The sequence below is a fragment of the Bubalus bubalis genome, chromosome 10, assembly GCF_019923935.1.
Source record: "Bubalus bubalis isolate 160015118507 breed Murrah chromosome 10, NDDB_SH_1, whole genome shotgun sequence".
NCBI lineage: Eukaryota > Metazoa > Chordata > Mammalia > Artiodactyla > Bovidae > Bubalus > Bubalus bubalis.
Genome location: NC_059166.1, coordinates 65418741 through 65707098, shown reverse-complemented (window position 1 = coordinate 65707098; position 288358 = coordinate 65418741). Strand labels below are relative to the sequence as shown.

Genomic DNA, 288358 nt, shown 5'->3' with positions numbered 1-288358 from the left:
TGTGCCCTACCAAATGAACAGCCCTATTGCAAAAGATTCTTGTTAGTGAACAACCATTTGGGCTTATGTGTTTAGGCATATCTGTAGACCAAAGTCAATATTGCCATTCCATCTAAGTAATATCTTCAAAATGCAATTATAAATATTCAACAAAATAATAGATTTTTTTCAATAACCTTCAATCTGTTTAAAATTCCGAGACTCCCCAAAGTTCATTTAATCTCTCCTGAGTTTTCACATGGCAACATTGCCAGGAACAGTTACAATGTTGTTGCCGGTCACCCCAGTCTACACTCCATTTTGTTACTCCTTCCTTATAAGCAACAGAAAATCAAACCTACTAACTTAAGCAGAAAAAGGGAAATTCTTAGAAATGATACTTTTAGAACCAAGCAAAGAACTTGAAGGAAGGAAGGAATGGGGGCTGGGTGTGCTGAGGCCCTTGGTTGCAGGAGGCCGTACCCCCCTCCAAATGTATTGCAATGGTCCTGTGACCTGCGCATTAATTTCCTATTGCTGCCATAACAAATTACCACAAATGTAGAGGCTTAAAGCAACACAAGTTTCTTAACTCACAGTTCTGTAGGTCAGAAGTCTGGCACAGCTCAACTTTGTCCTCTGCTCAAGACTAAAGCCAAGGTGTCTGCCATGCCAGGGTCTTCTCTGGAAGCTTGAGGGGAAAGTCCACTTCTAAGCTCCTTCAGGTTGTTGGCTGAATCACGTCCTTGTGATTATAAGATTGAGGTGACCACTTCCTCAATGGCTATCAGCTGGGAAACTCCGTCAGCTCCTAGAAGCCACAGCACTTTCTTCCCCTATGATCCCCTCCATGTTCAAGCCAGCAAAGTCCCTCCTGCTTCAAATCTGACTCCTGCTGCTTTGAAAAAGCCAAATGACTAGATCAGGCTCACCTGAGAGTCTTTTGTCTTAAGGTCAACCCTGCCACGTAACACAGCAATTGTGGGAGTGAGAAGCTCAGCTTCTCATCATATTACATGTGCCCTACGTAAAATTCTGCCTACCACATGGGGCTCAGCTCCCATAACTTTTGGTCCCCACCTATCTCTGTCCTTCTTTACATTCTCAGGAGAGAAACTCTGATTGGCTACTTTGGGTCAGGCATCCAACCCCATCCATCAGCTATGATAAGGAGACAGGCTCCTACAGAAGAGGGCTCAGCATCTTGAAATCAGTGGCTGTTCTGAGAGAGGGAAAGGTTGTTGGGAGATGGGCAGAGATCACAAGAGAAACCCTTGAAGAGGGACGTAGGGAAGTGAAGTGAGGAGAGTCCTACACATCACTAGCAGACAAACGACAAACCAGCCCAATAAGCTAACAGCCTAAGAGGAACAGGAGCCTGGTGCACGTGCTCATATTTTGTCCTTTTTTTTTCCATGGGGGTTAAAAATCTATAATGTTCATATTATGCAAATAGAACTAGGGACTAGTTTGAGTTCATGAGTACATTTCTGAGAGTTGTATGGTTTTTCTCTTAAGAACTGGGGATTTGTACACTTCCCTATACCACCCTCCAAGAGAGAAGGTTTATAACAGTGTCCCACAAGGTGGTCAGTAGAGAACAGTCGAGAACCAAGTAAAAACCCTGCAGAGTCACTGGGGTATTTTCATGCCCCTTTTGCCACTTCCAAAAAACAAAACCAGGATTTGGCAACATCATGCTGCCAATTTTAAAGATTAGAAAACTGACACCCTGGCCAAAAGCAACGGTTCTCTTTGAGGTGAGGTTCTCCAAGGGTCTTGGAGAAAAGCTCTTAGGAATATCTGACAGCTATTTTTCCTTGCAGTAATGGTGACAAATGAATGGTCCACTTTTGTATAGTAGCACTTCATACTTTTCAAAGTAAGAAGACATCATTGAATTACATGCCTTGTTAGACTCATTTGGGGAATGAGTCTCAGTTGGCTTATCAAGTGCCATTTTATGTGGAGTTCCCTGGGAGAATCAGAGAGATAAGAAAGAAGCTGAAAGGCCTTGGGATACAATGAAGGAACTCTTTCCTCCAAAACAAATTTTGCCTGGAACTGTGTTAAAATCAAAGAGACAAAACCCTCTAAAATCACAAAATGAATTTTTTTTTCCCTTTAGAAGTTCACATGTCATACTGAACACAGTGGTTAAGATAACCTCAAATGGAATGACAGGTCCAAGGCTTGTGGGAATGATTTTCTCTGTTTCACTTACTTCAACTCTCAGCACCAATCTGTTCTTTACATTAGTCATTATTACTACCTAGAAATTATTCCCTCATTCCTTTAAACTGTTTTCCTTCTTGTCTGAAAAATTCTTCTGAAATGATTTATTCCTTATACCCCTTGCCTCTTTCTACATGCTGTTTATTATCCTCAACTCCCTGGTTACTGAATATCAACCACAGGTCACCCAGAAGGAAAAACAAGTACCATCTTATCTTAGATGAGACAGACATAGGACAGCTCCACCAGCCAAGGGCTTGGTCCCATCCTGTGAGATGATCACAGGGGTATCGAAAATATCTTCTCTGATACTGACTGGTCATTCTGTTTTGGTTTGTGTTTTGCCAGTTTAAGAACCTTATTAGTTCCTAGTAATTCTACACGTTGGTTTAAATTGCAGCCCTAATAACTTATTTTTAGGGCAATTTATTGATTCTCATGGTCTGCAACGTGATCAGATTTGTTAAGCATTCCATGGACATTGGGAAAGTATGGGCATACCACTTTCTAGTTTACATGCTTATTTATTCAAATCCTCTAAAATTAAAAAAAAATTTAACCTTATCTGTCAAAGACCTTTTATAAAAATTTTAATTGAAGTAAAATATACATTACAAAATGTAGCGTCTTATCCATGTCCAAGCATGGAGTTCAGTGGCACGTCTACATTCACATCGTTGTGCTACACTCACTACCACCCATCCTCAGAATTCTCACATTGAAAAACTGAAACCCTATACCCATCAAACAAGAATTCTCTACCCTCTCCTCCCCCCAGACCCTGGCCACCACCGTTCTGCTTTCTGTCTCTATGAGTTTGACTGGTCTAGGTACATCACATGAGTGAAATCATACAGTATTCATCCTTTTATGACAGGCTTATTTCACTTAGCAGAATGTCCTCAAAGTTCATCCGTGTCACAGTATATGTCAGCATTTCCTCCCTTTTAAGCGCTAATTGATATACCATTGTACATATATATCACATTTTGTTTATTCATTCATCCGTCAGTGGACACTTGGGTTGTTGTTTTTGTTTAGTCACTGAGTCATGTCCGATTCTTGTGACCCAAATTGTTGCCCACCAGGCTCCTTTGCCCATGGGATTTCCCCAGGCAAGAATCCTGGAGTGGGTTGCCATTCCCTTCTCCAGGGGACACTTGGGTTACTTCTACCATTTAGCTATTGGGAATAATGCTGCTATGAACACTGGTGAACAAATAATAATGGAGTCCCTATTTTCAATTCTTTTGAGTATATACCCAGAAGTGAAATTGCTGGTTTATGTGGTAATTCTATTTTTACTTTTTGAGGAACTGCCATATCATTTTTTCATAGCAGCTACACCATTTTACACTCCTAACAACAGTGCACAAGGGTTCCAACTTCTCCACATCGTCACCAACACTTGTGATTTTGGTTTTTTTGATGGTAATCATCCTAATGAATGTGAGGTAGTACCTTATTAGAAGGATCTGTCAAAGACTTCTGTAATTTCCATTACAACTGTGGTTTCATTCTTATTCTCTAGTAACTGTGCTTTATATATTTGATACTGTTTTTTTGTGTATAAAAAATAATAACTATTACATAGTCTGTTTTTTGTATCTTTTTGCCTGGCAAATAACCCTTATTGCTTGACAAATTGTGACTTGAATCTCAGCAGAGATTGAAGATAGACTTTCAGCTCCCCGATCGGTCTCTGGGGCTTGTGGCCCCTCCTGTTGTCTTTCACTCTTTCTCTACCTTGCATAGGAATTCATATTAGCATGCCAACCTCTAAAGGCAGCTACATACCACCTGAACTCTGTGAAATCAGAAAAATAGGCTGGACTTCCCTGGTGGTTCAGTGGTTAGGAATCTGCCTTGCAATGCAGGAGACTTGGGTTAGATCCCTGGTCCAGGAGGATTCCACACACTGCAGGGCCACTAAACCAGTGCACCACGACTACTGAGCTCGTGCTCTGTGCTCTGTGCTCAGAGCTCATGCTCTGCAACAAGAGAAGCCACCACAGCGAGAAGCCTGAAAGCCACAGCTAGAGAGTAGCCCCTGTTTCCTGCAACGAGGGAAAGCCCAAAAAGCAATGAAGACCCAGCACAGCCAAAAATGGATAAATAAATAAACAAGTTTTTTAAACTCTTAAAAAAATAGGTTGACTGCAATTGAACCATTAAGGGCCTAACTCCGTATCAGCCTGCTATTTGGATCCTGCGAAGTAGAAGGTAGAAGTAACGTGCATTCATCCTCTGGCTGCTTCCCACCTTCACTTGCTCAGTTATCAATCAGTTGATCAATAAATACATGAGCATCTTGGGCTAGGTCCTAGAAATGCAGTTGTGAACATACACTCAGCTCCTGCTTTCACAGATCTTACAGTGGAGAAGGGAGATGTTAAATAAATAATTGCAAGTAGGGTAAGTCCTGTGAAAGATAAGTATGGAGCATTAAGTAGCACAGAAGAGAAAGATCTAGTCTGGTTGGGGAACCAGGGAAACCATCTCTGAGGAAGTTATGTTTCAACTGGTACACAAAAGATCATTCAGTCAGTCACGGAAGAGTCCTTGAAGAGCTTCATGGTTTCGAGCACAGACTCTGGAGCTAAACTGCGTATTCAAATCCAGCCCTGGCACTTAGTAGCTGGAGGGCTTTGGGTGACTTATTTAACTTCTCTATAAATAATAGTTGTCACAGTTAATTGATACACATATCAGTTTCTGTCACATAATAAGTACTCAATAAATGTTTATTAATCATTAAATCAATATTGCTATTCCAGTCCCTGTGGTGGATACAGAGAGGATAATGATAAAATAGATACAGACATCACTTTCATAGGATTAGGGATAGGGAATAAACCTCCAGAAAGGTTTAAATTGACAGTTTTTATCTAACATCTCTAAAATGTCCCTACTTTTTATCTCAACAATTACATGTCTGGAAATTCAATCCTAAAGAAATAACCACAAACACATGCAAGGTTTTAGCTATTTCTCTTACTGAAAAGTTGAGTGCAACCTGAGTGTCCTATAGGAAAATAAATTATGATACAACTCATATGATGAGACATCATGCAATCATCAAAATGATATAGAGGAATTCTATTTATTGACATAAGATGAGATTTAGTATTATGCATGTGAATCAGTTCAGTTCGGTTCAGTCACTCAGTCATCTCTGACTCTTTGTGACCCCATGGACTGCAGCACTTCAGGCTTTCCTGTCCATCACCAACTCCTGGAGCTTGCTCAAACTCATGTCCATCGAGTCAGTGATGCCTTTCAACCATCTCATCCTCTGTCGTTCCCTTCTCCTCCTGCCTTCAATCTTTCGCAGCATCAGGGTCTCTTCCAATGAGTCAGTTCCTCTCATCAGGTGGCCAAAGTTTTGGAGCTTCAGCTTCAACATCATTCCTTCCAATGAATATTCAGGACTGGTTTCCTTTAGGATTGGCTGGTTTGATCTCCTTGCAATCCAAGGGCATGTGAAGAGCTTTTGCTAATAACATATACTAATCCATAGGAAGTCGAGAATTGAAGTATTTAAACCAAGGTATTAATAGGAATTTTCTCTAAGTAAATATGCCTACTAGGAATCAATGGACACTAACTCTGGCAAACTTATTGTGAGGGTGGGGCAGAGGGCAGAATTTACTGGAAGAAGCTGAAGTAACTCAGAGAAGGAAGAGAAAGCTGAACAACCAGGCTTTGGGTAGAGCAGGAACCAGCTGGATCTGGCATCCAGGTGATAGAAATGACAGGATGGTCTCCAGTAAGCTATAGCACTATTAAAGGGCTTCCCTGGCAGCTCAGTTGGTAAAGAATCCGCCTGCAATGCAGGAGACCCCGAGTTGATTCCTGGGCCGGGAATATCTGCTGGAGAAGGGATAGGCTACCCACTCCAGTATTCTTGGGCTTCCTTGATGGATCAGCTGGTAAAGAATCCACCTGCAATGTGGGAGACCTAGGTTTGATCTCTGGGTTGGGAAGATCCCCTGGAGAAGGGAAAGGCTACCCACTCCAGTATTCTGGAGAATGAATTCTATGAACTGTATAGTCCATGGGGTCACAAAGAGTTGGACACAACTGAGCGACTTTAAAAAAAAAATAGTAAAAGTCAGCTCAGTCTATTGGTGTGTGTGAGTGTGTGTAAGTGTGTGTGTGTGTGTTTTCTCAGATTCAGTTCTCCAGGGGAAAGAGTCTGATTGGCCAGACTAGGTCATGGGGAACCACCATCCTGGTGGCTGCAGCAATAAATGCTGCATGCAGTGGGAACTCTGCAGTGCTCCAGAGAAAGAAGCCAGGGGAAAGGTGAAGTCAATAGATGTTCATTATAATGGGATTTTAGGTACAGTACTTTCCTTTTTATTCTTTATCTATGCTTTGAAAATGCTTCTATAATAGACAGATATTGATTTTGCAATATGAGAATTTTTTTTGTAATTTCAAAAACCCCAAAATGCAAATAAGTTGCCAAGTTTCCTGAATGGGTTATTTCACAACCTGTTTCCTTCTTTTTATTCCATTGCTACATCTTCTGCAACAAATCCCATCCCCACTCACCCCACATCCACTCATATACCTACATATCCACTTGAATTATTTTTATGTAATTTTTATTAATATAACAATGATACAATCAGCACACAATGCTCTGAATAAGCACATAACATTCCATTTTAATAATATAATGACAAACAAATTCTTCAATTCATTGGCTAATAGCAGAGTCAAATTTTGCAGAATAATCACGAAAGATTATAGTAAGCATTTACAAAGTACTTGATCCATGCCAGACACTGAACTGACTCCTTTACTTACTTTAATGTAAAATACACAATTTGACAAAACAACATTTTCCTTCTCTAACACAGAGTTCTTATTAGATTCTATCTTTTCTGGAAAATAGATTCTTTCTCTTCCAAGAACCTCAAGGCATTCCATTTGCATCAAGTATTCCATTTAAATTCTTTCGCCATCACTAAGAGGAAAACACAGGCCTGGATATCACTTATCTCCCTGTAGAGTTGAGGAAGCTTCAGAGACATGATTTCCTCAAAATCAAACAGCTATCAGAGACATCTGAACATCTATTTATGGAGCTGATGGCGCTGAGACAAAAATTCTTTAACTTAAGAGACATATCTTGTGGTCCTACTTTGTATCAGTCTTTTTGCAGGAATCAAAGACTGATTCATTCATGTATTCAGCACATCCATACTTCCGTGCCAGGCTGTGCCAGTTACCAGGAGTAAGACTGACACAGTCCCAATCACGATGCAAAGGCCCTGTCTGTTTTCAAGGAGTCTGCAATCAGCTGATAAACAGGGGAGCATTTGCAAGCTATGCATGAGGCTTAAGAAAGAGAAGTAAAAGTAAATGTGGAATTGGAAGTGTGCAGGAAAATGTTGAAGTAAGATAAAAAATATAGCAAATACATGCAGTACAAAGACATTCTTCGGAGAAGGTGAAAGTTGTGTATTGAATATGAGGACTTGAGGAAGCAGAGTTCACAGGCAGTGATTATACCCAGAGAATACTGCAGGCCAACTTGAGAGAAGCTATGCCTTCAGGGAAAGGACATCGTGAAGTCTCTCAGTCGTGTCCAACTCTTTGTGACCCCATGGACTGTAGCCTATGAGGCTCCTCGATCCATGGGATTTTCCAGGCAAGAGTACTGGAGTGTGTTGCCATTTCCTTCTCCAGGGGATCATCCCAACCCAGGGAATGAACCTGGGTCTCCTGCATTGCAGGCAGACATTTTACCATCTGAGCTACCAAGGATATAGTTAGTTCAAGGCAAATTTGCAAAGATAGAGAGAAGGAAATAAAACCAAGGCCAAACCAAGGAGCAAGAGGGTCTCTTGATACAGCCAGATGGGTCCGCTTCCCGGGTGGAGAGCAGGGTAGAGGGCAGTGGACAGGTGAACAGAAGATATCCAGCATTTCTGGTTGTGCTGCTGCAATGTGTTCCTTGACTGAGTCCTTTGGCCTCTGTGGACATCAGTTTCTTTACTCTTCCCAGAAAGGCCTCACTCTGGTCATCCTTAAGGCACCTCCCAGGGTCAGCACTGTACGAAGAGAGAGGAGTCCTCTGTATGAACTAGGCTTGTACTTAGTATTAGGGGAGATTTCCTTCTTGTTGTTGTTCAGTTGCTCAGTCGGGTCCAATTCTTTGCCACCCCATGGACTGCAGCATGCCAGGCTTCCCTATCCCTCACTATCTCCTGGAGTTTGCTCACATTCAGGTCCGTTGAGTCAGTGAAGTTATCGACCATCTCATCCTCTGCCACCCTCCTCTCCTTTTGCCTTCAATCTTTCCCAGCATGAAGGTCTTTTCCAATGAGTCAACTCTTCACATCAGGTGGCCAAAGGATTGGAGCTTCAGCTTCAGTCCTTCCAGTGAATATTCATGGTTGATTTCTTTTATGATTGATGGTTTGATCTTCTTGCAGTCCAAGGGACTCTCAAGAATCTTCTCCAGCACCACAGTTCAAAAGCATCCATTCTTTGGCACTTAGCTTTCTTTATGGTTCAACTCTCACATCCGTACGTAGCTACTGGAAAACCATAGCTTTGACTATATGGACATTTGTTGCCAAAGTGATGTCTCTGCTTTTTAATATGCTATCTAGGTTTGTCATATCTTTCCTTTCAAGGAGCAAGAGTCTTTCAAAATTTCATGGCTACATTCACTGTCCACAGTGATGTTGGAACCCCAGAAAATTAAATCTGTCACTGCTTCCACTTTTCCCCCTCCTATTTGCCATGAGGTGATGGGAACAGAAGTCACGATCTTAGTTTTTTGAATGTTGAGTTTTAAGCCAGCTTTTTCACTCTCCTTTTTCACTCTCATCAAGAGGCCCATTAGTTCCTCTTCATTTTCTGACCTTAGAGTGGTATCATCCGCATATCTTAAGTTGACATTTCTCCCAGCAATCTTGATTTCAGCTTGTGATTCAACCAGCTCACATGTTGCATGATGCACTCTGCATATGAGTTAAAAAAGCAGTGTGACAATACACATCCTTGACATACTCCTTTCTCAATTTTGAACCAGTCAGTTGTTCCATGTCTGGTTCTAACTGTTGCTTCTTAACCCATATACAGGTTTCTCAGCAGCCAGGTAAGGTGGTCTGGTGTTCCCATATCTTTAAGAACTTTCCACTGTTTGTTGTGATCCACACAGTCAAAGGCTTCAGTGTAGCCAATGAAGCAGATGTTTTTCTGGAAGTCCCTTGCTTTCTCCGAGATCCAGCGAATGTTGGCAATTTGATCTCTGGTTCCTCTGCCTTTTCTAAATCCAACTTGAACATCTGGAAGTTCTCAGTTCATGTACTATTGAAGCCTAGCTTGGAGAATTTTGAACATAGTCTTACTAGAGGAGCCTGGTGGACCACAGTCCATGGATTCCCAAAGAGTCGGACACAACTGAGTAACTAACAACACCTTACTAGTATATGAAGTGAATGTGAGTGTATGGTAGTTTGAACATTCTTGGGCACTGCCCTTCTTTGGGATTAGAATGAACACTGACCTTTTCCAGTCCTGTGGCCACTGCTGAGTTTTCCAAATTTGCTGACATATTGGGTGCAGCACTGTAACAGCATCATCTTTTAGGATTTGAAACAGCTCAGCTGGAATTCCATCACCTCCATTAGCTTTGTTCATAGTAATGCTTCCTAAGGCCCACTTGACTTCACACTCCAGGATATCTGACTCTAGGTGAGTGACCACACCATTATGGTTATCTGGGTCATTAAGATCTTTTTTGTACACTTCTCCTGTGTATCCTTGCCACCTCTTCATCTCTTCTGCTTCTGTTGGGTCCTTACCATTTCAGTCCTTTATTGTGCCCATCCTCGGATGAAATTTTCCCTTGATATCTCCAATTTTCCTGAAGAGATCTCATCTTTCCCATTCTATTTTTCCCTCTATTTCTTTGTATTGTTCGTTTAAAAAGGTCTTCTTATCTCTCCTTACTATTCTCTGAAACTGTTCATTCCGTTGGGTATATCTTTCCCTTTCTCCCTTGCTTTTCACTTCTTTTCTTTCCTCGGCTATTTGTAAAGCCTCCTCAGACCACCACTTTGCCTTCTTGCATTTCTTTTTCTGGGAGATGGTTTTGGTCACTGCCTCTTGTACAATGTTATGAACCACTGTCCATAGCTCTTCATGTGCTCTGTCTACCAGATCTAATCCTTTGAATCTATTTGTCACCTCCACTGTGTAATCATAAGGGATTTGACTTAGGTCAGAGCTTAAAGGCCTAGTAGTTTTCCCTACTTTCTTCAATTTAAACTTGAATTTTGCAGTAAGGAACTGATGATCTGAGCCAGAGTCAGTTCCAGGTCTTGTTTTTGCTAACTCTATAGAGCTTCTCCATCTTCAGCTGCAAAGAATATAATGCATCAATAATTTTGGTATTGACCATTTGGTGATGTCCATGTGAGGGTTGTTTCTTGTGTTGTTGGAAGATGGTGTTTGTTATGACCAGTATGTTCTCTTGGCAAAACTCTGTTAGCCTCTTCCCTGCTTCATTTTGTACTCCAAGGCCAAACTTGCTTGTTACTCTAGGTATCTCTTGACTTCCTACTTTTGCATTCCAATCCCCTATAGTGAAAAACACAGGGTTTTTTTTTGTTTGTTTGTTTGTTTTGGTGTTAGTTCTAGAAGTCTTGGAGGTCTTCATAGAAACTGTCAACTTCAGCTTCTTCAGCATCAGCAGTTGGGGCATAGACTTGGACTACTGCCCCCACCAACCAAAATCAATACAACATCATGTCTCATTTTATCAGGGAGTTCCAACATACTTTCAGAGTCACACACTTTGAATTAACCGAAAGGATGGGAGAGGTGACGTGGTGAGGTTAAGTGGGTAGTGGGGTGAGGCTGCCTGGCTTCTGCCCTTAACTTCAGGCAACCTTAGTTAACCTTACTTAACTTCTGCAGAGCAGTTCCTCATCAATAAAATGAACAATAGTGCCTCCTCCTTGGACCATTATGAGGATTAAGCATCTGATAAAGAGCTAATAAAGTTAACCAAGGTTGAACAATGCCTAATATTTGAGAAGTAGTGTATGTGTTTAATAAAATATTTCAACAGGAGGGCAAGGAATAGAATACAGAAATCCTCTAACTCAAACCTCTGGTGAGTTGCCTAAATGAAACAGAAAAGACAAAGGTAACTCCTATATATTTAAGCAGCTTCCCAGGTAAATTTAAGAGGAGATTTGCTACTGTTGTGGGTTTTTTTTTTTTTTTTTTTTTTTTTTTACAGATGTTAGGAAGTATTTGGCCTATAGTCTTCATTTATTATGGGTGTCATATATTTATATGTATGTGTATATAAATAGATTTGCACACATACGAGCCAGATTCTCCAAGTGCATTATCTACCCTCTGAGTGTTGCTCCATTGTAATAAAAAGAGTAATGAATCTCAAAGTGCATTAGGATTTTGATTAGAGATCCTTCTGGGGAGATCTTAGGTAAACATAGCTTTGGGATATGTCCCTTTATCTAGATATGAGGTGATCTCTCCGATTGTTATAAATCAAATGAGTTATTGAGTTGGCCAAAAAGTTCATTCAGATTTTTTCCTATAACCGCCTACGGGAAAACCCAAGTGAATTTTTTGGCCAACCCAATGATACAAGCAAAGCACTTAGAACAGTGCTTGAGATGTGATGAACACTCAGGAAGTATTAACCAGTTTTTTTTGCTGTTATTATTGCCAATGTCCTTTCCTGGGTTAAATGATGTCGGGGGACCTGTTTGCTAACAAAAGAAAGGGCTGACAGGAAAAATAAGCTCAATGAGCAGTTCTGCCAGGGCTGAGGAAACAAAAACTGCTCAAACTATGGGAATCCCCACGCGAGCATTGCTAGTGAAGAACTTGCTGAGACACCCTCAGGTCCCACCGCCACTCCTGGGCCCCTCACACAGATGCTGCAGCTCAGGGCTGGACTGGGCACCCCTGCCCCTGCCCAGCGCTTCCTGAAGGTCTCCAGAGGGGTCCACATGGTGGCCCCTGTGCTCTATGAGTGTTCGGCCCCACTCAAATGACGTAAAGTTCTTAGGCTTGCAAATTCAAAAAGAATTCATCTAAGCAGAAATAGTCTCTTCCCTGGAGGCAGTCATATTATAGACAAGTGTCAGGATCGTTTACTTTGTGATTTCTCATTTGTTGAGCCCTCCTCTAAAACAAGCCTTGTCATGTTATTCTTTCTTTTTTAAGAGAAACTTGGTTGCGGTCATAACTGCTAGCACCTTTCCTTTAAAAAAAAAATTTCCTGATAACTGCTCTTGGCTATCTATAATTGCTGCATTTCAGTTTTTGTTTTGTGTGAAGTTTGGCCCTGCATCACTTTATTTCATTTAAATAAATGCCTTGTTAACAGCTTAAATTAGTTGGTGTATTTTTTCTGTTTTTAAAGTATTTTGAAAGTTAATCTTTTCTCTCTGTCGTTTTTTTTTTTTTTTTTCCTGCTAAGCCAGTCAGACTGATCTCTAGTTTTTGTGGCCTAGAAGGCTGCAGTGTCAGGCTAAACCAGAAATACACTCACCCTGGTACAGAGAAGGAAAAGTACCTGTCTCAAACTTAGCACTGAGTACAACGGAGGAATAATCCCTGCTAATTCATACTACACTCTGTTCTCACCTAAATTTTTTTAACCCCAAATCACACTACCAGGTAGCCTGAAAATCCCTGAGCTGAAACTGAAGCAAGAGGCTATTAAAATAACCAAGGAAATAGTTAGAAAAATAAATAGATTGCTAAAAATGAAAAGTTTATAACTGAGATTATAAACTCAATGGATAGGTTTACAGAGAAAAGTCATAGCAGGAGAATTAGAGAACTAGAAGCTGAACAAATTATCTAGAATGAAGCAAAGAGGAACAAAGGGGTGGGGGGGGGCAAGCAGTAAAGAAACTGAGTCATAGAAAATATTGTGAGGACCGTGCCTAACACACATCTTATCAGAAAGAGAGCGAAAGAGAGACTGGTTGAATAGAGGCAGAATTTGATGAGATAATGACTGAAGATTTCAGAACTAATGAAAGATACTACGTATTCAAGTATCCCAGGGAAACCCAAGCAGAATAATTAAAAAGAAACAGGGACCTATAATCTATCACTGAACCTGCAGAATGCTAAATTTGATTAGCTAAATATGCATGGCAAAGTTTCCAGATTAAGTGCTAAAATAATAGAAATAAAGTGTTTAGTAGCTTCCAAATTCATAGAGGAAAAAATGTAATGAGAAAAAAATCAATATAAAAGAAGACACGAAGGGAGGAAAAGGAAACACAGAAAAAGTAAGACATCATAAAGTACAAAAAAAGATTTATAATAAATCCAAATATATCAATAATTATATTAAATTGAATGTTTCAATAAAAGAAGTTAAGTCGGACTGGATTTTTTAAATCCACTTATATATTTCTAACAAGAGGTACCTCTAAAATATAAGAATGCAAAAAAACTTGAAATGATGAAAGATTCATGCCAGGCAAATGCTAATCAAAAGAAAACTGCTTTTAATGTCACCGAAATTGACTTCAAAAACCTAAGGCAAAAATAAGCCAAAAATCATGACTGGACATGAAGAGAAACACTGTACAGGAAAAAGGTTAAATTCACTTGGAAAATACAGCAATTCTAAGTGTTGGTACGCTTAACAGTATTATCTTAAAATATACCCCCCAGAGTTGATAGAATTACATGGAAAAATACACAAATTTACAGTCATGGTAGATTTTTTAACATGGTTCTCAGAGTAATCAATTGATCAAACAGACAAAAGAAAATTAGTAAGCATATAGATATGAACAAGTGATTGGGAAACACATATAGAACACTGAACCCAACAGCTGTCTTTTCAAGCATACAGGAAGAGTTACAAAATTGATCACGTAATGGGCCTTTAAAAGAGTCTTAACTTTCAGAGGACTAAAACCATACAGAGCATATTCTCAGACCACAGTTCACTTCCTCTTGAGTGTGGGCTGGACCTGGTGACTCATTTCGAACAGAAAAAAAAAAAACCAAAATAATAGAAAAAAAAAAAAAACTTGAAAGAAAAAAAGTAACAGTGCGAGACTTTGAAGACCCGGTCACAGGGCACTGCTGCTTCCTTTGTAGTCTGTTTCTGGGTCCCTCTCTCTGAAGGAAGCCACATGCCATGCTGTAGAGGCACCTGTGAAGCTTTATGGCGTGGTAAACATGGGGAGGAACGGAGGTCTCCAGCCAACAGCCATGTGGATGTGCCATCCTGGGAACAGATCCTCTAGCCCCAGTCAAGTCTTTAGATAACTGCAGTCCTGGTCTACACCTTGACTGCCAGAATTACCTAGCTAAGCTGCTCCTAGATTCCTGATCCTGGCAAGCTGTGTGAGATGTTTGTTGAAGTAAGCTGCTAAATTTGGGGGTAATTAGCTGCATAGCAGTAGATAGCTAATAAAATAGGGTTGGAATTCCTGATCTACCTATACTTACAATTCAGAATAATAACAACATACACACACAAAATAGAGAACAGACCAGATGTAATGAGAGGCAAACCGTCTACAGTAGGATTCAGGGCTGTGCTCAATGGGGGTGGAAATTCTAAAGCATGAAAAACAAGCTGGAGAAGAAAGGCATCAATTTTCCAAAAGGAAAATAGGGTCGGAACTTAAGTGCTGTATTCATCCACACAACAAATAAATTGAGCGCCATCTATGTGCTATACCCTGAGCTAGGAAATTAAGCTACAAAGATAAATGTCTTAGCAATGATTTCTGCCTTCCAAAAAGTCGCAGTTTTACAGGAGAAAGGAACAAATAAACAAAGAATGACAATACGGGTGATAAGTGTGCTCTGATATTACCCTACAGTTTTTGGAGATTTGGGAAAGTGTCACAGATGAGGCAATATCTAAGCAGAAATGAACTTTGGGGTTGCATTAGCCAAGCAAAGAGGAGGAGATGAGGGACAATGCTTCAAGCCAAGGAAAAGACACGTGCAAAGGCAGGAAGAGGACAAAGTGTCTGAAATGAAGTTCAGGATGTCCGGAGGTTTGGACTGAGAGAGAGCAAGATGCAGAGGAAAGAGAGGCTGGGACCTGCAGACCTTGAAAGTCCTTTGAAGAGTCTGCTCTACATCAAGAGAGAGAGGGAACCACCAAAGAGTTTTAAACGCCAAAGTTTTGGCAGAATAAGAGGCGGGAGCAACGCCATTAGAATGTAGCAGTTCAGTTCAGTTCAGTTCAGTCGCTCAGTCGTGTCCGACTCTTTGCGACCCCATGAATCGCAGCACACCAGGCCTCCCTGTCCATCACCAACTCCTGGAGTTCACTGAGACTCATGTCCATCGGGTCAGTGATGCCATCCAGCCATCTCAGCCTCTGTCGTCCCCTTCTCCTCCTGCCCCCAACCCCTCCCAGCATCAGAGTCTTTTCCAATGAGTCAACTCTTCGCATGAGGTGGCCAAAGTCCTGGAGTTTCAGCTTTAGCATCATTCCTTCCAAAGAAATCCCAGGGCTGATCTCCTTCAGGATGGACTTGTATACTGCTTCTCAATTTACTGGGTCTTCAACAATAATCCATCTCCTTAATCCTACCAATTAATCCCCATGTAGGTATTATTAACACCTCTGTAAGGAAGAGACAACCGAGGCTCCTCGATTGAGAGTTTTGTGTTCACGCAGCATCACACGCTAGTTGCAAGGGGCAGAGCTAGGACTTAAAAGCAAAGAAGAAAAAGAAAAAGGAAGAAAGGAAGAAGGGAGTAAAGAAAGGGCCGATAGGCAGGGAACCAGTCTGTCAGGACAGCAAAAAGGACAGGATTGTATTTTAAAAACCAGCTTCAACTATCTATTATTGTAATAGACTTCCTTTAAAAAGCATGTTGCCTTTCCATAGGGGAGTGAACGTTCGGGTTCACACATATGTGTGTAAGACCCACTGTAATTACAGAGGACTCAAAGTAACTCTGACAGGCTCCTGCTGCTTTCTCCATAACAGCATGTGCCTTGTGAAGTTTATCAGTGGGCTTGATCTAAATTCATATAATGACAATGCACAAGTAATAGATGCCACTCCAGCGCCATTTGTACCACTTGAAAGCATGTGATTCCCAGCCAGGTTCCCCAGTGAGAAGTGCTCCCCAGCCCAGCTGCACTGCCCACCTCCAGATCATTGCCCCCCAGAAACGCTTCTATCCTGGCATAGAGAGGAAACAAAACCTGAAGCATGCCTGCTGAGCAAAAGGACATTTCAAACACCCTTAATGAAAAAAATAAATAAAACATCCTTAACTGCATTCCTAACAGCAATGTGCTATTTATTATTTTCTTCAGGCCCTTCATTCACATAATTTACTTAAATATAAATAAATGTAAATCCTCAACAACTTTTAAGAATTTCCACCTTCAGGCTTACAAAACAGCTTTGTGAAATTCATTTGTGTCAATAACTGTTGTAATGAGCAGCAGGTTGTCCTTACACCAAATCAAATGTCTGAGTATACATTTGAAGGGTTTTTGTTTTTGTTTTTTAAGAATACTGCTTTTCATTTTTCTTTATTATTTTAGTGGTAGGACAGAAAGAAAATGAGTATCTACCATGGGCAATAGGAAAAAGCTGAAAATTGTTAAAAAAAAAAAAGAACAGGATAAAGGCAAATACATTTTTCTAAATACGACAGAAAGAAAAATGCAGATTAAAAATAACTTTATGGAGGCATGCCTTTGATAATGTCTGAATCCTCTAATAGATCCTAGTCTCGAAATCACACACACAAAAAGAGAACCAATCAGACCTTACATGCAATAGGAGTACCTCACACCACCTAGACATTAAAAAATTGAATAAGGGATCTGATCAAGCCTCTGGATTGAACTAGTCACTTGCAGGAAACACAGAAGACAGAGGTATAAGTTAAATGACACCACAGAGAAGCAATTAGATGAATCCAGAATATAGGGCACTCTTCAGGCAAATGACTTGTTTTCTCCCACAAATCATAGCATGAGAAGAAGAAAAAAAAGGGAGGGATAAGATGATAGAGATTTAGAGGAATCTTAACAACCAACTATGACTTCCTTGGTGGCTCAGTGGTAAAGCATCCGCCTGCCTATGCAGGAGATGCAGATTGGATCCCTGGGTGGGGAAGATCCCTGAAGAAGGAAATGGCAACCCACTCCAGTATCCTTGCCTGAAAAATTCCCTGGACAGAGGAGCATGACGAGCTATAGTCCATGTAGTCACAAAGAGTCAGACATGGCTCAGCAACTAAATACTAACAACAACCAAATATAATGTGTGGAACTTCTCTGCAAATGGATTTGAATTAACCAATAAGCAAATCTGAATAGGGTAGCATGGTGATTTTTATTTTATTAATTAACTTAGTTATTAAGGAGTAGTGGTGAATTTGTTAGGCATGATAATAGCACGGTGGCTTTATTTTTTAAAAAACAGCTCAATAGGTTAGAGATGCATACTAAGATTTATACAGGTGAAATAATTTGATATTTGGGCTTTACTCTTAAAATATGGCAGTTTTTTTTTTTTTAAGGCTACAGGAAACAAGATGGGCAAAATGTTGAAGCTAGTTTGCAGCATATGAAGATTCATTATACTATTCTCTTTATTTCTGTGTGTTTGAAATTTTCCATCATTAAAATTAAGGGGGAAAAATGAACTCCCTTAAGGATAGATTTCTGTGGCAGGACATAACTACATGGTTTAATCTCATTCAGGTCACTTATAAACTCAGTAGCCTCAGAAATAAAGACTCTTGGAATCCAACAAGAACCCAGGGATATTTTTTTCCCTTGAATTGCAGATGAGAAAGTTGATGCCAAAAAGGTAAGTGAGCGATCCAGGTTTACCACCAGCCAGTGAACTAGCAGGAATGAAATCCAGACTCTCAGTCCAGCTTTCTTTCTTCGCCACCTGGTGACAGACCAGTTACTGAATCCTCCTGGAACCCAGTGTCATTAACCTTAAAATGAAAATGCTGTATTTAGTCTACCTGATTCATTCAGACTTACCCTGGGGAGGTGAAGGGGCTTTATAAAACTCTCCACAACTGTAAGAAGTTATTACTGTATTTCCCATTTCATTTACCCAGTACTGAATGGCTAAACTCAGAGTCACCCAAAGAGGTGGATGTGGGGGACAGGGGTTGGGGGAAATAATAAATAACAGAACCACAGAATGGTTTTAATTCTGCCAAGACAAATTCAGTGTAACCTCCCTCGGAATGAAAGATGACTGGAGATGGAGCAACAATACCTCCAAATTACAACCTCAAAAAACTACGGCTCATCCTGCATCCTTACCTGAGAGAAGCTCTCCTGTGATAGCAGTAGCCCTTGGGGGTACTCCCTTGTTCCTTTCTGGAAACTCTTTCTCCTGAAAGCCATATGGCTCCCTGCTGGGGGCCCAGGCACAATAGTGCACGTGTCAACTAAGAGGTGTGACTTCTCTAATTGGCAAAGTCTGTTCAAGTGTCTGGCCACCAGCTGACAGACGCCACTGGGGAGGGGGAGTCTGAGTGGGTGGGAGGGGGAGCTATGACGTCAGAGAGGCAGATTCTCTCATTACATGGACTCTGCCTTTCCCCTTCCCTCAGCTTTAGAGCCAAGGGACATCAGCAACCTACTTGGCTGTTCGGATAAAAGATATTACAGTAAGAGAAGGCAGATGCCCACTCAGGAACATCTGCTCTGCAGAGCACCTACAAAAATAAATCAAGGACCATGAAGGAAGCCTGAGGCTGGTGAGTTCCAATGGGAAGGAGGAGGAGGAAAGACAGGTGGAGAGTTAGATACCCACCTAACCACATCCACCCATCCATGCTGGCAAGCGATGGACTGGTCAGGGGCAGGCTGAGCCATGTTTCCAGGGTAACAGAGAAAGCCTTTCCATCTATAAAGCATGTGCCATGATTCCAAACACTTGCAAAAAGAAAAAAAGTCTTGCATGGAATGCACAGTCCAATAGCTTCATTTCTTTCATTCATTTTTGTCATTCAACAGCCATTTGTTTAGCACCTGTTCCACGCCAGGTGCCAAATGAAGTGCAGGGAATCCAAAGATAATGTGAGAACTGGGAGATGCAATGAGTCTAAAGGCTATGGGGAGAAACAGAAAAGAACAATTTTTTTTTAACAATATAGCTAAACCTTGGTTTCTGCGAAGTGATAATACTCAGACATGAGTATTTGAATATAGGCTCCATATCAACTTTCTGAGTAACCTTCTTACAGCCACCTAGTCTTCTGTAAAATGGGAATGATGTTGCTTTTCCCTTTATGGAAAGTTCAAGAGAGACTGTATCTATGAGAGATCTCTAGATGTACAACGTGTAGGGTTTTACCAAGGAGGTTGTGTCTTTTTCTTCATAAAGAAGTCTTCAGATTTCCAGAAGATTATGTATCACCTTGGTCTCTCTTTTCTGAAGTGTGTAAGTCCACAAAAAGAAAAATAATCATAACAAAGAGATTCTCCACAAAAAGAGATTCCTGAGAAGAAGCAATTGTTCCATCTATATGTATCTCAATGAGGTGCAAAATATATACCATGGCACTGGCAGCCATTTATTTAGTGTTTACTTCATGCCAGGCACGATGCTATGGGTTTTACACACAGTGCCATGCCATGCTAAGTCATTCAGTCACATCCGACTCTTTGTGACCCTATGGACTGTAGCCCACCAGGCCACCAGGCTCCTCTGTCCATGGGATTCTCCAGGCAAGAATACTGGAGTGGGTTGCCATGCCCTCCTCCAGGGGATTTTCCCAACCCAGAGATCAAACCCACACCTCCTGCTTTGACAGGTGGGTTGTTTACCACTAGTGCCAGCTGGAAAGTCCCCTGCATACATATACACATAGTGTTTAATCCTTAAAGCAGCCTGATGAGTTAACTTTATTACCCTCACTTTACCGGGGAGGCAACTGAGAGCCAGACAGGCTAAGTGACATGCACAAGATCAGACAACCAGCAAGCAGAGGTGCCTTGATTCAAACCCAAACCTGCCTGGTCCTTGTTTTTAAGTCTCATGCTGCACCATCTGAGCCGTTGATGGAAAAGGATGAAACTATGACTCCAGCAGCCAGCAGAGCAATGCATAGAACCATGAGGTGGCAGGGCTGGAAGAGATCATCAAGGTCATTTGCTCTCCCTCTTCATCCCCCAGTTCATTTTATATAGAAGAAAAGCAGGTCAAAAAAGGTTAAGTACGCAGCTCAGAAAGACCACCTGTCATTCCATAGCCTTCCCACCATACAGCATGGCCCTGGCTGCGGGTCCCTCAACAGAGCCTCAAGATGAGGGATTTACAAGAGGTGACTTCATAAGGATCAGAGCAGTCAAGGATCAGAAGCTGACCACTGCTGAGTCTTTCCTTCCCAACTCACCTCCTCCTCTAACGCCTGGCCTCCCATGTAGCTTTTGAAAAACAGCATACCCTGGTCCAGTGGTTCTCAAACTTTAGAGGCATAAGAATCACCTTGGAGAGCCAGTTAAAACCCACATTGCTGGGTTCTACCTGAGTTTCTAATTTAGAAGTTTGGGGAAGTTGGGGTGCAAGATTTTGAATTTTCAGTAAGGTCCCAGGTGATGCTGATACTGCTTGTTGAGAGCCATATTTTTAAGAACTATTGGTATATAGCACTGATCTTGAGGATGGGGGAGTATTTAATACGATATTTAGTAAAAAAAAAAAAAAAAAAAAAATACCACTGCTGCTGCTGCTGCTGCTAAGTCGCTTCAGTCGTGTCCGACTCTGTGCAACCCCATGGACAGCAGCCTACCAGGCTCCCCCGTCCCTGGGATTCTCCAGGCAAGAACACTGGAGTGGGTTGCCATTTCCTTCTCCAATGCATGAAAGTGAAAAGTGAAAGTGAAGTCTCTCAGTCGTGTCCGACTCTTAGCGACCCCATGGACTGCAGCCTACCAGGCTCCTCCATCCATGGTATTTTCCAGGCAAGAGTACTGGAGTGGGGTGCCATTGCCTTCTCCAAAAAACCACTAGTTGCTCCCTAATATTGATTCTCCCCTTCTTCTGTCTTAGTAGGACTTGATTATTTAGTTGAGCACATAGCCAACCAAAATATAGACAACATTTTATATGTCCTTTGTAGCCAGATGGTCACTGGTAGACTATACGGTCTACTTAGAGTGAGAGGATACGAGCAGTTGTAATGCATGTGGCTTCCGGGTTGTGCCCTTAAAGGGATATGGCAGTCCCCTCACCTGCCTCCTCCATGTTGGCTGGAATACAGACAGGGGTGAAGTCACCCTGGACTCTGCAGAAGGAGAAGGGGCCACTGATGACTTAGTAGAAGACAGTTTTTAACCATCTTGGACTTTTATATAGAAGAAAATCTTCTATCTTCATTTAAGCCACTGTTACTTTGAGTCTCTGTCAGTTGCAGCCAAACCTACATCCTAACAGATACATACCAAAAAAATACCTTAGAATGCCAGGAAATAAGGTAGATAGGTAGATCACCAGGGTAGCTAAACAGGTAAGTGAAGGACATTGTCATTCAATAGTCAAGAGTCCAATACATAACAGACACTTGATGTGGAGAGCTAGTTACACAAATAGATCACCAATCAACTCCAGTTGGTTTGGCCAAGGTTTAACTTGGCCAAAGTCATTTAGTTGTTTCTAAAGATTTCGTTTCCATTGACAGTTATAGAAAATGTTCCTCATTCATTTTATTGCCCTGCCCTACATTATACCTATAATCTTTCTAACTTGGATTGTTATCTGATATACAATTAAGTTTCTAGAAGACTAGAATCTCAACAGATGATTTAAAATAAAAGTTAAATGGATATAATTTGTGTTTATTTTTGTGTAATTGAAACCAAATACTACAGAATTGCCAGTGTCTATTTCACAGGGATGGTTTGAGCCACGTGGTTGTAGTTTCCCTTTAAATAGTGTCTTTGAAGAAAGTTTACAGGATTGAGACTGTAACTATCCAAGGAAGGAATGAGAGGGAAAAGTTCAGGTCTCACCATGGCCAGGTTCTATTGGTGAAGATTACTTTCATCTATGTGCTACTTTCCAAAACAATAAGGTCCCTATATTTGTCTTTGAAAAAAAAATCAGATCAAGAGTCTGAAGAAATAGAAAAAATCAGAGCATCTCAATGTTGATGAATAACAGCAACAAAAACGTTTTACATTCTGTAGCATGTCAGAGTTTGCACAACATTTCAAAACACGTCATCTCTTTAGATGAAAAAAGGCAAAAATATTTCTCCTTTTTAAATAAATTTCCAATAGTGATCACCCACAATTACATGAAATTCCTGCCTAGAAATGCTACACAGAAGTTGTGATGCATATAAATTTATTCACAAGATTGGTTGCCAACTCCCGCTCAATAATATATGGCTCATTTTGAGTTGTTCCAAATTGAGGACATTGATTAACTGGATTTGAACCGACGTCTTCTAAGAAGCTGTTTTCTGACACTTCTGCATATTCTTAGAACATAGAACAGTACCTGACATTTAGAGGTCAGGAGAGAAATAGAAAGAAAGGAGAGAGGAGAGAGAGGGAGGAAGAAAGGAAGACAGAGAGAGAGAAGGAGAGAGAGAGGAAGATTAAATGAATACAATGTACATAGATCAAACAGAAATTGAAATGAACAACTTGGAATTCTAAACATCCCACAATACAATGTACCTGATAGAGGATTACAGAGTTGGTTGAAAAGAATCCCACCTTTCCCTTTGTAATTTAGTCTTTGGCAGAGTTGTAAGGTGGTTAAAGTGATCGTGTACGTGGCTGGTGTTCAGTTACATGGAGCAATTATGAAGTAAATGTGTATTTACAAAAGACATTGACAATACTTATGGTATGAAAGAACATCCATGCTAATTATAATTCATGAGCAGTACATAGAAATATATATTTAAAAGAATATACTAACTAAGCAGTTTCAAAATAATCTTCAAATTTCAGTAAGGGTGCCTCTTGCAACACCCACTGTGATTTCATCAGATTCTAACTGTAACTTTCAAATTAGACTGTGACCATGGACCTTCCAAAAGTCTGATGTCATCTATCGCAGACATTAAATAATGTCACTGCTCTGGGAATGTTTACCTAATAAGCTAAAAATAAATTGTTTTTTTATAATCCTGGAAATTATGGTGAGTAGATGCCCTCCTAGACTATTAATCATTCTTGTTGATTATTTAAATCTGTTTTTATTAAAGTTTAAGGAAAATAAATTAATGAATGCAAGAGACACAATGGGGTGTTAAGGCAAAGGAGGGTGGATTGGGGTCAGTCCCAATGGGAAGATGACCGGGCCCGCCCACAATGCATTTCTGGTGATAACAGTCAGAGATGAAAAGGGGAGAGCTGAAGAGGCATCTTTAAGGTGTGTATTTGATTATATTATGTTTAAGAAAGTTTCATAAAACACTGCTGATAGTTATTTCAAGAAGGCACCTGTCCATCATGAAGATTTTTTAAAATAAAGGTTATTCGGCTAGAAGATACCACTCCTCTCACGTGTTCCTTGATAGTTAAGCATCATGCACAGCAATGCTCATCCTGTTTCCAGAAGATGGAAAACAAGAGGACTAATTACAGGATTTTTTTTTTTTAATGCTCAAGCAATTTTTTTATTTGTCAACTTGATTGCAAACCATAAAAAGTGATGAAAATACTTATTGTGCTATAATTTCTTTATAATTTGTTATTTTTAGAGTCATGTTTCCAAATGATAGTATCTATGGGACTCTCAGAATTTAAATGCAGAATTAAAAAGCACTTGTACAAAAAAACAAGTACTTACCACTAGCTAGCTCTTATCAACACAAAAATGAAGCAGGTTTTGATTCTCCTCAAGTGATATGCATTTAATTACCTCAGAGCAGGGAAAGCTTGCGAAATGGGGTGTTCTTTTTTTTTTTTAACCAGGCTTTTAATTAAGTTGGTGACCAGCAGCCCCAGAAACCCAACATCTGCCTGAACTCACAGATTTAGGAACTGAGCCAAAGGATGCAGTCCTGGATGTGTATCTGGTGCTAGCAGGCACTTGAATATGTCGAATGAGTGAATGAATGGTCAGGTATGGCTCAAAGAGGACAGCCCCAGGGAGTAAATGGATTTTAGAGGCTTCCTGTTTGGTTGGTGATGGATATTTTCTAAACTTACTTGCAAGTCTGACTCTAGAGACTAAACTTTGAAGTGACCCTTTCCAAAACTGATCCTCAAACACCCCCTCACCAGCCGCTCCTCCCCGAAGTATAACAGGGGCCTTCACTCGACTGCAGCCACCAGCTGAATGTTTATGCCATATTACATACTTTTTTTCCCCTTCTTCTGCCTTCCCCTCCTGGATCAGGCAATCTTTTGGATATAAGAGCCTAAGAGAGAAAAGTATAGAATTGTTCGTCCAGGAAGATGAAAGCCTGATTATTTTGCAGATTCAGCTCCCTGAGAAGACATCATCATCGTTCAGGACTCTAGTCTTCTCCCGGCATCTGACACTCCCGTGGGGCCTCCAGGAGAGGGTGGATGGAGCTACTGGGCTCTGGGGCCAGGCGAACGCTGGACAAAAGGGCACATGGGCAGGGGAAGGGAAAAGAGCCAGAGCTTGAAAAGGGAGAATTACCTCCGCTGTCCTTGAGACCACCAAGCAGGTTCTTGAATACAAGGCTTAACCCTGAGGACACAGCCACTTAATACACTTTCAGATTGTCTAGAGACTGTCTGTTCCCTCCCTTCCATGATATAGGCGGGACTCCGGGACTACATTTAGTTGTCAAAAAAGCACATATGTTCACCCATTTTTGGTTAATGTATTTTTATAATTCAAAATTCAGTTTTTCTGAAATAAACATTGTGGATACTCTAGGAGGGAGACCCAGATGTAAGATCAATAATGGTTTATACCCCAGAGAGTGCCATACTGTTTACCAGTGAGTATGATGTTAGCTGTGGGTTTGTAATATAGGGCCTATGAACCACTGCAGGCCAATGAAATAGACAACCTAGGGGGAAATGGACAAATTTTTAAAGGCACAATCTCTAGAGACTGATTCGGGAAGAAGTAGAAAATATGAACAGACCAACTACCAGTAATGAAGTTGAGTCAGTAATCTAAAAACTCTCAGTAAACAAAAGTCCAGAACCAAATATTTAGAGAAGAGTTGGCACCTCTCCTCCTCAAATTATTCCAAGGAAAAATTGAAGAGGAAGGAGTATTTTTGAACTCATTTTATGAGGCCAGCACTGCCTCAAAAATATCACAAAGAAAGAAAATATCACTATTGCATTCTAATTTTGATTTGCATTTTCCTGATGATTAATGATATTGAGTGCCTTTTCATGTTACGTGTTGGCCATTTGCATATCTACTTTGCAGCAATGTCTGTTCAGTTCCTTTGTCCACTTTTAAATAAACTTATTTGGGATTTTTTGCCATTGAATGTTATGAGTACCTGATATATTTTGAATACTAACTCCTTATCAGATAAATGGCTAGGAAATGTTTCCTCTCATTCCATGGATTGCCTTCTTATTTGTTGACTGTTTCCTCTGCTGTACAGAAGGGTTTTGTTTGATGTAGTCCCACTTGTTTATTTTTGCTTTTGTTGCCTGTGCTTTTCATGTCAGATTCAAATAAATCATTGCCAAGACCAATGTCAAGAAGCTTTTTCCTATTTTTCTTCAGGGCCTTTTATGGTTTCAGGTATTATACTTTAAGTCTTTAATACATTTCAAGTTAATGTTTGGGTGTTGTGTAAAATAGGGGTCCCGTTTCATCCTTTTGCATGTAGATATCCAATTTCCCAGCACCATTTACTGAAGAGATTACTCTTTCCCTGTTGCATATTCTTGGTGTCCCTGTCAAAGATGTGTTGACATATTGCCCTTTCTGAAAGACCTTTTTCTAGGATTTACAGTACCTAATGACTTGCGGTTGGGAAATGGAAGAAAAGCTTAAAAGGAAAGGAAGAGATGCTATTTCATTAATCTCTAAAGCACTACTATCAAATCTTAGCATGCGTGCAAATTATGCAGGGATTTTAAATGCATATTCTGATTCAGGAGATCTGGGGTGGAGCCCAAAGATTTGCATTTCTAACAAGCTCCCAGGTGATGCTGCAGCTGCTGGTCTGGAGCCTGCACTTTGAGTAGGGCGGGTGCTAGAAGTATATTTAGAGAGAGGAGCTGTGATGTGCCAGAGTAACTGATACGCAATTCAAAGAGATATATCTTTGACTTTAATCACAACCTCTCTTTATTGAAAATAGGAAAGTCCATCTTCTCAGTAAGATGGTTAAAAACAAATGTTTCCCAAATCTCATAAGGTATTTGCAAACAATATTTCTGTCTACCTAAAAATTCTAGGACATTTGACTGAAAAATTCAAACTAATAAGAGGACTCAGCTATATAGTCACCCATGAGGGAAAAAATAGATTTCCTATTAGCCAGTGAGAAGCAGTTGGAAAATATAAATGTAGTAGGTAGGGAAGAGAAATTTCATTACGGCATATACCTACATGAAAAACAATGAAGTTGGATCCTTACTTTATACCATATACAAAAATCAGATCAAAATAGATCAAAATTTAAACTTAAATGCTAAAACTATATGACTCTTTGAAGAAAACATGGAATTGGCAGTGATTTTTTGGATATGACTCCAAAAGTACAAGCAACAAAAAGGAAAATATAGATACATTGGATTTTATCAAAATTAACAATTTTTGTGTTTCAAAGGATACCACCTAGAGTGAAAAGACAAACCATGAAATAAGGAAATAGTTCCAAATCATATGTTTGATAAAGGGTTTATATTCAGAATATACAAAGAACTCCTATGACTCAAAAACAATACAAAAAAACCTGAATAAAAAGTGGACAAAGATCTTGAATAAACATTTCTCCAAAGCAGATATCTAAGTGGCTAACAAGTACAAGAGAAGCGGCTCAACATCACTAATCATTAGGAAAATGCAAGTCAAAACTATAGTGAAATACCACTTCATATCCATTAAGATGGTACTATCAAAAAAGGAAGGGAAGGAAGAGAAAAAGAAAATCACGTTTTGACAAATGTGTGGAGAAATTAGCACTTTTGTGTGATGTTGATGAAAATGTAAAATGGTTTGGATGCTAATAGAAAACAAGTTCTTCAAAATTTTAAAATAGAATTACTATGTGACCCAGCAATTCCACTTCTGGGTATATATCAAAAAACTGAAAGCTGGGACTTGAACAGATATTTGTACACCCTTGTTCATAGTAGCATGATTTTCAATAGTCAAAAGGTGGAAGCAGTCCAAGTGCCCACTGATGGATGAATGGATAAGCATGTGGTATACACTTACAATGGAATGTTATCCAGCCTTAAAAGGGAAGGAAATTCAGACATATGCTACAACATGGAAGATACTTGAGGGCATTATGGTAAGTAAAATAAGCAGTCACCAAAAAAAAAGTGCTATGTGATTCCACTTATATGAGATACCTAGAGCAGTCAAATCCATAGTGACAGAAAACAGAATGGTGGTTGCCAGGGACTGGGGGGGAGAAGGAAGGGGAGTTATTGTGTAGTGAGTGCAGAGTTTCCATTTATGAGGATGAAACAATCAAAATGGACAGTGGTGATGGTAGCACTATCATGTGACTATACTAAGTCACCGAACTATATACTTAAAATGATTAACATGGTGAGTTTTGTGTTATGTGTACTTTACCACAGTATTTAAAATCTAAGGATTTTAAAACTAAGGAACATAGACAGCTATTTGAACAATTGGAAACCATTGCTCTAAGTTCGCATTGGTTCTTCCTGTCTTCTGAATCTTAAATTTGTTGCCATCCTTTTTATGAGAGATGATTTTTCCCTCTGTTGCTTTTCTTTTTTCTTATCGTGGCTCAAATGACAGTGAAAGGGTTAAAAAAGCGATCTTTGTTAGAAAGCACAACGACGCATGTATTTTTGTTCAGTTGGGAATGCCTCCTCTGCTGGGGCCCAAGTCAGGAAGGTGTGTTTCCTATTAGAAGGAGCTGGCTCAGAAATTCTCTCTGCGGCTCGCAGAAATGGCAGGACACGGGATCCGGGAGCAGCAGAATGGGAATGCAAGATGAAGGACTAGTAAAGAAGGCAAGAAACCACCCCCCACCGTGCTAAGTGCCTGAGAGGCAGGCATTTGTCACCCCTAAGGGCGGTCTCCTTCATGGGAAATAGATGGGGAAACAGTGGAAACAGTGTCAGACTTTATTTTGGGGGGCTCCAAAATCACTGCAGATGGTGATTGCAGCCATGAAATTAAAAGACGCTTACTCCTTGGATGGAAATTATGACCAACCTAGGCAGCATATTCAAAAGCAGAGACATTACTTTGCCAACAAAGGTCAGTCTAATCAAGGCTATGGTTTTTCCAGTGGTCATGTATGGATGTGAGAGTTGGACTGTGAAGAAGGCTGAGCGCTGAAGAATTGATGCTTTTGAACTGTGGTGTTGGAGAAGACTCTTGAGAGTCCCTTGGACTGCAAGGAGATCCAACCAGTCCATCCTAAAGGAAATCAGCCCTGGGATTTCTTTGGAAGGAATGATGCTAAAGCTGAAAGTCCAGTACTTTGGCCACCTCATGCGAAGAGTTGACTCATTGGAAAAGACTCTGATGCTGGGAGGGATTGGGGGCAGGAGGAGAAGGGGACGACAGAGGATGAGATGGCTGGATGGCATCACTGACTCGATGGACGTGAGTCTGAGTGAACTCCAGGAGTTGGTGATGGACAGGGAGGCCTGGCGTGCTGCGATTCATGGGGTCGCAAAGAGTCGGACACGACTGAGCGACTGAACTGAACTGAACTGAAGGCTGGTCTCCTAGGTTTGCATATGAAGCATTCCTGAAAAGTCATTCGAATTTGAATGTCTGAAAATGACACATTAGGGCACGTATTATGGATTGGGAGACAACTGTTTTATACCCAAAGAGGAAAAAAATAGTGAATCCCTAATAACGGATCCCTGAGGCACAGCCTCTCTCAGACCTGGGCCACTCAGTGGACTAAAGAGAGAATATTGAGTCAAGCATCTTTCCCTTCTTTGTACACCTTCCCTGATCCCTTTCCAGGGACCCCCAGCACAGGGTCATGAAGACCTCAGCCTTTAAACTTGGATTCAGGACATGCTAGCTATCTCATGCTGAGGTGGTACTTCTTTTCTAGCATGGAGACAGACAAAACACAAACAAATAAAAGTTGAAATCTTAAAAACAAGGGAATAAATTAGCATAATAATTACCAAGTGTGATACATGCTATCAAGGAGGTAGAATGATGTAAGAAGGAGCAACTTGGGGTGGTGCTGTTTGAGATAAGGTGGCCAGGGAGAGTGTCCCTGGGGAGGGGCCATTTGAGCTGAAATAGAAAAGATGGTCAATGTGTAAAAGAGTAGGGAAGAGCACAGCAGGAAGAGAGCATGTGTTGGGCTCTTGAGACAGACAAGAGCAGAAGGTGGTCAAGGAAGAGGTCAGGAAAGCAGGGAGGGAAAAAGTGAGGACAGAGAGAAGCAAGAAGGGGCCACGTCTTGGATGCTTTTAGAGACCATGGTGAAGACAGAATTTTATTCTAAAAGAAATAGGAAGTCAGACACCATAGAAATATATGACTTGGCAAAGCAGGCTTTAAATTGGTGTTTAAACAAGGCTAGTTTCTAGCTCTTACTACGCTAGATTCACTGTACGTATTGGGAAAGATGATTTTAATATATACTTAATACTTCATTTAATACTGCCTAATACTACAGCAGTTTTAGGTTCACAGCAACATTGAGAGGATGGTACAGAGATTTCCCATATACCCACTGCTTCTAATCCCATGCGTAGTCTCCCCATTATCAACATTCTCCATAAGAGTGAACATTTGCTACAACCGATGAACTTACATTAACACCTCATAATCACCCAGAATCCATAGTTTGCTTTAGGGTTCACTCTGGTGTTACATGTTTTAGGGATCTGAACAAATGTATAATAACATGTATTTACCATTATAGTATCACAGAGCATTTCCCCTGCCCTCAAAATCCTCCATGTTCCACTTTTTAACCCTTCACCCCAGTCTCTGGTAATCAGTGATCTTTGTACTGTCTGTATCATTTTGCCTTTTCAAGAATGTCATGTCATACAGCATGCAGCTTTTTCAAATTGGCTTCTTTCACATCATAATATTCATTCAAGTTTCTTCCGTGACTTTTCATGGCTTGATAGCTCATTTCTTACTATCACTGAATAATATTTCATTGTCTGGATGTACCACAGTTTATTTATCCATTCACTTCCTGAAGGATATCTTGGTTGACTCTAAGTTTTGGCAATTATGAATAAAGCTGCTAAAAAAAAAAAAAACAGCTGTTAAACATTTATTTTGTATATTTTGTATCATTATGTCAGCTTTGTCCCAGGTAATTTATTCTATTATTTTAATAGACAAAATAGTATTTTCTTCATAATTTTGGTGAGTACATTATCTTGCTTTATTATGAATATTGTATGAAGTTTTATTTTTAGCTTATATTAAATTCAAATACACTGTTGTATGCGGACAAGTCCAATGTTCAGGCACCAGTTTTTATTCCCTCTCTGTGTACCAAGACAGTAATTTTCTTGATCTGATCACCTATTTGGACTAAGACTTAATAGTATTCATAGTTATCAGGAAAATTAAGTACAATTCTGTCTCCTTTCTTAGACCTTAGGATGAAAGTAAACCCTGACTTTCTAGTAAATTGCTCCTCCCATTAATTTATTCACTTGTTGATTCATTTTTCTCTAGTCATTAACTCAATATGTATTTCTTGAATATCAATTATGAGCCAGGTACTGTGTTATTTCTGGGGATAAAAAGATGAATAAGACGATTTCTGCCCTCAAGGAACTCACATCCTGGTAGGGGAGACAGATACTAAACAAGTAGTAATGATGCAGCGTGACATATCTGTAATTATAATAGCAGTTAGTGCAAGATGCAAGGGTAACCCAGTATGGGGCAGTGATTAATTTTGCTTGAGGGAACTGGCACAAACTTCAAAGGGCCCTTAGCATTTGACCTGGGTCTTAAATATTTGAGACATATTTCACTAGGCAGAGATGGAAGACTTTCCAGAAGAAGAAGAACACAAGAAAAGACGATAAGCCATATATATATAAATATATATTTTAGAAATATATATATACATGGTTTAAAAATATAATTTTCAAGAAGCCTCTACCCCACAACTTCATTCCTACTCCACCCCCAAAACACATTTTTTTTAATAACCGTTTTATTTTAGAATAGTCTAAATTTGTAGAGCAGTCATCCTCAGTATCCACACCGTTTTGGTTCCAGAGCCCCGTTCAGATATCAAAATTTGTGGATACAAAAGTCTTTAATGTAACATGGCATAATATTTGCAGATAACCTACACATACCCTCCCATATACTTTAGATCATCTCTAGATGACTTATAATACCTCAGACAATGTAAACTATATGTAAGTAGCTGTAAATGTAACGTAAATGCTTAGTAAATAATTGCCAGTTTTGGTTTTTGGAACCAAAATTCAAGTTTTGGTTTTTGGAACTTTCTAGAATTTTTTCAAATATGTTCCACCTTCCCTTTAGTTGAATCTGTGGATACAGACCCCACAGATGCGAAAGGCCAACTATAATTTGTTATAGCAGCAACAGGAATCTTATACAGGGCTCCCCTCTCATAGGCCATTCCCCATGAAATCCACTTTGGGGTGCTGGGTTAGGAAATCATGCTTTTTGAGGGGAGATCTTCTAAATGCTGATATGTGACCATGTTTTCTTGGGAAATGCTCGGTTTCTCTAGCAAAGAATCCTCCCATTTCTTGTCTGAAAGACTACTGCATTCAGAGGAACATTCTAGGAGGGAAAGGCTTTGAGGAATCTGCCCATTCTGAATAAAGATTTCCAATTAATTCCCTCATTTACAGTTCCATGCCTAACTCCTGGCCAGGAGTGTATGCTATTTCCAAATCCTAAGCCTTTTCTCTCCTCTTCTCCCTCCATAATATAAATCTGCCTCCTGACTATGGAGTAACAATTGCATAGCTGCAGAGTTATTACAGCGGGGCTGGAAGCAGAGTAGATAGACTGTTCACAAATTCTTAAATTTCTTCCCACACCTGTTCCTATATTAGAGTCCTCAATTTCAGAGCTTCTCCAGGATTCTACAGGACTATCCTACTCTCTTCTTGTTGGTACCCTCTGCTTGTCTCTTAAGATACAGCAACTTCAGCCCAGCTATATCAGACAACTCTCCTCTATCCTTTTTCTTGCTTTTAAAACATGATTGAAATATTTCATCAGCTAATGTCCTCTCTCCTACTCTCTTTGTACTTTCAAATGTAAGCCTCTTTTATCCTTCCAAATAAAAAAGAAGAGGCTATAAACTTGAGGCTACACATAGCCTGGCCAGGAGTTAGGCATGGGGCTGTAAATGGGGGAATTAATTGGAAATCTGATACAGAATGGGCAGACTCCTCAAAGCCTTTCATTCTTCTATCTTTAACCTAAACAAAAGGTAAAACATTTTAATGGTTAAGAGTACAGATACACCTGCACTTAAATTCTGCTTTCATCACATACTCTGTCTAAAACCGAGCAATGGACTTACCTCTTGAAAGCTCTATCTCCTCTCTGTAAAATGGGGATAATGCCACTACCTACCTCACTATGTTGCTGTGAGGATCAAATAAAATATTTATGTTTGGCACAGTGCCTAGACATTTAGTAACTCCTGAATAAATGTTAATGATTGCCATTCTGAAGGTAAGATATGATTTTCACATGATGGAAAGGAGAACTTTGGGACATGAGTCTTAAAAAAGTCAAATTAGTGTGATAAAGAGAAAAACTGTGTCATTACTGATGGTTCAGGAAAGACGGGAGGTAGGAAGTCAGTTGTGAGGTGGTTGCAATAGCCCAAGAGAGACATCGCAAGACCATGACCAAAAAAGTGGCCATCTTTATTGAAAGGGTAGGATTGGTTAACGTTGGGTTGAGACAAACAGTTCTCAACCCTGGCTGACCCCTATACTTCTCTGGGGAGGTTTTGAAAATATGGATTGCCCGGGTCCCACCCCCAGACCACTGAATCAGAATGTGTATAGATGTGTCCCAGGTTTCCGTGGTGTTAAAGCCTTCCAGGTGATTCTAATGCATCTCCAGACTTGAAAACCACTGGTTTAGATGATGAGAATAGTAGGACTGATCAAGAGATTGTCAGAGGACACAGGAGAAAAGTTCAGAGCTGCCACCAAGTTCTGGTTTGGCTGCTGGGTTGGATGAAGTTTCAGGCTCGGAAATCTGTTTCGGGCTAATTCATACCGCAAGCCACTTGTCATCCAACTTCCTCTGCAAAGAGGACAGAAGGTGGGGGGTTCTGGTGAGATTGATGTGTGCTGTGTGCTAAGTCACTTCAGTCGTGTCTCACTCTGCGACCTTGAGGACTGTAGCTCATCAGGCTCCTCTGTCCATGGGATTCTGCAGGCAAGAACACTGGAGTGGTTTGCCGTGCCCTCCTCCAGGGGACCTTTCTGACCCGGGGACTGAACCCACATCTCTTATGTCTCCTGCATTGGAAGATGGATTCTTTACCACTAGTGCTACCCAGGAAGCCCAATAATAAGGTATATTTCTAACGATCACACTGCCTCTCCCCACCTGTCCCATCTTCAGGGAAGAAAACAAACTGTTGGGACACTGTTTATCCCCAGTGCATTCACAGCTGCCCAAGGACTGTAAGCCAGGCTTCAGAAGTGGGGGGCACAAGCAGTCACGAGGCACCTAGGAGGTGAGGATAGGGTGTAGGTTACAGGTCCCTGTCCTCGTCAGGAGCCAGAAGCCAGGCTTGTGGTAGTCTTATTTATCTAGGATTTACAACCTGCTTACTTTCGAAAGGATTTGAGGTAGCTTATCAGATTAAGCTAAACACATGACTAGGAAACCAAAACAGAGACCACCACTGAAGGGCTGGGGAGAAATAGATGCTCCCAGGCACTGAGATGAGCTGGTCTCTGTAACTGGGCCCTGACGTCAGCTCTGAGGTCTCCAGAGGACACTGCAGATTTTTTGCTTTTTAGGTTTAGATGCTTTAAAAAAAAAAAAAAAAAAAAACAGGCCTTTTTCTAGGAGGCACCAGGCTTTTTCATGAAACAAAACTTGAAAAGGTTTTACTGCAAGTATGTATCCTGCCCCATATAACAAATTCCTGGAAGGAAGAGAGGAAAGAATAAGCTAAGTAAATGGCTCTTTTGAGGCTCATGGTGCTTAGAGACTCGGCAGCTATAAAGTACAAGACTGGGAGTCAGGCCTGGGCTCTGTATCAGCAAGTCCCTGAAGCTTCTTCATCCACAAAAAGGCTGGACGGAACAGATACATCTCATCTCTGCCACTTGGATATGTGCATTTGTGATTATATTAAACAGGAAGGGTAGAACTAGGCATTTCCCTAGATTTTATAGCAAATGTATCCTCTCTTTCAAATATTAAATGAATCAGTTGAGCCCTTTCAATATGCTCAATGAGTTAATTCATGATCAGATCTCCAACATGGATCCATAGTGCCGAAGTTTTCTCGTTGGTTAAGTGAGAGCCAAATAGCTTAGATGTCAGATGTGGATGGGGCAAACTGTATTATAGTCTCAGTCAAACCCAAGACCAACCCACATCAATTTGAGAATGCACAATAAAGATTCCTCCTGTGTTTAATTTAAAGCAGAGCATTGTCTCTACATAAGAATCTGCAAAATGGGAAAGGAATGAAATTTACTGGGTTCCAAGTCCTTCTCTGCAAGGTGATGTGTGCATCTCCTGGACCCAAGTGCTCCAGGAAACTCAGGCTAACTTCACTGGTGCTGTATATATTAATACATTATATCACTGAATCTCCACCAGAGTGAAGTAAAATAGGCAAAGATTTCCTCGATTTACCTTTGAGGAAACTGAGGTTAAATAATCTGCCCAACATTATGAGAATTGGCCTCAAACCCAGGTCTGTGTCCTTCCAAAATCCGTGACCTTCCACATATTCCCTTAATCACCAACGTACGTGGGTGAGTCTCTAAAGTTACATCTTGTACATCAGGGAGACTACTGTTCTCTGAAAATCTCTTTGTTAAAATTGTAAGAGCATAGTTCAAAGTCTTTGACATAGTAACTAATAATATCTGTTGTTGCTATTGTTGTTCAGTCACTAAGCCATGTCCAACTCTTTGCCACCTCATGGACTGCAGCATGCCAGGCTTCCCTGTCCTTCACTATCTCCTGGAGTTTGTTCAAATTCATGTCCATTGAGTCAGTGATGCCATCCAACCCACCTCAATCTGTGCTATCCCCTTCTCCTTTTGCCTTCAATCTTTCCTGGCATCAAGGTCTTTTCCAATGAGTTGGCTCTTTGCATCAGGAGGCCAAAGTACTGGAGCTTCAGCTTTAGCATCAGCCCTTCCAATGAATATTCAGGGTTAATTTCAGTCAACAAAAACAAGACCAGGAGCTGACTGTGGCTCAGATCATGAACTCCTTATTGCCAAATTCAGACTGAAATTTAAGAAAGTAGGGAAAACCACTAGACAATTCAGGTATGACCTAAATCAAATCCCTTATGATTATGCAGTGGAAGTGAGAAATAGATTTAAGGGACTAGATCTGATAGATACAGTGCCTGATGAACTATGGACTGAGGTTTGTGACATTGTACAGGAGACGGGGATCAAGACCATCCCCATGGAAAAGAAATGCAAAAAAAGCAAAATGGCTGTCTGGGGAGGCCTTACAAATAGCTGTGAAAAGAAGTGAAGTGAAAAGCAAAGGAGAAAAGGAAAGATATAAACATCTGAATGCAGAGTTCCAAAAAATAGCAAGAAGAGATAAGAAAGCCTTCCTCAGCGATCAATGCAAAGAAATAGAGGAAAACAACAGAATGGGAAAGACTAGAGATCTCTTCCAGAAAATTACAGATACCAAGGGAACATTTCATGCAAAGATGGGCTCGATAAAGGACAGAAATGGTATGGACCTAACAGAAGCAGAAGATATTAAGAAGAGATGGCAAGAATACACAGAAGAACTGTACAAAAAAAATCTTCATGACCCAGATAATCACGATGGTGTGATCACTCACTTAGAGCCAGACATCCTGGAATGTGAAGTTAAGTGGGCCTTAGAAAGCATCACTACGAACAAAGCTAGTGGAAGTGATGGAATTCCAGTTGAGCTATTTCAAATCCTGAAAGATGATGCTGTGAAAGTGCTGCACTCTATATGCCAGCAAATTTGGAAAACTCAGCAGTGGCCACAGGACTGGACAAGGCCAGTTTTCATTCCAATCCCAAAGAAAGGCAATGCCAAAGAATGCTCAAACTACTGCACAATTGCACTCATCTCACATGCTAGTAAAGTAATGCTCAAAATTCTCCAAGCCAGGCTTCAGCAATATGTGAACCACGAACTTCCAGATGTTCAAGCTGGTTTTAGAAAAGGCAGAGGAACCAGAGATCAAATTGCCAACATCTGCTGGATCATCAAAAAAGCAAGAGAGTTCCAGAAAAACATCTATTTCTGCTTTACTGACTATGCCAAAGCCTTTGACTGTGTGGATCACAATAAACTGTGGAAAATTCTGAAAGAGATGGGAATACCAGACCACCTGACCTGCCTCTTGAGAAATTTGTATGCAGGTCAGGAAGCAACAGTTAGAACTGGACATGGAACAACAGACTGGTTCCAAATAGGAAAAGGAGTACGTCAAGGTTGTATATTGTCACCATGCTTATTTAACTTATATGCAGAGTACATCATGAGAAACACTGGGCTGGAAGAAGCACAAGCTGGAATCAAGATTGCCAGGAGAAATATCAATAACCTCAGATATGCAGATGGCAACACCCTTATGGCAGAAAGTGAAGAGGAACTAAAAAGCCCCTTGATGAAGGTGAAAGAGGAGAGTGAAAAAGTTGGCTTAAAGCTCAACATTCAGAAAACAAAGATCATGGCATCTGGTGCCATCACTTCATGGGAAATAGATGGGCAAACAGTGGAAACAGTGCCAGACTTTATTTTTTCGGCTCCAAAATCACTGCAGATGGTGATTGCAGCCATGAAATTAAAAGACGCTTACTCCTTGGAAGAAAAGTTATGACCAACCTAGATAGCATATTGAAAAGCAGAGACATTACTTTGCCAACAAAGGCCTGTCTAGTCAAGGCTATGGTTTTTCCAGTGGTCATGTATGGATGTGAGAGTTGGACTGTGAAGAAGGCTGAACACTGAAGAATTAATGCTTTTGAACTGTGGCGTTGGAGAAGACTCTTGAGAGTCCCTTGGACTGCAAGGAGATCTAACCAGTCCATTCTGAATGAGATCAGCCCTGGGATTTCTTTGGAAGAATTGATGCTAACGCTGAAACTCCAGTACTTTGGCCACCTCATGCGAAGAGTTGACTCACTGGAAAAGACTCTGATGCTGGGAGGGATAGGGGGCAGGAGGAGAAGGGGATGACAGAGGATGAGATGGCTGGATGGCATCACTGACTTGATAGATGTGAGTGTGAGTGAACTCCGGGAGTTGGTGATGGACAGGGAGGCCTGGCATGCTGCGATTCATGGGGTCGCAGAGAGTCGGACACGACTGAGCAACTGAACTGAACTGAATTTCCTTTAGGGTTGACTAATTTGATTTCCTTACAGTCCAGGGGACTCTCAAGAGTCTTCAGCACTACAACTCGAAAACATCAATTCTTCAGCACTCAGCCTTGTTTATGGTTCACCTCTCACATCCATACATGATTACTGGAAAAGCCATAGCTTTGACCATGGACTTTTGTCAGCAAAGTAATGTTTCTGCTTTGTCATATGCTATCTAGGTTTGCCATAGCTTTCCTTCCAAGGAGCAAGCGTCTTTTAATTTCATGGCTTTAATCACCATCAGCAGTGATTTTACAGCCTAAGAAAATAAAATCTGTCACTGCTTCCATTTTTTCCCCTTCTATTTGCCATGAAGTGACGGGACCAGATGCCATGATCTTAGTTTCTTAGTGTTGAGTTTCAAGTCAGCATTTCACTCTCCCCCTTCACCCTCATCAAGAGGCTCTTTAAGTTCCTATTCACTTTCTGCCATTAGAGTGGTGTCATCTGCATATCTGAGGTTGTTGATATTTCTCCTGGCAATACTGATTCCAGCTTGGAATTCATCCAGCCCAGCATTTTGAATGATGTACTCTGCATATAAGTTAAATAAACAGGGTGATATCCTTGTCGTAATCCTTTCCCACTTTTGAATTAGTCAGTTGTTTCATGTCCGGTTCTAACTATTGCTTCTTGGCCTGACTACAAGTTTCTCAGGAAATGGGTAAGGTGATCTAGTACCCTTGTCTCTTCAAGAATTTTCCACAGTTTATTGTGATCCACACAGTCAAAGGCTGTGAATGAAGTCAGTGAAGCAGAAGTAGATGTTTTCCTGGAATTCCCTTGCTTTCTCTATGATCTGGCAAGTGTTGGCAATTTGATCTCTGGTTCCTCTGTCTCTTTGAAAACCAGCTTGTACATCTGGAAGTTCTCTGTTTATGTACTGCTGAAGTCTAGTTTGAAGGATTTTGAGCACAACCTTGCTAGCATGTGGAACCAGCGCAAACATACAGTAGTTTGAACATTCTTTGGCATTGTCCTTCTTTGGGATTGGAATGAACACTGACCTTTTCCAGCCCTGTGGCCACTGCTGAGTTTTCCAAATTTGCTGGCATATTGAGTGCAGCACTGTAACAGCATCATCTTTTAGGATTTGAAATAGCTCAGCTGGAATTCCATCACCTCCACTAGCTTTGTTTGTAGTAATGCTGCCTAAGGTCCTTCACACTCCAAGAGGTCTGACTCTAGGTGAGTGACCTCACTATCACGGCTATCCAGGTGATTAAGACCTTTTTTTTTTGTATAGTTCTTCTGTGTATTCTTGCCACCACTTTTTAATCTCTTCTGCTCCTGTTAAGTCCTTAATGTTTTTGTCCTTTATTAAGCCCATCCTTGCATGAAATGTTCCCTTGACATCTGTCACATTTGTACAATTCTTTTCAATGATTTTAAAGATATGCAAGTCTATGAGGTTATTATTATTCTGTCGACAATTTTATGAGTTGGTTCAGGGCTGGCTGAGTTAATCCCACCTGACCAAGTGGAAAAACTGAGGCCCCCCTCCAGAAGTGACTGAGGCCCTCTCCAGAAGTGACTCCTAGCAGAGTCAGTTGATGAAGAAGGCAAAAGCAGAAATGTGTTGCTCCAAATCCAGCCATCCTCCACCTCAGCACATTTCCCCAGTCTTCATTTCAATCTTACAGATGTTGCTGCCTCTAATGAGGGGTTATATCACCTGTCAGATGTGGTTTTACCTAAATCTCTTTCCTCGGGTATCAGAATAATAAAAAGGATTATCTAGCAATGGTAAGCAAAAAAAGGACGGGAACTGCCCCTGCACTGCTAGAAAACTGCACAGGAAAAGTGTTACAGAAAGCCACATGTAGGGATTAAACTGCCCATTTCCCAGAGTCAGACGGCCAGGGCCATATCCAGCTAATTCTACTGGTGAGGATCAAATCCCTTTCCTCTGCTGGCTAGGGGGCCAGGGTTGGACAGAGGAGTGGGGGTGAAGGGAAACAGCGGTTCTCTACCCCAGAAAGGGCACTGACCTCTGGTTTATAATCGGCACAGCATCCATGCTAGTGGTTTTCTGCAACACATGGTAGAAAGATTGCTTTTCACATCTGATCCTCATTTCTAGAAAAGGAACTTCTATTTTAGGTAGTCAGTTATGGCTCAGGAAAATAAATCGAAGGTGAATCTGGGGACCCAGAGACAAACCCAAAAGAACTGTTTGGCACTTTCATAACTTCTAGTGAAAAGGAGCAAAATTATTCAAAAAATGCTTTACAAAATCAACTGACTTGAAGTTTTCCATATCAAGTATATTAAAATTATATCTAAAATGGCAAACAGAATCAAAATCAATGTCTCTGAGACACAAAAGGGATTCCTGAGCTTTACATTTACTTTCCAATATGACAGTGTCTTCCTATAAAAACAGATGTGAGTATGCTCAGTTACATCTGACTCTTTGTGACACTATGGACTGTAACCCACCAGGCTCCTCTATTCATGGAATCTTCCCTGCATCTCTCATGTCTGCTGCATTGGCAGGTGGATTCTTTACCACTGCACCACCTGAGAGGCCCTATCTCCTGTTGGTTCATTGGTAAAGAATCTGTTGCCAATGCAGGAGACATGGGTTTGATCCCTGGGTTGGGAAAATTCCCTGGAGTAGAAAGTGGCAACTCCAGTCTTCTTGCCTGGGAAATCCCACGGGCAAAGAAGCCTGGTGGGCTGCAGTCTGTGGGGGCACAAAGAGTCGGACATAACTGACGGCCTATACAATAAGCTGTAAAAATAGATACTGATTGATTTTTGAGAGTTGTCTTATGAATATCAGTGAATAACTTAAACAGCCTTATTCTCCTTTGGGTGTCTAATTTGTTTTGATAATAGCTTCCTCTAATACATCTGTGATGTTTTTCTCCAGTGTCAAAAGCCTGGTTCACATATGATAGCAAGGCTGAGTGACCCAGGAAAAACACGAAGGGAAAGCAAGCTGTTCATCTTTGCAAGGTGTTCAGCATGGAGCATATTTAGACAATTTTCTTTTCATGATAGTTTTGCCACTCAGAAAACTGGGTGTGTAAAAAAGTAGTGCTGAAAATGCATGGCAGCCCAACAAAACGCTACATGATGTTTGCCATCCAGTTCTCATCTGTGGTCTTCGTACTTCTCTTCCCTGTTTGTTACTTAGGCCCTGGCAGTTTTGGCCTCCCGTGGGGACCAGGGCTTGCTTTCCCAGATTGCATCACTCCAAGGAAGGAAAACCTCAGACCTTGATTTCTTGGCACAGTTCCCTGTTAGCCTTGTTCAAGCCTGGTTCACTAAAATAAATAAATAATGTAAAAACATTTTAAAAGTTTCATCTGAAATTTAGTTTAATAAATAAGTTTTTGAGTCCAAAGATGCTCATATCAGAGAGAATAGAGAATTGTAAGCCGGGGAACCCGTTCACTGGTGTGTTCTGGGCCTGTTCTGGTGCTGGACCTGTTCTGGTTCTACAGCTAGCAGCTATGTTAACTTCAGCAAATCACAGTCCTTTGTTGTTGTTGTTTTTTAATCACTCAGTTGTGCCCAACTCCTTTGTGACCCCATGGGCTGTAGCCCATCAGCTCCTCTGTCCATGAGATTCTCCTAGCAAGACTACTGGAGTGGGTTACCATTTCCTTCTCCAGGGGATCTTCCTGACCCTGGGATCAGACCTGCATCTCCTACATTGGCAGGCAGATTCTTTATCACTGTACCACCTGGGAAACCCTCACAGTCCTTTGGAAGATTGTATTTTCATCTGTGAAACAGTGGGTCCCAACACATTTTTATCATCGACACACACTCATTCATCAACAGTTTGAGTGCCGACTCTCTGCCAAACCCTCTGCCAGGTGCTAGGGAAATCGCAGAGATGGCAATGGTGTGAAGCACGCGGTCAGGGCATCTTCATCCTGGCACTGACAGTCACTGACTAACCCTGCACTCTGCTGAAACAGTGACAATACTGTCAGAGTAACCTGCTGACTATTTTTACCCCCCAAAAGCCATATTTTAAGAGAAAATTTTAACCTATTTTCCCCAACCCAAAATAGAAATGGAGCCATAATGCTCAGTCTATTATTATACGGTGGGTGTCATAGGCAAAGATGCTGGATCACATGAAGGAAAGGGAGCATCCCAGAACGAGTGCCAAGCATTCTACTTCACTTCCCGAGGGGCTCTCTTTGCTAAATATTTAGAGCAGCCTTTCCCAAAATGTGTTCCCTAGTGCACCAGTTCCTCAGAATGTTACTAGTGTTTTGTGAAGGAAGGTTCCAGTATTATAAAAGTTGGAGGAATACTAGCCAAAGAAGTTAAGCAGGTTTCCTTAGAGCAGGTTTTCTTAGTCCTTTTATTGTGGAACGTGACTCTAAAGGAGCAAAGGAGGGTTTATTTTGAACCAAACTTATTTGACCATAGAAATGGTTGGTCTGTTTTCCAGAGCATTTCATGAGGCCAGTCCTCTGTGGGACTAGCCATTAGGACACTTGTGAAAACAGGAATTTGTTTTAAAATGCATAACTTTCATACAAAATCTTGTACATGAATAGTCAGAGCATCGTATTCATGATAATCCAAAAGTGGAAACGATGCAAATGTTCATCAATGGATGCAGGCATAAATAAAATGCGGAATATCCAGACAATGGAATACAATGGAACACAACACAGCCACTAAAAGGAAAGAAGTACTGCTGCCACATGAATGGACCTTAAAATATGGCAATAGGAGAGAAGCCAGACATATTCCATGATTCCATTTATGTGGAATGCAGATCCATAGAGACAGAAAGTAGATTGTTAAGGATTTGTTAAGGATTGGGTGGTGGGAGACAACATAAAATGACAGCTAATGGTAGTGGAGTTTCATTGGGTGGAGGTGCTGAAATGGTCCAAAACTATAATCTGGTGATGGATATACAATTTCAAATATACTAGAGACCATCGAAGTGTGTACTTTAAATGGAAAAACATGATGGCATGTGAATTATATCTCAATAAAGCTGTCAACAAACACATATTTTTGTGGGAAAAAATGAGCTTAAGGGATTTGGGCCTGTCTCTGTTTTCCATTTTTAGTTATGATTTATCTTCTTAGAGGCTTGCATGCCATAGTCGAAGAAGCTGACTGGGTTTAAAACCTACTTGTACATGATTACAAGTAGGTTTAAGCAACTGTGATTGAGTCCTAAACTCCCTAGGGTTCCCTTTCCTTATCTAAAAATAGGAATAATAACAGGACTCTTCTGAGGATTAATAAAATTGTGTATGGATATTCTTTTGAAAATTAAAAATTTTATAAAGGTTAATTATTATTTAACTGTAAATAGTAATGGACCACTTGAGTGTGAAATCTGTGAGGGATTCAGTAGGTTTTTGAAGCTTTCTAAGGCTGTTTTCTCTTCTGAGATAATAAAACACTTCCCTCATGGGGTTGTTACAAGAATCTACAATATGTGTAACACCCTTAAAGTAGTGCCTATGTTAAATATTTGTAGTTTAATTTCTTATTTTTCTTCACAAATTTACTTACCAACATCATTTTCAGACATCATATTTTTTCATATTTCATTCTTCTTGTGTTGGTCTCTTCAATCAAATTGAATATAGAATCTCTCCCTTTCTTTTTAGTGGCTCTTAGTTATAAATCACTATGTTCCTGTTTTCCTGCCATTTTTCTAGGCTGTGCCTGACAAATTATATTTGTTACTTCTTAAACAGGTGCCCACTAACGCATGCTGTAGTTTTATGGTTGGTTTCTGATGTGTCAGCAACCTCTTTGCTCATTGGTTCAATTATCTGACTACTAATGATGATAACTGGAGAAGGCAGTGGCCACCCACTCCAGTACTCTTGCCTGGAAAATCCCATGGACAGAGGAGCCTGGTGGGCTGCAGTCCATGGGGTCGCAAGGAGTCGGACACGACTGAGCAACTTCCCTTTCACTTTTCCCTTTCATGCATTGGAGAAGGAAATGGCAACCCACTCCAGTATTCTTGCCTGGAGAATCCCAGGGATGGCGGAGCTTGGTGGGCTGCCATCTATGGGGTCGAACAGAGTCAGACACGACTGAAGTGACTTAGCAGCAATGATGATAATGATAAGAAAAAGACTGCAATGAAAAGGGAAGAGAAGAATGAAAATTCTATATGAGAAATACTTATTATCTGCTCTCTTTTAAGGAAGAATAGCTTTTAAATGGTGATGTCATGAGAGAAAAGTGGGCTGTTAAGTACTGGTAGGACATATTTTGCATTTATATTTCGGAATTGGTGAGTTAGTAGTACCGATAGGCTGTATCTCCTCTGATAGTCACTGTATTAATGCTTAGCAAAACTCCATGACAAAGATACCTTACTTTAATCAAATGAGAAATATGAAACTATAAATTTTGGAAATAATGGAAAGGAGAAAATGAATAGGACTCATGAAAACTATGACTAGTTTAAGTTTCTTCCTGTGTAAATTAGATATTCAGTAAGATCCCTTTTAGGAGAAGGCAATGGCACCCCACTCCAGTACTCTTGCCTGGAAAATCCCATGGACAGAGGAGCCTGGTAGGCTGCAGTCCATGGGGTCGCTAAGGGTCGGACACGACTGAGCAACTTCACTTTCTCTTTTCACTTTCATGCATTGGAGAAGGAAATGGCAACCCACTCTAGTGTTCTTGCCTGGAGAATCCCAGGGATGGGGGAGCCTGTTGGGCTGCCGTCTATGGGGTCACACAGAGTCAGACACGACTGAAGTGACTTAGCATAGCATAGCATAGCAAAGATCCCTTTTAACATTACAACTCCCTGGTTCTAACATTTAGGAGATTATGTTCACTATCCATTAATTAATTCATTCAATAAACAAATATTGACTGCCTAGAGTATACTGGAATTAGCATGTGTGGTGAGTCCTCTGTGAGAGGAAGTCTCACAGGAGGTTACCTCACCCACACTGGTAGTTTAGCAAAGGCTTCTAGTCAACACGGGGCTTCCCTGGTGGCTCAGGTGGTAGAGAATCTGCCTGCAATGCAGGAGACCTGGGTTTGATCTCTGGATTGGGAAGATCCCCTCAAGAAGGGAATGGCTACCTACTCCAGTATTCTTGCCTGGGAAATCCCATGGAGAGAGAATCCTGGCAGGCTATAGTCCATGGGTCACAAAGAATCAGACATGACTGAGTGAATAACACTTTCCCATCAACATGACACTCAGCTAGGTCTTAAAGAAAAAAAAAAAAATTAGTTGAGAGAAAGAAGAACATTCCAAGAAGAGGAAGAGCAGCCTCAGGCACAAAGGCTTGGGAGAAGCCACGACGTTCAGGGAACACCTTAGTACTTATTTATAAATGCACAATCTGCCTGGTAAGGAAGTGTGTGAAGAACAGAGCATAACCTGCTGTGTGTGCCTGGTATGTTGCTTAGCACATCACGCCACAGAGTTTGGATACTGTCAGGAGGCAACAGAGAACTGAGCTTTTTAACTGGATAGGGGACATGATTACATTTGCATTTTAGACATATTTGGGAAATATATGGAGACAAATAAAAGGGCTGGTGTAGAGGCAAGAACAACTGTTACAAAGCAAGCAATGACAAGGACCTAATTAGGGTGGACACATTGAGAATGGAAGACATCAAAGACAGATCTGAGTCATATTCAAAAATGTACAACTAACTTGGGTGACAGACTGGATGCATAAGCTAAAGGAGAAGGAGCCAAGAGATCTCCCAAGTTGCTGTTGGGTGACTGAGTAGACAGAACACCAGTCTCCAAAGAGAATATTTGGATGGGGATGGAAAGAGGAACAATTCTGTTTGAGGCATGCAAGTAGGAACGTCCAGCAGGCATTGGTTCTATGAGTCATAGAAAGAAAGATCTGGGTTAGACTTCTAGTCCTAGTGGTCATTAGCACATATGTAAAAGTCGCTACCTCTGGACTATAAGTTCAATGAGCAAGAACTCTGCCTTACTTACAGTAGGAATTCAAGAAATATTTGAATGAATGAATGCAATCCCAAAGGGAGTGAGAAGACTGGAGTCCAAACCTGGGATTCCTAAAATTTATGTTGAGCATACAAAAAAGAATGAGAAGAAACAAGAAGGAAGAAAATGAAAACACTCAATGGAAAAGATCCATGCACACCAATGTTCATAGCAGCATTATTTACAATAAACAAGACATGGAAGCAACTTAAGTGTCCCTTAGCAAATGGATAAATACAGAAAATGTTTTATACATACATATGTATAATTAAACACATACACACACATTATATATATATATATATATATATATATAATTATTCACCATAAAAAAGAGTGAAATTCTGCCATTTGCAATAATGTGGATGGACCTAGAGGGCACTATGCTTAATGAAATAAGTCAAACAGAGAAAGACAAATACCTGTTATCATTTACATGTGGAATCTAAAAAATAAAACAAATGAACATAACAGAACAGAAGCAGACTCACAGATATACAGAACACACTGGTGGTCACCAGTAGAGAGAGGAAAGTGGGGAGGGACAAGGTGAGGTATTAAGAGGTACAAACTACTATGTATCAATAAGCAACAAGGATATATTATACAACACAGTAAAATATAGCTAATATTCTGTATATATTTAATATAGCTTTAAACAGAGTATAACCCATAAAATATTGAATTGCTATCTTATAAACCTAAAACTAAAATAATATTTCAAACCAACTATACTTCAAAATATATACACACATACATACAGAAACAAAATGAGGAGTAGGAGTAAACCTGGGGGAGAATGAAGTAATGAAGTCCAGAGAGGAAAATATCCAAGAAGAAGAACATTCCAGTAGGATGAAAGAATACTGGAGGGTTTGATAAAGTGAATCGAAACCATGTTCATTGGATTTCATATCAAGGAGGAGTCCTTGACCTGGGGAAAGAGTACTGGTTCGGTGAAGGAGGAACCATACTTTTGAAGGGCTTCCCAGGTGACTCAATGGTAAAGAATCTGTCTGCCATTGCAGGAGAGTCAGGAGATGGGGGTACAATTTAGGAGAGGGGAAGATCCCCTGGAGAAGGGAATGGCAACCCACTCCAGTATTCTTGCCTGGAAAATCCCATGGACACAGGAGTCTGGTGGGCTACAGTGCATAGGGTCTCAAAGAGTCCGACATGACTGAGCATGCAGGCATGTACTAGTTTCATGCACTGGAAGTCCATGGCCATGGTTGCCCCAGGCAAACTGGGATGATTGAGCACTCTACTCACCATCTAACCATCTAGCTGTGAAGGAAAGGAGAGGAGAGGGTAGTAGCTGGAGGAGACGTTTTTCCAGGGAGGGGGTCTCTCTTTGTTCTAAGATGAGAATGGTATAAATTAGTCCATTTGATGAGAAGGGAAAACGAGTAGAATGAAAAAGGCTGAGGCATAGAAAAGTGAAGAGATAATTAAGAAATGAGTTTTACAAAAACCTTCCCTAATTAGAGTCCTCTGCTCAGGGAGCTCCTTATGGGCCCATAAATTGCTCTATGATTTACAAAACAAAGAGATCCACATTTCTTTAAAAAAAAAAAAACACTTCAGTTGTAGAAATCAAGAAATACTTGTGGCATTGCACCATTATCTATGAGAAATATCTCTATAGCAATCAAAGTTTCCTATGTTTAATTATAAAATGAGGCTATGCCCACTGATCCCATATTATTCCTCGACCCCCTCTCTCCCTCTCCTCAGCCCTAGACAGTGATTTGTATTCAGAGCTCCCAAATGGAAGAAGATACATCTATTCCCCGTGTTCTTTCATTCCAACCTACAGGCTTTTTAGTTTTTAATTTACATGCAGAAACTGAAACAGAAAAAAGAAATCCCACTGAAACTGTGCATGCAACCCTGTGGGAGGAATGTTTCAGGAACCTGGTGAAACAGTGGGATTCTGGAAAACCAGGCCCAAAGCTCCTCTCAGATGTAGGAAGGCTATACCACCCATCAAAAGCAAATGAAGAAACCCCTGAACAGATAACAAAAGAAGAAGAAATCCAATGTAGCACATTTGTATTTGTAGAACTGTATTAAAATTCAACTTCCCCTGCTTCTCAGTGGCTACCATATAGGGCTGGTATGTCAGTCTCACCATTGGTGGGGATCTCTAGACCAGGGGATCCCAATCTCTGGGCCATGGACTGATACCTCCTGTCAGATTAGTGGCAGCTCTAGATTAGAAATAAGTGAAGTGAAGTCACTCAGTCGTGTCCGACTCTTTGCGACCCCATGGATGATAGCCTACCAGGCTCTGCGGTCCATGGGATTTTCCAGGCAAGAATACTGGAGTGGGCTGCCATTTCCTTCTCCAGGAGATCTTCCGAACCTGGGGATCGAACCCGGGTCTCCTGCATTGCAGACAGACACTTTACCGTCTGAGCCACTAGGGAAGCCCTCGATAAAGATAAGAAATAAAGTGCACAATACATGTAATGTGCTTGAATCATCCTGAAACCATCCTCCCCCTTCACCCTGCCACATCCATGGAAAAATTGTCCCTCCGAAACTGGTCCTTGGTGCCAGAAAGGGTGGGGACCATTGCTCTAGAAAAAGGGTTTCCTTTATTCCTTTTCTTCACCTCTCTTTAACAGTAGTAAAGTAGCTCATTTAAATCACCATGTCTGCTCACTAGTTTAGAAGTCAAATTACTAATTTTCGAAAGTAAAAATAATGCATGCTGCTGCTGCTAAGTCGCTTCAGTCGTGTCCAACTCTGTGCGACCCCATAGACGGCAGCCCACCAGGCTTCCCCGTCCCTGGGATTCTCCAGGCAAGAACACTGGAGTGGGTTGCCATTTCCTTCTCCAATGCATGAAAGTGAAAAGTGAAAGTGAAGTCGCTCAGTTGTGTCCAACTCTTAGTTTTATCAAAAGCTCCAAGAGTCAATGTCCCTGCAGCGCCTTGACATCCTATGACCTTTCCCCAGAAGTAACCATTGATGGTAGCTATTGGGTATCCCCACCAGACATTCCTAAGGTGGCGTGAGCAAAGCTACGAAATATTTCAGTTGAAAGGAAGATGATGATGGTGATAATCACCTAGGCCCTTCTCAGTTCCAGTCCTGGGCTTTTGTTTCCAAATCTGTAAGTGGGTCCCCTGTTTCTTCCTTTTCAACTGAATCAACTGAAATGGGTACCCCAGCTGTACATTGTAGTCTTGGTTGGGTAGTGATCAAGTCCCAAGTAGGTTTTAGAAGTGCTGTGAGGGAACTTCAACCCTCTGATCTGCCTCTTTCTCCTCCAAAAGGAAAAAGCAGCTTTGAAAAGTTAACCCCCCACTGGGGTCCCTCTCTGACTCCTCCCAGGCTGCTCTCAGGAAGCTCTGTCCTTTTCCTGGCTAGACCCCCCTTCCTCCAATAGGGAAGCATCCTGCTGTTGGCTTAGCTTTAATGAGTACCTAGTTAAATAGAAAACCCAAATCTTCTTTTCTGAAGATAAGAAAGGGTAGACCTGAAATGAAAAATACTGTGAGCCAGGAAGTAAATGCGGAAGAACCTGAACATTATTATTATTATTAACCTTTTAAAAATTCTAAGGGTGATTTGCTGTTTCCACACATATCATTTTTCTTGGATCTGCTTGAGAGAGCTTCCTGTCATCATATTGAATAGCTATATTAATACTGTTAGTCACTCAGTCCTGTCCGACTCTTTGAGACCTTATGGACTGAAACCCGCCAAGTTCCTCTGTCCATGGAATAATACTGCTTAAAATGTGCAAACCTGTCTTTACATGTTTTCATTGACAAAAAAGACCTCTCATATTTTCTTTAGACTCAGTCTTTCCCCTCTTCAGGGATCTGAGCAAGTAGATGAGTAAAGGGGGAAAAACAGGCCAGGTCACACTTTTTTGGCATCGACCCAATTTTCCAATCTTCAGCATTCTCAGCCAGTTCCCCTCCCCTCATCAGTGCATTGTGCTACTTGAAAGACACAGTGGAAATAGCTATGGGAACACAAAGAAAGAAAGAACACACACCATGGGGTTAGCAGAGAGGAAACCCTCATAATAGATTTCAAAAGAATAAATCCTGGAGCAATCCTGAGTCTTAAAAAGATTTACCAGAAATGTAGGCAGAACTCCAAGATCATGAATGCTGGAAAAAAATTGCAATATTGGGCACTGTAAGATAGGAGATAAGGAGAAGAGAAATTCCAAATGAGTTAATAATTACATTCACATATGGTTTCTTGTTAGTAAGGCCTTACTGAGAACCTCAAGATCCAACCTTGTTACCCTGTTCATCGGAATCAATATGATGTAATATTTGCTAAAGTAACTTGTATCATCTTATTTCTAAAATAACTTCCTGTACTCAGTCCTTTCAGGCAGCAAAATCCTATACAAAGTAACAGTTTTCCAGTAATTTTTTTAAAAATCGGATATTTCCTATACTTATGGGCTTCCATGGTGGCTCAGTGGTTAAAGAATCTGCCTACCAATGCAGGAGATACAGGTTTGATCCCTGGGTCAGGAAAATCCTCTGGAGAAGGAAATGACAACCCAGTCCAGTATTCTTGCCTGGGAAAGCCCATAGACAGAGGAGAGACTAGTGAGCTACAGTCCATGGGGTAGCAAAGAGTCAGACCCGACTGAGTTACTAAGAACAGCAGCAGCATTTCCTATAGATATATAGCCTGGCTTGTCTTAAGTTTTGACTATGCTTTCACAGGAATATTGAAATCTATAGCTTGACTGGACCACAGCTGTGTCCTCAGTAATTATTCTCTGTCTTATGAACTCATGAGGAATACACTCATAGCAAAGAAAGCAGAAGAAATTGAACTATAACAAGAATCTCCCTAAAGCTGCATCAAGAAAAATAAATTGCATTTAGAAGTATATTTTTCTTTACTCCAGTGTGGGTTCTGGCAACATAGGAGGCTTTTTAATAAATAATCTGGGTTTATTGGCTTTTTCTTTAAAGGTTGCAAAGATAAGATTCATTTTACACATGTGTATGACCATATACAAGTTTCAATAAACTTCAAGTTATATTGAAATTTTAATAGCTTGGCTTTAAACCAAAGACACTCATCAAACATTCAGGGTTTACTGGCTTTTTTAATGTTTGGAACTCTGGGGGTAATAAGGAAGACATAACAGTAATTTTTTTTTAGCTAATTGGTGAATAGATTTATTTAAAATAAAGACTCAGCAATCCTGTCTGTAGGGTGTCTGTCAGAAGTGCTATGGAAAATAGGCCAGAAAACAGAGTCTAGATGGATATATTAGGGAATGGGGTGGTATCGGCGCACAGAGTCATCACAGGAGAGAGGAAGACACAGTGGCTTGGGTGTCAGGAGATGGAGACTCTGGCAGATTCTACCATTGCTAATCCAACAGATCCCCCATTTTGTTCAGATATTGGGCAGACAGCCTTTGATATCAAGGAACATAGGTCTGGCCAACCCACCCACCATCTGTCAATTTTGGCCCTCAAATGCCACAAAGCACTCGGCCATGGCAGCCGTGTTGCCATCATGAGAGGATGAGAAAAGCCAACGTGTCGTGGATGGTAAAGCAGAAGGACAGGAAAAGCTGGGAATTCTGATGACCCCACTGAGAAAATGAACCAATGCCAGCCACTGGCTATCTCTAGACATCTTGATTTGAGAACAATAAATTCATTTTTTAGCCAGTGTTCATCAGTTTTTCTGTTATTTGCAGCTAAAAGCATTCCTAAGGAAGTTGTAGTCTTGTTTCTAAAACTGAACCCATAGCACAGCACTGAACCCACACCCAGACGTGAGACATTGTTAAAAAAAAAAAAAGGAAATGAACGACCTCTCAAATCTTCAGTTTCCTTATTTATAAAATAAGGAATAAGAACCCCAAGATATCACCACAGTCTTTTCAAGAGAAACAAAGCAGTCCACTATTTTGAAATGATTTAAAACGTATTTTGAGCTCCTACCTGAGATATTAAATCTTTCCTGGCCCTATGCTAAGATTTAGTCTATATTACTTCATTTAACCTTCCAATGATCCTTTAATGTGAGTGCTCTTAACCTCATTTTACTTTTTAAAATTTATTTATTTAATTGGAGGAAAATTGTTTCACAAGTTTCTGTAGTTTCTGCTGTATAACAATGAGAATCGGTCATAACTATATATATATATCCCTTCCCATTTGAGCCTCCCTCCCACCTCCCAGCCATCCCACCCCTCTAAGTTCATCACAGAGTGCCAGAATGGGCTCCCTGTTTAACCTTATTTTACAAATGAGAAAACTGCAATAGAGGGAGGCTGAGTAATGCCCAAGATCACATCACTAATGAGTGACGCAGTCAGGACTCACAGCAGGTCTCTTACCTGCATCTCAAGCCGCTCCCCACCTAGAGAAATACAGCAGACATTCATCCTACACTCACTGTAAGTGAGACCTAATGCCTTTTGGACACTGTGTTGATGTTTGTGGTTTTACATTTCAAGAGATGGGACTTGAACTATGATACAAACAAAAACCATGTAATAGCTACCCCATCCCAACACCATCACCATCTTCAGAGATGGACTGAAACTGCCCACAGGAAGATAGAGATTCTAAGGAAATAATCTTGAAGGCATGTTGATACATACTTAAACACCTAATTGAGGCACTGAAGTTCCATGCCATAAAGTGTGTCTATAATAACCTTTAATTTGAAGAACTTTGAAAGCTGGAGTAATCAAAGCCTACCTGTGTTACATAAAGAAATCTCATGGAGGCATCCAAACACAGAATGTCTGTCATCGATGGTCTTTCCTGGTACATGGCTAAAATAAACTGCAGAATTCACTCTAGATAACAGAATGAATGAAATATCAACTAAAGGGACACTAGCTACATCAGTGAGAAGAGAGGAACCTCTGACCAAAAAGATGAATTTGGTTTTGTAATTATGATTAATTTTTTTCTGGCAGAAATTAGGCCACAGGTCTATTAAGACATATCATGATTCATGATATTAACACCTTATCCTCTGAATATGGAAAAACACTCATTTATTCTCCAAAATTCATTTATTACTTAGACAATTTTTGATAGCAAATTTTTAAAATATAGGTAAGAAAAAAATAGTAAAAAAGATCACCTATGGTCCCACAAGATGCAACATTTTAGTATAGATTCATTATCTGAATGAATAAATGTCCATACAGTCAAAGCTGTGGTTTTTCCAGTTGTCATGAACAATGTGAGACTTGGACCATAAAGAAGGCTGAGCACCCAAGAATTGATGCTTTTGAATTGTAGTGCTGGAGAAAACTCTTCAGAGTCCCTTGGACTGTAAGGAGCTCAAACCAGTTAATCCTAAAGGAAATCAACCCTGAATATTCATTGGAAGGACTGATGCTGAAGCTGAAGCTCCAATACTTTGGCTACCTGATGCAAAGAGCCAACTCATTGGAAAAGACCCTTATGCTGGGAAAGATTGAGGGCAGGAGGAGAAGGGGGTGACAGAGGATAAGATGGTTGGGTAGCATCACTGACTCAACAGACATGAGTCTGTGCAAACTCTGGGAAATAGTGAAGAAAAGGGAAGCAGGGAGTGCTTCAGTCCATGGGAGTCACAAAAAGTCGGACATGACTACATGACTAAAGAACAAAAAATTAATAAAAATAGAATGTTGGTAAGAGCAGCAGAGTGCTGCTTCCACTACGTACCAGATGCGTGTCCTTAGGCAAGTTTTTTTAAACCAATCTCAGCTTTCGTTTCCTTATCTATAAAGTAAGGAAAGAAGAATATCGATTTCATAGTTTTTTTAGTGACGACTAAACATTATTTTGTGTAAAGCATTAATCATAGTGCTGGTGTGTATGAAGCACTAAATAAATATGAGTCTTTTGTCATACAATGTTTTGTAACATATCCTATCATCTCTTACATGTTATTTCATAATCTTCTACAATATAAATTTTAGTGGCTGCAAGGAATTCAATTGTAATGATATGCTGTAATTCAACCAGTTTCTTATTGTTGAACATTTCAGTTATTTCCAATATGTCACTACTTTATACAATTTACACTCTGACAAAAATAAACTACTTACAGTCAAATTTTTGCACACACCCCCGATTATTTCCTTCAGATGTAGTGTTAGGAGTGAAATGGCTGTGTCACAATGGTTCATGCAAAACTGAGTTTCCAGAAATGCTACGTGAACTTGCAGCTCCTCTAGTACTGTCTGGAAGAGTGCAACACTCACCACCACTTCGAAAAATATTCAGTGTTTTTTCAATTTGATAGTTTAAAAAAGATTTGCCTTTTCTGTTTTAACTTTCCTTGGGTTCAGGTGAAATACTTTTTCATTTGTTTATGGACATTCATGTTCTGTCCTGAGACTTGCCTGTTCCTGCACTCTGGCAGGGCCAAATGTCTTACAGAGGTGTAGACACACTAATCTGTGTCTGATCTCTGATCTCTGATCTCTCAGTTTGCTCCTCACCCATCACCGGTGACCTTTACTTCACCAAATTCTAGGATCACTTCTCTCATCACATTTTTCTAGACCTTTTGGTAGTACTTGATACCATACCACTTCCTCCTTAAAACACCCTCCTCTCTTGCCTTCTGAGATACCACATCTTCCTGTCTCTGTAGCTGTTCCTTCTCAGCCTTGGCCTCTACCTGACCCTCCATGCCCTGGTCCTAGGCCCCCTCTCTGTGTGAACTCATTCACTCCCCATTTAATTAGCACACAGACTAATTACCACATTTACATCTCTAACTAAAACTTCTCTCCTGATAGTATTCAACTGATAGTAGCATCTCTGCTTGGATGTATCACAGGACTCTCAGATTTAACATGTTCTAAAAAAAAAAAAAATTGAACCCCCGCCCCGCACCCCCCGCCTCCCCCCCCACCCGGCTATTTCCTCAGTCTTTGCTGACTTAAACATCACCACAATTTTCAGTTACTTACATTGGAAACCTGAGGGTTATTCTTGGTTGCTTTCTCCTTCCCCACTGGACTTTCCCTTCTCACTCATAAGCAAGTCTTACTGTTTCTTTTTCCAAAATAGATCTTAATGCTTCTACTTCCCTCCCTCTCCTCAATAAACCTCAATCCAGGTCAGCACCACCAAAGTCACTCCCCATCCCTTCACCCTATTCCCTTATTCTCTTGCATCCCTCCAATCTGTTGTTCATAAAGCAGTCACAAGGGACTTTCCTGGTGGTCCAGTGGCTAAGACTCCACACCCCCAATGCAGGAGGCCCAGGTTCCATCTCTGGTCAGGGAACTAGATCCCACATGCTGCAAACAGGAGTTCACAGGCCACAACTAATGATCCTTCATGCTGCAACTAAGACCCAGCACAGCCAAATATACATATTAAAAAACAAAGTAGTCACAAGACCTGCTAGTTTTAAAAATTAATTAATATATTTCAAATGGAGGCTAATTATTTACAATATTGTGGTGGTTTTTGCCATACATTGACATGAATCAGCCACGGATATACATCTGTCCCCCACACCATGTCCTGAACCACCCTCCCACCTCCCTCCCTATCTCATCCCTCTGGGTTGTCCCAGTACACTGGCTTTGAGTGCCCTGTTTCATGCATCAAACTTGGACTAAGACCTGCTTTTTAAGTGGAAATTTTAATTGCATCATTTTCCTACTCAAAGCCCTTCATTGGCTTCCCCTAATCTTTCAAATAAATTCCAAACTTGTTATCATGATCTAGAAGGCTCTGCATGATTTGATCCTCATCTACTTCTTCCATTTCACTTCTTGCCACATTCCCTGTCTTCTTCCTCACCACGCTGCCCTCCTTCCCATTCATTGTATCACCAAACTTTTTGCCACTACAGGGTGATTGCAAATGCTGTTTCCTCAGATTGGAAGGCTTTCCCCACTTTCTCCCACCCCTCCTTACCTAGAAGACGTGTTTTCATCCTAAAGGTCTTATTTATACGGTGCTTCTAAGAGAGACCTTCTCCAATCACTCTATCCAAGTACCCCCACTCTGCATCCTTGGTTATCTTCATGGCACCTGCCTCCCAAGAAACAGGCTCTCAAGAAATATTTGTTGAATAGGCTTCAGCAATACATGAACCATGAACTTCCAGATGTTCAAGCTGGTTTTAGAAAAGGCAGAGGAACCAGAGATCAAATTGCCAATATCCGCCGGATCATCGAAAAAGCAAGAGAGTGCCAGAAAAACATCTATTTCTGCTTTATTGACTATGCTAAAGCCTTTGACTGTGTGGATCACAATAAACTGTGGAAAATTCTGAAAGAGATGGGGATACCAGACCACCTGACCTGCTTCTTGAGAAATCTATATGCAGGTCAGGAAGCAATAGTTAGAACTGGACATGGAACAACAGACTGGTTCCAAATAGGAAAAGGAGTATGTCAAGGCTGCTTTGTCACCCTGCTTATTTAACTTATATGCAGAGTAAATCATGAGAAATGCTGGGCTGGAAGAAGCACAAGCTGGAATCAAGATTGCCGGGAGAAATATCAATCATCTCAGATATGCAGATGACACCACCCTTATGGCAGAAAGTGAAGAAGAACTAAAGGGCCTCTTGATGAAAGTGAAAGAGGAGAGTGAAAAAGCTGGCTTAAAGCTCAACATTCAGAAAACGAAGATCATGGCATCTGGTCCCATCACTTCATGGCAAATAGATGGGGAAAGAGTGGAAACAGTGGCTGACTTTATTTTTTGGGTTCCAAAATCACTGAAGATGGTGATTGCAGCCATGAAATTAAAAGACGCTTACTCCTTGGAAGGAAAGTTATGACCAACCTAGACAGCATATTAAAAAGCACAGACATCACTTTGTCAGCAAAGGTCCGTCTAGTCAAGGCTATGGTTTTTCCAGTAGTCATGTATGGATGTGAGAGTTGGACTATAAAGAAAGCTGAGTGCAGAAGAATTGATGCTTTTGAACTGTGGTGTTGGAGAAGACTCTTGAGAGTCCCTTGGACTGCAAGGAGATCCAACCAGTCCATTCTAAAGGAGACCAGTCCTGGGTGTTCATTGGAAGGACTGATGCTGAGGCTGAAACTCCAATCCTTTGGCCACCTCATGTGAAGAGCTGACTCATTTGAAAAGACCCTGATGCTGGGCAAGATTGAGGGCAGGAGGAGAAGGGGATGACAGAGGATGAGATGGCTGGATGGCATCACCGACTCCATGGACATGGGTTTGGGTGGACTCCGGGAGTTGGTGATGGACAGGGAGGCCTGGCGTGCTGTGGTTCATGGGGTTGCAAAGAGTTGGGTATGACTGAGCTACTGAACTGAACTGAACAGAATGAATAGATATTTTACTCAATTTAATTTTGATTGATATCTTAATATTTTCCTGTTGATTGTTAAGAACTTCAAGCATTTTTAATATATTAAGCATATTCATGTTTTCTCTTTTTCTGTTTTGTTTGTGGTGGTTTTGGTCTATAGGTATTTTTCACTTCAATGGACTCTAATTATTCATTTTTTTCCTCTAAGATTCCTTCTCAATTGTCAAGCTTAGGCTAGACTTACTCATTTTGTTATAGACTTATCACAAAAAATGCACCTTCACTTTCTTCTATCTGATACTTTAATATTTTAACTTACATTTGAATCTTATATCCATGTGGAATTTGTTCTGCTATGTGATGCAAGATATAGCTTGTACCAATAATATTTATTTACTATTCCTTTCATTTATGGTTGATTTTTAAATGCCACATGTGATTACGTGCTACAAGTATATGAGTGTGTTCCTGCAGTCTTTAGGTACAAATATATGAGTGTGTTCCTGCAGTCTTTAGGTACAAGTATATGAGTGTGTTCCTGCAGTCTTTAGGGCCCTTGCTTTGTCTGTCTGTCTGTCTGTCCCTGCGCCACTACCAATCTCATTTATTATCTGGTAAGGCCAATACCTTCTCGGTATTTAAAGGATGTTTAAGGGCCATATGGACTGCACTGAAGTTTTCAAAAATTTTCATCTATCCTCACTCATTTTTCCCCTTCCAGATACACTTAAACAAAGAATCCTCAGTAGAATTTTAATTGGAACTGTATTTGATTTATAGATGAATTTTAAGGAAATTAAAATCTTAACATTATTAAGTCTTTCCTCCTAGGAACGTGGTCCATCTCTCCATTTTAACTTTTTTATTTATGATTCTCAGTGGACATGTACAGTTTTTATATTTAGATTCCATTCCTTTTTAGGTTAACATGTGGTAGACACTGCCAGTGCTGTTCCCACCAAATATCTTTGGCATCCCCTATCTACTTTCCAGGGGCAGCTTCCTGGGCACCCCTGTGGCTCGAGAGAGGCCTTTTCTGGCCATAGGAGCCTAGTAGGACTGTTGGCAGGGCCAGCCGGAAATGTGGAGTTTATTTCCCTAGGAATAGCCTTTCACTAATTATGGTGGAGAGTTGATGAGTAAACACCAGCTTCCTCTGCCTTCTGTTGTAACTCTGTCACGTGCTCACACTGTCTCCCCGAGGGTCTGCTAGGGGAACGCTCTATTTGCCCCCAGGAAAATCTAGCTTGATGATGCGCCCTCTACTGACATCCTTCCTGTCCCCATCTCACATCCTCGTTCCCAGACTGGGTCCCTGGGATCACTCTTCAATAAACGAGTCTACCATTCATCCTTGTCTAGAGGTCAGCTTTTAGGGGACACAAACCGAGAAATAATCCCGTATTATTTTCGATTGCAATTGTAAAGGAGACATAAAATTATAATTTTTAATTAGCAATATAAGTTATTGATTTTTTATCTATGGTTGAGATAGATTATCAATGCATATAACTCCATATTTAAACACAAGTTTTTGCCATGAAAAAAATAGTGTTAATTGCTTTACACATGTGCTCTAATGTGCTGCAAATTACTGTATATATTACACAGATGTGTATGTTATACATATGTATACATAACACTGTATATATTACACTGTTTTGTATATATAAACAGTGAATAGAGTTGTACTCACAACCCCATGTATACAGTATTTTAGGGGCGATTTGGAGAATTTTCAAGGGTGATTTTGGCTATGCACAACTTTGACCTCACTCACTGTTATTAGAACCTAACCTCATGATCTTTGGCAACTGACTTTTTTATTGAATTCACTTAATAGTTTTAATAGTGTTTCAATTGATTCTCTTGGTCTTTCGAGGCAGACAACATCAACAGGAAATAATAAGAAGTTTGTCTCCTTTTCATTATTTATATATATCGTTTCTCCCCTGTGTTTTATTGCGTGTGCTAGAATTTTTAGAACAGTGTCATGTATTGGTGGGAAGGACTTCCCTGGTGGGCCAGTGGTTAAGAATCAGCCTGCCAATCCAGCAGATACAGGTTCTACCCCTGGTCCGAGAAGATTCCATATGTTTTGGAGCAACTAAGCCCATGTGCCACAACTTCTGAGTTTGTGCTATAGAGCCCGTGAGCCACAACTACTGAGGCCTGAGGGCTCTCGAGCCTGCGCTCCGTAACAAAAGAAGCCACTGCAGTGAAAAGCCTGCACAGCTAGAAAGTGGTTCCCCTGCTCGCAGCAACCAAAGAGAGCCTGGGGGCAGCAGTGAAGACCCAGTGCAGCCAAAAAGTAATTAATTTTTAAAAAGTATCAGTGGTGAAAGCAATATTCTTGTATAATTTCACATTTGAGTAGAAATAAAATTATTTCTCTTTCTGTTGGGAGACTGTGTGAGAAAGTGTGCTTTGTGAATGCATACTGTGTATTCAAATGCAATACAATAAATGATCAATTAAATTGAATTAAAATAAATGATAAGTTGAATGCAGGAGGGGATAAATTTCAGTTTTACCCCAGTATGAGGTAAAACAAATCATTTCAGTAAACCATTCCTGGTAAACTCGATTCTCTTGGTTTAAAGTAAGTATAATTTATATACCCTCAATTATAATTTATATATTGGAGATCTTCTCTGGTTGCTTAATTTTCATTGGACTTTTGATTCCTTGGTTCATATGAAGAACACTGCTCCTTTAGGCTGGATTGAAACCTCCAAAGATCAGGGCAGTTGACCTTGATTCATAAGATAGAAAAATTAATCTCTAGAATGTAAAAAGGATATGGGTTTCCATACCCACACTTGCCAAATTCACACACTCCACAATGCAGGGGGGGGTGGCATTTGTCACTTTTAAAATTTTGGCCTGGCATTCCACCTCCTCTCTTATTTGGGGAAGAGTCTTATCATCTAAACTGGTTGGGGAGCAAGGTCTCATTATGCATGGAAGTTAAAGAAGCTGGATGCCCCTTCTCCACCTCTGCCTCCAGTCCTATCCCCCACAAACAGCTACTGTATGGCCAGCCTATTGGATGTTGCCACCCAGGAACTTGGATCTTTAGCAACTGAGAGAAGAATGAAGAGAGAGCTTCAAATCCACCTCCAGGCTGAAGTCCCTGGCAGTGTGAAGGCCCTAACAGAGCTTTTTACCCATCCTCGGGCTTCCCAGGTGGCGCTAGTGGTAAAGAACCCATCTGTGAATGTAGGAGACATGAGATGCGAGTTCAACCCCTGGGTGGGGAAGATCCCCTAGAGGAGGAAATGGCAACCCATTGCAGTACTCTTGCCTGGAGAATCCCATGGATAGGAGCCTGGTGGGTTACAGTCCATGGGGTCACAAAGAGACAAGATTGAAGCAACATATCACAGCACAGCACAACCCATCCTTTGATGTGTCCCTGGGTGGTGATTTCTGATTCCTGCCTGTTTTCTGAGCCTGGTCCTCAAATCTTGCAATTGATTCTATGAGCACCCAGTATCCTTTTAATAAATTCCTTTTCTGCTTAAATTAGACAGAATTAATTTCTAATGCTGCAACCAAGAACCTTGACTGATAGAACAATTTTCTCTTCCTTCTGTTCAGTTTTCCCCTTGACGACCTGATAGAATATTTGAATTCTCAAAAGTGGCAAGATACATGTAAAATTCTTGTCTCATGCAGGTATAGATCACTGAAGTAATTAGAAAGTTGAGACATTATCTTTAGGGGGTGGGGTAGGATGACAACAGGCCATGACCAGAAAAAACAGCTGAATCATCAAGGGCACACTCTAGAAGCTCTACCAGTTGACACACACACACACACAGAACCTGCAGGCTGCCCTATAGTGTAGCTCTTGAGTGTCTTCCCAGGGATGGCATGTCAGGCTCAGCTCACTCAGAGAAGATCAGGTCTAACCAACCTATGCCATGGATGACTGAAGGCTTCTGATCCAATTATCTGCACCAGGGTGGGGCTTCCTTGTGGCTCAACCATACAGGAGGAGCTTCAAACACCATCACTGCGTACAGTAAAGTCAGGAAATAGATAAGAGTAAATAGTCAAGAAAGGGCCAGAGTGAGAGGTACAGCTAGTCAGGATGTAAAAGAAAGTGACAGGCCATCTTATGACAAGAGAGCCTTCCTAGTTAGACCTCTACAAGGGTTCTGGTAGGAGATTTGCTGGAAGATAACTATATGAAATTAGAAGTCTTTCTATCTAGATACTCAAGGCCACTCAGGTCCATTGCCATACACTTAGACCACACCAGATGATAATCCACGCCTCCTTTGGAGAGTCAGGCAAAGAATCAAAGAAGACCATCTTCAACCACCACCACCCTTCCCACCCTCCCTGTGGTCTGGTTGGGATATGGCCTCTCTTCCTCTGTAGAACCAACCCTTTCCAACAGGACCAGCTCCTGCAGTAATGACGCTGACCCACTGAGGTCCGTGGACCTGAGTTCTAAAACCTCATTCATAATAATGCCTGTTTATTCAGCCTGGTCTCCACCTTTTTAAGACGGAAGGGGGCTGGAGAGACACAAACTAAGTAGCCACCCTCCCACAGGAGGAGCCACTGTCCACTTTGGACAGAACTTGACAAGATCAAGCTAGTATAAAAGTAGTGCCAGAAACCCAGCTTCAGAAGCTGGGCATGGCCTCTTTCGGAGGCAGGTTTAACACTACCTGTCCCCACCTCCTCCTGAGCTCAGGCTGGGTGTTGTATGAAGGGTCCTTCCTGTCACATGTGAGATTTTTCCCAGGACCATCACCTTACAGCTCATGGCATGTTGTGGACCCAAAACAGCCTAAATCTATTGGCTATGGTCTGGACATCATAGATTTTAAACTATGTAGTTCTTTCCATTAGAACTTGATGGCATGAGATGTCAGAGGAAGGGTTTCACAGTAAACCACGTGTTCAGAGGTTAGCCTTGGGACATTTCCCAGGGGTCTCCTGCTTTCAAAGTTAAGTTTTTGGAGAATCATTCTTACAAGTCCCAAGAGGTCCATCAGAAGCTAGAAGGGTACTTGTGGGTAGATGAGAGCAGGAGACCTCTCCTAGATATCACCTCTGTGGCAAGAATTCTCCAAATGGGAGGAAAAGAGCAGAGAAGAGGAGGAAGAGAAAAGGGAAATTATAGTAGCAAAGAAAGAAAAAAGAATTTAAGTTTTATTTTACTGTTTCTTTGGTTATGCAAAAAGTTCAGAAAATCAGAAAAGATCAAAAATAAAGATAAACTGTAATTTTATAACTTGGAGAAAAATCACTGTTAACATTTTAATGTATGTACTTACATACTTTTCTATGAAAATGTAGAGATAAATTTTAAAATAGAGATAGAGATAAATTTTAAAATAATGGAGATAAATTTTAAAATAGAGATTAAATTTTTAAATAATGGAATAAATATACATACCTACAGGTACACATACCCATATGAATTCTCTGTCCACTTTTTTCTCTTAACACTTTATTGTGAAAATCTTTTCACATAAATAAATGGCATCATTATAATTTTCATGGGTATGCAGTGTTCTATTATAGTGTAGTTTATACACCAAATCCCTTATTAACAGACGTCTCGATTTTTCATCATTATAGACAATGTTCCAATTACTCACAACATAAGTGTATCTTTGCAAACTTGTTCCATTCTTTCCCAGAAGGAGAATTGCTATATCAAAGGTATGTACTTCTTTAAATAAAAAAAATTTTTATTGGAGGATAATTGCTTTATAATATTGTGCTGGCTTCTGCCATACATCAAGGTGAATCAGCCTCAGGTACACATATATCCCCTCCCTCTTGAACCCCCCTCCCATCTCCCACCCCATCCCACCCCTGTAGGTTGTCACAGAGCACGGGGTGGAGCTCCCTGAGTCACACAGCAAGTTCCCACCGGCTATCTATTGTACATAGGGTAATGTATATGTTTCCATGCTTCTCTCTCAATTTGTTCCACCCTCTCCTTCCCCACAGGGCTTTTCATAAATGTTACTAAGTTGTCCTCTAGAAGTGATATAATACCCATTAACATTTTCTCTGGTAGTGTGGGTATCCACTTCCCTACATCCTTCATGTCTTTGGCCAACTAGGTAGTTGAAAAAACTGTATCTTTGCATTGCTTTGATTACAAGCAGTGTTATATCTCTTTTCATGTTTACTGATCCCTGATAGTACTGATACCCTGATAGTTGGTAAAGAACCTGCCTGCAATGCAGGGGACCCTGGTTCAATTCCTGGGTCAGGAAGATCTGCTGGGGAAGGGATAGGCTACCCACTCCAGTATTCTTGGGCTTCCCTTGTGGCTCAGCTGGTAAACAATCCACTTGCAATTCAGAAGACCTGGGTTCGATCCGTGGGGTGGGAAGATCCCCTGGAGAAGGGAAAGGCTATCCACTCCCAGTATTCTTGCCTAGAGAATTCCATGGGCTGTATAGTCCATGGGGTCGCAAAGAGTTGGACACAACTGAGACACTTTCACTTTCACCTTGTGGATGCACTTACTTTTCATGTGTTTTCAATCAAAGTATTCGTTTTTGCTTTCTGTGGATGTGTCAGCATTCTATATTAAGGATTCTTACCCTTGCTGTATATGTTGCCATTGAGTTAACATTTAAGAGATTAAAACTGAAAGGTAATTATCAAGCAAGACAATATTTCAACTAAATAAAATTTATTTTTTTATTTTTATTTATTTATTTTTTAAATTTTATTTTATTTTTAAACCTGAAACACTGTATTAGCTTTGCCAAACATCAAAACGAATCCGCCACAGGTATACATGTGCTCCCCATCCTGAACCCACCTCCCTCCTCCCTCCCCACACCATCCCTCTGGGTCGTCCCAGTGCACCAGCCCCAAGCATCCAGTATCATGCATTGAACCTGGACTGGCAACTCGTTTCATACATGATATTACACATGTTTCAATGCCATTCTCCCAAATCTTCCCACCCTCTCCCTCTCCCACAGAGTCCGTAAGACTGTTCTATACATCAGTGTCTCTTTTGCTGTCTCGAACACAGGGTTATTGTTACCATCTTTCTAAATTCCATATATATGCATTAGTATACTGTATTCGTGTTTTTCTTTCTGGCTTACTTCACTCTGTATAATAGGCTCCAGTTTCATCCACCTCATTAGAACTGATTCAAATGTGTTCTTTTTAATGGCTGAGTAGTACTCCATTGTGTATATGGACCACAGCTTGCTTATCCATTCATCTGCTGATGGACATCTAGGTTGCATCCATGTCCTGGCTGTTATAAACAGTGCTGCGATGAACATTGGGGTACACGTGTCTCTTTCCCTTCTGGTTTCCTCAGTGTGTATGCCCAGCAGTGGGATTGCTGGATCATAAGGCAGTTCTATTTCCAGTTTTTTAAGGAATCTCCACACTGTTCTCCATAGTGGCTGTACTAGTTTGCATTCCCACCAACAGTGTAAGAGGGTTCCTTTTTCTCCACACCCTCTCCAGCATTTATTGCTTGTAGACTTTTGGATCGCGGCCATTCTGACTGGTGTGAAATGGTATCTCATAGTGGTTTTGATTTGCATTTCTCTGATAATGAGTGATGTTGAGCATCTTTTCATGTGTTTGTTAGCCATCTGTATGTCTTCTTTGGAGAAATGTCTATTTAGTTCTTTGGCCCATTTCTTCTCTGACCACAATGCAGTAAGATTAGATCTCAATTACAAGAGAAAAACTATTAAAAATTCCAACATATGGAGGCTGAACAACACGCTGCTGAATAACCAACAAATCACAGAATAAATCAAAAAAGAAATCAAAATTTGCATAGAAACGAATGAAAATGAAAACACAACAACCCCAAACCTGTGGGACACGGTAAAAGCAGTCCTAAGGGGAAAGTTCATAGCAATACAGGCATACCTCAAGAAACAAGAAAAAAGTCAAATAAATAACCTAACTCTACACCTAAAGCAACTAGAAAAGGAAGAAATAAAGAACCCCAGGGTTAGTAGAAGGAAAGAAATCTTAAAAATTAGAGCAGAAATAAATGCAAAAGAAACAAAAGAGACCATAGCAAAAATCAACAAAGCCAAAAGCTGGTTCTTTGAAAGGATAAATAAAATTGACAAACCATTAGCCAGACTCATCAAGAAACAAAGGGAGAAAAATCAAATCAATAAAATTAGAAATAAAAATGGAGAGATCACAACAGACAACACAGAAATACAAAGGATCATAAGAGACTACTATCAACAATTATATGCCAATAAGATGGACAACGTGTAAGAAATGGACAAATTCTTAGAAAAGTGCAACTTTCCAAAACTGGACCAGAAAGAAATAGAAAATCTTAACAGACCCATCACAAGCATGGAAATTGAAACTGTAATCAAAAATCTTCCAGCAAACAAAAGCCCAGGTCCAGATGGCTTCACAGCTGAATTCTACCAAAAATTTAGAGAGGAGCTAACACCTATCCTGCTCAAACTCTTCCAGAAAATTGCAGAGGAAGGTAAACTTCCAAACTCATTCTATGAGGCCACCATCACCCTAATACCAAAACCTGACAAAGATCCCACAAAAAAAGAAAACTACAGGCCAATATCACTGATGAACATAGATGCAAAAATCCTGAACAAAATTCTAGCAATCAGAATCCAACAACACATTAAAAAGATCATACACCATGACCAAGTGGGCTTTATCCCAGGGATGCAAGGATTCTTCAATATCCGCAAATCAATCAATGTAATACACCACATTAACAAATTGAAAAATAAAAACCATATGAGTATCTCAATAGATGCAGAGAAAGCCTTTGACAAAATTCAACATCCATTTATGATAAAAACTCTCCAGAAAGCAGGAACAGAAGGAACATACCTCAACATAATAAAAGCTATATATGACAAACCCACAGCAAACATTATCCTCAATGGTGAAAAATTGAAAGCATTTCCTCTAAAGTCAGAAACAAGACAAGGGTGCCCACTTTCACCATTACTATTCAACATAGTTTTGGAAGTTTTGGCCACAGCAATCAGAGCAGAAAAAGAAATAAAAGGAATCCAAGTTGGAAAAGAAGAAGTAAAACTCTCACTGTTTGCAGATGACATGATCCTCTACATAGAAAACCCTAAAGACTCCACCAGAAAATTACTAGAACTAATCAATGATTATAGTAAAGTTGCAGGATATAAAATAAACACACAGAAATCCCTTGCATTCCTATACACTAATAATGAGAAAACAGAAAGAGAAATTAAGAAAACAATTCCATTCACCATTGCAACGGAAAGAATAAAATACTTAGGAATATATCTACCTAAAGAAACTAAAGACCTATGTATAGAAAACTATAAAACACTGGTGAAAGAAATCAAAGAGGACACTAATAGATGGAGAAATATACCATGTTCATGGATTGGAAGAATCAATATAGTGAAAATGAGTATACTACCCAAAGCAATTTATAGATTCAATGCAATCCCTATCAAGCTACCAACGGTATTCTTCACAGAGCTAAACAAATAATTTCCCAATTTGTATGGAAATACAAAAAACCTCGAATAGCCAAAGCGATCTTGAGAAAGAAGAATGGAACTGGAGGAATCAACCTACCTGACTTCAGGCTCTACTACAAAGCCACAGTTATCAAGACAGTATGGTACTGGCACAAAGACAGAAATATAGATCAATGGAACAAAATAGAAAGCCCAGAGATAAATCCACGCACATATGGACACCTTATCTTTGACAAAGGAGGCAAGAATATACAATGGATTAAAGACAATCTCTTTAACAAGTGGTGCTGGGAAATCTGGTCAACCACTTGTAAAAGAATGAAACTAGAACACTTTCTAACACCATACACAAAAATAAACTCAAAATGGATTAAAGATCTAAATGTAAGACCAGAATCTATAAAACTCCTAGAGGAGAACATAGGCAAAACACTCTCCGACATACATCACAGCAGGATCCTCTATGACCCACCTCCCAGAATATTGGAAATAAAAGCAAAAATAAACAAATGGGACCTAATTAAACTTAAAAGCTTCTGCACATCAAAGGAAACTATTAGCAAGGTGAAAAGGCAGCCTTCAGAATGGGAGAAAATAATAGCAAATGAAGCAACTGACAAACAACTAATCTCAAAAATATACAAGCAACTCCTACAGCTCAACTCCATAAAAATAAATGACCCAATCAAAAAATAAAATTTAAAAGAAGGAAAATGTTCCTTTAAAAACAAGAGAATAAGAAATTCAGTTGAGACAAAACAAAGCCCAGATAGGAAAAGGAAAATTGAAAGAAATAGAAAGAGAAAAATAACCAGTACCCGTCAAATCAAAGAGAATTTCTAGAACAATGTCTACATTCTAGTTTGTATATATTAAGCTGTCAGTAAGAAAACAGAATCAGGGTTTAGAGGACAATATGGCTTATCTCAGGAAGGCTAGGGGCAGTGCCATGGATCTTTAATCAAGGTCTGTGTAGAGACCAGCACAGTAGATCAAAATGGGGAATAGCATCCAAATCTTTCACAGTACTCGATATACTTGTTCAGACCATTAGCTAATCCTCCTAGGAGGCCAAATCCATTTAAATTCACATTTCAGAAGGGCAACAGATAGAAAGGTAGGCAAGGAAAGAATTACAAAAACAGGATGAAGTCTTGATGGGAGCAGGTTAATCTGTCATCTTAATTGCATTGTCTCTTCATTTTGTTCCCTAATTAGATCAAGGAGCTATTAGAGTTACAGACGCTAAAAAAGTGACTCCTCTTGAAGAAACCATAAACAATGAGATGCCTCACCCCACCTACTCCAGATTTCACGTAAGATAAATTGAACCTCACATGGAATTCCAAGGAGGGCTCTATCTCAAGAGTGGTTTTTCTGAGAGTACATGACATTATCCTCAAAAAGGAGGAAGGTACCCTTTCATGTCCATTTAGTCTTCAAACAAGTAGTGTGCATCAGATCAGTTTTACTGTCTCCATTTTACATAAAAGAACACTAAGGTCCAGGAAAGGTAAGTGATTTGTCCCATCAAGGTGCTGTCAACAGTGTGCAGTGTGGAGCTGGAATCAGAAACAATCTAGACTAGTTGTCCAGTAGAAATATAATGTGAGCCACATATGCCATTTTAAATTCTCTAGTAGACACATTAAAAAGTTAAAAGAAATAAGTGAAATTAACTTTATTTTTTTTAATATTTATTTATTATTTTGGTTACTCTGGATCTTAGTTGTGGCAAGTGAACTCTTAGTTGAGGCACGTGGGATCTAGTTCCCTGTCCTGGGATTGAACCTGCGCTTCCTGCATTAGAAGCACAGAGTCTTAGCCACTGGACCACCAGGCAAGTCCCGAAATTAACTTTAATAATATATTTTATTTAGCACAATATATTCAGACTATTATCATCTTCACATGTAAATAATATAAAAATCATTTAGATGTTTTATATTTTTTATGCTAAATCTTTAAAATCCAATGTGTCTTTTACTTTTACAGGACATTTAAATTTGCACTAGTCACATATCAAAAATTCAAGTACATTTCAAGTGTGTAAGAGCCAGGTGTGGCTTTTGGTTACCACACTGGACGGCCTGGTTCTAGATCAGTGGTTTTCAAGGCCTGGTACCCAGACCAGGAGCGTCAGCATCACCTGGGAACTGTTACAAGTGCAAATTCTTGGGCTCCATTCCAAGTCTACTGAATCAGACCCTCTGGGGGTGGAGGTCACAAATCAGTGTTTTAACAAATCCCTTCTGGTAATTTTGATGCATGCTAAGGTTTAGAATCATTTGTTGCTGTTGTTCAGTTGCTAAGTTGTGTCTGACTCTGCGACCCCATGGACTGCAGCACACCAGGCTGCCGTCTTCCACTATCTCCCAGAGTTTGTTCAAATTCATGTCCATAGAGTTGGTGATGCTATCTAACCATCTCAACTCTCTGCCACTCCTTCTCCTTTTGCCTTCAATCTTTCCCAGCATCAGAGTCTTTTCCAATAAGTCAACTCTTTGTATCAGGTGGCCAAAATATTGGAGCTTCAGCTTCAGCATCATTGCTCTAGACAATTGCCTCTCCATTCCAATCCATATAAACCTAGGACAGCCATGGCAGGCTAGTACTGAGAAAGAGGAGCCTCTTCTCTTGAGATAAACAATTCTTGGCTAGATGAAGTTGGTGTTCTCTTGTATAGAAATCTTCTAGTCCTAGTTGTGATTCCATTTCTTGGGATTATGAAATGAATTATCAACACATAATTTAAATATGATTTCATTTAGTATTTTATTTAAGGAAGAAAGAAACCCAGTAATCACACTATACAATCACTTCAAATTTAGTTTTTAATTTCTCTTGTCCTCAGTTTCCTCATTTGTAAAATGAGGATTGTTTAACAAATGTTAGCAACTTTAAAAAGTATTGTGTACCTACTGTATAGCATAGGGAACTCTGCTCAGTACTCTGTAATGACCTATATGGGAATAGAATCTAAAACAGTGGATATATGTACACGTATAAGTGATTCACTTTGCTGTACAGCAGAAACTAACACATTGTAAATCAACTATACTCCAATAAAAATTAATTAAAAACAAACAAACAAACAACCCCCTCCCCACCCAATATTGCACAGATTTCTCAGGGGGAAGTTTCCATATAAATATATCTTAGTTTAATTTTTTTTTAAGTACTATGTATTAAAAAGAAAAAAGGCAGAAAAAGTGACTGGTGTTTGAAAACTACAGTCAAAACTTAGTGGAAAGGAAAGGTAATATTATAGATTTTGAACACAGAAGCAGATGCCAATTCACTTATATTTCTCAGAACGCTATATTTTGCTGAGGGGGCAGGGTAGGATTCTTGCCAAAATCATTAATAAGAATGAATCTGAGCATGCCTTAGAGCAGAACTTTCAGTAAACAGGAATTACCTATAAAGAAAATCAGGAAGCTGAAGTGTTTGCTTTTTTTTAATGAAGTTACATCCTGCCATAGAAATGCTGGATAGGAAATAAAGACAGATGCACTCCCAGTTGTATATTAAACCAGCTATTATTTCATCAAGGAAAATCTGAGCAAAAGGAAAAAAAACCACGATAAGGCTGAATTCATGAGAAACCAAAGACAACCAATGGCTACAATTAAACATGCTTTTGGAAAAAACTATACAAATACCCACTCTGTGATTGCAGATTCCTTAGTAGTCGCTTGCCCTCTCCACCCCTACTCGTATTTCCCTAATACTTCCTGCAGACTTTGCTTGTATATATATACATATATCAGAAGACTATAAATCATCCTAATTTATTCCGTTTTATCCCCTTCCTTTTCTTCCTCCCCCTCCTTATAATTTACTAATAATATTAACTGTGCGTTTCCCGGTTTCTCTTTTTTCCGGGTTTCTGTGATGGGGTTCTCCCTTGCTCCGCACTCTTCGGTTTGATCAGAGAAAACAATTTAATCATCCTAACAGTTTTCCAATTTATCCTCCCACCTTCAAACTAAAAGACAACAGAAAGGAAAGATAGCCCTTTCTCAAGGCAGGGTTCCCATGGTTTTGAGGGAATGGCAGATGCCTTTCTGCAGTAGCGGCTGCAACCTTCTCCAAAGCTGAAACTGCAGCTCACACTCTCCTCTTCTTTCCTTACCCTAACCCACTACCTCAAGTCCACGTAAACCTTAAAAAACACACACTCACAACTCCTCCAATCTAGCATCCTCTCTCACACCCTTACACCACATGCACGCCAGGATGCCCAATGCCACGGGAACTCTCTGCCCACTCAGTGGCCCCACCCATCGCCGCCCCGCCCCCGCTTCAATCACCAATGGTCGCCACCCGCTGCTCCCGAGGGGCTCGTTGATTGGACAGTGGAGCCTGCCACTCTAGCGGGGCCTCCCGCCCTCCCTCACTCCCCGCTGGGGCTGGAGGGGCTGGAGCATCAGCGCGAGTAGCTCGGAGCAGCCGCGGCAGCGGCGGCGCGTCGTTGCAGTTGCGCCATCTGTCAGGAGCGGAGCCGGCGGGGAGGGGGCTGCCGCGGGAGAGGAGGAGGGGTCGCCGCGAGCCGAAGGCCGCCGAGACCCGCCCGCCCACCGGCCGCGGGAGCAGAGGAGAGGCTGCCCTCGGAGCCGCGCGTCCATCACCGCCCCGGCGCGCGGCGCTTCACCCCGCGCACCGAGGGCTCCCCAGGCGCACACAAAGCCGCCGCCCGCGCCTGGGAGGGATCCGGTCGCCGGGCCGGGGACACCCGGCGCCGCCCCCTGGGCACTCTCAGAAGGCCCACCGGCTCCCGGGCCCGCCGAGCAACCACCGGAGCCGCTTCGGCCGCGCCGGAGGAGGCGGGGAGTGGACCATGTGAATGGGCTCCGGAGCCTGAGCGCAGCGCAGGTAAGCGGCCGGGGATGCGCCGCGGGGCCGCGGGGATGCTGCGGAGATGCGGGCCGCGGGCGCCCAGCGCAGCGCCGCCCCCGCCGCGGGGCCCGGCGCTGCAGTCTCTGGGCCATCGCCGCCTCTGGGGCTCCCCGCGGGGCTGCCGGGGAGTTGGCCTCGCTTGGAGTCTTCCTGTGGTCGCTCTGGAGGACACCTCTGCGGGCTGCAGCCCCGAGGTAGCGCAGGGCTGGGGGGTCCATTTCCTCAGGGTGTGAATAGGAATTGGCTTGGGGGTTGGTTAGGCTGGCCCAGACTCCGCCTCCGCCCTCTTTTCGGGGCCCCCCGCGGGGACCCGGGCTGTGTGTGTTGTTTTAATGTCAGGGATGATGTAATCACTTAATAATTGATGCCCCGTGCTGCTTCCCTCCCCACCCCACTCCACCCCTGCCCTATTCCTCCACCTCTCGGCCCCCTCCTCCTGTGGCCGTCGCCTTTCCCATCGCATCCTCCAGCTTATTTCTGGCACCTCCCTTGCACTTCCCCCACCCTCCCCTCCACTCTTCCTGTGCCACCACCCACCCTTCCCCAGTCCCCCGTGCTGGAGCCTTAGCTCCTCTTCCTCTGACCCCTCCACCCCTCCAGCTCCCTCAGGCTCCTTTCTCCTTCCTTCTCAGCTCGCTGGATTTCCTCTCTACTTCCCTAGATCGATGACTGTTTTTGTTTGGTCGCCTCCCCTCTCTTATCTCTGCGGCCACAGGCGGAGGGGACTGAGCCAGAAAGAGGCCACCAAGCTTGGGCCCCGGCGGAGATTTGCTGGGACTGAGTGAGAAGAGGGATAATAAAATCACCCTTCTTGCCCCTCCTCCCACCAATAAATCACACAGACTCGCTGGGTGTGTGTGTGTGTGTATGTGTGTGTGTGACACAAAGAGCCCTTTCAGTGCACAGAGAGGAGACGCACAAAGTGTCCAAGGATGGGCGCGATGCTTCTTGTTTCTCTTCCCTGGGGCTTCCCTTTTGCTCAGATAAAGCAGTTGATCTTCTCTCTGAGAGTCTTTCCTGCCACATTTACCAAAAAATAAAAGGCCCCAGATGCAGGGTGGCAGGTGCTGGCGTTTTGCTGTATTCATGGACCGGTAGTGTTGACTGGCGGCTGCACTACTTCTTAGATTGAAGGGGGAATTGATTTCAGCTGTCTGAAGAGTTGCTTTACTCTCAGGGTAGCACCCTCCCTCGCCCAGTTTTAACTCCCTTTCATGGTAGGGGGTAGGATACATGGCCGTGGGAGAGGGAGAATTTTGTTTCCAAAAGAGAGTTATATTGATGTTTGCTAGGAGTGAGGCAGCCTAACTTGCTTCTCTCAAGTCTAAGGAGGACTGAAGTCATTTGAAATGAAGTCTTGTCCACCCAGTGATGGTTGTTTCACCCTTGTATTGAAATAAGCTCCCGGGGACATTGCTAACACAGCAGTAAGTCGGTATTTGGAAGACCACCGGGGACTGTGTCTCTCTTGCCTGCTTCAGGGTAGCCTTCAGACGCCCACTTCCTTCCTCTCACTGCCAAGCCACTGCCGTACTTTCCACCCTTTGTGCTCTTTCTCCCAAGTCCCTGCCCCTCTGTCCCTCGGGTCCTGTGCTTTCAGACGAAGGGACTCAGATTTTTGGAGGAAGTGGTTTTGTTAACTGTCTCAGGTGTTGGAGGCACTTAGCTATGAGCAAAGGATGTAGAGACTCTTTTGCCTGATCTCTTAAACCATCTGCTTGATGTTCCTCTTGAAAAGGAAATGTAAATGTAAGTCTGGGGGCTTAATGTTTCATTCTGTAAGCCAGTGACTGTAACATGCTTAATCAATAATGTCAAAACTTAGGTCGAACCCATTGATTCCTAAGAGCATGGCTCTTTGACTATTATAAGTAATAGAACTGTCTCAAGTTCTTTAAGAATTTTATTAGAGAATTGTTATGGTTCATTAAACATTTACTCCTGCACTTTCTAAGGACATTCATCTTGGAACATTTTATATTAAAGAAAAAAAGCAAAACGGTTAATGAGGGTAGTGTTAAAAACAAAACAAAACAAAGTGTTGTTTGTTTGGCCAAACCCAGGAAAGAAAGTGCACAATAAGCTCACACTCGGTTGACCGAGTTCAAGAGAGTGATGAGGTTGAATGTGAACAAATGCATATTCTGCTTTCTGTACTTTTATTCTCTGCTTTCTCCTGGGTCTGAAATCTCCTAACCCCATCTGATTTGCTTGGGTTCTGTTAAACCTAGGGCCCAGCTCAAAAGTCTTCTACTCTGGGATGCTTTCTCCTCCTTTCCCCTTCAAGCAAATCACCATGCCTCCAATTTTGTTTTCACACTTCAGCAGCTGACATTATGGTTGGCACGTGTCTATTTCCATCATTAGTTGATCAACACACTGAAAGAAGGAACCTGGTCTTGTTTCAACAAATGTGTTAGGTCTTTGGTATGTGCTAAGCACCTGGCTTAATTAGGCTAATATTAGCAGCTATAACAAATAGGCCTGCAAAAATATAATGACTCAAAAGTAATAGATGTTTATTATTCCTCATGTAATAGTTCAAAATGTGTATTTCTGATCAGTGGGTGACTTTCCTCCATGCAGTGATTCTGGGCTCCAAATTCCACCATGCCTTGACGCTCCATTGTAATCTGCTTTCAGCTGGCAGAAGTACAAAAGAGAGAGTAGAGGGGATGCACCCACTTTTTAATTGCCCTGGCCTGGAAATGACACCCATCACTTATGTTTACATACTTTACTTGAGGGCTAGTTAAATGGCCACATTAAACTGCAAGGGATCCTGGGAAATAGTTGTCATATGACCAGAAACAAAGTCAAGAAGATATGTGTTTGGGGCCAGCAACTTTGCTATATGTCACAACTCAGGTGGTGCAAGTGGGAAAGAATCTGCCTGCCATTGCAGAAGACATAAGAGATTGAACCTGGGTTCAAACCCTGGGTTGGGAAGATCCCCTGGAGAAGGAAATGGCAACCCACTCCAGTATTCTTGCCAGGAGAATTCCTCGAACAGAGGAGCCTGGTGGGCTATAGTCCATGGGTCGCAAAAAGTCAGAGCACACACACACACACCTTTGCTATGCGGTGCTGCTCAACAAGGCATAGTCGTTGCCTTCAAGGACTTTGTAGGTTAATGAGAATTAAATGGAAACCTAGAGCCTTTACCCATTATTGCCTTCATTCTTTTGCTATATGCCAGACTTTTGATTTTACAAGTTCAGACCTTCACATTTTAAACATGTTTCCAAAAACCTTGGTTTTTTGTCGATTCTAGTAGCCACTTCCCACCCAGTTATTCCTTGTAGTACAGTGATCTGATGGCTACGGTACTGACTTTGATGTGGCTCTCCAGTACCACCTTTGTTGGCCTAGATTGTTATCTGCTGATTTTATAGACTTCCCGAATGGCCAGGAGAGTCTTTAGAAATCACAGTCCTACCTTCTCTAATTGGAAGAGGAAATGAAAGAGACTCTAGGGGAGAAAGTTTTTGCCCCAAGCCATGTTCATGGGAAGGGAGCCTCACCTGCCCAGCTCTTCAGTCCTGACAGGGTCCCCTCCAACCCGCAGATGTCTTCAGTGGGTGGGTGACTGTGAGCCCTGCATCTTCCATGGGATTAAGTGAGCTCCCAGAGCCAGGTGAATCACTAGTGTTTTGGATAGCCCCTGTTCTCCACAGGCCTCCCCAGGAGCAATTCTGTCCGTACTAGTCATCAGACTTAGTAATGCACATACTTCTGCTATGTTGTGGTTTAGTCACTAAATTGTGTCCAACTCTTTGGGACCCCACGGACTAGCCCGCCAGGCTCCTCTCTCCATGGAATTTCCCAAGCAAGAATACTGGAGTGGGTTGCCATTTCCTTCTCCAGTTTTTTTTTTTTTTTTTTTGCCCCTGTGTGTATGCTATTAACAGTTCATTATATTCATCAGTTCTGTAGACATTAGCTCAATATCTTATTGTGTGCAAGGCACTGGAAGATAGGATTGTGAAAATGAATACTTCTGCTGTCCTTGCTGTTTAGGAGCTTAGTCTGCTAGAGGAGATAAAAATAATACATAATAGCTAGTTTTATTGAGCATTTACTATATGCCAAACACTGTTTAGGCTCTAATCGTAATAATGGTATGAACAGCTGAAACTAATATCGTAAATCAACTATTGCTGTTGTTGTTTAGTCGCTAAGTTGTGTCCAACTGTCTTGCAACCCCCTGGACTGTAGCCTGCCAGGCTCCTCTGTCCATGAGATTTTCCAGGCAAGAATACTGGAGCAGTTTTCTATTTCCTACTCCAGGGGATCTTCCCAAACCAGGGAGTGAACCTGTGTCTCCTGCATTGGCAGGCAGATTCTTTATCACTGAGCCACCTGGAAGCCTAACTATACTTCAGGGTTGTTTTTATATGAGGTAGTTTTGCTTATAATCTCCATTTATAATCTCCCTTTTACATATGGAAAGTGAAACAAAGGACGTTAAATAACTGACTCAAGATCATACACGGCTGGTAAGCAGTAGAGTCAGGATTCAGGTCCAGTTAGTTTGGTCTCAAAGCCTTTGCTCTTAGCCACGAGGCAATATGCAAGATAATACATATGGACATAATGATGATATTGATTAAAATGTGTTACATGCCATAAAGGAGGGTGGCATAAATACTTTAGAAATGGATTCTTTTGGTTGTTGGGAAACATAACTTTATGTTTAAATAAAAAATAAAATGTCAATTCCTATTGCCATTCTTTCCATTTTAGACCCTTGTGCTAACCTATGAAATTAAAAAAAAAAAAATCTAAAAATGGGAAAGCAAAGCATGTTGATTCTGGAACTACTTTTACTCAGCATGACTCTCTATTTTAGGAGAGATCCTTCTGTGGCCCACAGATAGGTCTGTAAGAGTTTGTGAATTGTCCTACATATTTACTCATCAAGCAACATTCATTCATTGTATCTACCATTTGCCAGACATTGAACTAGATGTCTCAGGGACAAAGAGTTGTAATCCTGCCTAAGGAACTGCCTGAGGAAGGCTCTGACCACAGTGATAACTTCCATGATTCTGGGTCTACAAGGCAGCATGAACTCCACAGGGAGGTAGGAAATTGGGGTGGCCAGGCAGAGAAAGCCAGAGGAGGAACTGGCCATTTGAGTGCTGTGTGAAGGCCACTGGCCTGGAAGGAGAAGCCGAGGATGCAGACGCACAGACTTTAGGAAAGTGAAAGTGAAAGTCAGTCACGTCTGACTCTTTGCAATCCCAAGGAATTCTCCAGGCCAGAATACTGTAGTGGGTAGCCTTTCCCTTCTCCACAGGGTCTTCCCAACCTAGGAATCAAACTGGGGTCTCCTGCATTGCAGGCGGATTCTTTACCAACTGAGCTATCAGGGAAGCCTGACTTTTTAGGTAACTGTAAGTAATTTAGGGTGAGCAGGGGTGGTAGAGGGAGAAGATGAGACTGGTGGGAAAATTGAGAACGTTCTTAAAAGTACTTTGTCCAGAAATGCTGTTTAAGAGTTGCAAGTAGAGATGCCGCTTTGGTCTGATTTGTTTTATGAAGATCTGTTTGGCCACAGTGTGGGCTGTTGACCAGAGGTGGTCAACATCTATGTAGCTAAGGTAGTTATGGAAACTCAGATGAGCCATAGATGGAGTGCTGCACAGAATTGGGGGTGGAACAAGAGAGACAGGATAAGAGAGGGTGAGACAGTATCTTGTGAGGCTGCGGAGAGGCAGAAGGGGGGTCCTTGAGAGTAGGTGGAGAAAGACCTGCAGACAAGCAGTGCAGTAAGAACAGGGAGCGGGTGTTTTAATGATGACTTTTATCATGGACATTTTGGACTTTCAGGTCAAGGTATCTTGTAGGCAGTTGAATAGATGGGTCTGGATTAAGATGTAAGGTATAAATCAGATATAAATCTATTAGCAGCATATTACAAAATACTGGGAGCTGTGGATATGGACAGTATCAGTGAGGAAGAGTGTGTTGAATGGAAGAGCAAACAAAGCTGAGAGAGAGCCGGGGGAGCAGAGGTGCCCAGGCCCTGAATGAGAGAGGTGCAGCCAGAGGATTGGGCTGGTCAAGGAGGGAGGGGGCCCTGATCCACAGCAGGGGAGGGCTGTGCCGCGGATGTTAAGCAGGATTGAGAATGAAAAATGCAGTTGGGTGTTGTATCCAGCCAGAGCAGTGTGACCATAGAAATAGAAAACTCTGCTGCTCCCCAGACCAAGGTAGAAACATGTAGCAAAACCCAGAGAACATAGATCCGTAAGGGACTTAGAGATCACGTAGTCCGGCTGGTCCATTTCACTTGTGAGGGGAAATGAGAACCCAGAGTGGCTGACTGACTTGTCCAAGATGGCAAAGTCATCACTTAAAGCCAGGTTTCAACCCTTTCAGCCCCAGTGAGGGGTGTGGGCCTGGTGCAACCCCTTCCAGCTGGGCCCAGTTACCTAATCTATTTGTGCCTCCCTGTCTTCACCTTTAGAATGAGTTCCTACTTCAGAGACTTGTTGGGAGGGGTCAATGAGTTGATCCATGTAAAGCACTAAGTATAGTATCCCACATATAGAAAAGCAATGTGTATGCTGCTGTTAATACATATATAGATGTATATACATATATATATATGTATATATATACATACACATAACTCATGTACATCTAACTCATATATCCCTTAGGGAAGGGATGAAAATGTATTGTGTACAGAAAAGGAGATTTTGAACATTTTAGAAAGATTTGAGTGTCAGTTCTGAGTCAAGAACTATTGGAAAACATAGGAAATTAGTTGAAATAGTATGATGGGAAATTAGTTGAAATAGTATGATGTCTTCTTAAGAAACACAAAGCCTTTCTGTTGTTGAGAATAGAAAACATAAAAGTGCTTTGAAGTTAGCCCTATAAAAGAATGTCTTTGTTTTAGTCAGATAGCCAGAATTTTACCCTATCTACAATGTGCGGGTATGTCCCTTGAGTTTGACTGTAGAAGTCACTGTGACTTTCTGGAGGTAGAATAAACTCCGGAGTAGGAAAGAACCCCGCAAGTTATGAATTTCATGCACTTGGTTCCTATGAAAAAAGGGTGATTTGGGTTATTTAGAGAAACATAATTTTTTTTCCAGTGATTCTAGTTGAGCAGATCTAATTTTTAGCTACTAAAACACATGAGAAGCCTGAACAGTATTATCCAAATGGACTTGGGTGACATGGAGTTCAGACAGCTTCCGAATAAGTGGCACTCTGGACTTGATTAGAACACAGTAATCCTGGAAGGGTATAAATTGAATGGATTTATGGTCTAATAAAAACGTGGGAAGAAAAGATAATGCTTACTGACTCATGAAACTTTAACAGCGTTTGCAAGACTCTGAGTTGTAATATTTGGATGAGAGTGTTTTCCCATCCGTCTTGGCCTGCTTCCTGAATGACCCGCGTCGTGCCTCGCTCAGGGCGTGAAACAGATTCAGGAGCTCTCGGGTGCAGAGGTCGTCATTACCTGTTCTGCCCTGTCCCCACCATGTCCTCAGACAGCACCCATTGGTTTGAGCAAATGTGTATTGAGCACCCATTAACTGTAAGTTTGAGGGAGGGAAAAATAAGATGTGGGAAAGTTTTAGCCTATTGCTAATTTCAATTCAGAAGGCCTTTTCTGAGAACTGTGTTTTTCTGATCTGTATTCCTATCTCTGTGATAGTATAAAAAAGCACACAGCACCCCACCACCACTCACCCCTCCCTAAATACACCAGAATGATAATCATACCTGCCTTTATTATTGAATCCCGGAGGCCTGAAATGCTTTACATACAGTAATTTACTTAGTCATCACAACTAGATGAGGCAGGTGTTACCCCCATTGGTCAAATTGGAAGATTGAGGCTCAGAAAAGTAATTTGCCCATTGTCACACACTAATTACTAGAGAAGCCAGGTCTGTCTGGCTCCTAAACTCACACCTGATCCAAAACTGTTCCTTGTTCCCTGTGTACTTTCAAACCTTGTTGCTTTTGCCTTGCAGTTATTTCTGTGTTAGGTTTTGGGGGACAGGAAAAGTACCTTTGCCCTCAGGGAAGCCCCGCTTCTTCTGATGACTTCATGAAGACTTACCTTCTGGGAAGCCCCTGTTGGTCCTATTTTGGGGCTCCATGGCACTTGGTTACCACCTCGTCATCACCCTTGTCACAGCCTGACTTATAAAGCAGAGTGGGTCAGCTGGGTTGGACAGTAGAAAGATACTGGCCTTTATTCCTGACTTGGGAGCTCTTTGGAAGTCAGACTGTGTTTTATTTGTGGTTGACTTGCCAACTCAACACCTAGCACGATTTCATGATGTACGGTTATTATTCCCATTTAACAGATAGGGAAACTGAGGCCTGGAGATGTGGTGATTTGGTCAGGGTCACACAACTAGTAAGCAGAGCTGGGCTCTGAACCCAGGCAGTCAGTCTGATCCAGAACCAATGCTCTTAATGCTAAATGTGTTCCATCTCTCCAACGAGATTACAAACTGTGAGGCTAGAGGCAGTGCCCACCACCTCCTAGCCCAGTACTTCACAGCTCATACACAGTAAAGATAGGCCTTCTTCTTTCTTCCATCCCCCTGGCAGGGAGACAAACAGGAAACGTCAACCCAGGGCTTATCTCATGATAAGGAAAGGGCTTTGGGGCCTTGGTTGCATGACTGTTCTCTGAGGATCTTAGAGAATGCGTAGTCCCAGGCCCGGTTCTGACTCTGTAGGTATGGGGTGAGCAGGGTTAACCCTGACATCTTTTCTATATGTGAGAATTGCCCTGAGGATGGAACCCATCAGGGAGGCAGCTTCTGAAAGACGAGGAACGAAGAAGCAGAGTGACTCTGAGCCACAGTGGTGGGAGCTGGCTGCTGAAGGGGTAGAAAATCATCCATCAGAGGCAGAGGGAAGTGAGCCCAGGGGAGGCTGGGGATCAGAAATCTGCCACAGAAAGAGCTCTTACCTTGTGTTTTTAAGATTTCTAAGTACCTGCTCCTTTTGAATGTGCTGGTGGGATTTCATCTGATGCAAACACTTTCATTTTCTTCAGAGCTTCCATCTTTGAGGTACCCAAAAATAGTAGGCTTTTCATGGAGTTGTATAAGGATTCCATCTGCTTTATACTGAAAAGTAGGGCTTTAATGGAAAATTAAAAATGAGTCAGATCGCCTTTCCCACAACAAAGCCCAGTGTGCTTTTCCCAACCTTTCCTTCTTCTAATCCTCAGAAAAAGTTACTGAATCTATATTTCTGTGAAATTCTACCCAATTTAAATTCTACTGAAAAGGCAAATAAACACCAATGAGTTCCTTCATTGCCACACATTGTAGTATCTGTTTGGAAGCAATCACAATTTTAAATGTTGTCACCTGTAAAATTTTATTTTTATTTCAGTTTCAATTTTATTCCAGAAATCGTGTGATATGTTGCACATGCACGCAAGGATATTTGAAAAACACTAATTTATCTTAAAGGTTTTCTCGTTTGCTCTCAGAGTTTGGAGGGGTTCACCTTTTTGTCTAGTTTATTGTCTGACCTCCTAGAAGTATAAACAGCCCCTCATCATTTTCTGATACAGGGCCTGAGTTGTCACACTCTGTCTTTCTGTATCTTTTATCACCATTTCCTGCTTGAAAATGCCAGTTCTGTGGCTTTATTTTGTGTGCACCTTTGCCTGATCAATATTCTCTTGATATGTCCTTCACTCTCCTGTGGTTTGCAAATAATGATTCCAGCTGCTTCATCCTATGCTTTCTAGTTGAGGATGTGTTCCTGATGTGAGAAATCCAAGGAGCAGAGAATTTTTGTGACTTGCCCGTGGTCAGTACATCCAGTTCCTCCTTTAGTTTAGACTAGAATCCAGCTCTGCAGAAGGCAATGGCACCCCATTCCAATACTCTTGCATGGAAAATCCCATGGACAGAGGAGCCTGGTAGGCTGCAGTCCATGGGGTCGCTACAAGTCGGACATGACTGAGCGACTTCACTTTCACTTTTCACTTTCATGCATTGGAGAAGGAAATGGCAACCCACTCCAGTGTTCTTGCCTGCAGAATCCCAGGAACGGGGGAGCCTGGTGGGCTGCCGTCTATGAGGTCGCACAGAGTCAGACACGATTGAAGCGACTTAGCAGCAGCAGCAGCAGAATCCAGGTCTCCTGGAAATCTGTATATGTGGGTCCCATCTTCTCAACAGACCATGGCCTCATATAATGGGGTTTTTTGGTCCCCCTGTAGCTCATAGCACACGGTCATTCATAGTGTAGATGCTCAGCAGGTGTCTATTCAGATAGACTCTGGGGGCAGGGCACTGGAATCTGTAGCTAGTTTCCTGGCCATCTGCTGGCATCTTCTTGGATATTGAGCTTCTATAGTCTCTGATGGCATCAGGTTCACTCTCTGTAGACCCGTGTGACTTAGGTTTGGGACGGTGCTGTACTGTTTTAGGAACCACCATTGTCTTCTGACAATGGTGTGTGTTTAAAGCTCTTTTGTCCATAATCTTTAGCTTTTTGTTAAAAATTTAGGGTGGTCAGGAAAACAGTTACTTCCTTGCCCTCTGTCATCAGGTTTTCATCAACAGGATTTTCACTAAAAAAAAAAAAAAAAAATAGGATGTTACCAACAGTGCCTAATGACATCCAAGACCAGGGAAAAATGCAGAATGTTTCAAAATCTGGAGGAAACTGGAAAAATACGACAGTGATTGATGGAAGAGGCAAGAGTGGCAGAATGGACTACAGGGCTGGGCCTGAAAGCCTGTGGGGCTTCATGAAACCCAGCAATGGCTATGTGGGTGCCATCTCGGCATGCATTCATTTTGTTCACTTGGCATAGCTGAAGAATCTCTTTAGCGGGGAAGGAGGGTTCCATCTTAGACTTTAGGTCCTCCAGAGTAATGATTTAACACTGTATCCCAACCACAGCTTCTGTATATCCTTCAAAAGAGTGATTGACAATAAGCCTTACAAAATGTTTTCCATGGTTGCGGGGAGCGATTGCTTGAGTCATTTCTGTGACATAAGACACAACAGCACAACAGGCGATGTTTGTCAGCCCCACATTAAGAGTCTTCTCAGCTCCCTGTGAAAAGCGTTCTGTGATTCTTCATTAATGGCTTCCCCTGCCTAGCCCTCACCTGGATGCCAGGTTTAATGTATCCGAGGGAGAGCCTTAACAACACATTCTGTGACGACGGACCACTGCTGCAGCAAAGGGGAAGGGGCGGACCGCATGCTTCACTGTCGTTTGAAATGCCATTATGGTCTTTGGAAAGCGGTAGTGGACTTTTTTTGCTTCCTTCACTATGCACTGTCTATGATTTCAGAGCTTTTCCTGCCCGCCTCCCCACTGCCACAACTACCACCTTAAATGTCGGAGATCACACACCACTAACAAAATGCACTTTCCCCTTGGCGAGCCTGTAATGTCACCACTTCATGTATTTATCCAGTTTGTTCCTGTTTATTCACTCTGGTACATGTCAATGTCAATATTGTCTATTTTCAGTAGCAAGCTTCTAGAAGGCTGAAAGCACACCTCATTTAATTTGCTTTGTGCCGTGAAACACTACACGGAACTGTGCATTTATTAAGCGCTTGTTGATTTTGATTCTATGCTTCAAGTCTGGTAGGTCCTACGGCTATTCTCAGTACTTCTGGAATGAGATGCGTCTTGAGTAAATTTTCTTCTTGCAGATAACACATCACCTCCAGTGCGTCCGTAGATCCTCAGAGTCCTGTGTTAGAATCCAGATTTTGGTTGCACGTAATGTTTTAGGATCCATCTTTTGTTTTACCCCCTTGGGTGAAGATGCAATGATCCCAGCTTCTAATTCTGTTAGCAGGTTAGGGCCAAAGCACAGATAGTATGCCACGCTACACCCTTCTTTTCATAGAAGTGTGGTTGACCATATCATTCTCAGTGTCTTATGGTTATTATTTCAACAGATTCTTTATTTCAAACTGCTGAGAGTTGGAGGTAGTTCTCTATGAGGGTAAGAACTGCTCAGTGAAGGCTGATGAGGTGTGATTTAAGAAGCTACAAGGAAAAAAAAAAAAAAAGAAGAACCTACAAGGACTACAGTGTCAGGAGAAGAACCACATACCTCTGTGGGTGTCAGTAGCTCCTGGGAGGTTTGGGTCAGTTTATGCATGTGTGTGTGCTCAGTTGCTTCGGTTGTGTCTGACTCTTTGCAACCCCATGGACTGTAGCCCACCAGGCTTCTCTGTCCATGGGATTCTCCAGGCAAGAATACTGGAGTGGGTTGTCAATCCCTCCTCCAAGGGATCTTCCCAACCCAGGGATCAAACCTGCGTCTCCTCCTGCGTTGCAGGTGGATTGTTTACTGCTGAGCCACCAGAGAACTGTGGTGCTGGAGAAGACTCTTGAGAGTCCCTTGGACTTCAAGGGGATCAAACCAGCCAGTCCTAAAGGAAATCAATCCTAAATATTCCTTGGAAGGACTAATGCTGAAGCTGAAGCTCCAGTACTTTGCGAAGAGCCAACTCATTAGAAAAGATCCTGATGCTGGGAAAGATTGAAGGCAGGAGGAGAAGGGGATGACAGAGGACAGGATGGTTGGATGGCATCACTGACTTAATGGACATAAGTTTGAACAAGCTTCAGGAGATGGTGAAGGACAGGGAAGCCTGGCGTGCTGCAGTCCATGGGGTCGCAAAGAGTCGAACATGACTGAGTGACTGAACAACAGCAGTCACCACCAGGGATGCCCCCCTGGTCAGTTTACACCTGAGTGCAATGCAGGGAGGATCGGTGCTTGGAAAACTGCAGCCCCAAACATTCTCTGATTGTACCTCAGCCCACCTATACCATAGGAAGAAGAGCCCAGTGTAGCAAAGTATTAAGAGTCCCCATTTAGAGAGGCCCAAGGAGAGGCCCAGTGCCCTCCCTTGATCTCACATCCCTGCTTGTGACAGAGGTCATTTCCAGGGGTGAAAGACCCCAGCCTCCACCCCCACAGCAAGGCGCCCATGCACTTGAGATACAGAATGGTCACTGTGGGAGGAACCTTGCTTGTGCTCCCCTGAGCCAGAACATGCAGAAATGATCCACTGGAGAGGACCATTAAGCAGAGAAGGAGCCCTTGTATTAATTTCCTCTGGCTGCTGTAACAAATGACCATGTACCGGGTGGCTTAAAACAGTAGAACATTTCCTTTCACAGTTCTGGGAGCCAGAGGTCTTGAAATTAAGGTGTCAGCAGGATTGGTTCTTTATGGAGACTCCAAGGAAGACTCTGAGTCCCATGCCTCTTTCCTAGCTTCCGGTGGCTGCCAGCAACCTTTGACTTTCTTTGGCTTGTAGACCCATTAGTACACTTTTTACCCTCATCTTCACATACCTTCTCCTCTCTGTGTCTTTATGTGGCATTCTCTTGTAAATAGGACACTTGTCACTGGTTTAGGTTCCACCCTAATCCAGGATGATCTCATCTAGAGATCCTTACCTTAATTACATCTCAAAGACCCTTTTCCCATATAAGGTCACGTTCCCAGGTTTCAGGTGGACATATTTTGGAGGCCACCATTCAACCCACCATAGAATAGTCAAATGAGGAGGATGCTCCAAGAGATTAAAGAAAGCGTCAGTTGAATTAGCTGCAAGGGCTTCCCAGGTGGTGTTCATGGTAAAAAATCTGCCTGCCAAAGGAGGTGATGCAGAAGAGATGGGTTCAATCTCTGGGTCAGGAAGATCCCCTACAGTAGGAAATGGCAACCTGCTCCAGTATTCTTGCCTGGAAAATTTCATGGACAAAGGAGCCTGGAGAGCTACAATCCATGGGGTTGCAAAGAGTTAGACGTAACTGAGCACCCAGAGAAGGTAATGGCTGGATGGGGAAGTCAGCTGGAACTGGGATGATGGATAAGGCAAAGGAGGGTCCAGGGTTTTATGGATGGGTGAACACAGTGGGTATGGAGGAGACACAAGGGCCTTCTCACCCTGGGAAGAAGAAACCTAGGAGGTGGAGAGTTCCGAATGATGTCAAACCAGGTGGCTTCCTGTTGAATGGATCTATTCAACAGTAGAATAGAGAGTAAGGACAATAATTCTTATATAAAGAATTCAAGAAAATGAAAGTCATAGTCCCCTTTTTGCCCTTGCTTCAGATTATGTATAAATGGTGTCTCTAGAGAAATGGCATGTTAGTCCGTTGCACATTTAACAAATCCTGGATGAGTGTTCTGGGACCCCTGAGACCTTGCATTATGACCAGCCGGCTTAGTGGGGATAATATTTTGAACTGGTATTCAATTTACTTTCCCTTCCTTTTAATTCTTGTTGCCCTGGGAGTCTCCCCCATTGAGCTGAAGGATTCCATTACTTCAGGGGGAGGACAGAGTATGGCCTAAGACAAAGAAGACATTGTTTGGCTTCTGACTTCCAAAACAGGACCTTGAAGCCTGTTTCAGCAACCAGAGTTAGCCCAGGCCTTCGTTTAAGAGAGGCAGGCTTTGTTAGCAGAAAATGATTTGTGGATTCCGAGGAGCTGGGTCTCAGAGGAGGTGGCGTGTATTGTACAGAGAGGCTGCCAGCAGGAAGAAATGCCTTCCTGGGTTGGAGGATGGAGGTGGCAGAGGTTTGGAGGAGACTCGACGTCCCCTGCTCCAGGAGAATCTGCAGGGAGAGAGCATGTGTACCCTGCACCCGTACCTGGAACTCGGGAAGGAAGCCACAATGGAGTGGACCCTGCCCTGGGGCACATTTAGGCAAAAATAGCCCTGAGCTGATATCCCTTCCCTCTATTTCCCAAAGCTTATACATGGCGTAGGAGAAATCCCAACAATCCTTGGACAGCTGTGGAGGTGCTGTGAGAGCTGGGCGGGGGCATCCCAGGGTCAGGACAAAGAGGGCACAGAATAAACTGGGTCAGTCCCACTGCTGAGGACTGGCTGGGATTGGGGCAGCAGATTTGCACCAATCACATCAGCAGAACCAGGCCAGCTCGCAGAACAAAGGGATGAGACATCCCAAGGAGGCCAGTGAGGACCAGGTCCTCACCCCATCATGTGGGGGTCTGTAATCAGCCCCTCGGGGAAGGAGGGAGAGGGAAGGAACACAGCCCTGAGAGGCAATCTGAGATGAGCTCAATTTGACTAATTGCCCTGAAGGAGTGAAATTTTTAAATCTGAAGAGCAAGTTGTCTTGCAGTAGCAAGATGGGTTTTGTTTTTTTTTTTTTTTTCCTATGGTAGGCAGAAATGCAGTGGTCATGATCAAGTTGAAATCAGCTATGAAAAATGTGCACAGCTGGGTAGTGATTATAAATTTCAAACCTTGCACATTGCATTTGAGCTGTGTTTTAACAGGATGGTGCTGGTGTTGATGGCAACAGTGGTGATGGGGGCAAGTTTGCCTGCGTGTATGCTTGTGTATACTTTTCCCCGTGTGTAAATTGTGGCTTAGTCTACCTGTACTTGGTTCATTCTGGGCAAGAAGTGGAAAGATCTGTGCTCTCAGGGACAATCAGCGTTGTCCACTGGGTATTCCAAAGTTTAGTGAAGATTTGGACTTTCCATGGTTTAACTAGTGGCACTTCTTCTCAGGGTCCTCGGTTGCCATGGAGTCAGGTCAGTGGAAAGGATTAGAATTTCAGGCTTTTCTCTCATGAACTCGGCTGTGATGCTGGAGACTAGAAGATCATTTTTACTGGGTGTGATCCTTCATATCTTAAAGGTATCAAGGTGAATACTGGAAATTACACTCTCTGACTGACTATAATGGGAGAAGCTCTTCATTTTTATTCAATCCTCATGTACTAAATAAAGCATGAGTTTATAAAGGGATTCATTTCCAAGTATAATTCATAAGTAGTTATCAGAACACTCAAATGAGGTGGGGGGGGGAACCAGTTAGCTCTTTTTAGATACATTTTAATCTCTCTTTGACATTCATAAGAGGATGATGCTGCATTTAAGAAGATGTTTTAAAACCTGCTGTTTCTTGAAATGCCTAGTAATTTTGGAAGGGAAAGCTTTAGTCTTGCTTTAAAAAGCATATGTTTGGTGGGGCGGAGTGAGGTGGGAAGTTGCCTGTTAAGATGCTGCTTATGTATTTTCCTGCTCGAAAATTATGGTGACATATAAATACATCTCACATTTCCCTCACCTGTCAGGCGTAGCCAAGGGAGCAAGAGATGGGGAACTATAACCTCTGTTTGACAGGAGTCACTAAAATCGTTTAAATTATAGAACTTAAAAAAGTGTTGATTAACTGATACCGTTTCCATAATATTTTTGACCTATGGAATAGTTCCCTTCAAAATCTCAAAATAGAATTTTTAAAAATTAAAAACATGTCCCAGATGTTAGAGGGAAAAAAAAAAAAAAAAACTTTTTATACTGTTTATATAAACAACAAAAAGAACACAAGACAGTAACTATTCTTGGTACATGGGGCTCCCAGGTGGCACAATGGTCAAGAATATGCTTGCCAGTGCGGGAGACATGGGTTCGATCCCTGTGTCAGAAAGATTTTCTGGAGGAGGGCATGGCAGTATCCTTTAAAGTTGTGTTTTATGTTAATATTTGAAACTGTTGCTATTTTCAATTGGCATTTACGTATACATAATATTTTTAACAGAAAATAGCACTTTCTACAGATGCACATAAGCTCAGAGCAAATTCTGCTAAATGGAGGCTTTTCTCAAAATAGCATTTTCCCCCCATCCTGAAATGTGTACATATTTTAGCCCAAATATTTTCACAAGTCTTTTATCCCCACTCAGGATTCTTATCATCAATAAATATTTGTTATAAGGCAAAACTCATGAAAATAAATTCCTCTTTGGTACTTTTAAATGCTTTATCAAATTTAGATGACACAAAATTATAGATCGTTCCTAATTTCACTCCATTGTAGTACAGAATATAAATGTATCTGATTAAAACCAGGAACATCATCAAAATATTGCCACAAGTTTAGATGCGCCAAAACATCTGTAACCCTATTTTAGGATTAAAACTTGGACACTGAATTCTCTAATGTGGTTAGTGCCTTCCTTTGCTCTGGTTGGGATAAATTTTAACAGTTTCCTATTTGTAAGCCTTGTGTTCAGTAACTGCACTTGGTTAAATGCTTTTTAAAATCTGAAATGTTTTGGCACTTCATTCCCTACTTTGAGCACAGATTTCCAACTGTTTTGGAACAGAACACACCCCAACTTCACAGCATTCATCCACATACCATCACAACACACTTAGGTTGATTTAGAGAATCATTTCTCAAACAGTTCTAAAGCCTAGTTGATGGTGACAGGCAGCAAAATAGAAGATGTGTACTTACAATGCCGCAGTGTTTTTTGTTTTCACAAAAACACTTGATCACAAAAATTTCATAGTTCAGTTTTTCTGTTTGCAAGAGAATCCGTAGATGTAGCAATTGCAGTTTGTTAGGATATAGCCACTTGTTGAATGCAGTTATGAATTAGGTGTATGCCATACCCACTTCATATAACTTTCTGCCCATAGGTTTCTTGATTTAGTAAGGACAGTTATTTATAGCATCACAAAATTTTTATTCTGCAAAAACAACTTCATCTTGTTTTAAACTTTTGACCAATTAACAGTTGTATTCACACTGGCATGAGATATTCCACCTGTGACAGAATGAACTTTCACAAGCTTTATTTTGATCCCAGGAAATAGATGGGGGAAAAAAATAAAACCATAATTCAAATTAATGGATTTTTCTGTTTAAAATACCTGTTAATACTAACTTACAACTGGAATCATTTGTATGTTTTTTTCTTCTGCTAATGAAGCCAATAAATTAAAGGTATCACTTCACATTTCCAATGTGCACCAAAAAAAACTGAACTCAAAAATAAGCAGAATCAACATAGAATAGCAGTCATTTGATCCAAAGGAAAAGTCATGCTTCCTAGAATGCTATCAGTGAGCCTTCCATAGCTGTCTGTGTTAAATTGTCATTCTTGGGCACAGTCTTACTACAATAACTGTTATGTTAACATTTGCGGTAGCTACTGATGCTTCCTTAGCATCAGTATATTGTATTAGTATATACGGACTTACAGAGTGAATAATATCAGTGAGGCTCCCATGCTAGATAATATCAGATAACATTTTGTGCGAGCTCACATTCATCATCAACTTTCTTAAAAAGGCAAAAATGTAATTTTTCATTTAATTTGTTTTTTTTTCTTTTTCAGCCCATTGTTGCTAAAGGGGATATTGCAAAGTAAAATAGAATATCAATAAATGACAAAAACACTGTCATGAGCACATTCACATCATTTTTGAAAAGGTCTGTTTCCTGCAAATATTTCATGTACACCTAACCTGTAATTTTCTGTTTCCCATGGACGCTTCTGACCAGTGTTTTGTGCATCTCTGGCCGCAGTGTGGGTTAGCACAGCTGGTCAGTGCATCCGGTATGTGGAGGGGTCTGCCAGGGGAGAATGCAAGGTGTTAGCTGCTCTGGCTGCTCATGTCCAAGTGCTCTTTATTTTATTGGTGACCATCCTACCTGTTTTCCTTGAAAGAGAGGTATTTACTGCAGCCAAGACTGGAAAAAGACTGGAAAACAGATGGATTGTCATTGGTTACCATTCCAACTTAATCACATGGTAGGATGAAAATTCTCTTCCCCATGCAATTGTCTCATCACTAGTAGGCAAGATATGGCCGAATCTGGAAGAGCAAAGTGGAGGCTGCATGCTCAATCACATCTGATTCTTTGAGACCCCATGGATTGCAGCCTGCCAGGCTCTTCTGTCCATGGGATTTTCCAGGCAAGAATACTGGAGTGAGTTGCCATTTCCTAGTTCAGGGGATCTTCCTGACCCAAGGATAGAACCTGCATCTCTTGGGTCTCCTGCATTGGCAGGTGGATTCTTTACCACTGCGCCACCAAAGTGGAAGTTACCAAACCCAATCTTGGTGCCTTTTATTGCAACTCTTAATAACAGTCCTTGGTTTAAACACATGAAACATCTGGACAGACCTTCATCTGATGGGCTGCAGGGGCAATGGGTATAATCTAGTGCTTTCACAGATAAGCCAGGACCTAAGGTCACCCAGGCTTCCTGGTGATTTAGTCAGTAAAGAGTCTGCCTGCAATGCAGGAGACCACCTACAATGCAGGAGACCTGGGTTCAATCCCTGGGTCAGGAAGATCCCCTGGAGAAGGATATGGCAACCCACTCCAGTATTCTTGCCTGGGAAATCTCATGAACAGAGGAGCCTGGTGGGCTACAGTCCATGGGGTCGCAAAGAGTTGGACACGAAAGAGTGACTAAACCACCTCAAGTCACCCTAGTCAGAGATCACATTTGTCTGTCTGTTTCATACAGTCCTCCTTTGGCCAGACTGTTCTGATAAGCCTGCTGCTCTGCCCTCCTATATTGCTAGCTTCCAATCCCACTGCTGAGTGAGCTTTTTAAAAAGTCCTTGTGAGAACACATTGCTGGGTAACACCCCTCAGTATTGTCCTCTTGAGCTGGAATAGTTGAACTCTTCACCGTAGCCCAGGGAGCCTCTTAAGCATCCACCCACCCAGCTGGCCCTGTAGATTTTAAGCTTCCAGGTGCCGCATACCTTGCCTGTCTATTCTCTTTGCCAGGGTGGTTCGTGAGAGCCACTCAATACACTTTCTCGAAGGAGTGAATATGATTTGAGTCGATGAAAGGAAAACAGAAGTGGCTTGCTAATCCATGGGGATAGGGAGTGCAAGTCTAAATCTCTAGTCCTAAATATTATTTCTATCTCTGATAACAGAGTTGGACAGCAGAATATAACAGGACTACATCCTCCTTCTCCACCATCAGAGGTGTTATGATGCCTACAAACCGTTCTGATTCTCAGTCTCTCCCATCCCTCCCCGCCTCCCAACCCAGGGAGAAAAGTGTGAATTCTAGTGCGTCTATTGTTTCCTCCAGCATTAGGCCAGAAATTTTGTTTGGCGTATACTTGGTGTATGTGGCAAGGAAAGGTGCTTTTCTGATTAATTTGGGGAAAATGGGGCCACATGATGGTGGTGGTGGAGGAGTACTTTGAAATCACGGTTTTGAGATCTGTGTTCTTACATGACTGCTTTCTGTTGGATCTCTTTTTAAAACATGCTGCCGTTCAGTTTCATCATGAATGCCTTTCCAAGGACAGTAAATGGTTTTACACACTATGACATCGTTTCCATGGCAACTAATGTATTTTAGCAAAGAGAGAGACTCTGCTAGAAGTAGGCTAAAAAGGACAAATACAGAAATGGCACAGTGTAAAATGTGGGACAATGTGTGTTGTAGTAAAGATTTTTTTTTCTGACTTCTTGTTTAGGAAAACCTGTGTAAGTAGATCCTGGTTTCTTAACTCTTAGTAGTAAAATGTTTACTGTACCCAACATGATCTAGTATTCTGCTGACAGTTTCTTTATTTAGTACTTGGGTTTTTTTGTTTTTTGTTTTTTGTTTTTTTTGCTTGCTTGTCTGTTTGCTTTAACATGTTGTTCGTTCCATTAACATACAACATTTGCAATTCCACTCATTTTTAAATGGTGAAACTTCATGTTCACCTCTAGTTTTCCTGTGGTAGCCACCTTACATCTCTGCTGCCCTTAATGACAGAGCCTCTGTGGAGGGCTGTCTCCACTACCTGTCTCCACATAGCATCTGTTAAAAAAAAGAATCAAAATCATTCCAAGCAAGATTTTACCCCACCACTTGCTCCAGTTACTCACCTCTCATCCTCTAAGGTTATTACAATTTAGCTCTTGGATTTTTCAAAAGCTAACATGTGAATGTAAGTATGACTGACTGTTAGTTGCTCAGTTATGTCTGACACTTTGCAACCCCATGGACTGTAGCCCACCAGGCTCCTCCATCCATGGGATTTTCCAGGCAAGAACACTGGAGTGGGTTGCCATTTCCTTCTCCAAGGTATCTTCCCAACCCAGGTATCAAACCTGGGTCTCCTGCATTGCAGGCAGACTCTTTATCATTTGAGCTTCAGGACTTATAAGTATACATTTCAAATAATTCCACAAAGCATCAAGCCCCATATGTGAGCCTTTGTGTAAACCTAGTTTTAAAAAAGTAAGGGATTGGGTTACCCTGCTTTGTGCACCTGAATGTACTTGGATTTTTTGTTATATGATAACAAAATGCTCTTAAGTAAACCCCAAATGGTGGGCAGATAGCAGACAGTTTCCTATTTAACAGAAAAAACGAAGCCAAGGGAGCGCTCTCATGACTTAGAAAGATAGCAAACCAGTCTCTGGGATGGATGAGGGATGACACCCTCATTTATCTTTTGTTGGACCACATGGTGCATTTAAAAAATTCAAACCAACATTTAAAAATTGAGCACTTTTATATAAAAACTGAGATTTCCAGCTTCTCTTGAAAAAAAAAAAAAAACAAAACAGGGAGGTCTGGCCAAACCTGCCTTCCGTCCTGACAACAGCCTGCCCAGGCAGCATTGCCGCTGTCCTCTTGGAATGGAGCAGGGTTCTTCCACTCACCCCAGCCCTGTCTCACATCCTCCATTCATTCCTTTTACCTGCCTGGCTGCTGTGGGTTGTTTAATATGTGACTGTTGCTGTACCCTCTCACTTTGCCCAATCACAAAGCAAATAAATAGCAGAGCTAGGAGCAGAACTTGGTTTCCAAGCCAACTGCTTCCTCCCTGGCTGTGTACCAAAATTCTGTGTGTTGGAGCGTAATTCGTAGTTAGTGGTGAGAGGGATCATTAGGAAGCGGAGTCTATGCTTTGCACCTTACTGCTTGCAATAGGGCCTGTGGTTAATTGTACTAGGCACATTGTTCATATTTGGGGGGCCTTCCCCTTCTGTTTCTCTCCGAAGGTTGTATGTGCTGTTGGTTGTGATGGGCAAGGTGGCAGCGCTCCACTAGTGTTAACATTTCTGTGTGCATAGGCAAGAGGGGGAAAGCTCCAACATCATAGCAGTGGTTCCAGAGTTTCTAGATTTTTCAACGAGGTGCGTGAATATTTATATAAAAGAAATAAGAAGGGGGTAGTAGCCCAAAGTGTGTCTGACATCGGCCAAGGCCCATGACATCTTCTCAATGTAGGAGGCTCAAAGGTGTACCCAGCCACTTTTGCTGTCCTCTCCCAGACTCACCGTTTCCTTTGAATTCCTTCTGGGTCCCCATGATTTCAGGGAGCTGAAGACACCCTTGAGGGTGGCATCCATTTGTCCCCAAGCTCTTCACTGCCCTGTGCCCCTCACCACTTTGCACATGTACTCATCACTGTGCCCTTTCTGGGGGTGGGTAGGGTGGGAGAAGAGTTGCAGGTGCCACCGCCTCGAACCTTCTTAGAAGGTTCATGTGTACAGGAAGACACAGGAGGAGAATGAGCTTGTCTGAGACTAGAAGTAATGGCCAGAGGCGGGGAGGGGGTGGGGATTTTTTTTTCCTGGGAAAACGGGGTAATGAGGAATACCCCACAACGAAAGGCCTTGTCTGAGCAGGGTCCCGTCCTGGGGCCAGCCCCAGCTGGGGGCTGCACAGCAGAGCAGGGTGCCCTGCGTGTCTGCGTGCAGCTGTGGAGGTCCCGGGCGCCCACTGTGAGAGTGGGCCTGTTCCTGGGTTGCAGGCAGGGAGCCAGGGACTTCCCCCTCGCCAGAGAACATTGAGGCGCTTCTGTGTGCACTCTGTATGTGTCTCAGCTTTCTTTGGAATTGTGGCAGAGTCTGGCCCTGCCTGGTCTTTTTGTGCCTTGGATCCTAAGTTAAGAATAACCGAAGGAACAGTGCCCCTGTTGACACACTTGATATGGAAGCTGCTATCAAATGGCCATTTTATCCTTGGTGGTCACTGACATCACACCACGTACAGCTCTGAGTTCTCACTTGAGTTCTGATTGAATAGAGCTGTGATCGTTTGAGCAGAAAGAAGCCATTCAGACGTGAATATGTGGAGACGTGTCTAGTAACGTGCAGATTTTTTTTGGCAGGTCAATAAATATTTTAAGTCTTTTGCAAGTAGTGAAAAGGGTTGAATTGGGAATAGAGGAAATTCTGTGGCAAGAGAAAAGGATACCTCATTTCTCTCTCAATCTTCCATTTCTTAAAATAATCAAACAAAAGCCCAAGCCACAATTTAAATCTTAGCTACATCATGGCCCTTCCTTACATCGTATCTTATTCAAGACATGATTATGATTCTAATGTACTGAATCTTGGTTTCTCGGTCACATTTTTCAAGTAAAAAGGAAACACTGGGTAACATTAAAAGTAACAGCTGAATCTTCAGAATGGATCTTTGTCACTTATTTATAGCTAAAGACATGGGACTAAATTGAAAAAACAGGTCATCTTCTGAGTACATAGGTGTATGTGGCATGTGGGCGCACCCTGGATTTATAACCCCCTTCCTTCCCCAGCACCCTCCCCGCTCCTACGTGCAGGAGGTGGCAGGTCGGCCTGATTCAGTGCAGTTTCATTTCCTTCATTTCTGTGTTCAGTTATTCATTAGTTACCCTGCCCCTCTCCACCCTTCACACCTCCATCCACAGAGATGGCACAGGTCCCCTTTGTGTTGCCGGCACGATACTTACTCACTGCCATTCTGGCCGCAGACAAGCTGGTGTTCCATTGGAGAGGCAGGGACCAGTCCTACCTGAAGTGCTATAGGCACATGGAGGAGAGGAAATCCAATTCTTCATAGAAGTAGGGCCAGAAGGGAACAGGAGCGGAAAGGTGGTTCTGTCCTGGGCCCTGAAGGCCAATCAGGAGAGGATGCTGCTTACCCAGCAGAGTGAGTGAGACTGGAATGAGGATCCTTAGTCCAGGGCCAGGAATATGCTGGGGCTTCTATCTGTTTTTCTTCCCTTTCCTGAGAGAGAGGTGGGTTGAAAATATACTGGTGGGTGCAGATGTGTGCCCCTCACTGCCCGACTTCTAAACTGGCGTACACTGTCTCTCACCACCTGGCCTCTGCCTTAGCTTCCCACCTTTCTCCCTTTAGCTTCCCACCGTCTGCACCCACCCCATGCCCTGCACACTCTCAAGCCTCTTGCCATTCTCCAAACATGTGGCCAGTGTCCCTTTGCCAGGTCAGGGTATTCCTCTGCTGGCACTGCCCTCTCACAGGGTATATGGTCGGTGCCCATGGGAGAGGTCCCCTGGCATCTGAAATAGGAGAGCAGGAGGGGTGGGGTGGGGGTGGCTGTATCAAGAAGGAACTAGAAGTTGAGGGCTTCTCAGTATTATTTTTGGAGTTTCTTCTAAAAAGAAAAATCTTTGTGTATTCCCCCAATGATGGAGGACTTGAGCTGATCTAGAGAGTGGGGAGGATTCATTTTGGGTCCAGGCCTCATCCTTCAGCTTCCCTTCCTGCAGTTGATCATACATTTGCAGCGTTTATGGATCTGCCTTTTCCACTGGGGGAATCTGGGTCACTTCAGTCATGTTCTCAAACAAAGTATCAGTACTACTTCAGCAGGAAGAACAAAAGCGTGGACCATGCCCTAATGCCCAGAAGCCCATGATTGGGGGCTTTTATATGGAAATAGTCAACTATTTATATGGAAATAGTCAACTATTTGAGCTTCCCTGGTGGCTCAGATGGTAAAGAATCTGCCTGCAATGCTGGAGACCTGGGTTCGATCCCTGGGTCAGGAAGATCCCCTAAAGAAGGGGATGGCAACCCACTCCAATATTCTTGCCTGGAGAATTCCATGGACAGAGGAGCCTGGCAGACTATAGCCCATGGGGTTGCAAAGAGTCAGACATGATTGAACAAATAAGCCGAAAGGTGAATAATTGGTCAGGTTTTTTTTTTTGTTTTTTTTTTTTTTTTTAGGATTGGCTTTTGTTTGTTTGTTTGTTTTTTAAATTTTATTTTATTTTTAAACTTTACATAACTGTATTAGTTTTTTTAATGTGAAAGTGAAAGTGTTAGTCGCTCAGTCCTGTCCAACCCTGCAACTCCCTAGACTATAGCCCGCCAGACTCCTCTGTCCATGTAATTCCCCAGGCAAGAATATTGGATGGGTTGCCATTTCCTTCTCCAGGGGATCTTCCCTACCCAGGGATTGAACCCGAGTCTCCAGCATTGCAGGCAGATTTTTTACCATCTGAGTTACCAGGGAAGCCCTTTTTAAATATAGGAGTCATTGAAATAAAATATTACCTCTATTTCATCTAAGTATATGATGACCAAAATTTATTTGTTCTGTACTTTTTTCAGAAACAGCCTTTATTTAAGAATAGTATAACTGGTTTTTAAAAAGCTAAAGCTACTCTTCATTCAAGATGGGTTGTCATATGAATTTTACTTTCAGGCAATTCTATTTCATCCACCCGTATTCTTTTTGAAACAATGGAGCTGGTTCCTAAAAATATCTCAGGCCGTGTGTGCTTGCTGTGAGTCTTTGAAGTTGACGCTGTGACATCCTTCTGGTTTCTGGCTGCGGGATGGTGCATATATGTATTGTCTTTGTTAATTAACTCCGTCTGTTTAGTAAGCCTGAAAAAGAAATTGGATGATGCTGCATGTATGTACGTATGGATAAGATTCTTTGTGTAGTAGTGAGCCAGCAGCTGCAAGTGGGTTTTCAGTTTTCCTTTTAGTACTGATTGTTAAAGAGCCATGGAGTGAAGGCTCATTCTTTCAGAGCATGTTGCTGAATTTGGTACCCTCTGAGGTTGCTATTGTGCTGTGTACATGGGAGAGGCCAAGTTTTCTCACTGCTTTGGATGAGGGTAATGATTCTCCACCTGCTCTTTCTGTGGCAGATGAAGGCAGCCCTCACCTGGCAAATTAGAACATTCTACTTTATAAATCAGAATGCTGCTGCTGTTGCTGCTGAGTCGCTTCAGTTGTGTCCAACTCTTTGCGACCCCATGGACTGTAGCCCACCAGGCTCCTCTGTCCATGAGATTCTCCAGGCAAGAATATTGGAGTGGGTAGCCATTCCCTTCTGCAGGGGATCTTCCCAGCCCAGGGATCAAATGCTTGTCTCTTAGGTCTCCTGCTTTGGCAGGCAAGTTCTTTACTTCTAGCACCACCTGGGAAGTCCATATATCAGAATGACAGCCTTCCTAAACCTCTTTGTAAGTATTTAAGAATGGACGTCAGTCTTCTCTGTATAGATAGGTGTTCCCTTTGGTGAAAAGTTCTTATAGTACTGACTGACTCTTTGCAGGTTATAGAGAGGCCAGTCGAAATTTCTAGAAAGAGAGAATTCCTTTTTCTTTTTTCTTTAACAGCTCAACACTGTCTAGACCCCCAGTGGGGGAGCTAGAAGAGAAGGCATGTATTGCCTAGTGGCGTTTGGTAGGATAAGGCAGCGTGTCTCAGAAGCCAGGAAGAGATGGGGCTGTGGGTTGCCCAGGCACGGACTGTGGCGAACTCATTAGCCCATTCTCTCCCTCCAGCCTCTGTGCTGCTTCTCTTGCATGTCTGCAGTGAGTTCATGATTTGAATGCCCATCTGCAGAAGACAATATATCAGTTTCTAATTCTCTTCCCCATGGTCATTTTTTTTCTTCCCTTCATTCTGAGTCATCTTTGATTAAACAAAACAAAGATGTGACTGTTAATTATATAGTCTTCCAAATAGTGTAAAAATTCTCTTGTGTGTGTATGAAGGGGGGATGGTTTTGATGGGGTTGATAATTTATGATGGGGGTATTTTAAACCATGGGCCAGAAAGAAAGATGCTAAGAATCATACTAAAAGCAAGTTTGAGTCTCCACTAAGATAGGAAAAATTGTTTCTGCTTTTTTTTCCTGCAGATTTTTCAAACCTTTTACTTTCTACCCTGACATATTGTTGTCAACATAATTCCATTCAACTATTTTTATTGTTCTATTTAGGCACCTTATTAAAACAGAAGTTTTGTTCAAGCAGCTAGAATCACAAAGAATAAATGAGGTATTGGAACACAGTATTGGCAGGTTGTAGGCAGAGTACTGGTAAAGAATTCACCTGCAATGCAGGAGACCCCAGTTTGATTCCTGGGTCAGAAAGATCCCCTGGAGAAGGGATAGGCTACCCACTCCAGTATTCTGGCCTGGAGAATCCCCATGGACAGAGGAGCCTGGTGGGCTGCAGTCCATGGGGTTGCAAAGAGTCAAACACAACTGAGCGACTAAGCAGCAGCAGACAGAGAGCATGAGAAATCTGGAGGTCCTGATCCTGGCATTTTAAAGATTCATGTGAAGTGGGCATGGGTGCCATCAGTCAGCATCAGCTGCACCCAGGACTTAACACAAGGTTCTAAGGTGATCTTGGGACTAGGTTTCCATGCACAAGTTGTGCAGGCTGCTGGGTTGGCAAAGCCTCTTGAAGAGGGTCTCCCAAGCTGATGGGAAAGCAGGCCCATGCCAAGAAGCCTGCTTCGACAGTGAGGCTTGCCCACAGTCAGACAGGAAGTGGGGCAGATAGGGTCTGGGGACTAAGGAGAGATTTAAGCCAAGAGGTATGTTGAACAAGACCTTGGGGACACATTTTTAACGTGTCCCAGCTATGGATGACTTATAGGCACTCTGCAAAAGGAGTGTATGTGTGTGTGTGTGTGTGTGCACGCATGGATGTGCATACTCAAGATCTCCATCTCTATTTTTCCTGGTTCTGGAAACTTAAGATCTCATGCTGGCTTCCTTTGGTTGTACAGGCCCAGGTCTTTGCAGTTGCAGGCAGGTGTTTGTGGCAACTGTGGCTTCACAACAATTGTGTGAACAAGAAAAAAAATTGTGGGCAAATCGATTGTCTGCAGCAAGTGAAAATTCTATGGTGGTGCTTTGTGGGTGGTTTACAGCTGAAGAATACTCTGTTCCCTTGTAATTTTTTTTTTTTTTCTACAGTTTTTTGAAGAAGCAGGATGCTGATCTAGACGTGGAAAAAGTAAGTTGGCAAGTTTTGCACTAAAAGCACGTGCCTTGTAGATTAGAAAGGGGTGTCCACCAGGATTAGGTCCACTTTAAACTTGGAATTGTGACTTTGAGCCCACGGGTTTCTGAGAATGAGGTTGAATTGGAGGTGGAGCTGGTGCATGATATAGAAAGCCTTCACTTACTTAGGTGAACCTGCTACTTGCCCCTTTCCCCTTGTTTGTAACACTCAATTTTGAAAATTATGGGAACATATGTTTTAGCTCTAAGATACGTCTCCCCAGCCCAGAAATAGAACAGAACAGCTGTCCTGTGGCTGCTGAGTCTTCAAGGGCTGGTGGGGGATGAGCAGCCCTCCAACTTCTGGTTAAGACTGGTTAAGGGAAGGTTCATTCATTGCTGGGTTTTCCTCTACTGTCAGATGGCTGCTGTTTACCGTTGCCCTAGTTGTACCTTCAAATTGCAGTCACTGTGCGGCAGGCCATGCTTTCATTCGCTTAACATTTTTTTGGTGCCCATTGGGTGCTGGACACCTTGCTGGACTCTGCCGAGACAAAAATGAATGTGAAAGACAATACACAGATAATTATTGCACAGTTTGATAGAGCTGTGCAAAAAGGGTTCTGGAAGCTCCAGCTGAGGGCTGGGCATCCAGAGAAGCTGCTGGAGCGAGGGGGCGTGTGAAGGAACCATGTGTTCATTCTTTCTGCAGACGGGGTGAGTCTTCTCTGCCTGTGCTTCCCTTGCCTCCCAGGCCCCTTGGGTTCCCAGCAAAGGCTGGACTTACACAGGTCTCACCAGCCAGCTACAGGATCCTTCAGTGCCCCAGACTCCACTGACCAGTCCCATGGCCTCGAGTGTAATCTTTTATTGGATCCCTGGTCAGTCAGGGACTGCCATCTCATCATTCTAGAATGACTTGGATGTTATTACTTATTTGAATTTATGTACAAAAGAGATTTTTTTCCTAAACTAGAGTCATTCTGTCTGCAGACAGTGCACTTTTATTTTTGAGTCGAGGAAATACAACTCTCTTGAAGCCTTGTTTGAGAACAATTATGAGCAACCCCTGATCTTTGACCCCATGCAAACTCCCCAGCTTCTGCAGAATGATCTGTGATCTCCTTTCAACCTGGCCTTTTTAGCTCATACAAACCAAGGGACTCAAGGAAGTAAAAAGGCTCCAGTCAGGGCCAGAAGAAGGGAACCTTTGTAGAAACCTCATGGGTTAGATCTTGACTGTGGAGGCCAGAAGTCAGGAGGGACATCCCTATGGGGGTGAACCCTGTGGCCCTCCTGGGCCAGGCCAGACCCCCAATAGCCAGAGTCTCTGGGTGTCAGGAGCCACCCCAGGGTGGTATAGCACAGACCAGCAGAACACCCAGCAGAGATGAGGGTGGGGAGAGGGTCCCTTGGATGTGCCTGGTGATGCTCCAGGCTACAGAGCCTGCCTGGCCTCATGCGGCCCAGGCCACAGTGGATCCCACAACCACAAGGCCGGGAGATCCAGCTCATGGATAGGGTGCATCTGTCTGTGCAAGCCCACAGGCAGACCAGAGGGCTTACTTAGCAAATGGAGTGGGGAGCCCCAAGTGGAATGAATTAAATTCTTGCTTCAGCTCTGCTGTTCACATGCTCTAAGATCTTAGGCAAATCTCTTTTCCTTTCTGAGCCTCATTTTTCTCATCAGTAGAGAGAAAATTCCTTTTCCAGGACCAAGTAGAATTCTTCATTTTTTAACTTAAAAACACAAAACATATTTTTTTATTGTTGTTTTCTAACTTGAGCCTTGTATCAGAAAGGAAAAGTGGTTGTTGCTGCTGCTGCTGCTAAGTCACTTCAGTCGTGTCCGACTCTGTGTGACCCCATAGACAGCAGCCCACGAGGCTCCTCCGTCCCTGGGATTCTCCAGGCAAGAACACTGGAGTGGGTTGCCATTTCCTTCTCCAATGCATGAAAGGGAAAAGTGAAAGTGAAGTCGCTCAGTCGTGTCTGACTCTCAGCGACCCCATGGACTGCAGCCTACCAGGCTCCTCCATCCATGGGATTCTCCAGGCAAGAGTACTGGAGTGGGGTGCCATTGCCTTCTCCAAAGTGGTTGTTGGCCACAGTCTAAAGAAGACTTAATAAGGCTGGCCATGGGCTGGGAGCTCCTTGCAGGTGGAGCCTGATCGATTGTACTGACAGCAAGGTGTGTCTAACAGTGGGATGAACTGTGTGACTGACCCTGTTTTGGGCGTTGGATGTTTGTTAGCACTGAGGGAATTTAGACTGAAAGAAGAGAAACCTGGGCTGGGAAATGCTTCTTGAGCCAAGTGAGTTTGGGCTCCTCTGAAGGGTTCTGTGCACACCCTCCCAGTCAAGTAGTTAGTGACCTGAAAAACACTTAACCACCAGAGGGGAGTTCACTATTTTAAAAGCTCTGATTCAAAAGCTTCAATTCCAGAATCTTTTTCTAATGCTCCGAGAAGGCTATTGATACAGATATGCCAAATAATCTTTTTGCCTGTGTTTATATACCTGCCAGGAAGAATCTAGTGTAGGGTGTAGCTCCATTGTTTAAGTAAATGATACCTGTTAGCCAACCCAAGTGAAGAAAATTCACTGATGTCAGAATGTCTTTGTTTCCTAATGGATTTTTGACTTTTCTCTTTTAGTTGAACATTTTTGTAAGGATAGAACTAGGAAAGGAAAATTAGCTTTGGGTTTTGACATGTCAAAGCTCAGAGATACATCAGCATACATTCTATTAGCATTGTTTGTAGTTTACTGGATTTCCACTACATACTGCGTGCTTTTTATGTACGCCGCACTTCAGCGTTACAGCAGTCTTGTGAGGTGGCCATGCGCCTTGCCATGAGTCGCTTAAGGCACCACTGTAGTAGCAAAGGATTCTAGTCATACTTATCCAGTCCAAAGCCTTCTCTTTCCCATGCCCCGTCTTACCTTGGAATTGATATAGTGTTCAATGTATCTTTTAATATTTTCTATTGTGATAAAAGTCACATAATATAAAGCATTACTATTTTAACCATGTTTAACTATATAGTTGAGTGGCGCTAAGTACAACTCTCACCATCATCCGTCTCCCAAATTTTTCACCTTCCTAAAATGAACTCTGTTCCCATTAAACACTAACTCCCCAACCTCTCTCCCCACCTCACCTCCATCCCTCTGACATCTACCAATATACTTCCACTTCTATGAATTTGACTGTTGAGACAGTATATTTGTGTTATCTCCTTTTTAAAAGTTTTATGAGTAAGTAGTAAAAATGCAATGTTACTTTCTAGAGAGGTCTTCCTTGACTCCCAGTCTGGCTGCAGGCATAGTTATTTGTACAGTAGCCATCTAATATCTTTTTCCTCCTGGAATGTAGCCTTCGGTCTGAATTCTTCATGTATGAAGCCTAGAGCCTGTACCTAGTGTGCCTTCTTAAGGTGTTGAATGCCACATGACCAAATTGAGGGGTAATGAGACCCAATGAAAGCTACGTTGGTAGGTAGAAAAGTTAAAAACTTTATTGTATACCCCAGAAATCATGTTTCTCTTCTACAGCAATGCGTTTTATCTGTGGAAATCATGCTTGTTAATAGCATTATATGGAGATAGCATGATCACTCCCTATCCTCAAAAGTACAGTTTCAAGGAGACAAACGAATAGATAATTCTTAGAATGAAGTCATCTGGGCAAGTAAAGCAAGTCTGAAGGGAGGAGCAGTAGAACACAAGGGAAACATTAAACTTTTTTTTTTCACAGAATCTTGTAGAATTATTGAGGAATATACTTCTGAGTATAGTTTCCATAAATCACTGATTTAAATATATAAGGTGTGTCTTCTAAAAGTGAAACCCATCCTCAAGTGAATTTTAAAGAAAATGTAATTTTCTTGGAAAGATTGAAGGCGGGAGGAGAAGGGGACGACAGAGGATGAGATGGTTGGATGGCATCACCGACTCAATGGACATGAGTTTGGGTAAACTCTGGGAGCTGGTGATGGACAGTGAAGCCTGGTGTGCTGTAGTCCATGGGGTTGCAGAGTTGTACACAACTGAGTGACTGAACTGACTGACTGAATTTTGTTTTTATGTCAAAAAAACAAAAATGCACTTTTTAAAATAAAAAGCTGATAAAATTGAGTCATCTTACTTAGTAATTTAAACCTATTTATATGAATGTGATTAGCATCTCTTTGGTCATAACTACTCTCAAAGTTCTGGGGAGAGAGGTTTGATTTTCATGTACCCTACATGGCCTTGGTCCAGCATGATTAAAGTATTTGGGCGTCTGCCTTGAGAGAGGCCCCTGTTATATCTGTAGTTCCAGTGAGACCAAGAATTCCTCTACTGCTATTCCAGCTGTTTGCAGGGCTTAGATAGCTGCCTTCAGGCCTCAAATATGGCCAAAATACTACTGTCTCTTTGGTAGGCCACCTCAACTAAAATCATCCTTGAGAAAGAAAAGTAAATTAAAAAATTACCTCCTGCTTTAGAGTTGTTTCCTTTCTCTCAGTGAATTTCTTTTTCTCAGTGAATTACTGAAAAATGGAGTAGCTCCTGTGTTCATCTGTAAATGCAGAATGCACATAAAGTTACTCCATTTTTCAGTCTGTCTTTTGTTTTAATAAGTCCCAAAAGAAATGATAAAGAAAAATCCTAGATTCTTATTGTGAGGCCAATTGTCTTGTGAAAAAAAAAGATCTCTTTCTAAACAGTGAATGGTTCAAAATTCAAGACTGCATTAGAAAGTAAGCTTTAAAGTCATGTATGATTCCTACACAGCCGGTTGAAAAGAGAAAAATTTGTGACCCAATGGACTATATCCCACCAGGCTCTTCTGTTCATTGGATTCTCCAGGCAAGAATACTGGAGTGTGTTGCCATGCGTTTCTCCAGGGTATCTTCCCAATCCAGGGATCAAACCCGCGTCTCCTGCACTGTAGGCAGATTCTTTACCACTGAGCCATCAAGGAAGCCTTTAGTGGGGGTAATATAATTTCCAGGGGTCAGAGGATCATCAGGACTTATATGGAATGTCCAAAGGCTTAAGAATGCTGGTCAGTGGGAAGGCATGCGGCTGTGTCTCCCTGGGCATGTGGGGGGTTTGGTGTTGGGGGTACCGCCTCCCTGAGTATGCTGCTTGCTCTAAGGAGAAGGAGAGAGAGAGAAGAGGACCAGCATGAGTATAACGCCCTGCTGTCTGTAGAAGCTACTCTTCCTGAATGGAGGGGAGGGCTCCCCGGGTGCTGTGGGTCCCTTAGGTCCTCTGACACAGGTGAGTAGAATACTGCCAGCTTCAGGACCTGTGAGATGCCCAGTTCGCTTCCATTCTCCATGTCCTTCGCCCCAACCTCACACACAGACTGACCTATTCTACTGGTGACTAAGCATCGGGAAAGACCAGCCTTTGTTTCACTTAGCGGAGGCCAAGCCTGACACAGCCTATTCTCCTGGTAATTAGGGATCAAGAAAAAGGAATGGCTTTTGGTTGGGGATGGGGGAATGTCTGTGTTTACGAGCAAGAAACTTGCACAGAATTCTGTCTTAGATTGAAGAGCAAACTTTTAAAAGTCCTGGACCTTGGCAAAACTAATACAGTTATGTAAAGTTTAAAAATAAAATTAAAAAATAAATAAATAAATAAATAAAAGTCCTGGACCAAAAATAGTTGTTATGCATCACCCATAATAACTGACCAACTTTCTTTGACATATATCTCTAGATCGTAAAAACTAAGCACCACGACTGTCCAAGAAGAAAAAACATGCCCTCTGCCAGTTCGAATTTCCTAGATAATAAGAGATCCATCTTCCTAGATATTATAAACTCAGGCAGATATTGATGGCAATTGGAAGAACTGTGGGTAACAGTATTAGATTGTGATTCAAGGAAAGAGCTGAAAGGCTGGGATGGATTGTCTGCTGCTGGATGCAGAAGAGTTAATTTATCCTTTCCTCAAACATTGATGAACTCAGGTGGGCCAACCACTGTGTAGACCACATGTCATCTTATTCAGTTGTCCTGTTTTGCATGTGAGGAAAATGAAGCTCAACAGAAATGAAGTGATTTACCCGAGGACTTGAATCTTGGAAGCAGCAAGATCTAAATTAGGTCTCGGTCTCTTTCCTCTCCATGTTGGAGGTTCTGTCCTGAGGTTCTCTTGAGCAGAAGATAAATGAATCATCATCAGCCTCATGTCATCAAACTGGTAGTTTTATATGTACCTTTCATTTTCCCTTCCTTGATTTTAAAAGGACTTTCTCCCTTATGGTGTGGTTTTTAAAATAGTAATGATGTTTTTATCAGGGAGGTGTTAGAAACTCAAAACGGGAACCATGTCCTGCAGCCTGACCTGGTGCCACCAGGCGGTCCCCTGGGTGACAGCATGAGAGTTGACTTGGAGAGATGGTGGTGGTGGGAGTCTAGGCAGGCCTGCAGGACCTTCCTCCTCTTTCCGAGGCCAGTTCCTAGGCTGGGGGATCATGCTGTTGTATTGCTCATCTCAGTAGCATTCATCATTCTCCGAAGGCTGGATGTTGCCAGGCGAGGGTGGGGAGAAATGCTGCCCACATCACAATAGAGAATCAAGACACGATCCCACCTACGCTGGAGGCTCTCTCCCTCATGTGTGCAGGCAGATTGCTGGATCATCTCTTCCACAGCAGTGAGGAGGCCTGCTGGGTGGAGGTTAAACCAGCTGGTTGTCTGCCCTGCTTGGACTTACTGTCTGCTGAATTTGTGTGTGAAGCAGAGATTATTAGTAAAATGTGCACTCAGAATGGCTTAAAAGATGCCTTTTATCACTGTCCCCAAACACTTTTAAAAGCAGAGCCATACTTGTTCTAAGTCTGGTTTGGAATAGGCCATAAAAACACATACAAATTCAAACTTTTTCCTTGAAGAAAGTTATTCCTGCCCACTTCTGGCCCTCAGCAAAATTTAACTAATCAGAAAACCTTCCTTTTAGTTTACTGTGACTGTCGTCACAAATGAGTACAAACGTGGTCTCTTAAAACAACAGAGGTTTGGTCTCTCATGCTTTTGGAGTCCGAGTCCAGTGTTAAGGTATCAGCAGGAATACACGCCTTTCGGAGGCTTTCGTTGTCGGGGGAGAATCTCGGGGGAGATTCCTGGGGGAGAATCGGTTGTTTGTCTGTTCTTTCCCAGTTTTTGGGGGCTCCAGATGCTCTGTGACTTGTGGCCACATCTCTCCAGTCCCTGCCTCTGCCTTCAGGTTACCTTCTTCCCTGTGCATCTCCATCTCATCTCCCTCTGCATCCCTCTTATAAGGATGCCAGTGATGGCTTTGAGCACCTGCTGGATAATCTAGAATCATCTCCTCCTGTGGACATTCTTAGCTTTATCATATCACAGCATTTCATGTCAGATCATATTCACAAATTGCAGGAATTAGGAAGGGTATACCTTAGGGAGGGGGAGACATTTTTCTGCCTCTCACACCTTCTCTTGGGGGAATTTCTGTGTTTTTCATTTCCTGAAACATAAAGCCTGTCACCATTTATTTTGCAAGTTACTTGAGTGAATTTGAGCTTCCTGAAAGGGACCACGTGGAAGACCTAGGAACTAACCTTGTCTCCCAGGCCTCACTCAGAAAAGGCAAGGCCAGGCTTGTCTTCATTCTCAGATTGGAATTAATGTGAGAATGAAGAATTAGGGGCTCTGAGAGCAGGGAGGGGCCTAGGAAATCAGATCTTCCAATCTGAGAGAGAAACGGGCTACAGAGACAGGGTCATGGAGACAAGGAGCGGAATGGGATGAGCAGTCGCCGCGTCAGCCCTTCTTCCACCGTGTCCCTGCAGGCCCTCATCAGATGAGCCTCTTGGTCTTCCTTCATGCAAGAGCTCTTAACCTGAAAAACCATCCCCGCAAATCCATGTTTTCTCGGCCAACAGCCCTGGTTCTTACAAACCTTCTTACGTTACCTGATAGCAGGAATTCTGTTATTCTGGTTACTTCCTCCTGGATGCATTCCCTTTATGTCATTGTCTCTTTGAAAGCATGGCACTCAGACACAAACAGTACTAAAGAGATGTCTCAGCCAGTATAGAGTAAGGTCTCTACACCAAAGACTCCTAAGGCCTGTGAGATGCACGTTTTCTGCATCATTAAATGTTGAACCAGTGCAGACCAGGATCAAGTCTCTGGTTCAGCTGCTCTGTGGCACTCTTAGCTTGCATTGAGCTTGTATTCAATAACAATCCTTAAGACTTTAAAATATGAATTGCTTTAAACACATCCCCTTTGCCCCTGCCACTTAAAAATGCTGGGCTTCTGTCTGGGCTTTAGGATGGGGTCAGCTGGGAATCCAGAGTATTCCAGATGAGAATCTGGAGAACAGACAGATCCATGGCCAGGGACACGTTCACAGGGACATATGAGCAGCATGTATGTAACAGGAGACAGTGAAGGGATCTGGGAAGGTCTAGCACTGGGGAAGTCCTTCCACGGGTGGCAGTCTGGATGGACATATGTTGTTGGGTAGCAGGATTGTATGGCTGAATGGGTCAAGGGGCCAGATGAAAGGAGTGGTGGAGAATGGGGACAAGACCACAACAGGAAGCCGTAGAAGGTTTGGGTCTACAAGAACAACTTAGAGGATCAACTGCCAGAAGTGGGTGGGGCCCAGAACAGGAGACTGAGCCCAGAGAGTAAAAGGCAGCCCCAGCTCAGAAGTCAGAGTCATAACATTCATGGGACTCTGAAGTCAGAGTCCTGGAGCCTCTCCCACCCAGGGTCTGGGGTCAGGGACATGGCAGAGCTTATGATCAGGGTGAGCTGTCCCAACAGAGCAGACTCAGGAGTCTGGAGCAGGCACCGACATCAGCTATATTTATGCAGTAGATTTCTTTCTTTCTTTTTTTTTGCAGTCAAAAGCAGGATTTTAATCTGTTAACTTGGAGGGATTTTGTTGTTGTTTTGGCTCAGCCTATTAACATCCTTTAAAATCTCTGGTCTTCCTTCCCTCCTTCCTTTCTTTCTTTTTGTTCTGTTTTCTGTCTATATCTTGGCTCTTCTACATTCTTTTAAAATTTTTTTAATTGGAATATAGTTGATTTACAGTGTTGTGTTGGTTTCAAGTGTACATTCTTTCTTCCAGTCCATTAACTATCTCCTCTCATCTGAGAATTTTTTGTGATCTCTGTAAGCACATCGTGATGAAAGCATCCCTAATAAGCAAGGATGACAAACCTCCCAGGCCCGCATACAAGGACCTCCCTCCAAGTCAGTGTTGCTCCCTCTGATGTTTGCGCCCTTGGGAGGGCTATGCAGTCAACCCTGAGTCCAACAAACCCAGCTGTCACTTGGCCCCGGTTTTCACACCTTGCTCAGCTGTGTTTTAGTGACTGTCCGGAACTTTGCTGACGTCAGCGTGCTCTCTGTCTGTAATCTGTCACTCCGACAGTCCATGAAAGCGCCATGAGATGGAGGCAGTGCCACAGGAAGGGGAGTTGGAAGAGTACTTGGTTGTTTGCTACTTTGAGGGCAGAGATACCCGTTTGCTCTGAGCAAACGGAGCGCCCCGCTTCCTGGAGCGCACCCGGGGGCATCAGCTCGCGGGGGTACTTTGAAGGAGGGACTAGAACCCGGTATTCAGATGTGCAGCCCTGATCTTTGTCTTAAGTGTTCGCCTCCACTGAAGACCGATCCTCCTTTGCGGGTCCCGTGTGGTCTGTGGAGAGCAGCCCCCGCTGTTGAGTGAACACAGCTGCTTCTCGGAAGCCGTGGGGTGTTCGTGAAGTTGTGAAATACACCACCGCTGAAGAAAGTCAGGGTGTAAAGTGAAGGAAAGGAAGTGGACCATTTCTGTTAACACAAGAAGAGATGAAACAATGCGTCCATTTGCATAGTCCTTCCAACTAGGCTACCGTGAGAAAGGGAGATGGTTCCAGGGCCGAGCACAGGCAGCGTGAAGCAGCAGAAAGAGTATTGAGGGCCCAGGGGCTTGAGTGAGTCCTGGCGGGGCCTCCAACGAGCTGTGTGGTGGTGACCGTGCGGGAAGCAGAGCGTTATCACTCGTCAACCTGCGGCTGTGGTGAGTGTGTCAAGGAGAGGTGCAGGGCGCCCTGAAATCACTGCAGTCACTAGGGGACCCCGAATGGGAGTCAGTGAAGAGATGCTGATGAAGGGAGGGCGTTGTAATAATTTACACCTTCTGTCTGCTGTCCTCTTTGGGCAATACTGTCCAAGGATTGACTAACTCCCAAGTATGCTGTGGAATAGAGTCATACACGGGGTAGGAGGTTTTCTGTCAAAGGAAGATTTCTTTTCACAACATGATTGTATATTTTGCTACAGTAATTTAACACAAACAAAACTTTTTTTGTGTGTATGTGTGGGAAGATTTTGTTCATCGTTAGAAGAAAAGTGGTCCTCCTAGACTAGGGCTGGTGGAAACAGTCATTTAAAAAACAAAGTAACTGCCATTTTGCCTATCATACTATTATCAGATGAAGGAGTCTTTTTTCCCGCCTTATACCAGAGAGCTTGACCCGTGCATCAACGTGAGACTTATTGCAAAAAAAAAAAAAAGGTGAATTTGATAATGGGGACAAAATTTGAACAGCTCTTAGGTCTTATTAGTTACTTTATTTTCTTTTTGTTAATTTTTTTTAAACTTTTTTTAAAACTTAAGACCTGCATTCAATTCCTGGATGGGGAAGATCCCCTGGGGAAGGGAGTAGCTACCCACTCCAGGATTCTTGCCTGGAGAATTCCATGGACAGAGGAGTCTGGCGGGCTACAGTCCATCAGGTTGCAAAGAGTTGGATACAACTGAAAGACCAACACTTTCATAGCCAATTAACAGACAATGTTCTGATAGTTTCAGGTGAACAGTGAAGAGACTCAGCCATACGTATACACGTACCCATTCTTTCCTAAACTCCCATTTTCAGTACCTCTTCATGAAATTTAGAAGTTGTTACAGCCATCATTCCCATGTGGCTCAGCTGGTAAAGAATCCACCTACGATGCAGGAGACCCTGGTTCGATTCCTGGGTCAGGAAGATCTGCTGGAGAAGGGTTAAGCTACCCTCTCCAGTATTCTTGGGCTTCTTTGGTGGCTCAGCTGGTAAAGAATCCCCTGTAACGCGGGAGACCTGGGTTTGATCTATGGGTTGGGAAGATGCCCTGGAGAAGGGAATGGCTACCCACTCTAATATTCTGACCTGGAGATTTCTATGGCTGTGGGGTCACAAAGAGTCGGACGTGACTGAGTGACTTTCACTTGCACTTTTCACAGCCATCATTAGGTAAGTTTTAGGTATGGGGAGCCTTACTGGCATTGTGTCAGGGGCACTTTTTTAAAATATGGCCTTTGAGCTGGTAGAACTAAAAAGTTTTGACAGCCACTATAATATTTGCCATATCTTCTCATATTTGGTGTTACTGATATTGGCCACTAGCCAATCAAATGACTTTTCTTTCTTCTATTTCTACAGTGGTCCAGTAGAAAATATAATTAGGGTTCATTGTTTTCTAGATGGTAAATACAACAAGACACTGTATAGAGTTGATCCTAGAACAGAAGGGGTTTGAAATGCAAGTGTCCACTTACATGCAGAGTTTTTTCAAATAAGTGTTACAGAACTGCATGATCTGCAGTTGGTTGAATCTACAAATGCAGAGCCAAGGATAAGGAGGGCTGACTGTAAAGTTACATGTAGATTTTTGACTGCCCGGAAGGTTGGCTTCCCAACCTCCCCTGTCTGTGCTGTTCGAGGGTCAACTGTAATGTGTTGTGTTTTTTTTTTTGAAGGAAAAAGCAAAAAGCTTCAGAAACAATCATTTCAGACCCCACAGAGGAAGATGCGTCAAGGCAGGAAAAGTGCTTAATTGTTTTTTGTTTTCAAGTTTTTTTTTTAACAGTCTTCATTTTTTAGAGCAATTTTAGGTCCACAGAAAAACCAAGAGGAAGGTACAGAGATTTCTTATGTACCCTCTGCCCCCACACATGCGTTGCCTCCACAAATATTGGAGGCATATCCAAAGAGTTAGCTGACACATTTTCACTCAGAGTCCATAGTTTGCTTTAGGATTCATTCTTGATGTTGTACATTTTATGGGTTTGGACAAGTGCATAATAACATATACCAACCATTACAGTACCATACAGATTATATTCACTGCCCTAAAAACCCTCTGTGCTCTGCGTATTCATCCTTCTCTCATCCCTAACCTCTAGCAGCTAGTGATCTGTTTACTGTCATATAGGTGGAATCATACAGTGTATGGCTTTACCTGACTGACTTCTTTTGACTAGTAACATGCATTTACGTCGTCTCCATATTTTTCATGGCTCAACACTCATTTCTTCTTAGAGCTGAATCATGTTTCATTGTCTGGAGGTACTACAGTTTATTTATTCATTCATCTCCTGAAGAACATCTTGGTTGCTACTAAGTTTTGGCAATTATGGAAAAACTACTATGAACATCTGTGTGCAGGTTTTGTGTGGATGTAAGTTTCATTTTCTTGGGGTACATACCAAGGAGCACAATTAAAAGCATTCCTTTTTGTTGAAATTCTAGAAATGTTTTTTTTTTCTTCCGGGGTGGTGGTGCAGAGCCCGAATCAGTGTATGCCATAGGCCTGTTTGTATGTGAATTCTAAGCAGCCCTCATTTTGCTGATGCTTTATCCATGAACATCCATCACTATATTTCAGCTCAAATTTGAGATGATGAATGACTCATTTTTGCTGCTTCTCTTATATTACCTTGTCCCCTGGCTCATAATCATTGAGAACTTTCTTCGCTCAAATTGAAGGAACTGACCAACTTGGACACCTTTCTCCAAGAGCCCTCCTTTTTTCCTTTCTTTTCCTACGACCATGTCTCTGAGTCGGGTTCTTGGCACCTCAGACTTTGGAATCATCCTCCCTGGCCTGGTGTTCAGACTTGTCTTTCAGTTTCTCTGATTATTGCTAAACTCTTGTCTGAATTCTGTTGAAGCCATCCACCGAGCCTGACCCCCTTTCTGGGCCCTGCCATCCTGTTCCTCATGGGGCTAAATATAGAGATGTTCACAGTATCCTGTCACCTCCTTGCACCTCTACCTTACTTTTCTTGTGATTTTTTTCATATTCATTCCTTAGTATGTCTTCTGTGATCAAGTGAAAACAGGCCCATTAAAGTTAAAATGGAGCCATGATGTTTGGTTTTCATGTTATGATATAGGCAATATGAAACATTTTCGAAAAACAATCAAATTAACCAGACTGAGATCTCCAGGACAGTGGTTATATTTATGTATTTTTCCCACAAGAAGTCTACTATATAGAAGAAACAAACTGAAATTAAAAAAAAAAAATACAAACTATTTGCCAAATCCATTTGCTATTGAAAGAGATTATCAGTTTCCATTTCTGGGTAGAAATAGAAGCTTTTAGAATCAACATTCCCGAAATAAAATAAATCCAATAAGAACTCTTATTTGGTCTAAATTAAGGCCATCATACCAAGATCAGGACTCCTGATATAACTGTATATATAATCTCAGTATAACTGAGATTAGAGCAAAAAGTAATCTCAGGGTCTACTGTTCAAAGAGGAGAAAGAAGGATGGAGAATTATGCCAGGGTTGGGAGCCTGGGTGTCTGAGAGCTGGGGGGCCTGAGATAACTTTATAGGAACAAAGGGAAAGTCAGGCTGGGCGGCAGTAACGTGATGGCATGAACTTGACACGCTTCTCCGGAGCAGTAGGAGACCCTGTGGTTGGGTCGGGCTTGGAAAGTCCGGGCCAGCACTGCCTCCTGCAGCTCCGCTCCGTTGGACCCTGAGTAGCATTTCAGGTCCCCTTGCAACACGGTCACCACCATCTTCTGAGGGAGAAGTCACTGCAGAGTTTACCTTCCCATCAGTGGTGGCCTGGATCAGTGCTCCAGGTGAGTGCATCTGGAAGGAAGGAAGGAAGAGCATCATGTTGGGGCTTCAGTGATTCTCATGTTTCAGTGGAGCAGGGAGTCGATGGAGCGCACACGCAGGCTAAAACAGAGTCCCCAGCTGAGGGCTCCATGGAGGGTCAGAGTGCCAGGGAGGAGGCACTGAGGGAGGTGGGCCCCTCAGTGTAACATGGAAAATTATGATGATGTATGCACAGGAATACATATGCAGCAGTGTGTCTGTGTGTGCCAGATACATACATATATATCTACGTGAAGAGGGACAGGGAGCGAGGAACGGGAAGAGAGGCAGAGAAACAACACAACAGCCGTGTGCCATAATGCAGCTTAAAAGCTAGAACATCACCAGCACTTCAGAAGTCCCTGTGTTCCTCCTTGGCCATACCTCTCCTTCAAAGGAAACACTGTTTTGAATTTTGTGTTTGTCATTTCCTGGTTTTTCTGTGTAAGCGTGTTTCCCTAAGCAATCTGTTATTAAGTCTTGTTTGCCTCAGGGTTGTATATAAATGGTATTCTTGTACCATTTGCTTTGTTCAATCAATGTTTATTTTTTAAGATTCATCCCCATTGATGCATGAAGTGTCATGCATGAAATTCATCTCTACTGCTGTGTGGTCTTGCCTTATATGAATACACCACAATTTATTTATCCAGTCTCCTCTCAGTGGACATGTGGGTTATTTCCAGGTTTGTGCTATTTTAAACAGTGCTGCTGTGACCATTCTTGTATGTGCATCTTGCTGCAGTTTCTCTAGGATAGGGACCTAAGAGCAGAATTTCTGGGTCTTAGAGTCTGTGCATCTTCAGCTTTACTGGGTAATATTTTTCAAGGTGGTTATATTTGGACATTCCATCTGACACTCCCATGAGTAAACAGATTAACTTTTAAGAGAAGGGGAAGTCCGAAGGGAAGAAGAAATGCACAATTAGCTAAATATTGGTGAGGAAAAGGATGTCATTAGGGTTTGATGAAGTACAACTCCCCATCAAAGTGTGGAGTAGAAACAGCTGGGGTCATGAAGGGGAAGGGGACGTGTAGGTCCTACACAACCATTATGGGAAGGGTCAAAGCGTATCTTGCATGGACTGTGGTCACATTGGCATCAGGGAGCAGGTTCCATCTCAGTAAAGAATGAAACACCAGTTCACCCTGTTTTCACTCAGTCTCCGCTGATCAGCAGGAACCTTCAGTTTTCTGTCTGGGGAGCAGATAGATGCTGTCTGGCATTTAAGGGTCTGTTTCCACATCAAACTGAGGGTGTCATGGATTCTAGTCAAGGTTTTAAAAGTTATCCACACAAAAGCACACCAAGACTTGGGAGATAACTTTTCTCCCAACACAGGGGGATTTTTCTTACAGCATGCATTGTATTTTACAAATTCAGTAGATGACCCAGGGTTTGACAGGGCTGTTTATCTGACATCAGATGAGAACTTGGAGCTGCTGTGTTGTTTTAATTCACTTGACCTGAGAAATGTGGGTCTGTGGCCTTTTCACAGCACATTAACTGTGAAATAAGACACAGTCCTAGGTGAGCACTTTGACCGCGTTTGCAAATCCTGACCACTGTGATACGTAAAACTGATAGAATTTGTTTTCAGAGAATTTCCATTCTTCCAAATCGAGATTTGAGTGAGGATGATGTCTTTTGTTGGCATTCCCGTGAAACTGAAAGTAGAGCATTAAGCCATTAGAAGCACGTGCTCTCTGGAGTCTCAGAAGGGCAGCTTTTTTTAACTTGTTATTTTTGGGTCACCCTTTATTAATAGCATTCATCCAGTTTATTTGATTCCAGGCCAGATAGCTCTGTGATGGTGGCATTTTCAAAATATTTCAATCGTAGTTTTTCATCATCTGTTGATTGGTCTTGTCTTTTGATGGTGACATTACACATTTGGGAAAGCAACATTGTATACTGGAAATAACGCTTGTGCTTTGCCAAAAATATATAAAAGAACCTCAGTTTTCCATAAGTGAGATCTCATTATGTAAACCATGACACATCTGTTCAGTGTAACATTACGTATTAGTTAAAATAATGGTTATAAAAGTTGTTAAATAAGTTGGACAGATGTTTAGTTTAAGTTTTAAAGAACAGAATACAAAATTGTGGAATATAATCCTAATTTTGAAATCTAAATGCATGGGTAAGAAAAGCCTACAAAAATTATACCAAAATGTTAGTTGTTGTACTTGGGTAAATGAGATTATAGGGCTTTTCTTCTCAGTGTGGTTATATTACTTTCATAATAAAATTAATTAAAAGAATGGGAAGAGAGATCAACCTGGATTCAGATTGCCCTGTACCACTATCCAGCTGCTTGACCGTGTGGTCAAGCTACTTAACTGGCTTCCTCAGGAGCTAAAGATGTTATGCTTACCTCCATAGGGTTGTTGTCAAATGACATGATATTCTGAAGACCCCCTGTGCAGGTAGATTTTTGGTGGTTCCTGTCCTCTTCTCCAGCTTTCCTTTTTCTGTCGAAACAGGCCTTGCCCAGCACACACCCAACAGCTATGAGTGATGCTCTTTTATTGTCTGGTTTCTATTTTGTCTGGTTGGGGCCTCACTCTGATCTTAGTAAATACTTTTGACCTCTTGAAACTTCTTTTTTAGCAGTGACAACTGATGGTTATTTTAGAGAAGTGAGTGATGAGTAAGAATGCTTTTTGTCACAAGAGGGGCAATTTGAAGAACTGGACTTTTCTAAAGTCTTAGAATTTCAGCTGTTCAAATACATGTGTTTGATTGACAGAAATATGCTTGCTAATTTAAGGACATCCTTGTTAACCTCCGTTGGCCAGTGAAGAGGAAACATGTTAAATGCTTGCTAACCAAGCTGGTGATTTTCTTAGCTCTCCCAAGTTCTTCTAAGAGACAGGTACAGATAATATATATGAGAAGAATTCAACCAGGATCCCTAGGGACTATATGTAACCTCTAAGATGTTAAATGGAGCTTTGTAAACTTTGAGATTATATGCAATGATCATGTTCAACAGTTGATGTAAACAGGAGCCAGAGATACTCTATGACATCATAGTTTCTAACTCATTTCAGAGTAAGTTTACTGGGGGCAGAGAGAGGAAAGTTCATTTCTTAATAGTAATAGCCAGATGCAGATTGACTAGGCAGTGAAAAATGTAATCTTGCCCAGAGTTCAAAAAAAGATGCCCATATTCACATGGTACCAAGTCGTCCCCTAAACTTGGACTAAGACACACAGTATCTGAGATCTCCCCTAGACTCCTAGAGTCTGTTAGAACAGAGGACCTTCCTGACCTACTGGAGGCTGGAATCCAGGTCTCTAAACTCTCAGTTCACATCCTGTCCAGAATAGCAGACTCGCCCTCTGCCTCTTGAGCTAGTCACTGGACAGGCTGAGCCTCATTTTTGTTGTAAGATGAGAGGTTTAATCTCCAAAGGCTCTCCTAGCTCAAAATCTCAAAGATTCAATGATTCCTTTCAGTATTTGTTTTTCTAATGTGTCAATATCTTGAGAGACACAAGTAATTAAACCAGAGAAAATCAACTGTGAGTTCTTATCCCTTAAAGTTGGAGGCTCTGAATCAGGTACCTTGTCTTCTTCAGATAGTGTGGTAGGATCAGGATCTTTCTGTCCAAGGCCACAGTTCTACACAGCCCAATCTTCATGGCCCGACAAAGGGCCCAAATTGGCATAAGGCAAACCAGAGTGTCCCAGCGGGGGCTTCCTATAGGCTGTTGTAGCTGTTTAGAAAAAGGAAGAGGGCAAGGACAAGAAATAAAAGGCTGGAGATTGGATGGGAAGAAGTCAAGTTGTCTTTATTTGCAGGCAACATGCCAGTTTATATAGACAAGTTCTGGTGGCTCAGATGGTAAAGAATCTGCCTGCCAATGCCAGGAAACCCGGGTTCAATCCCTGGGTTGGGAAGATCCCCTGGAGAAGGGAATGGCAACCCACTCCAGTATTCTTGCCTGGAGAATTCCATGGACAGGGGAGCCTGGCAGGCTACAAACCATGGGATTGCAAAGAGTTAGACATGACTGAGTGACTAACATACACACATACACACACACACCCAGAATGTATTAAACCTCTACTAGGAAGAACAAATCATTGAACTTTGTAAAGTCATGGGATACAAGATGACCAATATACAAAAATCAATTCTGTCTCCATAGATTAACACCTAATAGGTAGAAAATGAAGTTCAAGTTCTGTTTAAGAACTGAAAAACATAAAAAACACTTAGGAATACATTTAGCAAAAATCAGCCAATTGGTACTGTCTTTGGCAGGAACTTGAGGATAATGGGTGCTGACAGTCCTAGGCAATCCTGGGGGTGTGGACATTGTTTCGTAGCCCTTAGCATTTCTCAAGAGAGAAGCTTTATAAACTTGTCTCGTTGTTTCGCATCATTACGACGTGGATTGTAATGTCAGTTTGTATTCAACAAGCCAATCCGCACTCCTAAGACCATGCTATTATCTGATACCAGACGTATGTTCTTTGCACTTACTGTGTTGGGTGAAGTCCTGAGTGATTTTCAAAGTGAGATGAATTCTCAGGCAAAAGATGTTAACTCAGAAAGTTGTGATTTTTCTTTATTCTTTGTTCCTACTTCTCTCCAGAGTATGAGGAGGCATTTAATCCATCAGACAGCAGGAGGATCTATGTAATGAATTTTCACATGCCCCGGTCATTTTAATGTAATTGTCCTTCTTTTAAAAGGCTTCATTAATTCTATTGTTAGGATTGTAAAACTACCTAAGAGAGATAGGAGGGCTTTTCCCATTTTCAGAATTTAACACAGTTTCTTAATTGCACTGCTTTAGGTGAACAGTAATTAAATGGGTTGGGAGAACATGCAATATTTATTTATAGTAACGCAGGCATGTCATGTATTTATAGTCATTACTGCACAGTCTAGTTGATAACATCCTTTTGGGAAAATTTTCATGACTGTTAAAGTAGCTCCAATCAGTGTTTTTGTCAAGTCTTTGAATCTAACTGTGAAAATTAACAGGTCCAGATACCCTTATATTAAGGTACCGTACATAGTGAACTTTTTGCAAGAAACTTGTACTTGCAAAACCCTCAGTATGCTTTTAACATTTTTAATTTAAAAGATTTGAGTTAAACATGAGTGCCAATGTCAGTAGTCTTTGGAGTGTTATTATATCTTAATTGTGACAAGATAACAGAATCACTATTCCTTGGTTCTTACATTTGGTAATAAATACAACATTAGCACCTTATTCTTGATGTGCTCTGATATGACACATTTGTCAAGTGGATAAGAGAGAAGTTTCCCATCCAATGTTGAGGATTTTAATACCAGCTAAACCACTGTTTGGGGGTCTTTTTGCACACCAAATGAAAAAGCTAGGAATCCTCCATCCAGAAAAACATATGCACACAAACACAGATACACTGTGCTACTCAGGAGCAGGTCTCTGGGCTCCCTGAATGTGCCCAGTCATGAACCCAAAGATATGACTCCTTGATCAAAATGCCACTTGTACCCATAGCCTCTCCGGATGTGCGCACACACAGCCCCACCCCTGGCCGTGCCTCATCTCTCCCATGTCTGTGTGTCTGCAGAGGTATTTTTATTTACACCTTTTCTCCATAGGACGTTTTTATTCAGTATCTTCATTTAACAACTCAGTTTAAATGCGACAGGAACAGAGGTTCCTTTTCCATCACTGCTGATTTCTTATGCTTCCTGTGATTTCCTCAGTCATTACAGGTACTCGTCGACTTCTCCCTCGGCCCCATTTCCCCAAAAACTAAAAACAAGCTGCTCTCTTCCTCCAGGCATCTAATACATAAATAGTTTTTATCCCATGTGTTTTCACAGAGCCACCGCTTTCACCCCTTCTGCTGTTTATCAGCTCACCACAGAGCCAGCCTTCACAGCTCTCCTTGAAACTGTCCCAGTCCCTCTCCCCTGGACGCCCCTCTCCCCTGGACGCTCCTCCCTTCACCCTGCCCTCCTTGGGGACTCAGAGTCTGCGGTGTATGTGGTCAGCCTCACGCAGCCACACCTTGAGTCCCGCCCTGCTCAGCCACCTCTGGAGACTGTCTTTCAACACACACTGCAAATTCAAACCCGCCAGCTCCTTCACTCTGGGGGCCGCTGCCCCCAGGGACTCCTCCTTTGCCTGAGTCCCTTGCGTGTTCCTTTTCAGCCACTGCTTTCCCATCTTCCTGCACCAGGGACTCTCTGCTCCTCCAGGAGAGAAGCTCAGACAGGTTGTCCCATCTGCTGACAAGCAGTGTTTGGGCATCTCTCATTTTCTAGTCACTGAACCTGCGGGAAGATGGGTCCCCAGGACTGGGCAGACTTGTTTCTGTTCATTCAGCAACACCTCTCTCTTCCTCCCACCATTTACCTAACTCAATTGAGTCAATAGTTCAAGAAAGATACTTTGGAAACACTTTTTTTTTTAAGTGTTGGGGCAAGGGTCTAGGAGAATGATGCAAATTATTATTAATAATAATTCACAAGTATATAAGTCCCTGAAACCCCACCCGCCATGTGCACAGCCTGATGCCAGTGTCTTCCTCTTTGTTCATCAGTGATCTACTCACCTCTGCACCCTAGTACAGGGCAGGCACTCAATCAAGTGTCTGGCAAAGGAGCCGTACAGGGGCCTGGCAGATCGGTTCAGTATTTCATAGACTTGTAGAGCTGGGGGTGACCTTTGAGGTGATCTCCTAGTATCTCATTTGACAGCTGAGCAAACTGAGAGTCAGGGCAGTTAAATGACTAGTCCAAGGTCAGACAGCAATAAAATCAGCTTTTGAACCTGTGTTTTCTGACTGACTCCTGGTCTCCCTTTTTGTTGCACTAGAAGGACTCCTCAGCCTGTGGTTCTTCTTTCCCCATCTCTTTCATCTCTATTATTAGTGCCTGTCTGGTGCTAAGAGATATTCTGAGCTCTAATGCTGCCTGGTGTTGTCTGCTGCACCTCAATGTACCTAAGAACTTAGTAATGATCTTACTTTTTGAACAGAACTCGATACTTTTCAGAATCTTTCACATATGTTTCCTCATTAGATTTTGCCACAGACTGGTGACATAGGTTGAACTTATGTCAGAGGAGAAAAAGTAGAGCTTAGTTGAGGCCACGCGGCTAGTCAGTGTGACACAGTTGAGGCTAGGCTCTGGTTTTCCTGTCTCAGGATGTGGTGACTTACAACTGTTTTGAGAATCTGGCCTCAGGCTCTGGAATCTTGCCTTCCTTTATGTAAATATGAAAAATAGAATTTCCTATTTTCTAAGTTTTCAGTGTTTTGTTAAGTGTGTTCTGAAGCACTCTGGTCCCATGGGATGATCTGCTGGGGAAAAAAAAAAAATTAAAACCAGGTTTTGTGACCAGATAAGCCAGGAAAAACTGCTTGCTGGATGCCTCTCTGGGGGATTCCCAGTGCACGTGAACATTTAAAGACTCTGAGAAGTTCCTCTCCAAAGACCATTGAGTATATTTTAATTGTGGTGAAATACATGTGATGTAAAATCTACCATCTTCATCATTTTTAAGTGTTTTAGTTCAATAGTGTCAAGTATATTCACATTGTTTGCCCAGTCAGTCTCCACAACGCTTCTCATCTTGAGAAATTGAAAGTCTGTGCCTATTAAACAACCATCACCATACTCTCCTCCCTTAGCCCCTGGTAGCCACCATTTTACTTTCTGTCTCTGAATTCACCTGCTCTTGGCGCCTCATAGAAGTGGAATCATACAGTATTTTTTTTTTTGATGACTGGCTAATTTCACTTAGTATAATGTCCCCAAGGCCCACCTATATTGTACCACGTCAGAATTTCCTTCTTTTTTAAGTGAAATTCACTCAGTCGTGTCCAACTTTTTGCAACCCCATGAACTATACAGTCCATGGAATTCTCCAGGCCAGAATACTGGAGTGGGTAGCCTTTCCCTTCTCCAGGGGATCTTCCCAACCAAGGGATCAAACCTAGGTCTCCCACATTGCTGGTAGATTCTTTACCAGCTGAGCCACAGGGAAGCCCTTCTTTTTCTAAGGCAGAGTAATATTCCACTGTATGTATATACCACATATTTTTATTGGTGCAACTGAAGGTGACACTTGAGTTGCTTCTAACTTCTGTTTCCTGTGAATAGTGCTGTTTTTTCTGTGGGTGTGCAACCATCTCTTTGAGACCCTGCTTTCAGTGTTTTGGGGTGTGTATGGGCGATGGCACCCCACTCCAGTACTCTTGCCTGGAAAATCCCATGGATGGAGGAGCCTGGTAGGCTGCAGTCCATGGGGTCGCTACGAGTAGGACTTGACTGAGCGACTTCACTTTAACTTTTCACTTTCATGCATTGGAGAAGGAAATGGCAACCCACTCCAGTGTTCTTGCCTGGAGAATCCCAGGGACGGTGGAGCCTGGTGGGCTGCCATCTATGGGGTCGCACAGAGTCAGACACGACTGAAGCGACTTAGCAGCAGCAGTAGCAGCATGCGCTCAGTCGTGTCTGACTCTTTGTGACCCATGGACTCTAGCCTGCCAGGCTCCTCTGTCCATGTAATTTTCCAGACAAGAATACTGGAGCAGGTTGCAATTTCCTACTCCAGGAGTTCTTCCTGACTCAGGGATCTGATCCACATCTTCTGCATTGGCAGGCAGATTCTTTACCACTGTGCCACTTGGGAAGCCATTTTGGGGTATATACTCAAAAGCAGAATTGCTGGATCACAAGGGAATTTCATTTTTATTATTTTTTTTTAATGTGTGGGACTGCCATTGTTTAAGATATTTTTCACAGCTTTTTTGATCACAGAATTCCTTTTCCACACTATTCCTTTGAGTATCCCACAGAACATGGCACTTTCAGGAAACAGTGGGAAATCCTGAGCTCAGTAAGGATTTCCGTTTGTTCCAGGGGGCTGGCAGACCTCAGGATGCTGCCTGGCAGTTGAGCCACAAAGCTCCCAGTCCAAGGGCAAGGTCAGCAGTGTGGTCCCAGGAGCTGCAGAAGGGGAGAAAGCTCACAGAACACAGCAAACCAGAACAAGAGTCCTTCCACGGGAGCCACCTCTGCACATGTGGCAGGGTTTAGAGGCTGCTGTGGCTCTGATGTCATCCCATGAATGAGTAAAGAAGGGCAAGGCCGTCTGCCTACAATGCAATGAGGGACCTGGAGCAAGCTTTCCAGTGAGAAATTTTAGAATTCAGAATCCACTGTTTCCTCCTCCCCTTGAAATGGAGAGCATGCCGCCTGGTCACAATCTAGATGGGCTCCTCCCTGGGGCCTGTTGTGTTGACTCCATTTCATTGGCCCTTCGTGTGGTTCCTCAGTAATTGAGGGGTGAGTGTAAACACTCTAATTGTGTGGATAGATTAATAATCCAACAGAGCTGATTTGCCTCACACAGATGGAAAGGATGTGTAGAGCAAGGGCAGTAAACTGAGGAAAGAAGCAAATTCCCCAGCCCCCAAAGCTGCTGGCTACCTCAGATGTCCTTGTGGTCAAGTTCCAACTGTTGGTGAGCTGGAAGGAGGCATTACATGATTGGACACCCAAATGCCCTGGGTTGTTTCTCTAAACATGGGCTTAAAAATTGAAATGGGCCTGAATAGTATGCTTGCTCCTTGGAAGAAAAGCTATGACAAACCTAGATAGCATATTAAAAAGCAGAGATATCACTTTGCTGACAAAAGTCCATGTAGTCAAAGCTATGGTTTTTCTAGTAGTCATGTATGGATATAAGAATCAGACCATAAAGAAGGCTGAGTGCCAAAGAATTGATGTTTTGAATTGTGATGCTGGAGAAGACTCTTGAGAGTCCCTTGGACTGCAAAGAGATCAAACCAGTCAGTCCTAATGGAAATCAACCCTGAATATTCACTGGAAGGACTGATGCTGAAGCTCCAATATTTTGCCCACCTGATGCGAAGCACCAACTCATTGGAAAAGACCCTGATGCTGGAAAAGATTAAGGGTAGGAGGGGAAGGGGGCAATAGAGGGTGAGATGGTTGGATGGCATCACTGGCTCAATGCACATGAGTTTGAGAAGAACTCTGGGAGATAGTGAAGGACACAGAAACCTGGCCTGCTGCAGTCCATGGGGTCACAAAGAGTTGGACACGACTTAGCAACTGAACAACAAAAGAAAACAAACCAGGAGGCTGTAGCTTTATCCAGCTGTTTTTGATGTTGATAAGGATGAGGACATAAAATCATGGAGAGGCTTTGTAGTCCCAGAGAGCTTTGACAGCCTGCAGGATGGCCATAGCACACCCAGCTTCTTAGTTCCCTTGTCTGAGAGCTAGTACTGATAATGATGCCACACATTGTAGGGAGAGAATTTCATAAGCTCTCTGAGGTTCTTAGATGAAAGTGGCTACTGATGTACAAATTATTATCATTATTTTAAGAGATTTTACTGTTCTATAAATAAATGCTGTGCCTTATTCTCTCTGACTCTCTTGCTTTAAATGAGTTCAGATTTGGCTTCTCTCATTGGCTGCCTCCCACCCAGATTATTTCCCCAGGGTCACAGTTCTGTTTGGAGGTGCAGAGGTAAAGTGGAAAGGGGCTTGGGAAGTTCTGTGTATACCCTTGGGCAAGCCACCTACCCTCCTGGGGCCTTAATTTTTGCATTTTTAAGGTTCCTTTCTAAGGTCCCTTCCAGCTCTGTAGATTTGTGATTTTATCAAAGATTAGAGAAATAATTCAGCTTCAAATTACCAATATTTATAGAGTACCAAGTCTAAACCAGGCACTGCTCTAGGCACTTGGGATAAGGTACCTTATTCTGGTTGGGGGAAAGGAGGTGAGACAGAAAACAATAAACAGTAAATATTAATACCTAAGTAAGTTATATGGTTGTTAGAAGGTGATATGTTCTAGGCAAAATTAAAGTAGTGTGGTAAAAGGAATTGGGAATGCAGGCAGCAGTGAAATTTTTTTAAAATGTAGCAGAGAAGAACTTTCCCATATGAGAGTTTTTAGAAAATCAAATACATTAATGGGAGCCTGCAATCCTCTCCTATGGAGATTTTTAGGGAAAAAAAAAGTCCTCTTGTCTTTTTAGAATGAGGTATATTCTTATCTGGGTGGAGAGGGATTTGCCAGATGATCCTTTCAAAGGCTTTCTTTTTAAATGATTTAGTGGTTTGTTCAGGAGCAGCCCCAGCATTTGTGTGAGGATGTGTGTGTTCACATATAAACACACACATACTCACTTATACATGTGCGTGTACACCTCGCATATGCATATCTACTACTTAAGGAGCAGGTACAAGCCAGCTTTGGGAGGCCCAGCTGCTGGCATGCATCCCAGCTCACTTTTAAAAGGCCAACTGGTGTGCCATAATAATATAGCCCTCCCATCCTGCCATTTTATGAGGGAAGAACTGAAACACAGAGATGCTAGTGACTCGCCAGAATCAGAATGAGTCAAGAGTGGCTAATAGGACCTGGCATCACACTCTGCTTTCGGCCACCCGCCTTCCGGTACCTCCCTGCACTCTTCTGCCCAGGAGTGGGCGGCTCAGCTGTTTTTACATCCCCTTCCCTCAAGCTCAGGGACCACCTCCATTCCCAAGTCTGTGTAAGTAAGTAATAATAAAACCAGTAGAGTACTTCCTTTAACCTGTATGTATCCAGACCCACATATCCCAGTTTTAATGATTTATGTTAGGGCCAAACAGATAACAGTCATGTGACAATAATTTCTTTTTAATTTATTTTTCTTTTTAAAATTAATGTACAGTTGACTTACAGTGTTGTGTTAGTTTCAGATGTACAACAAACTGATTCAGTTTTACATTCATATCTATTCTTTTTCGGGCTTCCCAGGTGGCACCAGTGTAAAGAATCCACCTGCCGATGCAGGAAATGCAGGAGATGTGGGTTTGATCTCTGGGTCGGGAAGATCCCCTGGAGGAGGAAATGGCAACCCACTCTAGTATTCTTGCCTGGAAAATTTCATGGACAGAGGAGCCTGGTGGGCCACAGTCCATGGAATTACAAAGAGTTGGACACGACTGAGCATGCATGCCACGCCATTCTTTCTCAGATTCTTTTCCCTCGAAGGCTATTACAAAACATTGATATAGTTCCCTGTGCTATGTAGTTGGTCCTCGTTGGTTGTCTGTTTTATATATAGTAGTGTGTATTTGTTAATCCCAAATTCTCAATTTATCCCTCCCTCCCTCTTTCCCCTTTGGGAGCTGGTTTTCTATGTCTGTGGGTCTATTTCTGTTTTGTAAATAAATTTATTTGTATCCTCTTTTTAGATTCCACACACATGATGTCATGGGATATTTGTCTTTCTCTGACTTTAGTATGATCATCTCTAGGTCCATCCATGTTGCTGCAATTGGCATTATTTCATTGTTTTTTTATGGCTGGGTAATATTCTGTACATGTATACATCATCATCTTTATCCATTCATCTGTCGATGGACATGTAGGTTGCTTCCATAATGTGACAATAATTTCAAAATAGCAAATGCTCTATTTACTTGTCTTGTTCAGTACAACAGTGGGGTCATAGAATCCACAGCAGCACCTCAGGTCCCCCCTTCCCCATGAGCTGTCCTTACACCCTACGGCCCCGACAAACTTACTGATATTTTCTAACAATGACCCACTGTTCTTCCACCTCTCCTCCTGATTCGGCATTGTAAAATATACACCACCCCCCAACACTTTCCCAGTAGGCTGGACAAGGGGAAGAGCCAGGAAGGCTAAGCCAGGGTCACTGCAGCAGCTGGGGCAAGAAGGAGCCTGGTCACATGTGTTCTTCATTTCTGGTCGCCACACCACTGTTTGTTGTATGCTATGCCGGCCAGGCTCCTAGATTACCTCCTGTAATTTAGTCCTCACGGCAATCCTACGTGGTAGGTATTGACATCTTTGCTTTACTGGTGAAAAAAACCACAGTCAGAGAAATCGAGTAACTTGCCAGGTTATCATGCTATAGAGAATGCTAGGCTTTGAGCCCAGGTGTATCTCATTATAAAAACCGTGCTTGGTCTCCAGGGCGCTGCCTCTAAGTCATGTACATCCCGAGGTTCCATGTTCTTTCAGTTACCAAATTTGTTGGGTGGGAAACACAATGATAAAACTCTTCAGTGTTTGCTTGAGGCAGTTACATCTGTTTTCAGCCAAGATCTTGAAAGCTTAGGAGCTAAATGAAAAAGAGTAGGTTCTCCCCAAGCTCTGTAGAGTGGAATCTGTTTTGTTTGGAAACACAGAGGCCAGTAAGTTCTGTGGTCCACTGTTCCAACACGTCAGGCCCAATTGTTTTCTGACTCTTTCAGTCTTTTAGCAGCTTCATGACCAAGGTGGTGCTCAAGTTAGGCAGTGCGCAATCTAAGGAGTTGAACAGAGCACAGAGATGGGAGCTGGGAGGAGCTTTCACAGGATATGGGAGATTTTAAGCAGTTTCTTTGTCACAAATTAAAAATAAAGATACTTTCTGACAAACATGTTGATTCAGCGTGTGAATCTGTGAACTTGATATAAGCACCTCAAGGGTAAGGTATCCAAGGATGCATTTTGTGGCGACCTAACACTAGCTCGCAGTTTATACCCTGGTTGAAAGCTAGCGTTAATTTAGGCAGGGAGGGGAAAGGGCCCCTGCAAGGACAAGAGACCAGAGAAGCAAAACAGTCACACTCAACAATTACAAAGAGAAAATCCAGAGTAATGAGTGAGAGAAGATGAGGCAAAGTAGATGAGGCAGGATGAACAGGGACAGACAAGCAAGTGCGGGAGTACGTGAACTGAAGACACCGAATGCAAGAAGGAAAGACCAAGACAGAGGGAGCCGCAGGCAAGAACGTCACCCAGTGCTAAGAAGATGCTCTCCAACATATGGTGTTAAGGCTTTCTCCTAGGTTTCAGTAGAAACTTAAGCCTAGCGTGCAGAGGGCTTTCATGTGAGTTCTCTTTCTACCTGCCTGAGATTATATTTGTTCCATCAGGAGGAAAATCATTTGAAAGTAGAGACACTAATATTTATCATTATCCACATCAGTTCTTAGTAAACTGAGAATCAGAGCAAAGTGATATGAACTTGAAATAGATTCTATGACAGTGATCCTACCCAATGATGTTATCGTATACGAGTCATTACGGAATAGATTCTTCACCTCTTGCAATACATGGTTTTCAGTTTTCAGAAGTGTATAATGAAGATTTTTAAAAGCTTATGCACTCACTTGAGAGTCACAACGGTCACCATGTTTCCTCTGTGGCAGTGCTACGCTTCCCCAGTTATTTTCCCAGTTAGAAACGCTGTTTGACTTCTGAATGTTCTATATGCATAGTTGTTGGTTTTATATACTTCTTGCTTTCACTTCCTGAAGCATAGTGGTATGATGAACTGATTACAAATAGCATTCTAATGAAACTGTTGGGTGTGGTGTTGTACTATAAGTCATCTGCAAATGGGAAGTTCTTTTCTGAGGAAATTGATAAACTGAGAGTCAGCTTGCATGCTCATATATTTTCTGTGAGAATTTTTGGTCCCTCCTTATTTTTTGTCCTTTTAAAAATTTGTGCCAGTTAATTCGTGCTTCCCATCCAGACACACATTTTAACACTTGTAACAGTTAACTGAGGTTGGTTATGTGAACATGATATTAAGAGTTTGCATTAAATGTTTACCAGCAGAGTATCTGAGGATGTAAACTCTTAAAGGAAAGTAGAGTGAATCCTTTTTAGTTCAAATACTGGATATTTTTAAAAGTAAAAATAGAGAATGGTTTTTTTTTATCTACCAGGTCTATGCTTTTAGCCTAGAGACAAAGGGCTCTTTCAGGAGAAACAGAGAAATTTTACTTGACATTTCCCCCTCAATACCAGGCTTACAAAGAGTCACAGTGCTATAGAGGTGGACTACAGGCCTGTTTTCCCGAGTCCAGTGTACTGTAAAAGTCTGGGCCAGCATTTTTAAAGTCAGGATACTTAACACTTTAAGAAAAACCAAACTTATGACTTCCCTTTAAAAATAGCATGCTCTGGCCAAGTGGGCCAGCATCATCCCTTGACAGTCAATGCTGGGGCTGGAGCTGCCTAGCCACCCCAACTCCCACCCCCTGTAGGTAGTTCCTGGGCCCTTTTTGTGGGGCCCTACACCTGAAGTCTATGGCCTCCAGTGCTGGTTGCCATTCATGATCACATTTGTAATGTTGATTTTTACAAAATGGACGAGTATTTTTCTGAACCTATTTGGCAACATGGAGAAGACAGGAGGGTGGGGGCAGCCTAATTTTGCTTGTTCCCGGCTCACTTGGCTCGTGCAGGTTACCTGTCTGCGGCATTTGAGTTACACCTGCTGCTCCCTCCCTCATACCACATTTCACATGTGCTATGTGGCACGTGGGTTCTTGGTTCCCCAACCAGGGATGGACCCGGTGCCCCTCTCCATGCTATGGAAGCGTGGAGTCTTAACCACTGAAAGTCCCCACCCTGCTGCCTTCTATTTCTGCTGAAAGAGCCATAGCCCGACCCGGGGATTCCTCCCCGTCCTTGACGTGTCCTTTCTTGGGTCCTCCCCCTCCTCCAGCTGCCCTCTCTACACCGTCCTCCCATATGGGCTCCACCCTCATCAGGATTTCCTTCTGCTTCCAGCTCATCCCTCTCAGCCTCCTTTGCTGCCTCCGTTGTCAGCTTCATTTACTTTTACTTCTTCATTATACAAGCATTACCTGAATTACATAGATTATTTTAGAAATTCAGACAATAGCAGAGGTATGTTAAAAGGTAATCTTTTTTTATTTTAACTATGTTCCTTTCCACTGCCTTTCTCAGAGAAAACTATGGTTAATCCCTGGATGGATCTCTTCTCCTGACCCTTTTCCATGTAATCTGTTGTGTGTTGTGGTTTAACACAAATAAAATCATTTTATAGATACTGTTTTTTAACTTTTAACTTGGAGAGGACCCTGGTCAGTGTAAACAGATCTCTGCCTTACCCATTTTGTGATCTGCCAGTTTCTTAAATGTTGGTGCTTCCCAGCATAACCTACTGGATAATCGCAGTACTTAATACATTGTTGTTTTTATGGTTGTGAGCTGCTAGGGACAATTCTTATCACAACACTTGTCAATACATATTCAGTGACTGAGTGAATGAATGAATGAATGAACTTTGGTGTTTTTGCCCATTCAATTAGATCATTGTAATTTATACTTTATGTATAATATTAAATTGCATTGAAATTTAAAATCAAACTAAAATATCTGAAGTTCTGTAGTAAATTATGTATTAGCATAATTATTGTAAGACACAGTTAACCTATTTCTCAGGTTATTTCCTAAAAGCGATACTTATTGATTTTACTTACCTCAGTAGGATCACCCTACTGTGATGTAATCTATTATATACAGGATGGATAAATATCAAGGTCCTACTGTATAGCACAGGGAACTATATTCAATATTCTGTATTAAAACATATTGGAAAAGAATATAAAAAAGAATATGTATATGTTTAACTGAGTCACTTTCCTGTACAGCAGAAATTAATGTAACATTGTAAATCAATTATACTTCAATAAACATTTTTTTAAAAAGATCACCCTACTATGCAAAAAAGAATTCTGTATACTACTTTTTTTGTGTTCTTGGGAGAAGTATTGGTGGCTGGTGGTTTTTGTTTTGTGTATTTTAAATGAGTATGTGTTTTGGCATCTTTCCAAGGCAGATAGTACTCTGGGTACATACAATTCATCTTTCATAAAAGTTTCATTTTATCTTTAAAAAGATATAAATGCACAATTATTGTATAAACAGAATTGACTTAATAGAGCATTTCTTCAGTAGGAAAGTAGTTGAGGTTTATGAAGGGAGCCTTGTCAGAACTATTGTAGAAGGTTCTCGTTCAGATTCATGCCTCTGTTAATAGCCCTGATTTAAGGAGAAACCAACGAAAACATCTATCATCTGATAGCTGTGGGATGTCATCCAGGCTTGTGTCATGGTCGTGTCATGTCCCTGGGTTTGTGGGATGAAAAAAATAACACTTGGATACTTGGAATTCATCTGTAAGCTGTTTTTGTCAGGAGTGGGTGCATTTCTTGCTCCCAAGTCGAAATGAGAGTTTTAAATACTGTTAATAACTCTCTCTTCACCAGACTCTCTGGAGGAGACACCAAGGGTGAGTGTGTGGGAACGAGAGTTTAAAAATGTATTAATGTATAAAGTGGGGGCGGTGGGACTAATTGATAATGAGCTGAAATCAGTTGGCCACTAACAACCCATAGCAAGACCTGGTCCCTACTTGTGCATGTTTGAAAAATCAATAAACAAACACAAATTAGAAAATAAAGAAGAAAATGGGAACTATATAAAGACCTCTGCAATGAGCACAGGTCTGTTAAACTAATTAAAATTCTGCCCAAGGGGTTACTGAAGTGGCTAAAACTCAGCTTAATCTGGGTCAAGGTCTTGGGGAAGGTGGCTCAAGTGCTGTGTTTTTAAAGAGAGGAAAGAACATTTGATTTCAAGGGACTGTCATAAAACAGTCCAAGCAAGCTCTAGATGGAAACTTACAATGTGCCATATTACAGGATTGAAATACCAGAGTAAGAGTGGAATGCCTTTGACACAGGACAGAAATGGGGTGAAAGGAGTGTGCCCATGCTGACATCTTGAATTTATGTGTTGTACTATAGTTTACAGACTCCTTTTAGGGGATTTTTTTTTTTTTTTTTTTTTGGATCTGTATTAAATGAACTACAAGCCTGTTTGAAGACTGAATCTCCAGGGTTGATGGTGGCAGCCTGCCTGGATGTAGGGGATGAGAGAAGAGAGATTAAGACAAGACCCACTCTGAGTTTCTGGACCTGGGATGATATCTGTACCCCCAACCAAAATTAACAAATATAGAAGAGCAGTTTGGGCAAGAGAAGATCAATCAGACAGCCAAGACTGACAGAGGAACCCACTGACAGTGTTCAGCTCTTGAGAACAAGGAAGGTTAACTTGCCAGTGAACTCTAGGAACACCTGTAGCCTGGTGACCCTGAGAGCAGAGGCCCCGCGTGGGCATTGGCGCAAGATTGGAGAGGACACATTAAGTGGGAGAGGGAGCTGATGGACATGGGTAAAAGCAGGGGCAAGAAGCCGCTGGAAGGGAAAAGCGAGTGTCAAATGACACTTGTAAATCAGGGAGCCGCCAGGATGGTACAGTTTAGAGAGACAGCGGCGTGACAGCATGAGATCATGTTTTGTACTGTTTATTTGCAGTTTGTTGAGTTTTATATCCCTCAGGAAATAGCTGTGGCTCAGATGCAGACAGCTCTGAGTAGACGAGGCACGTGACGGCAGCATCAGGGAAAACTAGTCAGCAGTGGCAGGAGCCAGGCGGAAGAGCAAGTGCTTGTTCCCACAATGGAGCCAGGCCCCTGACTCAAGCTGTCTTCTGGGCTCCTCTCTCAGGAGGCCCGTGGGCATCTGCACAGGTCCCAGGCTGGCCACGCGTCTTGCATATGAATGCAACCAGCATCAAACAGGTGTGATCTCAGACTGTCACCGCCCCTGGACATGTAACTCAAAGCTCAAGTCAGGAGGTTCATCTTCATATACAATGCTTCCTTTTTAAAGAGGATTTGCAACCCTAAATCCATAATCAGCTTGATCCGATCAAGATCAAGCCAGCCACCCTCACGCTGAGGCATTGAGAATGCTGTGCATGTTGGCTGCCTGCTGTTGCTGCTGGATAGATGCTGCACCCAGGAATTATAAGGAGGGAAGCAGTAGGTGTGTGTTCTTCTGGTGGTCTGTCTCTTTTGTCTCAGCCCTCCATCTTGCTGTCACTCTGCACATGATAATTTAGGGAAAATACTACAGGGCCAAAATATGTAGCTTATTCTTGACTTGGTGAACCCATGCATTGGCATGGCATGGGATACATTTCAGCAAATGTTTGTAATTCTGATAAATGACATCCAGAGGAGGAGGCTTATAGTCATCGGCTCACGTGTGTCCTCTCCACCGTTCTCACAGTTGGCTGATTCTTCAGGGCACATGCGTAGATGTAGCATTTGTTGGCCCTGACTCCTGCTTTCAGAGGCTGGCCAGAATTGCAGCTGGGCCCTATTGTCATCAGGGCCTCAGTGGAGGAATCATGCTGCCCTTTTTTGAATCCAGAGAGAAACACTTTGTCATTTGTGTATCAGCGATGCTTGTATTTTCTCCTGGATTGAAAACAAAAATGACCAGAAACCATTAGTTATTAATACAAGCCATACACTTTTAATCTCAGTCTAGCATTCAAGAAAAGCAATGTTTGTTTGCCAGATAACTTGAGGTCTTTGTGTGTGGAGCTAACAGATGGAGTGCATTGAATGATGACTGCACGTGGATGCACGCTGAGCCCAGGAGGGCATCCCTGGGCTAGGAGGGCTGTCCAGAAAGTTAACAAGGCTGGATTCAGAAGGGCTCTAGACAGAAAAAGCCCAAGTAGTGAAATATCTTTTACGGAGATTCTCTCTTCAGTGTAATGGTTACCAGGGCACTGATTGCAACTGTTTTCAAACAGATGTGCCTTGTGTTCATTCTGTTTCAGGCATGTTATGGGAGTAGAAAAGAGAACTTCTAGCACAACAGTGTTTGAGAAAACAAGGAAAATCAAATTGTCTTAAATCTTATCCTCTGAATAACATCTATTACTTAGTGGTATTCTCCTCCTCCCTAGTAGGGTGGTTGGGATACAAATTTAAGTAGGATTCTCCTCAAGCCCCAAAAGGACTTTCCTGGTGGCTCAGATGGTAAAGAATCCATTTGCAATGCAGGAGACCTCGGTTCAATCCCTGGATTGGGAAGATTCCCCTGGAGAAGGAAATGGCAAGTCACTCCAGTATTCTTGCCTGGAGAATTCCATGCATGGACAGAGGAGTCTGGCAGGCTACAGTCAGTCCATGCGGGTCACAAAGAGTCAGACACAACTGAGCGACTCACACACACTATCTCCGCAACCAAAAACAAAATGTAGCTAATATTTTTAAATAACTCCAAATAATACATACAAGTATAAAGAAAAAGTGAAAAATTCCCACCTGTATTGACCTTCTAGATATCTACACAGATATAGTAGTTCAGTTCAGTTCAGTTGCTCAGTCATGTCCGACTCTTTGCGACCCCATGAATTGCAGCACACCAGGCCTCCCTGTCCATCACCAACTCCCAGAGTTCACTCAAACTCACGTCCATCGAGTTGGTGATGCCATCCAGCCATCTCATCCTCTGTCGTCCCCTTCTCCTCCTCCCCCCAATCCCTCCCAGCATCAGAGTCCTTTCCAATGAGTCAACTCTTCGCATGAGGTGGCCAAAGTACTGGAGTTTCAGCTTTAGCATCATTCCTTCCAAAGAAATCCCAGGGCTGATCTCCTTCAGAATGGACTGGTTGGATCTCCTTGCAGTCCCAGGGACTCTCAAGAGTCTTCTCCAACACCACAGTTCAAAAGCATCAATTCTTCGGCACTCAGCTTTCTTCACAGTCCAACTCTCACATCCGTACATGACCACTGGAAAAACCATAGCCTTGACTAGACGGACCTTTGTTGGCAAAGTAATGTCTCTGCTTTTGAATATGCTATCTAGGCTGGTCATAACTTTTCTTCCAAGGAGTAAACGTCTTTTAATTTCATGGCTGCAATCACCGTCTGCAGTGATTTTGGAGCCCAAAAAAATAAAGTCTGCCACTGTTTCCACTGTTTCCCCATCTATTTCCCATGAAGTGATGTAGTAGTACACAGGTATATATATGATTTTATATGAATAGGATTGTACCAATAGACAACTCTGTAGTCTGTTTTGATCACTTAACAAAATGCTGAATATAGCTACATCAGAAGTATTATTGCTGGTCTAGAATTCAATTATATAGCTGTATCCCTTTAAGTTATTCATTGTGCCATTCGTTCACCAGATATTTATTTTTAGTTCCAGATGTAGTAATCAGATTTTGCAGATACAGAAGTAAACTCCTCTATGAGTGGATATATAGATTACTGCTGGTTTTTCTATGTTATAAGCAATATTGCCTTGAACAAACAATACCACAACACACAGCATACTTAATTTTCTCCTTAGTGTAAATCCCTAGGTAGAAAACTGGTTGATGAGTGGGTTGGTACATTTCAGAGTTTCATCCATATTTATTGTATAACCACGCTCTACTAAAAGTTTGCAATGGTGCCAGTTTTCAGTACTCTTATGGTGGTGCTTTTCATTCATTATCATCTTTGTTAATGGGATAGGTGAAAAATGGTATTTCACTCTTGTAACTTACATTTCTTTGATTTGTAGTGTACTTGGGATGGGACTTTAAGCCACTAAGAAATCATGGCTTCCACATGATCTATGGGCTTCCCTGGTGGCTCAGACAGTAAAGAATCTGCCTGAAATGCAGGAGACCCGGGTTCGATCTCTGGGTCAAGAAGATACCCTGGAGAAGGAAATGGCAATCCATTCCAGTATTCTTGCCAGGAAAATCCCATGTACAGAGGAACTTGATGGGCTACAGTCCATGGGGTACAAAGAGTCGGACACGACTGAGCTACTAACTCTTTGTTTCACATGATTGATGGAGCACCATTTTCTTTGAGTCTTAAGTTTATCCCTCTCACAATGAAAGATTCTTTTTACTTTCTTCTTTGCAGTCAGATCAGGTAGGTTAGAATCAATAAGGGGCTGTCTGTTTGGTGACTGGATCTTCACTGAAAGAAGATGTGTAAGCGTTAGTACTGATTTAAATCTAGATTGTTGGGTTTAGTTCATGTAAGATTTGATTAATTTCCTTTCATTTTCAAATAGATATCATACTTTTAAAAATATTTTAAAAATCATGGAGATATTTAAGGAGTACTTTGATATAAATGCCTAGAAGTATATTGTCTCCATATAGCTTTTCACTTGGGTTTGTAGCATTTGTATTTAAGTGTTTTCTTTTTTCTTCCAGCTACAAATGAAATTTAGTTGTAGCAAAATGGTTGTGAGACAGACACGTCTGAGTTCAGGTTTCCATCCTTCAAGTATTAGTTGCCTTGGTCTCTGTTTCCACATCTGCAGGGATAATAATAGTACCTATCTCGTGAAGCATTAAAAAAAAAAAACTTGCATACTGCCTGGCATCTAATACATGATCAATAAATATTACATTTTTTCTTATGGGAAATTTTAGCAAAATTAGAAACCCTCAGGAAAGGATATAATTTCTTTACTGAAATTCCATCATCCAGAGACAACAAATGTCTCTCGTTTTTAGATGTTTTATTCTAGTATTTTTCCTCAAAGATACATATTTTACAAAAGTGGAACCATACTAAAACTGTACAGGATGTCAAATTTCAGCAAATGTGTGTACTTAATCATTCAACAATGGAAGAGAGTGGTTACTCAGATTTTTTTTAAAAAATAGTGGTTTAGTGGAGAATTTTGTGCTGATATTTACTTGTAATGAATTTTTTGTTAGAGTGAAGATTAAGTATAATTGAAAGGCATTTTGGACAATTAAAACTATAAACATTTCCATTCCTCCTAATTCAGCATTCAGATCTGTTTCTTATGCAATCAAAAATATACACCATTTTTCTCTGTTACTTGGGAAAGCATTTAAACAGTTGACAGACTGCAGGAGTCCAAGACTATGGTTTGTCTACACTGCTTCCGCTCCCAGGAGAACAGCGAGGCGAGCTGACACTGACCGAATGTGGACGGGAACTTCCTTAGCTTGCCATGCCTTATCCCATGGCCTGAGCTGGATTTCATGAGTTGTGTTTACCAAATAGAGTCCAAATTAAATTTTTGTTTATCAGGTTCCTTTTAAGGGAGGCCAACTCTTCAAAGAAGCCTCCTGGTGAATCTTTTTAAAGCATACACATATATATACACACACATGCAAAACTCACCAGATTACCTGCCTTGCATGTTGAGATTATCTAGGAACTATATTTCAAACATTTTCTGCAAGTAAAGAGCACAAATATTCTTTGAACTCATGTTTTTGTGCTCAGCAATCAAATCCTGACTTGCATTTCTGCCCCCAGGGCTTTCATGTAAGTTCATTTTGGTTGAAAAACTGTCTGAATTTTCTTGTCATTTTCCTTTTTTTTTTTTCTTTTCTTCATTAAGTATGGGGTTATTACAAAGGTTCAAGCCAAAAAGATATTTTTTAAATATTTATTTTGTTTAGCATTAATTCTTGGAGAAGGCGATGGCACCCCACTCCAGTACTCTTGCCTGGAAAATCCCATGGACGGAGGAGCCTGGTAGGCTGCAGTCCATGGTGTCACTAAGAGTTGGACACGACTGAGCGACTTCACTTTCACTTTCCACTTTCCCACTTTTCACTTTCCTGCATTGGAGAAGGAAATGGCAACGCACTCCAGTGTTCTTGCTTGGAGAATCCCAGGGACGGGGGAGCCTAGTGGGCTGCCGTCTATGGGGTCACACAGAGTCAGACACGACTGAAGTGACTTAGCAGCAGCAGCAGCAGCATTAATTCTCAAAAATATTCCTGTCACTGGGTAAAATTCATAATTTAAGTTTAGATTTTCTTAATATGGTAAAGAATATGCCTGCAATGCAGGAGACTGGGGTTCGATCCCTGGGTTGGGAAGATCTCCTGCAGAAGGGAATGGCTACCCACTCCAGTATTCTTGCCTGGAGAATTCCACAGACAGAGGAGCCTGTCAGGCTACAGTCCATGGGGTCACAGATAGTCAGATAGAGCTATTAACACTTTCACTTTTCTTAATTTAATTTTACACATAGTATAAATTTTATGTACTATATTAAAATAAACTTTTTATAAGCTATCTATATACAGAGTTTTGTATAAGCTTTTTTTCCATTTCAGGTTCTTAATTATTTTCATCCTTTTGTTAAAACGGAACATTAAATTTTACCTATATTAAATTAGTTTTCTCTAGTTCTATCTTTATTCTTCTCCTGGGAAATTCCAAAAGCTTGCAGTGAAAAAAATCTTTACATGCTTCAGGCTTTTACTTTGTTTCATTTTAGATGAGAATCTGGGACCTTATCAATGAAATATGGCTTTATCATTCTCTTCTGCACCTTTGTCTTTAGAATCAAAACTTCATTCATAAAACCAAAACCACTTATGAAAACATATGCAATACTAAGGTTTGTTTTCTCCCCATCATTTTGACCTGTTTTTAATATGAATAGTGTTTTTAATAAGAATAGTATTGGCATGGGATTTTCCCCTTAAGTTTTTAACCTCCTCCAGAGTGAGCAATGTGCTTTCTCTTTACAGAGTTAACATAAATCCAGATGGCATTGAGGCACTCCCATGTTGAGACGTGATGAGAAATTAAGGTTTACTAGTGCTGATTCCAGCGTGGCCTGCACTCTCTCCTTCAGCTCACATCTTGCTGGGAGAATTGGAAGGATGATCCTCAAGTTTCTCGGCACCTCTGTGCTTTCTGTCTAGCAGGGGAAGCAGACACCGTGGGAACTTAGAAGCAGCAGGTTCTCTCTTCCCATCCGCAACCCACTTTCCGGTTTCACTAACACCTCTTTGCTGAAGCTTTGGCTTCCATGCAAATTCTGTTTCCACACAGTGAAGATCTTTGTCATATCTGAAGTTAGTTGAGTCTTGACCACGTGCCAAGACCTTTTTACTCTTTCACTGGCACTTCTTGCAAATCCTAGGAGATAGGTAGTATAGTATTATCTCCATTTAGAGGGTAACAAAACCAAGGCCAAGAGAAGTAAAGCTGCTCATCTAAGATCACAATTGTTATATATGGTGTGGGGCTTTGTGTCCAGAGTACTGACTCTAAGCCTCACACTCTTTTATATACATTATATATATTTTTATATAAAAATATATTTATTTATTTTTGGCTGTGCTGGGTCTTTTCTCTAGTTGTGGCGAGTAGGGGTCAGTCTTCTCAAGTTGTGATGTGTGGGTTCTTCATTAGAAGAGATGGTGGCTTCTCATCTTGTGGAGCGCAGATTCTAGGGCACACAGGCTTCAGTAGTTTCGGCTCCCCAGCTCTAGAGCACAGGCTCAGTAGTTGTGGCATACAGGCTTGCTGGCTCCACAACAGGTGGGACCTTCCTGAACCAGGGATCAAACCCATGTCTTCTCCACTGGCAGGCAGATTCTTTACCACTGAGCCATCAGGGAGGCCCTTTTAAAAAATATTTACTTTATTTATTTGGCTGCACTGAGTCTTGGTTGCCGCACGTGGGATCTTTAGTTGTAGCATGTGGGATCCTGTTCCTCCACCAGGTATCAAACCCAGGCCCCCTGCATTGGCAGTGTGGAGTCTTAGCCACTGGGCCACCAGGGAAGTCCCATTCCTCACACTCTTTACTATTTCTTTCTTCCAAGCAAACTTTGATTGAATCACAGTTCAGTGTCATAAAACGTATTGAAGTAACCTTGCGTATTCATTGTTTCAGGATTTGTCCCACATTATCTCTGGGGATTCTCTTAAGATGAAACATAGGTTGTGAATAAAGCTAACACAGAGTGGTTATTCCTTCAGAGTTGTATTTCATAAACCACAGTGACTTGCTCATGCTGTTTCATAGGGTTTTCCTTAAGTTGTTGGGTTTTCCAGGGAGTTGCATGGTATCTCCCTAAAATTGCTGCTCTGTTAGGCCTTGGGAAAAGTTCATCCAAGTTAGGTGAGGGAGCTCTTTAAACCCTTGCAAATCACTGAACCATTAGACAGTCACAGATCTAGTAGAGGGGAAGACACTGTTTAATTTCATAAGGTGTTTAATTGTGAAAGGACAGATCCAATGGTGTATTTTGGAAAGTACTTGCAACATACTAAGTCTGTGATTTTAGAACATAATTGTAAGTGTCTTACCTCTGATGAAGACTATTCCATGGTCTAGAACATAGTAAATGCTCAGTGAATAGTTGTTTAATGAATGAATTAATTACATTACTTATATAATTTTGAGGGAAAAAAGTGAGCAGTCTCAGGGTGTATAGGAGGACAATAATGATCATGTTTAACACATACTCTGCACTTGATAGCGTGTTGTTGTTGTTTAGTCGCTTAAGTCACATCTGACTCTCTTGCAACCCAGTAGACTGTAGCCCGCCAGCCTCCTCTGTCCATGGGATTTCCCAGGCAAGAATACCGGAGTCGGTTGCTGTTTCCTTCTCCAGGGGATCTTCCTGACCCAGGGATCAAACCCATTTCTCCTGCTTGGCAGGTGGATACTTTACTGCTGAGCCACCTGGGAAGCCCCCTAGAGGGCATGACCATCTCCATAAAAACGTTTTGTATGTTGGTAATATCTTTTATCTAAAGAACTTCACGTTTTAGACCTTAGTTACTTCTCAAAGCACTGCTCTGAGGAAGATGAGTGACACACTCTTCATTTTTAGATGAAGAATTTGTGGTTAAGCCTGGTTCAGCGTGACTGACTCAAGATTGATTGACTCCGATTATAGGAGCCTTGTTTCCAGCCTCAGTCTGTGCCCCCGACCTGCTCTTTGGCCTTTCAGCAGCTGTGTGGCCTCCTACTGTTCAGCACCCTCCCCCTCTTTTTTTAAAAAAAAACAAAACAAAACAAAACAAAAAACAAAAGCATTTTTAATGTAATAACCCACTTTAAAGGAAATGTAATAATTTAGCTATGTAAGCATGTTTGGTTTCTAAGTCTACAGCGAAAATATTTCTAGCCATTTGGCCCCACACACTTTTTTCTCTTCACACAGTTCCACAAAGTGCACACCAAGCAGATGGCGCTGACAAGCTCATGGTTTATTTACAGCCAGTACAGTAGACGGAGGCATATGTGCTAAGCCCTCTTATACCCGCTCCACGGGAGCCATTAACACATCCATTTAGATGGAAGAGTCTCGGGGCTTTGCTGTGGGCATTTCAGTTTGCCCCCCCCTCACCGCCCCCGCCCGAAGCATCACCATCTGCCCTGCCTCCACTCAGAGACCCTGGCACCCTCCCCTCTTACCCAGGCGGCCTCAGGCCTGTTCTGAAGAACAGCCTCGGTTTGCTTAGATACGGCGCTGGCCGCAGCTGCTCTGTGTTTCTCGCTCAGACAAGTTTAACCCTAAGCCTGTTCTCCTTCCCCCAAAGCTGTGCTTGGATGAGGTTCGTTCCCATACAGTTCCACAGACATGCTTGAACACCCTCCCCAGGCCAAGCTGGGGCCTGGGGTGCGGAGGGTCCTCAGACATGTGCCCTGGGATGTGGCACATGTCTTTCTTCCTTTGTGCTCTAATTTCAAGGCTCCAGCTCTCCTAGTCACCTGTGATGCCTAAAGAACCAGCAGCTGATGGGCTGTAAGACTTCCTGCACCAGAGGGACCAAACCCTAGCCTCTACTTTCTACACCACTCACCAGGATCTTATGTACATGCTTTTCTTCCTTCTCAAAAATTCTTCCTGGGCGAGTAATTATTAATTGTATTTAAAGAGCAGCGATTCAGAATGTTTTCTACCCAGAATATCTGGAGGGGTGGCAAAACACTTTGTTGCTATCTAGTCTAGTCATTTCTTAATCATCACCCCCCTCCCCACCAAGCTTTTTTTTTAAAGGCATTTCAGTTAAAATGACCTGTCAGTTTAGCAACCCACAACTAACTTGTAAAGCCACTCCATTTTGTAATTCCAGATTCCTGGCAGGGCAGTCTGATTGGCTTATCTTTTTCAGCCAAGCTGCAGAACTTGTAGGTTCCCAGCCAGCGTGTAGGCGGAGCCTCCTTCTGGTCTGTTGTTCTCTTCTGTCCAGTCATACCTTGCTGGACTAGTTCTGGTCACATGGCTTGTTGCAGGACAAATGTCCAGAGAAAGGAACAAAAACAGGCAGATACCCAAAAACACGTATAGAGGACAGATAGGTTTGAGAGACACTGAAATGTAAAACCACCCTTTGCCCTTTGTCCTCAAACAAGTCTCTGTTAGAATGAGAAGCACAGAAGCATCTTGACCCCTATTGTCCACTGTTTGCTATACTTATGCTTACAAGTCCAACTCTGCATTGTATGACCCCTCCCCCCAAATTAACTCTCTATTATGGTATGTTTCAAACCATTCCATTTGAATCTCAACTTTAGGACTTAAGTAAAATTAAATTTGTTTATTTATTATAGCTCTAGCACTGAAGCTAAAAAGAAATAATAGTCACCAATGAAATCCTACACCATGTAATAGGATTCCTCTGTCTTATGTGGCTTATGTGGCTAAAACTGAGGTCCCCAAATTAACAAGTAGTGATGCTTGCACATCCAGCCAGGGCAGGGGCTGAGGATTCTGTGTGCAACCTACAACATACATCAGCTGGTGCTGGGCAAGGTCTGCTGCCTGTGCCAACAACTCAATTATTGTTTGGTAAACACACTTTTATTCATTGAGGAGCAGTTGTTTGCCAATGTATCATACAATTATATAGTGAGGGGAGAACAATAGATGCATTGTAGAAATATTTTTAAAACAAGGCAGCAGCAGACAGCGCATAGGAAAAGGAGCCCAGCCCTAGAGTACCCGCTGCCATGTGGCATTTAACAAAGCAGAGCACTCTGTCTCAAACACCTCTTTCTGGCATGAGCCCGGCAGCACCCATTTCTGGCTCTTTCTGCTGGATATGTTTGCCAGTGGGGACATCAGGAGCACAGGTGTGCAGATGTGCATGGAAGTGTGTGTGAATACACCCAGACACTTGGCTTCTTCACACTCATGTTTGTAGGAAGAGAAAAAGGCTTCAAACATTGGTTGGTTGAGTGTCTCTTGAGGTCTTGACTTGAAAGGAACATGGACAAAAATGTAAATTCTTCAGGAGGTTAGGATTTGGGCTTTGAGGGCAACTTGAGAGTTGAACAAGCATGTCTAAGAGATTTACAGTTCGTGTAGGAGGTGACTGTTGACACATTGTTTCCTAACCAGTACCACGGAATATACAGTTTTTTGTTTTTTTACCAGACTGACATCAGAAGGATTCACGTACCGTGACAGATTGCTTTGTAATTTATTCTGCCTGAATGGCCCTGGAATACTCTCAATGAAGGTCTTGTGTGAATCAGAGAAGGTTTTGCTCTTCACATTACAGTGACTGCCAAAAACTCACTTGTCAGACCTGATGAGTAGAGTAGTATTTAGCTCTTTCTCCTACTTCGTAATTCATGCTCCCATATTTTCATCCTACAACAGTAAATTGCATATAAATCTTTAAGCTTTAATGTTGAATCATGTATCACAGGCATCTCTGTTAAGAACAAGACAGAATTCAGATTACAGAGCAATTTTACTAAATTTTTATTAGTCTCTTTGAGCTTCAACCCTCTGGCCAGAACTACTACTACCTTCAATGAAAGAATTGTTTATTTACAAGACAATAAAATTAGCCATTATTGCCTATTTAATGGCAGTAAGAAATAAAACCTAGGTCTCTCTGACTCAGGAGGTATACTTAGCATTAGATCACTGTTTCCCAAACTTTAGTCATTTGTATACACCTGTATGATTTCCTCCATGCCTGTGTACCACCTGTATTACTTAGATATTTTCCCTTAAATTGCTTTTATGCTTGTTGTTGTTGTTCAGTCACTCAGTCATGTCCAACTCTTTGTGACCCCCATGGACGGTAACGTGCCAGTCTCCTCTGTGGTCCACTCTCTCCCAAAAGTGAACATGAAAGTGAAAGTTGCCCAGTCATGTCCACCTCTTTGCAACCCTATGGACTATACAGTCCATGGAATTCTCCAGGCCAGAATACTGGAGTGGGTAGCTTTTCCCTTCTGCAGGGTATCTTCCCGACCCAGGAATCGAACTGGGGTCTCCCCCATTGCAGGCAGATTCTTTACCAACTGAGCTATCAGGGAAGCCCTAAACTATCTCCCGAAGTTTGCTCAAATTTATGTCCAGTGAGTCAGTGATACTATCTAACCATCTCATCCTCTGTTGCCCTCTTCTCCTCCTGCCCTCAGTCTTTCCTAGCGTCAGGGTCTTTTCCGGTGAGTTGGCTCTTTGCATCAGGTGGCCACAGTATTGGAGATTCAGCTTCAGCATCAGTCCTTTCAATGAATGTTAGGGTTGATTTCCTTTAGGATTGCCTAGTTTGATCTTACAGTCCAAGGGACTCTGAAGAGTCTTCTCCAGCACCACAGTTCGAAGTCATCAATTCTTCAGTGCTCAGCCTTCTTTATGGTCCAGTTCTCACATCCATACATGACTACTGAAAACACCATAGCTTTGACTATTTTTTGTCAGCAAAGTAATGTTTCTGCTTTTTAATATACAGTCTAGGTTTGTCATAACTTTTCTTCCAAGGAGCAAGCATCTTTTAATTTCATGGCTATAGTTCTTTAGTTCTTCTTCACTTTCTGCCATAGAGTGGTGTTCTCTGCATATCTGAGGTTATTGATATTTCTCCTGCAGTCTTGATTCCAGCATGGGATTCATCCAGCCCAGAATTTTGCATGGTGTACTCTGCATAGAATTTAAATAAGTATGGTGACAGTATACAGCCATATCATGCTCCTTTCCCAGTTTTGAACCACTCCATTGTCCCATTTCTGGTTCTGACTATTGCTTCTTGACCTGCCTATGGGTTTCTGAGGAAGCAGGTAAGGTGGTCTGGTATTCCCATCTCTCTCCACAGTTTGTTGTGATCCACCCAACCAAATTTATTTTTACAAGATGCTTTTTATGACCTGCTCAAATAGAAAACCAGTATCATTTGATATGAATTGATGACAATCATGAAAATAAATCAATGAAAACCAGAGTGCCGCTACAGTCTCATAGATTCTCTTGCTAGACAACTCTGTGCCTGAGGCTGTACCTCTCTGATGACACATACTTGAAGTATGGTGTCTTTTATTGAGTAGGTGCTCAGTAAATATTTGGTAAGTACATCTGTAAATGTATTTTTGAGATACTTCCCTGAACAGAGTTGTGTCCTTTCTGCAGTTACCTGAACTGTCAGGTGCCTTCATAGGTGGGCATGGCAGAAGCATCAGAGCTTCAGCTTTTGCATGTGGAATGCTTCTGTTGCAGACAGCTCTGGGGTTTGAGAAGGCTTGAAAAGCATAGAAAAAGGAATAAAGTTCTTGTTTTGTGATTCTATAATGTGCCTCTGGGATTACCTGGGGTCCCAAGGAAACGCATGCTGCTGACCACACAGCTAACCTGGAGAACTCAGGAAGCAGCGTCTTCCTTCACCCATGACAGTTAAACAGGTATGCATAGAGACAGGGAGGTGTAAAAGTCATTTATTGGGCACCCACTGAAGTGACCTTAGAGGATGGTGATCAAACGGGATGCTTCCTGAGCACGTAAGTTTAGTGGAGTAGTTGAGTAGAAGTTGAAAGATGGGATAAATCCATTCCTCAACCCACTAATTTCAGGTCACTTGGCAGCACATTATGCATGTAATTGCCAGCTAATATAGAGGCTGGAAAAACCATATATATTAAAAAGAAAAACATAGATCACTTTTGCTATAGGTTATAGGTACATGCAGTTAATCCTAAAGAAAATCAGCCCTGAATATTCATTGGAAGGACTAAAGCTGAAGTTCCAATACTTTGGCCACCTGATGCAAAGAGCCAAATCATTGGAAAAGACCCTGATGCTGGGAAAGATTGAGGGCAGAAGGAGAAGGAGGCAACAGAGGATGAGATGGTTGGATAGCATCAGTGACTCAATGGACATGAGTTTGAGCAAACTCCAGGAGATAGTGAAGGACAGGGAAGCCCTGGCATGCTGTAGTCTATGGGGTTGCAGAGTTGGACATGACTGAGCAATTGAATAACAGCATGAGTATGTGCAATTCAAGCTAAATTATTTTCCACTTCAAAAACCTGAGATATTTTTCTTTTCTGTAGTATTTTTATTTTGACTTCTTTTAGAAAAAAGAGCAACAGGGGCTTCACTAAACTATGAACACATTTAGCACAAAAGATGCTGAAAGCTTTACTACAAAGACTTGAAGTATGGTGTCTTTTATTGAGTAGGTGCTCAGTAAATATTTGGTAAGTACATCTGTAAATGTATTTTTGAGATACTTCCCTGAACAGAGTTGTGTCCTTTCTGCAGTTACCTGAACTGTCAGGTGCCTTCATAGGTGGGCATGGCAGAAGCATCAGAGCTTCAGCTTTTGCATGTGGAATGCTTCTGTCTGCGGTGATGGGAATGGTTTGACACTCCCAAATACAGTTTCTTTAGAGACATAGTGCCAGGCATCTTCCTTTTCCTCCTCTGGGTCCAAACACTATCCTCCTTTCCCCACTCTGTCTATCCCCCAGAAAATGGACTTCTCTGCACTGGTGGGCTCTTTGCCTCGGGTTTCTAGTTTGGTTCAGCAACCGGAGAGCCCGAGATCGGAGGAAGGGAGGTAGTGAAGTCAGGACATGTCTTCCCTATGGGGTTTCCCACACTGGCAGCAGCCCTTCAAGGATGGTCACAGCACCTGTCAGGCAGCCAGCGCTCCCCATCAGCATTTCTGTTCCAGTTCAGGTGCCCACCCTCGTTGGCCCCTTCGGGCCTCGGGGTGGGACAGAGCCTGCCTTACCCAATTCCTTCTCGTTCCTATCCCAGGGCACCACATTAGACCTTGTGGCTTTCCTGCACCCTGCCCACTTCTTTGTAAATTGTCCCTTTATTAAATTCCCCTCAAATTATCATGATTTGAACCCAGGTTCGATCCCTGGGTCAGGAAGATCCCTTGGAGAAGGAAATGACAATCCACTCCAGTACTCTTGCCTGGAAAATCCCATGGAGTCCATGGGTTCGCAGAGTCGGACACGACTGAGCGACTTCACTTTCACTTTATCATGATTTGAGGATGCCACCTGTTTCCAGCTGGTACTGCCACTCATAATGGGTGTAGGTGCTGACTTCTTAGCAACACACAGCAACGCTGACTGGTTCCAGAGGGACTGACCTCTGACCTCAGCTTTGATAGCAATGTGGTCTCTACCAGTGTGGTTCCCAAACTTGGGGGTGCTTCATGGTCACATGGGGAGGCTGTGAAAATTCAGGTCCCTGCCCCCTACCACCTACTGACTTAGGGGTGCTGAGGACAGTTCTAAGGCCCTCGCGATGACTGACCTTTTGTAGTTCACTAGACATGGAATATGATGATTCATAGCACCCCAAAGCCCAGTGGCCTTCAGAACAGATAACTGGTTACAGGGCACTAGACCCCTGTCTCGTGCCATGTCTAACTGTTATGTTAACCATGAGTGAGTGGCAAACCTGATAGCTGTAAAGATGATTTCTCCTGCTGCTGCTGCTGCTAAGTCGCTTCAGTCGTGTCCGACTCTGTGCAACCCCATAGACGGCAGCCCACTAGGCTCCCCCGTCCCTGGGATTCTCCAGGCAAGAACACTGGAGTGGGTTGCCATTTCCTTCTCCAATGCATGAAAGTGAAAAGTGAAAGGGAAGTCGCTCAGTTGTGTCCGACTCTTAACGACCCCATGGACTGCAGCCTTCCAGGCTCCTCCATCCATGGGATTTTCCAGGCAAAAGTACTGGAGTGGGGTGCCATTGCCTTCTCCGGATGACTTCTCCTACAGAAGTACAATTTAATGAGAAAGGAAACAACCCAAGAGGGGAATGGCTGCTCTTTCAACTCCCATTAAGAGCAGTGAGCTAATGCAGTGCAGGAGTGGCCAGTCCCTTCCTGGCTCACTATGCAAGATTTGAAAGAGACAACACTGTCTCTTATTACCCATGGGAAAGCTTGATGTCTGTTTTGCCGTGGAGTTCCTCACCATCACCTGTTTAGAAAAAGAATCTTATTGATAACCAAAGTGTCACTCAAGATATGAAATGTAATTATCTAAAGACTGGACACTGTTATCTTGCAAAAAAAAAAAAAAAAAGGTTTTTTAAGTTAAAAGTCCCATGTTAAAGTAAATGCCTTTGGTGGATCCCTTGTCATAGGCTCATGGGATGCTTATTAGTTCATTTCTATGACCACACTCTGAGAAAGCATCAGTATTCACTCTGCCAAGGGAAAATTGTGACCAGAGTTCAAGACCCTGAATGAATCTGGGTAACATGTCAGAAGGACACAAGCTCAAATCCTGTTTGCACCAAGGGGTCAGGTTCATTTTTCCTTGTCAGGATGTGGGGCGTGTAAGATTCACAGGGAATGTTACTCCCTGTTCCCCATCCCCACTGGAACTCTGTAATCATCTAAAAAAATTCACATCTCTCATCTCAGAGCAGAGTCACAAAGATACTATAAAGTTAGTTGGAAAGTGTATTCTGATGGGGCGGACCCCAGGTGCCTCCAGCCACCTTCCGCCACCTTGCAGTGCCTTTTGCAAAACTGTAAGAGAATGTCTCACTCCCACATTAGTAGTAGTAACAATTCATCTCACTCAGCTGTGAGCCAGGACACGTAGTAGTTCTGTCTTCCCGAAAGACTGAGTGAGGGTCACTCTGCTGAGGGCTCATTCCTGAAAAAGATCGCAAACTGTCTATTATATGTTCTACCATTTCATGCATTTTCAGCCTTTTCCTTTCAATGGTTTGGTAAAGTGCTTTTAGCTGATGGGTTGTGGATGTTAAGATAAAGGGGTCTTCTTGGATGGGATAACCTAGGAACAGAGATCCTTTCCAAGAGGGCAGAGTTGGGCCTGAAGAGGAATCCACTGACCCAGGTGGAGAATACTGAGGCCTGTCCTGCTCTGTCCTGTGGGTTAGCTTTCAGAGCCATCTAGACTGATTTGCCCTGGAAAGAGAGAGGTGGTTCTTAACAGCCCCTGGGCTTACTGGGCCCAGCATCAGGGAGCCAGGAGTCACAAGCTTGTGCACTTGCGTTTCACCTCTGAACACAAAGTGCTCAAAAAAGGAGAAAGTTCAGCCAGGCTTTGTGTTTTCAACAATCTTAATACATTAAATGTTGGCACTGAAGGACCCTAGGAACTGTGCTGGTGTCCTAGAGAGCAGACCTAGAGAGTGACCCCTGGCTAGATGACCTGTTTACAGACCACCTGCTAGTCCACCCCATTCCACTCCACCCTTCCTTTCATCCCTTATCTATGTATGGGGTCTTCAGCTACCCTGAGAACCATCATAGGCTCAGAAGACAAGAGAAAAAGGCTAGGAAGAACAGAAAAACACTTTAGAGGAACTGTTGCAAGAGCCAGCAACTAGATGGTACCAACCCTCTCCCACCTCCCACCACCCCCACCATACCTTCCTGTCACACAGCCTACATTTTTTTTCACTTTGACTTTTTGGTAACCTACAATTCAATTATTTTCATTTGAGGTTATAAATGACCTTTTTTTTTAAAAAAAAAAAAAAAAAAAGGCAGTTTCAGAGGAAGTTGACTCATTAAATGATCAGTGACACGTATGTGAATTAATTAATTAAATTGTTCAGCCAGGGGGAAGAGGGCTGTGATTGGAAAGAGGGGGCACCTTGGGAAGGGGGCCCGGGTGGAATGTGAGGTGACAGGAAGCCAGTAGGAGGACTAGAGAATGGGCAGTTGTAGGAGTGGGGAGAGGATTAGGTAGAAAAACACTGCAACCACAGGGACTCTTGCTCCTGAGACCCAGAAGTCAGGCAGTGGTGGTTTTCTTCTCTATAAAGCTTGTCTGGTGGGGCAGCCTGGTACCTAACTCCACCCACAGCAGCATGGATCACGTGGAAGGTTGCCAGGTTTAGTGAATTAAAAAAATACATGATGCTTGATTAAATTTGAATTTCAGATAAACAACAAATAATTTTGTAGTGTAAGTATGTCCCAAATTGTTCATTCAAAATTTAAATTTAACTAGGCATACTGAATTTTATCTGTCAGCTTGCAGAATGGCTGCATGCCTGACATTCGGTGGTTCTTTGAAAAAGATGCTGTGGTGGGGAAACTGAGGATGAGAGGGGTCATGGTTTACAGCCTCTTGGGTGGTACAGAAGCCTCCAAAGCAGGTGCTCCTAAGTCCTGAATCATTATCCATGGCTGGCTTGTGGATCCAATTTGGGCCATCTGATGTTTGTCTTGGGGTGGCAGAAAGGACCCTAGAGGGAGGTGAAGCCAATGGAGGGCTCCGTGATAAGCCCTTCCAAAAGGCTCAGAAGGCTGGGAAGCTGAAGCAGGCTGACAGAGACTCCAGGAGGTATGAAACCCTGGGTAGAATCAGAGCAGAGGGTTGGGAGGGACGGAAGAGTCATCTGGTCTATCTTCTTCCATATTTTTTATGATGATGATGATTTTTTTTTTTTATGAAGAAACTGAGGGCTAGCAAGGTAAAGTGACAACTCAAGTCATGGAAAATCAGTGAAGCCTGTGGGAGAATCAGACTTCTTAAGTCCTCACTGAGTTCTTTCCACTGCGTGGTGCTGACAGAGCAGATTCTTAGTCAAGCCTCTGTTTCCACACAGCGCTTCTTTGTACATAGCCCCCACTTAGCCTAACCTTGTGGGAAAGACCGCCTATGAGTCACCACCACCCTCATTTTCTTTTCTGTTGGTGTAAGAACCACCTCAGTAGCCCCTTATTACCAAGAGGCTGGGTTATGCTGCATATCCCGGGTAACAAACACCAAGGACCAAGAGATCCAGGTTTCACCATTCATTTCTTTAGATGCTCTCTGGGGCAGTTACACAGGTTTCCCAACTCTGGCTACTCAGTAGAATGAAAGCAAAACGTGAAGTTGTGCTTCCTTCTGGCTTAAGGATATATATGGGTGGTTTTGCAGTGTAGTATTCCTTTCCTGTTTAGGACAGAAATATGATAGGAGACTAGTCAGCAGCAGTCTGTAGAGAGCTCCCAGAGCCCTCTACGGTGCCCAGTTGGGCAGAAAGGAATGCTTAGGGTAGAATGAAAGAGGGAGGGACACTCCTGAAGTGGAGAAAACCACCGCCTCCATTTCCTCCAGAGGCTGAGTTTTTTAGTAACAGGAAGAGTGGCTGTTTCCCAAAGCTGGTTTTTTTTTTTTTTTTTTTCCCTCCCTGAATCCTTAAGCATGACCTTCTTATATTTTTAGGATCACGATACCTCTTCCTGGCTTTTCAACTTGTGAGAATGACATGTTCTTTTTAAGTGGATTGGGTTTACTTTAGAGGCTTTTGATATAAACTGTGGATCTTTGAGGATAAGAATACTTCATTGAACCAGTGGCTGTGTCCACACTGTCTTATCCCCTCAGTGAATTAGCACATGGGAAACTATTTAGAGGGGAGAATGTCATTTGTGGGAAAGAAAACTCTTTACTTCTTCTCTATTCATGTGGTTTTCTCCCTTCCTGACATGATGGATATTAGTGATGTTTTCTTGGAAAGCAAAATATCCCACATTAACGTATCATGGCCTCTTTGGGAAGCTGAAATTCCACAAGCTCTTCCACAGATTATTTCTTCAGGTAATTCTACATTTGCACTGTTTGCTGCAGAAATGCAATAATCCTAGGCAAATTGTTTCTGTATTATCTCAGGAGTGATAGTATTAAACATTAGCCAGCCAAAGTCATAGGCAAAGACACTTGATATTTGAATTCTTTATATTGCCCGATATTACCCACCCCCCAGGAATCACTGGCTGGAAGCATTATGAAGTGATTACTTCCTTCCCTGACATTAACAATAATTACACTTGACATCACAAATTGGAGAATGTGAAACTAAAAAACTGAAAATATTTGATGAATAAACTGACTGAGATCTGATCAGCATTGTAATGTGTGGTCAATTCACAGTAGCTTGAGAATAAGAAAACCTCTATACATTTATTAATGTTATCTACTGACTCCAAAAAATGATCATTAGGGTGAAACTTCCTTTCAACTCCAAGCCATAAAAGTGGCATAGTTCAAAAAATCATTGAACTAAATGAAGCCCAAATATTTGAAGTGATTGAATATTTGAAGTGATTGAATTAATAGCTTTTAAAAAGCCAAATAAACATGTTCCCCTGAAAGGAAACCAATTTAGAAAATTTTTTTAAATAAAAAAGTCCTACCAGTTAGCCAAGAACAGTGCTCAGAGGGTGATATGGCAGCATTCCCTTGGAACATCAGTGGTCACTGGGGAGCTGCTGTTTTGAGGCAGATCAGAAGGAAGATCCTGGGAACAGTTCTACAGGCAAGTGGGCCCTTTTCCTAAAGAAGAGTAGGTAAACAGCTAAGCTGCTTAGTTTTGGCTTTTGTCACTTAGAACTTCAGGTGAATTCTGGTCATCTTCTGGTCCTGCATTTTCCTAGCAAGAAAAGCATGCATGACTGGGAATTGCGAGAGTTTTAGCCAGTTTTCTTTAAGACCCACTCTGCATCCATCGTGGTAAATAGTGCTTAAGTATCACATTGTTAGTTAGCTTGGCATGTACACATGCCACGTTAGCAAGTTTAGTTATCAGGTGAATGAACTGCAAACGTCTTGAAGATCAAGGTGGTGGCTGATACTTTTTGTTCTCTTCACTAGCCCCTAACCAGCACCTTGCATACTGTTCAGTCACCTGTTACACAGAACTCTTCCCCTGGTGCCCAGTGTAAGTCACTGTGGGTGCTAAGATGGGGCAAAGCTTTTTTTCTCAAAAGCTGTGCTCGCATTTGGGAGCATTTAAGCTGCCTACAGGGCATCATATGTGTGTCTCACACCAGTGGAAGTGAGAGGAAGGAGTAATCCAAAAATTATACACAACCCAGGCACCATTTTTATCATTCACAGTCTCAGATGCACTTGCTATTTTTGTAGTCGGCTTATGTTTTTCTGGTATGATCTGGACCCTAGGAGAGGCCCCTCAGTTTTCTGAGAATTCATAAAGTGAATGATACATTCACAGATCTAAGTCTTAAGTGGCTGGTATGGAAGTTCTGTTGAATTTTGATATTCATTTCTCCAGCTAGCAAATTTCTCTCCCTATAAATATTTGTTCAGTTTAACTACATTGTAAGACTTTCCATGTATTCTGCTTCAGGGAGACTAGGCCAGTGTAACAGGAAAAACGGGAAACTTGTCCAAAAAGCCACCTGGTCCTAAAAAGCAGATGCCCCCGCACCTGCCACTGTGCATCTGGTCTTTTATGATGCGGGGTCTTGTTATTTGATGACAGAGGTCTTCTTACTATCTGAGAAGCATTAGGCTAAAGTACAAGGAAGTATAAGGTGGTTGAGGATTGAACAGTAAACCCTGATATTTTTAGATTAAAACTATGATCTATTCTCTTTCCAAATTATGCTATATAGGCATTTGCCATTCATCCTTATCTCTGCTACAACCCCCATGCCATCCCGCCCTGTCCTCTGAAGAGTTCAATAATCTGGCACTTGGTTTCCCGCAAGAAGAGTTGAGGAGAGAACTGCAGGCTTGGGCAAGGGAGGGTTAAAACTAAAGCTGGGTTTCCAGAAATTGAGGCAGAGCTTTATGCCACTGCAAAATAACCTACATATTAGCAATTCTGCTGCATCATCCTTTGAACTTAAATCCCCATTTTTATCTTGGTGGGGATTTTCAGGAGTCAGTGAGTAGTATTAACTTGTGCTCTGGAGAAATGGAAGGATCCTGTGGCAGAATTAAGAAGCATGATTGCAGCCAGTCCTTCCCGTTTTAGATTACAGCAAATGCCTTCTGCATCAGGCTTGCTTTTTGTGCGTTTTCTTTTCCTGCCTTCATCACATTCGTTATCCCTTGGGCAAGTTGTGTCTGTCCCTCCTGCCACACTCCCCTGCACTCCAGGCTAGAAGCTCTCCTGCAGAGACTCCAACCAGTTGGAGAGCCTTCTTTCTCCCATCCTCCTGTCTTTCCCACCCCCGTGGTGAGACCCATGCCTAATTTTCAGCTCTTCTGGGGCAGTGTGTCATTACTTGGAAGAAAATTAGAAAGCATTTTACACGGCTTATTACAAATCATTAATTGAAGTGCCACGAAACCCAAGGACTTTATTCTCCTATTGATGTGTGCGTAACTCCTATTAACATTAATAAAGTTGTTTAGAATCAAAGAACCAGCAGGAACCCATAACAGAGGATCCATTTTGATCCTGCTTTACAAAGTGACTCACACCCACAGGGCATCAACAAGCATTTTAAATATAATTTTTAGAACTCCTTTTTTTTTTTTTTTTAAAGAAAAGCCATTACTGAGTATAACATCACAGCACACTCCCGTCCTTCAGTGTGAAGGATGGCAGCTGTTTGTGTAGTCCTGCTCCACCTGGGTTGAAAGTGGGAAATGGCAAGCCTGGTCAGTGTGTATGCAGGGAAGATCCGTGTGAGTGGTTTCACCTGGGGCCACCATGCATGCTCTTATCGTGGGGGAGCTGCCCAAACAGTGGGAAGGGGACCGTGCCCCTGGACACCCACAGACAGAAGTAGAGGTATTTGCATCACCGGAGCTGTTTCTGCCCTGTCCTACCTGTGCAATTATGACAGGTAACATTGAGGAAATGAACAGTTGAAGGGTGGGGATAATTGTAAATCTTTAGTCCAGATAATTATAAATCTTTTGAACACTCCAAGGACCCCAGAGAATCTGAAGATGTAGAAACAAGCAGAAAGTACCCTTAACCTTTCAAGTAAAGTGCAAACACCACTAGTTAGAGCTGCACTTTCTCTAACAGTGAGTGAATTTGTACAGCGTTTGTTTATTCACCTTCTTAGCCAATAAAGGGAGACTTCTGAAGGGACGGTTTTTTAGATCTATGTCTTTCCCCTACCCCTTCCCAGTTCCTTCTCTGTCTCCTCTTCCATCCACTATAGGGCATTCATTTATACAGATGTTATTAATGTTTGGAAAATGACTTCAGTGTGGGTGACAAAAAAGAGAGGTTTTCATTGAGAAAGATGGTATTCTTTCAGTGTCCTGTAGTCTGTCTCAAAAATGTTAAATTTTATAACACTTACATTAACACTTGTTTGTTTTTAAATGTTACTTTTAAAAAGAATCACTTCTCCTAAAACAGATGGAAAGCTAAATTGCTTTTATTAGGTTTCTGAAGCGCTGGTTATAAGTGAATTATTTCCCTCAAGACTGGCAGCACCTCACCAAGGTTTGTCCTTGGAATGTTACCGAACCTTGTAAGAACTTTGAGTTCCCTCTGCTTTTGTCTGAGTTTGGGAAATAGGTATTCGTTTCTGAAATTGTTAATTTATATACTCCAAGGAAAGAAAATACGGGATATCCCTTTAATCACTGAACCTCATTTCCAACTCTTTATTTTTTCTTAAGTGTAGAGTTTCCAAAAGAAGGAAGCAATGCTGGTTATAAACAGGTAGGATCCATCTGGCACTGTGCAGATAAAAACAAGCCCAGAATTCTGTTCACTTGTCCTTCACCACAGGGCTGTGATCTGGGTCAGGATTATCCTTGTTTTACAAATGAGGCAGCTGGAGCTGGAGAGGTGAAGCCAGCCTTTCTCAGGGCCACAGACCCAGGGAGGGTTAAGAGCCCAGATGAGGTGGGAGGGTTGAGGGCAGGGGCTGCATGATTACTGCCCAGCCTGCCTGCCCCCTGGATCTTGTTAGAGTTGGGCTGCATAGGCTCACTGTTGGCCCAGTGGGTCGTACAGTCCCAGAGACCCAGTTTAACTTACTGATAAGTCAGATTTGACTTACTTATCAGTACCTATCAGAGTGCTTGGAGCATGACAGGCACTCAATAAATATTTGCAGAATGACTATGTTGCCCAAACCAAAGAGTTCGCTGTAATTCATAATCTCATTCTGGTCATTACCCTGGCCACTGCCACATCTATTTTGAAACCTCTTTGCAAGTGAGTTTAGACACATGTGTGTATATACTTTATATATGTACTTTTAAAGTAACATTTCCAGAATTTGCCTCGCATGCCAGTGTGATCAAAGACCAGTAGCAAATCAGAGTTGTGTGTGGAGGTGCTAGATGCACACTTTCTTTGATTTCAACATATTTCAAATGGTCGTTTCCTGACTTTAAAATATGCATTCATATTAGGTATTTATCTTTCTGTTTCTGATTCACCTCACTTAGTATGATAAGCTGTAGCTGAATCCATATTGCTGCAAATGGCATTATTTCTTTTTATGGCTGACTAGTATTCCATTGTGTGCATGCACCACATCGTCTTTATCCACTCATCTGTTGATGGGCATTTAGATTGTTTTCCTGTCTAGTCTACTGTGAATAGTGGTTTTATGTACATAGAGGTTCATGTATCTTTTTGAATTATAGTTTTGTCTGGATGGTATGTTCCCGGGAGTGGAACTGCTGGATCGTATAGTAATTCTATTTTTAGTTTTCTGAGGAACCTCCACACTCTTTTCCATAGTGGCTGTACCAACTTACATCCCACCAATAGTGTAGATGGGTTCCCTTTTCTCCACACCCTCTCCAGGCCATTCTGACTTGAGTGTGGTGGTACCTCATTGTAGATCTGATTTGCATTTCTCTAATAATTAGTGACATTGAGCATCTTTTCATTTTGTCTACTGGCCATCTACATGTCTTCTTTGGAGAAATTTCTCTGTAAGTCTTCTTCCCATTTTTTTAAGCTAGTTAAGATTTATTTAAGCATTTCATGAATGAAACAAATCATATTTACTTATTGTACCTTAAGAAGAGGGCGTGGTTTTTGTTTTTGTTCTTTTTCATTTTTAGTGGAATATAATTGATTTACAATGTTGTGTTAGTTTCAGGTATACGGCAAAGTGAATCGATTATACATAGATCATTACAGAGTAATAAGCAGAGTTTCCTGTGCTCTACAGTAGGTCCCTAGTAAAATGACTTTAAAAGCAAATACTATTTTCTTACCAGAGGAAAGTTTAACTGGGGATATAGAAGCCTCCTTAAATGTGTTTTTCAAAAGTAGTATTGTATTTTGGGGCTTTCTTACTCACTTTAAGTTGAAATATAAGATTACATGTAAAGGAGAACATAATACACAGTGTCCTGTTGTGTCACTGATGTTTTAAAATAGAGGGTACAGGATTAAAAAGCAATAAAATGTTATTCACATACACAAAAAATGATCCACAAAACCACTGTTGGTCAGATAGTGGAATTAAGTGTAGAATTAGCATCAGAAAGTCTACAGAAAAATGAAGTGTTTGAATCTAAGGGGTCTCCTTTGGGAAGCTAATATTGGGGGAATGAAATCTCCAAGGAAGGTCCTGGGTGTTCTTGGTGAGTGAAGGAGAACAGCTCAACTTCTAAGGCCAGGCCCCATGCTCATCTCTGAGGATGAGTGAGGTCTCCCTCATAGGAACCCTCCACAGTCCCCTCACACACAATCCTCTCCCAGCTCAGAGAGGAGGCTGTAGTGAGACCCTTTCTCACTTTCTCACCCTGCACCCCAGGCTGCTGTATAAGTGCCCAAATAAATCTCCAGAGCAGACGGTCCAAGAAAACAAAGCATCTGAGAATAGAGTCTGGCCATATGGTTTCTATGTCCCCAGGGATGTATTTCAGTGGTGGCTGGAGCAGTTGTGTGAAGCCCATGTCTAATGGTGATGAGCCGGCCCTGCATAGACTCTGACCAGCTGCTGAGGTCAAGCTGCCCCCCGAGACTGGGGTCAGAATTCTCTCTCCATATATGTGGTGCTGGCTGCTCTGAGGAAGGTCAGAAGTCTGCCTCATGACCATGTATATCCACAATGGAAATCTGAAGAGCCTGGAAATGGACAAAGGCAGGAATGGTGTCCTGGGAGTTATTTTCAATATTCCATACTGTTGAGTGGAAACTATACATTAATCCGCAGCAAGACTCAGGCAAGCTGAGCTGATATCTTGGGGTAACTTTGAAGCGGGGGATGTGGAGCATGGACTGTGTGCTACATAGAGAGACCACCTTTATGCTTAGGGCTTTCCCCACCAGAGATACTATAGACTGTAAACCAAAGCCCCAGGAAACTTTTAATAGATGTGAAAAAATTAGGCTTGAATGTCCAAATTTTCACCTTAAAAATTAATCAGATCAAGTTAAAATGATTTGTGTTACTTTATTTTGAAGCTGTTTACTTCATGCTGTCCTAACATACAATAATAAAAATAACTTGGGCATGACAGTCATCTTAAGTGAATAAAAAAACCCAACGAAATGAAATGGTACTTTTAAGCTTTTAGCAAAGCAAATTTTTGAATTATCTTGCTTAAATTAAATTGCTGCACTCTTTTACTTTCAGCACTTATAAGAGCTCTGTTTTGTCTCTGGTTTCACTGTGTAAACCACTTTTTTTTTTTTAATTGAAGTATTAACATTCATAGAGAAAAGTGCACACTTTGTTAATTGCACTGTAAATGAATTTTCATAAAGTGAAAACACCCCTGTAGCCAGGAACCAGATGGAGAAAGAACGTCACCCAAGCTGCAAAGCCCCTTAGACCCCTTTCTAGTCCCCAAATCCCACCAAAGGTAGCTATTATATCATGATTTCTAACATAGGTTGAGTTGTCTGTTTTGAATTTTATATAAATAAAATCTTAAGGATGTATTTTTGTATTTCTCTCAACATTACATTTGGGAAATTAATCCTTGTTGTTACTGAGTTGTAGTTTGTTCACTCTTATTGCCATGTAATATACTGTATAACTCTCCCAAAGTTTATTTAACCCTTCTGTTATACACGGGCTTTGGGCTGGGTTCAGCACAGTGCTGCTAGGAACACTCCTGTACATGCCAGTGGGTGAGTACCTTTATGTTGCTATAAGAGAGATTCCTTGATGGTGAGATCCTGGGTCATGAGACATAGGTGTGTCCAGCTCTGATGGAGCCTGCCAGGTTTCCACAGCGTCTTTATCAATTTACACTCTCATCAGCATAGTATGAGAGTTCCAGTTGCTCCATGTTGTCCCCAAGTCTTGGCAATTTTTGCCTCTGTCATTTTGTCATTTGTCTCTGCCTCTCTGGTAGGTGTGTGTTGGTAAGGCATTGTGGTTCTAGTTTACTTTTCTTTGATGACTAAACTAGTCCAACTAGTTTAGTCCATGGACTGCAGCACGCCAGGCTCCTCTGTCCTCCACTATGTCCTGAAGTTGGCCCAAATTCATGTCCATTGAGCCAGTGATGCTATCCAACTATCTTATCCTTCGTCACCCTCTTCTGCTTTTGGCTTCAATCTCTCCCAGCATCAGGGTTTTTTCCAGTGAGTCAACTCTTCGAATCAGGTGGCCAAAGTATTGGAGCTTCAGTTTCAGCAACAGACCTTCCAATGAATAGTCAGGATTGATTTCCTTTAGGATTGACTGGTTTGATCTCCTTGCAGTCCAAAGGACTCTCAAGAGTCTTCTCCAACACCACAACTCAAAAGCATCAGTTCTTCGGGGCTCAGCCTTCTTTATGGTCCAACTCTCACATCCATACATGACTACTAGAAAAACCATAGCTTTGGCCATACGGACCTTTGTCAGCAAAGTAATGGGTACTTTTTAATACGCTGTGTGGGTTTGTCATAGCTTTTCTTCCAAGGAGCAAACGTCTTTAAATTTCATGACTGCAGTGATTTTGGACTCCAAGGAAATAAAATCTTTCACTGTTTCCCCATCTACTTGCCATGAGGTGATGGGGCCGGATGCCACGATCTTAGTTTTTTGAATGTTAAGTTTTAAACCAGCTTTTTCACTGTCCTCTTTCACCTTCATCAAGAGGCCCTTTAGTTCCTCTTCATTTTCTGCCATTAGAGTGGTATCATCTGCATATCTGAGAGCATCTTCTTATATGTTTATTGGCCATTTAGATTTCCCTTTTTGTGAAATTTCTTCTCAAGTATTTGCCCATTTTTGTACTGGGTAGTCTGCCTTTTCCTTATGGGGTTGTAGGAGTATCTTAGCTGGATATATATGTTGCGACTATTTTCTTCACTGTGTGGCCTACCTTGATCCTGTTGAGGTGTTTTAATAAAGAATTCTTAAATTTAATACAGTCTAAATTGTCATTATTTTTTCTTCATGGTTAACACTTTCTTGTGTTTTATTTTTTGAAACCCTTTACCTGTCAGAAGATCTGAAGGTATTCTTTGTTTCCTTCTAAAAGTTTTATTATTTGACTTTTCACGTTTATTTCTACAATCTGTCTGGAATTGACTTGCGCATGTAAAGTAGAGATTAAGATTCCTTTTTTTCTTACAGATACACAATGTATTCATTTCCTAGGGCTGTCCTAACAAAGTACCACGAACTGGGTGGCTTAAGACAACAGGACGTGATCCTCTCAAAGTTCTGGAGGCCAGACGCCTGAAATCAAGGTGTGGGCAGAGTCATGTTCCCTCCAAAGGCTCTGAGGGTGATCCCTTCCTCACCTCTTCCTAGCTTCTGGTGGTGGCTAGAAATCCTTGACACTCCTTGCTTTGTGTCTACATTGCTCTGACCTCTGCCTCCATTGTCACATTGACTTTTTCCCCTTGTATCTCTGTGTCTAAATTTCCCTCTTCTTAAAAGGCAATCAGTCGTATTGAATTTAGGGTGCATGCTAATCTGCTGTAATGTCATTTTAACTAATTACATCTTCAGTGATCCTATGTCCAAATAATGTCACCTTCTGAGGTACTAGGGCGGGGTTGGTTAGGACTTCAGTATATCTTTTGGGGGAGCACAATCAACCCATAATACCCAGTAAACCCAGCTCCATTTCTTCAACTTCAGTGTCATCTTTGTCATGAATCAGGTGATTATCTGTGTAGGTCTATTTTTGAACCTTCTTTTTTGTCCTATTGATCTAATTGTCTATCATGCAACTACCACACTGTCTTAATTATTGTTATTTTATAATGAAATTTGGTATCTGATGGAGTAAGTCTTCTAGCTTTGTGGTTGTTTTTGAAGATTATCTTGGTTTTGGGCACTTTGCATTTCCATGTGAATTATAGAATCTGCTTGTCAATTTCTACCAGAAAAATAAAATGTTTTTAAATCAAAATTGTACTGAGGATGCAATTTACGGGAGAACTGACATCTTTAAAATACTGAGACTTTTAATCCATGTATACAGCATAACCCTTATAGGTATTTAATGTCTCTCAGTTCAGTTCAGTCACTCAGTCGTGTCCAACTCTTTGCGACCCCATGAATTGCAGCACGCCAGGCCTCCCTGTCCATCACCAACTCCTGGAGTTCACTCAAACTCATGTCCATCAAGTTGGTGATGCCATCCAGCCATCTCATCCTCTGTTGTCCCCTTCTCCTCCTGCCCCCAATCCCTCCCAGCATCAGAGTCTTTTCCAATGAGTCAACTCTTCGCATGAGGTGGTCAGAGTACTGGAGTTTCAGCTTTAGCATCATTCCTTCCAAAGAACACCCAGGACTGATCTCCTTTAGAATGGACTGGTTGGATCTCCTTGCAGTCCAAGGGACTCTCAAGATTCTTCTCCAACACCACAGTTCAAAAGCATCAATTCTTTGGTGCTCAGCTTTCTTCACAGTCCAACTCTTACATCCATACATGACCAGTGGAAAAACCATAGCCTTGACTAGATGGACCTTTGTTGGCAAAGTAATGTCTCTGCTTTTGAATATGCTATGTAGGTTGGTCATAACTTTTCCTTTCAAGGAGTAAGCGCCTTTTAATTTCATGGGTGCAATCACCATCTGCAGTGATTTTGGAGCCCAAAAAAATAAAGTCTGACACTGTTTCCCCATCTATTTCCCATGAAGTGATGGGACCAGATGCCATGATCTACTTAGTTTTCTGAATGTTGAGCTTTAAGCCAACTTTTTCACTCTCCTGTTTTACTTTCATCAAGAGGCTTTTTAGTTCCTCTTCACTTTCTGCCATAAGGGTGTTGTCATCTGCATATCTGAGGTTATTGATATTTCCCCTGGCAATCTTGATTCCAGCTTGTGCTTCTTCCAGCCCAGCGTTTCTCATGATGTACTCTGCATAGAAGTTAAGTGAGCAGGGTGACAATATACAGCCTTGACTTACTCCTTTTCCTATTTGGGACCAGTCTGTTGTTCCATGTCCAGTTCTAACTGTTGCTTCCTGATCTGCATATAGGTTTCTCAAGAGGCAGGTCAGGTGGTCTGGTATTCCCATCTCTTTCAGAATTTTCCACAGTTTATTGTGATCCACACAGTCAAAGGCTTTGGCATAGTCAATAAAGCAGAAATAGATGTTTTTCTGGAACTCTCTTGCTTTTTTGATGATCCAGCAGGTGTTGGCAATTTGATCTCTGGTTCCTCTGCCTTTTCTAAAACCAGCTTGAACATCTGGAAGTTCACGGTTCACATATTGCTGAAGCCTGGCTTGGAGAATTTTGAGCATTACTTTACTAGCGTGTGAGATATTGCAATTGTGTGGTAGTTTGAGCATCCTTTGGCATTGGCTTTCTTTGGGATTGAAATGAAAACTGACCTTTTCCAGTCCTGTGGCCACTGCTGAGTTTTCCAAATTTGCTGTCATATTGAGTGCAGCACTTTCACAGCATCATCTTTCAGGATTTGAAAGAGCTCAACTGGAATTCCATCACCTCCACTAGCTTTGCTCATAGTGATGCTTTCTAAGGCCTACTTGACTTCACATTCCAGGATGTCTGGCTCTAGGTGAGTGATCACACCATCGTGATTATCTTGGTCATGAAGCTCTTTTTTGTACAGTTCTTCTTGTGTACTCTTGCCATCTCTTCTTAATATCTACTGCTTCTGTTAGGTCCATACCATTTCTGTCCTTTATCGAGCTCATCTTTGCATGAAATGTTCCCTTGGTATCTGTAATTTTCTTGAAGAGATCTCTAGTCTTTCCCATTGTGTTGTTTTCCTCTATGTCTTTGCATCGATCGCTGAAGAAGGCTTTCTTATCTCTTCTTGCTATTCTTTGGAACTCTGCATTCAGATGCTTATATCTTTCCTTTTCTCCTTTGCTTTTCGCTTCTCTTCTTTTCACAGCTATTTGTAAGGCCTCCCCAGACAGCTGTTTTGCATTTCTTTTCCATGGGGATGGTCTTGATCCCTGTCTCCTGTACAATGTCACGAACCTCATTCCATAGTTCATCGGGCACTCTATCTATCAGATCTAGGCCCTTAAATCTATTTCTCACTTCCACTGCATAATCATAAGGGATTTGATTTAGGTCATACCTGAATGTTCTAGTGGTTTTCCCTACTTTCTTCAATTTAAGTCTGAATTTGGCAATAAGGAGTTCATGATCTGAGCCACAGTCAGCTCCCGGTCTTGTTTTTGCTGACTGTATAGAGCTTCTCCATCTTTGGCTGCAAAGAATATAATCAATCTGATTTCGGTGTTGACCATCTGGTGATGTCCATGTGTAGAGTCTTCTCTTGTGTTGTTGGAAGAGGGTGTTTGCTATGACCAGTGCGTTCTCTTGGCAAAACTCTATTAGCCTTTGCCCTGCTTCATTCCGTATTCCAAGGCCAAATTTGCCTGTTACTCCAGGTGTTTCTTGACTTCCTACTTTTGCATTCCAGTCCCCTATAATGAAAAGAACATCTTTTTGGAGTGTTAGTTCTAAAAGGTCTTGTAGGTCTTCATAGAACTGTTCAACTTCAGCTTCTTCAGCATTACTGGTTAGGGCATAGACTTGGATTACTGTGATATTGAATGGTTTGCCTTGGAAACGAACAGAGATCATTCTGTCATTTTTGAGATTGCATCCAAGTACTGCATTTCAGACTCTTTTGTTGACCATGATGGCTACTCCATTTCTTCTCAGGGATTCCTGCGATATAGATATAATAGATATATAGATATAATGGTCATCTGAGTTAAATTCACCCTTTCCAGTCCATTTTAGTTCGCTGATTCCTAGAATGTCCATGTTCACTCTTGTCATCTCCTGTTTGACCACTTCCAATTTGCCTTGATTCATGGACCTAACATCCCAGGTTCCTATGTGATATTGCTCTTTACAGCATCGGACCTTGCTTCTATCACCAGTCACATCCACAACTGGGTATTGTTTTTGCTTTGGCTCCATCCCTTCATTCTTTCTGGAGTTATTTCTCCACTGATCTCCAGTAGCATATTGGGCACCTACTGACCTGGGGAGTTCCTCTTTTAGTAATGTTTTTAATGGTTTTCAGTGTTAAGGTCTTACACATTTTAAAATTTACTTTTAATTCTTTTTATAAATTTATTTTTTTCTTATACATCTTTTATTGGACTTATTCCTAGATATTCGATATTTTGATGAAGATTTGTTTTGATGCAGTAGAAAGCAGAGGAAGAGAAGAAAAGCTTCTACTGGGTTTACTGCCTCGCATTATTAAGGAATTTTCCCACATTTACCAAGCTTAGCAGGGCTAAGGTTTAAGTTGAGGTCTCACTGGGTCTAAGTAAGGGTCTGGCAAATAAATTAGTCCTTCAGAAATGCAAGGCTTAGAAGAGATGAAGTGGTTCAAAACATGGGATCCTCAGATTTAGGTAAAATGGGTCCTTGGTAGAGAAATATTAGAGGCTTTGACTTTGCCATGTTGCCACATGGAGAACCATGCCTGGAAGAGATGTTGAGGACACAATGCAGATGTTGGATGGGGTAGGAGTCTAGTTCTGGGGTTTCCAGTGTTCTTAGAACACCAAGCTCCCCAGAAGTGCTGAGTGGGACAGGAGGATGGCCCAGGTGGTGGTGTTTTGAGTCCTTTCCTCCTTGAACCAGAGCTGTTCTATTCTACTTTTATCTAATATGTTGGAGTATAGCATACGTGTTGAAAATGCACATGTATGCACATCTGCATGTGATTACACAAGGTTCTATACTAAAAAAAAAAAAAAAATAGCTTAAAGACTACCAGACTTTGGAAGGAATGATGCTAAAGCTGAAACTCCAGTACTTTGGCCACCTCATGTGAAGAGTTGACTTATTGGAAAAGACTCTGATGCTGGGAGGGATTGGGGGCAAGAGGAGAAGGGGACGACAGAGGATGAGATGGCTGGATGGCATCACTGACTCGATGGATATAAGTCTCAGTGAACTCCAGGAGTTGGTGATGGACAGGGAGGCCTGGCGTGCTGCAATTCATGGGGTTGCAAAGAGTCGGACACGACTGAGTGACTGATCTGATCTGATCTGATCTGACCAGACTAGATATTCTTTAACATTCCATTCAACCCCAGGATTCTGGGATTTTAATATTCTAGCCAGCCTACATTTCAGGGACTCTGCAGACATCATTATTAACCTTGATCTTGGTAGCATGGTGATACTGTGTGCATATCCAGGGCTTTCCCAGGAGCCACTGCAGAATGTCTGTTTTAGAGGGTCTTGAGAGTGGTTATCAGGTTGGAAGAGGGCTTGGGTACTTGTCCAGTTGCATCATAGCAAAGCAGTGTTTTTGTTCAGGCTCAGGATTGCAAATCACTAGAAATAGCTTCATTCACTGAGTATACTACAAAGCAGAGTTTCTGTTTTATTTTTACCTGATACCTAAGGAATGTGATCACATGATAGAAACTCATTGCCCAAAGAAAAGGAAGACATAATTCTTATATATACTTCATTCTCTTTTGTCTTATGGAAGCAGAATCTTATTCCTCCTGACAGTCAACTAATTAATGCAGCAGCATTCACTTCATTTATTTCTTTCCCAAATAAAACTTCAATATAGAGCTTTAAATATAACAATCATCATTATCATAAATAATTATTAATAATATATTACAAATTAATGATGTATAATAAATTATTATGTGAAGGAAGAGAAGGAATTATATCACTACTATTCTTCCTGCTGGGGTTGGTAGAGGTTACAGGGAGCCCTAGAGCCCCATCCAGGCCCTCGGACCACTCCTTTGCATGACAGCTCACTTGTGCCCAGGAGCCCAAAATATGTACCTGAGAGCCGCCTCCTGGGAGGCAAGGATAAGCTCATTTGCTGGTTTGGGGGTGCTCTGCTGCTCCAAGAGCCTGAGTGCCCCTCATCCTGGCAACAGCTAGTGAGAGAGAAGCAGCGGCCCCTTCTAGTCTGACCTTCCTGCCCTCTCATCCTGGGGTCGGTAACCCCTTTGTGCTGGCTGAGGGCCCTCCACGCTCATCTCTTTGTCTACCCTTCACTCTTTTCTTCCACCCTTTACTCCCGCTCCAGCAAATAATAAAGCAAACAGCCACCACAGCCTCGTTTGAGTCTTCCCAACTTGTGGTGGTAATGCCAGAAGGACCAGGGCCCCTGCAGTCAGGGAGAGCAGATGGGCCAGTGTTGCCTGCTCGGAGCACCCCTCTCCCTCCCCCACGAAGCAGGCCCTGTTTCCTAGTGAACTCTGTTTTTTGCTTCCCATCCTCCTCCCTTGCGATTGGGCTCTGTTTGCTCACTTGCTCGTTTAATGCATCATCCTGTCATTTGGAGCTCCTTAGTTTTGCAGACAGTTGACTTTGGACTTGCAAGGAACACTGTCAAATGCCCAGCTTGCACCTCATGCTGCACAGGACAGCTGTAGCCACAGGAGAGCTGTGGAGGGGAGGGGAAGTCACCCTCTCTAGCCCCTGTCCCCTTTCCTTTGCTTTTGAAAATAAGACAGCAGAGACTCAAGCAGCTGCTCCTTAACAGGTGGGCCCTACAAGCATGCTGGCTTTATCATCAGCCCTCACCAGCTAGAGGGAGACTTGGGAGCCCCATTCCAGAACTAGCTAATGTGGTCACAGAGGTGAACTAAAAAAGGATCAAGCCCTGTGAAAGCAACAAAATGACTAGAAGTGCCTCCTCTGTGTGAGGCAGTGGGCCAGGCAAGGTGTCAGTGTTTCAAAGATAGATATAGAGTAAGTTCCTGGCTCAAGGATCTGGCTCACTTCTGGTAGAGGTGTAAACAGAGATGAATTCCAGTGGATTGGACAAGAACTTCAGGGAGAGATTTATGTTTCAGTTGGGCTGGAGGGGTAGGTTGAGTCACCATTCTTGCAGGTGGAGGTAAGGGTGCGTGGGAGGGAAGAACAGGGCAGGTGAAGGCCCAGAGGAGGGACAGGTGCTGGGAACAGCAAATGCTTTGGTAAGGCTGGGCATGAGGGAGAAAAAGAAATGGGCGATAAGGCTGAGTTGGGTCTGGAATGATGGTGGTTGACTTGGAGTACAAAGCTGAAGAATGTGAGTCTGAGTAAGTCTTTGGTCTTTCTAACCATGTTACTACCCTGAGGTTCCTAGGGGGTGGCTTAGAGGCACTGCAGGGGCCAAAGGTTCAGAGCCCTTCCTTGCTCATTGTACCGGGCGTTACCTTTCACTTAAGAGGGTTCCCATTGGCCTGTGCCAAGCACCCATTCACTTACCTAGTCCATCAGTCTGCAAATACTGAGAACCTCCTGTATGTCTAGACCGTACTCCATTCTGCTGAGAGACCGTGGAAGGTTTTTGGTTTTTTGTTTGTGTGTTTCATTGTGTTTGTTTGTTTTTGTTTTCTGTACAGAAGGTTTTGACCCGGTGACCGACTAGCAAGAGCCGTGGGTCAGCAACCTGAGTTATATTTCTGTCTCTGCCACCCACTCATAAATCCTTAAGCAAGTCTCCTGACCTCACTGGGAGTAGTTTATCACCTGTAAAGTGTAGAACTAGACTGGTAAATCATTCCCAACTGAGACATTCTAGGACTGCCATGATCAGTGCATGATCTATAGTCCAAAACTTTCCTTTCTGTCAAGAGATTCAGAAAAGGAGAGACCAGAGGCAGAAAGGCCAGGTAGGAGGTGATGGCAAGAACGTCTGTGGGGCGCCTTACGGATCTGAGTGAGGCCTTTCACTTATTCACTCAACAAGTGCAGTACTTAGCGCCAGACGTTGCCCTGAGCATGGACATATGTCAGTGACCAATACAGAGCCTCTGCTTTCAAGGTACTTCCTGTATAGAGGGCAGTGGTGGGACTGGAACAGGAGTGACAGATTGAGAGATGTAGTTTGAAACTAAGAACAAAGGGTGTTAGTTGGAGCTGTGGAAGTGTATGAGGTACCAGAGAAGAGAAAGGACAAAGGTTTAGAGGGAAAGAGAAACCTGGGATGATGGAACCTTCTGTGGAAGGCCAACGAATGTTCACTCCATGATAGAAAACACATTCTGTGTCATGCCAAAACAACAAACTTGTCCCCCAAAATATCCTGGTGTGGCTGCAAAGCTATGACACTAAAGAGAAAATGTCTGTTTAGACACTCAGTTCTCCTTGACTACATCGTTCCCATATATGAAGCAAAATGACACCAGAGCCATGTATGGGTTTATATTATATAATGTGAAGTGTTAGTCACTCAGTTGTGTCCGACTCTTTGTGACCCCATGGACTGTAGCGCACCAGGCTCCCCTGTCCATGGAATTCTCCAGGCAAGAATACTGGAGTGGGTTGCCATTCCCTTCTCTGAGGAATCTTCCTGACCCAAGGATGAAACCTGGGTCTCCCGCATTGCAGGCAGTCTCTTTACCAACTGATCCACCAGGAAAACCCTGGGTTTATATAATAACTGATCTATGTGCTTTCCTCAGAAAGGTCTCTAATAAGTACCAATGATATGTAAAAGTAGTGTGGGCAGCTGCCTAAGTTGCTAGCCCTTTAAATCTTTTCCCAGAGCAGCTGTCTCTCTCCCATTCATTCATTCATTCATTCTCTCTCTCTCCAAGTTATTGGCCTGCATCCAGAGCAGATTCTGAGAGCCTCAAGCTTTTCCTTATTTACCCTTCAGTAATTACATATCACAGGTTGTTTGCTCTATGAGAGTCCGGGGCTGAGCAATTAGTTTCCCATTGTCTTCGCAGGAAATGACATCCATGTGACTTCTGCAGAAGGCAACTGTTGACCACTCTGGTTAAAAGAATTTGGAAAGCATTCAGCACTTCCTCTGGTTGATCATTCAGACTGGCTGATTGGGAAAACTTTTGGAAATGTGCAGAGCGAATAATGGTTGACAGAACCAGAAATACTACTGGGTCAGTCCCTGAACAAAAGAGGCCTCTGAACTGTTCCTCGTGTCTCTCGATGCACTGACTTGTCTGGGGCCCTTCACTGTGTGGCTCAGCATGGTGCCTCGGCATTCTATTCTTTTTATAATACTTTTTGGGGAATGATCAGTCAGGATGCTTTCCAGCTGCAGATAATTGACTATCCAATTTAAGGAGGAAGGCAATGGCACCCCACTCTAGTACTCTTGCCTGGAAAATCCATGGACAGAGGAGCCTGGTAGGCTGCAGTCCATGGGGTTGCTAAGAGTCTGGAACAACTGATCGACTTCACTTTCACCTTTCACTTTCATGCATTGGAGAAGGAAATGGCAACCCACTCCAGTGTTCTTGCCTGGAGAATCCCAGGGACGGGGGAGCCTGGTGGGCTGCCGTCTCTGGGGTCGCACAGAGTCGGACACGACTGGAGCGACTTAGCAGCAGTGCAATATGAAATTTATTGAAAGTCCAGTAGCTCTGCAGACTTCAGGGTTGACTGAATGCAAACACCCCCAACTCTACTTTCCTGAGTTTCTTCTGTCTTCGCATCCTCTGTGGGCCAACTTTATCTTGTTGGAGCAAGATAGCTGCAGAAGTCCCAGACATCACATCCCACACAGCATTCAGAAGGAGGGACTTTCTCCCAGAAGAATGAGAAGCTCCCAGCAAAACATTCTGCATCTGTTGTTGGCCTGGATAGGATCACATGCCCAGTCTTGAACCAGTCACTGGCAACAGGAATGAGTTTCCCTTAGATCAGTGAATCTCAAACTGTAGCATGCTCACAGGTCACTTGGGATCTTGTAAAACAGCTTCCGGTTCAGTAGGTTAGGGGCAAGACTTCAGAGCTGACATTTCTCAGAAGCTCCCAGGTGATGCTGACATTAGACCACGCAGGTCCCCACCCCACCCCAGCTGGACTGCTGTCACCTGCCCACAAGGACTGTGGCTGGAGAAACATGGGGGATCTGTGAGGAAGAAGGAAGAGGGAATGGCCCCATGCAAATAAAACCTGTATCAGAGATACTTGTATCCAGTGCATAACAAGCATGTTACCTTTAAAGCAGGAGCCACAGGAGGTCTATGATACAGCAGTAGAAACAAAAAGCACTTGCAGTACTAAGTGTGGTGTGGGCGCACCTACAAACACCTTATTATTTGTTTATTCTCGAGGTTGTGTACATTGCCATTTTTGAAACAAAAAATTAAAGTCATGCTACTTTCTTGATTCTCATTCAGCTATTTTTATTTAATGCCATATACCTAATGTGACTCAAAGGGAACGAGTTCAAATGAAGTGGATTTACATATCCTTAAGTATAAAAGAGCATGCCAAGTCTAGCCATCGTTCTTTGAGTCGCTGATTGTTGTCTTAGTTACTGGGGAGGGAGGGTACACCCCCACTCATCCTATGAGTCACTTGACATGACGTTGGCGCGTGGAAGATGCTGTCTGTCAGTGGTGAATTTCTGCCAGTGCAAATGGTCACAGTGCCTTTATACATGATGTTCAGTGGAGAAAATCATTGTGCTCTCTACATGGAAAAGGAAGAACTATTTTGTTATCTTGTGTGGGCTGGGGGATAGGTTTCTTGACAAAAGACACACAGAAATCCTGAAGTGCTGTAATTTGGGGGAAAAGGCTGTTAAGACTGAAGGACCAGTGTTCCTCCCGATCACAGACTCAGGGGGGCCCAGAGTGAAATATGCGGCCAGGTGTTGAGTAAACCCACCTGGGTGGTACCCAGAGGGACTGCTGTCTCCAGAATCACATGCAGACAACACTCTGTGAGGGAGATGGAGTTTTCCTGCTCCATCTGCTTGACCCGCCCACTCCGAAACCACAGCTTCACATCTGTGAGACCTGTGGGAGGGCAGAGCAACTCTTACTAACTGTCCTCACCTACACAGGTCACCAAAGTGCCTGTACCCAGGGAATTACTGACCCTGACACCTTCAGAGGTTCTCGGTTCCTCTGGACCAGCTGGGGAAAGCTGCTGGGCTCCGAGCTCCAGCAAGGCAGGAACTGTGCTCGCATCACACCAGTGCCCCATGGATAGGCAAGATGACTGAACAGGAAGATGGTCAGCCCCACCGACCAAGCATTCACTCTTTAAGGAGAAACAAAAGAGGGGAACATTCTGTTGTGTAACTTCAGTAATTTACCAGCTAAATATACAACGTTTCAGTGTCCCGTCCACATATTTAGAACCTCAAGGACTGACAGTTAGAGACGAAATAATATTAGCTGATCCTGTGTGCTACAGGCAAGGTGGCACTATGATTCATCAATTGGTTCAAACGATGTTGACTGAATGTCATCCTACTGTGCGCACTGTGAGGCATGGCAACGAGAGTTTGGTCCATGGATGGGTGCCCAGAATAGGGAAGACGTGGTTTCCAGAAGGGAAGCACAATATATGCTTAATTACTTCTGCCTAATGATGCATTTTTAATTTCGTTGTGGTATTTTTCAGGACCAGTCCAGCAGCTGTATTAGAAGACATGTGGTATATATAAAGTTTGTGATCGTTGGGGGAAATTTTGGTAAGTGTCACTGCCTTTATCTCTGATACCTTGTGAAGTACGTGGTGCTCATAAAGGGGAGCCAGGGCTTTGTCTCTGCATCTTTTAAATCTGCTCTGCACTTGACAAAATGTATTTTATAATTAAATGTGACACTCAATTGGTATTTTCTGACAGTACGACATTTTTTCTTGTCATTGCTGGTGTTGTTAAAAAGTATGGGGTTTTCTAAGATATAATAAGTCTAGATTTTAGGAAACCTTCCAGATGTGGGATGAAGAATACCCTGGACCATTTAGCTTATGTTCTAAGCCACCCATGGAATATGTGAGTAATTAACTTGCAAACCAAAAGAAGTGGGAAAAAAAAAAGTTTCTAGGTTTCCAGAGCAGAGAGATCCTTCCAGTCTATTTGTTGAAATGAGAGAGAAACAAGCAGTTAGCTGCTTGGGGAATGGGACGTGAAAGGGAATTAAGAATCCAGCATGCCTCATCCCAGCCTGGGACCAGCAGAGCAGTGGTCTGAGACCAGGAACATTAAATTCAGCAGTCACCCAGAAGACCTTGCTAGCAGTAGTCAAAAGGACAGGAGACATGGGTCAAAACCCAAGTTCTACACTTAGCATTTGTTATATAACCTCACTGAGCCTCAGTCTCCTCATCTGTAAAATAAGGCATATAATATTACCTACCTCCTAGGACTGTTGTGAGAATAAAGCAAGCTAAGTAGTTCAGGGATGCTCAATAAAGCAGTTTTTTTTTAACTTATTTTATTGAAATATAATTAATTTACAGTGTTGTGTTAATTTCTGCCATACAGCAAAGCGATTCATATACATATTCACATATATATACATTCATATATTTTTTCATGTATATATACGTTCATATATATTTTCATGTGTATATATACACACATTCATGTATATGTATATCCATGTATATATATACACACATTCTTTTCATACTCTTTTCCATTATGGTTTATCACAGGATATTGAATTTAGTTCCTTATGCTATGCAATAGGACCTTGTTGTTTATCTATCCTATACATAATAATTCGAATCTACTAATCCAATCTCCCGATCCCTCCCTCCCGCTTGGCAACCACAAGTCTGTTATCTATGTCTGTGAAAAGCAGTTATTCTGGATAACAGAACACCCTTGTTTGAAAACTGGACATTTGCCATTGAGGTCAAGCCAGCAAAAGGTGTGCGTGTCTTCCAGAAGAAGAGACGTTGAAGAGGGGCTAGTCACCCCCTGTCTGCTATCACAAGGGACATCACAGCTGGTCACCACAGTCCCTTCTCCAGCGTCCACTGCATAGCAAGCAGGGGGAAGCCTCAAGACATTTGCCTTCTTCTCTCACCCTGTCAACCTGTTCTTAAACCAGTTTAGCTAATTTAACTCCCCTTCCTGCCACCTTTGCAGCCAGGTGTGGTCACATTGTTTTAGCTTTGTTCAGTTTGAGAGCTAATGTTATTTTGAATCAAAATGATGAGAAGAGAAAGAACAGGTCAGAAGGAGATGGTACCCTTGGTTTAGGTCTCAGTTACCATGTTGAGGCTCTCATTTCCAAACCTTTCTTTGGATTTTTTTGTCTATGCTTATTATTCAGGCTTCACAGAGATTCAGTTACTGGACAGAATTTTTTTTAACTAAAGTCCATATTTATTCACATTTCGTCTGTTTATTAATTGAAGGATAATTACAGAATTCTGTTGGTTTCTGCCAAACATCATCATAAAGGGCAGAAATATTTGAGCTTTAACTAAAAGAATTTGGCTTTAGGGTGGGGCCCTTTACCGGAAGTTGGGGAGAATCAAGAATGTCACTGAGATGAGCTCATGGTTAAGATTTGGTGTCCAGAGGTGACAACCCTCCAGTTTCAGGACCTCAAAGAGATGGACATGGCCTCAGGAGTTGTCTGGTCCAGTCTTCCGTTAACAAAAAAATAAAACTCTTCTCCAGAATTCTTGACAGAGGGTATTTCACATTCTTTCAGAGGTAGGGTTTGCTATTGCACAGAGGAGCTTTCTCCAATTAAAAAGCAATTCAGGGCACAGGGAAATTTAAAGGGGTGAGAAAATTGTGCTAGCTTTGACTGTACTGGTATTTATACAACTGTAGGCTTTTGTGAAAACTCACATGGCTATACAACAAAAAGGGTGAATTTTGCTATAGTTAATTAAACCTTAATTTTTTTAATGGGGAAAAGAACGAGCAACTAGACAAATACCTGGACATTAGCTCAAATTATTACAAAGAAAGAAAAAGGGAAGGAGAGGAGGAGGGAGGGAAGAAAAGCTATCTAGACCTTCTATTGATCTACAATACATGCTCGAGGGAACAGGACTTGGTCTTCCTTCTTCTTTTCAGTGTCTGGACAGTACCTGGCCTCCAGAAGGCCTGTGCTGAGTATTTATTAAATCATCGAGGCCCCTGAGTCACTCTCTAAGCAGATGGAGACAAGCTCACTTACTTTCCCACACACCACCCACTGGATATTTGAAGATGCTCTCCTTCCTCATTCGTCTTCTCTGGGCTGAGTTTAAACTGTCTTTGTTCTTTGACTCTTCATCTCCTGATGTGATTTTCCTTTCTCACCCTGCCCGGCGCCTCTCCTGATTTGCTCCCTACGAGTGTCTGGGGCTAAAAACACAGCCTCTGAGGGGATCTGGACCCCAGAAGGGATACAGTGAGTCCCCACTTCTGTAGATGGTGTTAATACACAGCAAGCCTTATCCCCTTCCTTACTAAGGGCTTGGTAACTGGATTTCTTACCAGTAGTCTTCTAAGAATGGAGCTCCTAAAAGTAGGGAGGCTAGTGGTCCATCCAAGAGATCAGGTGGCAGCAAAGCCAGCCTCATCAGTGTCTTGACTGAAATGAAGCCAGGTCCTGCCCCTGTTTTGAGACATCAGCGGTGCTGTTTATAAGTCTTTCTGGGCAGTACTGTATTTCAGGTCCCACTTCTTCACCATGAGTCATAGCAAGTTAGAAATTCTGAAAATTAAACTTATAGGTGCCTTGAAAAATCTAGACTTTTTTTTTCCCCTGGCAATGCCAGGGGAAGATGTATAAATAGATAAATAGAGAGCAGTAGTTCTCAACCAGGGTTGTTTTTGTCCTTGCAGAGGACATTTAGCAACGTGTGAAGACATTTTTTGTTACCACAATGGGGAGGGTGGGTATGTACTATTGGTGTCTAATGGATGGAAGCCAGAGATACTGCTAAAGACCCTAAAATGCACAGGACACGCCCCCTCCATACACACACACACACACACACACACACACACACACACACACACACACAGAAATGATCCTGCCCAAGATGTTAGTAGTTCTGAGGCTGTGAAACCAATATGGAAATAATAATAATTTTTAAAAAATCAATGTCTAAGGTACTCATGATTTTGAAGGTTTAAATTTTTTAATGTTTTGACATTTAATTAAATGTAAATATATAACTAGAAAACATAAAGAAGTTTGTTCAAAAAATCACAAATCTGAAAGTGCTCCTAAGAGGCTACATCACCACAAACTCCAAGCCAAAAATGATCTAAATGAATTCAGACAGATGGGTGTCTGGAGACATATACTGAGGACTGTCAGCTAAAGCTGAAAACGAGACTCACACAACTTGGTTCCAGCATTCACACAAAAGAGATTGGCTCGTGTTTTAAATTTCAGCCCGGTTTCTTCAGATGTGTTTGTCTTCAGATGACCTCTGAGATGAGGCAGTATTTCAATCTGGGTTAGCCCATCCTTTTGAATCAAGGGTGTGATTCTGGTGTGATGAGAATGTGCTTAGGGAGGAGAGAGATCTCATTACAGATGATTGAGATTGGGTATTTTGGTACTCAGGGCTGTTTATTTGCATCAATTTCCTAGTGACAGTACAATCTGGTTTAACTGGGAGTCGTTGTGAGCTTGTGTAGCCCGATATGGCTACATTTGCCAAAGCAGGGAGATGAAAGCAACATACGTCAAGTTGTGATATAGGACAATCCGCTTGAAAAGACTTTAATTATAGGGCCTATTTTGGGAGGGTAACTGTGCTTTTTGTGAGGTGTATTTTGGGATCCGCTAACCCAACTTCAAGGCCAGTAATATCTTCCCAGAAAGGGTGTGGTTGTGTGCTTGTTGCCTAAATATTTTCTTACCCAAAGCTTTGGTATTTGGTACTTTCCTTCGACTTTACTCCCCTTCATTTTTCTTTTCCTGATAATCTTTCCTCTTGCAAGAATGCTATGAAAATGCATTCTGGGAAGCTGGAGAAGAGAAGGATGAAAGATCTCATTTAGATGGCCAAGTCCAGAGATTTAGGGGCGTTACATTATCAGTCTGCTGTTTTTAAGACAAATAGAATTTGGAGGAATGCCCCAAAAGTAATAGTAAGCAGAATCACGGGAGACTATAAAAACAACACGTTGGGGGAAAATATTTTACTGTATGTGTCTATTAACAGAACTACACACTTACAACTACTTTTTTCCAGAACCCCTTTTCCAACCCATGGGTAATTCTTGTGAGCCATTTCAGTGTTCTTTGGCTAATGATCTGGAGTGAGTTATCTGGTTTTACTTTTGTTCTTTGAGATTCTTGCCTTTTTTCAGCCCTGTCTCAGGTGAATACCTGTGTGTGTGTGTGTGTGTGTGTGTGTGTTCGGGAGAGGGGGTGGGGAGGGCATTGTCTTCAGGTGGCTCCCACACACTAACCTATGTGAACCGCAGCTCCATTCTTCCCTTTATCAGGGCGTACAGATTTGTGTGCAGCAGCCCTGCCCAGCCTTTCAGATGCCCTTTTGTAAGCATCGTTGGAAGCTTTGGAACAGAGTGGTATGACCTGTTGAAAGCCAGCCCTGTGCATGCTGGCCCTGCTCTGGTATGCATGAGAGCAGGTGCACCAAGGTTGAGCAGATGCATCGACCTTGTACTCTTGATCTTTGAAGTAATTCCCACAATCAGTTATCCCTTGCTCTCTAAGAGAAGTGTTCTTCTGTCTCCAGGTCAGTTTTGGCACCGTCCTAAACCAGCCTCATTGAAGCTGCATTGAGGCTGCCCTCCTGCTTGTCTGCCCCAATAGCTCATGTACTTAGAATCCACTCTAAAATCCACACTGTTGTGTGGTTGTTACCTCCAGCAACACTTGTATACCAGAATTTCCCACTTATGGAGGGAAACCTTTTCAGAATAAGTAGCTGACAAGTATTCTAGAACATGACTGGAGAGCTGACATTGTGTCATACATCTCACCTAGGATCCAGGTGATGGGACCCACCCACCCCCCAAGCCCTGCCCCTAATTGGCAGGCTGCCCACATGTTGAATGCACGTGATGATACCATTTGTATAACCCACTTAGGTTCATAAGAAGCTACCACACATTTGCTCCTCCCAAACCACTTCTTAGGTGATGGAGCAGGTGCCATGCCCAGATAAAATCTTTTGCTCAGAGACTGTAGCCTTAGTCTCAGGCAGGGGCGTTTGGGAGTGCAGACCTGTTTGTTGTCCTGCTTTCAAAGAGAAAGTAACTACTGGCATGTGGAGAGGCAGGGGTGTTACGTGTCCTGCCGTGTCTGGGACAGCCTGCCCAGTGAAGAATTGTCGCCAATGCAGCATACACTGCAGCCCTGCTGAGAACTACTGCTCTGAGGTTGAGTGGCTGCTATACAGCAGAGGGGGGCTCATACCCACTCTCTCTCAATCCAAGGTCTCTATGTCCCTCTCCATGTTGGAGGCATCACAGAATTCATTCCCACTTCTTTGGGAGTGCACGCTGCAGTGAAATTGAACTCAGAGTAGCTGTTCCTTGGACTGTGCCATGGCTGCTATAGCGCCAGACCTCCACTGCAGCATCCTGCCGGGGAAGCGGCTTCTCTGGGACCTCAGTGGCCCAGCCAAGCAGCACCCTGTGCCTAGCATTCCTCTGTCTATGCCCAGCGCAGGTGGAGAGAGAGTATGTGTGTATTCTCTTAGGAAGAGACCAAAGAGGATGCTCCACCCAAAGCCTTTGATCTAGTCTTACTGGCTTACAGACCATCCACAGAGGCAATTAGGTTTCAGTGTTAGGAGTTTTTGATATGATAGCTTAGGCTTCCTATCTACCTGCTGCACTTCTACAGCCTGTTGGAGCTTTGTTTAAAGTTTGGTTTTGATGTCGACCAACAAAGAAGCCAAGACAGTGGCTACATCAGTTTGAATGAGCACACATGAAAGTTGATTAACGTGGTAAAAATAAAGCCATGTCGAATGAAAAGGCACACAGTGAAGCTGACTTGAATATAAACGTTGAAGGGGTTATGTAAAGGGGAGGAAGTGATAGTATCTGATCTTTTTTTTTTCTTCTTTCCTGGCTTTCCCCTCCTTCTCTTTCTTCCAGATTCTATCTCAATTTTTTATTTTGAAAATTTTCAAACCTACTGGCTTGGGAGAATGATAAATACCTGTATATCCTTTATTTAGATTCACATGTTAGTCTACATTTGCCATATTTACCTTTTGTATCCCAATATATGTAATATATATAATTGTACATAACATATGTAATATATATAATTATATGTAACATATGTAATATATATAATTATATGTAACATATATAATTATATGTAACATGTAAAATATGATATATTTTATATATAGTATACGTTATATAAATTTTGCAAAACCATTTGAAAGTTGCAAACATCTTGACCCTTTGCCTCTAAATAGTTCACCATGTATCTCCTAAATATAAGGACTTTCTTCTACATAGCCACAATGCTATTAGCTAATAAGAAATAAAACAATAATTCCATAATATTATCTAATACTCAGTCCATATTCAAACTTTCCCAGTTGTCCCCGGCTGCCTATGGTTTAGAATGTCCTGCCTTCTGAGCTTGTCTGTTTCTTCACAGGGTTATTTAACTTGCTCCTCACTTCCTGAAAATTGTTAGGTCTAGAGGCTTGATATTAGAGGCAGGTAAAACCTCTTTTGGCAAGAATTCTTCATAGGCGGTATTCCATCCTTGATGTTACATCACATCAGGAGGCAGATGATGTCAACTTGTCCATCATCCACAGTGCTCAGTCTGATCTCATAGATCAGGTGGTAACCAGACCTCACCAATGTCCAGAAGCACTTAGAGTCAGTAAGGCATCTGTGGGCTGGTACCTGGGTCCTTTGTCAGCATCCTGTCCCCCACCTACCTTTCATCCAGGGATTTGAGTATCAATGAATAATCCTAGCTTGCATCAATTATCACACTGGGATAGTGTCTGATAATTTTTATCCTTTGCTTTCACTTCCTCAGTTATTTATAGTGAATGATCTGGGCCTTCATATTTTTCAGTGATGACTTTTAAGCCACTTCCTTGGTAGTCAGCTCGATTTTGCTGTGATAATAGATTATGCTAAACATTTTCCTTTCTCACCTGCAGAATAGGGAGTAACTTGAGCAGAGCATTTACTGTACACCAGGACCACACAGACTCCTTACCTATAGAACTCCTTTCACTTTTTTCCTCTCACAACAGCTCAGACTAGCAAGCAAAGTGACTTGTTCAGGGTCACCCAGCTCCTGCAGTGGAGCCAAGATCAAGCAGATTTGTCAGAATTTCCCACTCATTTGTGTTCCCTCCAACCCCCAACCCTGGCTGTGTCTCCCACCCTGCAGTTCTTGCCTTAGATGAATGCCTGCCTGACTGGTGGGTCCGTGAACAGGGAAGGTCAGTGAGGGAGGTGCAGGAGAAACACATGCCACCCTAAAAGGGCCAGGTGCCACTGGGTTTCTGACAGATGTGGCTCAGTACCACCAGAGATCTCCATCCATGTGTTAACCATTCCAACTTTTTAATATTGGCAACTGATTTATGTATTCTGATACTTTTTCAGCCAAGTCGTCAGTTTTCCCCACCAGCATGGCTGCTGGCTGAAACTGTCTTGACTCAGCCTGGCTTTGCTTAGAAATGGAATTCATGGTTTGTCTGTTTTTAATACCATTTTTAAAACAGGTATTATTGTTCTTGAGATGGGATACTTTTTTGATTGGAGGAGTGTTTGATTTTTGAAGAGGGAAAATCAGTCTTCAGGGAAGTTTTCTTTAATTGATACATTATTATAAAACCTTCATTTTATAGGATTTTCTTTTTTACTGAATCAACACAGTTCATTATTGAACTGCACTTTCACACAGATGGTTTCAGAGAGCTAGAACAGATATGGGGTGGGGATTGGGGAAGGGACAGGTGCCCCCCAGTAGGCAGGACCGCTGGCTGGCTTCCCTGGACCAGGACAGGGGAGATCGGGCTGTTCAGTTTCTGGGGATCAGTTCTCCACATGTATACACACAGCAAGCCAGCAACTCCTCAGACATAAACACAGACACCCTGAACAAAAATGGGATTTCTTAACTAGCAGGTTAATAGCACAATCATAGATGTTTCATTTGTAGCTTTGAAGGAAAGCAAATACACTTCCCTCTTAATATCATCTGTAGAATTTTTTTTTTTTCCCAAAATGTTCTCTGAGTCCTTGCAGGGCAATGAAGTCTTGTCTGTTTCACCCATCATGTACTTCTTGTTCTCGTGTTTATTTAACTGTGTTAAGGAGTCAGAACAACCTGCAAACTTGTTCCTATGAGAAGAACTGAAGCAGAACTGACAAACAGCAGCACTTCTCAGGATGGGCCTCAGTTGTTGTAGTGCTGCTGAGGATTAAGACCTCTTAGGTTAATTCTAATTGTTCCTAGCAGAATGACTCCTGAGTTGGGAGCGAAGGGGAATGATTGCAGGTAAAGACCTTCTCTGGTCTTACTTCCTCATGCAGGAGCTTATTCCTGCCCTCTCATTTTACCAGATTAGTAACCTGAGGCACAGAGAGGTTGAGTCCTGTCCAGGTCGAACCAGATTAGCCTGGGTCTTTTGTGATTGTGACTCAGGTTTCCTAAAGCTAAAATTTTCAGTCAAGTAATGCTTCACCCCATGTGTCATCTTATTGTCAGCAATGTTTATTTCCATCCAAACCCTCCATAACCCAGCTTACCACCGCCAATAATGTTTAACAGGTGAAGAAATGAAAGTCCAAGTCGGTGTTGTTCAGACACAGAAATAGAAGACAAGGATAATGTGTAATTATAATTTTCCAGTAGCCGTGTTGAAAGAAAATAAGAAGAAACAGGTGGAATTAATTTTGATAGTGTACTTTAACCTAATAGATATCTGAAATATTAACATATCGCCATGTAATCAATGTTCAAAATAACTGGAATTCTTGTAGCAAGTCTTTGAGATCTCAGTGTGTACTTTACACTTTAAACAGTACATCTCAATTTAGCCATATTTCAAGTATCCAGCATGGCTAGTGGCTCCCAGTATAGGGCAGCATGGCAGTGTGGTGGCCCAAGGTCATACCTAGCTAGATTCTTTAAGTCTCTTAAGAAAAACTTCAGCAGCTTTTTTCTTCTCCCCCTAATCTGAGGCCACATATTTCTGTCCTCTTTGTGTCACTTTTTCCCCAGCTAACTCTAATTACAGGGGATGCTTGGTTTGGCCATAACCACAAGCTCAGCAGTTTTCCACCAGTCCTGGCGGCTGGTTAGACCAGCACACTATGCCTTGTAAATGATAGCCTGTGATAATTAGCCTGTGAAGCATTCTTCCAAATTTCTCCACAGCAGTTTCCATGATTTCCTTTTTCTTAAGAATACCTCAGTGGAATTTTGCAAAGCCAGGGAGATTTTTTTCAATGCATCCTTTCTTAAATACCCATTCTAATCAATGAATGATTCTTAAAATACTTGCTACCTAGTAGGCTCCCCACGACCTCAGCAGACCAAAAAAGCATTACACATTTTTTATCTGTTTTTATAGTGAGATACCTGTGTTAATTCATGATGGCTTATTTTCTTTTTGAACTAATCTAATATTTCCCCAATATGTCAGTCCCATTTTGAGCATTATTTACAAAGACACTGAGAGCATTATTTGTGGTGAAACATTAGTAAAAATCAGATTCCATTTCCACTTAATGTCAAGTCTCTGGCCATTGACCCCATTACTTGAAGTATTAGCCTGTAATACATCCCAGAAACAGAAATGTCAGAAGAATGGTGACAGGCTCCTGGAGTTTGTTATGATGGACTTCCCCCAAATAGAAATCCTGATTTGTAAAAATTTAAATCATAACGCAGGAGATCCAGGTTTGATCCCTGGGTCAAGAAGATCCACTGGAGAAGGGAATGGCTATCCACTCCAGTATTTCTTGCCTGGAGAATTCCATGGACAGAGTTGCCTAGCAGGCTATAGTCCATGGGGTCTCAAGAGTTGAACACGACTGAGAAACTAACATTTTCCCTTTTTTTCCCCAGGAAAATGATTGTCCCCTGTTCTTAATTAGAAGCCAGCCCTCCACATCTTCCAAAATTCTCAGTTAAGAATAGAGAAAATAATATGTTTTCCTGTGGCCTTGTCCACTAATTGAAGAATGGCCCCATAAAACCAGATAAGTGCATTTCCCCTGATCTCCTGTATGCTGTCTTCTTTAGATTTTGGCCTGGTGTCCATTTTTCTTATTCACAGACCCCCTGAAATCTGTCATTTAAAACACTTTAGGTGTAAGATTGCATTTAGAATCAGAACAATAAGTTGCAAGGGCTGTTTCTTCTCACTCGACTACTCTCCTGTAGTGATGCTCACTTTGACTCCCAAATCACAGTCCTCTTATTCCCTCTGATTTGAAAGTATTTCTATGTCTTTGAGTGGATAGCTCATGTTCATTTCAGAATGTCATTTAGTAGCTACATTTCTGCTAAATAACCAGAAATTATAGTTCACCCTAGCCAAGAAGCTGAGTACCTAGATTTTGCTTCCAAGTATGGTGCTGAGTAGTAATGTTTTCATTTCATCTTCAATATTAATAGTAGACTGAGAGTGATGGAGGGGCCTGGATATGAGAAAAAGAAAGGAAATGTAGGTTGCAGTGGCAGACCATCATCTACAGAAGGGTTTCTTGACCTGGGGTTTTTATCAGAACCACCTGAGAAGCTGTTAAAAATCCTGGTGTCCAGGCCCTGCTGTCAGAGCCCCTGAGGACATGACCCAGGCAAGTGTACAAGGACCATCTGCTCTTCCTCAGCTGCATTTGTTGTGAAAATTAAGGGAGAAATTTACTCTATGAAAAGTATACCTCATTGAACTTTGTTGTGTTCAGTCGCTCAGTCCTGTCTGACTCTTTGCAAGCCGATGGGCTGCAGCACACCAGGCTTCCCTGTTCTTCACTATCTCCCAGAGCTTGTTCAAATTCATGTCCATTGAGTTGATGATGCCATCCCACTATCTTACCCTCTGTCACCCCTTTCTCCTCCTGCCCTCAGTCTTTCCCAGCATTAGGGTCTTTTCCATTGAGTCGGCTCTTCGCATCAGGTGGCCAAACTTACTATCCTAAAATACATGCATACATTGAAATTTTTGAATCTCACCATGGAGAATATTTTGACTGTCACATGCTCTGGGGTCTGAAGATAAGGCTCACAGTTGAAACAGTCATTCATCCACTCAGCATTTAAAGGTCAGTGCCAAGTGTTGTTCCTGCCCTGGGGAAACAGAGACACAGCACATGTCCTGAAGCATTTTGTGTTATGGATGAGATCAATATCCAATATCTGGCATCACCAACTTGATGGACATGAGTTTAAGCAAGCTGTAGGAGTTGGTGATGGACAGGGAAGCCTGGCATGCTGCAGTCCATGGGGTCGCAAAGAATCGGACACGACTGAGCGACTGAACTGAATGTCCAACAATTACGACGCCGAGTCAAGTGTAATGAATGTATCTGCAGAGCAAAAAGAGAGAAGGAGACCCCCAACAAACATATACACACATTCCCAGTCCTACCCATTGCCTTCTTGAAGATGGAAGTTGGTAGACAGTGTGGGAAGGATTCACGGAGAGGCCAGAGAACATGAATCCTGAGGCTTGAGTAAAGAAGTAAAGAATATTCTGCCTGTTTTGCGAAGGAATGGCTCTCAAAATTTGGTTCTAAAGTAAAACAAGGTCTTTATGACATCATTTGTCCTTTAAGGTGATTCAACAGCCTTTGATGTGATTCAGTTTGTTTATCCTGATCTGTGTTGTCCCAGCCCAAGCCTCATGGCTGACACATAGTAGGCACAGTGGGTGTGCTGAGTTGAATTGCTGCTTCCAATAGTTTAGCCTTTCCTCTGACAGACTGTTAAGACACAGTAGTATCCTAGGGAGGGTAATGATGCCAGTATATAATCTTCAAAATAGCACCCAAGTTACTTCTCCAAGTATTATTTCTATAAGACTAAAAAAAAAAAAAATTGCTCTTAAAGGAGAGCACATTAAGAATATGTGAATAGTTCTTGCTGGTACATGTCATGGTGTGATTTGATTTTTTATATTTTGGGAACATTCACTCTTCTTTCTAACCCAATTTTTACTCTCTCTCATTCGTAAATGTATCTGAGGTTTTGGAAGAGCAACTGGGCCAAAAAGCCGATTGATCATGGCATTCCTTACTAAGTCTTTTATTAGCGTAAACAGAGAAAACAGCATTGTATTTTCCTAGATATTGAATACTTTTTCAGGATTTGGGGGGCAGAAAGTATTTGAGAGTAGCTGTTGACACTGCATTGAAAAAAATACAGCCAGTGCTGAGGCGCCTACTTACCCAGAGCAACTGTTCTCCCTGCACGTTTTTGCAGCTTACGTGCATGCATGAAGCCACTTCAGTCATGTCCAACTCTTTTGCAACCCTATGGTCAGGCTCCTCTGTCCGTGGGATTCTCCAGGCAAGAATACTGGAGTGGGTTGCCATGCCCTTCTCCAGGGGATCTTCCCTACCCAGGGATTGAAGCCTCATCTCTTATGTCTTCTGTGTTGGCAGATGGGTTCTTTACCACTAGCGCCACCTAGAAAGTCCCTTTTGCAGCTTATGTCCCAGTTACCACCACTGATTACTTTGATGCTGCAGAGCATAATAGGGAAATCTGTGACCTGACCTTTTACCCTGGTATAATATGGAAGGAGAAGGTTCCGCTCACATACTTCTTTGCTAGAAGGCAGTATTTCTAGAGGTGCCATGTGTGTTGGAATTTTTTTGCTGTTAGTCTGCCTGCTTCCCAAGCCTAAAAGCAATGTGCACTCTACCCCTGTTCCATTAAATAACCATTCTGGTTGGAAAGAAAGTAGATGATGCCATGGAAGCTGGGCCTGGGATTTAAAATGGCAGATGGGGCTTAAAATCTCCTCGGCTTGTGATTAAATCGAATCACTCCACTGCTGACCAGCTGTAGAGTCTTGGGCAAGTCACTCCACCTCTGAGAACCTCACTTTCTCATTTCTGAAATGGCAGTTAAAGATGAAAGCAGATAAGAAGCATGATGCTAACGCGATGCCTGGCGCTAATACATGCTTACTCTCTGTCAGGTCTCTTTACTTCCCCTTGTGAACCTGCATATCAGTTTGATCATTTTCTTGTTTAAAAACTTTTCAAGACTTGCCTTACCGTCTGATAAAGACTTTAACACTAGCCTGGCATTCATGGCCTTTTACCATCTCTCTGTGTCACCTTTCTACCACATCTCTTCATCTCATAGCAAAACCAAACCATCTCTGTGCTCTCAATGGGTCTCAGGCACTCACTCTCTTCTTGGAGTGCCCTCTGCCTACCTCTTAAATCTAAATCCAATCTGCTGCAAAGCTCATCTTTATTTTTTTTTTAATTGAAGTATAGTTGATTTACTGAATGTTGTGCCATCTCTGCTATACAGCAGAGTAACTCAGTTATACACATATGTATATTCTTTTTTTAATATTCCTTTCCATTATGATTTATCCCAGGAGACTGAGTATAGTTCCTTGTGCTATACACTGGAAACTTGTAGTGTATCCATTCTAAATGTAATAATAGTTTTGCATCTATGCAAGGCTTATCTTAAATGCCACTTCCTCCTAGTCCCTCAGACTGGAAAATTCACCTCCTTGTCCAGCCTTGTCTTTCTCATCACAGGTGCTCAGAGAGTTTTTTCCCTGGTGAGCCTTCTCTTCTTTTTCACAAGGCCTGCAGATGGCCATCTACTTCTCTGTGCACACGCATCCTTCATGTGTCTTCCTCTTATAAGGACACCAGTTCCACTGGACTAGGGCCCTACCTTTATGACCTCATTTAACCTTAATGAAAAGACCCTGATGCTGGGCAAGATTGAAGGCAGGAAGAGAAAGGGGAGACAGAGCATGAGATGGTTGCATGGCATCATCGACTCAATGGACATGAGTTTGAGCAAACTCTGGGAGATTTGAAGGACAGGGAAGCCTGGTGTGTTGCAGTCCATGGAGTCACAAAGACTTGGACACAACTGAACAACTGAACAGCAACAACTTCTGTATAAGCTTCATCTCCAAGTACAGACATGTTGGAGATTAGGACTTCAACATGCGAATTTTGAAGGGACAGGATTCAGTTAGTTACAGATGGGTATAAAAGCCCAGCTGGATCCTCTGAGGGAGTGTGGGGAGCGGGGTGGAGGGGGTGGGCTGTGTGGGTGGGTGTAATTTCCCTCTGCTACTAGCGTTCTCTTCTTCTCTACCCTCATTGCGGAGTACCACAGAGAGGCAGCCACTGTGTGGTTCCCCTGGGTCTCTAGCCTTGGCCAGCCCAGTACAGCTGCTCCCCTGCCATCTCGCCCACAGAGCCCGCTTCCGCCCCCACCGAGGGCTGCTGGAGACCTGCACTGCCTCACACAGCGGTCCCATCGCAGCCCCCTCCTGGCTGCCCGCAGCCAGCCAAGGAGAACAAGAGAGAATGAGCCCCAGCAGGAAAGGGAAGGAATTAAGGGGCCGAAACAGAAGGGTGACTCTTTTGTCTTAAAGAAGTGAAGCTTTTCCTTTCACTTCTCTATTAAACATTGTTCATGGGCTATTTTTTCCTCCACATTTCTCAGGTCTGAAAACCACTGAGGCACCCCTTCGCTCTACAAGTTTAGACAGTTGATAAGCGATGTGAGAGAATGCAGTCTAATTGGATCCTTCGTTAACCCACCCCTGACTTACAGAGGGAGGTGATTGGGTTACAAACCATTTTTACTCTGCTAAATCAGGGGTTCCACATGCTGTCATCTGCTTGTAAATTAGCTGGAGGCACAAGCTTTGCATTATGCAAAGTATTTATTCTTGCAGTTAATATGCTGGAAAGTGTGGTTTCACACGTTTCTTCTGATACAAAGGTTCTCACCCAGTAGTGAACCAGTCACCTGGGGAGCGTGTACGAAGTGCCAAGTCCATCCTTCCTCCTCCCCACCCCCACCCCATGAGTGTAAGTGTGAGAATGAGCGCACGGGGCTTCCCTGACCCTACCCTGGAAACCCCAGAGTCATTGCTTCTTACTTTATTACTTCCTCAGAGATTTCTTACTAATTTTTTTCAAATATAGAATTCTTTTTTTTAATTCTTGACAAAACCCAGGAACTAGTCTGTTTTTTATTGTTTTATGATGGACAGCTTCAAATTTACAGAAAGTAGACGGTGTCACATAATGGACCCCCATGATCACCCAGCTCCAGTGATTATCCACGTTCTGCTATTCTTGTTCTTCTGTGCCTGGATTATTATTACTTTCTGACTAATTCAATTTTATTTCCTAGATAAGAAAAAGAGTGTAATCTGTGAACTAAAAGTTGGTTACATGTCCTTGCAAGTGTTTCCCCCACTTTTCTGCATTTACTCCTCACAGGAGTCCCAGGCATCGTTACCTGCATTTTATAACCTTGGAAATTGAAGCTCTCAAAAATCACACACTTGCCCAGGCTCTCAACTAGTAAGTGCTCAAGTAGGGTTCACTCCCAGAGGCATCTGAGAAGTCTGCTTTTCCCCCTAAGCTAAGGGGAAAGGTCCATAAAAAATAAGTAGGTCCAGGTTTCACATATGGACAGATGTACAACTGTATAATAAAGCAAATACCATTTAATGTTAATATCAGAAGCTAGATGGTGTTTGGGCATTCAGTGTAAAATCATTTAAACTTTGTGTTTGAAGTTTTTCACGATAAAATATTGATGGAGGGGAATTTCAGCAGAAGCAGACTTTGTCTTTCTCATCAAGCAGGACATAAACAAGCTAGTTTCAGATACCCATTCTATGGATATCTGTTCAAAAGACACAGATTGGAAACTTCCTTGAATTTTAATCTTAAAAATAGCAAGCCAGTGATAGAAATTACCTGGAAATGACCTTATCAATGTTCCCTTGTGAGGTCTTAGAGAACTTAAAAAACTAGATGCCTTAACTGTGAGAGGGACATGATGATAGACAGTTCTCCAGTTCTGGTCACTTAGGTGGGATTCAGTCATTTACCCAAAGCGACATTTTACATAGTAACTTACATCCTGCCTGTTGAAGCGCTTCCTTAGCACAGAAGGGCATAACTTTTTTACACTACTTCACAAACACAGCCACCCACACCACTCCATCGTGTGGTACAGGCCCTGCTTTGATTGGGGAGCTGGCCGAGAACTGCTGAAGGTACAGAGACCCTGCGAGTACAGCCAGCAGCCCTCTCCCATTCCTCCAGGGGGCACTGTGTATCCCAGCAGCCAAGGCTTGGCTGCCATTTGCATTACCCAGCCTGCCCGGTAGCACTCAAGGCCAAGTGCTCCAAGCCCAGGGAGAGCTCTGCCCTTCTAGCTTTAGCCTGCAGTGGATGAAGGAGCTGCTTAGTTATACAAAACTACGTACCCAGAATCCTCACACACTGCAAAACTATGATCACATCAGGGAACCAAGAAATTTCCAGTAACAACCTAACTCACTGATTTCCAAAATTCCAATTGAATCTTGGGGTCCATATGACTCACTGATGTTCGTACCATCGTACCATTCTCTTTTGATTATGCTCTGAGTAGAATCAAAAGCCCTCAAGAGGTAAGTGTCTCTTGTGTTAAGTACTCCATCAGTGTCCTTCATCCTGAGGTGTCCAGACAGTACAGTCTACAAGGAAGAGCAAGGTTTGTAATTAGACCTGGACGTGAATCCCAGCTTCCACCATTACTGGCTGTGAGACTTGGAGAAAGTTGCTTAACTCCTCTGAGCTCAGCTCATAGGACTACTGTAAGGTTTGAACTCAGGTACGGGTATGTGAAAGGGCTTCCCAGGTGGCTCAGTGATAAAGAATCTGCCTGCCACTGTAGAAGATACAGGAGATGCGGGTTTGATCTCTGGGTCAGGAAAATCCCCTGGAGAAGGAAATGGTAACCCACTCCAGTATTGTTGCCTGGAGAATTCCATGGACAGTGGAGACTGGCAGGCTGCAGTCCATGAGGTCTCAAAAGAGTCGGACACGACTTAGTGACTGAGCACACACGTGTATGTGAAGTCACCAGCATGGTCTTGGGCCCACTGAGCACTGGTTTCCCTTTGCTCTCATTTGTATGATTTATTGTGAATATGAGATGAGGGCTCACATCCCTGCTGCTCACTGCTGGTCCAAATACATTATGTCTCTTCCCATCCATGCTTTCATCATCTAAAAATGGACTGCCTGTTCTCCAGGATGCTGCAAGTGTGGGTACTATCTAACTGCCCCTTAGGGTGCTCCATCACACTGTGGGGTGCAGGACAGTCCTGAACATGCAGCCCAGAAAGGGTGAAGGCTGGCAGCAGACTGGAGGCTGTGGGATAAGGTAGGGAGGGCAGCGGAGAAATGATCAAAGTGAGTCTGGAATCAAAGGTTGGCATTTCTGAAAACAAAGATTACAGCTTGGGAGCTTTGCCAAGGGTGACCCCCACGGGATGTTAGTTATACCACACCAAGGAGGTGGATGCTTGACTTCCAGTCACTTCCCCACAGAAAGCCTAATTGCAGCCTGGATCCTTTGACTCCTTGGCGGGCGTGGGGAGTGGAGGGGGGCTCCTAGGCTAGGGATGGGGAGACCGCTGCAGTGTTCCTGCCTGCACTGCTGCCTTCCTCCTGAGAATGATTGCCATTATTATTTCATGTGGTCTTACAACCGGGAACGAGAGTTTGCTCAGTTGTGCATAACAGACATTAAATCTGTTGCCCAATTTGCAGTCTACACTTGCTTGTGGACCTTCCGTCCTTGCTGGTTCCTGCCTGCTACAGCCATCCAATCACTTGGGACGCATTTCCTTTCTTCCCCGAAGCTGTGAGGGGCCCAGGAGTTGGGCTTCCTTAAATGCAAGCAGATGGAAGCAAGCAGGAGTGTGGAGGCAATTAGAGGATTTCTTCCTCCAAGCAGTACGGGCTTGCTCTCTTTGGTGTGTGGCTGTTCTTGCTCATTTTTATTTTCCATTTGGGTTTTGTCAGCCTGTCAGCTCTTTTTTTCCAAGCTGTGTGTTTTGCTGCTGGTTGTAGGCGCATGCAAGATGGGGTGACTTGGTTGCTTATTGTTTGAAATCAAACTTTCCACACCGAGGTATGGATAATGCATGATCATGAAGATGGTGCTTATGCTTCATATTTGTAAAATATTCTGCAGCTTAGAGTGCTTTCACATACATCACCATTTCATTTGGCCTGGGCAGAAACTCAGATTGACATGATGGCTATGCTCACCCTGCTGGAGTGGGTCTCTATGCTATCTTGTGGGTCTTTGTCTCTATACTGTCTTGCTAGTCATACACAAAGGGGAGGGGAGTAGAATGAAAATTGAAGTCTTTTGCTTTGTTTTGTCTTTCTAGCTTCAGTCAATCAGTTACATATTTTTCAAACACTTTATGAGCGCACTGCTAAGTTCTTTGGTGACATTTAAATAACTGTAGCAGACAGCCCTTGCTATCAGGGGATTTCCAGTTGAGTTGAGGGAAGACGACCTGCAACTATGAGTTTAAGTGACAGTGCCCAGCACACAGAGGGCATTGAGTAACTAGGTGTTGGATGTGTGAGTGAATGAATGAATGAATGGGTGATGCAACCCACCAGAGTCCTGAAGAGCAAGAAGAGTGAGGGAGGAGGGAATGAGGTTAGCGGTCTTCAGTGGAATGGGACACGGAGGATACAGCAGACTCGGGATACCTGGCTGCCAGGGCGAGAGAACGGGATCACCTGCATTCTGAATTGCCACCCTTAGTGCAGCTAAATGAGACCTGAAGATGCTAAAGGAAACCATAGAGATATAGACTGTGAAGCGTGAACAAGGAAAGTGTAATATGGGGCAAGCAAGAAGGAGGGAAAGAGGGAAGGAGGCCAGGAAACAAACTGGAAGAAAGACGTTGCTCATCAGCTGTTGTCAGAAAAAGGGCTAGGGAAGCCACTTCACCTTAAAAGTCTGTCTCCTGGTTTTAAGAACCTACCGTATTGCAGCCCTCTAGTAGGAACTAGGAGAAGGTGATGGAAGAATTGAGAGAATCAGAGAAATATAGGATTTGGCCCCATCCGTTAAGAGAGCCTGCCATGCATAGGAAATAGTGAAACAAGGTGAATACCCCACCTGCTGGATGCTGGGGACAAGCCACGGAAGGGAGAGACTTGGAGACCAGTGTAGCCTGAGGAGCTGAGGAAGGCTCCTTGAAGGGGGAAGATGGGCCAAGGCCTGGCTCTTGGAGATGCAGAAACTGCACAGGTAGTTGTGTGGAGATGTGTACCATCATGGGTGGAGCTCATGTTGGGTCAGTGGGAGATGCTGGAAGAGGGGCAGGGCCCCTGGTGTGGAAGGCTTGGAAGCCAGGCTGGGAAAATTGCTGAGCAAGGGAGTGACACAGAGGCAGTAAGTGGAATTTTCTTTGTGCCCAGAATTCTCATTAGTGCCCTGATGCCCCAGATGCTGGGCTGGGTTCTGCACTGTCCCCTGCTGATGGTGTGAGAGTAAGCTAAGGAAAGGAAATGCCTCCTTGGGATGGGCATCAAAACCTCCCACAGTCTCCTGGGCCAAATACCATCTCTCCAGTGGCAGAGCAGGAGTCATCTCTAGTAGACCTGTCAGTAGGACACTCTTCTTCGTGGCTATTTTAGCTGCCATGGAACTGGACTTAGTTTGTGTTTTAGACCTTCATGAAGTCTATGTAGCTTCATTATGATGAAATGTTTAAACATAATATCCATTCATACATACCTCTGATATAGAGGACTTAGGAAATAAATTACAAAGGACAAAAGTCACCTTTTATTCCATCACACAGAGACAATCATGCACATTGTTCATATGTTGTTCAATGCCCCTTCCTTAGACAAATTTGGAAATTATTAAAAATTATTTTTTAAAATAATTTTTATCTTATTTTTTAACTTGACAATAAACCATGAATATTTTTCTAGTTCAGTATTTTTCAATATGATTCCAGTGATGTATCCTATTCCATTGTAGGAATGTACCATAATTTATTTGATCAAATAGGAAACCATTCTCCTATTTTTGCTCATTTTGGTTGTTTCCAGCAAATTAGGTTGTTACATATTTTTAAAAACAGCATCATAATGTGATATTTTCAGATAACCTGTTTTCATTAAGTGAGTTGAGCAGACAAATGCAAATGAATATAGAATGTTCCTTATGAAGTTTTATCTTACTTTTAGTGTCACTTCATCAAAAATAGTTACTCAAGCCCTGAGTGGAAGAGAATTACATGTGCTGTAGCATACTTCTCTAAGACTGTAAAAACATGAGCTAACCAAGCCCCATGCTGATAGATATACCTGAATGTAGAGTAAGAGTTTAGGGATCCCAGTTGGATCAGGTAATTCTTAGAATTTAAATGTCCTCCCAGGCTTGATTGTAGTGAAATTACAGCAACAACAAAATTTTTAAGTAACCCTCAGTATTATCTTCACATACATGAAGAGCCAAGCATTAAAGAGCTTTAACCCCTCTCTGTAACCTACCTCTTGACCAGTGTTTAAGACACCGATCTCCTTCCTGATATGGGACACCGTTTGGAGGGCTGGTTCCTGCTGACTTTATTATAAGCTGCACAGAAGAGAAGTTGCCAGCTTTATTTTTTCTCTGAGACAGAGTTTGATTTACAGAGATCTGAAACTTCCTGCTTGTGTTTCTTTTCCAGTAATATGTGTGATTCACCACAGTTCAAGGTAACCGTGTCTTATAATGCCTCACTTTTTTCCAGTGGTAGTTTTCTATGGGAACCCTAGACTAGAGAGGAATCCTCTGTCTTCCATGATCTCATATTCCCTGCCTCTTAGAGTTTTGCAGTATAATTAGGTTACTTGTTTTTCTTAATTATTTTTAATCATCCAGTGCTGAAGAGGAGGAGGAGAAGGTCAAGAAAAAATAAGATGTGTTCTATTTTTTAAACATTACTTTGTATGTTGCTGGTGCATAGGAACAGCATTTTTCATACTGGACAAATATGTGGCAATATGCTAAAGCCTTTTATCAATTCTAATAATTGACCTGTAATTCTCTTAGATTTTCTGTGTAACCAGTCATATCCATAAATAATTTTAAATTTTTCCTTTGCAATCTTTTATCTTTTTTTTTTTTCCCCTTACTACTCTGGTTGGGACCTGTAGCACAATGTTAAAAAGAAGGAGGGCAAACACACATCCTTAGTTTATTCCAGATTTAAAGAGCAGGCTGCTAACGTTTCACCATTGAGTATGATGCTTACTCTTGGGAATTGGTTAATTCTTATTAGATTAAGAAAGTTCCCTTTTGATCCTAGTTGGTTAACAGTTGCTATTTTTTTTAAGTCACAAGTAATTGTTGGATTTTATTCAGTGCTTTTCTGTGTCTATTGGTAAGATTTTCAGGGTTTTCTCTTTTAATCTGATAACAGGGAAATCACTGTTGTCAATTTTCTAAAGTTAAACCATCCTTGCATTATTGGTAAAAATCCAATAGCCATGATATGTTTTATAGACTGTTGGGTTGAGTTTGCTAAAAATTTTTTTAGGATTTTTTTGTTTGTATTTATATCTGAGATTGGCCTATCATTTTCCTTTTTTTCTACTGTCCGTGTCTGCTTTAAATGCAAAGGGTATACTAGTGCTTTTCTGTTTTCTGTCTTTGAAACCTGCCTCTCTTTTTCTGTAAAACCATCTGAACCTAGTGTTTCTTGGCTTTGTTTTCTTTGGCAGAGGGATGTGTAGATTTTTAAATGATAAGTCAAAGAATTTCTCTGAAATTTTTTATTTCTTCTTAATGACATGCAATTGTTCATAGAATGTTGTTATTTTTAATCTCTGCTGAACCTGTAGTTACATTCTCTCTTTCATTCCTATTTCATTTCATGGTGATTTGTCTATTTTATTTATTTTTCAAAAAACACATCTTTTCCTTTGTTAATCCTTCCTAATGTATCTATATTTTCTGATTTTATTAATTTTATCCTCTGTTATTCCCTTTGTCCAGTTTCCTTGGATTTACTCTTACTGACTTTCTTACTTCTGGAGCTGGATACTCATTAATTATCCATCTTTTTTCTTTTTTAGGATAAGATTTAAGTATTTTCCTCTAAAGAAAACTTTATTAGAATCTGACAAGTCTTATTATGGAACATTTTCATCATCACTCAGTTCTAAGAATGTTATAATTACCATAGTTGTTTATTCTTTGATTCATGAATTATTAGCAGTGTCATTTTAATCTTCAAACAAATGAGACTTTTTAGTAATCATATTGTTTTGGCATCTAACTTAAAAATTTTTCTTGTTGTCAGAGAATGTTGTTAGTATGATACTAGTTTCACAAAATTTTTTGAGACTTGGTTCATAGTCTAGTATATGATCAGTTTTTTTGAAAAATTCCATGAAATGTTTTTTAAAAATGCATATTCTCTGATGGGATGGGGGAAATAGAGTTCTAAATATACCCATTAGATTATGCCTCTTAATTATATAGTTCAAAAAGTTTATATACTTAATCAGTCACTAAGAGAGGTATTGTTAAAAATCTCTCACTGTGTTTATAACTTTGGCCTTTTGATTCTGATGATTTGCTTTATACATGGTTATATAAAGACTCTTGAGAGTCCCTTGGACTGCAAGGAGATCCAACCAGTCCATTCTGAAGGAGATCAGCCCTGGGATTTCTTTGGAAGGAATGATGCTAAAGCTGAAACTCCAGTACTTTGGCCACCTCATGTGAAGAGCTGACTCATTGGAAAAGACTCTGATGCTGGGAGGGATTGGGGGCAGGAGGAGAAGGGGACAACAGAGGATGAGATGGCTGGATGGCATCACTGACTCGATGGACGTGAGTCTCAGTGAACTCCAGGAGTTGGTGATGGACAGGGAGGCCTGGCGTGCTGCGATTCATGGGGTCGCGAAGAATCAGACACGACTGAGTGACTGAACTGAACTGATATCCATTTCCTGGAAAGAGTATTAAAGAACTTTTCACTGGCATTGTCCTCTTTGTCTCAGAACACAGATTCCTTCCTTAAGCTTCTAGGTTAATCCAGCTTCTCAGAAGCCTTGCCCCCAAGGCATTCATCTTCTGATGGCTTCAACACTGGGATATTTCAAGGGGATAAAGTATCATAAAACCATAGAGCTGCTATCCTTGAAGGAGACTTAAAGTTCATCTAGTTCAACCAATATCTTTATCCAAATTCTTCTAGAAATCTCTAGTGTCAAGATACCTTCTGCCAACTTTGGGAAGTTCTCATTATTAAAATGAGTCATAAGAAAATATTCCTTCTTATAACCACCCATCAGGTTTTTAAAGACTGCTTAAAATGTCTTCTTCTCTAAGCAAAGCAATTTTCATTTTTTTTATTAGTTTTTCCCCATATAATTCCCCATGCATTCAATATCTTAGTTACTGTTTTATGGATAAGTTCTGGATTCTATGTAGTCATGGCTTGAGAGATTTTCATATTTCACACACACACATATACATGGATATGTGTGTACATGTGTTTTTAAGGAATATTTTATTGGGTAATTTTTAAGGAAGCCCCTCAAGAAAACATCTTACATGGAGGTCAAAACCCACTGACCACAGTAGGTAATGATTTCTCTCTCTCTCTCTCTCAAGGGAGGCCATTGTGATGAGAGACCATGGCTCTTGCATATTATTCCAGGCATGTGCTTAATGCAAGAGTGTGTGCTTAGAATCAAGGCCCATGTGGTCCTTTTCTGAAGGTCACACTGTATAAGGAAAGAGAATAACACACAGGAGCAAATTTCCTGTTTAAAAAAAAAAATCCAACTTTGTTTAGAAATTAGTCAGTATGACTTCTGTGTTTCTAATGGAGAACCCTTCCTCTCCCTTTCTAAGGGAGAAGGAAATGGCAACCCAATCCAGTATTCTTGCCTGGAGAACCCCCATGGACAGAGGAGCTTGGTGGGCTACAGTCCGTAGGGTCGTGAAAGAGTCAGACACAACTGAGGGACTAAACAACAGCAATGGAGAACAGGGGGAAACTTGCCCTTCATTTGCTGACATAAAGTAAGTGTTGGTTTGGAAGTCCAAGTCCACAGTTTATACACTGAGGGAAGGTAGTAAGAGGTGTCAGAAAATCTCCTCCCAGTGGGAACAGTACCCTATTGTGCTTGCAGAAGTCGGCTATAAGTCATGAGCACTCCACCCGCTTGCCCTCAGCATCCACTCCAACCACCAAGAAAGCACACTCCCCTTGGGGCCCAGGACTGTTCAGGAGGTTGAAGAGTCCCACCTTCAGACAGACAGTGCAGGTAGTATCTTAACCTTGCTTAGCATCGTATTTAAGAAGGAATAATGGGACAATATTGCCCTTTTAACTTGGTCTCTTGTGGTACCAAGTATTTCATTATCACTGCAATTTCAATACTCCAAGTTCAGACTAGCTCAGAATGGGTAACAGCAGCCTCTGGTTTAGCAGCCCCTTAACTGTGGTCTGTTAACCTCCTTAGCTCAGCGTCACTGAGGGAGGACCTCCACGGTAACCAGCAAAACCTCTCTCCTTGGTTAAGTCAAGCTAAGTTTGTGAAGCAAAATTACCCAACATGCTTATATCAAAAGCACCCACATTTCTAAATATTCTTGGAACCTCAACTTAAGTGCTACCAGATCTAATGCTATTTTTCAGTAAATACCTCATTAGGTCACACTGGCTTTTAAGCAGGCATATCAAACAATTGACTCAAATTGAAATGACTTTCAGCACACACCACCCCCTCAGTCTTTTTCACACATGCTGCTGCTAAACCATATCCCTCATCCTGCACTATGCAACATTTTTTCCTTCACTAATTTTTATCATCTCAGTTCTGGCCTATTAGTTACTCTAACCCATCAAGGTATTTTTGTGTCTTGAGCTTGTCACCTTCAGCATTTCTATCGCTTCCAAGTTCACTTCATCTGAACATTTTATCAAGCAAATTTTCCCTATCTTCATCTAAGATGTTGGCAAGGTTGTTAAAGATCTCAGGCCCTATATTATATCCCTGAGGTCATCTTCTAGGTAGACGTGGACTCCTTGATCAATGCCATTAGCTGTCCTGATACCCAGCCCACATTTTTTCTATCTTTTTCCTCAAGGATTATGAAAGGTCTTTTAGATGTTAGATTACTAAGATTCATAAAGAACCACATTTCTCTGATTCCTGTCAAAACAGAAAGAGGGCTGACTATGCATCCTCTGAAATCATCCTTTGTGAAGGGTCAGAGCAGACCAAATGCCGAAACACTTTAGTAGGATTACCCAATTGGCTTTTGTTGTTTTTTACATCTAGCATTCCTTGACACTTTTTCCATAGAACCAGTTTTTTCATAAGATCAATCGAGATTGAGATTTCACATATGGAAACTGGATTGAATTTCACCCAAAGCTATTTTTGCTGGCATTCAGGTTAACAATTTTGCTCACTTATGCTTAACTGTAAAATACTAGAATGTGTCAACTAGAATGTTAGCAATGAACTACATTCCCCAATCCCATTCTACCAGTTATCAGCTCTGTGTACCCCTCCATCCTTCCCTCACCACCAGCTTCCTAAATCAAGATCAAGATTCATTAACATGGCCTACACCACTAAAACCTCTTCCTAGCTGTGTGTCCCTCTTCCAGGAGCTCCCTGGACTGAGCCACCCTGCAGAGAGCTATCAGACCGAGTCACTCTAGCTCAGGGCTTTTCTTTCACGCTCCAGATTGAGTCCGTCCCTCTCCCTTGGCTGGTGATCTGCTCATGGCAGCCACCTCCTCATGCCTCAGACCCTGCTCCACCTAGTGGATCCATCACTCTTCCCTAATAAATGTCTTTCATGCCCCTCTGACTCCCTGAAGCCCATCTTTGCTCTAAAAGTCCCAGAGGCCAGGAATGTCCCAATCCATTTCTATATTTACAAATCTTGATTCTTTCTCAAGTGATCATTTAAATGCTTTTCCCAATAAAGCCTTGACTGATTCCTCCAGAAAAAAAGTAATTTTTTTTCTCTGCTTCCCTGGTGGCTCAGATGTTAAAGAGTCTACCTACAGTGTTGGAGACCGGAGTTCAATCCCTGGGTCAGGAAGAGCCCCTGGAGAAGGGAATGGCAACCCACTCCAGTATTCGTGCCTGGAGAATCCCATGGACAGAGGAACCTGGCAGGCTACAGTCCACAGGATCACAAAGAGTTAGACACGACCGAGCAATTAACACACATACATAAGTTCCTGTGAGCACTGTGTAACTTCCAAGTGACATTATCTTGCATAGAATTGTTTGTGTACTTGTTTTATCAAAAGCTGCTCCAGTGCTGAGACAATAGCCTTGTCTCAGCACTTGTCTCTTATTGGCCTTTTCAGTTCAGTGAGGTCCAGGCACCTAGTAGATAGTCAAGACATACTTATTGGACGGATGGGTGGTGTTGAGACTCTGGAAAGGATAAATAACTTGCCAAGATCACAGAGTTTTGACTAATAGAATTAATAACAGTTCCCAAATTCAGTAATAAGATATTCGGCCAACACTATGCTACATTCTGTTTCACAGTTTTGCTTTGATCTTTTTGTGGAAGTATAAGTAATAGACATCCAGTTTTAAGAATTAGGCCAAAAGTCTGGGTTTGATTGATTGCTTCTTATTACCCCTTAGTTTTGCATGCTTAGGAATGTGTATTTGGGAAAGGGGCATGATAAGCTTTTCCTACCACATTCATCAAGCTTCAGAAATAACTTGAAAGGAGGAGATGCTGCCACCTTGGAACATTTGTCCTTTACAATTTAAAATGCCTGCGAACACACTTGGAAGAATTGTTCGACTCTAAAAATCATAATTCTCTCAATAGAAAAATGCACTTCAGCTGTACTGTGTCAGCAGTTTGGGGCTTATGTTTGTTTTTATTTAGAGTGAGGAGTGGGCTAGAGATCTAATGTTAAAAATAGAGAGTAAGCCCCAGGATGAAATGGTTACCCTAACCTAGAGAACGTGGTTCTGCCTTTCTCCAACTTGTGTAACAAAAGCACGATGTTGTCAACCTGACCGAGGGCTGATCAACCTCATTTGAATCTGAAAGGGAGCCCACATCCTTCCTGTTGCCATGCAAAGATGCTGAAAAAAATTCACAGAGAAAACAGATGGACTAATATATGCTGTGTTTCCCAGACGTCCTGTCCCCAGTGCCCCCAAAACGGTGCAATAATTGAGAATGAGGTTGAACAAGAAAAGAACAAAGGAATAAAAGTATAAAATGCTGACGAAAAGCCAACCAGAAGCTATTCTTTTTAATCTGCTTCTCTTCGTGTTTTTTCAAATGTGGTTCTGTAGATAGGGGCAAAGGAAAGAAATGCAGGGTCATTTTTTGCATTTTCAAGTAAAATTTTGTTATCTTGCACAATACACTCACCGAGACTTTCTTTCATTCATGGTAGACTCCCGCTCCACCAATTTCGAAAGCAAAGGTGGCCAGTGTATTCTTTTGTTGCTCTGTGACGTTGGAGTCCCTTTTTTGGTTTTTGCAGTAAATTCCCCCAGAGTTGGAATGACCAAAGGACAAGCCATTTATCTCAGCAATTCAGTGAAAATTTCCAACTTTAAAAAAAAACAAACATGGATTGTATTGGCATGATGTGGATAGACTAATCAAGAAAGGGAAGAAGGGAGGAGAGGAGAATAAGAGAGGAGAGGAGCCTAACACTTCTTTTCTCACCAGGTGTTTCTTGGCTTCAGCAACCCACTAGAGTATTCTCACCTGGAGAATCCCATGGACAGAGGAGCCTGGTGGGCCATGGTCCATAGGGTCACATAGAGTCGGACACGACCTAAGTGACTTAGCAGGCATGCACATTTCTTGGCTTACCTCCAGTACAGGCGAGGCTTATCAGTTTTGTGATAAGATGGTCCTGTTACAGAAAGTCCCAATTGAAGGCATCTGGAGCCACATAAACAAAGGCCAGGACAGCTTCAAAGTGGACAAGTGTATTAAGTCACATTTGAACATGGTATTGCTACACGGTGAGACATTAAAGATTTCAGATTTAAATTAGATCTAACAGAAATTCCACAGATATGAGGATATACATTTTGAGATTCTTTCCTGGGGAGATCATACACTATTTCTGGAGCTCTTCATCATAAGCAAGATTTTCATCCCTACGGTAGAGGCATTTATCCGTATGCTTTCTTAATTCCAAGTTGATTTCTACACATAGATTTCAAGCATATATTTATTTAAAATATTTATGGCACCATGAATGCTATTTGTCTTGTGCTGAAATTTTACCCTATTAGTTGTAATTGAGTTCCCTAAATTGAAATTTTTTACCATTTGAGGAAAAACTCCGAAATGATATAAAAAGTGTGTAATTTGCCTGGGAGATGCAGAATAACTTCCAGAAGATAATTAGATGTTTTGAAAATACAAATAAACAGGGTAGAACCTGAACGAAAAGAATAACTTGTTCTGTTTGCCTTCCTTCGGGCTATTTTAGAACATTTTGGCTTTATCTCTTAATAAGGATTTATGGGATCATTAAGAAGCTTTTAAGTTTTCTTCCATGTTAGACATGTAACCTTAACATCTAAAACCCACTTATTTGCATACACGGAACAAATGGCAGCATCCTTTCTTTAGAGTAGCCCAGTCTCTATGTCATAAACATGATATTATTGCCATTGCGTTTTAGCTGTTGCTCCCAAAAGACTTAATCCAAAGCACATCATCACATGTAAGAGATGAGCAGGCAGCATTTGGGCTGCAGATACTGAGAGAGTATTCAAATTCAAACTCAAATATTAAAAATTAAAGTTCCCCTTCACCCATTGGTTCTTAGTCCTTAGGAATTTGCCATAGACTCAAAATGCAAAAGCTAGAGGGAATATTCAAGCTTCTCTGGATCAAAGCATTGTAGAAGCGAGGCCCAGGAGGGTGAGTGGCTTACCGGAGGTCACCAGTGAATCCAGAAAGGATAGCAGTACCAGTGTTTGCTTTCCACCAAATCGTCTTATTCACCTCTTAGGGAACATATTTCCCTGCAGATAGTTCACCACTTTTGATCAGATACATCAAATCTTCAACTTGGGTTAATTTTTTCGATTATGAGTACCAATCCACACTGTCTGATAGACATATAATGAAACTGCAAATGCAAACATACAGATAATTTTAATTTTTCAAGTAGCCGCATTAAAAAAGCAAAAAGAAATAGATGAAAGTAATTTTAATAATGTATTTTATTTAAGACAACATATCCAAAATATTACCATTTCAACATGCAATCAATGTATATAAAATTTGTTAATGAGGTACTTTACATCCTTTTCTTCATGCCAAGTCTTTGAGATCTGGTTATATGCTTTACACTTACATCACATCTCTGCTCGCACCAGCTACAGGTACCATATTGGACAGTGCAGCTCTGCAGGCTGAGGAGGCCCAAGCTTTGCACCAAACCACAGACCCCCTAACCCTTGAAACTGTAAATGTCTATGAATCTAGTTCACATTTCCTTTCATTTTTGCTCTTAATATTTCATGCTTGTCTGCGGAAGATCCAGAGAGAAGTAAGCAAGCGTGAACTGCTGTAAAGGGAGTTTATCTGTTGAAAACACGGTCCAGCTCTTGCTAAGATAGTGTTACTGTGTGATATATTACTCCTGCCTTCCTCTAATTCCATGAAGTCTTCCATTTCCTTAATGTCAAAAGTTTCCTTACCAGCTGCAGCTGTTTCCTGTGGATAATGTTCTAAATGGTTTTTATTTATGAGATGTCTTGTACTGTAACTGCTGTCAGAATGAATATGTATACCAAAGCCTATATCCCAAGTCAGTCTAATTAACTGGCTTCTAAGAAATAATTGTTAAACCTTAGCTGCAGCTCTCAACAGTGATAGTTCTCACTTTGACCTAATTACAGAATCCAATGTTAAAATATGTAAGGAGGGAGATCAAAGAAGAGGATCATTTTGCTTTCCGTTTGTTCACGCATCATCTTCCGCATCTCCCAACCCCCACCCCCAACCAGCCAGGCAAAGGCCCCACATGGAATAGTAATGAATGACTAGACACTGAGGTGGTTTTGTTTTGCTCATCATTGAAGTAGGAATAATAATAGTGCCTACTTCAAAGGCTTGTGAGAGTGAAGCCGAAAGCACCATATCTGACACAGTTAGACCTCAACAAAAAATGACAACCACTGTTATTATTTGCTTTGCAATGACTTCATAAAAATAAGATGGACAAAATAGAGAGCAAGTAGGTGTACGTTGTCTGAAAAACAGAGAGGAAGCCTGCCACCTCTTTTTAAGGACATTATCCATATGATTCTTGGAACCAAATCAGGCTTCAGCCCAGAGTTGAGATTGCTTTCTGTTTCCATCGTGTCTTCAGCATGACTGTGTGAACCTACATCGCCTCCAACAACAGTGAGAGTGTTGGAGCCAAAGTGACCAGTGCAAAGGACAGACCATGTGCAAGGACAAGGGAGGAGCTGACCCACCTAGGGTGTGTCAAGTCATCAGAACAGTGTTCAAACCTGGTTTTCATAGTGAATTGTGACAGAGGACAATCCATGTTTGGGTTGTCCCTCGGGATCTTTCGTGATGCTTCTTTAAACAATTTCACAGAGTAAGAAAATAGAGTTTTTAGAATATAAGACCATCAAGACAACTTCCTTCTTTCCTTGCTTTTGCCTCTGTTGCCCAGGAAGCCTTTTCACTGGAGACCTAATCAACTCTCTTTGACACTTCCGAGTATCACCTCTTGGTTGAACACAACTAAAATCACATTGAGTTGTTCCTTGGCATTCTTGGAAGCAGTTCTCTCTTTAAGGACCAGTGCATTCACAATACTTTCCAGTCCCTTCCTTTCTCGGCTGAACCACCTCCCTCTGCTTACTCAAGGCCGCTTGAGACAGGAAAGCATTGATGACGAGAGGGAAGACGGTAAAGACTCTTAGGCTGTGTGCAGGCCTCTGTGGACACCTTTTGATGTTCTTAAGAATATTTTAGTATCTAAATTGTTTGTCTGACCATTCATCCTGAGTACCTGAGTTCTCCATGAGTTGGCATCTCTCTTTTGGGGGCCATCTCTGAACATAGAGTACTAAGACAGTTGACAAGTGGTGGTCTCTCTTGTTCTTCCTGATTTGCCTGAAGTTCTAATCCCTGTTGCTGATAGAGGATTCTGAAGACAAAGCTGACTCACAGCACCCGATAGTGTAGAGAGCAGCAGCCACGTTGCCTGGCCTGCACACCCACACCTGTCTTTTACACTTTGCTTCAGGTAGGCAATTGCATCTCTGTTTAGCAAAAAAAGGGGCTATTAAACACATGCCAAAGAGTGGTATCTTCATACCTTAGAATACTGTTCGGCATTGAAAACTACAATGAATAAAGCAATAAAAACTACTATACCACCCAGGTGGTACAGTGGTAAAGAATCTACCTGCTAATGCAGGAGACTCAAGAGATCTGGATTCAATCCCTGGGTTGGGTAAAACTCCTGGAGTGGGAAATAGCAGCCCACTCCCGTATTTTTGCCTGAAAAATCCCATGGACAGAGGAGCCTGGCAGGCTACAGTCCATGGGGTCGCAGAGTTGGACATGACTGAGCACACACACAACACAACTTGTAAGATTACATTTCCATGAAATCTTGGACCAGACAAAACTTGTCTATGGTGGTGAAAGTTACAACTGTGTTTGCCTAAGGTGGGACTGACTGTCTAGGGGCATAGATGGGTCTTTCTTGGGTGATGAAAATGTTTTCTGTCTTGTTTGGGGTTTAGGTTACACAGATATATACATTTGTCAGAACTCATTGAACTATATGTACATGTATGATCCAAACATTGAACTGTGTGTGAAATATACTGAAACTTAAAAAGAAACTATGAAGAAAAAGAGGGGGAACTGAAAAATTCATCCTACTTGCTAAACCTCCCCCAATTACTAGAAAATCTTTGTTCATTTCTGAGACATTTTCTTCCGGGCTGGCTACTGCGTAACTGCTCATCACCCCTTTTTGTACCTTACACTTAATAGGTAGCAGTTTCCTGTTTCTTTGGTCTCGGTCCCACACGCAAAAATGGTCAGCCATACCACAGAAGCATAGAGAGACTTCCTTTTCACAAAGATTGTCTGTCCTAGGTTACGTGGGAAAAGTTGTGCAAGGGAGATTTATTACTTGAAGACTATTTTTTGGAAAGCATGTATTCTCTCCCTAATTTCTGATTGGTTGCATTAATTCAGAATTTGGAAGTGTGCCTTGAACCAAAACTCTTTGTCAAGTTTCCTGTGTTGTGAAATGCAGATGTTTACATTAAAATTTAAACCTTTTATTCACCCCTCACCCTCTCCCTCTGGTCCATCCTCCCTGCCTCTTAAGTAATCTTTCCGAAATGCACATCTATTGTGTAAGCCTTGCTCAGAAGCCCTGATGGCCTGCTCTCTCTCACATTGGGGCGCCTGCCTAACTTTCCAGTTGCCCACCTACGCTTTTGGCTTTTGTTCCACCAAACAAGGCTGATCTCTGGAATGCTCCTTTCTGGATCTGTGCCTTGTGAGAACTGTTCCTCAGCCTGGGGACAATTTAACCCACACTCTCCTCTACCTGTCCTTCCTGGAGGCCCAGTTTGGATACCCCTGTTCTTTGAGAACCTGTTCTAGCTTCCTTGGGGTAGGAGTGACCCACACACCCAAGCTCACAGGGCACCATGTGTGTTTCTCCAGCTCAGCACACTTGCTACATTAGAAAAAAGCAGTTTCTTTCCATATCTGCCTTCTCCCACTGGTTGGATGCTCTTCATTTACAGGGATGCACTTTACATATTTGTGTTCTGTGCACCCTGGTGGGTGCATAGTCTTGATCGAGAAATGGTGGGTGCGTGGCTAGATTGATTCACTCATTCGTTCATTCATTTACTTATTCAGCAGTGTAGAAGTTCCCTTCTTTTTGAGACCTTGGAAGAAGAGACAAACAAGGACCAGAATGCCCCTAGCAGAATCAGTGTTTCTGGGACAATGTTAAAATATTCTGATCCTGCTCTCTGCTTACTTTTCCAAGTGGTAACAAGAACCTTGTGATGCTTTCTGCCTGGGTTGCACTTTCTACCTCTACTTCCCTGCATGAAGGACTTTCTACCCAGTTCCAAGAATGAAAATAAAAATACACCACTAATAATTAAACCAATCATCCTCCAAGGACTCAGTGAGTAATGAATCTGCCTGCAGTGCAAAAGACAGAGGTTCGATCCCTGGGTCGGAAAGATCCCCTCGAGAAGGAAACAGCAACCCACTCCAGTATTCTTGCCTGGAAAATCCCACAGAGAGAAGAGCCTGGTGGGCTACAGTCCATGGGGTCTCAAAGAGTTGAACATGACTAAGCACATAAACTCAATAATTAAACCAGAGCTGGAAAAAGAAAGAAAGAAAAACAAAATACAAATACCACCTAACAATAAATTCACTTTTTACAATTTCTAAATACCATAGTTTTATCCTCACAGAAATCAACGAATGAAGCAGGCAAGGGGTAATTGTCCCAGCAGGCAAATGAGAAGACTGAGGTGAAGTAAAGGCCAGATGATTTGCCCAAAGTCACACGTCTGGTTAGTGATAATGCTGAGACCAGAATAGAAGTCCATGTGTTCCCAACCAGGCTGGGAGAGTGTTCAGAAGTACAAGTTCCCAGGAAGATCAAATAATTGCTGGAAAAGCACTTCCGATCTCCAACGAAAACAGATCTTTCCAGCTGAGTGCCCTCCCTAAGGCCTGAAGAGTATCATCTGCCAAGTAACTGTTCTTTCGTCTTCTGCATGAGCTACCCAAGGCTGAGGGCCACTGTGACATCCGGCAGAATCAGGAATGGCCGCATGCTGCCAAAACACATTTGAAACTTATAGAATCAGGACCTGTCCAGGTCAAGAGAAATTAGAGAATATTTGTTTTTAAATTCTTGCCAGGACGCAGGTATGGAAACTGATGGAGGTGGGGAGCTTTGTCACTCATGCCTCTATGTGTGTTCATGTGTGTATGTGACAAGACAGCTATTTCTGTGAGGTCAGTTTAAATTTAAGAGCAAACATTTCACAGTAGGATAATGGCTGCTGAGCCTGCATTTGCAGCTGCAGCTGCATCATTGCTCTGGGGAAGGCAGGATGGCTGTTCTCCAACTATTCACAGGGGTGAGAATCAGGAACAAAAAGAAGACTTGGTCGTATTTAATACTGCAAGTCCCAGCTCCTGTCCCACGTTAGAGGCTTAACTCAGAAGCTGACCACAGGGACAGCTCGTTGGCTTTGAGACTCAGGGTTTGTTCCATGAGATCTTTCAGACCTTCTCTTTTCTATAATATATAAAATCCTATGCATTTAACTGGGAGTGAAAGAGCCAGCTCTTTTCAGACATTAACAAATGAATGGCTGTGATTTTTGTCTGCCTCACTGATTTGCTGCACAAAGGAGATTGCAGTCACTCCACATCTGAAACGTATTCAAATTGTGTTAGAGCAAAGTTGCCTTTGATATAAAATTTTAATTGCTCTTAGGTATCCAGCTCTGGGATCCTCTTGTCTTTTATCCCCCCTACATCCACTCTACCCTATTCCCTCTTTCCCATTTATTTTTCCTTCAGCATCTCCACTGACCAGCTTTGCTAGCCAAGATGTACTGATAATTTCATTAGAAAATAAGCCTCTGAAAAAAGGACCCCTAGGGTCTGTGGAAAGGACAGGGGCAGGGACTGATCCTGTGAGCTGTCTTGACTGAAGCCTTCATTCCTCTGGTCCTACAGGCAGAATTACATGGAAAGTTTTTATTTTCATGTAAAACCTATTTAAGCATCTGCTTCAGGGATCTGGAATAAAACACATGGGGATAAATTATGAAGCAAAATAAAAAATACGGGGAGACAGATAGAACTACATTTTTTTGTTGTCAATCCTGAAATAACCCACTAATACTTAACCTTCATTTTGGATTCTGGCCAAAACTTTGGTATTAAAGAATATCATCAGGTCCCTTTGCAATCACAGTATTTACAAAGCCTTATCAAGCTTGGATCAAGTATGACCACAAGGTAGGACAAATTGTAATTTGTTGGTTGTTGGTTGGGCTTCACTGGTGGTTCAGCTGGTAAAGAATCCACCTGCAATGCAGGAAACCTGGGTTCAATCCCTGGGTTGGGAAGATCCCCTGGAGAAGAGAACCCACTCCAGTATTCTGGCTTGGAGAATTCCATGGACTGTATAGTCCATGGGGTTGCAAAGAGTCCAATACAACTGAGCAACTTTCACTTTCACTTTGGTTGTGTAGATGTTTGTAGGTGTTGTGACCTTTTTTACCAAGACTTTCTTGTCCCTCTTTCATTTCTTCATTAATAAAAAAAAAGGGAGCAGTTACTAGTTTCTAGCTAACTTTTTATCTAAAATGGTAAATGGTACATACCCATATTTGTATCTAGTTCTTAGCCTTTGATTTTAAATCTGATTCCTCAGATAGTGGGATAGCTCTGTTCAGCCACAAAGTCTGTTAGATTCTTGCACCACAGAGCATGTGTGAACTTTTCCCTTGGTTAGAAGCTGAGATTGATGATAAATCCTGCCTCTGCCACTTATATCACAGATGACTTGTCATGAGCTAGGCATCAACTCAAATCAGCTTTACTCTAGGGTTCTGGGTTTGGAAGTTCCCGAATATCACGTAAATGAATAAACCCTGGCTTCAGGCCCAGATGAAAGTTTGACTCTCAGTACTGGTGTATACACCTTCCATAATGCTGAGAGAGTGACGTCATATTACTGTTGCTTGGGGGTGTTTGTTTCTACATTGGGAAGCATTGATTTGCCACTTTGAATGCCATAAGCGACAGCTTTTCATTCTGTTCTGGAGGCTGATGAATAAGCATGGACTTTATAGTCAGAGAGTGGTGGTTTTGAAATCTGACCCCAGCACTCCTAGCTGTGTGCTCTTAGGCAAATTCCTTAATCTCGTGAGTTTGGGCTTTCTACAGTAAAATGGATTACACAAACAAAATGTAGATACCTAGCACAATGCCTGGTGTAGAACAGGCTCTCAAAATTGTTTCCTTTCCTTTTTGTAGAAACTTCTGGGAGGAAGCCTAAAAGATAGGGTTTCCTCTGAATTCTTTGGCTGAAGGTATTGTTTTAGTTAGTACCATTTCTACGAAAAGAATGACACATTTCTAAGGGGGTCATGAGAAGCAACAGGGCAGAGCCTCGGGGTTCTCAGCGCGGCCCCAGACCAGTGCATCCGGATTCATCTTAGCACTTGTCAGAAATGCAGGTTCCCAGACCCCACCCAAAGTCACTGATGCAGGAACTTGGCAATGAGGCCCCTCAGCCTGTGTGTGCGCAAGCATCCCAGACCATTCTCATGTGAAGTTTGAGAACCGCTGGTGTTGTGAAAAGAACACCAGGCTAGCTTTTTTACATGTTCTGCTACTTAAACCAGCAGCCATTTCTCCACACCGGGCCTCCACCGCCCCATCTCTGGGATGAGAAGTGAGATTGAACCAAATAACCTCTGAGATCTCTTCCAGTTCTGGCATCCTGTGGTTCTGGTCTCAATCCAGTTTATAGTCAGGCAGCATTTTCTTAGTGACCCTATTCTAAAAAACAAACAGAGAGAAAATAACTTGGCTCAGACAGTAAAGAATCCGCCTGCAATGTGGGAGATCTGGGTTCAATCCCTGGGTTGGGAAGATCCCCTGGAGGAGGGAATGGCAACTCACTCCAGGATTCTGGCCTAGAGAATCCCCATGGACAGAGGAGCCTGGCTGGCTACAGTCTATGGGGTCACAAAGAGTCAGACATGACTGAGCATCTAAAAGCACAGCACATTATTTCCAAAGTAGCACGTTATTTTTGTTACAAAATGAAAAAAAGCAAAATGAAGAAATTTAGAACCATCTAAAATCTCAGTATCCAGAGATTTCTTTTGTACTATGCTCTCCCAGAACTTTTTTTGGCAAATTATATCCATATGCATGTGTATATGTGTTAATCTATGTGTACACATATAAACATCTCCTCACGGTCATTCAGCATCTGTCTGCTAGGTTTCTGTCCTGTGCCAGGCATAGCCGGGGGCCCTGTGCGTACACAGTGAACAGTCAGGAAAAGCCCCCACGGGGCTCTCATTCTCACTGCGGGAGATAGTAAACAAGAAAATAAGTAAATGAGGTCATTACTGACAGAGTTAAGTGCTATGAAGGAAATAGAACGGAGTGATATGATAGAGTGACAAGGCAGTGGCCAGCTGAGAGTTGATGCCAGGAAGGAGCCAGCTATGGGAATTTGCAGGGAGAGCATTTTAGGCAAAGGGAAAAGCTTGTGCAGAGGCCCTGAAGGCAGCCCAAAGAAGAGGCATGAAAGGGAGGCCGTAGCAGAGGAGGTCAGACAGATAGGGGCCAAGCAAGGATGGCTGTATAGTTTTAAATTTACTCTAAATGTAATAGGATTTCATTTTAAGACTAGGAGTAACTTAAAAAACATGTATCACTGCAATTGCCATGTAGAGGATGGATTATAGAGGAGGAGAACGAAAGTAGGAGAGATAGGAGCGTATGTCTATCTAGTGTTTTATAACGTGTGTGTTTCCCTTGACTTTGAATCATGAACATTTCCCAAGTTTATTGATATTTTGCCGCATTATCATTTTTAATGGCTGCATAGAAATCTGGTGTGATACTGTGTTTTGTTAATCACCTGTAGTGGTGAATAGCTAGATTGTGTCCAATTTTTTATTATCATGAATAATACTGTGAGTACTGTTAAACCTCTGTGTGCATTCTTGTTATTTGCTTAGGATAACTCCTAAAAGTGCAAATCTTTGGCCAACAGTAGACTCATCTGAAAAGACCCTGATTCTGGGAAAGATTGAAGGTGGGAGGAGAAGGGGACGACAGAGGATGAGATGGTTGGGTGGCATCACCGACTCAATGGACATAAGTTTGAATAAACTCTGGGAGTTGGTGATGGACAGGGAGGCCTGGCATGCTGCGGTCCATGGGGTTGAGAGGACATGGACATGACTGAGCAACTGAACTGAACTGAACTGAACTGAGGCTGCATTTGAAGAGTCTTTCTTCAATCTATTGGTTAGTTTCCCCTATAATTTTGTAACTGAGCTTTCCCAGTGGCTCACCGGGAAAGAATCCTCCTGCAGTGCAGGAGAGGTTGGTGATGCAGGTTTGATCCCTGGGTCGGAAAGATCCCCTGGAGCAGGGAATGGCAACCCACTCAAGTTTTCTTGCCTGAAGAATTCCATGGACAGAGGAACCTGGCAGGCTACAGTCCATAGTGTTGCAAAGAGAAACCACCGAAATGACTTAGCACGCATGCACCCTCTAGTCACTTAACCCGTTAGCTGATGAACTTCAACAGGCTGGGACCAGAGAGAGGCAAATGAGGCAACATCCTAGGGCACATAATTTAAGTGTGGCCCCCCCAAAAAAAACCTCAGTAATCAAAATAAATAATATTTCAGTGCAATCTTTTTTATCCTGACGGCTGAGCTTTTTGACGTCTCTTTACACTTCACCCCCAGGTCAAGTGCTTCACTCTTAGACCTGACCCTGGCACTTTTTATAGGAAAAAAAACATAAGAAAAGAATAATTTGTCTCTAGATTCGAATTTGTTTTTACTTATCCTGTTACAAAGTGACATCACTAACTTAATTGTTAGCTACATAGTAACACTGCGTGAGTCCACTGTTTTCTCAAGTAAATGAGAAATACATGGGGTCTGAGACCCATGTCCTTCACTTAGGAGGCCTGGGGGTGCGGTTGTCTTAAGCTCCCTGCTCATGACTGGCTGTGATCAGATTTGCATTTCCTGGTCCTGAGTCGCTGTGCTGGTTGTAACCAGGAGGGTGGCCTGGGTCTGATGCGGGATTTGCCAGGAGCCTGGTGGGGGTCTAACTGGCCTAATCTTGTGGACCCAACAGTGTCCATTTATTCTCTCTGATCTGCTCAGACGCTTTTCATTCTCTCTACCTTCTCAGGAGAACTGGAGGACTCAAAGTTAGCATTGGAGTTCTGTGGGGTTTTGTTTTTATCTCAAATTAAAGAGCCATTGGCCAGAATCCAAAAGTGAAAATTCAAGTGACAAGTAAGTTTTGAGTTCCATCTTTTGGTTTCCTTTTCTGCATTGCCACCCCCAGCCAGCCCCTGGCCTCTACTCAGCAGTCAGGAGCTAAGTGAAGATAAGAGGGAACCTCTGTGTGCTGTAGGGGCCACCGTCCTCCCACCTCTCAAATGCAGGGCTGTGTGCTCATGACGTCGCTGGCCTTGGATGCACAGACCTCCCCCACAGCTGGTGTCAGCCTCCACGGTTCCTGGCCTGGGCAGCCCATCATGCCATGGAGTCTGTGCTCCAGAAAGTCTGCACGTGCTGCCAAGCAAAGTGTCTTTTTCCTCTGTCATTTCCTCCATTCCATTGAGCCTATTTGCAGCAAACAAGAGTGGAACATATAGAACAATAGGTACATGATTAGCAAGAAAGATCACCATCACCAAAAGCCACAAGTCCCAAAACAGTCAACCCAAAATGTTGCAAAGCTACATCCCTCCAGATCACCCAGTTGTGGTCAGAGGGTTCATGTCTAATCTGGCTGGCAGCGTCCCCTGCCCTTATGTCAGCATGGGTAAAGGAGAAGGGCCAGGTGACTCTGAGATGGTAGCCCTCCCAGCATCCAGCATCTGATTGGATCCAGCAGCCCCACTGGTCCAGAATGTCTCTGTGTGCTGGAGGAGATCCTGCAATCAGGAGACTCAGGCCCTGTGGCCCAGTGATCTTATGAGAGATGCTGATGATGCTTCATGGAGCCGCAGAAGTGATCCGTGGAATGGAATGTAGGAATTGGAATGTGGTCTCCACAAACTCACCTGTTCCCTATTCCCTTTGAGATGATATCATGGCAGTCCAGGCCAAGAAGATTGCTGAGAATGCCAGGGCTTTAAGAACTGTCCCTTCATGGTTTTGAGAAAATCATGTAGCTAAATATAGCCCCTTCTATTCTGAGATCCATGTATTCTTCCCCGTGTTATCTGTCATCAGAGTAAGACTTCTGAAAAGTCTGTGCTAGAACATTTTATTTAGGTGAAAATTAGCTTATTGTATGCCAAAATGCTTTTCAACTGAAGTGTCTTTGTTTTAGTGACCCCTTAAATTGCCCCTTTGATGGTGAGATTCAGACTGAGATTTTTAACCCAAGAGTTGCTCTAAAAGGTCCTTTTTCCTCTCTAAAAGATAAGTAACCCATCATCTCCACCTTCCAGCTAACATTAAATAATGTGAGTATTGTATGACTGTTGTCATGCCCTTTGAAAACTAGGCAGTACATTCTTTCTTGAGTTGAAACCAAAGAAAGATCAGGCAGACATTCAGCTTTCTCCCTGATTCATTTTCTTTTTTATTTATCAGAATAACTCATTTTGTTGGCTACTCAGTTAAGCTCATCAAGTGTTATCCTAATCCATGTGACTGATCTCCAATCACAGCAGACTGACCGTCTGTGTCCTAGGCTGCCAGGAAGTCAGAGCTGTCCTTTGCACCTGGGCTAGAAAGCCCGGTCATGACCCCGGGAGAACCCTCGGGCTCCAGCATGCCTCCCGTCCTCACATACATGTGCCTGTTACATCTATATTTTATTGAACATCTATTTTGTGGGCAAATAATGGTCTGGGTGCTATCTACTAATCTGAACCATATGAAATTGATGTTTCCTATCTGTAGAACAAAAGATGGTCAGGTATCAGTATACTTCCTTTTAGTAATTAATAGTAGAGTGTGTTTATTCTTATTTTTTTAATTGACATAATTACATTTTACAGGTCGTGGGCTCCCCTTGTGGCTGAGTAGTAAAGAATCCTCCCCTGGGTTGGGAAGAGTCCCTGGAGAAGGAAATGGCAACCCACTCCAGTATTCATGCCTGGAGGATTCCACAGACAGAGGAGCCTGGCGGGCTACAGTCCTTGAGGTCACAGAGTCAGACACGACTTAGCAACTGAGCACGCATGCATCTTTCACAAGGTATCAGTTCAGTTCAGTCACTCAGTCGTAAAGCAGAATAATTTTAGTGACCTACACAAAATACAAACTCTTCCCTCACTCATGGCTTCTACATTGATACCCTGAGGTGCTGAGGCGTGAGGAAGAGGAAGAAGAGGAGAAAAATGAGGAAACCGTCTCAGAACTGAAGTGGAATTAAAACCATTACCAGAAGAATCACTCCTGTTTCTCTCCCACATGCCTGAGTAATGAACTGCCTAGCCTGGGCCTCCCTTGAGACAGTCATCTGGGTGGGCAGCAGGCAGCCCCAGTAGGAACCACACACCCACGTGAGACAGAATCCTGACAGGGCCGTGGAAATAAGGCCCTGTCCTGTGGAGATGGGCTTTGTGCGGCCTCCCGGAAACCCACTTACATTTATATCAGATCATCCCTTTGGTTTCCTCCCGACAGAACACTGTCTCCCACACCTGCGCATCTTGCTAGAACATAATTATGAGCTAGTAATTTAAATGAAACAAACTGCCTCCACCCTCAGTACCTAACTGATGCTGAATAACTGGGCAGGTTTCAGGTGCCCAGAAAAATCTATAGCACTGTTGATACCATGAAGATAGTTTTAAATCTAAAAGAACAGGCTCCATGGTAATCAGGACTTTGGCCTCGGGACATTTCAATTTCAAAATCAGAAGAGTATGGGAAGAGACCTAGCCAGTCTGTGCACTTTCCCCATTTGTCTTTAGAGATGGTGGAAGCCATTCTTGGCATCAGGGGAGGAATGAACAGAGGTGAGGTTGATGGAGGCACCATCGCACACCCTCCCTGAGAGCTGCCAACGCCAGGAGGAAGGCAGAGGCAGCTTCACACAGAATGGTAGAAAGTTCCCTTCACTTCTTTAGGAGAGGTTCATTATCTCATGTCCTGTTCATCATCATTCAAAAGTGTTTATTAAGGGCCAGGTTGCAGCAGACGTTGCGCGTGTGCTGGACTCAGTCTACGAAGGATCATAAACAGGATGCCCATGGAGAGAGTGTTCACAGAGGGGACACACCGCCTGTGTGTGAAGGGAAAACTGGGGCTCTTTACCAGGGCTCACACTTAAGCCTTACCTCCTGAGTCACCCCGGGGCTTCCTCATTCCCTGCAGAAAGCACACATCCAGGGCAGCCTCCTGACAGGGTGGACAGCTCTGGGCCTTCTGAAGATGAAGATGAAGGCCAATGTTACTGATTCAAGCACCTTATAAGCCAAAGCTCACCCAGGCAACCAGAGAAGGAAGAGGAGGATGCAACAGTGAATTTGCCGAGATCCTGGGCTCTAGCCATCTTTGACCAGGAATCAGCACCCCAAGGATGGCTGCATAAACCTCAGGCTTGATGAACCTTTCCTATCACTTCTCTCCTGGAAGTCCTCTTATGGCTGCAGACACAGGTCTTGGGGGACCTAGCTCCAAAGACAGGTTTGAGCTGAAATTGTAAACCTTCAATCCCAGGCCCTTTCAGTGGAGTGAGGCCCATCCATCACATACAGAGCTATAAAGGTACAGATTCCTGGGCCTCCCAGTCCTGTGGAGCACACATAATCCCTAGTTCAGTGGGCATGTTTCTTTAGACGTACATGTGTTAAGAGTGGAATTATTGCTTATTGGATAGATTCATTTTCATCTTCACTAAATAATGCAAAATTGTTTTTCCAAAGTAGTTGTGACCAGTTTACATTCCACCAGCAGTATATGTGAATTCGGTTGTTCCTCAGTTTCACTAGTACTTGGTACTGGCAGACTGAAATTTCTGCCAATAGTTTTACTCCTTTGTGTTGGAATTACAGTATAGAAATGAAGGAGTTTGGGGGTAGGTGAGGTTTGGTCTGGTTTGGAAATGAATGATACTTTTGTCACCTGGCCTAAGTGAGAAAGCAAAAATGCTCCGGTACCAACAAAGTGGTAAAATTGGTTATTTTCCAGGGAGAAGCAGAGTCAAAAAAGAGAGAAATTTATTTGAGTTCTCATTTTAAGCTGAAGAAGAGTCAGATGCTTGAGGCACAAAAGAAACAAGAATGGCAGGAAGGATTAACCAGCAAGAATTGAGAAGAGAAACAGACTTAAAACCATTGAAGTAAAATTAAAAATAAAGTTATTAAACAGCTTAACAGGTTTGGAAGGCAGGAAATAGGCTATATAATTGGTCTGTTCTATAAGAGATACACAGATCCACTAATATTTTTTAGCAACATTTTAATTTTAGCAATGGAACCTACATAGAAAATGCAAATCTTAGAAGAGAAGCAGGATGGTTAGGAAATGGGGTGGGATATAGAGGGGAGGGCATTCAGGTAATGGATGTCCAAATTAAAGATGAAACTTGATGGAACAGAGCAACCCACTCCAGTATTCTTGTCTGGAGAATCCCATGGACAGAGGAGCCTGTGGGCCACAGTCCATAGGATCATGAAGAGTTGGACACTACTGAAGCAACTTAGCATGCATGCATGCATAGGCTGCTTATACCCAGGACTATTCTTTTTTCACGTGGGCTGCTTTTGCTAATCAGCATGTTGGGTCAGTCTTTGTCAAAAAGAATTATGCACGGCTGTTGTCTGGGCTCACTCCAAGCACGTACCATTGTGACTCGCTGAGTCCATCTGAGTTGCACTGAACCAGCACTGGGACCGAGTATGAAACCACACTCAGGGTCATCGTTACCTGGAGTCTGTAAGGCAGCTCCCCAGGGGCTCGGCGTGAACGCTGGGGACAGGCCAGTCCTGCTTGGCGCCAGGACAGTTCACCACAGCTCAGAGCTGCCAATGGGTGACGATCACTGGTGGACGAGCAGGCGTTTTCATCCTCTGACCGCGGTAAGCCTGTAGATGTAAGCAGGGCTGTCATGGCTAAAACATGGGCATCTTCTGACACTGGCCCAAAGAATTTGTTCATAGTACAAATATCATACAAAACTGAGATAGAACTGCTGCTTCTGCATCCTGATGAAAATGATCATGTTTGACTTGATGAAGTAAACTCTGCAGAATCGGAGGCTTTGGTGTGCCCCTCTTGACTTTACACTGCCCTGCACCAATAACCTTAGCACCTTCTTCAGGCTTCTCTTGTGGATGTTGGAGGGCATTGCTGGATATTAGCTATATCATCCCCTTATTTAGTGGGCAGTTGTCTTTCTTCAGATGTCCTGCACTGCAGATGTCTGTCTCTTTTGTCTGTTTTCCATTTCTCACTCCTACCAGCCCCTAGAGATCTTGGGATTCTTTCTATGACAGGCCTATCAGAAAATGTAGCTTACACAGGCCCATAGAAATTGCCTCTGCTGCAATATGCATTCAGGTCTTTATTCTCACATGCAACAAAAGCTACAGCTTTGCTACAGTTGGAGATGATTTATGAGGTATGAATTATGCATAGGCAGGTAGCTAGAATGGATAGAGTTATTTGTCCAGCTGAGAAAGTCAAATGTTATACTCAGATGCCTCTCCATCCCCACTGTATACAGTCCCTTCACACTGTGGTCTGGCTTTCTGGTTCGCCTGCACTGCTCTTTTCTCTTCCCCATTTCACTCTGTCTATCCAGACCCAGTTTCACTCCCACTAACTACCGGATAGGTATCAGCTGGATAATGTACAAATGCTTTAGCCTGCTAGCACATAGCTAGGGGTATGTATCTTAGATTCAGTCAGGTGTGGGTTAAAATCTAAGTCAATTGAGCTATGAGTCCTTGGGCAAGTAGCTTGATGTTCCTGTACTTATTCCTGCATCTGTAAAACAGTGCCAATGATGATAATTCCCAGTTCACAGGCTGTTGATGGATCAAATGAGATAATTTGCTTATTGCACGTAGCAATGCCTCGGGCACCTTAGTGAACACACAGTAGAACAGACAGGTAGTTGTTTATGATCTGGCTTCATTTCCAGCCACCTTTTGAGCTGCACACATCCATTCCATTAAACTATAAGCTTTTTTTTAGCAGGAGGTACCTTCATTCTGTAGCCCAGAGCCTCACAATATGCCCAGCACACATTCCAGTGCTCTGTAAATACGGGACCAAGTCAAGTTAGCCCCTTGGAGCTGGGCCATACCACACCTCTGCTCTCCATGAGCAGCCCACCCCCTCCTCACCTGGGCCATGTCCAGTCACCTTCAGAGCTGCCAACCTGGGTGATTTGGGGCTCCCTCTGCACTCCCTGCCCAACCCGAGTCCATTGACTCAGTGGCTTATCTCCCTCCTAAGTATGTACAAGTGACTCGAAGGCAGGGCCTTGTATACTTGACTTTATATCCACAGGTCCTTGCACAGCTCCTGTCATGTAGAGAGAATCAGAATGTGTCTGCTGAACAAAGGCTGGAGGTAGGGCTGAGTGTAGATAAAAGGATGTGTGCAAAGCAACAAGAATGCAAGGGACTTGAGACAGTTGGAAACTGGTGATTTGTTACTATGGTGATTTCCGAGTAATTTTTGTTTAGGAGGATGGGAGGTTTGTTCTTATTTTTGTTGTCTTCTTAACGTCCTCATCTCTAGCAGTTCGGGAGGAGAACAGCTGTACCTAGCAACCCTAGGGTAGAGCAGGAGAGGAATGGATTGGAGGTGTGGCGAGGGAAGAGGTGGGTCAAGACCAAAGCAGGTTATAAATGCCTGGGCTGGTTGAGCCAGGCCATAAGTTACTCTTCATTTTAGCCACAGAGAGAAGTGGAGAACATAGTCAAACTCTTCTGAAAACCACAGTAAGGAAGAGTGCTTTAAGCCAGAATGTAAAAAAATAAAAAAAAACTGTAGGACATAGTGATGCCCAGCTCCCATTACATTGGTAAAACTCTCATAATGTTCATGATGCAGGCTCTGGCCATGGCGGGGGACATCTGAGCATTCAAAGCCAAACCTGACCACATATCAAGGTCCCTCTATGAGTCCCCATGATTGATAAGATTCAGCCTAGGACTGAGGAGAGTGGAGAGCTGTCTGGGGACTCAGTTCTGCCTGAATATGTACAGAAGGGCTCTGGGCCCCTTCAGGAATGTGAGGCTTGGAATGAACCATGAAGGCTGCTTGTCAAAGACTACTGCTTGATTGATGAGGAAACCAGGCTGCACAGCGTTGGAGTGACATACTCCATACCACTTGGCTGCTCAGCAGCCTTGTTAAGGCTATGCCACTGCTTCCAGACCTTCTCTAAACCAGGTGCCTGGGACCAAGATGTCCTAGAAACTTGGAATCTAGCCCTAAACTAGATCACTTCAAGAAAAGAACACTGTAAGCCATAGTGTAAAAAATAAAACCTGTAAGACATAACAATGCCCAATTCCTATCATATCACTAAAATTTTCACATCATTAAATCTGTCTTCTAATGAGGAACAGAACATTCTTCTCAAAAGGCAGAACAGGATAGTCAGGTCCAGGTCTACTGACTGGGTGACTCTGGACAAGTTACTTAAGTTCTGTGAGCCCAAGGTCCCTGGTGGTTCAGTGGTAAAGAATCTGCCTGCCAAGCAAGAGATGCAAGTTTGATCCCTGGGTCAGGAAGATCTGCTGGAGGAGGGCATGGCAACCCACCCCAGTATTCTTGCCTGGGAAATCCCATGGACAGAGGATCCTGGTGGGCTTAAGCCCATGGGGTCACTACAGAGTCGAGACATGACTTAGCAACTAAACAACAAAGGTTTCTTAAAAATATAATACCCTGCTCTGCAGATTGAATGAAATGCCATATGTGACGTACCAAGCAGAAGATAAGTTCTTTGTAAATGGTAGCTATTGTTACAATTCATTATGCTTGTTATTCTACTAACCTACCTTAATCCAAGTTTAACTGTCAGTGTCAAAGGAGGTTAGAAGCTCTTCTTGGCTCTAGAATCTGAGGGAAAAGCAAACAGGTGGCCAACAGAGCCCCAAACCCTTGACCTCTGTGTCAGATTTACTTCCTCCTTGTGTTGGGGTACAGGCTGCCTGTTATAACAAAAAGACCCCATTTCACTCCCCCCAGAAAACGAGTAGCTCACGGAGGTTAGGTGTTCCTGCCTCTCGTGTTACGGTCAGAGATCAGAGCTTTGGGTGGTAAAGCTGAGTTCCACAAGGCCATCCGGGCCCAGGTGCCTTCTGTCATGCTGCTCTGCTCTTTCTTGGTGGGCTGCCATCCTCTGCCTGGTTAATGCCAGTTTTCCAGCACCACATTCACTTTCCAGCCCACAGGAAGTGGGAAAGAGAACGGAGGGCAGCCCACTCTCTCTTGAGGAATGCAAGAGTTGAGTGTATCACACCCACTCTCAACCAGTTGTCCAGAATTAAGTGACAGGGCCACACCATAGCTGCAAGGGAGTCTGAAAATGTGGTCTCTAGCTGTCTAGCCACATACCTAGCCAAAATTCTGTTACTGCGGAAGAAGCAGGGTGGATTCGGTGGGACAGCTCTCCCTCACCAGCTTTCATCCACCCACTACTTTATTTTCAGTGATGTGGATTTGGACCTCTGACCCTTCAGCCCCAGGGCAACCGTATCTGATACCAGAATCCTACAAGCTCTCAGAAAAAGGCAAGATAAACAGCTGTGCTGTCTTTAAGGAGATAATCTCAGATTCAGTAACTCCACAAGACAACACTCTGAGGGGGAAAAAAAAAAATTCTGCCTTATGTATATGCCAAGTGAAAAGTCAATATTGAATTGCTTTTACCATAAAATGTATGGTGGTATGTAAACTAAGTCGTCCCTCTTTTGGATTCGCTAACATGAATCTGACTGGATTTCGCCTGCCAACTAGATCATCAACGAGTAGTCCAGCCCACATAACCCAAGTTCCTCCCACACAACATGGCCACAGTTTGACATCCCAAATCCTAGTTTAATAGCTCCTGGGGAAAGCATCACTGATTGCTTTCATTGGTTCCTTGTTCTCTTCCTCCTACTTATTATCTCCCTGCTCTAATTTCCTTGTGTCTGTGTTGGCATTCAGCTTTGTGTTCATGAGTGTGAGCTCTTGAGAAAGCGTCACTGAAGCAGGTACCACGTAATCAAGCTCCTTGGGCTCACTAAGGGTGAGGAAATGAAACTCAAGGGGAAGGCAGAGACTTCTCGTTCCCTTTAGGCGAGGAGACGGCAGGAGGAGGCTGCCCAGAGGCAGCTGGCCTCTATGCTCTCTTTGTTCCCATCGCCACCCTCACAGTTGTTCCCTGTCCCAGTGGAGGCCGTGGAATTAGGGGTCTGTTTTCTGATAGCCAGTTTATCAGCATTCACGCCAAAACAGCTGCCAAGAAGCTTTGAAATTCTAAACCGCTGCAAGGGATGCAGAAGTTACGGCTGCTGGTGTTGCTGATTCCTTGCAACTTGAGAAAGTGCCAACATAAAGATCCAGGGGAGGAGGGACCAGGCTTCATGTCCTTCTTCAAAGAAAAGGCCTCAGCCTCAGTTCCAGAAACACAGTGCAAATGGCCCCACCACCAGATTCTCAGGGAAGGAGATTTTGACGGGCTCTGACTTCATAAACCAGATACATAATCAGTGGAGAGGGAAGTTGTGGTCAACACAGACACGCGCTCAAGGGCAAAAAAGAAGAAAGTAAAATATGCTTACTCAGTCCATTCTGTTTCTTTAAAGGAATGGATCTTCCTGGCTGGAGCTGGTGAATTAAAGGAAAAAACGAATTCACTGTTTTTTGAAAGGAGGAGGCCCCATTTGCAGAATCATCTGGCAAGGAACCTCTGTAGACCCTGGAAAGATTGGCAGAGCTAGTTTTTGTCCAGCCATGGAGAGCAAACCCCCTCGGCTTTCATTCTCCGAGTTGGCAGGGAGGGGACATTGATGACGCCTGTTCAAGCAGCTGCTTTGTGCTAGTGTGTTTTCTTGTGGCTCTGCCAGGTGACAGCCTGACCCTCGGGCCCTCGGCCAGTTCAGCCCAGAAAGCCAGCGTCTGCCACCATGCCCCAGATGTGACACTGAGTTTCCTGTCTCTCTTTGCTGATTCACAAATAGAAGCCTACTTTTTTGTTTTTATTTTTGTTTTCCTGTGATTGTTTTTCAATAACAGGGCCAAAGAGAGTGGAAAGAGGCTTGACCCCAAAGATTTACATTAGGAAGAAACATCTCTGTTGGAACTTTTATGTTTCTGAAAAACTTCAGGTCAAATAAACCTCTGTTGGTTATTGTTCCATGTGCTGCTTGGATTGCCCCAGATGCTGGGGCTTATGGCTCAAAAGTCAAGGTCTCAGAAGGCTGAACATCCCAACAGGAAAGGGTGAAGGCAACAAGAGGACAAGTGAGAGCAAAATTCGAAACTTTTCTGTGTGGTGCCCCGAGCAAGTCCCTTTGCCTGTAACAAGCATACCAAGAACAGCAGTACTTTGCTTCATCCTCCACCCTCTTGGATCCGTGCCCATGTGGGGTCTTCAGGCCTGTGCTCACAGAGAGGTCCTACAGATCCTCCATAACCAGAGCCCCTTGGTTGGGTTTCAAGGGTGACTTAAGTATTATCATCCTGAGTTTACTGGGTTTCCCCAGCCACCTAGGAACTTGGGACCTAGAGATTCTTGAGAACCCATTCAGCCAGCCACCCCACTCCTGGTTCTGTTAGCCCAGACTCTGCCACTCGCCATCTCCACGGTCCTCTGAGTCGATCGTATATCACAGCTTTGCTCAGTCTGTGCCCCTAATTAGATGTCTCTGGGGGCTCTATGTCCATTCACCACCCGCTCTCAGTTCTGCGCCCTCACTGCCCACTTCCCAGCACAGGTGTGATGAAAACACACTCAGAAGTCTCTCTGTCTCTCTGTCCTTTGGTACCTTTTATCCTGACAACTTCTGGAAGGAGCGGTTGCCTCTTAGTAGCCTTGGGAATCAATCACTGTCTCTCCCTCTCTTAATTTTTCAGTTCACAATGCATACATCATCATTTTACAGTTGTTATCCACTTATACACAAATTAAGTCAGTAATTGATGAGAGTAAAAGGACCTTTCTTATTACCAAGTCAAGACGATTTATTCTCATTTTTTAAAATGGTGGATTCTCAGTATAGAAAATCTGAGAAACAAAAAAACCAAGAAGACGTTGCCCATGAGGTTATCCCCTGCACACAACCAGCAAATGTCTTGGTATCTTTCCTTCCAAAGATTTCTCTAGGCATTTGTTACCTACTTGCAATCTTGTGACCCTTCTTATTATAGCAGGAGCATTTTTTCCATGTTAGTAATCATTTTCTTTAAGCATAAGTTTTAACTTCTGTTTAACTTTACATTATGGCCTTATGATATACTTAGCTATTGTCTTCTTATTAAATAATTAGCACACTTTATAATTTTTTGAATTATAAGTAACACCTCATAGGATCTCTTCATGTGTCATTTTTTTAAAAAAGCATCTCTCTAGCGCAGATTCAGAGGTTAAAGAGAAGACCCATTTTTAAGTTTTGGGGTTTTTTTTAATAATGTTGCCCTGTTGATTTACAAAAAGTTACATGCTAACTCCTGGTCTTCTGTCAGCCGTGTATGAGAACAGTCATCACTACTGGGCAAACATCTTCTTAAAATTTCATTGACTTAGAGGTGAAAGTAACTCACCAATGTAAATTGTGTTACCACTGAAGGGAAATATATTTTAAGGTTGTTTTTTACTTTCTTTGAATTGCCAGCTCACATGCTTTCCTATTTACCTAATCTTAGAGTTGTCTTATCTGTATAAATTCCTTATATGTTAACCCTAGAGAATTGAAAGCATATGTCCACACAAAAGCTTGTTCATGAATGTTTACAGCAGCGTTATTCATAATAGCCAAAAGTGGGAACAACCCACACGTCTATTAGCTGATGATCAATAAGCAAGTGATATATCCATACAATAGAGTATTTTTCAGCCATAAAAAGGAATGAAGTACTAAGCCATCTATGAATGTTATGCCAAGTAGCCAGTCAGAAAAGCCACATACTGTGCAGAAGAGGCAAATCCATAGAGACATAAAGTAGATTGGTGGTTGCCAAGGGCTAGGCTGAGAACGGGATGGGAAATAATTGCTTAATTGGGTACACGTTTCTTTTTGGGGTGATGAAAATGTTGGAATTAGATAGTGGTGATGGTTCCTTTGCAAATATATTAAAAACCACTAAACTGTACACTTTAAGAGGGTGATTTTATGGCATATGAATTATATCTCAATAAAAATAAGACAAAATTTTAAAGTGCTAACCACAGGGAATTTTTCCATGGTCCAAGAAGTGATGGGGGAAGGTCTGAAGAACAATCAGTGCCCTATTTCTTTCTGAGCCCTTTGTTTGGCATAGACAGTTTAAATCTACCTTTATTTTTATCACCATTCACTCTTGTCTTAACCTTGACATCCAAAAGTGAAGTGAATGTAAGAAGAAAGTGTTCTTCATTCCTTTTGGAGCTTTTCCACGGTTTGCTATTAAAACCTCATTTGTGCATTTGGGTTTGGGAATGGTTCCAGCAGTTAGTTGACTGCAGTGTTAAATCTCACCATTGGGGTCTAATGCTTCCATTTCTTTTTATTAAGTGCTTATGGGTCCCTGGGCATCAGGGAATGGAGGGTTGCACAGAGGGAAAGAGAATGTGTTGCCAGGGTATCAGCTGCCGCCTAGCAGCCTGAGGGTCATTTGAATAGGACAAGCCAGAAAGAGGAAGCCAGCAGATGTTCTAGGTGCCAGGAATGTAGCTTTTTCTTAAAGTAATGTGACATTTTAAGGGTGATTTCTATTAGTTCAGTTCCCTTGCTCTGTGGTATGGAGCAAGGTCCTTCCTCCTCACCCTCCAAAGGCCGTTGTTGCAAAGCCTAGCGTCAGTGATCCGATGAGTCCAACTCCACCTCTTATTATTTCTGAATCAAAGTTTTAACTTGATTTTTCAATAGGCTCTGGTTCTGCCACTGTTGCTTGTGGCAAGGGTCTGCCTTGTAGATGTTCCTGCTTTCACTTCTTCTCACCACAAAGATGTAATATTATTTTATCACCTGTGTTTGGTTGGGGGAGCTCTCACTCTGAGGGCTCCCCAGAGTAGAAATCTATTATTGTTGTGCTTGGAGGAAGCATTACATGTGTATAGCTCAGTTTATGCAGTCAACATGTTCCAGAAAGTTTACATAATGTAAAGCGCATCATGTTTTCAGTGCAGTAGGACAGCTTTGTTTTACACTAAGGAAGCCAATGCTGACTCCTTTCTGGTATCTATAAATATCCTGCCATGTCTAGGAAGTATCAGGAAACTAAGGGCTGCTCTAATGTCATTGGCACAAACGTTCATTAAGATGCCAAACCACATCAAGGAAGCTGGTGACTCACCATACCTGGCATGGTACCAGCACCCTTGCTGAGCCCGCTGTCTCGAGGGGTGGGCTGGGGATCTGGAGGAGCGGGGCCCAGTCCCTGAAATCAGGGCATGCATTAGTCATGCACATGAGGTTGGGTTCTGTGGAGTCAGGGACCTTCTCCACCGGTCTCTCCCTCCACTCCTCCCACCCTGGTGCCCACACCCTTGCGTGGACTGACCTAGATTCCACGGGGCAGGAGGCAAGGCTAGTGTAGAGGCTCCATGGGCTGGCCAAGAAGTCCGCCTGTCTGGCTTCAAATCCCATCCCCACCCCTGACTGAGCTGTAGACAAATTCCCGAACCTCTTTGATCCTCCATTGTACAGTGAGAGCAAAAGGCAATCCCCCATCTTAGGGTTGTCATGAAAATTTAGTGAGAAGACACGTTCCAGTACATAGCAGGGCACCTGGCTTGCAGGGCACCTTCACTTAATAATGGTCATCGCTGCTGAGATTGGGAGCCTTCATCTCTGTGATGCCCCATCCCACCAGAATATAATAAGTATTTGTTTTCTGTTGCCCTGTAACAAATTATGACAAACTTCCTGATTTAAAACAATGCCCATTTATCAGCTAACAGTTCTGAGTCACAAGTCCAGACGCAATGTGACTGCTCTCTCTGCTTGCAAGGCTGAAATCAGTGTATTGGATAATAGCATTCTCATCTGGAAGCTTGAATGGGGAAGAATTCATTTCCAGGTTTTTTAGGCTTCTTGACCCAACTCAGTAGTTCCTTGTGGTTGTAGGACTGAGGTCCCCATTTCTTTGCAATCTGCCAGGTGGGGGCTGTTCTCAGCTCCTAGAGGCCACCCATATTTCTGGCCACGTAACTCCTGTCTTCAAAGCCAGCTGTGGAAAATATCCCTTCCATGAAATTCCTTTCACAGTTTGAATCTACTTCTCCAAAAAAAGGCCAGTTCCTTACAAGGGCTCACATGATAATGTCAGGTCTATCTAGGATAATCCCTCTTCAATTAAAACCAACTGTGCCAAATAAGAGAGCCTAAACACAGGAGCCATGATTCCATCATCCACAAGTCCCAGGGACTATCCGGGGCTTATCTACAGGAGGTGGGGATCTTGGGCACACCTTAGAGTTCTGCAACACCTTTTCAACAAGGCAGGTACTTCACGCCTGCCTTCCAGTTGGCAGCAAAAAAGAGGATTTTCCCTCACTGGCATGGTCTTTTGTGTTCATTTTTCATAACTGGGCTGCAGCCACTGGCTGGACCCAGCACCAATGCTGTGTGTGGTTCAGACCTCAAGTATTTACGTCTCTAAAATGCCATCCCAGCTGTGGCCTTTTCCCTGCTTTGGGAAGTGTTTGTGCTTCATAAAGGGTTGAGTGTGGTCCTGTCTCTCTCTAGCCTCCCCAGACATCCCTGGTCCCTCTGTCCTGGCTGTCCCCATCAGACAGCACTGCCTGCAGGGGGTCAGGAGCCAGGATCCCACAGAGAGGAGAGCCATATCGTAAAAGATATGAAAACGCTGAGACACTGGAGTGACAGATACTGTGGCCCAACTACCACTGCTACCAGTGAGGCCCTCCTCTGTCTCCGAATGTCCTGCTTCCAGCTGTTCCATGGGGAAAGCTAAGGAAAGCCTTCCCCAGACTCTCAGGGGATTAGTTTCCCCATCGAGGACACAGAAATATGTACCTCAGGTTGATTCTTGTGGGTATTTCCAGTCTTACAAGGATCAAGAGTTCCCTGCCATGAGTCTTCTGTCCTGAAGTCAATCCATTTCTCATGTGACTCTGCCACATCTTATCCATTTGCCTCACTATTACTGTTGACTAGAAAAGGGTGTTTGGTTGTGAAGCTGCCAGTTTTTGCTTTTTCCCCAGAGAAGTCTATGCAGCTGTGCAGTCAATCTACAGTTGAGCTTTGAATACCTTTCCAGCTGTCCCCAGCTCAGTTACTTGTGTCTGGTTTCCAGGTTCTTAATTTAGTTCCCTTTCCCATTCTTTTACTTTCCTCGTGATACCCACCCAGGTAGAGCAGAGAGCAGCTAAAGGGACGGTGAATGAGAGCCCTAGGAATCATGCCACATCAGCGCCCAAGCCAGTGTGTTCTCCCTGTCACTCTCCAGAGTCTGGGCTGTCAAGAGCCTTGCTGCCACTTACGTCTGAGAGCTCTTCTCTTCTCCACACCCACCTCGGTTGGTTTTTCAGGCAAAGTGCTTACATTGTTGAAATTGTTGTCGGTTTCACCTTCCTCCTCCTGCTATCCTATTTGTGTGTCTCAGGAGAAAATAATTTGCTTTTTGCAGAAGACTGCCAGTGGCTATTTTCCTTTTCTGGTACTTAGCTCTCTCACATGCCTGAAATCTCACAAGTCCTGCTGTGGTGTAACCTGGGCATACAGGTGTTGCTTCACTGATTGGCATATGAGGAAATGTGGGCGAATCTGGGTTTAATGTGCATCTAACCAACCAGACCAGGTTCTGTGGCATCAGTAGAGGGAATGTACATTCCACCAGACTCATGCTAGACCAAAGTAGCCTGTGCCCAGAGTAGCGGATAGATTCCATCCTTCATGTCAGCTTCCATCAACCACTCAAGGGCTATGTGAAAACGGATTCTGAGGCCACCTGTGTGATGGATGGGTGATGTCCATCACTCTCATAGGAAGAGGGCGTGGAAGTCCTGGGATGATTCTTTCTTTAGTGATTTCTGCCCATTGTTTCATGCTCTTGTGGCACATATGAGAGCACCCACAAGACTAAGGAAATTTTAAGTAAATCAGGTTTTACTTACATAGTAGAAGCAGAGCCCCTATGTTTGCAGAAGGACTGGAGAATAGGGGTCTTCACAGTCTAATCTATACCTTAACCACAGGTACAGGATCCTGCTGGTCAAAGCGCTGTGCATCAGTTTTTCTAGGCATGGTAATATGCGGAGGACAATGGTCATGATGTATGATTTACTGATCAGAGTACTCCCAGGGCCCCACTTTTGAATGGCATTATTCAGCATTTCCCAGTGTCGCACAGATCTTGAGCTAGTGTATTAGTGCCTTATATGTTCACGATGGATGCACAGCATGGGCCATAAAAGCCACACTACAGAACTGTACATAATAAGGATGTTTTTATTTTAACCTGAATGCTCAGAACTGCTCTTGATGGCAAGGAGCCTGAAGTCACACTCAGTACAACTCATAGCATCTTCTGACCCCTTTCATCAGGAAATAGTTAGTCTGACCACCTCAAGTGGGAAGAAGAAGACCACAAGTTCTTATACAAATATTTTCATTGAAATTTAGCTTTTAATGACTTGAGCCTGCATTTCCTGATTTATTTCCTTTTCTTCATGTTTGTCAACAAAGTGAAGAGGATAAGCAAGATCCAAGTAGAAACATTTCTTACGCAAAATTGCAAGCACGTGAAGGAGTAACAGAGCTGTCCCTTCTAGAAAAGAGAATTGTTTTCTACAATTCTGATTGAGTTTGGTGTTTCTGCATTTAACATGTAACACATAACTTATTGAGTACCTGCTGTGTTTCAGGCACTGTTCTGGGCACTGGGGATGCAATAATGAAACAAAAACCGAAGAATAATCGCTGCTTCCAAGGAGCTTACTATTTGTTTCCTTCCATTGTTTCATAGAATTATATTAAAGCTGTTAAACATTTATTACAGTAGTAATACTTTTTTTAGTAGATTTTTTCTTTTTGGATATTTGTGAGTTACATTTTATTTGGGGCAAAATGAAGACTGCAGCCCCGGAGGCAGCACCTTAGATAGCTCTGAGAGACTGGTCCCAGTAGATTCTTGAAAGATTTTTTTTCTTAGTTTGGTTAGATGTAGGGTTCTGTTTTCAATAGGTTTCTGAGGTAGGGTTTTTTTTGATAGAATTGAAAGAGTAGTTTGTAGTGAGAGTTCTCAGTGGTTTTAGATTATATACTCTGTCATAGGAATGAACTTCTCGAGAAAAAAAACAGCACTTTATGTCAGTTTTTTAAATTGCCTTTTTCGCCCCAGCATACCTGTTCTTCCAGGGAAGGCATTCTGGACTGCAGTGTTAATCGCATGCATATAAGGAAAACAGCTCTTATACTGTTTCAAAGATATAGCTATAAATTCTGTCTTCTTCATAATTCAGGATTTCTCAAGCTTCGTGCATTCACATTTGGAGCCAGATAATTCTTTGCTGTTAGAGGCTGTCCTGTTCACCCTAGGAGGCTTTGCAGCACCCTTGGTCTCTTGCCATTGGATACCAGCAGTCCTCCTTACCCTCAAGTTATGCAGCCAGACATGTCCCTAGGTCATGGGCCACCAAGTCCGCCGCAGCTGAGAACCACTGGCATAAGTGATGTGATTCTGTGATGCAGGTCACACGTCCTCCGATTACAGCAGATCAGTGGAATCTCTGAGAAAATCACCTAGGACAAGCAGTGTGTTATTGGCATTTGTAGAAGCTCAGGGCAACGTTCCACCATGAAAGGGTTAATATGAAGTGAGCAAGATATTTACCAGTCTTGTGAAATAACACCAACAACAAATGATGAAAATCCTTCAGCCAATCATGCCTTGGAGATACTTTGCATTTCCTATTGGAAACTTGTTAAAAATCACATTCGTTTACCATAAGTTAGAGAGCATGTTGGACAGAGTACACTGTAAGTTAATCTGGAATGATTTACGCGTAAATGTGTTCCAGATTTGGTGAGCTCAGCTCGAGCAGCAGGCGGCTTGTTTCCAAACATTTCCATTCTCAGGAACTGACATTCAGTTCAATAAGTATTTACTGAAACATGTAATGTGAGAGGGCCTTAAACAGTCTGATATTGCTTCCATGACCCCAGCCGGCATGGAAGCAGCGCTCAGAAAAGTGCCCCCCCAGAGTGTCTGTGTCTGATGTGGCACCCCCATTTTGGTTTGTAAGATATAGAGAGATACTAGTTCCTTCCTTGCCCTTCACCACCTCATGTCCCCTCTCATCCTGTACCAGCTGTACTCTCCCCGGTGGATACATGTAATTACACGTGATGTCATGTGTTTCTTATTTGGTTCTTTGGTCCCAAATGGGCCACTTTTCAGAACTTTGGCAGGGACATCCATTGCATTTTCTACCTCCCCACCGACAGCTGGACAGGGTATTGCAGTCCAAAGTGGGGTCATTTAACCAACTCACCTTCCATTTTTTAATCTTCTTCATGTCTCACACATGCCAGTAGATTCTAAAACACAGGGCACAGTGCTGATAGAAGTTGCTGGAAGAAGGGTTGGCTTTGAGGCAGAAAGGATAAAAGAGAAACAGTGGGTTAGAGAATTTCCGCTCATTCAATTGCTCTTTATGGAGCACCCACTATGTGCCAGCCACTGGCAATATAGCAATGACAAAAATGGACAGGACACTGCTTTCCTGGAGCTCACAGTCTACTGGGCAGTGAGACAAGTGGGAAGGCCATGTTTTCATATGGCACAATAGATGCTGTAAAGAGAGAAACCAAGATGCCATATGAGCATTGAGGAAGAGCAGCACCCCAGCCTGGGGGATGGCGGGGAATCAGAGAAGGCTTTGCAGAGGAAGTGGTGTCTTAACTGAGACATGAAGATTATATTGTGTATCATAGAGGGAGAGGGAGGGACTTACTTGCCTGGTGGTCCAGTGGTTAAGACTTCACCTTCCAATGCGGGGAGTGTGGGTTCAATCCCCGGTCAGGAATCTAAGATCCCACATATCTCCATGGCCAAAAAACCAAAACATAAAACAAAAACACCATTGTAACAAATAAAGGCTTTTTTTAAATGGTCCATATCAAAAAAAAACCCAGAGAGGAGAGGACAAAGGGGTTCAAAGCCATGTTCCAAGGACAAAAGGTGAGTGGGAAGAATAGAATCTTAAGCACTGAGAAGTTAGGCATGTTTGGATGGTAGAGTGAGAGACAGGAGGGCTGAGAAGTAAACGAAGAGGAGCCAGTGACAGACGAGCTTCAGGACTCGTACGAGAACACTTGGGTCTTGGCTGATGCCCTTTACTGAGACCAGCCTCGACACAGTAGGTTTAGTTAGAAGGAGGATGAGTGACAGTGACTCAAGTTTTAATTCACCACTAATTCTAGAATATGGGAATGAGCTTTTAAGTGTTTCTGAAAGATGTCAAAAGCTAATGGAAATTTAAAAAGTTAATTAGCCTGTTTAAATGATTTTGTGACTGTAGGCTATCATGACATCCTGCAAATACACTCAGCCCTCTCAGTTTCTGCCAACTGTATTTTTTTCATCTAGTGATTATTTCTTAATTTTGATACTTATCATCTTATTGCTTAAAATTTAGCAAATGTGTATCTGTGAATGAGTACCCATGAATGAAGAAGTACAGTAAGCTATTTAAGGGCTATATTCTGGCTTTTCCAACATGCCTGTATTCTCTTTAGATTTCCTTTGCTGTGATGGAGGGTTTTATTCTAATGTTTTATTCTAATACTGCACAGATTCATTTTTGAGAGCATACACTATTTTTTAAGGTGACTAGAGAAAACCAAGTTATATTATTGGACAGTCTTTAGGCAGATATCTGACATTACAGGATTGTAAGGGTGCAGACCTCACGTAAGGGAAAATACTGCATGGTGAACATAATGCTCTGTGTTGATCCCATCGCCCAGAGCATATGAGGGATAAATGTGATGGTCAAGTTAAGGGCACTGAGATTACTTCCAACCACCAACCCCAGCCTCAGCTTTCCATGGCCCTCTAGGCCTAAAATACTGCATGAGAACTTTGTAAAAGATTCTCCTTTATAGTCAAGCGACCCAGCCACTAGGGGGCATCCAAGTTCACGTGCCTCTTTCTGTTTGTTTTCAACAGGAATTTAGATAATGGGCTGTGTGCAATGTAAGGACAAAGAAGCAACAAAACTGACGGAGGAGAGGGATGGCAGTCTGAACCAGAGCTCCGGGTACCGCTATGGTACAGACCCCACTCCTCAGCACTACCCCAGCTTCGGCGTGACCTCCATCCCGAACTACAACAACTTCCACGGGGCCGGGGGCCAAGGACTCACCGTCTTTGGGGGTGTGAACTCTTCGTCTCATACTGGGACCTTGCGAACAAGAGGAGGAACAGGTCAGGATGAAGCTACTCTTAAGTCTTTTAGCCATTGAACATTTGTGCTCCTTTGGCGTTTGAGTTTTTAACCACTCTCCAGCTCCCTGCTACCAAATGAAAGGCTCTTAAAATCACTGAAGCTTGATGGACAAATCTAGATACCGGCAACAGTGGCATGGGGGTCCCCCGGCTGCTGCTCTGTGAGGATCCTGTGAGGGTTACAAGGCACAACTTTCTGCTGAGTCATTTGAGGCCAGTGGCTCTCAACCTTGGCTGGCTGGCTTGGAATAACTAGGCAGCTTTTTCAAAATATAGATACCTGAGCCCTACCCCCACCCCCAATCCCAGATATTTTGAATCAGAAGTTTCAGGACTGGATATGAGCATGGATGTTTTGAGTTCTCCAGCTATGAAAGCACTCCTTCCTCACAACCCCCAGTTCATAGTGTTTCCAGGGGAGTACCTGCCCTTTCAGCTTTCTAATTAACCTCCATCCTGCCGGTCACTTCCCAGCTGGTGGGCTCATTTGGCTATATTATTTTTTGGCAATTTGTCTCCACTGATTCTCTAATCCTCCCATTGTCTTCTATATGACAGAGTTTATCAGCCCTCAAGTATTTTCATCTCTTTTGTATTTTAAATTTGAATCTTATGTATCCTTAAGGGATCGTCTCTTTTTTTTTTAACTTTTCCTTCTCTTTTCCCTAGGCTGTGTTTCACTGCTATGTGCATTTGCTGACTTAGCTAATACTTTGTAAAATATCTGGCGTGTGTTCTCAGACATATGTTTTCTGAAATATTTGTAAGATATCTCATGCATCCTTAATCTTCCAAAGCCTCTCCCAGTATGTGAACCATGGTAACTAGATATTTGACATAACTTGTTCCAAAACTGTCTTATTTATTATAAATTTTTTTAAATATATATATATATAATACATCAACCCATATGTTCTCAGTTCAGCTGGGAGCAGAGGTCTTATAAAATAGCCCACTATTACTTTTTACGTGGGGAATTGGCACTACCAAGGCCTCTCTTCCCTCTGCACCCAACAGGGTAGTGTAGTTATATCCAGGGGACCTGACCCAGAGCTTTGGGCAACTAGCTACTTCTGTGCTGCCAACACTTCACACTCTGTTCAGTAGAAAAAAAATATTTATGTTCATCCTTATGGTGAATGTAGCTTTCCCTTGAGAGCAGGCCTTACATGGGTGACTGGAGGCTGAGCACACTTCCTTATCTTTCCAGCCTTCCTGGAATGGAGGGCTGAAGGAAAGAAATCATCAGGCAGTCTAGGGACGTCTGTCTCTGGAGGATGCAGCGGGGAAAACGGGCCAGAGATGCACCCAGCACACACACCCCGTGCCTGCTGGGAGAAGGCGCGCACTCTGCTTTCTCTCCCTGGGCCTCATGTGGCTCCTCATGGGGGCAAAGCGTGTCTTGTCAGTGCTGCAGAGCGCTGCCCATCTGAACTGTAATGTTGCTACTTGTTGCCCTTGGTTGTGGCCAAAATGTAATATTAATATCTGTCTATTCTTGAAGACTCATTCCAAGTGTGCAGAGAGAAATCCTTCAGCCCTGGGTTTTAGTCAGCTCAAATAATACTTCCTTTCACAAAGACTGAGGCATAAATTCTGGTTTCACGCATTAGTTACAACACTGCCTGATGTTATCAGTGCTGATTAGATGTAAATTTTGAGAATGAGGCTTTAGTGAAGATTTAATCTCTTGGAATTAATTTTCCCTGGTGTAATAATCTCTCCCATTTTGATTTTGTTTTTTGTCAGGAGTGACCCTGTTTGTGGCCCTTTATGACTATGAAGCACGGACAGAAGATGACCTGAGTTTTCACAAAGGAGAAAAATTTCAAATATTGAACAGCTCGTAAGTTCGGAGAGGGAGAAGAAAGCAGGCATGCCTTTCAGGCCAGGAAGTGATTCTAGTGTTAGCAGTCTGCACCTTTTTTCATATCTCTGAAATGCTAAGAGAGCACTTGCTCATGAATCCATTAATTCTTAGCAATTTAACTTGAGGAAAGATGAGTCAATGAACCAGTGTGGTATTCTATGGTTCTGTGTGTCCAGGGAGCTTTTTGGGAGCGTAGAAGCAGAGTCAATGGTTTTGGTTTAAAGGCTGTGGAAACACCAGGATCTCCCTCTACAAATCCACAGTTTCAGATGATTGGCATGGGGCTTGCCTATCCACATTACCCTCTCTCTGCCCTGAGATTTTCTTCAGATTTCACGTGTCACCCTGGCCTCATGTAACGCTGGCAACACATTCCATTTTCAAAACCGCTAGATATTCTAATTGGTGAAGCCTGTGGAGGCATTTTGCCATAATGAAAATTTGCAATTGACTGAAACCTTTGTAAGGGGGAAGGAGAACTGATTTGGCCCTCTTGAGAATGACAACAGTGCATGCCTTTTCAATGTGGCCAGTAGGAACAGCCCGTTATGCAGGCAATGGGGAAACGTCAAGGGCGAGAATCACTCATGTTTCAAATCCTCCATTTAATACTTCCTTTAGGGAGAGTAAAATATGAGTCCGATTTCCCTTCAGTTTTTAAATATTGTGTCTATTAGGCTCAGGCAAGGTGCACAGGTCAGGGCCCTCCAGAAAAATTCAGGCTCAGAAGAAAATGATGTCCCGTGTGTCTAAGTCAGGCCCCCTCCCCTACTCCTCAAGTTTCCCTCATGAGCGCCCCCTAGTGTCTGGGAAAAATAAGGGCGGAGAGCCCCTTAGGAAGGTCCAGTTAATCTGCCCTCTGCCCTCTGAGCAAACTGGATTGTGTGATGGTGGAAGGCCCGGACGCCTGGCACTTCTGCTTTCCCACAGCCCTGCTCACCCTGCACATCCCAGGAAAGAGGAGTAGTCCTTGGAGCAAGGAACTGCCCCAGGCCCTGAACATTGCCTCCTTATAAAGCCCTCCCCTCCCCTCAAATGCCCCCAACTCAGGACGACCTTTCAAGGGCAGGAATGGAATTCCTCCCATATTAGGCCAGTGACTCTTCCAGACATCAGAAGGAACTGTCTCTGTAGTTATAGGATTGGGTTGTTTTTTTTTTTTAATTTATTATTGTCACCATTAACAGGGGGGTGGATGGGATTTTTTTTTAACTTTTTATTTAAATTACGTATGGTCAAGTGCACAGATCAAAAGTGTGCATGGTGGTGCTCGCATAATAACACTGCTCAACTGAAAAATAGTTCAGGTGGTACCTTGTATGTCATACGTATTTTACCACAGTTTTTTTAAAGGTGTACCATTTGCAGAATTTTCACAAACCAAATATACCTATATAACGTGTACCAGGATCAAGAAGAACATTACCTGCCCACCCCACCCCCCCAGCCCTCCTCCTGTAGCCACAGGAATTTTTCTTTAACTAGTGAACAGCTGCTCTTTGTTGAGGGCTCTTAGGTGCCAGCCATGTGCTAAGTTGCAGATGTTCTCATTTGCCCTTCACAGCAACTGAGGTGTGGCTCGTAGTCATCTTTTGACATAGGAGGAGCCAGAGGCTCAGGATAGAGAGCAGCCCAGGTACGTGGAGCTAGCAAGTGGCAGAGCGGAGGGTGAGATGTGGGGATGGCATACGGAGTGCAGTGTCAGGCTCGGGGCTGGAAAGGCCCAAGTCAGAGGAAACTGAGCCATTGCTGTTACATACAGGTTTGAGGGGAAGTGGGAGAGGGGGCATTTGGCTTTGATGTCTTCTGATTTCTGATTCCTTGTTAATTCGATGCTCAGATGAGTGCTTCTTGTCAGAGGCTGCTAATTTCGAACTCTGAAATACCACCCTCCTTCCCCTCCCTATTGTATTCAGTATTTCCTAAATGCCAAGGTTGGTTAGAACTTTTCAATTCATTTGTAACTTCTAAAAGGTAAGAATTCAGAAATATAGAAAATACCTTAAGTGACTCTCTTAGGTTTTCTCCACACTGCACATGGGTCTACACATCAGGTTTGCAGGGCACTTGGAAAGCCAGTCGTTGCCAAAATCTTAATTTGTGACTTCCTCCTTTGTTAAGCTGGGTCAGATCTGGAATGGCTTCTGATTGGAATTTTGGAGAAGCACTCAAGGAAGATACGATCTACCTCAATCTATATTTCGTGATTTGCATGCGTGGTCTTTAATGTTTACAGGAGGCATTTGAGGCTCTGACCCTGTTCCCTTAGAAGACAATATTACAAAGGACTTTTTTTCCCCTTTAATGTTCTTCCTTCTTGCCAGTGGAATTTCTCATCCTACGTGCCATTTAAATGCCCTTTTTCAAGGTTATGGAGCGTTGAAAATAAAGTTTTTGTAACAAACACAATATCCCGAAGTCAAGGGTAATAACAGGGAAGGGAAAATGGTGAAGGAAAAACAAAGCAGCAGTGCAGAACCAGATGGCGCGCGACTCCCTCCCCTTCCCCAGCCTCTCCTGGGCCCCTGGCTCCCACCCCTTGAAAGATGGGGAGGGACAGGGCTGTGTTCTCCCTGGGCCAGCTGCCACACCTCCCGTGTGGGCCCTCCCACTCCCTTCCCTGTCAGGGGCTACCACACCCCCCGTGTGGGCCCTCCCACTCCTTTCCCTGTCAGCGGGCTGAAGCTGAAGGCCTCCGGGCAGGCTTTTGTGCTTTAAGGTGCAGCGTAAACCGTGTGATGTGCTTGTGTGGCTGTGCCCCTGGCCCGAGCTGGAGGCACGGCTTCCCACCACGGGGAGGAGAGGTGTAGGTGCTCAGTGCAGGGTGTTCGGACATTACTAAACTTGATCCATTTTTGAATACAGAATTCATCTGTTTTATTCCTATTTTTGCATTTCATGACTACTGCTGCACCACCAGAAGCAGCAACTCTAAAATATAATCAGTGTTTTACAGAGTGGAACAGTGCTCGTGGCCTAGGGTGCTGTCAATAGTCGTGTCCAGCTCTTTGCAACCCCATGGACTGGAGCCCGCCAGGCTCCTCTGTCCATGGAATTTTCCAGGCAAGAATCCTGGAGTAGGTTGCCATTTCCTCCTCTGGGGGATCTTCCCAACCCAGGGATCAAACCCACTTCTCCTGCATTGGCAGGTGGATTCTTTGTCAGTGACCCACCGGGGAAGCTCCCATGGCCTACAGTAGTGACTCCTTTAAAGCTCTTTTCATTGTAATAAGAAGAAATCTGGTTTAGAGCCCATGTAAGCTTTTGACCAAATTGTTATGGATATGCTCTGTGAGAGTAAGATGGGTGGTGACCAAATTTAGAAAGAATCCAGCATTTATAATAATAATGCGCCAAAGCTCCATAGATCAAGGCTGACTTCTGTTTGCAAATGTCATTTCCTGGCTCCATCAGGGCTCCAAACTCCCAGCTCCTGGGACCACAAGCCCTCTGAGCAGCTCTGGGGAATGGGAAGAGGCTCTTTTAATATGTGTTTAAACTAGAGCAAGAGGGGAAGCTGTGATGGAAATTTCTATTCTAAACCAGAGCCAAGGCTTAAATCATGTATTTGAATCAGACCAAGATAACAGTTGAAGAAAAGTCTCACCAACTCTTAAATTAATGAAATAACTGGACTGTAAGAAATGTTTAAAGAAATGCAATTTTAATAATACTAATTACTTGTGGTAACTCAAAGAAAATAACCTAGTAAAGATCCTGTTTTCCTAAATCAAGTTGAATAATTTGCATAGAGTATGTTATTTATTTGTAAGTGAATTGGGCTTCCAGTGTATTAAAAAGTGATTTATTCATCTGCTCAGAAGGGTCCTTTTGCTATCTTGAGTCTATACCAGCCTGTCTGGGCACATGTGAGTTACTACATTGTGTCCTTGTCACCTCCTTTGGTGGAGAAAGGGACCCTAGATGGCCTCAAAAAGAGAAAAGGATTTTATCTTTCTCAGCTTCTCATGAGTGACTGAAAACCTTTGTGAGATTAATAGAGGCATTCAAGAGAAAATTGTGAATTCCTAATACATGACTTTAAAATGATCTGATAGTTGGATTCTAATCAGTGCTAAACTATTTAGGTGCCAAAACCAAAATGAGGTAGTTAATGCTCAATTTGAAATCGAAAGAACTTGATCACCTGGATAAGGCTGTGCTTGTCACAACTTGCAGCAAAGTATATTGGTTTCCTGTCCCAGATGACATTTCCACGCACCTGAAAATTGATAGTATTGACTTTTTTTTCCTAAATTCAAATCAATTATAACTAACTCAATGAAGGTTATTTTGCAGTAAAAAATAAATAAGCCTCTGCTGCAAGTACTTAATATTTTTCTTACTGTTTGGGAGATTTCCCAGGTGTGTGTGTGGTGGGAAGCACAGAGAAAGAGAAGAAAGCCTGGAAGTGATATGTACTGTTATTTTCTATAATGAAATGTCTCCATCTAGTGGAAGTTCAGAGCAGTAAATGTCACCACGTTAAAATGATAATGGCTCCAAAGCAGTTTCCTTAAACACGTGCAGTGTGCAAAGAAAAAAATAAACTTCCACATATGTTCTTAGATGATGTCCTTACAACTGCACGTATTTCCCTTGACAGATGTAGAAATGAAACCAATACAAACTGTTACAGTGTTAACATTTGTAATGTCATAATTTGAACCTGAAAGGCAGAGGGACAAGCTCAGGCAGCTACACAGGGTAGATTCCACACAGCCAGTATCAGTCTAGTTCTTAAGTTGGGTGGTGGGTTCACAGGTGTTCATATGTACCTGTAGTCTGTGGTATGCATAAATTACTCCATGAACTAAATTTAAAATTATTAATAAAGGAATTTCTGGGTGCAACTATCTCCCTCTTTTGATTGATTTGTTTAAATTTAATAGAGTAATGAAAGACTGGAAAACTAATTAGAACAGCAGTTTTTTAAAGGCTTTGCGAGCACCCTGTTTCCTTGGGAACTCTTCTGTGCTGCTTGTGCCACCTGACACTTCCCGCAGCCGCACCTGTAGCCCCGATGGGCTTGTCACCGTCTGTCTGTCGTGTGAAATCCTGTCTGGAGTGGCTGCTCATCATCACCTTGCTCAGGGTCAGGCTTTAGAGCTTGAGTCATAGAGTGAGGCGTGCATTTACCACGGAGGCTGGTCCTCCTCCACCTAATTGCATCCATCTGGGGAGGACCCTGACCAGGGTCCAGAGCCAGCATTTCTCTTCCCTGTCGGAGGGCTTTGACACACAGGTCAGTGAAAAAGTGATTGGAAAAAAAAAAAAAAAAAAAACAGCCTGGAATTGCCCTTGCTTCCTCCAAGGACCAAAAAAGGCAAGAGAGAAGGTGCTGGGCATCTGGTGATCAAAAGGCTGGGAGGCCTCCGTCTGCTCAGGGGCAGTTCGGTCCTCCCTTACCCTCCCGCTCTTGACCACAGTCCGGTGGAGGGCTCTGTGACACCGTCCGTGTCAGAGCTACAGCCCCACATACACACTGACCTTTGTTGATGGGGGAGGAGGCGCATACTCCGCTCCACTCGTGCTCCCTGTCATGTGCAGCTGTGTGAGTCTGATCGTATGAACTCTAACCATTCCATCTATTCATTTGTTTCAAGCTGGGTCGTGTTTCAAGTCCCCCTTTCCGTCTGTCTGCCCACAGCGCTGAGCGCCCGACAGATGAGGCCATGCTGTGGCTGAAACACCGGGCTGAAGTGGTGAGGCTAAGACTCTCACCCTCTTAGCGAGGTCTTTTCCTCCCCCTGCACCCACACAGCTGAACCCACCCTTCCTCTCCTGCCCCCCAGACTCAGGCCAGTGCTGTCAATACTCGATGAGATAACCTCAGAGGGCAAATGTATGAGCAAGTTATAACCCACTGTAAGCTTTATTCTTCTACCTATTTTCTTGAAAGCAAACAAGGCAGATATTCAGAGCGCCTACATCCTTTATTGGGCCTCCTAACAGGCCACCTTTCTCAAATGATATACAACTGTGAAGGGCTTCCCAGGTGATACAGTGGTAAAGAATTCACCTGCCAATTCAGGAGACTCAAGAGACACAGGCTCGATCCCTGGGTCGGAAAGATCCCCTGAGGTAGAAAATGGCAGTACTCCTGCCTGGAGAGTCCCATGGACAGAGGAGCCTGGCGGGCTACCGTCCACGGGGTCACAAAGAGTCAGACAGCGCTGAGCAACTAAACACACAGACACACATATGCAGCTACAGTGTCTGTCTCTCCCTTTTTTCTTTCTCTCAAATCATTTACTAGCTGACAAAATAACGTTAAAGCCAGGGGCCTGCATAGAGGTACCCGGACGCTGGGGATGAAGTAGAGACTGTTAGTTGGCACCATCAGCGCACCCTTTATTTTCTCCCAGCTCAGCTTTATTGAGATATAATTGGAAATATGACATTGTATAAGTTTAAGGTGTACAATGTGATGGGTTGACACATGTATGTTGTGAAATGTTTACTACAAGAAGGTTGGTTAACACATCCCTCACTTCACATAATTACAATTTTGTTGTTGGTACGATGTTTTCCTTAAGTAGGCAGTGATTGAGTTCCCTTCCCCTCTACGTTGGAGACACTTACCAAGCCACAGGGACTTCTTGGGCGGTGCTAGTGGCAAAAAAAAAAAACCTGCCTGCCAGCGCAAGAGACATAAGCCACAGCGGTTCGATCCCTGCTTCAGAAAGATCTCCTGGAGTAGGAAATGGCAGCCCACTCCAGCATTCTTGCCTGGAGAGTCCCATGGACCGAGAAGCCTGGTGGGCTACAGTCCATAGGGTTGCAAAGAGTCGGACACGACTGAAATAGCTTAGCACGCACCAAGCCAAATGCCCTCTTCCCCATCAGTGCCCCCTCACGGAGGGTCCTACATTCTGAATTCATAAATAAAGCGAGAGATGAGAGACAAAGCTGGATCCTCTCCCAGCTAATGTGGATGGCACGCATTGGACCCTCATAGAAAGCTGTGTGGGAGTTTGGAAAAGTCAGGTAGTAGAATGACTAGGAGGTAGTCATGTGCTCCCACTACACCGAGCCTGTGACTGCAGAACACGGAACCAGTTGACATATTCACTTCCTTTTCTCTTTTTTTTTTTCTCTCCAGGGAAGGAGATTGGTGGGAAGCACGCTCCTTGACAACTGGAGAAACGGGTTACATTCCCAGCAATTATGTGGCTCCAGTTGACTCCATCCAGGCAGAAGAGTACGTTTTGCTGTTTTCTCTTAACTACTTGCTTTTCCACGTTAGTTGCACTGATAAATTCATTAGCCTTATGCAAGAGGAAGAAGCAGTCCCCGAGAGCCATCAAGGGGGGAGAGGATGTGGCAATGCTGTGACCCCCAGGCTCTATGCCGTGGTTTTTGCCACATCTGCGTAATGCTTGTATCTTTATTAACTTAATGTTTTTCTTAAAGCCTGCTCACCTTTTAAAAACATTTATTTCAAGAAGAAACTTTATAGTAGCACCTCAAATAAAAACCGAGTATTACTTTGCCATAGATAGAAATAACCATAAGAACGTGATGAAATTCTACCTAGAGCATGCATTACTGGCCACTCCAGGATCTAAGCCTGCAGTCTGCTGAAGAAAAGAGGGGAGGGGAAGGAAGAAGGGAGGGATGAAGATAGAGAGAAAGGGAGGTGTAAGTAATCGTTAAAGATCAATTTGAGATTTTTCTCCTCAGCATGTACGGGAGTTTTAAAGGGGTGCTGGAAAGGCACACCGTTCACAGCCCAGGTAGGAATAACGCACGTGCAGTGTGTCCTGCCACTCAGGAAGCCCCGTGGTCATGCACTTCAAATGGTCCTTTGCTTTGACATAGAGTCTCAGGTGGCTTCTTTCTTAGCAAATCGTGACTAGCAGTTAGTACAAGGATTTCACTGATAGCGGTTTCATAAGATGGTCGATGGGCTGAGGGAATATCCTAGAAGGAATGACCATAGTTCCTCTCCCGGCCTGTGGGGATTCATGGGCATTTCCAAAGCAGAGAGCTGTCAGGATGGCTCGTGTGGCGGCCCTCCCCTCTGAACTGAGGGCAAGGGAGGTAGAACAGGATCTCCTGAAGGTGGGAGCCGGGCCTTCCCTCACCGCCCACCCCACTGCCCCAATACCTAGGGGACCTGCCTCTGCTGCTGAGGCAGTTCTGACTTTCCAGCGAGGTTGCTGAGAAGAGTCGGCCCTGGAGTCCACACTTTGGCGCTGATATTTAACATGCCCGGCGCTTATGTCAGCGCTGCAGGGACAGTTAGACTCCCCTGTGGGATGGCTTGCTTGTCTTTAATTCCCCTGTATCTCCTCTAGGAAGATCTGTTTTCCACTATCGAACACTCAGTGACTCTGAGCTCCTTTTTGCTCTCAGTGAGTGTTTCATCATCAGTGAATAAAGGAATCTGCCCTGAATCATTATTTTAGGGCAGGTTTGCAAACATCTCTGTGTTCTTTCAGAATAAAAGATGCCACCAAAATATACCATTACTTTGACTGAACTGGGAACCTACCCAATATACGTTTAAGTTATATTTGTAATAGTTTTTTAAAGAAGCAAATAACATTAAAAAAATAATACCCATGGTTTTACATGTGCAGTTAATTACCATTATCTTAAAATACGATTGCCTTAGTACACGCTATTGTCCTAATGGTTCCCCTTTCAGCACTGTTCATGTTTACACTGCGTTTTAATTGGGTTATTGATACAAATCTGGAAAATCATTTCCCACAAAATGATTCGTATAGTTCCCTTTATCCCCCCTAGCACAAGGTTAGGATTGTTGCGGTCTTGTGCCTTTAAAAGTCACGAAGGAGCTGACATGCAGTGTCTTTTCTTATCTTCAGGGAAGCTCACTCATTCACAAAAGAACTTGACAGTGAACACAGAATAGCTGTGTTCATGTATAATGAACTGAAATTTCATTTTAGAAACTGGATCCTTTCACAGTCAAACATTCTAAAAATTGTCCCTGTGCACAAATTCCAATGGAGTGCCACCAAGTTCTCCCTGGGGCTCTAGAAGCACCTGCTGCTCACCCAGCACCTAGTGTGGAAACATCACCCAACTGTCAGGCTGGGCTTACGGCTGGAGGGTACGGGGGAGGTGAAAGATGAAGAAGGAAGGCCAGGAGGCGGCTTGATGCGATGCTTCCGAAAGTGGCACGGGAGTGATATTACAGGGAGAGTAGGAACACGTCTGTGACACCGAGCCGTTTTTAAGGCTGTGCTGGTTGACCGTGAACAGTAAGTGGCCCTGCCACTGTGCCAGAGGTCACGTGTGGCAGGTCGCAGCACCACCACTCAGCACATGCCTCTTACAGGTCCTTCCCACTGCTGAGCAGGAAGACGAGAGTCACAAGCATCCGGGGACAGCAGTCATCTCAAATTAGGGATAGCCTTGACCTCTTTCTTTCAGAGTTCCTATAGGTAGGAAGCTACTGAAAAGACTGCTTATCCATTCCAATGGGCTTTTTTTTAATGCTTGATTAATGATCTTTATGTACACTAAGACTGTGTTTTGTTATTTGCCAAGGGTTGTAATAATGCTCAAAAATCCAGGATGTTGTAGAAGCTCATGGGCAGGGTGTCCTGAAGTTGCCATTTCAAAACAAGGTCTGGGGTTTTTCCTTTTTGTTCATGCAAGTGATACTTGCAACACAAACCCACCGGTTTCCCATCATCTCTGGAAGGAAGAAAAATAACCTGCGATTCAAATCTGATTGTTTTTCAGGCGTGAAAGGGGTGGATTAGGGACGGAATCAGGAATAGATTGAAAGGGAACTAGAGGAAGCTAGGAAAAATACACAGGGGGAAGCCAAGGAGGGACTTGGAGGTGAGGAGGCACGGGGGAGGCTAAGGAGGGACTTGGACGTGAGGAGGACGCACGGGCACTGTTCCACTTTGGCAAATGATCGTTAGACAATGTCTCCTTCCCTTGGTCTCACTTACAGGTGGTACTTTGGAAAACTCGGCCGGAAAGATGCTGAGCGACAGCTTTTGTCCTTTGGAAACCCACGGGGTACCTTTCTTATCCGTGAGAGTGAAACCACCAAAGGTAAGATAACGAGTTGAAGACGTTGGCTTGTCATTCAAATCTGTGGATTAGTCAGAGGGGATGAAAGGCTTATCTCTAATGTACAAGGATTTTTAAATGGCACATATCCTCTCTGCCTCGTGAGCAGAGTCCTATTTTCAGTTTCCCCTCCAGGCTCTAGAACTGCAGACAGTTCCAAAAGGACTACAGAGGCTCGAAACCAAGACCTTCCTCCCGAAACAGGGGCTGGGCTGCTTCTCCCCTCCAGGCACGCAAGATCACAGACCGTTCAGAAGTCCTTTAGAATTAGGATTTTCTGAAACTCTTAGTTCCTCAGGCGCCCATCACACATTGTTTTTTGGGAGGGTTTTTTGTGGGTTTTTTTTTTTTTTTTTTGCATTTCTTTTGTTTTTTTCCACAACCGAGGACTTCTCTTCCTCCATTTGCTGGCCTTCTCATCATTTAACAACTCATTAGAGCCCATGAGAGGAGCTGGGCCAAGGAAACAGCAGTGGCCTTCTAGCTTGAACAAACAGACTACTGGTTATTGGCTCCTGTGAAAAGTGTTGTGAAGCAATAATCGGAAGCTCAGTTCTAGAGAAACAGCCCTTAGATTTCTTTCAGTGCACACCACCCCTGACTTGGTGATGCTCCGTGAATAACCCAGACTAGGATAGCAATCTCGGCCATGAGCATCTGTGCTTGCCTCATCTTGCCCTGGGGAAGTTGGGTCTACGCCGAGTTCACCAGGACAAGTACACTGAAAAGACTTATCATAGGGAAAAAAAATCCAGGGAGCTTTCATTCCCAATGGTAGAATCATTTTATTACTAATATCTTCTGACATTAGCAGGAAAAAATTATTTTCTTCCTATGTTGCTGAATGGATGTGTGTGTGTGGTGTGTGTGTCTCCTCTTGATAATTATCAATCAGAATACTCAAGTAAATGAGTCCCCCAAAAAGAAATTGGTATTCAAAATGATTGGAGCTGCTAATGCTTTGCACACTTCCCAGGTGCCTATTCACTTTCTATCCGAGACTGGGATGATATGAAAGGAGACCATGTCAAACATTATAAAATTCGCAAACTTGACAACGGTGGATACTATATTACCACCCGGGCCCAATTTGAAACCCTTCAGCAGCTTGTACAACATTACTCAGGTAAGGTGAATTCTAACTGGCTACTAACCATTTGGATGCTGGAGGGAGGGAGTAAGAAAAGAGTGGGAAAAGGGAAAGTGGTACAGCAAATATATTGCAAAGGCACTAGGAAAACAGTCTTCTTTGCTAGACTCTTAAGATGAGGCTTGGCCGAACAGGTTCTGTCACTATTTTTACCTTCACAGTTATCGTTCGTTCCATATGTTTGTCAAAATAAAGACCATTCTCGTTCCCCAACTAGAAAGCAATAGGTTAAATTCTAAAAGCTGTTTGCTTTTTCGTCTTCGCCTTTAAATCCTTGGAAGTTATCTCTTCCTGCTCCCCTGCAGTATATATGGTTTCGAAGCTGTGAAAGGAAGAAGGTGTGGTCTCTGGGGGAACTCCATCCATGGGGCCTCCTAGAGGGGGTGGTGTGTTCCTACCATCACTTCCCTCTCAGCAGGAAGGGCTGCACACACGTACACTGGATGACTTTCACCATCCATTTCTCATGTTCCACTTCCCCACCGATGCTTCCGTTTACTAACTAGACTTAGATGTATATGACCCACAGCTCCTAGGGCTGTTACAGATATTGTATTAAATTAAACTTTCAAACACTAGATCCATCTCTGTCCTAACACCCAGACATCACCATCAGTCTGTTGTTCCTAGAAACATATAATTATTGGGTGTTTAGGTGTGTGATTTGTACATTTTATTAAAGAGGGTGATGGTACACGTAGTTGTTAAAATGACGGCTTTCTTTCCTAGATTAGCAAGTCAACCCCACTATGTCAATATATACACACCAATGGATGGACATATGCATGTCCAGATAGAGGTCTATATCCCAATTGTTTTTATGTGACCCATATGTACATTTTCTGTTATTCTTTAGGATAATGACAAGACTTCAAAATACTACATGGCTTGACTTCCACTATTGCTGTATGCTCATTCATTTAAAAATATGTGTGTATAATTTTTTAGCACCAAAAAAGGCAGTTTTTTGAAAATGGCACTAAGAAATATCTGTCTATTGATCCTGGGCACTAAAGAGCAAATGAAAAAGCATTAACAACACTTGGCAAGCTTGTTGATTAGGGAAGGGGGTCACTTTGCTTGGCGTGGATGCTAATGAAATACTTAGGAGAAATGAAGCAAAATATCTCCCTGAGATTAAATGATGTGCTCAAAATGCCCGCATGTTGTAAGGATCTCTCAAATGCCTAAATATATTTCATTACAGCCAGACATCAGCTGGATCCCCAGGGCTTGGATCATTTGAAAATATTGTGTTGGAAAGGGCACCTTAATAACATCATAAAGCTGGAAGGAGAGAAGGGATGTGAGGAGCAATAGACACTTTTTAATCTCAAAAAAAAAAAAAATCCATCTCGAGACAGATTTGTTTTTATATTGGCTTCTCCCCTTGCCTCTTTCTCTCCCTCACACAATAAAATGCCTCTGAAATATTGACACATAAATAATTTCCTGCCTAAATGTCTGAGAACCTGATTCTGTCAAAAAGAAAGGAATAACAAGGAACCTGCAGCTGGTTCCTGGAGCAAAGGCAACAGCTCTACATTCTGTGTCCCTGGAGTAGAGACGCCTCAGTGGGGTGTGGCCAGCGGGGCTCCGTCCCATCTCAGGCCAGGCTCTCTGCAGCTTTTGTCACTGCCTTGAGTCCCTGTCCATTGTCAACTTTCTCACCTGACTGGTGTTTAGCTTGGCATTTAGACAATTTCCCCTTACCACTGCTGCAGTCTAAGACTTTTTCTTTAAAGAGAGAGAGAAGAAAAGGGAAAAATCCTCCAAATAATCTATAAGTGAAAATGACTTTTTTCCTTCCTCTTTTTCATAGGAAATAGAGTTCTCTCACATCCTTGAGTTTCTGCAAATTTTAGTTCCCATTCTTTCTCCTTTCAAGCCAGACTCCTAAATTATACATCGGAGACTGTTATAAAGATTTTTTTTTAATGGAAGATTTCAAAGAAGCAAGAGTAGCTGACTGGTAGAAGAGAGTCAGTTCAAATTGTCAGAGAAATCACTAGAGAAATAGGACCTCTTTTTTCCCTCGCCAGGTGTAATCTCCAGCCTTACTAGTTTATAACAGTCTAACGTTCTGTACGAGAAGCCTGTACTGAAGCTACAATTTTAAGTATATTCATAGCAAAGAGAGTCCCCACACCCTTGATATGAGACGGCGGCAAAAGACAGTTGTGCTGACATTCTGTGGTCCAAATGTACTTTTTGAAATCAATAGAGGTTATTTGCAGAGTTTCAGAAGACATGTTATTAGCACACTGGGCTGAAAACATTTTTCTTATTTCATAAGCACAGACACCAAAGCAGCCTGAATCTGTATCTATGTATAGACTATAGTAGACCTGGGTGTACGCAGTCATCGAAATCCAAAACGTCTTCTGTTCTGCCTCCAGCGAGCACGTTTCAGTGTGTGGTGTCTACTCTTCCAACACGTGTGTAGTTCTCTGCTGACATAGCTCTGTTTTGAGTAACCCTGTGCGCTGGCTGGGTTTGTGCCCCGTGAGTGTTGTTGTTTCACGTGTTTGCTTTTCTCTTCCTCTCCCGCCGCTGTCCTCGCTCCATCAGAGAGAGCCGCAGGTCTCTGCTGTCGCCTAGTAGTCCCCTGTCACAAAGGGATGCCACGGCTTACCGATCTGTCTGTCAAAACCAAAGATGTCTGGGAAATCCCTCGAGAATCCCTGCAGTTGATCAAGAGACTGGGAAATGGGCAGTTTGGGGAAGTATGGATGGGTATGCCGAGACTCAATTACTCTATTACTAGCTTTCTCGTTTGGGGAAGTCCCAAACATCAAAGATGGAAGGTGAAAATAAAGACTTTTTGGCCAGGAAGAGAATATGAATTACAAATAATTTGGATTTTGATTTCAGAATTCTGGTTAAGATTGGCAGATGGCGCAAATGATACTCTTATATGAGCCTCAATTCATAAACCAGGAAATGGTACAAGGAATATTCTAGCCTGCACCAAAGGCCTTCATTTCCAACTGCAAATGTTGGTAGAATGAACAGTGTCGCCCTAAAGGGCCCGTCACCTCCCATCTTTTCTAGCGCATGCATGATTATGGATTATAAGGACTGTGTTTTCTTTATTAATTCCCTTTCCTGTAGAGAAAGCTGATGGTTTGTGTTTTAACTTAACTGTGATTGCATCGAGTTGTACCCCACAAACTTCTGGATTGTCTAAAGATGCTTGGGAAGTTGCACGTGATTCCCTGTGTCTGGAGAAGAAGCTGGGTCAGGGGTGTTTCGCTGAAGTGTGGCTTGGTAAGGCAGAGGGCACATTTTGTTTTGGCTGCATCTCAAAGCCAGCTACAAGGCAATTTTGAACAAACAAACACACAGCTGGTGGGACCAAGATGCTTGACCTGGATGGCTAGCTGGGCACAGGTTATTCCCTTCCATTCTGCTTCATGTGGTTAATTAAGGCACACAGAACAGAAAACCAGTACAGTAAGAATGATGTTTCCTCTTCTAAGACGTGGGAAGGTAAGATTCTACAGATGGGCTAATATAGGAAAAGACCATGGGCTTTTTTCCTCAGTAGCCTGGATTTGAATCTTTTCCAGCTGATTAACCATGGGCATGGGGCTTATTTCATCTCTTTGAACCTCAGTTACCTCATCTGTAAAACTGAAATAATACCTACTTCATAGGATTACATTGAGGGTGATATGGCATAGTATATCTCCATGGCAAATGGCAGGTACTCAGTGGACACTCGTTCTTCTCTCTTAATTTGGTTGTCTTTGGTCAGGCCAACTTCTCTGGCCTTCCCCACTGCTTTAAAACACCCTGAAACATCTGTCAATAAGGTCATGTTGCTGCTTATGGAATCCTGCTTCTTACTTTCTTAGATTCAGTTAAAAGCAACATTATTTAAAAGCAAAAGCTTAGGTTGGTACCTGTTGATTTGTGTGGGTGTAGGTACTTAGGTGTGATCTGCATTAAAAGATTTAATGCAGTTAAAGCACTTAGAGTGGAACTTGACAACTAGTAAGTACTACATATAGAGAGAGGGAGAGAGAGACACACACACACCCCCTCAGTTATACACATGGATGAGTGTATGCATATGCATTATAGTAAGTATATCATTATTAATATAATCACTTTCTGAGTCAACTTATTGTATCTGTCTCTATCTGGAATCTAACTCTCATGTTGTATTTATATGGCCTTACACTCCCTTATCCACCCAATTTATAATTAGATTTGTGAGTCCTAAGGATTTCAATACAGTCATTCATGAAATCAGGAAAAATTAAACTCTACAAGAATTTATTTTCAAACATTATAGTTACCAATTTTAAATCATTACACATGCTGTTATGTTTTCCCCTGAATGTGAAACACCATGTTGAGGTAGTTCAGGATCAGGATGGAAAGTTATCTAGGTAACCAGGTGATATTAGAGAGGATGATCTCACTGTTAAAATTTCAGGGGTGCTAAAACACTCACACAGACCACTTACTAATTGTCAGATTTCCCATTTATGTTTAATGGTCAGTTTTCTATAAGATTTCAATGAACTCTTTTTTTAAGCCACTTATCCTTTGATAATTTACATTTTTATAGGTTGCATGTTGTGATTATATGAACCATGTTTTATAACAAGGGTAACAAGGGTAACAAGACTTGTTGCAATTTATAGAATTTTTTAGTTCTAGGATTAATTATATTAAGTATAAAGTTAATTTAAACCAGCCTTCTTTTCCAAATAGAAAACGATATAATCTTAGTAGATTTTTCCGTTTACCTTATAGTTTTAATTCAAAGTCATAGGACCAATAATGGATACATATAGGATTTAGTGGGGTTTTTTTTAATTTTGGTGCTAAAAGAGACTGGAAAGATAATCCAGTTCCATTTCTATATTTTACAGATGAGGTAAATGATGAGGATCATAAACCAGGCCCGCCTCTGAAACTCCTAGATTATTTTACATGTGTGAAGCTTTAAATATTTCTTTTCCCTCTTAGCTGCTGTTTAATTTTTCCAGTCTAGTAGAAATCATTGTTCTTGTGGCTGACCATCAGTAAACTTGAGGAATTTTCTTTTCCTGGTTGAAGTATTGGCAAGTGGACCAAGAGCTTCTTGCCAATACTTCTCAGCACATTTAGCTCAACTTCTCAAGGACTCAGTCAAGTAGCTCATCCCTGGCTGACAACTGAAAGTCTAGAGGTAATTTCCAAACTTCCTTAGTGTGATGTTATATATTTTAAAATGGCACACCCCAGAAAATAGGACTTAATGTCATTTGTTCCATGTTCATCCTCCTGTCTAAGGGACGGCTATTGGATGGCCATTGAAGGCCAGTCCTGTTCTAACCCCTAGACACTCATCCTTATAAAGAAGTATCCAGAAAGTACTAGTGATCTAGTGTACTATATGATAAGTAAATATAATTAACATCCTGTATATTATCTATGAAAATTGTTTAGGGGATAAATCCCAAGAGTTCTCATCACAAGAAAAAAATTTATTTGTATTTAATTTTGTATCTATCTAAGATGATGGATTTCACTAGACTTAACTGTAATAGTCACTCCATGATGTATGTAAATTAAATCATTATGCTTTACAACTTAAACTGATACAGTGCCATATGTCAATCATATCTCAAAAACTACTAGAAGGGAAAAAAAATGAAGTATCCAGAGCTTTTGATACAAATTTGTGATCACGTGGCTGAACCAGAAAAGGAAAGTGATATATATCAAAATACGAAAAATTTTTAAAGAATTGTAAACCATGATATAGCCTGTAAGTAAACACATTTTTTCCTGTTGAAAATACTTGACAGAGTCCTTGCATTTGATTGTCTTTGTTCAACAACAACAGCAGCAAAACTCTATTAAGTTTTCTTTAAATGTAAAATCTAACTTTATACAAATAGCTATTCATTAAAAAAGTTTTTTTCCCATCCAAAGAGGATCCTTGGTTTGACTTAATCTTGTGGGGTGTCTGCAGGTACCTGGAATGGAAACACAAAAGTAGCCATAAAGACTCTTAAACCAGGCACAATGTCCCCTGAATCATTCCTTGAGGAGGCGCAGATCATGAAGAAGTTGAAGCACGACAAACTGGTCCAGCTATACGCCGTGGTGTCCGAGGAGCCCATCTACATCGTCACCGAGTATATGAATAAAGGTTGGACTGGGCCTCTCGGGCTCCCCCTCACAGGGACCTGCAGGCTTGTCTCAGGGAGGGGAATGGAGCTGCCTGCCTGCTTTTTCCCTCCTTCCTCCATGAGTCAAGCATTCTTTGTCAGGAAGCACAAACTATGTGCTCACTGGCAAAAACATTGTACGAACAGACAGTGACCTTGAGTTTGACCCCCAGATTCCTTTGCATGCTTTTGCACATGTCAGGATTTCCAGCTCCTCTCCATAACTGAATAATTCATTTTTAGTATCGGAGTGATCAGTGCATGCATGTGTAGTCGTGTCTGACTCTTTGCAACCCCATGGATTGTAGCCCACCAGGCTCCTCTGTCCATGGGCTTCTCCAGGCAAGAATACTGGAGTGGGTTGCCATTGATACAGAGGGCTATAAAAGTTTGCTCTCTTCTTAAACATCTGATGTAGAAAGACATGCTTTTAAAGAGCACATTATATTCTCATTCTTTTTCTCTCTCTCTTTGTCTTTCTAATCAAAGCAATATTGTTGGGGATAAGACCACAGATCACTTTGTTTTGGAAAAATAGATGAACCAAACAAGAAACAGCCTTAAAAGGCAACGCATTGTACATCAGATGACACCAGTACAATTTTTCCCTTTCCATGTACTTTCTATTAAAATATATTTGGAATTATTCCCTGGCAGATTGTTTGTCCTTTGTATTTGGTTATTTGGTAAATAACTTTGTGATTAAAGCATGAAAAAAAATACCAGTGATCACATGAACCTCCAGCCTCTGCCCATGATTGCTTCAGCCCCAGTGTTCATTCTGAGCTCCTTAGGCGGAGTCATCACACTGGCTCTGAAGCTGCAGCCTTTGGTTTCAGGTATCTTTCAAGGCCTGATTGGCCATGATCTAATGTGGGGAGCCACCTACCCCAACCCTGTATTCCTCAGATACCCTTTTCTTGATTTAAAAATCTGTCAATAAGCTGAGCCACTGATTGTACACTTTACTATATGTTGGAATCACCTAATACAGGGGTCCCCAACCTTTGAGAGCTAATGCCTGATGATCTGAGGTGGAACTGATATGATAATAACAGAAATAAAGTACACAATAAATGGGATGTGCTTGAATCATCCCTAAAGCATCCACCACCCCCAAGTCCATGGAAACATTGTCTTTAAAGAAGCTTGTCCCTGGTACCAAAAAGACTGGGAACCACTGATCTAATGGGCTTCTCAAAATATAAGTCTCTGGGCCAAAAGTCGATTCTGTAGATGTGGGATGGGTTCTGAGAGTTTGTGTTTCCAACTGGTTCCCCAGGGGTTGCCGTTCTTGCTGGTCCGGGACCATGTACTGGGAACCACTGAGCTAGGCGCTGTTTCTCCACATCACTCCTGAGCGGGACTGATCGGGAATTCGGGAATGAGAGTGAAGTGGTGCAGCCTTTAATCTCATCTAAGGCTGCTGCTTATGACATGAAGCCCCATTTCTTCTAGCTTCATCCCATGTTTGTTGCCCTTAGTATTGGAGTCACCACTGTTTACTTTTAAAAAGTAAAACTGCAGCCTCCAGTGCATAGTTGTTTTTTTCTGCCCAGTTTTTATGTGTGAATCATTTCATCTGATTACCTCATTCCTTCTAATAAGAAAACCAAATACAGCCCTTCATTGGGAATTTTGACCTTTCGGAGGAAATCAAAATGACTTTATGTTTTGTTCATAGGAAGTTTACTCGATTTCTTGAAAGATGGGGAAGGAAGGGCTCTGAAATTACCAAACCTCGTGGACATGGCAGCACAGGTAGGCCCTCGATTCATGCCTTAGATTTACCAGCGAGTGAACACGTGGAGCCACGTGTAATGCGCACTTCCTCGGTCTACGCAGGTTGCCGCGGGAATGGCGTACATCGAGCGCATGAATTACATCCACAGAGACCTGCGGTCAGCAAACATCCTCGTGGGGAATGGACTAATTTGCAAGATCGCCGACTTCGGATTGGCCAGGTTGATCGAGGACAATGAGTACACGGCAAGACAAGGTGGGCACTTGAATGAGGAAAGCTCGCGATCCCATCCTGCACAGCCCTTCCTCCTCCTTCCCTCCCTTCCTCCAGAAGATATTCGGAATGTCATTCTCCAGCTGGGTTTTTCCTTCTTGATCTGGCAGGAATCTGACCGCACTGCAGATGGGAGACTGTAGTGGGTTCAGTTGGTGGATAAGATGTTGCTTTTTTCATGCGCGAGTGTCCACTGATGTCCTCCTTGCTTGTGCCACCCTCGTGCCTGCATCCAGGCTCTGGACCCTCTGCCTTTCGAGGAGAGGGTGTGGAAGGCCAGGAGAGCAGTCAGGCAGCCGCTCATCATTCCGTCAGAGTCTCAGCCAAAACAGAAGGCACTCTCATTGGAGAATTTAATAAAGGAGTTATTTGCGACAGCGCAGGCAGGGTTTAAGAAAACCAGCAGGGCGTGATGCGGCCTCCCAGAGCTTGTAACAGCACCAGAACTAAGAACGAGCAGCTGTGCGTGGAGACCACCGCTGGCTGAGACAGGCCTCTGGGGAAGTCACGCCCAGGCTCACTCTTTAGCCCTCCTACCGGTCTCCTGGCAAGCCCAACTAGAGCTAGCAGTCAGAGGAGCCACTGACAGTCCAGATGGGCCCCGAGAAGGGAGAAGACAGGTAGAGAGGGGATCTAGAGGGCCAACAGGAGAGAACAAGAGTCACTCGAAAAGCTCCACTTCCTTGAATCATCCCCCTCCATTCCACCCTTTCAAAAGATTTATAGAAATCAGCCTCTGGATAAAATACATCTCAAACCAACAGCCACTCCAGGGGGACAACTTTTCAGGTTCTTCTAGAGTACTAGATAGGGGAGAAGGAATTCCCAGGGTTACTTCCTTTCTTCCAGAACTTTACACAGTGGTCAAAGGGTAAATGTGTGGAATTAAGTGTGCAGTTTGCAACGGAACATAGGCTCCTCATGGCGAACATAACATGTCTGAAGGAAGGGGGGTCAGCTTCATTGTTGTTCTTAACCAAAGCCCAGTCATTCTGAGCAAGGCTGAGCAATGACTGGACTAGGTTACAGGGCGGTGTTATCTCCTGGAGGTTATAATGGTTAGCTCTGCAGTTCTTCTTTCTCGCCTTCTTTTCTAATTCTTTCATTTCATGCCAGTTCTTCCCTCCTTTTATCCTTCTTGGCAGTCTCAAGTGATAAGGGGAAAAAAATGCTAAACTAAGACCCTGCCTCGTACAGATACTGTCCAAAGGCTAAATTACATGTCGGTCAGACAGCTCGGCTATTTGGATTTCCCCAACATGTGGCAGTTCTTGTCCTGGAGCCAAAGGCCGACACATTGAGCATGCCCATTCATCACACACATGCACATGTGCATATGCACACGCGCGCACGCACACACACACACACAGTGCAGGGCCAGATGGTATGCCGTATCACTAATCAAAGGCACGTGGGCAGCTTTGATTGGCACTGCAGTCCAGAGAGGACTGTGGGCACGATTTTGAGTCAAGGTGAGCTGAGCGGGTCTGAAGTGCCCTCGGGTCTGAGATCTGGCCCTAAATGAGAGAGTTTACCCTGAGGCAAACCTGTCAGATCCCAGCTCACAGACCCAGAAGGAGAGGCGAGCGGGTGAAGGTTGAGAGACATGAATCTTTGGTTTAGGAAGGGGTGAGTCATGTCAGCATCCTTCTGTGTGTGAGTGTTTTGGGGCTGGAGGGAGCAGTTCAGGATTTGTTTCTCCCATCCCCCCCAGGCTCTGGACTGCCTGGAATTTGTCGTTAGCACCCTTGAGTCATCAATAAATGAGAACGTTGCAGAGCCTGAAGCCCAAGCATGCTGGCAGGGGTGCTGTTGACAGGGCTGGGTGTTTAGTTCATGGGGTGAGATGCCCATGCTGTGGCCCTGGGTGATTGGCGTCTGGGGGAAGGCACGTCAGGAGCCCTCGCTGCAGTCCCCTCAAAATGTGCTGCTGCTGTGGAACAGGGCTGTGTGGCTGACCTCAACCCCAGCCCTCCCGTCCTGCCTTCCTCCCGATTGTCTTTCTGGTGGTGCCCTCTCCACCTCCATCACCTTCCCAGATGTTGTCCTGATGCCCTTCAGAGGATCAGCTTCACACCCTTAATTTCCAAACAGAATACTCCACCCTTCCCTCTTCCAATTCTTTTTTCTTCTCTCTCCCCTTTTACAAGTATCTTCTGTGTGCTAAGTCGCTTCAGTTATGTCTGACTCTTTGCAACCCTATAGACTAGAGAATTAAACTGGGGAGAAAAAAGCAAAGACTGGGCCCCTGGGATTTACCAGGAGAATAAAAGAAATGTTGCAACAGAGGACAAAGAAGGAGCAGGGGTGTTTATGGGAAACCTACCCAGTGCCAGATCCAAGCGGGCAAATGTGAGGAGTGGAGTGGGAAAGATAGATACAGGCTCAGAGAGGCTGAGTAACAAAGTCACACAGCCAGTCAAAGGGCAGAGGCAGGATTTGGATTCAGGCATGGCTGGTCCTGTCGAATCCACCCTCTTATGCTATGCTGACTGCCTCTCATCAGGACAGTGATTGAAAGAAGAGAAAAATAAAAAATTGAGAGGATTAGTCATAAGCTCCTTTTCCCCTTTATTTTATAGAAGCGCTTTTAAGAGGCACCTTCTAAAGTGCATGTAAGGGGAGTTGGAAGACCTTCATCTGCCAGCTCCAGATCAGCCCAGCTGTTTACAGAACACCTCTAGGGGTCTGCCCTGTGCCCAGGCCGCTTTACGAGGCAGGAAGGGCCCAGTGTGTATCCACTGGCGTGCTCTGCAGATGGCATGCATGCTTCATGCTGAAGTTTCTGCAGGGAATTAGTCAGTTCTTCCAGACAGCTGCTCCGTGTGCCTGAAAATATTTACAAGTCCGGTTTTATGTTCCCCACAGGCCTCAGCCAGGCCACATCTTGTTTATGGAAGTGTGGGCAGTGTTGAGAAGCGTGTGCCGATCACAGGTATTTTCAGACTGTGGGTGACTGTTGTTTCTCAACACAGTGGTGAGGTTCCCATCTAAGGGCTTGCTGAAATGTCTCTCCCTCCTCCTATGTGGTGGATGAGCTGGCATTTCCCCAGGCACCTGCAGAACTGGATTTGGGACCTGAGTTAAACAGCCGCTCCTGAGTTCTTTTGTCCTCCCCTGCCTGCCCTACTGGATTGTAAGCAGCAGCCCATATCAGGGAGAAGGTCAAGACCAGGCCCAGAGCTGGGGAGGGTGGTCCTCTGCCAGTAGCATTCTGGAGGCAACTAGCAATCATTTGGTATCGCTCATTTTCTTACCTCTGCATGTCCCCCAGTGACAGCAGTTAGGTCCTCTTCTGTCCAATCTGCATCTCCAAGTAATGGCAACCGTCATTATTCGAGTGCCCTTCAAAGTGAAGGGGCTTTGATAGGAGCTCCTGAGCCAAAGAAGCCAAAGACTGAACCGGAGCAAGCTGCCAGCATGGAGTCAGATGAGATCTGAAACCCGCCCCTATCACCCACCAGCTCTGGGGCCTTGGGCACATTACCTAACTTTTCCACACCTTTGCTTGCTTATCTGTAAAGTGGAAACATACTTTCCCTGTTTTGTGCTTTCATTTTTGCAAAGATTAAGTGAAACAGCACATGTAAATTGTTTAGCACAGTACCTGGCATGTAGCAACTGGTAAACAAAAAGGACTCTTGTTTTTCTGTCCTGGACAAGACTAAGTTCTTGGGGAATAAACAAATTCCAGATTGGCCACAGACACGTGGAAAGGCTCAGCCACCATCCGGGAAAGGGAGAGAGGGATCAAAGCTAATTCCCTGTGGTCAAATATGAGTGGTCATGACGATGCAGTTGCCAGCAACAGGCGTGAGTGAGTCAGGAAGAAGGTTTTCTTTTCCAAGAACAAGGGTGAGTTTGGTTTGGTTTGGGATTTGTTGAGCTTGAGGTAGTTGTGGCGGTACATCCGAGTTTGATGTCCAAGCCCAGAGAGGTCAGTGGGGGTGCCCTCACCTCTGAGCACTCCTCCCCACATCGCCACCCCTCAGCCACCCATGGCTTCTCACCCCCATGCTGCCTGCACCCTCCCTTGAGGTCTGATCACAGCCCCTCCTGCCACCAGTTCCCCAGAGGTCATGCAAGAATTCTTGAAAAAATTTTTCTTGAAAAAAAGTTTCTTCCTGAGCTTTTAGGAAGCTCAGTGCTGACTAATACTGATTTAAACCTAACAAGCTCAGATAGACCTGGCTTACGTATCAGAATGATTTGCTTTTGTGGACACATTTTTTTTTTTTTTTGAGTCATAATATATGTACAATAAAATGAATAAGTCTGAAGTGTACAACTCAGGGAATTTTGACATATGGGGGTGCCCTTGAAATTGCCCACAGATGAAGATACAAACATTGCCAGCCCCCTAAAAGACCCCCTCATCCCCTTCTAGACAGTCAGCACTCCCAAAAGTAGCCCCTGTTTTACCTCTGTCACCAGAGATTCCTTTTCCCTGTAACTGAACTTTGTATAAACAAATCATTCAGTATCCGTCTTTTGTGTCTAGTTTCTTTTGCATCATTGTGAGATTCATCCATGTTGCTGCATAAAACAGTAGGTCTTTCCTTTTCTTTGCTGAGTAGTATTCCATTTACACATAGATCCACATATCCATTCTCCTAGTATTTCTAACTGGGAGACTTTATGAAATTAGCTGCCATGGCAGTGGTCACGTCCTCCTATCTTCTGGGTATAGTTCTAGGAGTGGAATTGTTGGTCTTAGGACAGACCTGTACTGCCCAGCAGGCTTTGTGGCCTTATCTTTAAAGATAGAATACACAGGCACTGTGTTGTATAGGTGTTTTATTTCTCTTTAGGCCGCTAAGGCAGCATGGTGAGGCTGTGGAAGCTGTGGCTGGCTGTCAGGAAGCCCGAGTTTGAACTAGCTATCTCTTACAAGGTTGGTGTGTCCCCAGGCAAATCAGTTAACCTTTCTGAGCCTCATTTTTTAGCATCCGTAAAATGGAGATAATAAAAATAATTACCTCACATAATTAGTGTGAGAATTAAATGGGCTCTCTATAAAAGCTGTTGGAGGGTTGTGAAATATAAACCATTCTTATAACCTGAACTTTTTGTGTGTGATGTACATTTGCCTTGAAAGAGGTCTTTATTTTCTTAACTAAAAATTCTTTTTAAGGAAAAAGCTAGTAAGGAATAGTAAAGGATAATTTTTCTTGTAAGAAAAATAATATATTTCGTTATTTTACAGCCAATTCCATTGGTCTGGGCAGGTGCCATTTGGTTTATCTGCATGCCCAAGGGCCCCTCTGCACACAGCTGGGAGTTGGTGGTCTACTCACCAGCCTCTCCAGCAGAGTTTCATTTTTTCTCAGATTTGCCTTCTCTGTTGAGAACTGTCCCTACCTCCATTATTTTTGATTTTGTCAAGTCTGAACATCTGATGGACATTCTCAGCAGTGTCACTGATGATTGCGCATGCGTGTGTGCACGTGCACACCCACATGCATGTGCAAATATGTGTTCCAAAGATGGCAGGGACTGGATTGGTTTAGAGTATGACCCATGAAATCAAGTTATCCTGATGTGAGTATTAGCAACACTGCTAATGAGTTGTGAGGCCTTGGATGAATTACTTAACCTCTCTGAGCCTTTATTTCCTCCTCTAAAAACAGGGATGGTAATAGTTATCTGTATCAGAAAATTGTTGTATGGCTTCCCTGAGAACATACAGAAAACACTTAGCACAAAGCAGATGCTGAGCTGACAGTTGTATAATTTTAGTTACTAGTAGTAGCAATAGTAACATCACTACTGTTGATCCTCTGGGGTGTTATAGCGTTCTTTCTCCCTTCCCTGCCCAGTCTCTTACACACACAGACACACACACACACACACTGACACACTCTCTCTCTCTCTCTCTCTCTCTCTCTCTCTCTTGGTCTTTCCCTACCCTCTCCATCAGGGTCTCCCGCAAAAAGGACCTGCCTATTTAACCCTTTCTTCTCCTGATTTGAATCATCACAAAGATGGGAACTTAGAGTTGCTCTGTGTTTTAGGTTTATTCGGGGTTTGGGGGTTTTCTGGGGTTTTTCAAGATCTAAGTTAATGACAGGATCATTGCTGAGAAAGCAAATGTCAAAGCCCCATTTAATCTTTGGATCTTTGGAATGTATGGAAACGGGCATTTAGGACTTTGTATAAAACCTGCTGTAGGTTTAGGTTTATGTATTAAATAGAAGAAAAATACGTCTATTCAAATGAGGGTTTAGGTTGAATAGATTATTATCTGGAGGAAAATTCCTATATAAATTAGACTGCAAAGAATTCATAATTGTTGCAGTTTTCATGTTAATTATTTCATGTTAAAAAATTGTTGCTGCATAAATTAACACATTCTTTCATGGAGAACATATTTTAGATAGATTTGTTACTTTAATAACTCTTTGTGTATTAGAAATCCCAGATGCCTGTACTAATTAAATATAATCAGATTTTGGATTCAAAAAGCACAGTAGCCATTTAACACAAACAAGCAGGCAGCTAGGTTGACAAACACAGTCAGGAAGAAGCAGATCCCTGTTTCTTTCAGATTTTGTATTTCACCATTCAGAACTGTGAATTCAATTCCTGTCCTTCCTTTGTACTGCCACGACTGGGGATTATCAGACTCAGAACGCCAGCTTTCCAGCTCAAGGGCTCCTGCAGAATTATTAATCAGCCTCTTCTGAGGCCCCTGTAATCCGGAGGCAGATCAAGGCTGATCTCGCTGCGAGATGCCCTCCCTGCTCCCGCCGGCACATGCGTTTCTTGTTCTCTGTCAACAACAGCATTGCCATTCCCACACAGTGTGCTGTGACCTGAACAGCAAAAGTCAGGGGAGGAGGAGGGGGGGGGGAAACCCTTTTAATTATTGAATTTAATCTAATTCTTCCCATGCTAGAGAAGCAAATCATCCTTTGACAAAAAGCAAACCCTTTCCAGCTCAGCTATTGTTTTAAGCACAGAGCAGGAAGCTCATTTGTTTGAACTGACCGTGCCGCTGGGCCTCGATCAGGGTCGCGGGTCCCGGGGGTGTCTGCTGAGAGCCCAAGGCTCTCCCCGCAGAACTCCCTGCCCTCGGCCAGGCCCTCCCAGCCCTCCTTCCTGCTGTTGCTGAGAGAGCTGCGTGCCGGAGCCCAGCCTGGTTCCAATCAAGCCTCCCAGATTCCGAGTTTGGTGCACTTCCGTCACAGGCAGAGAGCGCCTTCATTTGTATTCCGACCCCGGCGGCTGGGCTACCACCGGCTTTTCCGAGAGGGCGCTTTGTTTATCTGCGCACCCACCGCGGAGCCCCGGGGCCAGGTTCAGCGCTGGGGCGAGCGGTCAGGCTGCCCGACAGAGGCTGATGGGTGGGGCAGATCGTATTTTCCTTGGAAAAGGGACGCGGGGCAAGCCAGAGACTAAAAGGAAAGGAAAACTCACCCCTACCTCCCCCACTGTCTCTTTTAAAATTAAAACTGTTTGCTGGGAGGACATGGATTCATTCCTTCCATCCCCATAGCCTGGCTGCTCCCTGACTCTGCACCTGGGGGGCAGAAGGGAGGGGACAGATGGGCCTGCTGTAAGCCCCAGTCACCTGAGAGCTCAGCTTGTCTGAATATCTTTCCTCTTCTCTGCACTGGGCGGTCACGTTTTGTATTCCATATGGGTCGGTCTCTCTCTCTCTCTCCCCCCCTCCTTTGTGCTGTCTTGAGCAGAGCAATTTGGCAGTTGTTTCTGAATGGTCAGAGCAAGTCCTTGGTTTGTGCACCCACGTTCCTTAGTAATCATCAAGAAGGAAGCAGATGGTCACCCTCTGTGATTTTAAAGTGTGTAAATAGGAACTACAGACTGCCATCAAACATCAAGAATGTCACTTGGCTTCCTTGTCTTGCTTTGCTGAGAGGAAGTCCTGCGTTTGCATCATCCTGATAATCAGGGACAGCCAGTGCACGTGAAAGCTGTCCAGTGATTTGGAGGAGGGTGCACAGCAGCCCGGGGCTGGTCTCCCCAAAGGCACAGGCGGGGGCTGGGGGAGTGGTGTGGAAAAGCACCCCAAAGTGGTTATTGTCTTCTATTCATCCTCTCTTCCTTCCGTTTCTTCCTGACTCCCAACCAGACCCTTGGTATGACCACCAGCTGTTTCTGAGCAGTATCTCCAACCCCAGTGTCCCTTACCACCTAGCAGGCTTTGTGACATGATGTCAGACTGACCCAGGCCCACTGCCCCTGCTAGGGTTGACCAGATTCTTGAGATGATGTCTGTGTTGAGCTCAATTTCAGATGTGTGTTTTGACTTCAGTCTGAATTCTCACCACCGTGAACGGCAGCATACAATTGCTTCCGTTCCACAGCTTTCTTGCCTTTTGTTCTGGAGAAAAGACCACAGATACGGTCTCCATCATACCCAGAGTGTGAGTCAGAGATTTGGTCCTACCTTTGCCTTCCTTGTAGTTCTTGGAAAGCTGGAAGGATCATTGGAGTTATTCAACATTCTGGTGTTCTAGAACAGCAAGCAGGGGCCCTCCTTTCTTCAGTTCCACCCAAGATAATCGCTTCCACAAGTCCCAACCACCTCCCCCCCACACACACACACATACATACACACACATTCAGTACTTCAGGCAAGTCTCTTTGTTTGTTTGTTTTTTGGCCATGCTGGTGGCATGCAGGATCTTAGTTCCCCAACCAGGGATTGAACCTGTGCCCCCTGCAGTGGAAGCACAGAGTCTTAACCCCTGGACCACCAGGGAAGTCCCAGGCAAAGTCTTGCTGATGAATCTTAGATCTCCTCCCTGAGAGCACGGGGACCAAACAGCATGATTTCAGGAGATGCTGGTTAATTTCATCCTTTGCTTTTGTGTTGCCATTGAGAGTTCTCCTGGGTTGGCATTGGTCAACGTTGGGAGAAAGGTGATGGGGGAAGGCTAGTGTCCTTCCCTCCCCTTCTGGCTCCCCCATAGGTTTGTAGAAGAATGTCACTGGCTCCTTTCTGTTCTCCTCCATATAAGGCACTCCCGCCCTCCCACAGTTCACTTGCCTTCCTATCCGTCCTCGACTGCAAAACACCAGGACCGGTGGCTTGCCTCCAGCCTCATCCACCATCCTCCCAGGTGGCTGGGCTTGCTCCCTGCTGTCCTCTAGTTGTCCTGATTAGGCTTTTAATACACACTAATGGATTTTTCTACTCCTTCTTGTCTGGTCCTTGGCCTGGGGCTCCCCTTGGAACTTTGTTCATGCCTTTCAGCGTGACTATTCCTTCCTGGATTCAGCCACACCAGACTTTGGTTCAGTGCCTGGCTAAGCAGCCATCATGTTTACAGCATGTTCAGGCCCTGCCTCTGGTCCTGGGTTCTTGTCTTCCTCCGCCAAACTTGGTCCTCCTCCACCCACAACCTGGGGAGGATGGCACTCCTCCCTTCTCCCCACCTCCTTCCTTCTCTAACGCCCCACTGACCGTTATGCATTTCAAATAGAATAGCATCTCAGCCATTGTACCATTTACTTTTCCTTTATGTTTTTTACACATGGTGCTAAAAACCTTACGAGCCTAAACTAGAAATTACAACAGAATGTGTCACCAGGAATAACTGGGAAACACACAGTTGTATTACTCCAGACACGTTTGGGAAATTTTAAATTTTGCTTGGGCATGTTTTATTGGGTTTGAAATCATCATTTTGTTTGAATAACCACAAAGTTCCAGGTTAGATCAGCTTTGATTTTACCTCTTTCACAGGATATCCTGTCCAGGTCCCACCTTGTTACCACCCCCCCTGCCCTGCCCCACGCCCTACCAACCATGTAATCAGCTTCCTGTTATTGGCATAGATCATGCTTTCTTTTATTCTCCAGGGTAACTTTAAAGTTGAAGTACTTCACATTATTTAATATTGGATATAATAGCTTGCAGAGTTTACTGCTTTATAACTAAAGAGGGTTCTGGATGGATATTTGGTTCAGAAAAACTGTGTCTGTTGTTGATACAAATGCCTTTCTTCCTTACAGATGCTTTTAGGGCACCATTTGCATTCTCAGGAGGGAGGGTTTGGCTGCTTTTATTTGCCACTGGCTTTGCCTTCTCCACCTAGGCCCAAGTTTTTAGCCAGAGGGGATATTCTCAAGGCTATAGAATTGGCCTGGTCACCATTATAAAAAAAAAAAAAAAAGGCTTTAGAGTCCAGCTCTCCAGTAAGAGCTAGTAATATGAGCTGGGCCCCCCCAGGCCTGTCCTGGTCCCTGCCTGGAGCTCCAAGAAGAATAGAGGGTCCCATCACTGCATCCCGTGTGGCCGCCCTGTGTGGGTCCTCTTTCCCTTGCTCCTGAGCCCTCTTCTGCCTGAAGCCAGAGCCACAATTAGCTCTGTTGGGTTTCCCTGTGAGCTCTGTCCCCAGCTGCCTGGAATGTCCTAGGGCAGGAGGTGGCTCCCGCTTGGTTTCCCAGGAGTGCCTCCGGCTGTGCTGGGGACTCCTGGAGGCTGAGTGAGTTCTCAGTGATTGACTGCTGAGTGTATGGGCTTTTCTTCATCCTCTTTCCCTCTCATGAAGTTTGGAGAGCTTTGGCTGGCCTGATGCAACTCAGTGCCTTTGCATTAAGATCCAAGGAAGATACTAGCTAGCATTTATTTAAATATTGTGAGGTGCCAGATGCTGTGCTGAGCCCTTTGCATTATTTGTAATTCTCATCACAGCCTTGTGAGATCCCAGTTTACAGACAAGGAGACTGGTACTTAGCAGGCTTTTAAATGGTCACCCGGCAAAACCAGTGTGCACGCCCAGGTCTGCCTAACTCTGGGGCCCCTTTCCCTAATGACTGCCTTGAGCCTTCCAGAAATGACCACTCCAGCCCAGGCCACAACTGGGCCTCTTTGCGTTGTCACAAAAAATATTTGCTCCCTCTTTTCTGGCCGACTTTCACACCCTTAGTGCAGGGGGCAGACTGGAAAGTGAAGGTCCCTGCGGCCTTCAGTTGAGCATCTGAAATGCCGCCACCGAGGGCCTTAATGCACCAAGATGCATAAAGTACTGTAACTAAATCAAGTAAGAACTTTCTTTTTAAGATGGAAGAAACAGATTGCCTAGCCCGAAAGGACCTTCATTCACTTGATCAGGGCCTGGGAGGTTGGGATGAGCCATCCTGACCTAATGAAATTTAGCTGGTCATCCTGTTTCCACTTAAAAACCAAGAGCCTTCGGTCAGACTGTCCTGGAGCACAGTGAGGAGGCTCTTATTCCTATAACTCTAAGGGTGAAAAGAATTATTCGTTCCGCAGCTGTATTGTGTATTGTTTTTTGTTTGGTTTGATTAAATTTGTGTGAAGGAAGAGAATCTCTGTGGCCATCAGAGTGTTGGAGAAATTGCTAGGTTGACCCTTTAACCAATTAAAGCATTTATTGAGCAGTTGCTGTTTAACCAGCCTTAGGCAAGGTACTGTGAAGGAAGAGCAGCATAAAACATGGGCTCCAGCCTCAAACGATCTCCGTTCTATTTAAGGAGAAGCAGAATAACTAGGAGAGAGACATACTGGAAACAGGATGTGGCAGTGGTGGTTGGGTGTTTGGGCTCTGGAGCCAGACTCCCTTGGTTCAAATCCCAGCTCCACCATCTATGTGCGTCCTTTGGCCTATCGTTTTACCTCTGTTCAGTTTTCTTGTCTGTAGAACAGGACTGTAATCGGTATCTGCCTCATATGGGTAAAGCACTTAGCATGATGCTTGCCACTTACCAAGCACTCAATATATGCTTAGCTGTTGTGGGAGCTTCTAACGTCAAGCTTGACTAAACTTGTTTATCACGCTGGCTCCAGGAGCATGGGTGAGCTCAGTGAAGACTGGAGTGGTCACAGATGACTTGATGAAGCAGGTGGGGCTGGAGCTGAGCAAGCTTTAGCTAAGCAGGTAGGAGGAGAGACAACGTTTAGAATATGTTAATGTAGGAGAGGCAAGTTCATGATCATGCCAAGTGCAGGGTACAGGTTACAGGAAAGCAAACTAGACTGGATTTAACTATGGGTTTGGGGCAGAAAGAACCAAAGTTGAATAGATATGTAGGTCCTAGGAAACTGGGTGGGAGATTTTGACTTAATGCAGTAGGGAACCCACTGTGTGGTTGTGGGGGAGGCTGGTGTGGACATTATGAAGCTGAGGCTTAAAATTGTTAATTGGAAAAACAATGAGCTGAAGGCTGGGCACCATGGTTCGAGGTCTAAACAGAGGGATGAGGACCTAAATCGAGTTTTGGCAGAGAACTTAAACAGGAAAGGGAAAGTTTGAGAGGCTTGTCAGAGAGGGAAGCAAGAGGTTTTATTGATGGGTTAGATAGTGGGTTTAAGGAGAAGGAGAAGTCTCAGCCAGCTTTAAAGTTTTTTCACCTTGAAGCCTGGCAGAGTAGGGTCTGATTCCCAGAAAAGGGATACTAAAAAAAAGAGCCTCTGTTTGCTTCCTAGAATATTAAAGTACGAATCAACTTTGTCAGCCATCTAGGAAAATTTCCCAGCTACAGGAACTTCTTTTATAACAAACTGTCTTATTCATAGTAAAATTATTTAATGAAAAATAAATTTAGATTCATAGTTGCCACATTTGAGATGAAGTTGCGGCATCCTAGAGGCTTTGTTCCTTAGACATTTGCAAATCGGGAACCAAGGTTTCAGATGAGAGACAAAGTTTCTCCAGTGTTTCCCGCCCTGTTCACACAGAAATGCTGGGCAGGGTTAATCCTGAGAGAGGCGTGTTTCCCCAGGGAATGAGCAGAGAGAAGGGTCTATAGCACTGAGACCTCTGAGACACTTAGAGAGAGGGAAACTGAGGAGGAACCTACAGCAGAGACAAGAGAAATGCCCAGAAAGAAAGGAAGAGCATCAGGGAAGAAGAAACTTAGAAAAGATTGCTCATTCCTCATAGGAATGTTTGAGCTTTACCAAATGCTGGAATATGCCAGGTTGTACTCCTCTGTTCCTGAGGTGATTCGTATTACTCAAATGTGAAAAGTGTACTAAAACAGCACAAATGTGACTAGAGCCACGAGGTAAGCAAGCATGACAGAAGTGACGGTAGACACGTCGTCAGCCTGATTGTTGATGGCTAATAGCCACGGGCCTTGAAATGTCATGATGCTTTTCAAGAGTTTTGAAAAGTCGAAGCGCTTTTCACGTTCTGGCTCATCGTAGATCATTCTCTAGGTAATGATGTGTGACTTACGTGTTTTAAAGACAAGGAAAGGGTCGGGGAGTGCTCACGGCCCCCAGTGGGTCCCCACCACACTAGCAGGAGTCCAGAGTCCTTAGTGTAACCTGCAGCGCCCCATGGCGTCTGTCCTTATGGCCCATCTTATTCTTCTTTATGGCCCTTGTCTCTGTCTGACATATAAAGGTCACTGGTTTATTTTATGTCCTTCCCAAGCTAACCCGCAAGCCCCCTGAGAGTAGGAGATTGCATTCACTGTGGTCTCCCCAGCACTACAGACCGTGCCAGGTACATGGGAGACTCCAGAAGAGAGAGAACAAAACTAGTCCAGCAAGCATGGGGTCTTTGGTTGTCTTGCAGATAAACTTTGATAACTGAATAAATCCACAGCTCTCTCCTTTCTCTTACTTAAAGCATGGATGGTTATTAACCATATTCTGAAGACTAGTGAGGTTGAATGATTGCTATCCAGTCACCTCCTTCCATCCCAGTCTATTGAAAAACTGATTTTTTACTTTCTTTTGCTGTGATCGCTCCAAGGCCTCTGGCTACCTAACCTCCCAGCTGTAGCCCTAGGCCCATCAGAGAGCCAAATCCAGGATTCCTGCCACCTCAGACAGCTTTACTCTGACCCAAAGGTTTCTGAACACATTTCATTGGAGACTAGAAATCTGGGTTTTCCACGTGTTTTTGTTTCCTTAGCATGTGACAGATGCTTTTCTACTGTAGTTGACAGTTGTTAAACCCTTCAAAGGGCATCCAGGTGGTGGTAGACAGTGACACTGGTCACTGAGGACAAGGCGAGGACTCGCCAGAGAGGGGGGAACTGATTATAAGCCCCATAAGGAACCCCGGTTGTTCCACCAGGAAGGGAAGGCTGAGCAGGTTGATCAGTGCCCAGTTACTCATTCATTCAGCACCTCCTTAACCAGTGCCTTCTGTAGAGCTGGCGCTGGGCTCAGTACTGCACACATGGTGGCCGTCCACAAAGACATGTACCAGCCCCCAAGGACAGTCTCTGTCCATGGAGAGAAATGCACTTTCTGACAACTCACATGTTCACTGCACTTGAGTAGTAACAGCCACAATGAACCAGACACCCTGGCAGCACAGAGCTAGGGAACCTGCCCCAGTCTTTGTGCTCAGGCCAGGGCTCCCCAGCCAGAAACACTCAGGCCAGGAACAAAGGAGGAGTGGGAGTTAGCCATGGGCAGGAGTGGGGTGGGACTTGCAGCAAAGAAAACAGCCTGACCCAAGGCCCTGCAGCAGGAAGGACAGTCAGAGGGGACCTGGGGGAGCAGAGGAGGGGAGGCCCAGGGTTACAGGAGGCTGGAGAGTGGGGAGGAGGGGCCAGATTGTGGGGGGAGACAACTGGAAGGGATTGCGGAAGGAGGCCAGTGGCAGGGAGCCAGTGGGGACTGGAGTGCAGGTAGTGAAGATGAAGAGGGAAATTTACCAGTGTGAGGTCAACTCAGTATGGATGGTGATAAGGCAGCAGAGGCCAGAGATGACTCTGTGAAGATCTGTGAAGCTCCTTCTCTAAGTAGGCTCCATGCTGGGCTCTCTAGATGGCACTAGTGGTAAAGAACCCACCTGCCACTGCAGGAGACACAGGTTCGATCCCTGGATTGGGAAGATCCCCTGGAGAAGGGAATGGCTACCCAGTCCACTATGCTTGCCAGGAGAATCCATCATGGACAGAGGAGCCTGGCAGGCTACAGTCCATGGGGTCTCAAAGAGTCGGACACAGCTGAGCAACTAAACACACAGCACAAACATTGAACAAGTACACTGAGAGTTTCTGGGACCCCCATAGCCCATGTTATTACTGACACAGATCGTCATACCTGCATCGGCTGCTTGATTTCCTCCAGCGAGGTGCAGAGGAGAGGACATTATCTTGGTGTCTAATCCTGGTCCCAAAGGGGAATGCCAGGAACAGTGAATCAGCTAGTTACATGGCAGCATCACGCTCGTTGTGGCATAGGTCTCCTGACAGTCCCCTTTTTTCTACAAATCCATCCAATTAGAACCTTGGTCTTGGCTTTATGCCTACCATGATACCTATGAAAAAAATCTGAGAGGGCAGAACTCTATTTTGAAGGAAAAGGCAGCGTTTACACCCAGGAGGTCCTTCCTTCCAGACTTCAGAGCTTTCCTAACTTTACCCAAGGAGCAACCCCATCCAACCCCAGCAGGGTTGTATCCATGGCAACCTTAGGGACCCCATTCTCATAGATGGGGTTTGCAGTGTGCAACCTCAGGGCCATTTTCAAAGACCCCTGCCAAAGCCTGGCATGAACTCTCCCTGCTGTGGACCTGCGTCTGTACCCTGAGGAGGCAAGAGACCAAAACGAGGAGAAATTGAAGTAACAAGATGAATAGAAGAGTGAGCGTTGATTCATTCTTTTCCACTGAAACCTCACTTGATCACTAACAGTTTCTCTCTGCTCTAATTTAACCTTCTGTCTTCCTTGAAACTGTGAATTATCTTTAGAGAAGTCCAGAGCAGCTGCTATTTTGAGACCAAAACAAAGACAAAGGCATTCTTCATTTTTTCCCCTCCAACACATATTATATGTAAATACGTTGCTTATCTTAGAAAGAAAACTAATGCAAAATAAATGTATGTAAGTAAGCTCCTACTAGTAAGTCAGAGCACATACCTACAAAAGGTTTCTTATCAGAGATCCATTACAGGCTTTGTTTCGGCTTCTCTTTTGAAGGTTTATATAATTGTTGTTGTAGATGATATAATGAGAAAACAATAAAGCAGACTACCGAAACTGGCTGATATATTGGCATTTGCTTTTTTAAAAAATCTGAAATTATGAAATCTTCTCTCAGAAAATCCAAAATGACTTTATCCCAATTTTAACTAGTTTACTTTCAGCAACACTTACATCTTGAGCAACATGGAATGATTCCAAGAAGAGAAGAAAGGCTTCTTTTGCTCGTCATTTTATTTACAGGATTTGTGTCTGCACAGTGGAGAAAAATGTTCCATTTGCTTCAGAGACGGACATAGATTTCCAAGCCATTTGGCTCGAGAGCTGGTTTAAATAGGAATGAATTTAATATACCTTTAATTCTCTGAAATAAGAGAACTCCAGCTGAGGTTTGGTCCAGGGCAAAGTCAGCTCTCGACACTGAAGAGAATCTATCACATTAATCCCAGAGGCTCGGAGTCCAAAGCTGCGTGAACAGAATGCTGGAGGATAGGAAGTGTGAGAAGAATGCTTTGAAAGAAACTTTAAAAACAGAATGACTGTTCAGAGAATACCAGACCTTGTGTGGAATCATGCAGCACTTAAGCAAAGATATAAGTAATTATGCTTGAGAAACATAGCTAATTAAAAATAACTCAATGCATAAAAGGGAAGAAAAACTAGAGAATCATTTCTCTGCTCCTGTGTTAATATGAGATGCCACAGAATGAAATAGTAGGATTTTTTTTTTAATTTCATTTCACACGGGCATAGAAGAGATGGAGAGGAAAATTATATTGCCCGAAAATGCCAGGGTAGATTTGCTGAAGATGTTATCATGTACTGTATTTAAAACAAAAAATCTAATTGCTGTAATTTATCATACCTCTGGTTATTAAAACCATGCTAATTCAAAGATTTTAATCATTTGCCAGTTTTGCACATAATGGCTTTTCCTAGAAGATACTATGAAAATTTCTGATTTTGTCAGCCTTTGTGTGATTTTTTTAGGCATTCCTAAGTAAAATTAACATGCTTTAAACATATAATTGTGTTTACATCAGTAATAAAAATTCCTTGTGTTTCCCTTTTAGTCTGTTCAGTGAAATATCTGAAACTGCTTTATAATTGCTAAGCCTAATGTGTGAGAGCACAGGCTGCTGAATCAATTTTAATTCCCCGTATACACATCTAGCTTTGTAAGGAGCAGGGTGGACCCCACCCTTCCTTTTTGATTGGAGAAAGGATTCTTTTAACAGAAGACATTTGCAAGAAAAGATTTGGCACAAAATTTGCTTCTTGGTCTTGAGAAATCAGACTCATAAGATAGTCATTGACATAAAACCACTCTGTAAAAATTGTAGATAGCACCCTGTCTGGCTCACAGGAGAAAGACAGGGAGGTAAGCAAGGGATGGTACAGTGCAGAAGAAAAACATTCCCCAGAATTAAAGGTGGCTACTATTAGGCGCAAGGGTGGAAGGAAAAAGGAGAGTGTAGTGGGGAAGTTGCTGTTTTGCTAAGTCGTATGTGATTCTTTTGCAACCCCATGGACTGTAGCCCCTCCAGGCTCCTCTGTCCAGTGGGATTTTCCCAGGCAAGAATACTGGAGTGGATTGCCATTTCCTCCTCCAGGGGATCTTCCTGACCCAGGGATCGAACCTGCGCCTCTTGCATCTCCTGCATTGGTAGGCGGGTTCTTTACCACTAGCACCACCTGGGAAGTCCCACATAATGCATGGGCTACAGCAAATTGTCTCCACCCTTGGGAGATGCATGGTGGTTTGATCTGGTTTTTATATACCTCAGTAAGAGGAGACTATGGTCTTTTATACTAAAGGATTCTTGAGGGTAACATTATGATTTACAACATTATTTGAAAGTGAAAGAAAAAAATATAAAAGTTTCCTAAATCATAAGTTAGCCCTACCTCCAGACCAAACCCATGACATTCAATCAGTTTGTAGAATCACGTTCAAAAGCCAGGACATGAAGGGGCTTTGAAGCCCGGATGGGACTTGCTTAGGCTTGCAGAGGCAGAAACAGACGCCAGAGCTGCTCAGTCCTAGCCCGGGTCTAGTTTCCCCTCCTCCACGTCCTCCTCTCTGAACCTGATCCCATGAACACATTCTCACCTGCTGTTCTTTCCCCAGCCCCGCACCCAGAGCCATGATCTCTGCCTGAGGAGTAACCAGGTGTTCTTCCTGCAGGCGCCAAGTTCCCCATTAAGTGGACGGCCCCTGAAGCAGCCCTGTACGGGAGGTTCACAATCAAGTCTGATGTGTGGTCTTTTGGAATCTTACTCACAGAGCTGGTCACCAAAGGAAGAGTTCCGTACCCAGGTAAGAGCCAGACACAGCAGAAATGGGCCTGAGTGGATGTTCTCCCAGCACTATTTGGGGAGTCCTCTTCCTGGTTGCCTTCTCAGCCCCATTTTCAGCTTTCTGCCAAGCGTGGGAATTTGAAGAACATGGACAGGTATTTAGCCAGGGGAAAGCAGAAGTGGGAGCCCCCATGGCGTGTAGACAAGCAAGCATCGTGAATTGTGTGCCAGGATTAATGCAGTTAGCAGCTGGTGAACGCTCCAGTCCACCTCAGTCCGTGGGTTCTCTCCTCTCCCCTCTCAGGAGGAGTGTGTGTCCCTGGCTCCCAGGATAGAAATGTCACTGGCAGAACCGTACAGATGGACTTTGTAGAGCCTTCTGGGAAGGAGAAGGAGAAAAGCCCCCACTGCTTTTTGATGACGCCATAGCACTGCCCATGGCGTGAACCTGGCGGGAAGATGCCAGTACCTGCCCTCTCTGCAGGCCCTGCTCCAGGTGGCTGGAGAGAGCAGAGGTACAAGGAAGCGCCATGCAGAAGCCACTCACTACACGTGTCTTGGGTTTCTTGGGACTTGGGGGGTTGTTTTAGGGGGAGAGAGGGTTGACTGCTCTGCACAGCTTATAGGAGGATCTCAGTTCCTGGATTAGGGATTGAACCTGACACCCACACCGCCTGAAGTGAGAGCCTGGAATCCTAACCACTAGGCCACCAGGGAACACCTTCACTGCACGTTTCTGAATGATTAAAATATGCTCTACAAAAGCAAGTATGTGTACATGCCAATTGGCTTCAGTCGGGTCCAACTTTTTGCGACCCCATGGACTGTAACCTGCCAGGCTCCCCTGTCCATGGGATTCTCCAGGCAAGAATACTGGAGTGGGTTTGCTGCGCACTCCTCCAGGGGATCTTCCTGACCCAAGGATCAAACCCCTGTCTCTTATGTCTCTTGCATTGGCAGGCAGGTTCTGTACCACTAGCACCTCCTGAAAGTGAAAGTGTTAGTCGTTCAGTCCTGTCCGACTTTTTGCAACCCTCTGGACTGTACTGTCCATGGAATCTCCAAGAGTGGGTTGCCATTTCCTTCTCCAGGGGATCTTCCCAACCCAGGGATTGAATCTGGGTCTCCTGCATTGTAGGCAGATTCTTTACCATCTGAGCCACTGGGGAAGTCCAAAAGCAAGTATAGTGTAAAGAAATTGGAGATTCTTAAGCCCTGGAGTTTTTCTGAATTATCAGAGTCGTGCTCTCCAAAGAAACCACGGGTTTAGGTGATTCAGGCTTCAATTCATTAATTTAGACAGATACTGATGTAAAGGACACTTGTGCCGTTTCACCTCCACGCTTTAATGGTTATAGCACAGGGGCGATCTGCTTTCTGAAATGTTAAGGACATATTTTTCTGTTACTGTTGAGTGAAGAAAGAACATAGCTCCCCATCATGCCCTGCCTAAGAGAGGAGCTTTTAAAAATTAAAAAATAATAATAAACACAGTGATAGAAACGATAGCAAAGATTACTGAGGAATTGAGAGCTCCTGCAAATGCTGGGTCTGCAATCATATCTTTGCAGTCAGAGGAGCCGGTGAGGGCAGATTTATTTGTAATCCCTTTGTTCCTTTTTTATGATTGTTTCTGGTCATCTTCAGAGAATGCAGAGAAGTAAAGAAGATCTCTTTCTGGGTTGGTCGTAAGCCTCAAGACTCCTCTAAGAGAGCCGGGTTGGCACAGAGGCAAAATTTGACAAATTCCCTATCTCTGAAATGCCAGCACTGGGTGGTTAGAGGTGTGGGCGGAAGTCAGTTTTATTGATGCTGCTGGAGCGGCTGCTGCTCCCTGTGTGCGCAAGTAGGCAGCCGCTCTGGGAGTGGCCAACCAGAAGAAAGGGCTGCCCTGGAGGGGCCTGGAACCCAGCACAGGCATTTCTGAATCGCTTCTCGAGGGGGAGAATTTTGTCAGTGCTCGGGATTTTGAAGATGTGAAGGCGCCTCTTTTCTCATTGTCTGAATTTTGAATGAATTTCTTCCTGAGTCCCCCAGGTTTAGCCACCCGATGTGTTGTCGGAGGGAAGGTTAATGTCTTGCATTTCTATGAAACCTTTACTTCCAGGAAGACAAAGCGGCTTTTTGTTTCTCGGGGTCACACACAGGAGCCGAGACAAAGGGGTGGGGGCGGGGGCCTGGGAGGAGGAAGGCAGGTGTGCGTTTCTGAGGGAGAGTCTTTTGTCAAGTTTGGTTTAGGCATAAAGAAAGCAGTCTCCTTTTACAACTGAGGCAGGATTTTCATTCATTCAGCTTAGCATCAGTCAATGTGATTGTGCCTGGCATGATTTTGCACTACCTGGGAAGCAAGTACTGTGAATAAGACATTCATACTCTCAGCAAACATTGATGAGAACAGGCCTGAAGGAGGATGCTGTTTTAGTTCCTGGGGGATAGAACAGTGAGCGGAGGAATAAATTCAGTCCCTGCACTCATAGAGCTTACAGTCAGATGGATGAAATAGAAAGCAGCCCTTTTTTTATTGCTTCTGTATAATTAGAGGAAATCATCTTTGGGGGATGCGATACTTGAACTCACTCACTGTGGGCCCCCAGTCTTAATCCTGATAATGAGGCAAGGACCCCGGATTCAGGTGTCTGCACACAGCAGGTCCAGAGAAGGGCTTTTCACTCAGAATCCTGTGAAGATGGCCAAGGAGTTTGACAAGAGAATTCAGTCCACTTTATCATGCCTAGTTATACACTCGGAGCAACTGCTGATGTGCTGGGGGCTTTGATAGCTGCCCGGATTCTGTGACGGTGGCCAAGCAAAGGGGCCGTGTCTGGGAAGCTTCATGGAGAAGAAGGTACATAGGCTTTCCCCTTCGCATTGAGGAAGAATGATGCCAGACAAGGAGGGATGTGTGGAAAGGCGCCAAGGCCTGGGTGGAGGCCCCTAGGATATGAGCCTGTGGAGAAGGCTGTGAGGTGGGGCTGCCTGGCCATTCCCCGTGAAGAGGGCCTGGTGCAGCCACAGGAAGGCCTGGCCCGTCTATAGCCAGGCCCTGGAGCTGCGTCAGCGGGGAGTGACAGGAGCCCCAGAAAGCTGTTCCCAAACCTAGTGCTCGCCATGGATGCTGCTTGTTTTTGTTCTCAGTGTAACTGTAATCATATTTAATTGTGCCTCAAATCTCACAGTACACTCTTCTTGAGGGAGAGGCTCTTACAGAAGGATTCCAATTACAGGATGATTACCTTAACGAAGGAGAACAATTCCTAAGGAACAGACAGTTTCTTTCAGCCTCGTCCTGTGACACCGGACAAGGAAGGCCCTTCCTGTCCTCATTCTCACTGTCTCTTGGAGCGGCCGGGTTGGCAGTGTGTGCCAAGGGGCTGTGTCTCCACTGACCAGAGTCCTTGTGGCTGGGGGTGGCACCCAGGACAGACGCCCAGACCTGTCCACTGTGGTTCCCATCCTAACTTCTCAGCAGTTATTTCTCAGTTGGCTGGAGTGTGTTTTGAAGTAATTCTTGTTTCAAGAGCAGTAGGCAACGATACGTTTTCTTTCATACCTGAGAATGGCCTTCTGCCATCATTACACACAGGAAAGGTGCTTTGGCTGGTGGTGAGGATGAGGGTCAAGGGAGAGACGAAAGTGACTTCTAAATGGATATCATGAAAGCTTTCCAGGCAGTTTTGCCCACTGTGAAAGAAGGTCCAGAAAAAGAATCAGAGAAGGAACTTGGAATAGTGTTTGGAAGGTGTAACTGAATGAAGGGCTCAAGGAAGGAGGCAAAAATAAAACATGGGATTGGTTAGTTAGTTAGCAAGTTTTACAAAATGGATGATTCGACAGGAAGGAAAGAAGGAGACTCTCAAATTGAGTGAGCGCCTGGAAGCCAAATTAAAAATACTGAAATGTGATTCTGAGATGAACAGGGAGGTAGTGGAAAGGAGTCCCATCACCCTACCAGACAAAGAAGGTTGCTTCCAAGATGTGTAACAAAGATGCTCTGAAGAACAGCTCTGTTTTCCAGATTCCCACAGCCTGACCTTAGCACCTCCTCAGCCTAGCTGTACAGCTTGCTTTACTATAAGCCAAGGCTCAGAACCATTCTTTGCATCAAGATTATACCTGATTTTGTGCCGATGAATTGTTACATATGAGAATTGAAAGTACTTAAAACTGTTTTCTAGGATTGATGCATAAAATCTGAACAGTGCATTTTAACCTATTTTTTTTTCACCTCCAAATCCTTCTTTTCTTCTTTGTTTCCACTGCCCCACGGCAGGCTGTCATCCTCTGCTGCAGGAGCCCCCTTCATGGAACTCCCTATTTCCTGTCCCCCCACCCCCACCATCTATCATCGTCACCATCAGAGTTATCCTAGAAACAGATCCGCTTATCCTGCCTCTGCTAGTTAAAAAGCCCATGGCTTCCCCTTGCCTTCCAGATAAACTCCAGAAGCCTTCGTCTGGCGTAGTCCTTCTTAACTCTTTCCTTCAATCATTCAGCATATGTTGATTGAGTACCTGCTCTATGCCAGGTACTGTTTAGGTCCCCAGGAGTGTCGCAGTGAACCAATAGACAAAAGCTGTCCTCCCAAACTTTTCACTCCTCAGAGGAGACAGACAATCAGCAAAGACAAATAAGCAAAATACATTCCTCATTGGCTGGTGGTAATGGGTAGGGAGGAGAGTAAAATGGGGAAGGGCAGAGAGGGTGGCTGCCGGGGTCCAGCCCCAGCTGATCCAGGGTATTCGAAGGAGAGACGGCATAGGCGAGGGTCAGGGAACAACTGCTTAATTAAATGTTAATTAAGGATATAAAGAGTAATGGAATAAGGATAGCTCAGTAGGAAAATTCAGTGGAGAAAAGAGGCTGAGTAGCTTGGTTTACGCGGGGGACCAATAAAACTTCAAGACAAGAAGCTTGCACCACTTACGTAAGCCACAGGCGTCCTTCCGTTCTCCCGAAGGAGAGGAGACACTGAGGCCTCCCCGGTCGGATCTTAGAAGCCCAGGCATAATTAGTAAGCATGGTGGGTTCCGCGCTCCAGATGGAGACTCAACCAGAGTGAGAGAGAGAGAGAGAGACATGGGGAGACCAGTCTTTCGAGGAACTGATCCCAATTCTTTATTTTCCATGGTCTTCTTTTATACACTGAGATGTTATGCAAAAGTCACGCGGGGTCAGCAGTCCTGACTTTTATCAAAGTCAGGTGCTTCATACAAATGTATACAGAGGTCTTAGGGGTGTTACATCATCTTCTGGCCAGGGGGCCTGCTGACAATTTACGACCCTCTCCTTGTGACAGCGGTCAGTCAACCAGGACACTTATTTCTCCAGGGGTGATTATTCTTAAAACAGACGCCACCCAAATAAAGTTACATTCCTATAGGGTGAGGGTGTAGTGGGTTTTAGTTAAGGAAAGAATTTACTTAGCCTAAGGTCTAACGTGATTTATATCAAAGGTTAATACTTATTTCTTCTATATATTCATTAATGTGTATAAGGGCAGGGGATGTGGAGACTTAGCAGTAAACATCAGCTCAACAAATGAAAAACCCTTCACCAATACAATTTCTAATCAGCCCATTACACTTATACTAATAATTTTCTAACTTTTCTAAAGAACCTGTTTTTAGAAGGTTTAAAGCATCTTGTGCCTCTCATGGTTGGGAGGCTGTGAGCAATCACATGTGGCCGGACAAGCCTGTCAGGCAGGCTAGAGAACCTTCAGAGGAGTTTGTAGGTTAAAACACTCCTATCACGCCCAGGAATTATTATTAACTGGAGCTCTAAGTTAACTTCTCCGAAAGAGGTGGTGGGGGACAGCCCCCTGTAAAGCCAGAGGTGTAGGTGAGAGCACAAAGTAGTAAAGTAGGCAGGCTCTGGTTATGGGGTAGATGCTCGAGGATTTCCAGGGGGACTCCTGAGGCTCGATCCCGCCTTTGCGTATGTCGAGCCTCCTTCCTCATGACCTTTGCCATGGGCGGAGTGCCTCACGCCGGCCCCCAACAGGTGGCAGGGGAGGACATCACCAGGAAGGTGATATCTGAGGAAGAAGGCTCAGGTTAACTGGGGGAGGAGCCCCCCTTAAGAGGGAACCAGAGCACAGAAGCTCTGAAGAAGCAGTGTGGGTGGAGCAGGCGGGCCCAGTGGCCCCAGACAGATCAGCGGGGCCTTCTGAGGCCATGGTTAGGGCATTTGCGCTCAGCGAGATGAGGGCCGACTGAGGGGCTTCGACCAGGTGACATCATCAGACGCGATGTCTCTTGTGCTGCTCCTGACCCTCATCACCAAGAGATTTCTCTCAAACGTGTAAATCTGCCTTCTCAGCTCCACTCTCTGCCTCAGAATCCATCCAACCCTAACCCAAAGTCCCGTCCTTTGTGTCGCCTTCTCCACGTCTCTTCCTGGGTCGCTCCTCTGCTCACTCCCATGCCACTGGGTGCCTCCCTGGTGAAGCCCTTGTCTGTGCGTCTGTTTCCCAGTACCTCTGAACCCTGAGAAGGGGGCTCCTTTAGTAGACTCTCAGTAAGTCTTAAGCAGATACACGGAAGAATGGGTGGAGGGATAAAGGGCTGGATGGATGGATGGGTGGGCAGAGGGGAAAAAATGATTAGCCCAAGAGGCTTTTAAAATAAGACTTTGCCCATAGCCTGCAAAACCTTTCAACTCTATTTCATCATCTCCAAACATAAATAAGGCATGTTTTTCCCAGCCGCAGAGTAGCCTCTGTCCTCAAAGTTGTTCTGGGAAATTGACCCCGTGGTCAGTTCAAACACCACGTCCCAGCACCATTCTAGGCAGAATGTCCTGGCCGTTCTGGGCCCTGGCTCTCCACTGAACACCTGCTTTGGGAATTTGGCAGGATCTGGAAAAGCAGGAACATTCTCTTAAGCATATCACATTTATTCATGCATTTGCTGTGCTTTCAACTCTTCTAACAACTGACAGCTGCCTGACTTTCATGAATGCATCTAGTCATTTGATAATGACTTGAAGAGGGAGATAAATTAGTGAATGTATAGCACTTTCCTTGAAGAATTGCAAGTCTCCACCTTCATCGTCCCTCTGCCCCACTCAGATGCCTTCCAACAGAGCCTGAGCTGTAGACCTAAATTCCTTTGTGTTCAGCAGCCCATCATTGTCACCTTTATCCCCACTGGGCCCAGCCTGATACTGGGGGCAGGTTTCTCCTGGGGGAGGAAGAGGTCAGGACTCTCCATCCAGGAGAAAGGGAATTGGGATGAAACTTCAAATCTCAGCCAAGGGTGCTTAGTCTTCTGCCTTCCGTGCTCCCATCCACGGTCCTCAGGCTTTTCTGTTTTGGCTCCTGTTGTTCCCGCCAGAGGAGTCCTGCCTGGAACGCCCAGGAGTCTTGTTACCTCCCCCAACAAGGTTTCTCTCAGCCCATGTGGCTGGTGGAGGAGAGAGCAGACAGGGAGGGGCTCTCTGCTCCCCGGTCCTACCCGCTGCTGCTCCTGTGTACCCCTGTGCATTTCCATGGCCTGCCCTCACCCTCACCCTCTCTGTCACTTTTTCACTGTTACTGGGACAAAGGAGCTGTTCATGATACTGGATTATCAACTTTAACTTTCGTGTGTTATGGCACCTGAGTAGCTGTCATTTCTGTGTTTATTAATAGAGTGGGCTTCATAAAAACAGGTGTCCTAAGCTTATCTGGTTAAGATGCAGAAAGAGAAACAAGCGTCATCGTTGTGCCGCCTCAAGGTCACTCCTTTATTTTCAGCTCTCCTCTTTGAGCAACATCTATCTGCCCGGAGTCTGTACTTTGATCTCATAACCAAAACCAAACTTGATGTGTCCCAGTTGTAGCCCAGTAAGATAACTAGAGCACATGGGCATCTGATAGCACGCGCTCGTGCTGAGCAAGCACCATTAACGGCACCCTCCTTCCTTCCGCCCTCCCTGCACTCCCAGCACCGCTCAGCAGACAAGTAAACAGAAGGGCTTTTTACAGGGTTTGTGTAGAGAAGCCAGGGGGAGCCTCTGACAAAAAGCCTGATGCACAATAGCGTCTAATTTCCTTTCAACAGAAAGCTCGGTTTGCAGAAGTAAGCTGCATATCTGAGAACCTGAGCGTCATTCCCATTGTCAAAGGGCCTAATTATTCACGTGGCACAAAAATCTTGCAACCCCTAGTCCAATCCAGATACAAACCTGGATGGTAAACAGCAAAAATCCCCACTTGTATAGCCACAGCCCCTGGAAGATCCGTATTAGGAAACTGAAATGGTGAGCTGTCAAGCCCGATACCCTCCGTTCATAGAAGACACTTCAGCGAGCTGAAAGCACAGTGAATATGGAGATATTCCATTGACAAAGTGAAACTGAGGCAGGGGAAGTCAATCACCTGCTGAGACACAGAGTTGAAAGAGTAAAGTGGCTCTGCAATGAAAATGGTTTTCTTAACTGTGAAAGCCGCTCAGTCATGCAGTCCATGGAATCCTCCAGGCCAGAATACTGGAGTGGGTAGACTGTTACTTCTCCAGAGGATCTTCCCTGGAGATCAAAAAAAAAAAGCAAGGAGACACCACTGAGTTAATATCTAGCTCAAGGAAGAGGCACAGGAAAGTGTAAAATAAAAGGAGGGAGGAGAAAAAGGAGCGAAGGGATGGAAAATACACACACGTGAAAGCAGAGACTGTTGGCAGCCATACATAGTAAGGATTGGAAAGTGAGAGCTGGAAACTTGACCTTAATTCAGGAACCGAGAGGAAGCCAGCAGCATGATTTGGAAGGATAATACGGTCATAATGGCAGGAAGTGAATTCAGTCCACTTGGCCAGAGAATCTCAGCTGCAGGGTTTGGGGCAAACCCACTGGAAATGAGGCTACCAGTGACCATGTTTGAGAGCCTGAGACAGGAGGCCCCCATGGAAGGTGCAGAAAGAGGTATCTGAAAGTAAACCCCAGCACAGCAGACTCCACAGGTGTTCTGTGAACTGAGTCCCACTGGGCTATGTGCCCTGTGAGAGTGACCTGTGGAAATGGTCCATTTTCCTGACTGACCACAAGGAGAGCAGAAAGGTAAGGAACCACTGAGGTAGGGGCAGAGGAGGACAGGCTGGAGTGAAAACAGCCAGTGTGTCTGCTCGCTGGTCACCAAGCCCTGTGCCCCTTCTCTGATGTGGAGTTTGGGAACCAGGCAACATGCCCTGGGGAGCTTTGTTACCATGACATGGTTAGATGCCACAGGCTGGCATAGAGCACCCTCCTGTTGAAAAACACTCTCTATTGTAGCTTCCACTAAGAACTGTTGTTGACAAAGTTTTCCTAAAACACAATGATGTTTTAAAGTTTCTGCCTCTTCAGTTTCTCCCTAAGAAGGAAAATAATAGGCAGAACATTCCCAGGCAGCCTCCTCCCCGCCCCCGACCCGCTTCCTCAATTGGAACTAAGATACAAAGATTCTTCCCTTTGCCCATGTCCCTCAGGACTCCGCTGGCCTCCCTAAACTCAATGTTGTGTGTGTTCCCTTCCCAGTCCCTGGCCCTCACCTTCCCTGGTGGCTCAGATGGTAAAGAATCTGCCTGTAATCCAGGATACCTGGGTTTGATCCCTGTATCAGGAAGATCCCCTGGAGAAGAGAATGGCTACCCACTCCAGTATTCTTGCCTGGAGAATTCCATGGACAGAGGAGCCTGGCAGGCTACAGACCATGGGGTCGAACAGAGTCGGACATGACTAAAGCAACTAACACTTTCACTTTTCTTTTCACTTTCAAAAAGAGCTCATGAAATAGTAGTATGAAGAGGAAAATCCATTTTTACTAAAAAGCAGTTCTTACACATGATTTTTCAAAGTTCTTATAGCCAAGAATACTCTTTTTTGAAAAAAATATGAACACAGCCCACTTACTTGGGCTATTGTTTGTGAAGTGAAAAGTGACCCAAGCCTTGCTGAGCGAGCATCTCTTGGTTGTGCAGTTCCCACTGCCAGGGACCATCGCGAAGGAGCTGGGTCCACTTCTGGCCTATGGATGCTTGGAAAAGATCCAGTCCCATTCAGACTGTCATTGTCAGCCAAGTGCATTGTCTTATATCCCACTTTTCTGGCAAAACTGATGTTGGTATGTTTCTTGTTAGCCTGGTGCATCGAATTGGTTTTGTGTGCTCTTCATGCTGGGAGAACCTGGGGAGTGGCATGAGAGGGGGGAGAGGAGAAACAAGAAAAGGATGCGGGCAGAAAGGAGGTGGAGGGCATGGGGAGGAACTGCCAGCGAGGCCAGCTGGTGCCCTATACCACGAGGGCCAAGGCCCAGCTCCGTCCCTGGTCCCAGCTGCCCTGGGGAGCAGGCTGCCTCCCTAGATGCTACATGTTGAGGGTCGAGCTGTGTCCCTGATTCAGGCAGAGCACTGAAAAACAGGCTTGACCCAAGTGGCCAATTAAACTTTCCATTGGTAGAGACTGGATCAAGACTTTAGGAAAAAAAAAATACATGAAATCTTTCCATTTGAGTAGTTTGTTTTTTAATGACAAGAATCCTGTAATGACATAAGGGCTGCAGAGCAATAGGAGAATGATTAGCTAAGCTCTGTGGTGTGGTTTTGGATGATCCCAGTGCCAGAATGAAGCATTAGGAGGAGGCATTTGGGTTTGGCGGGGGGTGTAACCACCTCCAGCAGGGCCTGTCCGACCTTCTGAGGCTCAGACCGCCCACCTGTCTCTCCTCCAGTTCTCACAGACTCCTGGCAGGGCCAGGGTCAAGGGGGACTTCTGCAGGTTCAGGCATGTGTCTTCTGAGATGTTAAGAAACCAAGGACTGCACTGAAATACAAAGCACACACTTTGGAGGAGGCCAGTCCTGGTACGGGCTCATGCTCTCTTCCTAACCTTTCTGGGCTTCTGGAATGTGGTGGCTGCTGTCCACTCGTGCCAGAGCTTCACAGCCAAAACCCTTGGGACTAAACAGGCTTCACAGTCAGACTTGGTTTTCTTTCTCGAAAGTCCATATAGTGCTTAGACCATAATTTGTATAACACCTTAGGAGGGTCTTGGGCTGCACTCTGTGTTCGGACACATCCTTAATTCTTATAATATGTATAAATGAAGAAAAACAGTCTAGCGCCTCATACCAGGTCAGGTTTTATGGCCAAATAAGGTGAGTTCAGATCAGTTTGCTGCCAGGGAAGTTCCCAGAACTTGTGCTTTGCAGAGCTTGTTGTATTGGGGGTTGTGGATGAGGAAATGCCGGTCCTTGTCCCTTGCCCTGTTTGTCCAGAGCACTGCAGGACACTCCAGTGGCAACCTCAGCATCTCCCCTTGCTTCCAACCGCTCCCCCGCCCCACCCTGACTCATCAAAATGAGTTTTCAGTGGTTGGAAGAGGACGTAAGGTAATTAATTACAGAGCTGACCAGTCATCCAACTGAAGAGAGCCCCTGTGAAGTCAGGCATGGCGTGGAGGAAGGGGACCCAGATTCAACTACTGAGCCTTTCTCACTAAAATAAGGGTCACCACCAAAATATGAGCAGAGTTATGTTAGAATAATTAAATTGAAGGCCTACTTCAACACAGCAGGAATAATACACAGATTTTATCACCTCAATGAATTACAGTGGCAGAGAATAAGAAAGCATCCTGAAAGGGTTAGCATGTGACGGACAGGGCTGTGGTTGACAGTCACGGGAGCTGGAATCAGCCCAGCTCCAAAAACAACAACAAAGAGAACTGGCAACAGATCGCAGAATCTGAGCGATTCTGGGGGACAGGGGGACAGGGTCGTGACCTGGCCCTGCTGCTCTGGCTGGGTGGTTCTGCTCAGCAGGTTGCCGTCTCCTCCAGAAGTCGCAAAATGTACGCACTGTGTCCTGCTGATCGGAGCCCTGAGAGCCAGGGGAAGAATTCCAGGTTTCTGAATGGCTGAAACTCGGGTTTTTGCTTTTATAAATTAACTGGGTCAGAGGTTGGAGAGGATTCCAGATAATAGGCTCAGAGCCAAGGAGCAGCCAAAACATACAAGGGCTTGGCAGGCGATGGCAGAACACGATACGGCAGAAAAGGGAAGCAAACCGGAGAAGAGAGCCTGGCAGTGATTGAGAAAGGGGTCAGGGCATTCAGCTCCCCCGTCCACCCCTCATGTGGTATTTCCTGTTCTGTTGAGAAGGCCAGCGTGCAGGAAGGCTGCATTCTCCAGAGGGCTGGCAGTCTCCCAGAACGTCTCCTGTTAGCTCCAGGCATCCCGAAGTCTCTGTATCGGGCAGCTCCCCCAGAGGGTCACAGAGGTCTCCGTGATTGATGGCCTGTCTGAGGTCATCAGTAAACAGTGCCCTGTCTCCCTGTAAGAGTCATCTTAACCCAGGGCACCTGGGGGTCACTGGGCTGGACAGAGCCCAGAGGGATGGCGTGATGTCGGATCTTGAATGGCCAAACACTGAGAGTTTGTCCAGGCGCGAGGACAGCCAATTTATGAAGTGTATCAACAGAGCTTATAGGTCCTGTGAACAAAGGACAGTTTAGTTTTCATTCCCTGGATTTGTTTTTATCTGCTTCATTCATACTTTTGTCAGCATAATTGATGTATAATTTACATACAATAGAATTCTACAGTTTTAAGAATTCAGTGAGTTTTGACAAACATAAACAGTCACACTTCCATACTCAGGGTATAGAACATGGATTGGCAGCCTACAGCTTCTAGGCCAGATCTGGCTCCCACCCTGTCTTTGTTTTCTGCATTTTCAGAGTTGTAGAAAAATAAATAAAATGAAGGATATGCGGCAGAGATAGTATGCAACCTAAAATCTTTACTGCCTGGCCTTTACAGGGAGGGTTTGCTGATACAGAACGTTTTCATCACCCTTGTGTTCCCTGCGGCCTTTTTGCAGGATTGCCCTCCCCGTCACCCCTGGCAACCACTGATCTGCTTTCTATCACTATAGTTTTTGCCTTTTCTAGAATTTCATATAAATGAAATCATGCAGTACGTCGCCTTTTGTGTCTGGCTTCTTTCACTTCTAATGCTTTTGAGATTCACCCTCCAGGGCTTCACGTGTGTCAGTAGGGGAGTCCTTTTTTATTTCTGAGTGGTGAGATAGCCCATTGAAGACAGGGTTCGCCCCTGGGTGAGGTGGGAGCACTCAACATGTTTTAACCACCTGTAGGCTCCAAGGAGAAGAAAGAGTAGACACAGGGGCGCCCGCTCTCATGGCCCTTGTCTTTGCAGGCATGAACAACCGGGAGGTGCTGGAGCAGGTGGAGCGCGGCTACAGGATGCCCTGTCCACAGGACTGCCCCATCTCCCTCCACGAGCTCATGATACACTGCTGGAAAAAGGACCCCGAAGAGCGGCCCACTTTCGAGTACCTGCAGGGCTTCCTGGAAGACTACTTCACCGCAACAGAGCCTCAGTATCAACCCGGGGAAAACCTGTAAGACCTGGGTCTGCAGAGAGAGGCCTGGTCCCAGAGGCTTCCCCGCCCCCTCCCCATTAGCTTTCAATTCCATAGCCAGCTGCTCCGAGCAGAGCAGCCAGAACCGTCCAGGATCAGATTGCATGTGACTCTGAAGCTGACGAACTTCCATGGCCCTCATTCATGACACTTGTCCCCAACTCCGAACCTCCTCTGTGAAGCATTCGAGACAGAACCTTGTTATTTCTCAGACTTTGGAAATGCATTGTATCGATGTTATGTAAAAGGCCAAACCTCTGTTCAGTGTAAATAGTTACTCCAGTGCCAACGATCCTAGTGCTTTCCTTTTTTTAAAATGCAAATCCTATGTGATTTTAACTCTGTCTTCACCTGATTCAACTAAAAAAAAAAAGTATTATTTTCCAAAAGTGGCCTCTTTGTCTAAAACAATAAAATTTTTTTTCATGTTTTAACAAAAACCAATCAGGACAGGTGTTTGGTTTTTTTCTTTTTTTATAAATATGAATATATATAATCTATATATCCCTGTGCATACACCATGTGGGTGCTAACATGGAGACCGTGGCCAACGTTGGCCACAAAGCTTCAGGACCCAGAATGAGGATTTGACTGGAAAATCAACATAAAAGCACTGGTGTAATTCTGAAAACCAGTGGCCTCGCTTTTTGGCTTTTGCAAAACATGTTTGGGGGTTTTTTTGGATTGTACTTTTTTGGTTCATGACTGTGCCTATAGATGGCTGTTACTTTGACTCTTTTCATCAGGGCCCAAGCTGAATTCACAATTTCTTTTTCCAGTATTTGCTTCAACTTACTATGATTTGTTCTTGAAACTTAAAAGTGAGCCTCTTTAAAGCAAGCAAGTGGCCAGTACCACCAGGGAAACTAGAGGATGGATACCACACCAACTTCTTGTATAAAAACATGAATGCTGAAATGTTTCCAACTTTTTTTATTTAATAAACCTTGTAACCACATTTAAATGGTCTAAAATCCATAGCATTGTAGTCATGGCAACATGCTAAATTTTCTCATTCAACTAAACCTTACGGGAAGGTGAGGGAGGGGTTGTACATTTCCCATTGTAAAATAAGTGTTTGAATGTTCTGTACTGCTAATGAAATGACTTTCTCTATGTCCAGGAGTCCTCCAGTGACATAACTATGCACTACTTTACATTTCATGAGGATGCACAAAAAAAAAAAAAGTATTACGTTTTTAGTTGCTGTTTGTACCAACCTTGAATTACAAATGTTGAACAACAACAAATCAAAAACCCTATTTCTATTTGAGTTTTTAATACTGAGTAGCAACTCTGAAGTCTTAATTCCTTTTTTGTTATTTCTTTGTGAGTTTACATTTTTAAATTGTTTAACTTTCTTAATTTAGTAATTAAAAAGAGAGCATTTTACATTTGCATTTTTTTTTTTGTTGTTCATTTGTTTAAATCATGGAAGGTACTCTAGGAGTGACATATGTGTTCCACACCCAGTGGTACGGACTCACCTGGAAATTTAACCATTGTGCAATGACTTCCAAATGACAGAAACATTCAAAACAGTTAGAATGAGGTTTTTTTCACCCAGAAAGTCTAGACCATTGTCTAGTTAATTCAGAGAATCATTAAGGCAGGAGTAGACATACAGTAACATTTTAATTTATCAGACATTTTCTCTTAACTGGAATTTTCTGTGTCCCCGCTGTAGAAGAATCTTTCTCCTCCTGGAGTCGGTGCATGCTTCCCAGTGCCCCTCCACCTCTGTAGTGAAGTTGCTAAGTGGGGAAACAGCCTGGTGTGGCAGATGGGGCAGGGGATGGATGGGGCCAGCCTGGCTCTGCCCTCCTTTAGCTGCTTTCATTCAACAGTCACCTGAAGTCTCTCCCTTTCAGGTCCTGTCTGTAGAAATGAGGGAGTTGAATGAGATTTGCTATAGGTTCCTACATCTGAGATCCTGGGATTCTAAGATCACTGATGTCATGTGGAATTAACAAAGAGGACAGTTTTCTTGGTGATATAGCCTTTATATGTTTAGAAAGTTTCCAGCATTTTTTAAGTGAAGCAGCGATTTTTCTGACTAACCCAAGTTTTTATGGCATCGGTTTGGTATTAATACAATTGCTAAATTGACAAAATTTAATAAAATTTCAAAGATCTTGTTACATACAATTATTATCACAGTACTGGGCAGTTTTTTTAATACTGTTCTAGACGTGTTTAAAGATGTAACTGTGTTTTTCATCTTTACATCCCAATAGGTTGGATAATTTTCAGGTACTCTCTGGGGGGTTTTTGTGTATGTTTCTGACTCAGTCATTCAAAAAAGATCTGAAAAAGTCACAACAGCCTGTTTTAGACAGATTTTTAAAGGAAAACAGTCGATTCAAAGTATAGCCTATAATTCATCCATTGAGTTAATTGTGAGTTCTCTTATGTGAAGCAAAACTCGAGACTTTGGCTAACTTGAGGACACACTTATGAAATGCATCTTGCTGGAACTGTTCTGAAACAGAGTAGGGTTGCAGAATAAAGGTAAAAGTAGCTATGAATATGAAGAAATCAGAGACATTTCAGGTGTTTTCTTCCAAGCAGCTTATGAGTTGTCAAGAGATCTCCCTGAAGCAGACTAGTCCAGGCAAATGAGACATCACTTCCAGGGAGTCCCCACACCTCCCAAAAGGTTTAGAAGTTTGGGGAGAGGAAACTGAACCCACTGACCCAAAAAGTTCTCTTGTATCTTGAAAGGTGCCTTAGTGGCAACTGATGGTGAAATGTCTGTTTTGTCTTTCATAACCTGGCAGTGAGTAAGGATTTGCTCTGTTCCCTCAGGAAAGCTGGCATCTGGCATTGCTGGGCTGCACAGGGAGGCTTCCTAATAATCTAGCTGACTCTACTTTCTTAAAATCAAATTGTAAACCTGCCGGAGAAGACGACTTGACAAAGCTCAGATGCTGTAAATGAGACAGAGTGGTTTCTGTTCAGCCATGCTCATGCTTCGCCCTCTCCTCTGAGTCTGCTTTGTTGCACGTGTACTGATGGGCCAGAAGGACCTGAGAGAGGACCGGTAGAGGCTGAGTCTCCCCTGTGGTAGAGCATTAAGGTGTAGACTGAAGGCACAATGCATTTGGCTCTGCCTCGTTCATGGCAAAGAAAGGTGTATGAGGATCGAGGCACTTCCACAAGAAGAGTGAAGGGTGTTCATAATCCCTCCAATACAGCCACACAACTGAAGATTCCCCGACAAGCACAAGAGGGTATTTACCTGCCTTGAGAAAGACGGGAATCCTCCTGTGGCTAAATCTTGGCACCAGAGGATTTTTCTAGTAGCACTGGAGCTGCAAAATCTTACCTGAAATTTCCTATGGGACTTTGAGAATGTATACCGTATTAAATGGCATGGTTCTTTCACGAGTGCTGGAAGAAGGTAAGGTTTTCTGCAGGATTCAGAGGAGGACTGAAGCCCACAGATGAGGTATGTCATCTGCTGTTTTGTCACAGCTCTGGACAAGAGACCTCACTTGACAAAATAGGAATTTCCTAACAAGTGGCATTGGTATAAAATGGTGTTCGGTCACTTCGGTTCTGAAAGGTATTTTAATAGGTTAGATAAGTTTTGTTGGCTTTCTTATCACTATATATTATATGATTGGAATTCAATTCGGTGATTAAAATATTTGCTGGAAAGGAAGGAGAGAATAAGCAGGGAGGGAGGGAGGGAGGGAGGAAGTAATTGGGGGGAAGGAAGGGGGAGTGAGGAGAAAGGAGGTTCAAACAAATTCTCACTCTAAAAAATTATATTGTAGGGTATGAATTTACTAAGGCAGGTACCAATAGTATGTTTATTTCATTCCTCAAAAATAGATTGCAACTCCAGAGGAGAAAACAATGAAAAATTATCTTTGTGATATCAAATGAAGCTTCACAGTTTGTATATATACCTAGATTCTCAGAAATTTTTCACAATAAATTCCTAAAGCATACCTCTTTCTTTCCAAACATGCAAAATATTCAGAATCCCATGGGTGGTGATGGAGATATACCTTATTTTTTAAATTAATTCTGGGGACTAGAAATAAAAATAAGTGGCTTTCCAGTGTGACAGGGATGATTCTATGGAGACTGTGATCAGTAAAAAATGACTGCTCCCCCAGCAGCCAGAATACTATGCTCCTTTCCAGAATACTTCTCTTTAATAATGTGTTTAATAATGTGACTCTTCTCTTAATGCATTTTCCCTACCAGATTATGAGCTCCTTGAGAACAGAAACTGCCTAGCTTGTTCATCACTCTACTCCTGCACCAAGGGCAGTGATGAGCTGATGGTAGATGTTGGCTGAGTGGGTGGATGGCTAGATGGATGATGCCATCCTGTGGGGTGAAAGGTACATCAATGAATAACATAGTTACCTTAGGGCCTGCTCGGCACCCTGGGATTTGCTGTGAGCTGCCCGAGGCACTAGCATTGCCATCGTGAATGTGTGCTCGTGACTTGAAGACCCAGTCTGTAGCTTGAAGTGAACACCATTAGTGTTTTCTGAATCTTCCCCCGGAACTCATCCACACATCAATGGGAATGAACCTGTACCCCTTGGGACCTGGGGCCTTCAAAATCTCATTCTAACGTTTGTGCATTTTATGAAAAAATTGATATTTTCCTAAGATACCCATTTTTTGTTTTCATATAGAATTCTTTTCCCATCCTTCAGATTGTGCATTGTTAACAAGTCTATGGTTTGTAGTATGCCTGGCAAAACTCTGCCATGACCTGGGGAGTCCCTATATCCTGCTTGAGAATCACAGGATGAAGATCTTGTCCATAAGATACTACTGCTAACATGGAAATATTGTAGTTGGGAGAGGTAATCTTAACCAAACTAATATAGATTCTCTATATTTGATTCCCATTTTTCACCCAGCAAAGAACAGCCCCTTGACTGAGAATGGGACAGAAGATGGGAGGGTTTGATTATAGGAAGAGGAAAATCATCCAGAACTGCCTAGAAGTGAAGGTCTGATCAGGTCAGCCTGCTGATCCAAGATGGCAGCAAATTAGGGAAGACAAGCTAGAGACATTGGACAAAGAGGAAGAAACCAGAACTGGGGTGAAAGGAGCCCTTTGCTGAGGCTATTCAAGGCAATGGGATGGCCACCAAAGAGAT

General features: G+C 43.1%; 1 protein-coding gene across 5 annotated transcripts; it reads left to right on the top strand.

Annotated features, from left to right (window-relative positions):
• The first annotated feature begins 71115 nt into the window (after window positions 1-71115).
• FYN (FYN proto-oncogene, Src family tyrosine kinase) lies at window positions 71116-283664 on the top strand. 5 transcript variants are annotated; one of them, XM_006070086.3, is made up of 14 exons: window positions 71116-71587; window positions 99417-99456; window positions 170550-170619; window positions 230071-230328; window positions 232099-232195; window positions 239325-239423; window positions 242163-242266; window positions 243261-243410; window positions 246549-246704; window positions 249412-249591; window positions 251295-251371; window positions 251456-251609; window positions 269705-269836; window positions 282995-283664. In XM_006070086.3, the coding sequence occupies exons 4-14, from the start codon at window positions 230082-230084 to the stop codon at window positions 283201-283203; spliced, it is 1605 nt and encodes a 534-aa protein (XP_006070148.1). In that variant the 5' UTR covers window positions 71116-71587; window positions 99417-99456; window positions 170550-170619; window positions 230071-230081; the 3' UTR covers window positions 283204-283664. The 5 variants fall into 5 exon arrangements, with proteins under 5 accessions (XP_006070148.1, XP_006070145.1, XP_006070146.1 ...); XM_006070083.3 differs by lacking the exon at window positions 246549-246704 and adding an exon at window positions 246006-246170 and having other exon boundaries at window positions 71117-71587; XM_006070084.3 differs by lacking the exons at window positions 99417-99456; window positions 246549-246704 and adding an exon at window positions 246006-246170 and having other exon boundaries at window positions 71117-71587.
• Window positions 283665-288358: the final 4694 nt, after the last annotated feature.

What these genes read in the sequence shown, in the direction of transcription:
- FYN (XM_006070084.3), top strand. Translation starts at nt 230,082, where the DNA reads ATGGGCTGTGTGCAATGTAAGGACAAAGAAGCAACAAAACTGACGGAG. An exon ending in TTTCAAATATTGAACAGCTC is followed by an intron (nt 232,196 to 239,324) that starts GTAAGTTCGGAG and finishes TTTTCTCTCCAG; the next exon opens with GGAAGGAGATTGGTGGGAAG. An exon ending in CACCGAGTATATGAATAAAG is followed by an intron (nt 249,592 to 251,294) that starts GTTGGACTGGGC and finishes TTTTGTTCATAG; the next exon opens with GAAGTTTACTCGATTTCTTG.